This window comes from Papio anubis, chromosome 2 (genome assembly GCF_008728515.1).
Source record: "Papio anubis isolate 15944 chromosome 2, Panubis1.0, whole genome shotgun sequence".
In the NCBI taxonomy this organism is placed as follows: Eukaryota; Metazoa; Chordata; class Mammalia; order Primates; family Cercopithecidae; genus Papio; species Papio anubis.
This window is the reverse complement of record NC_044977.1, coordinates 139,346,569-139,634,926: the sequence shown is the minus strand read 5'-3', so window position 1 is coordinate 139,634,926 and position 288,358 is coordinate 139,346,569. Positions and strand designations below refer to the sequence as shown.

Sequence of the window (288,358 nt, the reverse complement as noted above, 5' to 3'; positions counted from 1 at the left end):
ATTTGCCCAAGGGCACAACTCCAGCAAAAGGAACAACTGGAATTCTCACCTAAATGATTTGATACCAAAGCCCACATCATATAATTGCACTAATGGGTTATAAAATGCAATAGTGACAAAACCATTATATGGCACCAATCCTGCTGTGTGCAAAGCCTTACATGGAGTACATTCAGAAATTTTTAAACTTACAGAACTGACCACTTCACAATCTGCAAACCATTTCATGACAAATTTTAACAAGGAACTGGGGCTGAATTTTTTCCCAGTAGTGTACATGACCTGGCAAATCTGTAAACCTCTCTGAATCTGGGTTTCCTAAGGTAAACTGGCTATATCTATAATAGTATGATTGCTATGAAGATACGGGGTATTAATCGGTATTAAAATGGTTTGCATATACTAAATAATAATCCCCTGAAGTGTTAAGTCAAGAACTTACTTCCCCAGAAATCGTAATAGACGTTTTGAGTGAAAAGAGTTCCAGGTCAAATTTGTTTGGGAAACCCTGCATAGCTGTAACTATTCCACACCTACTACCCACCCACCCACCCCACATAGAAGACATGTGTTATCTTGTTTAGAACCTCTGCCATCCTTTTCTGGTAATGGGATTCATGCTACTGGGATATTGCTCCTCCTCTGACTCCACAGGCTGCTGGTGGAGCTGCTACACACCCAGGAAATACAGCAGAGCAAATGACCTTATGCCCTGGAACATTTTACCTTGCTACAAGAATTGTGGCATATAGCCAGGAGCAGTAGTTCACACCTGTAATCCCAACACTTTAGGAGGCCAAGGCAGGTGGATTACTTGAGTCTAGGAATTCAAGACCATCCTGGGCAACATGGTGAAAACCCATCTCTACTAAAAAATACAAAAAATTAACCAGGCATGGTGGCAAGCACCTTTAGTCCCAGCGACTCAGGAGGGTAAGGTGCGAGGATCGCTTGAGGAGGAGGCAGAGGTTCAGGAGGCAGACGTTGCAGTGAGCTGAGATTGCATCACTGCACTCCAGCCTAGGAAACAAAGTGAGACTATGCCTCAAAAGAAAAAAAAAAAAAAGGAAAAAGAATTGAAGTTTACGACTGTGAACCCAGACCTGTTGGTGGCCATGCTCTGTCACTGCTGTAGAAATAAATTCATCTAACTTGCTTTTTGGCTTAACCTTCCTTGACTTTGAGGTATGTTGAATATCCTCTTCGTAGAGATTCACTATGAGAAGCACTAGAAAATATTAGCAGATTTCAACAAAGTGTGGGTTTGAAAAATCAGACATCTGTCTCTAGGGGTATGTTATAAAAGAAGAAAAGAAAAATCAGACATATGAAGTGTAAATAAAGTATTATTAATAATAAGGAAATTGACAAGTATTCTATAATAATCTTTTTAAAATTTTTTATTGATACATAACATTTGTACATTTGTATGGGGTACATGTGATATGTTGTTACATGTATAGAATGTGTATAGAATCAAGTCAAGGTATTTAGGGTACTCATCACCCCAAGTACTTACCATTTCTATATGTTGGGATCATCAAGTCCTCTCGTCCAGCTATTTGAAATATACAATACATTGTTTTTAACTATAGTCACCCTACTCTGTTATCAAACATTAGAACTTATTTCTTCTAACTATATGTGTACCCAATTACCAGCCTTTCTTCATCTCCCCCACTCCCCCTACCTTATCTCAATTCACATCCTTCCCAGCCTCTGGTAACTATCGTTTTACTCACTACCTCCATGAGATTAAACTTAGTGAGGAAGGCATGTTAAAAGCTGACATAGGCCAAAAGCGAGGCCTCTTACACCAAGCAATTAGCCAAGTTGTGAATGCAAAAAAAGTTGTTGAAGAAAATTAAAAGTGTTACTCCAGTGAACCCACAAATTATAAGAAAGTGAAACAGCCTTTTATTTCTGGTAGAGAGAAAGTTTTAGTGGTCTGGATGAAAGATCAAAGCAGCCACAACATTCCCTTAAACCTAAATCTAATCCAGAAGAAGATCCTAATCGCTTCAATTCTATCAAGGCTGAAAGAGGTAAGGAAGCTTCCGAAGAAAAGCTTAAGCCTAGCAGAAGTTCATTCATGAAGCTTAAGGAAAGAAGCCATCTCCCCAACATAAAAGTGCAAGGTGAAGCAGTGAATGCTGGTGTAGAAGCTTCAGCAAGTTACCCAGAAGATCTAGCTAAAATAATTGATGAAGGTGGCTACAATAAATAACAGATTTTCAATGCAGATGAAACAGCTTTAAATTGAAAGAAGACGCCATCTAAAATTTTCATAGCTAGAGACAAGTCACTGCCTGGTTTCAAAGCTTCAAAAGACAGGTTGACCCTACTTTTAGGTGCTAACTTCAAGTTGAAGCCAATGCCCATGCATCATTCCAAAAATCCTACAACCCGTAAGAATTATGCTAAATCCACTATGCCTGAAAAACAAAGCCTAGATGAGAGCAATTCTGTTTATAGTATAGTTTACTGGATATTTTAAGCCCACTATGGAGACCTACAGAAAAAAAAAGATTCCTTACAAAATATTACTGTTTATTGACAATGCACCTGGTGATCCAAGAGCTCTGATGGAGATATACAAGGAGATTAATGTTTCCATCCCTGCTAACACAATATACATTCTGTAACCCACAGATCAAGGAGTAATTTGAAGCCTTATTGTTAAGAAATACACTTTGAAAGCCTATAGCTGCCATAGATAATTATTCCCTTGGTGGATCTGGGCAAAGCAAATCAAAAACCTTCTGGAAAGGATCCACCATTTAGATGCCATTAATAAAATGTGTGATTCATGGGAGGAGGTCAAAATAGTAACATTAACAGGAGTTTGGACAAAGTTGATTCCAACTTTCATGGATGACTTTGAAGGGTCCAATATTTCTACGGAGAAAGTAACTGCAGGCATGATACAAATAGCAAGAGAACTAGAATTAGATGTGGAGCCTGAAGATGTCACTGACTTGCTGTAATCTCATTATAAAACTTGAACAGATAAAGTAGTCGCTTCTTAAGAATGGGCAAAGGAAGTATTTTCTTGAGATGCAGTCTACTCCTGATGATTCTGTGAACATTATTGAAATGACAACAAATGGTTTAGAATATTCCAAAATCTTGGTTGATAAAGCAGCAGCAAGGTTTGAGAGGATTTGCTCCAATTTTGGGAAAAAAAAGTGCTATGGGTAAAATGCTATCAAACAATATCATATGCTACAGAGAAATCTTTCATGAAAGGAAGAGTCAACCAATGCAGCAAACTTCATTGTTGTCTTCTTTTTAAAAATTGCTACAGTTACCCCAAACTTCAGCAACCACCATTCTGATCGGTCAGCAGCCATCAACATTGAGGCAAGACCCTCCATTAGCAAAAAAGATTATGACTCTCTAAAGGTTCAGATGAATGCTAGCATTTTTCAGCAATAAAGCATTTTATAATAATGTGTGTATATTGCTTTTTAGATATAATGTTATTGAATGCTTAACAGACTACAGTATAATGTACACATAATTTTTATTTGCACTGAAAAACCAAAAAACTCATGTAACTTGTTGTGATATTTACTTTATTGCAGTGGACTGGAACTGAATCCACAAGCTCAGAGATATGCCTGTATATAATCTTAAACCTTTAAGTAATTCCAGAAATATGGATATTTGGAATGCTAGCTTTTCATCCTAAGCCTAACTTGGTCTTCATCTAATATCCCATGTATCAAATTATAAAGCTTAATTGGTAGAGTCTGCACATTCAATAAGGAATATTAAACCGAATGGCATCTTTATCAGTAGGATAATCAGTAGGAGCCATGAGTTTCCAGAACTGGTGATGTCTGTTAACATGCTTTCAATGAAAGCAACAGAGGATGCTACTCAAAGTAGCTCTAAACATTAGACAATGTATAACCTTACATATCCAGAGGATTTTTTTTTTTTTTTTTTTTTTTTTTTTTTTTTTTTGAGATGGAGTCTCGCTCTGTCGCCCGGGCTGGAGTGCAGTGGCCGGATCTCAGCTCACTGCAAGCTCCGCCTCCCGGGTTCACGCCATTCTCCCGCCTCAGCCTCCCGAGTAGCTGGGACTACAGACGCCCGCCACCTCGCCCGGCTAGTTTTTTGTATTTCTTAATAGAGACGGGGTTTCACCATGTTAGCCAGGATGGTCTCGATCTCCTGACCTCGTGATCCACCCGTCTCGGCCTCCCAAAGTGCTGGGATTACAGGCTTGAGCCACCGCGCCCGGCCTTATCCAGAGGATTTTATCATTGACCCAGGAAATATTCAACTTTTCTTTCTAATTCCTCAACTTTGCCCTCAGGCTTCTCTCTTCTACCTAATTGCAAGCGGCTGTAGCAGCTCCAAATATTGCAGTCTCACCCCTCAAAAAGACTACAAAACTCCATATCTTTCCCTTGTCCCTCTTATTAAGTAATGACAGTTTTTCCAGGTGCCTCCCAGCAGGCTTTCCTTTGTGTCTCATCAGCTGAATTACATCATGTGACCATTTCCATTTCTATTACTGGAAAGATAAATAACTGGTTTAAACTAACCAATATTTACCCTCCTATGATGAGAGAAGCCAGACTTAAAGCAAATGGTCTCCCATTACTTCAACAACTCACAATTCTGTGTGTACATGGAAGGAGCAGAAATAGGGGAGAGCAATGTCTATCACAAGTACCTAAAAAATAAATGTATTGGGTGCACAATTACAAAAAGAAAAAAAAAATTCAAAAAAAGAAAATGTAAGTTTAAAATAATCTCAGAGGAAAATCAAAATAAAATAGAAATTACTTTAAAATTGTCGATAAATAAATATATTGCATTTTATATTGTCATTGGAAATTATGTTAAGAGAAAACTGGTGCAGCTAAAAAGAAACTGTTTTTGAAAAAATGTCTTACAACAGTTAAATTAGGAGAAATGAGAGCTTTATAAATTATCACAATGTAGTTAATATTCTTATATCCTGCCCATTAAAATAGGCCTCCAATTGACATTCAAACAATATGCTTAGATAGATTCACAGATTAAAGCTTTCTACTGCAGTTAACTACTTTCTCCTTAGATTATATATATATATATACACACACATGCATTTTTATATACGTGTATATATACACTTTTATTAAGAACTGATCCTGGTTCTATAGAAGGAGAGAAGCAGAATCCAATCTAGGTTGATTTTGTTTATTAAAAAATTTTTTACAAGATGTCTTTTATACACACACCTGTGAAATATTTATCTCTCTGTAAATGAATGTGTTGGCACTCTGCCCCACACAGTTTTATATATTTTAAAACTAAAATGTCTTCCTAATTTTTTTCAATAGGTAAAACGTTTCCATGCTATAACAACAACAACAAAAAAATTGTCCAGGGTATATTTGTGCTTCTCCATCCCCCCTCCTAAAGCCTGTATTTCGGGAGCAGAAATTTAAAAAATGAGTGCCTCCTTTCAGACGTCAGAACAAAAGCCAGACATCTCAGAGAGCAACTCCCCACAAGGGTGAGGATGTGGTTCACTGTGTGTACAGGGCATCAAAGCAATCTCTGTGCTGTTTGCTTTCTTCCCAAACCCTGCCTCTCTCTGCTCCTCAGTCTAGATACTCATGCCCCCTAGAATTAGAAAACACTTTGCTTTCCAGCAGTCTCTCTACCATCACATATGGGCACACTCTCATGTGTGCTTATAACTTTTGAGCCTGGTGTGCATTTTCTATGGACTCAGGCTGCCTTCCATAGACTTGATAGCTACCTAAGCATCAGGACTAAGAAGATACACATAACCATGGTATGATTTAAAACAAGAATGACCCAAGCCCTCTTTCATTATTATTTAATAAGCTCTTATTATCTGCCAGGAACTATGGATAAAGATATTAAGAACAGGTGTTCTTAATTAGCCAGGCATGATGGCATGTGCCTGTAATCCCAGCTACGCAGGAGGTTGCGGTGGGAGAATTGCTTGAACCTGGAGGCGGAGGTGGCAATGAGTGGAGATGGTGCCACTGCACTGTAGCTTGGGCAACTCCGTCTCAAAATAAATAAATAAGTAAATAAATAAATAAAGTGGTCTTTATACTCAAGGAGCATTTGGCTAGAGAGAAAATGATAAAAATATTTTAAAAATTAAAAAAATAAATAATTTTAAAAATTAAAAAATTTTTAAACAAAATAATAAAAATAAAAGTGATTTTTAAAAAAGCACAGGAAGAGAATGAAGTGTCATGAAAGATGTACACTGTATAAGTAGGCCACCAAAGAGGAATTCCCCCTGAGGAGTTCAGAAAAAAAGATTGAGGGATGATATTTTGTTCATAAATAATACAGCTTTACTATATCCGATCATTACAAAATGAATGCACTCTCCTAACAAATGCATAACTCCACATCTCTAAATAAAAACCAAATAGACTTACTGCTGGATTTACTCAGTCCTGCTTGGTTTCATAAGTTTGAAATTCACCTACTTTCAAAGCAGTATTTTTAGTCACTAATTTCACAATCTGTTAATAGCTTATCTGAAAGATAATAATGTTCTGCAATTGTTATTAACGAAAAGAGTTTTCTGTCACTATTTGTTGAACAAGGAGAGATGACCCAAACCCAGGTTCAGTACATGCATGAGGTAGTCCACTGAGGTCCATAAAAGGCTTTCTTGAAGTAGACTTGGAATCTGTATACTTTATCAACAGGCAATGAATAGAAGTGTATGGCGTTTAAAGTCCTATTTAGTCTGCAGGCACCTTTTTGGCTCACTGCTAAAAGTACCCATAAAAACTCCTCTTGAGCTAAAATAGTTTAAGTTGTCAACTGCACTAAGGAGGCCATAATCCATGGATCATGATCCAAACAGATAAAATGAGAGCTCAGCCTGGCATATTGAAGCTTAGTAAGATAATTTTGATTGTAGCTTGGTGAACTGATTAATGAACTAAAAAAAATTTTCTTCTGAATTCTTAAAGGAGTTTCTCATACTCTGAAAAGATTGATTCAGTCAATAATTTTCAATATTTACTCCAGCTTCTCATAAATACTTTTTAGCACTGTTCTTATCTAGACTAAAAACTAAACTAGTTCTTCCAGGCACCCAAAGTCACAAAGCTTCAGCTGTAGAAGGTCCAATTCACTCATTCATTACCAGGCGCACATATAATGTGGTTAATCCTTCCTAATTGACAGTTTTTACTGCTTTTGCTTTTTCTGCAAACTTCCATAGACTCATCCCCATGGTCCTGAATGAAATGTATTTCTCCACATTGATATGTCTCATTCATACTTGTGATAGGCAACAAGTGGCAAATAATTTACAAAACGCCAAGAGATCTGTTGCGTAATAAACAATGCCTGGGACTTTGACTTATTCATTTCCTAGTGTTAGGAATGTAGGTTTGAGAAGTAATTACCCACAAAAGAATTCTGCTTCAATTGAGAGGGTTCCAGTAATACCTGAATAAGTCACAAGTGACCACATGAATATAGAGCTCAATGTGTTATTTAAGAAATACTACACTTGAGAGGCCGGGCGCGGTGGCTCACGCCTGTAATCCCAGCACTTGGGGAGGCCGAGGCGCGTGGATCGCAAGGTCAGCAGATCGAGACCATCCTGGCCAACACGGTGAAACACCGTCTCTACTAAAAATACAAAAAAAAAAAAACTAGCCGGGCGTGGTGGCGGGCTTCTGTAGTCCCAGCTACTCCAGAGTCTAAGGCAGGAGAATGGCGTGAACCAGGGAGGCGGAGTTTGCAGTGAGCCGAGATCGCACCACTGCATTCCAGCCTGGGCGACAGAGCGAGATTCTGTCTCAAAAAAAAGAAAGAAAAAGAAATAGTACACTTGAGAACTGAGGACGTTTCTTAAAGGAGAACTTTGCTCATTTCTAAGCCACCCATCACATAACTCGTATGAGACTCATATGGTGTGCCTGAAGTATAATAGACCCTGGCAAAAAAAAAATGACCTGCAGAACTATTCCAATTAGATCCTGTTGGCCCTTAAATCATTAATTCACTCAGCAAGTTTACATCCATTCAAGATTGGCTACATAATTTTGGGCGGCTGAATTCAAAATGAAAATTCAGGGTCCTTTTTAAAAAAGTATTAAGAAATTCAGGACAATGACATCTGAGCATTAAAGCAAGAGTGTACCCTTCTAAGTGCAGGATCCTGTGTAATTAATTACACAAGTCCCACTCAGAAACCCAGTCTTATATTCATTACCCATGGTGCATTGTGTTAAATAATGCATGGAACAAAAATATGAATAAGAAATAGTCAATGACCAAGCACGGTGGCTCATACCTGTAATTCCAACACTTTGGGAGGCTGAGGCAGGAGGATCACCGGAGCCCAGGAGTTTGAGACCATCGTGGGCAACATGGGGAGACCCCATTTCTACAAAAGATGAATACGTTATCTTTGTTAACAAAAATAAACATTTAAAAAGTTAAAAATAAATAAGTCTTGTCTCCAAGCAGTTTACAATCTAGGGTCATACCTAAAATCTATAAGTGTTGTTAATTACATTAAAAATATTCATTACTCAGGTTGGTTAGAAGAAGAAATGAAGGAGTATATCCACTTTGGCTACCTGGGAAGTGTATTCTCTCTATGGGCAATTCCCTCTCTCACACTATGTAATGCACACACTTGTGTTTTTTATAAACTTCTTCAGTGCATTTGAAAATGCTGTTCTTTATGACTGAACTGATTTCCATCGAATCTTTGCTTGGTTAATCCTACCCATGCTTCAGGTCTCACAGTTTTACCAACTGAAAGATTAAATTAGATCACCGGTTTCACTCTCACAGCTCTCCAGATCTTGCCTTCCAAGTGTCTATCGTAAGTTTTTAGTTTTATATTTAAGTTGGTGTTTTTTGTTTTTTGTTTTATTTTGTTTTCAGACAGAGCCTCGCTATGTTGCCCAGGCTGTAGTGCAGTGGCGTGATCTCAGTTCATTGCAGCCTCTGCCTCCTGGGTTCAAGTGATTCTCCTGCCTCAGCCTCCTGAGTAGCTGGGACTACAGGCACGTGCCACCACGCCCAGCTAATGTTTTGTATTTTTAGTAAAGACAGGGTTTCACCGTGTTAGCCAGGATGGTCTTGATCTCCTGACCTCGTAATCCACCTTGGCCTCCCAAAGTGCTGGGATTACAGGCATGAGCCACCATGCCCGGCCGGTGTTTTGTTTTCATTTACTAAAAACTCCATTAATGCAGGGAAGCATCCTTCATTGTTGTTCACTGGCATCTCCCCATTTCCTATTTTATGACTAGGCCCAGGGTGGCACTTAATACGTACTTGTTAAATAAATATCTTTAAATGAAAATCCTAATGGAAGTGGACATAAGCAATAAGAAGTTAAAAGGGAGTAAGTGTAAATAAAAATACTGAACAAACCCATAAGTTATTAGAAAATAGCAAAGAGTCTAGTTTGGCTGGAAAGTGGGTTTTGACTTATACTAGGAAATAGAAGGAACTGAAGTGCTTGATGAGGAAGCCATACTGTAGAAGGAATTAAATAGAAGGAATTAAAGTGCTTGATGAAGGAAGCTATATTGTAGAAATACTTGAGACCCTAATTGGGGAGTTTCTATGTCATTTAGTAAGTAATGAATGGAGAAGGTTGTTGTGAGACATTTTTAACCAGGTAACTGTTTGAAAAATATATATGAGAAAATACAAAATTGTATTCTGAACAGAAGTGCTTCTAAGCAACTTATGGGCTTGATTGTAGTGCTTTATGGGAGAGATAATTGTCTAGGCAGTATATTTAAATGCTGCTCTAAAGACACATGCACACGTATGTTTATTGCAGCACTATTCACAATAGCAAAGACTTGGAATCAACCCAAATGTCCATCAGTGACAGATTGGATTAAGAAAATGTGGCACATATACACCATGGAATACTATGCAGCCATCAAAAAGGATGAGTTTGTGTCCTTTGTAGGGACATGGATGCAGCTGGAATCCATCATTCTTAGCAAACTATCACAAGAACAGAAAACCAAACACCGCATGTTCTCACTCATAGGTGGGAACTGAACAATGAGATCACTTGGACTCGGGAAGGGGAACATCACACACCGGGGCCTATCATGGGGAGGGGGGAGGGGGGAGGGATTGCATTGGGAGTTATACCTGATGTAAATGACGAGTTGATGGGTGCAGCACACCAACAAGGCACAAGTATACATATGTAACAAACCTGCACGTTATGCACATGTACCCTACAACTTACAGTATAATAATAATAAATAAATTTAAAAAAAAAAAAGAAAGTTAAGGCATGAATTTGAATTGAGAGAGAAGATTTGGGGAGGAGATACAGGAACAAAGATGAAGACAAGAAAAATACTTGAAATTTTGTTAATAGAGTGATTTAATTTAGTCATCTAACTTGTCAGTTTTGGGGAAAATTTAAAAAAACAACCCTTCCCCTTTTTTCTAATCTTCTGTTGAATTAATAAACTATTAACTACAGTACATTTGCCTAAAACAGGAACTTAAAAGTTGAGAAACATGCTTAAGTTCGGGCTACACTAACCACATGCCAAGTTTCATTTTCAGTCATGTTAGCTAACAGAACTGCAAAGAGAGACTAAATCTTTGATAATGTGTTTTTTGGAGTGATTTTTTTAATGGATTATACAAGCATTACCATTCACTTGAATTGATATTACTTGAAGGCATCTGAGCACATTTTGAAATGAAGTGTTTCAGTAGAAAAAGAAAATCTCACCTCCACCAAAAAGAAAAAAATTGGGGATTTAACAAAAAGTTACAAAAATAAAATATGTCCATCCTTGGAAAAGGCTTATTTTTAAATAAATTATATGTATGAAACAGAAACCAATGAAACAAATTTTTTTGTATTTAATCAGCATCTAACAGGTTTACTAAATTGCCTTCTAATGTTGATGTAAGGCAAAAGTGCAACCACTACTTCCATTAAAGGTAGACAAAATGCTAGAAGAACGTAGAAAAGAAATTATTTCTGTGCATTCTCTATGATAGGCTGATCATTTCACATCTCGGCATATTGCTAATGAATGTGGCATGTGAAGTTGGACGATAGTAAAAAGATTGCTGAAACTCAACGATTACAGCACATGCTTTAAAACTCAAGGGTTTCTATTGCTGGGTTTGTGACTCAGATGTCATTCCTAATAGGGTTATTTTGTGTTGCTGTTCAGTTTTTAAACTCTTACTACTTAATCTCTGAAGATGAATAACAGTCTACTTCAGATCCTTCATCCATTTTGAGACTTTCTTTCAAACAAACTACACAAATTACAAATCAAACTAATGTATATTAGTAATCATTTATGATTTCAACATGTATCCTATAACTATGCTGAGTGCTGATGATAAAAATAATAAGAAAATATACCTGTCACAAGACACAAGACAAAATTAGCACAAATTTAATTAAGATCTTAATTAGCTTTTACTTGTGATTCTAGCATCAGGCAACATATTGTTTTATAAAATAGAATGGATGTTTTGATGAGCCAAGCAGAGAAATTTGCCTTGATAAACAGAAAGGGGCTAAGGAAAGCAGAAACAGAACAAAAAAATGGATTGGTTGCTTCAAAGTTAAAGTGAAGGGGACTTCCTTCTCATGCCCACTAAAACTGGCCTGTCTGGGGGTTTGAATATTTTCTCTCTCTCTCCTGATTGCTCATAAGGTTAGATAAACAACTGGGTTTCAGCTTGGTAATATGGAGCTTTAACGTGAGTAATTCCATTTTGGTTTGGTCTCGTGGGCCTAGTACAGGAGCTCATTTCAAACCAATGGCCTCCCATAAATTGTATTTGACAAGCCCCCAAAATAACTTTTAGTGCTCTATCCTCTACTTTCATAATTATTCAGAAGAATATTGAATGCATGAACCTAACTATGTAAAGCAGCAGTGATACAAAAATATTTTTTTTCTCATGCCAAGCATATTATGGACACTATTCCTGAGGTTTGAAAAAAGAAACATATGTGCCACAGGTAATGTAAACAATATTCCTAGACATTGTTTGTTATCTCTTGGTGGAAAAAAAATTGGCTTTGCTGCGAGCTGATTAGGAGATGAAGAATAAATATTCTTTTGCAAAGAAATTCTGTTTATCTATCATAGTAATTGCATTGCATTCACTTCTTTTTGTATTAAACTTTTCTTCCTTATATTAAAAAATCTATTTGCAAATTGTTCCTAACTTTTCCCTTGCTTTCACATAAATAATTGAAACACAGAAGGCGTATGGTCTGATTGACTTTAGGAAAAATGTCTACCCTTAGATAAATGAGAAAATTCATTGAAACGGCTCCTCACATTGAGTAGGTTGAGAATGCAGTCAACAAACACATTTTAGCTAGTGCTAGCATCAGTGAGGGTACCATCAAGCTTTGGACGAGGTAACACAATTTAGATTCTGACTGGCTGGCCCACAGTTTCTCATGTCTTGAAGAAGCAAACAGGACTTTCAATCAGTAATGTTAACAGCTTCCTTGACTTGGGAAAAAAAAAAAAAAAAAAAACTGTGGAAGAGAATATCAAGTGAAACAAAGCAACATTTATAAATGTGAATCTAAAGGAAATTTTGCTCTCTTTTATTTCCTATTGTTTTACAAGCATATTTGCTTTATTTCACATTGGTAGTCATGTTAAAAATTGAAGAAGCTCATCAGTTCGTGTTTATGTTGATGTTAAGAATAGAAAGACAAGGCAAAAACTCTGTTCCATAAGCCAAAAAGTTGCTGATATCAAATATGCCTGTGTAATATAGGCATCCCCCTTAATGGCCTTAAACATTTATGCACTGTCTAAATCTCTGTTACCTTAAGAACTTGGTTTTGAGGTTTTCTGTTTTGGTTGGTTGGTTTTGATTGTTTTGGTTGAGTTTTTGTTTTTATTTTTTAATCTGTAAAATGAGTCACAGCTTCCTGACAAAAAAGAAGGAAAGACTAAAGTGTTAATATTTAAAAAGAACACTCAAGGTAAGTACTCTTCTTACCTCCCTATAAGTCTTATGGGTATTGTAAACAGCAAATGGATTAAGAAGACGACTAGAAAGGCATAAAGACATGCTTTGCATGTGATTGTATGAGATTATTGCAAAAATGAACCCTCCATACACAGCTAATCAGAGACATTACAGGGTTGCTGAAAATGCTCTGAAGAAAGCAATGATGTCACATGGTGCAGTAAACAAATGCTGGACTTGTGGAGGTTTGGGGGTTGGGTTATTGTCAAGAAAGTAGAGTGCTTGCTGGCATTGATGTAACTGTAATTATTTATAATAGAGCTTCTCAAAAATTAGCTAGTATTCCTGGATGATAAAACATAAACTGTTGGGCCCTATGTACAAAGTTTCTGATTCACTAGGTATGGGGTTAGGTCTTAGAATTTCTAATATGTCTCTAAGTGATGCTGGTGTTTCTCTAAGTGATGCTGGTGTTTCTCTAAGTGATGCTGGTATTCCTGATGAGACCATTCAAAGAGGAGTTTAAACTAAATCAAAAGCAGGTAAAGAATGTAAATATGAGAAGCTGTCACAGTAGAATGTAGTGAAGCTTTGACGAGAGAAGTATGCTCTGCCTAAAGTATTCAAGTTGAAAATAAAATAATACCAACAACAATTATAATAAATGCAGTTTTAAACAAAATTAAAGGATATGAGCCTGATTCATCCTGTCTGCTTCTTGAATTTCCAGAGTTTTTGGGGTCCTTCTCTAAATTTTTATATACTCCAAGTACAAACTTGATTATGATTTATTGAATTTGGTCTCTATATTTTCATAGTGGAAAACTGAGGCTCATGAAGAAAATTAGAAAATTTAATGAGAAAGCCACAATAAAAAAATCTCAAAAAGAGAGACTTTTCAGAAATAATTACAGACACCTAGGAATTGAAGAGGTAGGCTGCCACTTGCTGCAGGAAGCTCAGGAGAAACTGATAAAAGTCCTGGTCAACAAGTAGTAATAGCTTGTTGTAAAAAGTATCCAAGGGCTGGCACTTAAGGGAAAGAAAGCCAACATTTATTGGAGGTCTATGATATGCTGTAATTTCTTCTAGGCATCCTTTGAATGTTTTTCTCAATTATCCTCACAATTATTCTATAAGATGGTATTGTCAGTACATTTCACAGATAAGGAATCTAAAACTCAGAAACATTTAGAAGCTTGCCTGATGCCACATATCTAGTAAATGTGAGATCTGGGAGCTGAACAGAGGCCTTTCTCCAATGAGCATTTGTTTTTTGTTATATCACTGGCTTTTGCTCAGCCGCAAAATTGAGAACATGAGAAGACTGTCTCTACATGAAACCCCTCCCTAAGTCTACTTTTCAATCTGAAAAAAAAGTAACAAATTCTTTTCAGATAGTCAAATAACAAACCATTATCATCCTGGAAGACAAACAGTACTTTTAATTATTTTATCAAAATACTCTGGAGAAAGGAGAGTAAAATGCAAAGAGCCTAAGTTTTAGCTGCCAACTAAGCTAAATTTAAATCATGGTTTCATTACTTCTTGTCATTCTGCTTTTCCCAGTAACATACCAGGGTGAGGTAAATTATATCTAAGTAATATGAGAATAAACAGACCTATATGACCCAACTTAAATTTAAATGATATAAATAAAATGTTCAAGCATAATTCCTGCCATATTACAGACGTTATAGAAATATTTCCTTCTACCTTTGTCTAGGTTAATACAATAAGCCAAAACACTCAGAAAATGCTCTTACTACTTGTTAGCAACTTACTTTTGTTTTTCTCAGCAGTCCCTTATCTGAACTCTTTTACTTTTGTTTCCTGTTCCATTGGTCTCTTCCGCTTTGCAATGCTTCTAATGCTTCTAATTTTTTTACTGAGCAAAAATGCCTTTGTCTCATACTGTCTTATAAAAGACATACTAGCCCAGATCCTAACATTCTCTAAAGAAAAGATGCTACTGAATGCAATGTTTAAGTAGCCTGAAATTGCACCTGCATCATCATATTTCATTCTTTCATATTTTTACTTATATTTCTTTGGAATTAGTTTTAGTCTTTCCTGTGTATAAAATAAATATGCTCATTGGAGAAAATACTAAAAATGCACAATTTTTTTAAAGTCCTCCAAAATTCTGCAACTCAGAAAAACCTCTACATTTTTAGTATTCTCAATTTTTTTTTTTTTGGAGGTTTCCATTCACCAGCTTCCTTTCACTGTGTGTGTGTGTGTGTGTGAGTGTGTGTATGTGTGTGTATGTGTGTGTGATCATAATTGGATTCTAAATGGGTTATTTCATTTGAAAAATATCATATTCTTTTTCTTTTGTCATTAGAAAATAATTTAATAATAGTTTTTAATGCTTGCACAATATTTCATCATATACCTATCCCTGCTTTATTTGTTTATAATCTCTCCTGGGAAAAGCATTGCAATGCAAATATCTATTTAAATTGTCATTGCTTGAAAAATAGAACTAATGAGAAAAGACACAATAACAATGCATATTCAATCTCATAATTACAGAATTTGTACAGCTGTAGCTTTGGCCACAGAAGAATTAATTAAAATATCAAAAATTCACCATCATTCACTAAGTGACTCATGAATAGTTTTACAAGTTTATATTGTATATTGTTTGTATGAAAATATTCATTGATATACCATTTTGTTATTGCTAGGAAGGAAATAATTTTCTATAAATATTTGTTGAGTAAACAGAAATAGAAAAGACTTTTGTATCTTTATATTCCTATGGTACTAAAAATATTTTCCAAGAAAGGAAATACCATTTCCTAACATTACATAAAATACATATGATAGATGGATAGAGGTTTATATAGTCATTGAAAGAATATTTCAAATTTTAAATTTTAACTATTTTTTCATATTCAAATTCCTCTATCAATTCTTTATTCGTAGCTGCTATGTGAATCCAAGCAAATTTTTCATCTAGTGACCCTCTCCTGCAAAATCATTAAAGACAGTTGAACTAAACAATTCTTATGTCCATTTCAGCCCTAAAATCCTACATTTCTGTGTTCTAAAAGGTTAATTAATATGGTTTCTAAATCAAAGCATAATAACATTATACAAGGTACCTTGTTTTTGAGGATGAAAGAGAATATGCTAAAAAAGTTTTATTAACATTTTTCAGGTATATTGCTATATGTCAACTAAAACTTTGGAAATTAAATGATTGCATAAAGTATTATGATTATAACTACTGATTATGTAGAACATGTGTAGGCACAAAACATGCATCTAAAAAAGATCTTGCTTAGTTAAAAAAATCCTGTTTTTAGAGCACTATTAGTTTTGATAAGATAAACCATTTGTGTAAGGCATAATGAAAGGAAAAATTCTTTTATCAAATAGAGGGTTACATAGGAAAGGATGCATTCTCCAGAATTTTGATAGTTTAAAATATTTAATACTGTAAGAGTTCTTAGTAGATCAGTAAAAACACACCATGAAAAGTTATTTTTGAGGAGTACTTAAGCAGTTACAGCGTTATCATATGAAGGCAAATTATAATGTTCCTTCTTACTAACCAGGCCTCTGTGTACTTTTTGATCTTTTGCCTAAATACATTTCATATTCCTTGGTTATATGTAAAGAAAGCCACACATTTAGTCCAAACATAGGAGAAAAGTAATCGGGGCTTTCATTGGAATCCAGTAGATGAATACATTATTTACTGATAATCTTTGTTACGTGTACACAGCTGGGGCTGGAGGTATGGTCAACGTGGTAATAGAGATCACCAGAGGATACTTCAGACACCGCTACGACTGACTGGTATGGCTTTCTGCTCTTCACTCCTGTTTTAAAGATTGCTCAGACGTTTTCAAGAAATGTGTAGAAATATGTTTGAGGCTCAGCATGCTTCTCTTATTTTGCTGATAAAGAGTCTCTGGCATTAGCCAGACTTCTTGGAATAGTAATCTTTCTTAATAGCAAGCTAACATGTCCTCTAACAAAAAACCTTCCCTTCCCACTTTTTTTAACCAGTTTGCTGAGTTCCATGTCAGTATTCTTTTATTTCTTCATAAGAGCCTAAAATACCTTGCATTTTGGCAAAGTACATTTATTTTATTTTTTAGCTTCTAAATTATTTAAAACAAAAAGTGTCGACTGCTTGAACTTTCATTTTTATATCAACCAATATTTCCTGGTCTCCTTTTCAAACGAGCTAACTTTTCTGAAGATTTTTAAGAGGCCACCTGATTTCAGGAGTAAAAATAAGTGAATGAGAAGAAAATATTTACCATTTTCAACTACATCTGTGGCAAATAATCAAAATGTGCATATACCCAAACTACAAAGTATCTCTAGTTAAAATATAAGCTGTTTAACATTATCTTTAATGTTAGCAACCTCACAAATGCCTTCTCTACAAGTCAGGGCCTCACAGAAAGCCATAAAAGGAGAGGAATATAATTTCGCTTGCTGGCCCTTACTGAAAAGCTAAAATAGAATAGTAACAGAAATCATATTTGCCAGCCCTAACCGAAGGAGTTGTGAAACATCTAAGAAGATTGTAAGTTATTATAAAAATGTCGTAATTACCATGCTATTAACTATGCCTTATAGGAGCTGAAACTTTTGTTTAACCAAAAATTATTTCAAGAACAGGCAGCTAATTACTTACATTTAGAAAATATATTGCATACAAAGATATGGAACATTTTAAAATGTAGCTTTAAGTTGAAATGCAATAGTCCATTTTTTTACTCCCTAGTAAGAACTAGGATTTTTGAAATGATATTTTCAAGTATAGTAAGAATATCTTTGAAATAATTCACTTCTTTTTCCAGTTGTTAGACTCAAAAGATTTTTTAAAACTGTGTCATTTATTTCATAAATTGTGAATTCTTTAAAGCAAACATGAGTGTGTGAAAGTTAAAGCACATCTGCAGTAAGAAATTACGTGATTCTTACAATGAGTTATTGCTCTTTTTAAAAGTGATTCATTGGCTATGGCTTGGGTAGCTTAACCCTTTGAAGTATGCATATCTGTGTATTCAGATTACACATGTTTTGAAAAATTCATAAGTTTTGAATTACAGGTATGTATGTGGAATTGTGAGGTTAATACAGAAAGTTTGGATGAAATGCCACTTTGGCAGAACCCTAAAGATTAGTGTCAGCTATGGGATCTTTTTGCTGATGTAATAATGCACACTTCAGTTCACCTTAAACAATGACTCTCTATCTTGACTACTGCATTATGTCATTACATACTGTATTTATGGCTTTTTCAGGTATAACTGTGAAAGCTTTATTGAATTATTTTTCATTTCTTTTCTAATTACGATTTTCAATTTATGTCATATCCAAGGGAACATAACAAGAAACTAAATCAATTTATTTCTCTGTGTTTCTTGTTTAATAAAAAGAAAACTAAACTTTTCTGATTTTTTTCTGAAATTGCTTTTTCATGCTTTCTTAAAAACAAATTTATCTTTAAATTTAAATTCAAATATGAAATCCTTTGCCAAGATACATGTTTAGCATTTTTTTTTTTCCTTCAGAGAACTTTGTTCCCAGTAAGAATAATTTATCCTGGTCCCAAAACAGTTTTAAACTGGAAAAAGAAGTCGCTTTTAAGAAACCAAAATGGACATTTTTGTCTTAAATGAATCTACCAATGCCTTCTTTCTCCTTTTCTCCACTATTCTCACTCACACACACTTCAACAAGTCTACCCACACCCTATTTTCCACTCCACACTGTTTCTTCCCTACAGTAAGTCCTTTTCAGGCTACTTCGTGGTTTGTCCATAGCCTAGGCAATGCAAATATCACCCAAATGAGTCCCTGAGATCCATGTTAATAGAAGCTATACAATGTAGTGATAAGAACCAGTTGGCTTCTCTGTCTCCAAATACTGACCTAATACATGTTTGCAGATTAGATTTACAATAGATGAATTTACATACAGTTCTGTGCTCTGTAGAGTACTGTAGTTGCTTTAGAGTCAGAACGGCAAAATGTGGCTCTTCTGAACTTAGAAGAGAAAATTCTGACCCCTCCTCCTTCCCCATTTTAATGGTTTGACTAACCATAGACAAACACCCTTAGCATATTTGGGGAAGTAAGTTGTTATTTTATCGGTTTGAGGACTTCTCTAAATTTATCTTTTATATGCTCTCCAGCCCTGGGCTGTGATGTTTTCTGGTTGTCTTCAAACATCCGAAAAGGCAAAAGCTCTTGCTCTCAGTTCTTATTAACTTCTTGTCACAACAGGAATAGTCTGTTAATCTCATTGGCCTATAAACTTATTTTTTTTCTTTCCTTGGTTTTCTCCCCAAAACATTCCCCAACTTAATTTGCTGCTTGGAACTTCTATATTGAAGACCACCCATTTCCTTATCTATTTCCCTGCTCATTCTTCACTGTATCTATGGATACATCTGATGCTCTTTATTCTTAAAAGGATGAGAAAATAAGAAATAGGAAGAAACTGAGGAGTTGTTTTAAATCTCAACCAATAAAATTATTAACATTACACCTAGCTGATATAAATCTATACACTCAAGTGTTCAAGAAATTTCATTTTCTTTTACTATCACAATTTTAAAAGTTTAATTCTAACTCTGAGACATCTTCCCATTGGGATGACAGGAAATTCAATCCCAGGCACTCTCAGTTCTCCCCATCTTCTCTCCCTCCCCTTCCCCCAGGCCCAGAGTTGTTAAGGAATAGATGTCAAATGGTGATGTGGAAACAGTAAAAGGTGGCACCTTTTCAAGAATGTGCCCTTCCTCTACATAGGTCCATCTGATTGCTGATCTTGCTTTGACAGATCTTCTGTATTTTCAACAGAAGGCATAAATGTTAATTTGTATGTGAATTCTTTCACATTGTAAATATTTATTTAAATGATGCCATTTAAAAATATATAGTTTTAAGCCAATTCAACCCATTGGCCACCATTTTACAACTTCTGTCTTGGACATAGTAAGTGCCATAACGGCACTTGCTATCAGGCTGCTTCGGCCTTTGTGCCCTGCATGAAGGCAAGGGTCAGCCTGGCTATGTGTCTGATAACTTTTCAGAGCCCAGGGGCTCAGGGGAGATGCTCACTTAGATAGCTTCTACCCTAACATTTGGTGATTATCATTTATTACAGAGTACTTTGTGCTTCAGGAGTTCTCTAGTACTAAAAGGTTGTTTGCACAAGCACAACAATAAAAAATTAATTACACCAAATAGTAGGTATTGCATGGTTCTTATCAGGTGAAACTAGAGGAAGTATTTGGCATGTTGCTTTATTCTTTGCAGAGATTCCATAATTCCAACACTATGAGGAATATATTGGTAAAAGGAGAGATGCTGGTGTCTGGCCCCCTAACACATGACGGGCTTCAAAAGTCCAGGCATGAGCAAATAGAAGATGTGTGAATCTGGACATGGATAAGGGAAAGAATGGAAAACAAAATTGCAAGAGATGATGTAGAGTAAACTGGATAGGATTTGGTACCAAAGATATAGAGAGTAATCTGGGCATAGTAGACACAGATGTCTACAGTTTAAGGACTCTATGGGTAAGAGGATGAATTTTTCCCTTCAACAAAACATTGACTAATGAAAAATTAGTTTTAGATTATCTATAATCAGTTCTATTTTTGGCAAATCAGATCATGACACTCCACATCTGAAAAGTTTCCATTGGCTCTCTGATATAAACAGGACATATTTTAGCCTCTTCTACTTGGTCTAAAAAGTCCTTTAACATACAACCTCAAACTGCCTCGCTAGTCCTTACATAGCACCCTGAATACTCAATATTCTACATCTACTCAAACACACTATTTTTTTCTTTGCTGTTTCTAAAACATGCCAGGCAAATGTCACAAGTATGTTGTATTCGCTGTTAAATTGGCAGAATAAGTTTATTCAAATCAGTTTGTGCCTAAAACAGCTCTCATTTTAGCTCTTGTCTATCTTTCCCCTACCCAAATCCTTTGAAAACAACTTGAGATTGTGTACAGAATTATGGTCATTCAATAGGTTTTTACTTTCTTAAGACTGATTATTTCAGTGAAAATAAAAATTCTCTACCATTCTTACTAGTTAAGCTACTTTGAACAAGTGACTGAACTGTTTTTCTTTTTTTTTTAATTTTGGGGTGCTAATTGTGAACATTAAATAAGTCCATGTTTGTACATTAGATAGTCAAAAAATGTTAGATTCCAATTAACTGATCAATAATTTGGCCAAAAGGAAATTTAGGCCACAAAAAATACAGGACATGGGAAAGGGGAGTAAAGGATAGAAGAAAAAAAGAGGAAATATTGATAGTTGTGTCCCTCCAACAAAGTCCCTTTTGATACTGTTTACTGGTAGACAGTAAATAGGCTCTTCCTAGAAAATTTAAAACATATATTTGTTAATTTATCGAGTGCTAGAAGTATAAATTTACTTAGTAAAATACTACTTCTACTAAAAAATTGGATAGCTTTGTAGATAGCTTATAAAAATACTTGATTCTTACTATTGTGTCAACAAATATTTAAAATAAGTACCATGCCCTGTCAAAATCACACTAATGCCATATTTTTGCATAAAGTAAACATTCCTGGTGACAGATAGAGGGCAATAAATATGCTTGAGAAAATACCTTATATTTCATCCGGGCACAGTGGTTCACGCCTGTAATCCCAACACTTTAGGAGGTCGAGGCAGGCAGATCATGAGGTCAGGAGATGGAGACCATCCTGGCCAACATGGTGAAACCCCATCTCTACTGAAAACACAAAAATTAGCTGGGTGTGGTGGCACTTGCTTGTAATCCCAGATACTCAGGAGGTTGAGGCATGAGAATCTCTTGAACTTGAGAGGCGGAGGTTGCAATGAGCCGAGATCATGCCACTCCACTCCAGCTTGGTGACAGAGCAAGACTAGGTCTCAAAAAAAAAAAAAAAAAAAAGAAAAGAAAGAAAGAAAAAAAGAAAAAGAAAATACCTTATATTTCTATTCTTCCCAAAAGATGTATCAAAGGTGACTGTGAATGAAAATCATTTTCTGCAGCAGTGATATGGTCTGGCCCTGTGACCCCACCCAAATCTCATCTCCAATAGTAATCCCCACGTGTGGAGGGAAGGACCTGGTGGGAGGTGATTGGCTCATGGGGATGGTCTCCCCCATGCTATTCTCGTGGTAGTGAATGAGTTCTCACAAGATCTGATGGTTTAAAAATGTGGAACTTCTCTCTTTCTCTCTCTCATGCTGCCATGTAAGACCTGCTTTGCTTCGCCTTTACCTTTTGGCATGATTGTAAGTTTCTTAAGGCCTCCAGAGACATGCGGACCTGTGAGCCAGTTAAACTTTTTTTCTTTATAAATTATCCAGTCTCACGTAGTTTTTTATAGCAGTGTGAAAATGGACTAATACAAGCAGTAAGCTGGATTTTGAGAGAATTGACAGGAAGAACTTTGCCTAGGATAATGAACACTGTACTTCTGATACCCTTGGTTGTTTTCAGCTATCATCAGTTAGTTACAAGAGTTCAGACAGGTCTTATTTGTGCCTGTCTTCAGAAAAAAATAAAGAAAAGAAAGGAAGGAAAGAAGGGCAGGAAGGAGGAAGATAGGCTATATTGCCTTTGGTCTGGAATTTCAGCCACAATTCCAGCCTTGTATTTGCTAACCACCTGTTTCTGGCCCTCTAGTTTCATTCTCCTGCTGTCCTAACCACTTAGTGCTAGATGCATCTTTGTTCTCCCATCTCTGACATTGAACTTGGCTAAAATTTGTCATACTCTATTCTCTTTCCCATAAAGGTAGTCTATGTTCATTCCTAGCAAATGACTGTCTTGTGCCAAAGGTCATCACCCCACCTCAATGGAGTCTAGAGAATTAGATTCACAAATCCTCCCACTTATACCTCTATTACTACTGTGCAACTCCCCATTCTATTCATAAAACTGGCTACTCATAAGAAGAATATCTTTAGGAAATGGTTTGTGGCTGTGGAAAGCTCAGAGATAGCCCTCTGGCTAAAAGGAGGAGTTAATTTAAGTCACTCCAAACAGATTACATATCTGTTTTTTCCCTCTCTGTGTCTCCCCAGTCTGTTTTCTATGATTAGAAAATAATGTTTAAAAGTGATTTGTGATTCAGCTCTTGCTGCAAAGTGGGTATTTGTAGTTACAACTACAAATTGGCTTAACCCATTAAAGTCTTTGTGCAAAAAACCTTGGGATGAGAACGTGCTTACACTGACAAACCAGTCAAGACAAGTTTTTCAAAGGGTCTGTCAGGAGGAAGCATATGGAGTGAAGACTGCAAATGAGGACAGCTAACTTGTCCTTGTCCTTCTCCTGTCTTTTCACTTTTCAGAAAGGTTCAGAGAAAGAAGGTACACAACTTTCACTATAATCGATTCCAGTGATTCTCCTAACATTGCAGCTTGGAAGTTTAGTTCTTTTAAGTGTCCACATCCTTTTTTCCTATAGCCATTTAGGTCCATTTACCTTTCTGCTGAATTCAATGGCAGCTGTTCAGTCCTCCAGTGTACCCGTTTCATAGTCTTTGCTAGTGTTTGATGTACTTATTATGTCTAGTTTATATCAACTTGTTCCTTTTTACTCATTTCCTTAGGTACAGTCTCAAAATTTTAATCACTGTTCAGTTTTCAAGATGTTCATTGTTGTGATCTGTGTCCTTGTCTGTATCAATGTAGGATTTAGTTTGCATACATTAACACAGGCTTAGAAAAACAATAAAGACATTTTTCTTTTCTAATGTAATAAGGAATCTGGTAATAGTAACTGCCGCTGGTTCATCAGCTCAAAAAATGTTAGGACTTGGCTCCCTCAGGTGCTTTAGATACTTGTGATTATATGATATCTACACTATCTTCAGTCATCAGTCCAAATTCAAGGCAAGAGAAGGAAGGACAGGGAAAAAGTCAAGAGGCCCTACACCTGGTCAGGGCAGCTGAATCTGCTAGACCCTTTAAAAGACTTTCCCAGAACTGTATCCAGTGACTTCACTTACATTTCTCTGGCCAACTATAATGGTAGGGAAGACTAGAAAGTTTCATATATTAGGTAGGCTCCTTGATCTTCATACAAAAATTTTATATTTTGTTAGGAAGGGAAAAGAGAGGAATTAATATTAGGTAAACAGTTAACAGCCTATATTATAATGTCTTTCTCTTCTACAGTATCATAAACCCTTATTCATAATAGAAAAAGCACAAGATTTTAGATTAAGGACCCACGGTGGAATGGTTAATTTTATATGTCAACTTGACTAGGCCACAGTACCCTAATATTTGGCCCAACATTAGCCTCGATGTCATTTTGAGGGTACTGTTTAGATGTGATTAACATTTAAATTAGTAGACTTTGAAAGCAGATAAAAATTGTTCTTAATATGGGTAGGTATCATCTAGTCAGTTGAAGGCCTTAATAGCAAAAGACTGAGATTCCCAAAGGAAGAGAGAATTCTGCCTCCAAACTACCTTCAGACTCAAACTGCAGCATCAGTTCTTTCCTGGATTTTCAGCCTGCTGATCTGCCTTAGATTTCAGACTTCCCAGTCTCCACAATCAATTCCTTAAAATCTCTCTCTCTCTCTCTCTCTCTCTCTCTCTCTCTCTGTATGTTTGCAGAAAACATACACCCACATACATATTCACATTGTTCTGTTTCTCTAGAGAACTTTAATATACTGAGTTTGAGTTTGGGATCCCAGACTAAGTAGTTAGGTAAATGTGGATGGGTACCTAAGATTCAGAATCAGTTGGTATAAACCAGGAATACCAGGAATGTTAAGGCTGTGCTCTAAAACCTTGAAAAGGTATGAGGATGGTGGATGGGAAGTATGTGGGAGGAATCCTGGGTCTTCTCATTTCATTGCTATACTCTTGTTTCAACTGCAGCTTCATTTCTATTTATTGGGATTTTAAAATTTGAGCTTCCCCATTAAATTCTATTTGAAGAAGTTGATCTGATTAAAATAACACAGCAACTGATCTTTAAGTTTCAGTCTAGTTCTGACAAATAAGTTTTTTAATTAAATGGATTTAGCTCAAAATATTCTGGGATCGCCAACTGGTAGGGCCAGTTGGGATTTTAGGTGTAGGAGCTGATCCAAAGTAGATGGGATCCCCTAAAATATTCAATGCCCCAAATGACAGTGTCCTAAGAGGTGTTGCTAACCTAGATTCAATTAGTATAAATATATGAGTGATTCAGTCTAGGGTGTAAAGAACAACAGTGGGAGTTGTCTGACAGTGAAGAAAGTTGAAGTCGGTGTGTTGTGGTGTCATGGGTTGAAGTCATTGTTTAGTTTGGTCTGAGGCTGCACAGGTAATTCTCTGCCCTCATTCTGGAAGTGGAGGAAGTGGTCCTGATATACTCACTCACTCTTAATCAAATTCCCTCAGGAGCAGAGATTACTCTTGACACCCAGGTCTGTTAACACAGTGAGTCTAGCGAAGACAAATAAGATCTGACACTAAGATCATACAGGGCGTTTTTATTTCATAAAACTTTTTGCCCACAAGAGATACTCAATAAAAACATGTTAAATAAATAAATCCACTGTAACACTGTAACTTAAACATGGAGTCTAAAGGTCAGCATACTGTTTAATGTAAAAGTATTATGTGTGTTCTTAAGGAGATGTTCTCATTAGATAGGGATTTGTCAAAGTTTCAGAGATTATTTCTTCTCAGAAGGAAATTCTTGTTTTTCAAGCTCTAAGAATAGTTCTAGAGAAAGATGTTAAATTAACAAGAAAATCTGTATATGGTGTTTTAGACCATCTTACTACGTAATTTTCTCTTTTTTATTGGGCTACATGAGAACATCCCTACAAGGAGAAAAAAAATCATTTTTATCATAATATTAAGAAATACAATACAAATAGAGTTTACTGTTGAAACTAACTCTATAATTGACCCAAATTAGTTCTCTGTAAAATTTGACCAATCAATTTTTTTTTTCTATCATTCAGTTTATTCTGTAATAGCTTTAGGAGAGCTTATATTGACCAAATGACTATCAAGATGTAGCTTTAATTTTATAACATAAAGTCTGTAGCAGTATAAATGATTAAGAGCTCTTGTTGTTGACACTGTTGTTAACTGTGTTAGCAGGCTCTAATTCCCGAGAATTCTGAGTACAATTCTGCAACCTTGGATAAGTTATTTGGTTTCTATAAATTTCAACAGTTCCCTCATGTGTTAAATAGAGATAATAATAATAGTACCTACTCCCTGATAGGTACTGATTTTGGAGATTATATGAAAAAGTGCATATAAAATGCTTAGCCAAGTGTCTAACACCTAATGTTTGAAAAATAGATGTTTTAGTCATAATTTTTACATTTTGATAGCTAGATTTAATAGATATAAATTGTTTTTCATTTTCAAATATAAGTGAAATTTTGTTAAGTGGTTAGTGATTACAATCCTTTCTTATGTGCAAAATGTCTTATTCCTACATGAAAAATATTATCTAAACAGTATTATAGTCTTAAACAGCTCTTCTTACTTTGTCTTAGGGAAAATGTTTTCATGAAATGAAAAGTCCTTCTTCAGATCAATAAGTGTAAGATCAGAGAGGCAATGGGTCAGGAAAATCAGTATGAAGGATGAAAAGTGGGGAGGGAGACACTGAGGGACAGAGGAAAGGAGAAAAGACCAAACTGCTATTTGGCTGTGTAAAAAGTTTAGGGCAACTGGCTTCTGGGTAACTGGAACTGAACTCTCAACACTGGGGCTGATTAACAATTGTATCACTACTCTCCCCTCCCCAGAGACTACTCCACTGGGCATCTCTATTATTAGGGCTCTTCAAACTAGTATTCTCAGCGTTATCTCAAGGTGATATTCACATGAGCTACTTTCAAAGTGCCTGAAGTATGTTGCAACTTCTGTTATTTACTACTTATAATGTAAGAAATCAAACTCTACAGGATCACAATTAAGGAAGAAATGGGGGCAGTGAGAGTTAGGAAAGACATTAAATTTAGAAACTACTAAAGGGAAAATTTAGCTCAGTGGCCTAAGGATGTTTTGAATTGCTAAATACTGTAGGATGAGGCAACTGTCTTTTAGCCAGAGGCAAAGGGCTTTAAGTGGGCCTAAAAGCAGGGAGACTGCCAACCAGGAGGAGAAGGCAAAAACAGGACTGGCAGATAGAACTGAGGCTAGCTGGTTGTATTAGTGAAGAGGCAGTAGTTCTCGCAAGGAAACTGGCATCGTTGGCGTTGGTTCAAGTTGAGAAGCAAGCCAGAATCTGAGTTGGAAATCTGAAACTCTCATAGACTTGAAGAGCATTTTGATCAATATCTCTCCTCTATTCTGCTATTATAGGAAGTCTGTCTCTGTTGGTTTGATTATTTAGCTTTCATCACCACCCAAATAGCAATACCAGAATTGTTCACAAATCCGTATTAACATTTTCTGTGTATTTTTTCTCTTTATTCTTATTTGACTATATTCTTCTATCAGTAGTAACGCAATTTTTCAGTTCCTATCTCGAAGTACATAACATTTGTTTTTCGATTCTTTCCTTTTTCTTTTCCCCTATCCTGGTAGAAACCCTTCTCAGGCAGGAAGAGTGAAATTGCTCAGTAACTGGGGAAGGCAGCTTTCTGCCCAAGTGGGTGTTTTGTTTTGAGATACCCTCAAGCAAGAATTTTGTAACAGACACGAAGAAGTCTCAAGGCAGATCTATTGAATAGTAACATTCAAACCTTCTTCCGTGAGGAATTCATACACATACTACTGTTGTTTTCATTTTGAGTGACAGTGTGATGAACTGGAAAGAACAAAAGCTCTTCTGCCGCACAGAGCCAAGATTGAATCCTGACTCTCCTATTTTTGCTCTCGTAAACTTGAGCAAATGATTTCACCTCTGGAGTATCAATTTTTCTTTCTGTAAAAGTGAGATGCTATCCATTTTGGAGAACCGTTAGCATGAGGTAAGAAATTATAGGGGGAGATACAGCATATGATAAGCACTCAATAAGTTGTCGTTTTCATCATCTTTGTTATTACTAATCATATTTCCCATATTGTCAAGTCATTGTAAAATATTGATAATTTTACATATGTTCTATGAAATTATCATACTTTCCATACTTTGCTAATTAGTAACATCTTTTATCATTGGATAAAAGGTAGGGCTCTTAAAGCACAGAATTTACAGAATGTATGTGGTGGCGATGCTGATTTTCACTTCCAGAAATCTTCGTGCTCAATTCCTTTCTTTAAAATTCTGATAGTTAAATAAGTGCAAAGTAAGACATAATTTTGGCCAGGTGCGGTGGCTCACGCTTGTATTCCTAGCACTTTGGGAGGCCGAGGCGGGCGGATCACCTGAGGTCAGGAGCTTGAGACCAGCTTGACCAACATGGAGAAACCCCATCTCTACTAAAAACACAAAATTAGCCAGGCATGGTGGCACATACCCAGTAGTAATCCCAGCTACTCGGGAGGATGAGGCAGGAGAGTCATTTGAGCCTGGGAGGTGGAGGTTGTGGTGAGCAGAGATCGTGCCACTGCACTCCAGCCTGGGCCACAAGAGCGAAACTCCGTCAAAAAAAAAAAAAAAAAGACATAATTTTGGTCCCCAGGCAAAATTAACCTAGGATGGAATATGGAGAAAACACAGGAAAGAACAATTCAATGGGTGCTGTATATACGAAACAAAGTTAAGAGAAAGTTGGGTAGGTGGATCAGCAAAGGCTATGATAGCCCTGAAAAGATTTAACATAGAGACATGGGGAACGAAATGAGGAGAAGGAAATTTTGGGTGGAGGAACCAGCATGATAGTAGATGCAAGTCCAGGCAGGGTGTCTCAAACCTGATATCTCAACACTTTGGGAGGCCAAGGCAGGAGGACTGCTTGAGGCCAGGTGTTCAAGACTAAACTAGGCAACATAGCAAGATCTTATCTCTACAAAAATATTTTAAAATTAGGCAAGTGTGGTGGCACTCACCTGTAGTCCTAGTCGCTCAGGAGGCTGAGGTGAGAGCATTGCTCAGAATTCCCAGGAGTCCCTGGAGTGCAGAAGTTCCAGGGTTTAGTTAGCTATGATCGCACCACGGCACTCCAGCCTCAGCCATACCACAAGACTGTCCCTAAAACAACAACAACAACAACAACAACAAAAAGATAGTAGATACAGGATATAAGAATCTGTGGCAATTTTGGTGATAAAACTGTTGGCATGTTGTTGACCAACTCTTTTCAAACTCTTAATGGATCAACCACCTTTCCAAATAAAATGTTATATAGAACTCTAATGTAAAAAATTTCAAAGTTATAATTAGAATACAGTTACTTTATAGATTCAAGTTTACACAGTTACTCTTACAATGTTCTGTCTTAATGACATCTAGACATTTGAATCCCGGGTTAATAAACAGCAATTACAGTCTCAGCATCCACTGTACTTGTAACAAAACTTTGTAAAGCTTCTAATAACTACAGATTATTAGGTTTCCAGATAATTCACTTGAAAAACCACTATGGTAGAGAATCTGAAGTACAAACTGACAGGTTTGCCCTTAACTCAGTTAAAAATTTGAAGGTTTCTTAGTGTGGGAATGATATAGAATAACACTGCTCTGGAAAGGCTAATTTTATAAAAGGAACAGGATGAACTAGATGAAATAAAGATCAGAGGCAAGGAGACCTCATTATTAGCAGGCTGTTGAAATAGTGCGAAAGGGGTTGAACCACAGTGGAGTAAGAATGAGGTATTCATTAGCATTCTAGTTTAAATTAGAGCTTGATTTTAATTTTACAATCTTAGAGATACTATAGCTATTATTACTCCTACATTTAACACATATAATTTTGTTGGCTTCAATCAAATTTTAATTCTCTGAAAATTAACTGTTACATAAGAAATGGAACTTCTTGTAATTATTCTGAATGTTGACTTAGAGTTGTATTTGGTTGAAAATGCTAATTTGAAAGAGTTTTTTTGTTGTTGCTGTTTGTTTGTTTGTTTTCTTTAGAGTTTTAGTTCTTTAGCTCTTGGCTTAGGTCAGTCTTTCCAGCATGAGACTCATTGGATGTAAATCACATGCCATTATTTAAATGTATAAAAGTATTAATAACTTGGTTTAAGTAAGTCCAGACCCTTTGTTTTACATTTCTATTTTCTGTTACATGACTTAATATAAGACAGGATTTATTTTTTCTTAAAATCTTTTCTAAAGAGTATGCTTTCGTCTGATACTGAAACCAGAGTTTAGAGAGAAAAGTTTATAATAGCTTTGTTGCAAGGCTCTAAAAATCAAAGGCAAGTATTTTGAAGACATAAATAGCTACGTCTAAAGGTTCTATCATACTTTATTTATCAATCATCACCAAGCAAAGTGATATTCCATATAAGTAAAAATTCCAAAATAATGAATGTTTATTGCTTTAGATGACTTGTTTTTCCATTTCAGTCACTTTGAAAATCTTCTAAAATGCATTCCACACTGCCTTGCTGTTGGAACAACAGTATCATTACAAAATTTTCTTAATACTCTTTTTCAAAATTCAGATTCCTTTCTGGGTACTAATAGTCATTTTTGTTTCCAAAGCACCTAATTTCTTCAGATTTCTCATCCGTAACCATTAGTCAGCCTTCACAGAACACTGAAACAATAAACATACAAGAAAGGTTCTTAAAATTGCATATAAAGTAAAATTAAAAATAAGTGATGACTTTAAAGACCACTTTGTGGCAGCCAGGCATAGTGGCTCACACCTGTAATCCCAACACTTCGGGAGGCCAAGGCTGGTGGATCACTTGAGGTCAGGAGTTGGAGACCTGCCTGACCAGCATGGCGAAACCCTATCTGTACTAAAAATACAAAAAAATTAGCCAGGTGTGGTGGCACACACCTGTGGTCCCAGCTACTCAGGGGGCTGAGGCAAAAGAATTGTTAGAACCCAGAAGGCAGAAGTTGCAGTGAGCTGAGATCACGCCATTGCACTCTAGCCTGGGCAACAAAGTGAGGCTCTATCTCAAATTAAAAAAAAAACAAAAAGGCCGGGCGCGGTGGCTCAAGCCTGTAATCCCAGCACTTTGGGAGGCCGAGACGGGCGGATCACGAGGTCAGGAGATCGAGACCATCCTGGCTGACACGGTGAAACCCCGTCTCTACTAAAAAATACAAAAACTTAGCCGGGCGAGGTGGCGGGCGCCTGTAGTCCCAGCTACTCGGGAGGCTGAGGCAGGAGAATGGCGTAAACCCAGGAGGTGGAGCTTGCAGTGAGCTGAGATCCGTCCACTGCACTCCAGCCTGGGCGACAGAGCGAGACTCTGTCTCAAAAAAAAAAAAAAAAAAAACGAAAAAAACCACTTTGTGGCAGCCATGTAGCAATCAGAGATATTTTACTGGTATTCTTCATATTGTCTCCAAACTATTAAAGTTATTGGATAACTTCTGATTAGGTGGAATATGATTGATTTTCTGTGACAGTTGATTTTAGGTGATTTATATTAAAAGACATGATACAGAGGATATCGGGAAAGTATTCCACTCAATTAAATAAATTAACCATTGTTTTGAGAGGCATGGTTGCATGGAAAGACATCCACTTCATACTGGATATTATAATAGTTGCTACAAGGAAAGTTTACTTTCTGACCAGACATCTCTGTGCTCCCATTGCATTTTACACCATCCCATATCACAGTTCTTGTCTTGTTTTCTTATAGCTGTTTTGCTTAAAATCTTTCTGCCCCTTTCAACTAAACAAACAAACAAAAAGTCCTAAGGGGAAAGATATGCCTGATTTATAGACACAAAGTAAGTACCCAGTATGCACTTATTTTTTGTTTGTAATTAAAATGTCAGGGTCAGCTTAAAACTAGACAGATGCCAGAAACTGAAAACGAAAACGAAGAATAACTCATAACTCATTCTCTCTGGTTCTAGTCCTTGAGGGAATCTGCTAGATTACACACACACACACACACACACACACACACAGAGAGAGAAAAGAAAAGAAAAAAAAAAGAAAAGAAAAAGAAAAAACACTCCTGCCAACCCCTACATACTATCTCTATATCTCTACATCTCTACCCTAACTTTCTAATCTCCTTTCCAACACTTCCAGGTAATGGTCCTCTGCTCCAGCTACACCAATTCTTGAAGGTCTCATTTCACCATGGAAACTATCGTCTGTATTTTCTTCCAACTTATCTGGAGTTGATCCCCAACTCTCAAGTCCTGGAACAGAGAGAAAAGAACACTGAATATGTTCATCGTTTTGATTTTGAAACCAAAAATTTATTAAAAGTGACAAAGAGGTTGAAGGAAATCCCTATAACGCTTTCTTTCATCATTTCCCAATGTGCGATCAGTACAAAGCTAGGCCTTCTGTATATATCCTTTATTATCCTGATAAGAAGTTACTTTTATACCAATTTTTAAGGACAAAAAACAGAAGTTTAGAGATATTAAGTAGTAAAGTCGTCTCTCAGTATCCGTGGGGGGACTGGTTCCAGGACCCCCAGGAATATCAAAATCCATACAAACTGAATTACCTTACATAAAATGGTGTAGTATATGGATATAACCTATGCACAGGTTTTCATCTATGCACATATTCCCATGTATTTCAAACAACCTTTGATTACTTATAATACCTAATACAGTACCTGTACATCACTTCATTCTTGTGGGTTCAACGTAGTTCAGTGCATGTCAATTTTAAGTTTTGCTGTTTGATACTTTGTGGAATTTTTTACCTATATATTTTTCACTCACAGTTGGTTGAATCTATGGATATGAAACACACAAATGCAGACGGCTAATTGTGTGTCCAGAGACACGAAAGAGAACATTATAGATACAGGATGAAAGCCAGGTTTGCTCAATCTCATGGTGCTGTGTCTTAGAGCAAATAGTATTCTCATGTTTCCTGGTCTCACCTTTCATTGCAAAAGAGTCTCCATTTTCAGAAGCAACCTGGCATTTTCATGAAAGCTACCCTGATGTGCTCTGTCCTCCCTAGCTGTCAAAACCTTTTTCCTCCAGGTTCTGTAAGCCTGAGAGCACTGACTTGTTAAATTACAAATAGTTATATAGGGAACCAGATTAATACACAGCAGCCAGATTCATACACAGCAGCATTTTAGTAATGAATTTGGGAAAAACTAAAAATTTTCAGGAACATGCTGGAATGTCAGGCACTGTGAGCAGATCCTTGGAAGGTATTTGGGGGCAAGGATATTTACTGGAAACCCATCAAAGGCAGAAAAAGCTGCTTTTTGAAATGCGTATAATCTAATCTTTTCTAGTGACAGAATGACAATTTACATCCAATGTTTGTGGTAGTAGAAGAATTGTTTTATTTAGCCGGAAAGAGGGATATGGATGGTAATGGTTGATGTCTCTGTGTTTAACATGTAGATTGAACAGGAAGTGTGAACTATTAGAAGTAGAAGGCAGATGGAAGGACATGACAATTGAATGAAATGTCAGAAAGAAAATGAATGCACTAGATTTTCTTTTCACAGAGTAACAGTTTCCTTTCCATGACAAGAGACACAGGGACATGCTTATAGATGACAAAGCAATTTTCTTCAATTTACGGTATTTCTTTAGTGCAGGGCTGTCCAATAGAATATCTGTAATAATGGAACATTTTTATTTCTCAGCTGTCTAATAAAATACCCACTAGCTACATATGGCTATTAAGAACTTGAAATGTAGCAAGTGCTATTAAGGAGCTAATGCTTTTAAATTTTTAATTAATCTAAATGTAAATAGCCTCATATTGGACAGTGAAGCAGGCAAAATAGGCATTGAAGCCATTTCTCCACCTTTCCTGTCAAATTTAATAACATTGAGTTTTGGTTACATTTTATTTTTTTAAGTATTATCAAGAATTTGAAGCTATATTGCTGGTAGTATAAGCTAGCTTACTCAGGTGAGAAGTTTGAAGTAAGTGATATGAATCAGCCTTTCAAGCTTTGGTCCATAATGTGTGCTATCACAAATAATGTTATTGAAATAAAAGTAATTTCACAAATATGTGTTAATAATATCCGTCCAAATACACAAATGAAAATCATTTATATAAAATAGCATGGGATGTTAACAAGTTAAAGTAAAAATTAGTTAAGATGATGGTTCCTTTTGTGCCATAGGAGAATGCACTATCTGGAAAAAACATGAGCCAGTGACGTGAACCTCCTTCCTTAGTGGTTGCATATTGAGAGGAAAGGAGGAACAATAAAAAGAAAGGAGAGAATATAATTCAGGCTTTTCAAACTCAGTTATCCTAGGGCCTAGGCAAAGTGTTAATATGAGATGTATGAATCCATGATAAGTGTGCCCCTCCCTCCCCCAAACTCCCATCCCCACCACTCCAATGTATTCTGGTCTTCTGGTTACACCAGGGGACCATCTGCTCAGTCAATCTGCCCTCACTACCTCACCACTGCCCCAGTCCACCTGAGGTAGCCACCTGGCTTCTTTCATGAATGTTTCAACACCACTGTACTAAACGATTTCTATAGTCTTCTTTAGTCCTGGTACCTTTTGATTCTAGGATTATATAGTCAATATCCTCAATGGAGGAAAAAGGAGTCCTGCTTGAATCAAAATGCTAAATCTTGGAGTTTTGATGCCTAAGGACAACTTTATAACTGCTATAACCACTTATGAATAGAGGCTTTAGAAATTGTTATATGCATTTTTTTCCTATGTGAAGTACAATTCACTGTTTATTTGCACACCAAGTTAGAATCTCTAAATTAAGGGAACTAACTAGTAGAATGTTTACCTTATTTATTTTGCATATTACCACAAAATATCTACCTACCACCAGACTAGGAACAAAATAGGTGCTCCATAAACATTTAATAAGTGAATGGTACAGAGATTCCTATAATAAGCACAATCAAACATATTTGTCTGCACAGTAAAGAGTTACTACTCAACATCTTCAGGCTGAAAAACTTCTGAATCCTTTAACTGTGACAGTGTCTGACAGCATAGCGGTCATTTCATTTTGTACTTTTGTTCACTTTTAATGTCAGACCCCCCCAAAAAACATGGCAATAGTTAAAGTCAATGATAAGAATTTATACCTGCTGGTTATGAATCCTTAGAGAGTGGCCATGGAATGCTTTCTCACCCACAAACTTAACTCTGTCTCCTTCCCTCAACTCTCAAAACTTGGCAATTTTCAGCCATTAGTTGATAATATGTGCTGGGATGGTTTCTTTCTGTTTAATCTGCTTAGGAACTATGAGCTTTATGGATCTGTAGGTTTACAGTTTTCAACAAATATGGGAATTTTGTCTATTATTTCTGTCCTCTGTTCTCCCTCTTTTTCATTTTGGGTCTCCAGTTACCTATATTGTCCCACAGAGTATTAAAGCTTTGTTTCTGTTCTTTAGTTATTATTTTATCTGTGCTTCATTTTAGATAGCTTCTGTTGCTATAGCTTTAAATCTACTGATCTTTTCTTCTGAAATACATTACTTCCCACTGTTAATTTTACCCAGCGAATTCCTCATTTCAGATATTTAATTTTCATCTCTAGAAGTTCCATTTGTTTCTCTTTTACATTTTCTATTTGTGTCTCATAATTTTTATGTTTTCTTTTATATCCTTGAGGATATGGAGCATATTCTTAATAGATATTTTAAAGTTCTTGTCACCAGTTTTATAATCTCGTTCATTCCTAGGATTGTTTGTCTCTATTGAGTGACTCTTCCCAGTGCCAAACATTGTGAACTTTAATTTGCTGAGAGCCAGATTTTGTTGAATCCCTTTAAAGAGTTTTAGGTTTTGGCCACATTTTAGAACTTTGGTCTTTTGAAGCTTCTTTCTAAGTTATTTTAGGAAAGGTCTAGAATAAAATTTACTCTGGGCTACTTTGACTCCATTTCTAAGATGTGGGCCCTTCTGTGAAGTTTACTGGACGTTTTTTGTATTCAATAAGGCACCTCTACTCTGGCTAATCGGAATTCAAAAAACTACCAGTTCTGTGCGAGTTCTGTGAAGTGTTCATCTTACATAATTTTTCTCTTCCTGGAAGATATTTCTAGTTTTGACTCATGGGACTTCAGAGTACTCATGCATATTTGGTGTTCAGCCAAAGAATTATAAGGATCTCTAGTCAGATTTTGGAGGTCTTTCTCCATTTAGTTCCTTTATCTCAGGTACTTTGCCCCACAGATTCTAACTGCTGCAGCCTCCCCAAACTGGTATATCTGTCCCCCCAATTCAATGAGATTCCCAGGCTTATTCTGGTTTTCTCATTACTTTGCTGCAGCTTGAAAAGTACCTTCAAACAAAACACTCCTCATTTGTTTCTTTTTTCAGAGACCATTATCTGCACTGCCTATGGTCCAGGGTCTGTCTTTTTATTTTTCCTTCTTCCAACTTTTATTTTAGGTTCAGGGGATACATGTGCAGGTTTGTTCCATGGGAGAATTATGTGTTGCTGGGGTTTGGTGTACAAACTATTTAATCATCCAGATGTCAAGCGTAGTCTCCAACAAGTAGTTTTTTCGTCCTCACCCTTCTCCCACCTTCTACCCTCAAGTAAGCTCCAGTGTCTGTTGTTCCCCTCTTACAAGTTTCCAACTTGTAAGTGAGAATGTGCAGTATTTTGTTCCGTTTCCCTGCATTAATTAACTTAGGTTGATGGCATCCAGCTGCATCCATGCTGCAAAGGACATAATTTGATTCTGTTTTATGGCTGCATGTATTCCGTGGCGTATTGTACCGCATTTCCTTTATCCAGTGTACCATTGATGGTCATCTAGATTGATTCCATGTTTCTGCTATTGTAAAATGTACTGCAGTGAACATACATGTGCATATGTCTTTATGGTAAAACAATTTATATTCCTTTAGGTATATAACCAGTAATGGGATTGCTGGGTCAGAAGGGTAGTTCTGTTTTAAGTTCTTTGAGGACTCTCCAAACTGCTTTCCACTGTGGCTGAACTAATCCAGTTTCTAAAAATAAATATTTTCTATATTTACTCAGTTTGCTAGTTGTTTATGGGTGAAAGTTAATTCTACACTCTGTCACTCCCCGAGGGCCAGAAGCAGAAGTCTCCTGGTTTTCAAGCATGGCTTCCTATTGTGCTTATGGTTTCACTTCAGTTGCTTTTAACACACAAGGTCCTGTCTTACCGCTGTGCTTATATGTATACAAAATTAAAGCATTCCTGAATCAGTGATTGTTTTTGCTTAGGTTATTGCTTTTCCTATTCTCAAGAGAATCTAAAATATTTTTTGATCTAGATTTTTGACTGGAATATCAAACCACTTTTGAGACAAGAGGCTTTTATATTTGAGATGGAGAATCAGGTGGAGACAGAATTAGAACTGTTCACTCACAATTCCAATTATTAGTGGTGGTATCTGCAGATTCAGGCTGCCATAAGAATGAATTGAAATCTCAGTGAAAATGAAAGTATGATATTATATAGATTTTTATTATAATTAGTTAATTATAAGATAAGAGAGAAAATTTTCTCTTGTTGGTTGACTTTTGCTTTCTCTTCTAGGTGTTACCTATTACTCTATTTTCAGTGAAACCCAGGATTATGTGACAGAAAGTTTTTGTATGAAAACTCCTTGAAAATCAGTTTTAAATGTAGCTACAAAGTTAGGCAGTTACTACCATTTCAAATTAGGAAGAAGATATAGCTACAGATCTAGTTAGGCAGAAATTATCATTTTTTTTACCTTTAAAGATGAGAAATATAGAACTATTACCAAAATTAATCTTAATGTAATAATCATCATGAAGCATTAGTGAACATATAACTTAATAGCTTTGTTCCATTTGAATCAGAAAATTCACAGATTCTATGGAGTGCCAGTGGTGCCAAGATTATATTATGTCATTGTTTTAAAATTATTATTCTTATCTCTATAATACAATTCAACCGCAAAAAAATGATTTTTTTTTTTTTTAGAGTCAGGGTCTCATTCTGTCACCCAAGCTGGAGTGCAGTGACACAATCAAAGCTCACTGCAGTCCCAAACTCCTGGCCCCAAGTGATCCTCCCACCTCAGTTTCCCAAGTAGCTGGAATTACAGGCGCACGCCACCATGCCCGGTTGATTTTTTATTTTATTTTATTTTAGTAGAAATGGGGTTTTACTATGTTGCCCAGGCTGGACAAAAATGATTCTTATGTGCAGAATTAAGATATGCTGTGTGCCCTAGAGGAAGAAGAATACCCAAGTGATTTTTGGTGTTGACCTAAACCTTTATTCAAGAACATTCATCTTTTAATAACAATGTTTTACTGTATACATTTGTAAGTACGTAAACCACATTTTAAAAAATGCTCATCTATTCCTAAAAATCATCCTAAGTAAAGTTACTAATTGAATCAGGTAAACAGCAAAGACCTTTTTGTGATATATTTTAGAGTGAAATACCCATGATTTTTAACTTTAAACATTTAGCAGCATAAACAGTGGTAAGTTTGCCTTAGACCATTTGGAAGCTTGCCTGGAAAGAGTTTGGGTCTTAGAAAGAATTTTGCTTCAACATGAGATCCGCTAATTGGAGAGCTGTGAAGCACTGTGCAGAGAGGCACCAACACTTTCCCACCCCCTTTATAGTTAGTTGTAGGACTTCCTGCAACAATACCCCTTTTGAAAACACTATTACAATGGATGATAGTACATTGATTCAGTCACATTTCTAGTCTTTCGTAGTACAGTTAAAGATGGTATTGTTTTCTTGACCAAACTAAAATAAAACAGATGCAAGTAAATCAGACAAAGATGTGAATTCAGCATATGAGTGGACACGGTAGAATTAATATTTATTCCTTATTGTTTAGTTAAGCAGTGTCAAACATATTCTGTTAATATGAACAAGGGGGTAATGCTTTCATAGTAAAAATTGCTAAATTTGGCAAATTTTGAAATTTAGTAACTTTAACATTTGAAAAAGAGAGTAATGGGCAGAAACATGATACTAAAATCTGGAACATCTACTAAAGAGTAGAATAATTCATACACTGAATCACTCATTCATCAAATGCCTGTGAATGCTCTGTGTACATGTGTGTGTGTTTGTGTGTGTGTGTGTGTATGTGTAATTATAAATATTGCTGTGCTAAGTGATATGGGGAATGCAAATTATATTAGGTCAAAGTACAGCCATCACCAGTCTAATATCCACTGTGATGTGAAAATAAGACACTATTAGTACACAACAAAGTGGAATTTATTTATTTATTTATTTTTAAATTTGTATAGATTCAGGCAGTACATGTGCAGGTTTGTTACATGGATATATTTTGCAGTGGTGGACTTTGGGCTCAGTCTCCTGCCTTTTGGAGTTGAAAGTGTTTAAATGCTAAACTCTTCTGGAAACACCCTCACAGACACACTCTGAAATAATGTTTTACCAGCTATCTGAGCATCCCTTAGCCCACTCAAGTTGACACATAAAATTAACCATCGCAAATGTTTCAAAGGAGAAAAAACTAAGTTTTAGCTGAAGAAAGACAAAAGGACAAAATTGGTGCTTAGATCTATGGATTGTGATGATCCCACTTTGCAAAAACATCTGGATATACTATGAGATCATACTGGAAGATGCTCAGATTAGTTCTCAAGAATCTATGAGAGTTTAAATAGGAAGCAAATACTATTTTCATTTTAAGAATGTATTTCTTTTTCTTTTTAAAAAATATATTCTGGATAAATTTTTTAATATTAATGTCATAGTCAAAATTTTACCAGGGTATATCATATTCTATTTTGTCAATTGTGCTTTTATTTTTAACTAGATACTAAAATGTGAGTAAACAAAATCTCAACTAAAGTTGATTTTCTTCAGTTTTTTTCTATTTCAAAACAATTTTAAACAGAAAATTATAATAAATTTAGAGATATAATAATGTTAATAAAATTATCTGATATAAGGCCAGGTGCGGTGGCTCACGCCTGTAATCCCAGCACTTTGGGAGGCCAAAGCGGGTGTATTACTTGAGGTCAGGGGTTCAAGACCACCCTGGCCAAGATGGCGAAACTCCATCTCTACTAAAAATACAAAAATTAGTTTGGCGTGGCGGCACATGCCTGTAATCCCAGCTACTCAGGAGGCTGAGGCAGGAGAATCACTTGATCACAGGAGGCAGAGGTTGCAGTGAGCCGAGATTTTGCCACTGCACTCTAGCCTGGGCGATGGAGTGAGACTCTGTCTCAAAAAACAACAACAATAACAACAACAATATAAATAAACCAATAAAGGAATACAGGATGTCAAATTATTTATTCATAAAATAATTGATTAATATTTGCAATAAAGGCAGGAAATCATTTAAGAAATATATCTTGATATGTTTTACTAACTGATGGAGAATGTTCTTTATTATTATCTTTTTCAAACAATACTTTATGTCACCGTGGAGAAAGAGCATAATTCACCAACAATTCAGTACGGTTTTTTTTCAGGTTTTCTGTGTAATGGTTTTGGAATTTTCAATTAAAACAGTTGAGATTCTTACATGGAAAGCATGCTTTAAAATATTTCTCTTTCTCAATCTTGCTACCTAATAGCAAATGTAACTTTATGAGATATAATTTTAATCAATGCTCACCAATCGGGAATTGTTAATTTTTCCAATTTGCTATATATGCTGAAGAACCAGGGTATTTAGTCTTTTGAATGAAAAAAATTGCTTTTTTAAGAAGTTATAGGTGCAGCACACCAACATGGCACATGTATACATATGTAACAAACCTGCACGTTGTGCACATGTACCCTAGAACTTAAAGTATAATAAAAAAGAAAAATAAAAAAATAAAATAAAATTTTCAGCAACCATATTAAAAATCTATAAAAAGAAAAAGAAGTTAAAGTAGATAATATTCTGCTCACCACTTGAATAATATGTATACAAATATGATAACATAAAATGATGAATATGACAACATAAATAACATGAAAATTGTAATAATATAATATCAAATATAAAATATATGTGGTAAATGATATATCATATGTACAAATTGTCTATACTTTTGCAATGTGTTTATTATATTTGACTTTTATAAATTTTTATTTTTTTCAATAATATGCTACCAATTTGAAATGAATAAGCCTCTTTGTGTATGTCAATCAGGTATGTAACTATTATTTGTAAAGTGGAAATAATTTGGGTTTCTAGTTATATTTAAGGAGTTTTTACAAAATTTTGAAAGAATCCCCAAGTGTTTTACTGAACTTTATCAAGAAACAGTAATCCAAAGTTAATTACGTGCCAGGCAAAGAACTATGTGCTATTTACAGAATTGCTTGTTTGTTTGTTTGTTTGAGACAAGGTCTTACTCTGACACCGGGCTAGAGGGTAGTGGTGCAATCATGCCAGCTCACTGCAACCTCAAACTCCTGGGCGCAAGTGATCCTTTGTTTCAGCCTCTCGAGTAGCTAGGACTACAGACAGGAGCCACCACACCCAGCTAATTTTTTAATTTTTTATAGAGATGAGATCTCACTATATTGCCCAGGCTGGTCTCAAATTCCTGGCCTCAAGCCATCTTCCTGCCTCAACCTTCCAAACTGCTGGGATTACATGCATGAGCCACCATGCCTGACCAAAATTGTTTTAAATTAACTACCCATGTCATTAGCATCACATTTGTTACCCTTCTAGTGTATTTTATTAAATTCTTAACTAACTCAACTGTTGCTTTCTCCTTTGTTCCAGTTTACATGCAATCAAATAATCAACAACTTAGAGGTAATTTATTTTAAACTCCCTCATTTTACAAATGTAAAGGTAAAGTCAAGAAAGGTTTGGAGATTTTTTTTTTTTGCATTTAAAATTTTAAACCTATAGAGCAGTTGAAATAATAGTATAATGAACAACCATATAATCTTCACCATTTGATAACATTTTGGCAAATTTCTTTGTTCTCTTTTCCTCACACATACACATATGCATATGTATGTATGTTGAATTTTTAATTACTTGCTGTTAAACATCATGATACCTCACATCTAATGTTTTAAAATATACCTGCTAAGTAGGACATTGTCCTACAAAAGCACATTATTATTATTACCTCCAAAATTACTTAGTGTAATTCAGTTATAACGTCTAATGTATCATTTGTGTTCAGATTTTTGTCTCCAACAGGTCTTTTATAATTTTTTTTTCTTTATACTGGGATTCAATCAAAGTTCATTCATTACATTTGGTTAAGAATCATTGGAATCTTTTAATTTAAAACAATTCCTATACTTTTTAGTTTTTTATTTTAATGATGCTTAATTTTGTGAGAGTCCAAGCCACTTGTCTTACACAATGCCTCTATTTGGATTTGTTTGTTTCTTTATGATCAGATTCAAGTTGACATTTTTGGTACAAATATTAGGCAGTTAGGTGACACTAGATAGTTCTTATTGTGTCAATGAGGAATCACATAAAGTTATATTGTCTCACTATTGGTGATCCTAAATTATATCACTCAATTAATGGATTGATCTCAAGATCTCTTCATTATAAGGTCTATTTTCCTTTTATAATTTAAAGTTATCTGTGATATGATATTTTTAAACTGTGTGAATATTCTGTTCTCTAATAAACTTTCACCAAGTGGTTTGCAAATTTCTGATATTCTTGCCTAAGTTACATATTACTTTGGGAGTTGTATAATGATGATGTTTTAAGTCTGTAATTCTATATTTATTGTTAACATTCCTCTCTATGAAAGATAGCTCCTCTTTTTCAGACATCTTTATTTCCTTGTCCCTTCCCATCATTGTCAAGGATCACTTCAGCACAACTGTCTCCTTTCCCAGAGAGCCGTGTCTCACTCCTCACTTTTAACATGGCAAATGCTCTAGTCTTCATCCATGCGTCAACATCTATCATCCTAGCCATTTCAGACATGCCTTGAAAGCCACTCAGTCCCAATGGCTCTGAAGGGCTCTCGTGGCTTCATGACTCCCAGGTCCTCGTGGCCCTGAAGGACTGAGGAATGACTGGGCACGAGAGGTCCAGAAGAAAGGGTTTAGACTCAACCATGACACGACTTAATGAAACCAAAGTTTGGATGGTAGGATTAAGGCTGAGGGACATATTATTTATTTATACTTTTAATGGACAATTTCAAAAATAAGAAAAGCAGTAAAATAGTAAAATCAACCCTCAAATACCCATCATTCAATTTCAAGAACTTTTAACATGTTGCCAATTTTATTGGATCTATTTTTCACTCTATTTTTTGTTGTCTAAGGAAAATCCTATGCATGATGTCATTCTATTCTTATATATGTCAGTATTTATTAAACTGATAGGGTTTGTGGCATGCAGAATTCCAAGATGGTCCCCCTAGATTCCTGGACCCTAGAGTACACACACATTATCCCATTTATTCAGTCAAACACTAACCTAGGCACTACTCTAAAGGATTTTGCAAAAGTAATTAAGAACCTCAGTCAATTGACCTTAACGTAGGAAGATAATCTGGGTCGGCCTGGCCTAATCATATGAGCTCTTTAAATCTCAGTCTAGAGTTCAGAGTCAGAGAAAGTCAGAGATTTAATACATAAGGGGGATTCAATATGCAGGACGTTCTCCATTACTATTAATAGCTTGAAGATAGAGGGCGTCACGTGGCAAAGAATGAGTCCTCTAGGAGCTGAGAGCCGCTCTGGTCAACAGCAAGTAAGAAAATGAGAACTTCAGTCCTAAAAGCATAGAGAACTGAATCTTGTCCACACCCGATATGAAATTGGACCCTAATCCTCAGATAGGAGTAGCAACCTCTAATGTTGCCTTGTTTTCAGCAGTTTAAGATCCTGTTAAGAGAACTCAGGCAAGATTTCTGATCCATAGAAAGTGGAGATAATAAATTGGAATTTTTTCAAGTTCCTAAATTTATGGTAATTTGAAAACTATAGAAAACTAACAGGATTGTAATAAAACTATATATTTGTAAATAAAATAAAATAAAACTGTGGCAAACTAATTTTTTAAGAAATATCACCATACCATTATCACACCTAACAAAATTAGCAATCATTACTGGGGAAAAGACAGTCTTTTCAATAAATGGTACTGGGAAAACTGGATATCCATATGTGGAGAATGAAATTAGACCCCATATCTCTTGCCATATACAAAAATCAAATCAAAGTGGATTAAAGACTTAAATCTAGGACCTCAAACTGTGAAACTACAAGAAAACATTAGTTTGAGCAAAGATTTATTGAGCAATACTCCACAAGCACAGGCAATCAAAGCAAAAATGGACAAATGAGATCACATCAAGTGAAAAAGCTTCTGCACAGCAAAGGATATAATCAACAAAGTGAAGAGACAACCCACAGAATGGGAGGAAATATTTGCAAACTACCCATCTGACAATGGATAAATAACCAGAATATATAAGGAGCTCAAACAACTCCAAAGGAAAAAATCTGATTACCTGATCAAAAAATAGTCAAAAGATGTTAATAAACGTTTCTCAAAAGAAGACTTAGATTGATGGGCATTTGGGTTGGTTCCAAGTCTATGTGGCACATATACACCATGGAATACTCTGCAGCCATCAGAAAGGATGAGTTCATGTCCTTTGCAGGGACACGGATGAAGCTGGAAATCATTCTCAGCAAACTAACACAGGAACAGAAAACCAAACACCGCATGTTTTCACTCATAAGTGGGAGTTGAACAATGAGAACACATAGACACAGGGAGGGTAGCATCACACACTGGGGCCTGTCAGGGAGTTGGAGGCTAGGGGAGGGATAGCATTAGGAGAAATACCTAATGTAGATGATGGGTTGATGGGTGCAGGAATCCACCACGGCATGTGTATACCTATGTAACAAAGCTGCATGTTCTGCACATGTATCCCAGAACTTAAAGGAAAAAACAAAAGCTGAGATACAACCTTGGAAAAAAGAAAGAAGACACACAAATGGCAAATAGACATATGAAAAGGTGTTCAACATCACTGATCATCAGAGAAATGCAAATCAAAACCACAATGAAATATTAGCTCAGTTAAAATGCCTTACATACAAAAGACAGGCAATAACAAATGCTCGAGAGGATGCAAAGAAAAGGGAACCCTCATACACTGTTAGTGGAAATGTAAATTAGCACAACCACTATAGGGAACAGTGTGGAAGTTGAGCTAACAATTGAGCTACAATATGATCCAGCAATCCCACTGCTGGGTATATACCCCAAAGAAAGGAAATCAGTATATCAAAGAGCTATCTGTGCTCCCATGTTTGTTGCAGTACTGTGTACAATAGCTAAAATTTGGAAGCACCTAAGTGTCCATCAACAGATGAATGGATAAAGCAAATGTGGTACATACACACAACAGAGTACTATTCATTCATAAAAAAGAATGACTTCATTCAACTAATGGAGTGATCTCAAGATCTCTTCATTATAAAGGTCTATTTTCTCTTTCTAATTTAAAAAAGTTATCTCTACTATGATATTTTAAAACTGTGTGAATATTCTGTTCTCTAATAAACTTTCACCAATTGGTTTGCAAATCTCTGATATTCTTGTCTAAATTACATATTACTTTGGGGGTTGTATAATGATGATGTTTTAACTCTGTAATTCTGTATTTATTGTTAACATTCCTCTCTAGGAAAGATAGCTCCTCTTTTTCAGGCATCTTTAATTCCTTGTCCTTTCCCATCATTATGTTCCTTCCCATCATAACATTATGTTAACATTATGTTAAATAAATAAGCCAGGCATAGAAAGACAAACATCACATTTTCTCACTTATTTGTGGGATCTAAAAACCAAAACAATTGAACTTACAGAAATAGAGAATAGGATTGTTCCAGGGTCAGGGAATGGTAGTAAGGGGCTGGAGGGGAAGTAGGGATGGTTAGTGGGTACAAAAAAACAAAAATAGAAAGAATGAATAAAACCTGCTATCTGATACCACAATAAGGTTACTGTAGTCAATAATAACTTACTTGTACATTTTAAAATAACTTAAAGAGTGTAATTGGATTGTTTGTAACTCAAAGGATAAATGCTTGAGAAGCATTCTCATTCTCCATGATGTGCTTATTTCACGTTGCATGTTTGTATCAAAACATCTCATATAACCCATAAATATATATACCTACTATATACCCACAAGTTTTTAAAAATAATTTAACAAAAAAAAATGAGAAAACAATCATTGCTTACTATGTTTGATCTTTGAGGGCTTTTAAAAGACATAATAATCATGACTGCTGTGTTATTTGTTAAGCAGGCTTTCATGAATCTGTCAGGAAAGTTAACAACATCATATAACCTTATAATTATGAGAGAGCAAATTCAAACAACTAACATGCAAATAAACTTTTGGATCACATCCCAAAAAAACTTGGAGTCTGTCTGTATTTCTCAAATTAATTAGTTGAAGAGTTGTAATCAAATGACTGTGCAGACCAAATTACTTAGAACATGTTAAATCATGTCATAGTTAACGTCTCCTCTTTGATGAATCTCTGCCATTGTAAATAATTCCAATGAGTCACTTATTCTAAAAGTTGAGTGTGTATCATTTGCATTGCATATTACTTATTCTCACAAAGGTGTTTCCCCTTTCCAATCCCTTTTATAATATTCCCAGTGTAACCACCTTTCTTCTTGTACCTCAAGGTTTGGTTTTATAAATAAACTACATAAGGAATAAAATACTGAATGATGATATACCCAAGAGTTAATAATTTTTCATTCTGAGATGTTAGTCATATTACTTTCTGAACTTAACCCTATTTAGAATTTTGTTTCCAATTTAAAAACAAACTGGTCATCTTCTAAATATTCTGCAGCTTCTGACATAAATTCCTTAGTGAGTTTTGATTTCTTGATGATTCTCAATACAATGTTCACTGGATATTTGTCTGAGATTTTGATTACATAGCTCCCTGAAATCTTCATTTTCCCAACTAACTTCCTTAAGTACTATAGCTCCTTCCCTAATGACCTCCTCCAGATCTTATCTCTTTTTAAAAACTTTCCCAGGTTTTGTGGAAAGAAATTACTGATGCATTTCACTCACTTTTAGTATAGGAACCACTAATACATACCTCCTGAAGTCACATAATTACTGATTTCCAAGCTTGTTTCTTGCAAGTTGTGGCCTATTCTGGTTTGGAGCAAATATTTTGCATGTTTTTGTTGATAATTACAGAAACTATAGCAGTAGAAATTGCATAGCCACAAAAGGTTGGCTTGTTGCTAAAAGATTTAAATCAGTAGTTTACATTCGCAGGTCACAGTTTTTACAAAAGGTCTTCAAATCATACATTGAAATCATTCAGTAGCCTATGTATGTTTTCAAAGGATATGTGTAACTGTTGTTCAAACATTTGCAAGTGATGCTGTGAATAATAATTTTATATGTTACTAAAATATAGTAGCTTTGTCACTAGCGTATTTCTTGTTTGTAAGTAATAGAAATAGAAAGGCGGTTATGTAGGATTTTGTTGTACTTTTATATAATCCTATTTTTGAAAAATAATCTCTCTCTAATCTGTATCTATAGATTGATAGATAATAGATAGATATAGTCATGCATCTTTTAATGGTGGGGATACTATCTGAGAAATGCATTGTTAGATGTTTTGTCTTGTGTGAACATCAGAGAGTGTACTTACACAAATCTAGACTGTATAGCCCACTACACACTTAGGCTATACGGTATAACCTATTGCTCCTAGACTACAAACTTGTACAGCATGCTACTGTATGAATACTGTAGGCAATTGTAATGTGAACTAAACATTTGTGTATCTAAATACATGTGAACATGGAAAAGGTACAATGAAAATACAGTATTTTAATCTTACGGGAACACCATTGTATATGCGGTCCATTATTTTTATGTGATGCATTTATATACACGTACACGTGAATCTGGAAGGATATACATCAAAATTGAATAGTAATAATCTCCAGCTGATTGTAATAAAGAATGCTCTTTATTTTCTTTCTTACAGTTTTTTTTATTTTCTAAACATTTATGATGATTGTATATTGCTTCTGCAACTCCCATCCACCAAAAACCTATATCTATAGTGTATGTATATACATACATATTTTTGTGTATGTATATGTCTAGAAAAAGTATTTCCAGAAAGCAAAAGTTTTTCATGTCCTGACCTTCAAGAAACCTTTAAAACTACTGATTTAGTTAAGGACACAAAATAAGGACTTAGTTTCCCTAGTGTGTGCCAAATATTTGAGCTTTGATATTTTTGTGAGTTTTTAGTCACTGTGAAACGTGTGACCCATTTGAAGCTTTCTAAAAGCTGTGTAACTGCTGGTAGTTGGCTTTTGGGAAGAACAGATACATTAAGGCCCATTTTCAAAATGTTTTATTATAAAACAGTACATTGAAAAGCTGTTCAGTATGATTATTGAGGGCTCAGTCTGTAGTGACCAAATGGGTATCTCTATACTTGCCATCAACTGTCAGAACTAGTCTTCAAGGTCAAAAAGAGTTATTTCTATTGATACAGACCACTACCTCCAAAAACCAGAGATTAAATTCTTCCTAAGAAATACCACTTCTCTTATTGATGATTAACAGTTCCACAAACTGTGGATTCCACATTTCCAAATATGTATCTCACCATAACTACAAAGAAAAAGCAAATAAATGAAGCTAATGTATCATTTTATGAGACCTCCCAACATAACCCATAAATATATATACATATATATTTATATATATATAAATATAAATATGAAACAGTATTATTCATTCATGCATCTTACATTTGACTCCAGTCTTCTACTATCCCTGATGACCTAGAAGCAGAAATCAGAAAGCCAATGCCCCATTGTTCCCTGGCAGCCTTGCTGTAAAAGTGGTTGTAGCTATCTCAAGGGCTGTCATTTGCTGAGGCCACCACTGATAGCTGTTGCATTACCTTCTCCATGGCTAGACATGGCCAGTACCCAGCAACTTCCCTCTTGGGACTTTTTTCCTGACCTGACCCTCATTTAGAAACGTGTTCTCTCGTACTGGTTTCATGCTATTGATAGAAAACATATCCTTTTTTTGTTTCACTACAGAAATAATAAACATAGCCCTCATCCAGCTGGCGCAAAAAAAAAAAAAAAAAAAAACCAATGTTTACCTAACTATATAAAATGCCTCTGCTCAGGAATTTGAAATGTTCTTACAGAAAAGGGTGTTTCTCACAAAAAAAGTTTTCTGTTTATGTAATCCATTTGCTGGGACATAAAGACTCTTGGAACTTACAACATCATTTGATTAAAATTGTAATGAATATTCCAGGTAAGAAGGATTGTATCTTTAAATAATTTCACATTTATAAAAAATAGAAAGAAAATGGAGTGTTGATCAGAAATGTTTAATTTAAAAGTTATTAAAAGATGTTAAATAGATTAAAAATGGAAGACTATGTTTAAAGAATTCGTTTTATTTTGTATTGTTTATCCAAGAAGATTAGAAAGACTATTACTTGTATTTCATAATTCACTAGTTCCATTAAGCAATTTTTTTTTTTTCAGTACCTAATATGCCAAAGAACTGGGATGGGACAAGAACAAAATGAAGCACACTTTCCTCCTTTGGAGCAGACAGTAGATAGTATATTTTCTTGACTCTAAGAGTCTTTGTTTTCCTGTTTGAACACGTCTCAAACCAGGATTGGTCTTTTAGTTCATGAATACATTTGAAACAGTATTATTCATTCATGCATCTTACATTTGACTCCAGTCTTCTACTATCCCTGATGACCTAGAAGCAGAAATCAGAAAGCCAATGCCACTTAATGCTGTGGGGATGTACCAAGTCCTATCAGGGACAAAAGAATGGGTGGGCTAGGTCTTGAGAGAATCCTGCTCCACATGAGTTATTTCTATGGCTGCTGTACTCTAAATGACTAAGCATTTCTGAACCCCGAAGAACCTGGCATGTGTCCTTCTGACCCCACATGACTGGATTATAGAGAAAGGCATTAATTTGACTGGGGATATCAAGAAAGATTTAAAGACACTGGAGCTGTCAGATTATTTTTCTAAAAGTATTGTTTTGCTTCCATTATTTCTTTGTTCAAAAAATATCAAATATCCAGCCTGGGCAACACAGTGAGACTCCTATCTCAATAAATAAATAAATAAATAAATAAATAAATAAATAAAGAAGCCAGGCATGCTGTTGCACACTTGTAGTCCCAGCTACTTGGGAGGCAGAGGCAAGAGGATAGGCTGAGCCTGAGAAGTTGAGGCTACAGTGAGCTGTGATCATGCCACTGCCCTCCAGCCTGAGCAACAGAGTGAGATCCTGTCTTAAATAGAACTTCCTCATTCTAAGGCCCTAAAATTTGACCACAGACTTAATTTAAACTAGACTAGTGTCTACTCACCTTGTACTTTGGGCTCTACAATCTAGAACTGTGTTGCTGAGCACTTAAAACGTGGCTAGTATAATTGAGAACTGAATTTTTAATCATATTTAATTTTAATCAATTAAATTTAAATTTAAAAATGGAAACTTTGATTTTCTATATTGCTGCATATTTGAATGGTAACATTTTGTATCTCTTGAGTTAAATAAAATATTTTATTAAAATTTATTTCACCTCTTTCTCTTTAAGGTAGAGACTAGAATTTTTTAAATGATATATATAGTTTGCATTGTTTTTCTTAGACAATGCTAGTCTAAGGACAGTAAAAAAGCCTGCTTTTCTTGACATTCTACACTTCAAATAAAACATGCCCTTTCCTCCAGATTTTCTCCGTTATGAAAGACTTTTGGTTGCAAGTGACAGACATTTAATTCAAACTGGTTATAGAAAAAAGAAAATTTATTGACTTAGTTAATGAAAACAAAAGGAACAGGGATTTAGGCATAGTTGGAGTCACAGACTCTAATGATGTCATCAGAGCTCTCTTCCTCTTCTCGCTTTCCCTCAGGTCTGCTTTCTTCTCTGTTGGCTTCATTCTTTTGCTGGTTTTCTCCTTTTTACAGTAGTCCCCAGTTTTAGGCTTATGTAATTCTCACAGCTAGCCAATCCCAGCAAAAGCAGAGCTTAAAATTTCCACAAGTAAGTCTTATTGGCTGGCTTGAATCACACGCTCCTCTTTGAACCAATCACTGTGTCAAAGGAAAACAATTAAACTTATTTCCCAGACATTGGTCATATGGTTACACCAATGTTGGTGTAGGAGGAAATTGATGCCACTCACCTCACATGCAATGATCCCAAAGAAGGGCCTGTTCCTCAGAGAAAAATCGACAACTGGTCACCAGAAGAAAGAGAATCATTAATGGGTAGGAAAAAGCACAGAAAAAAAAAAGCTGATTGCTCACACTAGAAGTTTTTTCTTCTTCTTTTTCAGAAGGCATATAAGATGCCTGGCCAACGTGATGAAACCCCATCTCTACCAAAAATATAAAAATTAACCAGGCGCGATGGTGGGCGCCTGTAATCCCAGTTACTCAGGAGGCTGAGGCAGGAGAATCACTTGAACCCAGGAGGCGTATGTTGCAATCAGCCGATATCGCGCCATTGCACTCTAGCCTGGGCGACAAGAGTGAAATTCAGTCTCAAAAAAAAAAAAAAAAAAAAAGACACTGTTCCTTCCCTTCATTTTCTGATGCCCCTTTCTCTCTGGCTTCATCTGTTGTACTCCTTCACCACCCCATTCCCAACCCTTTTAGTTTATGCCTCCCAAATAGGATACTACATGTAGCTCCATGAATATGATCCTGTTTCTCTGACTTTCGTGCCTTTTCCAATTTGTCCCCTTCCTCTCTCCTTTCAAACACCCACGAAGTCCTACTCATCCTCAAGTGTCAATGCAATCATTACATTTTCTCAGCCAATTCTTGATTTGGCTAGCCTAGGACATGTTCTATAATTTTCCTTTCTGCTTCCTCTGAAACTGTACACCTTCTAACAGATCAGTTTCAAATTAAAGTGTGTAATTTAATTATATGACAGGACTAACGTAGATTTTTTTAAACCCTGCTTTTTTTCCCCCTTAGAACCTTGCTTTCTTGCTCAGGCTGGACTTGAACTCCTGGGCCCAAGTGACCCCCTGCTTCAGCTTCCTAGCTGAGTAGCTAGGACTACAGGTGCACACCACTGTGCCCAACTAGGACTAATGTAAAACTTGATCAATGTCTGCTTGAAGTGGTATATTTTAAATGATCGATTTCATGTAGTTTAATGAAGGGAGTATTTAGAAGTGTTGCCATGATTAGGAGTAAACGAGGTATGGCAGAGATGAGCAAAGGTGGGAATTGCTAATTGGGTTACCACCCCTAGACCTGAAAGGCAAGGAAGAACCATGATATTGGAACCTAGTAATAGCTAGTCGCTGAGCTTGAGAAAGACAGAGAGTAACTGTGGCTGTGGGTGGAGGAATACAGACACTTCCAAAATCACGCCCTGGCAGCATAAAGGAGATACAAATAAAGACTCCAAATTCTCTCTTCTCTGTATCATGCTGATCCATCCATTAGCCAAAGTTAGCTGGAATTCATTTGTATTCCCAGTCCCTATCGTAACTCCCTACATACAGCTGATACAAAATATTGAATGAATGACTCTCCATAAATCTCCTATATTCTTAGTTTTTTAAAGTTCATTTTTCTTAATAAACATAATTGATGTAATATAAATGTACAACTAGATGTGATTTGTTAACCTTTGCTATGTTTTCAAATAAATATATTCACAAATTAGAAGAATATTTTTTACTATCTATTCATTCACAAATTAGATTTGAAAATGATCATCACAATCGTTCTCAGGAAACATGGTCTTCTTGGCCCTGTACCTATGATACTCAATTAATCCTCACAGTACCCCAGTGGAGTTAGTATTATCATCCCCTTTTATATATAAGGAAGCTAAGGGTCAGAGATACTTGAAAAAATTCGGACTATGCTTTCCTTTTCAATTATTTAACTGCACAAAAACAAACAAACAAACAAAAAAAGAATGTTAAAATATTTAAGCCATTCTCTTAATAAGTAAAAAGCAAAATCAGTGAACCAGAAATATTTCTGTCACCACTGAGCTATGAAAAGAGCAGCTGAAATATTGCTACTTCAGTAGTTTTAAAGTGGCCATGAAAATATGCCTTGGGAAAGAAATAGTGGTTAAAACCATGAATACATTTATTTTGTTTTACTTGAAATCTGTTTCCAGGGACATATGCCCAGATGCTTGTTTTCTTCTATGTGATAGGTGCATAATAGCAAAATTTAAAAAAAAAAAGAAGAAAAAGAAGAAGAAAGCTGATTGAGGATTAAAGTGGTAAATGTAAATGAAAATAATGGGAAATATGAAAACTTTAATATTTTTCTCATCTGCATGATTTTTGAAATTTCTTTGGAAGGGTATTTTGAAAGTTCGAAATGCAAAATGTGATTATTACTATATTGTTACCTTTATCAAAATATCCTTTCACAAGAAAATAGTACCCAAATTGTCTTTAAAGAGAAAGTATTTTTGTGTATTAGATATATTAATCATAAACTATTTTTAATGCAATATATGATGTAACATGTTCATACATGTTATAAACTCCTGATACATGTTTAAATATATTTTATAATAAATTTAAATTTAAATATATTTTAAATATTTTTTTATTTCAATTATGTACTGCTTGGTACATAGAAGAAACTAACAATTTATTGACTGAGTTTATTCCAAATGCTATTAATAACCCAATAGCAATAAGTACTACTAAGGTTTAGATTGTGATCTCAAAAATCCCCATCTACCAAAAGCAACCAGGGTTCTTTAGAGAAATGGCTGATTTCAGTTCTGGGGCAAGAAATACACAAAATGAACCTGGCTATCTTGTGCCAGAAATCAAAGACATTATCAGAGAATATTAGGGTCATCTCAAGAGGTTAGCATAGCCAGCATGAAAAGCCCTGAAATGGAGGATGGGGAGAATGGATCATCACCAAAAAAGAAAAATTGTTGCAATGCATTGAAACAGGATTGTCTTACAATCCTACACATTAATAAAAAGCTGACAATTATGCAATAAAGAAATGTTTGGTCCTGGTAGTAGGTGATCAGGTAAACAAATAATAAAATAAAATAAAAAGAAACGTTTAGAATGAATTAACAGGTAGTTCACAAAACTGGACTTGTAAAGGATGATACAACATTAAAATGTGCTCAATCTCCACAGTAATCAGGGAAAAGCAAAATAAAAATATTAAGACTCCATTTTCTGGTCCATCTGATTGGCAAATCTTTAAAAGTTTAATTAAAGCAAATACTGGCAATCACATAAAAAAAACAGGAAATGTTGGAGGTGCAAACCTTTTTTGACTGGGCAATTTGGCAGTGACAATTAACATTTTAAATGTATATGCCTTCTGACCTAACAATTCTACTTTCCTGTATCTACCTCAGACAAAGACTTGTACATACTTTTAAAAGAGACATTTATAATGCTCAACTGATCACATTGTTTTTAGCCGTGAAGAGTAATGCAAATTCAATCAGTGAGGGAATTAGATACATGTGAATCAGTTCAGAAGTATGTCTTGGGATATCTTCAAGCTATATTAAGTTTTTTAAAAGTCACAGTGAAGAACATACAGTGTGATATTATTTACATTAAAACCCCACAAAATTATTTAACTCCATATGTGTCTTACAGGTAATTATATAGGAAATAGTTAAGCAAAGATGCACATCAAACTGATAGTATTGCTTACTTCTAGGGAGAAGAATCATGTTAGAGGGAATTAGAATGGACTTTTGCTTTAATTGTATTTTTAATACTATAAACACAAGAAAGTGTTTAAGTAGTCTTTGTTTTATACTCCCAGTAACCATCTTAGATGGTCATTTAAGTCTCCATTTACAGGTGAGGAAATAGGGCTCAAAAATATTGCCTGACCAGCTGAGGTTTAAACAATAGTAGAGTTGAAAAATTAATTCAGGCTTATCTTAGGGCCTCTATGCAGACTCTTCTCTGTACATTGCAAGTAAAAATGATTTTATATTTTGCATTGGTGAAAACTTTTCTAGGGAGATAACTGGGTTGGAAACAGAGATTTGGGAGCAATCAGTATTTGCCAATTAAAACCATGCAAGGATAGTGAGATTGTGGGGTAAGGAGAGCAAGCCCAGGACAGAATCCTGAGAAGTGACAACATTTACTAGAAGAGCGGAGTTAAAGACTCATAAAGAAATCAGAGAAGTTGCTACATAATCAGAAGGTGAGAGTGAAGTCAAGAACTGAAAGACAGAGAACATTTTCTGGAGGAGGAAGTGGTCAACATTGGCATGTGCTGAAAACAGGTCAAGTAAGAGGACTTTTGGACTTTGGATTTGGTAACAAGATCACTGGTGATTGTGGCAAGAGTCTTGGTAAATAGGAGGAAGCGGAAAGCCATGCAGAAGGAAGAAACATGAGAAAGATAGGTGGACTTAGTATGGTCGTTCCTCAAAAAGTAAATATAAAATTACTGTATGATTCAATTCCACTTCTGGGTGTATATAAAAAAATTGAAAGTAAAGATTCAAACAGATATTTGCACGCCCATGTTCATAGCAGCATTATTCTCAATAGCCAAAGATAGAAACAACTCAAGTGTCCATCGTCTGATAAATAGGAAACAAATGTGGTATATACATACAATAGAATATTACTCAGCTTTAAGGAGGAAGGAAATTCTGACACATGCTGCAACTTTGATGAACTTAAGTGAAATAAGCCAGACACAAATGAACAAATGTCATATGGTTGAATTCATATAAAGTACCTAGAGTAATGAAATTCATAGAGATAGAAAGTAGAATGGTGGTTGCCAGGTTGAGAGCAGGAAGGAACGTTCAGTTATTGTTTAATAGGTACAGAATTTCGGTCTAGAAGAATGAGAAAGGTCTGGAGAGAGATGGTGGTCATGGTTGCAAACAATGTGAATGGACTAATGCCTCTGAACTGTACATTTAAAAATGGTTCAAATGGTAAATTTTGTCAAATATATTCTACCATACACACATACAAAAAAGATACAAGGGCTCAAGTCAATGTGGGCAACTTTCTCAAAAAGTTCTGATGAAGGAAAAGAAAGTAAGAGGACATGTCAGTCAGAGGAGGAATTTTTAATGTGAAAGATACTTGAGCATATTTATCAGCCTGGAAGGGATCATTAGAGAAGAAGAGTAGAGATATACATCCGTTATTCAGGCAAAAGGTACACAAATATTGAGGATATACATTAAAATTACAGCAGACATTGAGGACTATGCTTCCAGAAGTATTACTGGGTCTTTGGGGACTGATAAGCCTAGTGTTTTATATAATGATACCCAAATACCATAATATTTAAAATTTGTCTAAACACATAGAATCTAAGCAATTTTAATCACATCGACAACTTTTCTGTAGGGATTTCCTTATAAGTAGTTCACAAAAGAATTCAAATAAATTTTTATATTAATGACATACTGGGGTTTTGTTTGTTTATTTGTTTGTGTTTTTTGTTGGGGTTTTTTTGTGTTTTTCTGGAGGGGGCAGCTTTCTTCACTTGGTTTGTTTAACTTCCTGCAAACTCATATTAAGTATGAGTTTAGGTGAAATGGAAAATATTTCAGTTTCTAATCATCTTCTAATTACTCTTTGTTTTGTTTGTTTTTGAGACGGAGTCTCACCCTGTCGCCCAGGCTGGAGTGCAGTGGCAGGATCCCGGCTCACAGCAAACTCTGCCTCTCAGGTTCAAGGGATTCTCCTGCCTCAGGCTCCTGAGTAGCTGGGATTACAGGGGCCCGCCAACGTGCCCGCCTAAGTTTTGCATTTTTTTGGTAGAGATGGGGTTTCACCATGTTGGTCAGGCTGATCTCAAACTCCTGACCTCAAGTGATCCACCCTCCTCGGCCTCCCAAAGTGCTGGGATTACAGGGGTGAGCCATTGTGCCCAGTCTAATTACTCTTAATGCCTCTTTGGACATAAGGTTAAGTAAAAAGCAAAGAGTGTGGTGCAGTGACAGCATGATAGCTTCTAAAGTCCAAAAAGTGGTTCTTGCAACACGCGGAGGTTTGCATAATTACTATGCTTCACTTGCAATCCATCTCCTTCTTCCCCAATGAGCGAGGGAGGTTGGGAGCCAACTGCCACACATAAAAAATGAAGCTACACATTGGCTTCTATTATCTGGCAACCTGAACCGATGATAAATATATTTGTATATATCCTTTTATTTGAAGTTGGCAGTAGTATTTGCTTTGATCAACTTTTTTATGTCTTTTTTCAACCATTGTCCCTACTGTCCTTTAAATATTCTCATTTACTACTCCAACCTGTAAGAAACTTAGCCAGCTAAATGTTCAGTTTTGCAGGATCTGCACCTCTGCACCTGTTTTTTACTCTTGTGGCTGAAGTAGTGAAAGATCATGTGTAAGTTCATGTGTAAGTAACAGTTTCAGTTTTGCAGTGCTTTATCTCTATGTAACAGGCAACTATTCATGAGAAAGGAAGTTTGAGACTTGTAGGTAAAAAACCACTACCCAAATTCCAGGAAAATGTCGTTTACTGGAGGTTTTTTGTTTTGTTTTGTTTTGTTTCTTCCTTTAATAAGATGCCTGTAGTCAGATTAGCATTTGGGTCATACTTCAAATACTTTAAATTAATTAGACTTATAAAAGCAAGTTTATTCCCATATATCAGCTGGACAGTTTTCTTCTGCATAGGGCAATATTTTCTGTGATCATTGAGCCACACAGGACATGTTTCCTTGTGTAAACGAGCACTACTTAATCAAGTATAGATTTCTTTTTTTTTTTTTTTTTGAAATGGAGTCTCGCTGTGTCTCCCAGCCTGGAGTGCAATGGCCATGATCTCAGCTCACTGCAACCTCCCCCTCCTGGGTTCAAGCGATTCTCCTGCCTCAGTCTCCTGAGTAGGTGGGATTCAGGCGCCCGCCACCATGCCAGGTTAACTTTTGTATTTTTAGTAGAGACAGAGTTTCACCATGTTGGCCAGGCTGGTCTTGAACTCCTGACCTCAGGTAATCCTCCCGCTTCAGCCTCCCAAAGTGCTGGGATTACAGGCATGAGCCACTGTGCCAGGCCAACTATAGGTTTCAATAGCTTAACTTTTCTAAACTTTGCTTACACATATAAACATGTGTATACTTTCATTATATATGTGTACAGGCACCAATTATAGCCTGTTGCTCTGATTTCAAGTATAAGCTTCATGAATAATTTTCCATGCCCCATAAAATGGATAAAGCATAATGACTGTTATTTCATAACTTCCTCTTTTGGTGGACTATCCTTTTGCAGAGGAAGAAAAAAAAATGTAACTAGAGAAGAGAGTTGAACAGAGAACCCAGATCTTTGACGTGCTGGTAGTTTGTCTCAACCCGTGAAACAGCTTAACAAGCAACTATAACAGCATTGAGGTAAGAACAGTTATTTGCTATTTTTCATGTTATTATTTGGATTGCTATTTATATAGCAACAATTTAAATGCTGGCCAGATTACAGTGTAGATTAGATAAACCTGATACCTCTTTCAAGTAAGTAACCGACATTTTAAATAAAAGGTTTAATAAATTGACAAAGCTTCAACTTCATATACAAGCTTTTAAAAACCTGGAAAAATTTAAAGTTTTCATTGATCTCCAAATTATTTTACCTGCAAAATAAAACATTATCATTCTTGTGTATGTGTAATTTTGCACACAATTTAGTGCTGAGGAAGCATTTGGATTATTAACAAATTTTATAACTTTTCTTCTTCCCCAGCTCTAGACTATTTCTAATACTCTCTCACAGATACACTTTTGTTCATTTTGCATATTATTAGTTGAGCACTTTCCAGAAAAAAAGCATTCTTACATTTGTTTTTACCCACTGTGAAAATATATTATATCATTTAAAATATGACATTTCAGTATTATTTTTATATCTCTTCATAATATTTGTTTAGAAAAATTAATTTGTAGTGTAGACAGCATGATTTAAAAATTTAAATGAAACATGCAAATCTAATTTTTAAAATTTATTGTTTTCTAAATAAGTTTAATTTGTATTTATAATGCTTAAAATATAGTAAGAATGAAAACAAAGATATTTGTATTGATAATTGGAAATCAAACTAAACTGAAACTGATCTTATTAGTGAAATTCTAAAATAATCTAGATCCTAGAAACTTTTATTCTCATTTGCACTAATCTAGAATAATACCTACACATATTAACTGTATTTAATACAATTGTATTCATACTATAGCAATTTTTAAATCTTCCTTTTAAAAGCTGTTGGTTTCTTTATACTTTGGTAAAAACATTAAAGAGCATTGAATACAGCTTTGAAAAGAAAAATCAGTTTAAGTGAACTACTCTGGCTATATACACAAATGGAAGTTTGAAGAGTTTGCCTCTGAGCATTTTCATAACTGAATCATTTTGAGAAGGTTTCATACATCACACATTTATCATGTGAGATTTGGTAAGTGTAAATATCCCAAGACGTATTTGAAACTGTCTTAATTTGGTTTGAAGAAAATTAGGCTAATCTCATGGCTTCCAAAAAAGAAAGTCCACATTATCCCATCAATTAATAGATTTAATTTTCAATAAATTTTGGTAAATGGTGCTGTTATACTGGTTCTAGTATGTTACCTAGTACCTGGTTGGTTTTTTGTTTGCTTGTTTGTTTTACGTATTTTCATGCACTATACCAATAGTTGCTGTCTTCTTATTGTAGGAGGAAGGAAAGCAGATTGTTAGTGTTACAAACTCAGATGTGAACTGTTGAATCAAATTTAACATATTAACTTGATGAAAATTTTAAAATTAAGTTGATGGTTATGAGAAATCCGCTACAATTGTATGTCTTCATCTTTACCACACACTAATTAAACACAACTGCTTGTCAGGTCTGGTAGATCAAGACTGTAGTCCCAGCTACTTTGGAGGCTGAGGCAAGAGAATGGCTTAAGTCAGAAGATCAAGGCTGCAGTGAGCTCTATTGCACTACTACACTCCAGCCTAAGTGACAGAGCCAGATTCTGTCTCTAAAAATATAAAAATAAAGAAAATTTAAAAATAAACACAACTACTTCCATCAGAAGTTCAAATGTCCACAATTTTAACTATGAGATATTTTGATATCATGAGCTATTTAGTGCTATATGTAGTATGGTTATATACTAAATAATGGCTAACAATCACAAGGAGACATAGCCCAAGGTAATTACAATATAAGTTGGTCATAAGTGTAATTCAGAACAGCAAATGAAGGCTAAAGCACCAGAGAAGATACTATCTTTCTGGCAAGACAGATTTGTTGTTGCTGTTGTTGTCAATAATTAATAAAGTCTGAATGAACATCCTAGTTCTAGATTACGGAAAATAAGTTTTTAAGTTGTTCTCTCTTTGAGAAAATTATCTTTACATAAGAAAAAAAGCGTGCTCATCTGAGTTTCCATGATAATATTAATAGTAAATTAATATTAATAAATATTAAATATTTAATATTATTGTTTATTCATCATAAATAAATATGATACATAATTTATTATTGCAAAATATAATTTTTACTTCTGAGCTGTAGATATATATTTTACCATGTTTTAGTAGATTATGTTTATGTGACATAATTATCTAATAAGTTTTCATTGAATCTAATAAAAGTTGAGGCTGGATGACTGCTGTATATAGTATTGTGAAATTTGGTCTCTGTCTTAATAAGACATAGTTTGATTGTGTGAAGTGAATGATCTTCTTGGGGATCTACTAAACTATTGGTTCCAGGGTTGATGCTGCTAATCTCACAGTTAAATGGATGTTCTCCTCCTCCTTCACAAGATGACCTTCCCAAAGTTGCTCATCTACAGAAATAGAAAAGAATGATCTGCTTATAGAGGGCTCTATCCCACTCCAACGAATAAGCATACATTATTTTTCAAATAATAATTACATTTAGGAATAACAGTGCTATTTGTTTTTGACATAAACTACTAAACTTCCAAAAGAACATTGAAACTTTTAGGCTTTGTTTAGTTGTTTTGTTTCCTCTTCTTTTGGCCATTTTCCCATTTGCAAGAATAAAGAGAAGAAAGCTTGTTGCCTAGAAGAAAGATAACAGTTTGGGTGCAAACGCAGACATGACCTGTTTTGAATTGAAAAACAAAAATCTTTGTATCTTAGATAATGTGGGCCTTTCAGCAATTTAAAAGCAAATTTGTGCCCTCCTGTGTTTGTTGACTTTCTATTTATTTTTAATAAATGTAAATTCCAAATGATTGCTACATTTGCATATTCACATATATTATAATTAAAATATGCTAAATAAATAAGAAATTATTATGATTGCAAAAATATTAACTATGTCAGTACATGAGCTCTGTGTGATAAAATATGTATCATTTTCATAAAGAAAATAATTTGTACAGATATAAAAATAAGGGTAAGCCATTTTATATTTCTGAATATTGCCATTTAAAAAATAAATGAAATGGAATCTAATTTACACATCTGCATTGTAGAAAATAAAACCACTGTTCGTTAATTTTTAATCTTTAAAATGTAACTTGTTATTTGAGAATTAGTATAGTTCTGTTATTTGTCTGACATCATTGATGCTTTTTATTATTTTTTATTAACTAAAGTTAGGCACTTAAATTTAATGTTTTTAAAATTCCTTCCAGTTTTATTTTTCATCTTTATATACATTTTCTAAATATAGGTTTTAACTTTTTATTTAATTTTTTAACTTTTAATATTATGGAGGAAAATACCAGATTTGCATATTTAAATCCAAATTTAAATAAAAATGTCATAGAATCATTCATTAATATTGGAATCTTGGAAAGCAGATGAAGAATGAAATTAGTCTATTGGTGTTGCTCCATAAACTAGTATAAAATTTCATACCTCATTATTATTCTACTTTGCAGATATTTCATTGTAAGCCTTTAGTTTTTTTTTAAATAGGTAGTGGTTATCACATTCTCAAACTTTTTTTCACCTTGGAAAAAAATAAATTGCAATATGATTTTGAGAAAAATCACCACAGTTGTGATTTTGAAAAAAAATTAAATTTTTTAAAAGTATACCTTAATGCAATTTATTTTCTCTTTGCACAAGAGAAAAATTTTAAGTAGGTTGCTTTTATTCTCGTTCTATGTAGGTGAATAGAGCTGAATTAGAGGAGCAGCAAAAACACTTTCTATGAAACTAGGCGGCCTTCTGAATAAAATACAATCATATATCTGATGGCAGTGAGTTTTCTTAAATGCTCACCAGAAATTCTTGTTACACTTCACCTACTTTAAAACATCTTATTTAGAAATAATTGGAAGCTGAAAAAAGTTGTAAAAATAAAGAAGTGTAATGAACCTCTTATATCCTTACCTAGATTTGCTTAAATATTTTATCCCATTTGCTTTATAACATGCTCTTGTTTTCTTCTTTATATTTTTCTATGGTCATAACTTTTTTCTGAACAACTTAAGAGGAAATCACACATAACAAGGTCTTTCAGTCTGTATTTTCCAAGAATAAAGATAATCTCTTATATAATGGTCACATTCAATTATCTACTTCATAAATTTACATAGCTACACTACTTTTATTTAATATTTGTCCATGTTCCAATTTTGCTGTTTTCAAATAATACATTTTTAAATACTTCCCCTCCAGTAAATCACCCAGTCTGGAGTCAATTATCACACTTAGTTGTCTTCTGTCTTTTTAAAGTGTATTGTTGCTAAATGTTAAGTAAAAATTGTTTATTTTTATAGTGTAAAGCATGTTTTAAGATATTTATACATGGTGGCTAAATGTATAATGGATCAATTGAAGTAATATATGCATTACTCAAATACTTTTTGTAGAGAAAACATTTAAAATCTAATCTCTTAGCAATATTTAAGAATAGAATACATTGTTATTAATTATAATCACTATGTTGTACAATAGATCTCTTGAATGTCTTGTCTCTTTAGTCCCTTTTGTCTGGAACATTTCCATATCATTTCTTTGTCTTTTATGAAAATGAAGATTTTAATGAATATGGTGTATTCACCAACTCTTTTTTTCATTTTAATAAAGTGCTCCTCATTGTTTATTTTTCTGACATTTCCTCATGATTAGATTATGGTTATGCACTTTCTGCTGGAATTCCTCACAGGTGATGTTTCCTCTCTTGCTATCATATGTAGAGGCACATGAGCCTCTTATGTCCCACATTGTTAATGTTCATTTTTGTTGCCTAGTCAAGGTGTTGTCTGATTTCTCTATTGCATAATGATGGCTCCTCATCAAAAATTTCCCCTCAGATTTAACATTCATTGATGTTCTTGTCAAATGCAATCTTTACTATAATGGTTGCAGTATGATGGCTTTACAACTGCAGCACTCCCTCCACATTTGCATTAGTCTTTCCCAATCTACTGTAAGCAAAAGAACTCCCATCTTCAACATCTATTTAATTATTAATTTATGTATCTATTTGTTACTGCTATGGATTCACGAATTTGTTTTTTCTATGACTCAACTATTTTGGTGCTTAAATTGTTTACATTTGACCAATGGAGCCCATCCATTCTATAACAAACCATCCTCCTTCCCTCCCTCCCTTCCTTCCTTCCTTTCCTCCCTCCTCGCTCCCTCCCTCCCTTTATTTCTTTCTTCCTCACTTCCTTCCCTCCGTTTGTGCCTCCCTCTCTCTTTCTGCTTCCCATTCAGGGTGATCAAGTACTCTTTTTACATACAATTAGGTTCATTATTCCCAATTTTAGGTTGTTTCCCTTTACATTTTTATTGATTTAATTTTATTTTTTGAGTCAATTAATTTACTTTAAATCTTTTTTTAAACTGTCGAGATTAAGTGCTGCTTGTCTTAGACATTTCTGCTAAACAAATCTGATGCACCTTAACTCAAATGTTACTGATACGGTTCAAAAATACCTGCTTGAGTTTGGGATTGAGCTTTTATCTTTGTATTTCAAATCTCTTCAATCTACATTTAGTCTGAAGTCAAATTATCCTCCTTTGCATTCCAAAAAGTGACAATTTCAGAAAAGAAAGTAGATAGCTATAGTCGCACTGGTAGTTCACTTATCTTATGGGTTTATTATTCCAGAGCTTTTAAAAGTTAAATGGGCATGTTATCATTACACTTACAGAACAAATAATTATGTAAACAAAGACAAGAGCAATCATAAATGTAGTATAGTTTATGAGCTAAAAAATTTTTCATTATTTTATATGTGATTCTAGAATATTCCTGCCCCCAATACTTCCCTATATTCTACTCCGGCATTCATAACTGAAAATAAACCCTAAAATTCATAATAGGAAGAGAAATTTGTGGTTAGTGTCAAAAGATTCATTTTCAAGTTCCATTTTATCACTTACTGACTGTGGAACTTGAATAAGTTACATCTCCTATATTTCTAGACATCTAAATAACCCTAACTAAAAAACAAATTCACACCTCCTCAACTTTCTACCAATTTCTGGGTTCATCCCCCACACAGATTATTAAATCTATACACTCAGATGTTAAGAGGCATCTCAAATTCAACATGCTCCAAATAAAACCTCTCATTTCCTTCCCCTCTTTCCGCTCCATCATCAATCTTCTTTGTTTACTAAATAGCACCACCTTACTCCCTTACCCCCATTATCCAGGCCAAAAGTATCTTTAATTTCATTCTTTCTTTTCCTCACCTACACTCCATCTATCAGCATGCCTGTCTGTTCTGTTCCCAAAAGATATTCCAATGCTGACTAGAATCACCTGTTTCACATCTTGAGCAAAGTGTAAGACACTGTCATCTCTGTTCTAGATGTCTCTGTTTTTGTGGTGGCCTATTAAGAAACCTCTTTTTCTATTCTTGCATCCCTACCAATATGACCATTTAAAATATCCATCAAATCATGTGACTTCCTGCTCAAAATTCTTCAATCGCTTCTTATTTTAATTAGGATAAAATCCAGATTCCTCACTATAGCTTATATGTCTTTGTGTATTCTCTCATATCCTATCTTTCATCTCTTCATTCATGATATTCTGGCTCTAATCCTCATTTTCCCCCCAGAGTATTCTGAGCTCATTCCTGACACAGGGACTTTCTACATACCCTTCTCTTTTCTTGGCATGCCCACATACCTTATTGTGACAATCTCTTCTTTATTCAGGTCTCTTCTCAAACATATCTCCTAATAGACGCCTCCCATGGTCCACTACATATTTAATTGTAGTATTCCCCACTCCATCGCTCTGTCATTTTACCCCATTTTAATGTCACTGATAGCACATAAAATGTTACACAACATGTTAATTTTTATTTCTTTATCCAATTATTTATTATATGTTTCTTTCACTAGAATGCAAGTTCCCTGAGGGCAGAAACTTGGCCTTTGTTGTTCATGCTACTTTTACATTTTCTAGTAAAATAAATGGAGCATAGTAGGTCCTCAATAAATAAACAATGATTAAGTGAAAAGCCTCAACATTTCTGAGCCTTGTATATAAAATAAGCATAATAGAAATAACTATCTTCCAACGCTGTCTTGAGGAGGCCAGTATTCTAAACTGCCATGCAAATGTCAGGTGTAGTTTCTTTTGTCGGTTTTGAGTCAAACGAACTGAGACCCAAAAGTGGTCCTTGGAGACAACAAATAGACAGAGAAGTTCTCTTTTTTTCTGTGCTGGCAATTTTCCACTGAGCTCAAAAGAGACAAGTTCATAATGACTGCCACTAATTTTTTAGAATCCTGGGGTGCAAGACCTCTGCATTTCTTGCCCCATTGCCTCTGCCCTTGTCCTGCCTTGCCGTTGCCCCCAAGAAAACATGCACCCACTCTTCCTTGACAGTTAGGGTTCATTGTTTTCCTCAACCACATGGAAGAGTAATCTCCTTCCAGAATCCTTTCCTGATTAGCCATTTGCCTATGCTGGCCTCACATCTATGTGTATTTTCAATATTGTTTTGTAATTATTTCCTTGTTCTATTTTTGATCTTGAAATGGATTATAAAACTGCTCTAGGAAAATTCTTTTTCTTGTATATCCAAAATATCAAGCTTAGTTATATGTATTAACATATAACTATTAGTTATAACATATAACTAATTATATGTTAATACATATAACTAAGTTTTTGAGATCATAAGGCCCTAAATAATAAAACCAATGATAATGATGATAATTGCAATGTTAGTAATAATAATAGCTCTGCTATTTCATGTTAAACTTTTTTTGCATCATCATATGTCAGGTGCATCACATGAGTAATGCAATTAATGCCCTCATGAGTCCTATGCAATAAGTACTATTATTTCCACTTTACAGATTTAAGGAAAAATATAGAAGTTCAGAGAGGTAGGTAGCTTAATAAAGGCCATGCAGTTGATCTACCTTTAAACTGAATCTGCATCATATTTATATATGACCTATAGCACTTATTTTTTGAGAAGCAAAGTAGGTAAATCTGTGGTTTGGTTACAGTTAAGAATTTATGGATTATTATGATGCAGCCCTAAGCCAGAAATCTTACAATTTGGTTGAGTAAATATTAAAAGAAATATTTTTTTTTAAGACACAGCATAAAAAATAGAAGGTGCCACATGAAAGATCAAAATAATTTAGAACTGTACTTCCAGGTGCAGTGATGGTTACAAGGCTCCCTAGAGGTGGCAGGTTTAAAGTTGAACTGTTAAAATTGTTTCATTAGGTGGAGAAAAGTTGTGATAATAAATTTTCAGAAGAGTTCAGAAAAATTTCAAAGAAATAAAAAATTCTAATATTACATTAATTTAATATTGAGCCTTAACTTAATATTGAGCCTTTAAAAAAATATATTCAGCCTTTTTAATATTGAGCATTATCTCCTACAGTGCTACCATAGGAGATATTTGGTGGCTCTGACTTTATGGTTCTTCTCAGGAAGTGCGTTATGTGATGAGAGGATTTTAACTCTTGCGAGAAGCTCTGGTTTCATTTTAAACTGAGTTTATTCATGAAGTCATATATCAAGCACTATACTTTGGGCACTATTTTAGGTGCTGGGGAAATAGTGATGGACAAGATCAAGTTTCTACCCTCAAGGAGCCTTCAGTCTAGTGGGGAAAGCATTGAGCAAACTAGTAAAGAAATAAATTTTAAAAGGACTTTTAGATAATGATAGTGACCAGAAGAAAATCCAGCAGAGTAAAAGGATAGAGAGAAGATAGGAAAAACATCTTTATGTAGATGGTCTCCTGAGATGGTCTATTTGAAAAGGTAATATTTAAGCTAAGACCTGAACAACGAGAGGATTGAGAGTCCCATGCAGAGGACTCCGGGAAGAGTAGTTCAGGAAGCGTGACTGACCGGCGTAAGGGCCAGAATGAGCTTGGCGCATCTGAGAAGTAGAAAAGAGTCTGGGTCTCGAAGGATGGTGGGAGATGAAGCTCAGGAGCTGGAGTTGAGAAAGGGCCAAGTCACATAGACTGCAGACCAAGCGATGGACTTGCACATATGAGCAAACATTTGCAAGGACATGCACATGTGTTAATTGGGGATGGGAATGCAATGAATGAACCATTATCTCTGGCTAACACAGGCTTGGAAAAACTGTTGTTTGAAGAGAAACAGGAATTACTACATAGGTAAAAGTTTCATAGGAGATAAATTATTACATTTAGGTGAATTTCAGATAAGCCAAGTTTACCTTGATGAAAGTGAAAGGAGCTCAAGTATTATTTAAATTTGTAAAGATAATGTTTTCAGCAAAAATTGTCATGGAATAGTTGACTCTACGGTCATTTGAAGATATGTACACTGATTTCTGATAATGGCGTCATCATGCAACTTAGTTTCTGCATGGATATGAAGTGGAAAAGACTACAGAAATAACTACATTTCAGCCTCCAGAGACAGCAGATGTTCCCTTGTTTATTGTTCCCAAATCCCAGTACCAATAGCTACTGGGCCCCTGGCAACATCAACCTGCCCCCCTTAAAAGTAGACGTAAATTACTCTGCCATTTTCCATAGTAATTATATATTGCCTATGATTTATTTTTATTATCCTAAGAGATGTAAATGACCCATATCACTACATTTTACATGTTAGTTGGACACTGCTTGCTTTAAGGGGTAGGAGGTTGGGGCTGTGATTTGGAGAAAAAATATAGAATAGCTTACTGAAAAGACTTTTTACATTGAGTAAACGGAATCAATATTTATTTGTTAGGGATGATGAGAAAAAATGGCCTTCCCTCATACTTAAGAAGTTAATAACAATAATTATAGATTCTTCTATTTCTGGTTTGGGTTAAAAGCTGCCCATAAAAAACATTACCTGGCCTTGGACTGAGTGTGTACTAGAAGGATGACAATCATGTTGTCCCCAGGGCAGTCAGATGTGTTGCTATAGGAGCCAGAAGCTTACTTTTGAGTGCTACTGGCAACCTCCAAATAGAAAACCACTGTGCTACTGGTATTACAGGGTGTGGAGGATTATAGATGACTTATGTGCTATTTAAGCAATGCATTCTATCTTATGTGTATACATATGGGTATCATGACCACCATATTATCGGATTATTGCAGTGTGAGGTACTGTGCGGTTTTTAAGTGCGTGTGTGTGAGAGAATAAATGCATGAATATCTGCAATATGTATTAGAGAGCACTCCTGAAATATAAGCCACTTCCTGACCTGGGCAGATTAACCAAGAAGCAAACCTATTCAAGTATGAGAGCATTAGATTTTCTACACTAATAGTACACATTTGTTGACATGAACTGGATTCAGGAAGGGAATACAGAAAGAGCAGACGGACGTTTGGTTTGACTATTTAATTAACCTGGGGCGGATGATCACCCTTCAGAAAAGGATGCTGAGGATGCCTTCTCCAGAGCCAAGAGGCCTCTCCTTGTGCCTTTATTTGGCTTTCCTCCTCTCATTGGTGACCCATCATGTTAGGGAAAAAAAAAAAAATATCTTTCAAAAGTGTAAATGTTATTCTTTCTGTGGGTGATGTCATCATTTTAGTGGCCCAAGCATTTGTTACTAAAACAGTACTTAGCAACACATAATCATTATTTTCTCCTCTTAAAATTCTGAGTGTGTTTGTTCTGATGCAGTCAGGAGACACATTTTTCAGGGAGGTAGGAGTAAAAGCTTAAAAACATGAAGTAATGCCTGGAATAATCTCTTGACTTGTGTTCCTTAAATAAGCAAGAAGACAACTAAATTTTCCTTCCTGTGGCGACAGCTTTGGCGGAGTTAAAAAAAAAAAATTTTGAAATATAGTGCTAAAGGAAGTGGTTTTCATGCAACTGTGCATCATATACTCTTCGTTAATGTGGTAGATACCGTTTGCTTGACTTCATTTGACTTGTCTTTCTCATGTTTTTGCTTATAAAGTGGGTGAGAAAAGTTCCACCAAAGAAACCTGTGCACTGACCAATCAATAGTGATGTTTCTAAACTTCCTGTTAATCATTTCAGGAAACATCTTGGGCTCTTTTTTAATTACATCCTATGTAATATAAAAACTGTAAAGGTATTTTTGTATAGCTATACCATCTTGTAGAAAATAGCTATATGTTTCTTAAAATTTGTGATTTGATTTGAATCCTCATATTTCAAAGGCACTTGAAGCTTAACAAGAGCTTATTTTTAAAAACATATTCTGTATTTTAAAATTTGTGGTTACTCTTTTAAATAACAAAAATAGATGTAATTTATCAACGGCCTGACCAATGTTAGGATAATTCTCATGAAGTCATTCATTATCACAATTCCACAAGGTAGACATTTTAAGTTTGCAGGAACCTGAGACTTGGAAAAAAACTGTCCAAAATCTTATGCCTAATAACAGATTCTAAAGCCTGTCTTTATGTCTAATAGCCAAGGCCATGGGAAATTACACTTAATCTTTTCCTACCCTGATTCTTCTAAAAAGTGTGTGAGTCATGCACAGGCCATTGCACCAAGTTGGTTGGCAGGAGGAGGTGGGTATGCCCTATTGCCAAGAGCAGCCAACAACAAAGGCAGCAGGGCAAGGTTGCAGCAGAAGACCAAGGTTGCAACATCAGTAACTACTGCCAGTGGAAACTAGCCCATGTGTCATACTTGGTATGTTATATCTGTTACCAATAACCCCGAAGTAGATAGTGTTTTCCTTTTAGTCACCCAGTAATCTAGTCATAAACAAAATAGATTTACTTCATTGGCTGCTTCTTCCATCATGGTAAGGAAAATGCCCAAAGTTATGCCACATATCATCTAAGCATTCCTTCTTTCTAACAATTAATTTTGGCTGCCTTCCATGAATCTGATATTGGTGCCAAACATTCCCTATCCCACAAGTTCAAGAGTAATCAAGCAAAGTTGACACCTTCTAGTGCCCACATGGGCTTCTTGGTATTTAGGGACTTTGGCAAATTATTTACAGCTTCTTTCAGACGAGCCTTCCAGAGCTTTGTAAGAATAAACAAACTTCAAAGGTCTCCGCAGGGGAAAAACTGTCCTGGCTAAGTCTATAATTTAGGCTATCTTTAGAGAGTACAACTCCATAAAGAGAGAGGTCCAAGAAACCAGCTTCTTTTATACAATTAACTTTTTCTTTACTTAATTGTAAAGACTAAATGACAAGTAGGAAAGTGCTTTTGCAGGAACGTGGGAGTCTTAAAGCTGTAGAAGGAAGATACACTGTGCATGGGAGTAAGTATGTGGGTGGGAGTTATAGATTACTGCTCTTTTGCTAGTCTAGAATAACTATGCATAAACATCTTTAGAGTAGTAACTTGAACAGAATCGTTAAACCTCTATTAAAGGCACTTGATACATCATTTAAAATAAGCACAGGTTACCTTATATCCAGAAACAGAAAAAATCATTTTACATCTAGCAAAAAAAGATTTTAAAAGAGCCTTTGATTTTTGACAAAACAGATGATAATAAAATTAAATTTTCATTTTATTTTCAAAATATTAATTCAAAAGCTATGCTTTTGAATATACATGCTATACTTCTTGAAATTATCAAAGATAAGCTGGCTACCTTTGTAGATATCATATCCTTAAAAGATTAAGCCCAAGAAGTGAATGATAGTAACACCAAAGACAGTAACAGCAAGAGCATATACTAATGATCAGTCACAGATATGTTCCAATCTTGCCTTTAGGGACTATGTGATGGACACCTTGCCACTTAACACAAATAGTCACTATTTCATGCAACTACTAATAGAATTCTGTCCTTATAAATGAAGAGGATTTCAGACAATGTGCACATATAGTACAAGTACTGTGAAGACTTTCAACTATAATGTGAGACATTTGAATTCAATAAAAAAGGGAGAGAGCATTAAAATAATTATAATTGTTTATCTGTTGAGTTTAGATTCAGCAGTTACACACTCTCATTTTTCTCCTTCACTAAATTTTGCACATTTATATTATTTACTTAGTTGATCATAATTATTTACCATTTCATATTCATTGTCCTTGCTAGACTGTATACTTCAAGAGACTTCAGGTCTAGTTTTGCTTACCATGTAGTCTCAGACTCTAGGAAAGACTAGAATTATGCCAGGTGGTCAGTGAGTATTCATAGACCAGATAGGAAAGTTGATAGCAATAAGGTTTAGAATGAAAATGCAGCAGTAACTGGTGAGCTGGTGACCTAGGGCCAGAAAAGTTTGAAAAAGGAAAAGAATGCTCCACATTGTCTAAAAACACATTCATTACTGGGAGGGCTCGATGGAATCAGGCCCTGTCAGCAGTTACTCATTGCTAAGCCCGTTGCAGAAACATAGGCATTCAAATCCATCCAGGTGGGGCCAGGAGGGTCATTTGGACTGATGGCACATTCACAAAGGCCATAAACTAAGATGTCTAACATTATCTTCAAATGAGTTTCAAATGAGGTATGTTCTGTTAATTTGTTTATGTTTATAATTTAACTATGTTAATTTATTGAACGAATTTATAAAATATATTAAATATACAGAGTAGCTTTTGTTGAATACACATAATTATACATATGAGTATGTAACTGGTGAAGATACGTATATCTTCAAAAGGAAGTGGCCAAGAACACACTTAATCTCCCAGAGGCTCTGATGTCACTCTCAAGGGGGTACTTATAATCACAATTTCTTAGCAAGAGACAGGGTATAGAATTTTAAACAAACAGCAACCTAAGCATTTCAGAATATGTAGGATTCTCCTTTGTGTGATCTTAACTGTTTGTCTTATCTGTTTGTAATCCTATGGACCACTAATGCTTACCTGGTATGAAGTGAAGCATATTTTGGTTGCCGAAGAAGCACGACTTCCAACCATGTGCATGACAAAATGTACCACCTTGCACCACCAGTTTAGCTATCCACAGCTTGTCCTAACTCCCTCATTTCTAGATGCATATGGGCACCAGCCTACCCAAATCTAATTCTATTTGAGACCAAGTTTCCTGCAGATAATTGTTTCTATTGAGCCAAATAAACTTTACCTGCCAAAGGAAAAAATGGAACAGGTCAATGGATTGCTACCTATTCTGGGTAATTTCCATTTCCTAAGCTCTAGCTTCTTGCAGAGTTTAGGCAAGAAGCTGGCAACCTTGGCTGCGCTTTGGAATCATCTAAGGGGCTTAAAAAAGATACAGACACTTGGATGCCACTTCCAGAAATTTTGATTTAATTTGTCTGGGTTGCAGCCCGCCTATCCAAAATGTAGTCAGAGTTAAGAACCACCGCCCTAGTTTCAGTCTCCTTATTATGAGCATGGGGTCATAATTACCTCACATACCTCTTGTGATAAGTTCAAGGAGATAATGTGTGACCTTAGAGTCCCTAACACTTCCATTCCTCCTTTACTTCATGAAAGACAAATGAAAAGGAAGGATGAGGGGTTGGCAAGTCTGGGAAGGTGAGGAGGGGGGATACTTTTGCAGAGTTCTTCCAATGAGCAGTTCATTAGGGTTAACAAGCTATCCTTTGTTAAAGCAAACGCTCTTGAAGGATTAAGCCTCATTCTCGCCTTAGTGTGAATGACTTTAATCAGATAATCTCCCATCACCTAGTTGAGGATTTGTTACTGAAAGCCTAGGGAAGGCAAGGAGAGAGAGTTGCAAGGCCAGTTTGGGATTCACTGAGGCAAGCCAATGAAGCCTCAGCCTCTAGGAAATAAGCTTTCCATAATGACAGCATGAAAAATCTGAACAACAAACTTTCTCCTCATGTTGCTAGGACAATATTTGTTAAAAGTGTTTTCCTGATCAAGTCTCTTATCTGTCTAATAGGCTTTCATGACTTTTTCTGACTTTCTTTCTGCCACGAAGCTCTTAACAAGTGTCGGGTAATTTTACCATTTGCCAGCTGCTTGGGAGTCCGTGAGGAGCACGGCCTTGCCCAGTCCTATCCTCCTTGCCATCTGCTTGGCACATGGTAAGCATGCAGTGTTTGTGGAATTTAACTGAATGGTTTCATTTGCTACAGTCTTTTCCAACTGTGTTTTTTCCCCCACGTCTGTCCCCAACCGCTAGACTATGAACACCTTGCAGAAGACTTAATAACTGCTTCATCCCTAGTGCCAAGCACAGCCCTTGGCACATAGTCAGCCCTCAATGACTATGTGCTAAATGTATTAAGGAGCAATAGCCAGTGCACTGATGCCTAAGTTAAGATATTAAAATTAATTTGTGACTGTGCTGCTCAGTTCCCGTTCTTTTGGACAAGGCAAAGAGGAAAGAAGAGACAAAGAAACAGATATGTGAAACTCCCACCATTTATTAATGGGACAAATGTTGTTCTTATTCAAAGGTCTCTTTAGAACATCTTTTGAGACAGGATTTGAAGGTAATTTCAAGAAACTCAGATAGGCAAGAAGGAATAAGAGGAGCTAACAAAATATCCACGGAGAGAACTCACACAATGGAATGAAGAGAGAGAGATGTGGAATATCATAGAAACCAAAAGAAAGGAACCTCAAGAATACAATGAATAAGTAGATAGAGATACAGCCAACATTTAGGAACATCAACCCTGCTATTGGCATTGTCAAAGATTGGTTTGCCTTTAGAAATAAATAAGACAATGGCCATATTTTTTCATATTTGTTTTCTATATGGAACAGTGTTACTATGTAGAAATGTTTGGGTTACAGTACATAAAAGAGTTACACCACAATATTTATATTAAAAGCCCTATTAGATACTATTTTTAAAAGATTGCAAGGGAATTCTGGGCTAAATGACAACACAGAATTTTATGAAATGGTAGAAAGTGTTTTACAATATTACGTGTAGTTACATATTATAAGCATAAATAGATAATATGTCAATTTTGATCTTCTGGCTGTATTACATATTTATTTTTATATCTGTTTAATTTATTGAAAGACCACAATTGCATATTTCCTTGTCTCTAATGACAGTCCATAGTAGAAGGTATACATACATCCCAGGTAGAGTGTTTATAAATATATTACACTATTAGACAGATGAATTCCAGAGCTTAGGGTACTGGCTGTGAAACACTGTGGGGCAGGAGGCTTGTCCTTGTGTTAGCTGCAAGGCTTTGGTCAAGGGCCAACTTTCCAGCTTCCATTACCTCATGAAAAATTAAGATTACATATAAATGACATGGGGGGTGTCCTTTGTTTTATAAGCTTGTCTTAAAAGATTCAATTTAGAAAATAAATTGCATATATAGTACAATATTAACTATGCTTTTAAAAATGCATTGGAAAAGCCTAGAAGGAAATAAACTGTAATACGAACAGTTTCCTATCTCTGGGAACTGGAAACACCACTGATACAAAAATATTCTACCTTCATTAATTTTGAATTTTCTATATTGTGTTGACACCAAGTAATAAATAAGTCACACACAGACAGGCATACCATATCTCCCTTCCCTCAAGGTACATTATCTTGAGGATCATGAGTCTTACAGCTTCTCTTCAACTCTGAGATGTAAGGTTCTAACGTTTGTTGTACCCCATTGCTGAGGGTCTTCAACCAAATCACATTCTGCTGCTGGGTCCCCAGCCATTTGCTGCTCGCTGCCCTCCTAGACAGAGCCCACTTTTGGTTTGCTCTCATTCCCAGCAGTGGTGCATGTCATGCATTCTGTTCTGAGATTAGACTATCAGCCTTTACACAGCAGTCAAGAGTTATTCAGTTATCTTTGTGAAAACCAAATTTAGATAACGTTCCATCACCCCACCCCGACCCTTGCCTCTAACATAATCAAACATGTCAATGGTTCCCAGTGAGGAAAAGTAGCTTTGCATTTTGAGTGTGATGAATTTGATTGAGATTCATTTTTTCCCTCTTTCTTAACTGTAAGCTCCTTGAGGTTAGGTCGTTTTTGTTCACCATTGGCTCTCTAGCCCTATGGTGAACTCAGGCCTTAGGGCTCTTGCCATGCAGTCCCACTGCTTTGAATGCTCTTTCCCCAGTTATTCCTCACTTCGCCGAGAACCTTGCCTGCATATGACCAGCTCAGTCCTCCATCCTGTTTCACACAACCTCCTCTCCCAAATCCCCCTAACCTGCTTTATTTTATTTCATAGCGCTTATCTCCATCTGAAATTACCTCATTATTTATCTTTTATTTTTTATTTTTGACTTATTTTTTGTTGCTTCTCTCCCCCTAGTAGAATGCAACCCCTTTGAGGGAAGTGATTTATCTGTGTTGTTCATTTCTGGAACCACAGTACCTAGAATAGGAGTTAGCCATGGCTGATGCTCAATAAATGTTTGTGAAATGAATAGAGTCATTGTGTGAAAGGTGTTTTCTCTATGGAAAGAAGAAAGGAGGGATGAAAAAATAGAAAGAATAAAACAAGGAAAAAAGGAAAGAAAGGAAGAAACAGAGGAAGGAAGAACTATACTCTTGGAAGTCTAATGTAGCACCTCCTCACATTAAACTGGGGGAACTGTTAGGCCTATTTTAGAGCTGCTTCTTGGCCTCATTGTCTTTAAGTAAAAAAAAGACAATGAAAATGAATGGTCTGAGAGAGTCAGAAGACACTGATGTCAGTTCTGCTCTGCCATGGTGCCAAGTTCCTTATATAATGCACTCCTCTGGTTTAACAAGGGAACAAGGCCAGATGCTCTCTAACATTCCATTCAATGCTAAAATTCTATAATTTTGAACTTTTAATTTCAAAATGTATTTGCTTACTGTCTCTCTATTGCCAAATCCCAAAATAATGATATTGAATATATAGATTCAACTTTTAGGTAAAATAACTTGAGAAATGCATAATATTTAACTGTTTTAAATTTTACAAACATTTAGTAGCAAAGATACTGATTTTATATATTTTCACATTCATGTGCCATATATATGTTATACATATATTGTATATTATGTATACATATATGTATATTATATGTATATGTATAACATGTATGTATAATATTGTATATATATCAAATATATACATAGTATCTATTAGAATACATATTTTTATTTTTAAATAGTGAGCACAAAGAAATTGTGTTGTGTACAAAATATATAAAGGTCTTTGAAGATAAACTAAATTCATGTAATTCTTTTTCTCAAGTATATTTATTCAAATATCTGAAAAAGTTTGAATTCTACAAAAGGTCTCACCTCTCTCCTCAACCCTGTTGTGAAGTTTAATGTGATACATTTAATGCATCTACTTAAACTTGATTCTCCATACAAGAATGTTTGCAACTTTTGATTGCCTTTTAGAGTCATCTTCTCTTGACTATCTATATTTAAATATTGATTAGGAAGCACAGGACATGAGACTAGGTTCTGGTTTTGACATCATCTTTCAATCAATTATTTTTATCCTGGTATAATAAAAATATCATTTTAAAAGAGTATACCTCCTTGAGATATTTTTATTTAGGTGATTTGTGTGGGTAAGTGTGTGTGTGTGTGTGTGTGTGTGTGTCAGGAAAGACAAGTTATATTGCAGAGGCAGTGACAGCTTACTGAGCTATGAATGCGGTTTGCAGAAGAAGTAAGTCACAATTCACACAGGCACTCACACACTTACATAGTTACCTTAAATATCCCCATTGGACTGAAAAAGATAAATGCTGCCATTATCTTTATCTTTATTATTGGTAAACAAGGAGCTGATATTATCTATAAAAACCATATCCCTTAACTGTATTTCTCTTGAGATTCATTGGTATAATTAAAACTTGAATGGACTGAAATATTTCAGGAACCTGTAGTGAACACTCTTTCCTTTATCTGAAAATGTAGTTTATTTCACCTGAAATTGTTTTCTATAATTTCTCTCTCCACCCAGAAATGACCTTCTTTTTATACTCACGGATATACTCACTTATGAACCTGTGGACTATACACTTCACAGAAATAGGAGTAACTATAATGTTCTCCTGGCACTGAGGGAATATCAATGGCATTCTAAATGAGGAACTATTAACTTTTTATTACTATAATGATTTTTTAGTACTTTCCATAGTTTGAAATGTGGTTAGGATGTTACTGGCAGTTGAAAGCTGACACCATGATTTAATAGTTTTAACATATGATCTGGTGTCTGTTACAGTGCTTTAATATTTTAAATATTATCATTCATGTTATGTTATCAATGATAGTAAATTAGGCCAAATCAGTGGTGATGTAGCTTTATATCACAATTTATTTGCACTCATTTTGAGTTATAGATTGACCATTGCTTTATGAGTTTTCTTAGCCATGTTTTCCTCTGTATCTAATGTAAAATAACATGTTTTTCTCTTCTTTTTTATTTACCAGGATGGTTATTCTACTGTTTCTAACATTAAAGGATCATCCTTGTATTTCTTTGTATTCTGTCATGGAGCAAAAAACATGTCTCATCTCAGTTTCAATTTCTCTTTTGCTCCCAGAAGTTCCCCCCTCCTCCAGTGTTGAAGTAGAAACATAATTTCCCCTTTTGCACCATAAACAGGTTCAAAAGTCCTTTGTTTCACCATGTTGCTCCAAACAGCAAATTTTCTAACCCACATGATAAAAGAACACCACAGTTCTAACTTGGAATTCTACAAGGGTTTGAGAACAATTGAAAATAAATTTCTACCACCAGGATTAGTCCTTAGTGGTTTGCAGGCATTCTAAGCAGAGGGGCATGGAAGCCAGCTAGGACACCAACCTGCTAGCAGATGCAAAGGTTGCTCTACTAAGAAGTTAGGCCTTTAATATCATAGACAATGGGAGGCAAAATGAAGAAATTAAAAGGCAAGTAGTAAGCAATTCAGTAGGCTAAGCCAGGGATTTGAGAGTCTCCCAAGGCTCCTCCCTTCCTCATTCCCTGCATGAGTCATTTTTCCAGTCTGTCCACACCCATTCACCCCTCCATCCCACACTCTCATTCACCCTCCAAGCTGCCTTCACAGGAACTTTCTGCAATACAAGTCTAGACTCCATCTCTGGCCCTTGCTGCCTAAACTTTTCTAGCTCATTAGTTTTGACAGTAAAGTTGAGACTTGTTAGATTAACACAGACCTACTTTTAGCGTCATCTCCTGCCACTTTCCTGTACTACCCTCCCCTCGCTTCTCATAGAAAGGCTGAGAAGGCTGGCAGGCCCCTTGTGTATACCCTACTCTTTTCATTTTCTTTGAGACAGGGTCTTTTAATGTCACCCAGGCTGGTCTCAAACTCCTGGCCTCAAGCAATCCACCCTCCATGGCCTCCCAAAGTGCTGGGATTACAGGTGTGAGCCACGCCATCCAGCCTGTCCTGCTCTTTTCTTTTCTCCACCTGGACTCTACTCCCTTTTGATCCTGCCAACTTCTACACATCTTTCAAGGCACCAGTTAAATGTAAATCCTCCAGGAACCCTTCCTTCACCATCCTCAGAGCCCTCGTGGGATTGCTTCTAACATCATAGCACTTATCCCTTATGCAGAATTAATTGGTTTGTCTCTCACCTAGTAGAGGTGTTATCCTTGAGTGTAGGGACTGTCTTATCCATTCTTGCATCACTGGCATAGTAGGCATTAAATGTAGTTGCTGAATGCTTAGTAAGAGGAATGGAAGTCTTCATAGCTTGGGGTAGTTACTAATGGGCACATAGAAAGTTCCCATTCCTGTTCTCTGAGAAAGTGTCAGTGTTCTTTTAGTTTGCTAAAACTGTGTGGGTACTTGAGTCCTTTTAAACGATTAACGCTGGGAAGAGGCACCATTTAATTAATTATTTGTTCTGGAAGGGCTCAGTGTACAATTTTAACTCAGTGCTTTGTGGATCTAGCTAAAGGTCAAGAACTCAAGTCGGCTGTTAGTGCCTCTGGAAGGTATTTCTGCACTTTAGCACCTTTCTGATGTTTTTCCTTCACCGCGAGCTGGCCTCACTTTCTTCAACACAACCTAACCTGCAGGAAGAATGTTGTACCATATCCAGCATTTTTGTCCCAAATTGTGTCCCAAACATGGGACAAACGTTTTTCATTAGAATCTTCGTTGCACAAGTTATCCGAATTCCTTACATTCAAAGGAAATCCTGCCCCCAATCTCCAAAACTTCATCGCATCACAGACGTTCAGCATTCTTTCCATTCAAAGCGAAGCCAAGTTACATCTTACAGCACCCAGTGAATTATGATGTGGGGCTGTGGTTTATTTGCTCTAGCGACAATATGGCTTACTTGCAGTGGAATATCGCGGTATTTCAGAAAGTAATGTATTATTTTTAAAGAGGGAGCTTTGCTTTCTCTAAATCACATGGTGTAAAGTTGGAAATAGAGTGGCTTGTAAATTACAAATATTATTTACAAAGTAGAAGGAAAGCTGACATATGAGTGTTTGTGCTTGTGTGACAGTTTCACTAAGGATTTCCAAAACTGGACAGGCTGTACAGTGGCAATCTTGAAGATGTTTTTCCCGCCTGTTAGCCCTCCAGGTTCAAAAACTGTTTGGTGCATTTTAAGGCGGCAGTCTCATCAGATCGCAGGATTCTAGTCTAATCGGCTTCTAACCTTCAATCCAACCTTGCCGGCTTCCTTGTAAAGCCCGGTGCAAGGGCCTCTTTCAAAATGAACCCACTGGTGTGTCGAGCTAGTCGGTAGAAGTAAGTAGCTGGAGGGCGTCCGGTCTGCACGCCCGCCGCGAGGTTACAATGTTGAACGCATGAGATGGAAGATACCAACGGGAGGCCGAGGGGATCCACGGCGCCCGCGCGGGCTCCAGCTTCCTCCTGCTCTCGGCGCCGCGGGGCAAGCACCCATCACCCGCCCTTGCGGACTCTGTCCGGTTGACAGGCGACCTTGGGGCCCGGGGAAGCGCGGGAGGACGCCAGCCGAAAGTTGAAGAGCGTTCTCCTCGCCGCCGCGTGCATTAGGAGCTCCACGAGTCCGCCCTGGGCTTCCTGGTGGGGCTGGGCGGGCGGGGGAGGGGCCGCGCAGCAGCAGCGGAAGCCAGACCTCCGCGATAAGAGGCTGCACAGAGACATGCAACAGTCTTTTCACTGCAGCTGAGTGAGTTGTAGCGCCCACAATGCTCCCGTGACAAGGAGCTGACAAGTTCCATTTTCCGTCGCGGGCATCTTGGAATCATGACTCCCACAATGCCTTGGGCATTCGGTCGACAGTCGGGCCGCCTCTGAAAAAAAAATGTGAGAGGTAAGTTTCCATTTTCACAGTTTCCCCGCGCGGGTCCGCCGCGCTTCATTGTTCGGACTCCGGCGGGGCTGCCGGTGGTTGAAGGAGGAAGTGCGAGGAGGTGCTCGCCGGCCGCGGTTCTCCCGGGCAGGGGCGGGCCGCGCGCGGTGGTTGGTTTCGCGTCCCTCAGCACCTCCTGCCCGGGGGAAGGCGGGAGGGTGAGCCGCAGCCGCTCCTGCGCCCTTCCCCGCCGTGGGCTCTGCGGACGCTGTCACGGCGCAGCCGGCGCACGGCTTGGCAACCCAGCGGGACCCAGGGAGAAACAGTGGGGCGAGAAGAGAAACAGGTGCGTGCAAGTGTACTCACAACTTAATGATCTTTGTCGGGGGAAGGTGCGAGTCCCTCCGAGGCGAGCGGCGCGCGGGTCCTCCCGGCGGCTCCCGCATCCCTGGCCCCGGGGCTGCCATCCCGCCCGGTTTTCATCTGGGCCAAATATGTGCACGCAAAGGTTAATTCTCTGCCTGCTACCCATAAATTACGCATGACATGTTTAGCTGGGCTGCCTTATATGGAGAGTGCTGTATTTCAGGCCAGTTTGCCTTTTGCCAAGTTTACAGGGCGGAAGACGCCCTGCAGGAGAGGGCTGCCTCCTCCTTTTCTTCTTCTTCTTTTTTTTCATCGTTTTGCAGTGCGTCACTCAAAAACTGTAAGAAAAGTAAGTATAGAAGCTCTTTGGGTGGAGCCGCAGTTGTTTGATTGAATTGCTTTCATGAAAGGTTGAAAAGAATGAAAAGTAGTTAGTACTTGGGTTCTGGTTTTTAGACAAAAGCAGGACAAATATGTAGTCCCCCCCCACTTTTTTTTTTTTTAAACGGAGCCGGAATCTGTTATTGGTAGTAATGTGTCATGTGAGAATACTTTGATTCGAGAGCCTGTAACACGAGCAGGTATATGGTGGCGCTTATGCCTTCCTCTCGCACAGCACTTTACAACTACAGGGGTGTTGCTACCAGACTAATATTGTGTTCTTAGGGCTCTCTGGGACCGAGAGAGTATGCGGCTGTTGGGATTCTGGGGTGTATTTCCGTGGAGTATGTCCACCCAGGATTAAAATTAAGAAGCTGCCAGAAAGGTTGTTGCCGCTGACTTTACTTTGTGTGCCCACCAGCACAGGCACAAGTCATAGCGGATGGATGGCAAACTCTGCCATATACTCTGAGGAATTTCTTAAATTAATACGCTAGGAGAGAAGTCATAATTAATGCTTTTAGGCTTTCGGGCCCTGTGCAACGTGCTTTGAAATACTACACCGGTGGACACTATGTCCCTTCCTCCTGGGTTTGAACACAGTGTCTGTTTATACACAGAGGGTGTTTAGTACATAAGTATTCTATACCAGCATGAGAGAGCCACTCCACAGTTATCTTTCTGTGTGGGTTCCTAAGTGTGTTGGTGTTTCTCCTTGCTGTTGAGATAAAATATTATCACCCAGACAGAAAATGAAAGTTCAACGACTGTAAAATTTATCCCAGGAAAGTGCAGTTCAATACTTAGACTGTCTTAGATGTAGTTATAGATAGAGGCACTGAATAAGTTATTTTGTAGCCTGAGAATGCACATCGCTGTCATTTGTATCTTGCTTTCTTAAAGTTGGTGACAACTACGGCTCAACTTTTTAGGAAAACCTAATGTTCTAGTTTTTATCTGTTTTGTGTATTTGCATGGGAGTTACTTTATTATTATTATATTGTTAGGTCTTCTTTGAAAATGTCGGCATAGGTTTTTTAGTCTTATTAGTTTAACGGGGGGTTTCCTTGCTGAAGACTACAAAAGTTGCCTTTTGTGTTTTAAGAACAGGTTGGGTCAGCAACAGAAAACCTGTTCATCTATAATTATAGTATCACTTAAGACATAATAATCAGATTTCATTATTACTAAGAGACTCAGAAAAACCTCACATATGCCTAGTTTAATTTTTTCCTTATATAACTATGAACAAATTTGTGTGTAGCTACACATCAAGTGTGGTTCTCTGTGCAGTCATGCCAAAGAGAAACTGAAGTGTTACATGGTTTGAGATATTATTGCTTGTGTTTACATTTCCACATTTGAGGCAAAGTTAGACTCCAAGTTGAATTCATTAAATTTTGATTCCAACATTCTGTTCTTCCTTTGGGCACAGAATTCCTATGAAATGAAACACTGAGTTTTGTTCCAGAACAAGAACAGACTAACCCAAAATTTCTCCTGGGAGAAAAAAAGAGTAAAATTATATTTCTCATTGAAAGTTTTATTTCTCATTGAGGAAGGGTGTGCTACTTTATTATATAAAGTGCCTTATCTTCATTATAAGAAAAAAACGCCCCTCCATTTGTCACTGTTGCCATACATTAGGGCTGTATTTGATAGATCTATTTATGGAAACAGAGAATAAATAATCTTGCTGCACCTTCTGGCTTTCTGCTTGGTGTTAGATGTGCAGATTAGAGAACATCTCAGGTATTGCTTAGAAGCTGAAAAGAATAGGTGATTGGGTTTTTAAAATTCTGTAAGCAAAGGCATTAGGGTGGGTGGTAGATATGAGAGTCAAGAGAGTGGAGGAAAGAAGTGAAATAGGTTCATGAAGTGATTGGCTCAAAATAAAATCCCAACAACAATATGGATCATAGAGAATGTGACATAGGAAGATTTTAAAGTATATGGTCTTTTAGGGCAAAAGGCTTCATATGTTTGGAAATCTAGAATGTGCTGTCCAGTACAGTAGCCACATGCGGCTGTTGAGCACTTGAAATGTGTCTAGTCCAGATTGAGAAGTGTAAAATACTGCTGGGTTTTGAAAACTTTATATGAGGGAAAGAATGTAAAACATCTGATTAATGTTTTTATATTTATGATATGTTTTAATGATAATTTTTGATATATTGGTTCTAATAGAAGATCTTACTAGATTAAACTTCACCTGTTCTCTCTTTCTTTCATGATGTCTAGAAAACTTAATATAACAAATGTGGCTAACATCGTACTTATTTTGGACAGTGTTGTTCTAGGATAAAGCAGAAAGACAATATTCTGGGAGAAAGCTTAAAGAGTTTGCTGGTCAAAACAATCAAATTGGCTTATTTTATTATATGTAGAAATACCTTGTCTTTCTTATCCATTGTAACCAAAATTTGAGAAAACACACCACCTAACATCTATTTTTATTTCCTCAAAGCTGCTATTTAGTTTAGAGATTTGATGGTGAGGTAGTAATAATAGAGAAAGACTTATAATTAGAGAATGAGTCTTAACACCTCTCAAAGGCCAAAATAGAGTATGATTGTTACTTAGGAACATTTTAGAGACACTGTAGTTATCATTGTCCTGAAGTTACAAAACATAAACGAGTCACTAAAATTATTTTAAAATAGAGTTTTTAGTAAATAGCAATTATCTTCAAATACTTAATATGTGTTTTCTTTTACTAGAACTTTCTTTAGAAAATTAAAAAAAAAAAACAACCAAATCCAAAGTCCTGAGCAAATGTTAATAAAAGATTGCTGAATTCATAAGAATGAAAGATTTTTACTTGCAGATAGGAGGGTATTGTTTTGAATATTAGCAAAGGTAAAAATGTGTTTCTACTGTAACATGGGCTCTGAAGAGTTTCTATACATGGAGACACTGTCTTTATAATTTGAACACATTCTTGAGAAAGCATCTGACTGGTAAACAAAGCACAATGGCATAGGTCCTGGAAACATTCCTTTCAGATATTTTCGTAACTGAAGTACATTTTGCCATTCACAGTGAGTGTTAAGCTGAAAAAAATGTGGTTCTTTTCTAGCCATATAAAGTATGCTTACTATTATTTTCTTGAAGGATGCCAAAAAATGTAAGATGGATGTCGTGGATTCTTTGTGGGAAGGAGTTAGATTGTATACAGGGCCTCAAGAAGAGTTGCCTTTCGGCTTGGTGCCATCTTGAATCTGTCTTCCACTATATGAAGCATAGCTTCCATTAGTGTCAGTGCGTGTGTGGAGGGTGAGGGGAAGAATGATCCCCATTAACTTTGTGTATTGTTTCTGATGAGTCATGGAGCATATTCACTAATGGTTGGAGAATTATTGATTGCAAAGCAGAGGATTCAAGAAGAGCTATTGGCATATGGCATTAACTGTCTCTAAACATATTTTATATTTTTACATTTGAGGTAGGGAAATTGGTTTTTACATAGTGTTTTTCATATTGTAAAAAATAAACATTTATATAAGCATTACAGATATATCATTGAGAAAAAAAAGCAAATACATGGTTATAGCTTTCTATATATTACTAGTTTTTTTTTTTTCATAACAGATCCAGAACACCTCTTTCAGATAATCGTTCATGTTTTTAGAGAGGCATCTATCTCATCATGTGTGCCTATGAAATCTGTAAAAATATGTGTAACACACACCTTGAAATATTTGTGTTAGGAGAATAAGGTCTTACACATTTGGTTCTTTTTCTACTGTTTTTGGTTATGTTCTCTAGGTTACTATGATTAACCTTTGTTAAAACAGTTCAGGAAATATTAATCTTAAAATGAAATGTAGCCGTATTGGACAGAGTAGAGAATTGCTTTTCCACAGAGATCAATTATTCCAAAAAAATGAAGACGTTTCTGAAATAATATGCTCATATGCTCCAAAAGAAAAACCATCATCTCTTTTGACATTCTTTTAGGAAACTGAGAGATGTGTGTTTTATATACAAAAAGAGGTGAATGATAGTTGATAAAGGTATGCAAAATACATACTCCTGTGAAGTATGAACACACAATTTGTATGTAATGCATGCTTGAGCATATAACTTTCCCCAAGACAATGCCAATTTATTCAAATCACCTGAATGTTAAATAATATCATACTATTAAAAAGAATTGTGGTAAATATGAAATCTAAATACCACTGATGATGTCCATGCTGATGTCAACTCCATTCCAGTCCCTCTTTAGCTAAATTCACAAAATGAAGAGATGTCTTTCTCCAAAGTAGTTTTCCAGAAATTTGTATTTGACACTGGATTTTTCCTACATTTTCACTTTTAAAAGTTCAGAAGCTATTAACTAAAAATGAACTTGTTTTAGAGAGCTAAGAAGATTCTAGACTTATGGGGACATAGTTCTATGAAATAAGCATTACATTGCTGACTTGAATATTATTTTATCATATAAAGTTGATTTATAAGTGAATACATATTGTGAAAAAATACCACACTAGGCTTAGTGAAATCTACCAAACTTAATCAAGATAGATACACCTTGTCCTTAAAAAAATAAGAATCTGGTAGGGAAAATAAGAGCTTCGAAAATAACTGTAAAGTAGAAAGTGATATTTAATGAACAGTGGCTGGGTAACATAGTATGAAGGTTCAGATAAGGGAAAGTCTTAAGATGACTCTGACTTCAGCCACATACACGTAATAAAGGGAACAGTCCTTAAATGCATAACTAATAAGAACGAAAGGTATTCAGTATTTTTCAGCCTTACCAAAATATTATTCTGTTGAAGCAGTATTAACTCTATTCAGCGATGGTTCCATATTTTCCATACATTTATAGATAACATTCAGATATCAAATTTTCATATATGTTTTAATTCATTTATTTATTTCTTTTATGTAGGAGAAATATAATGGTTTCCAAATGTCCTATACTAGATTATTGATAGATTTTGTCATTAGTTTTACTATTGAATACCATGAAATATCAGCTGTTGCAGCCACTAAATAGTTACAAACTGTAGGTACTATAGTTTAATAGTCAATGCATGTCGTATGCTTGTACTATGCTAAATATAAAGGATGCAAGATGAGGACTTAAGCAGTTCATATTCGTATTTACAGTATTATCAAAGATATTTTCTTGTCTCAGTATTACAATTTACAGCCCATTTTCAGCTTATTGTATCCAAAAATTTCAATCTTATATCCAATAATTTATTTATTAGCATTTGTTGATGACAGTCAAAGTGATGCATTAGCATTTTATTTTTTTCTGTGTTGTTTGATTACAACAGTGACATTTTAGCACTCTTTGTGGATGGATGAAAGAAAGCAGGAGGGTGGTCAAGCTAAGTGACAGATATGAAGAGTTGGAGGACATAGGGCTTTCTGTGGGTAAGAAATTGATGAGAAAAGCTTTATGCCACTGACGACGCTTACAATTCAGTATTCCCCTACCAAAGGCCCCCTTACTGATGTTTCTGTTTACCAGATCTTGGTTTCAAGATGCCAAGTTCTGAAGAGATACACGAGTTCTTATAAACACTATATCTAAATTTGGTTTGAAAGTCTAATGTTTGACCGGGTGCGGTGGCTCATGCCTGCAATCCCAGCACTTTGGGAAGCCGAGGCGGGTGGATCACGAGGCCAGGAGATTGATACCATCTTGGCCAACATGGTGAAACCCTGTCTCTGCTAAAATACAAAAAATTAGCTGGTGTGGTGGCGCATGCCTGTTATCCCAGCTACTGGGATGCTGAGGCAGGGGAATTAGGGGAATTGCTTGAACTCAGGAGGTGGAGGTTGCAGTGAGCTGAGATCATGCCACTACACTCCAGTCTGGCAACAGAGCAAGACTCCATCTCAAAAAAAAAAAAAAAAAGGCTAATGTTTATACCAGGCAGGTAGAAAAACAAAAATGGACCTCATTGGAGGATACATGAGGTTTCTAAAAGTGGAGCTCCTTTGTAAATGTAGGAAGTGATATCAATATTATTATTATATTAATATACTTATTTTGAAGTAACTAAGTTTTTTTGTTTATTTCTTTAAATAAACAATAGATTTGGGGAAAAACCATTTACTCTTTTCATGCACTAGTTTCTAAATCTGTGACATTGTAAAGGTGTAAATATTTATGAAAATAGTAGAAGTTGCCACTTGCTGTATACTTTTAAATAAGGTATCTCATTTAATCTTTTCTACTGTAAAGTAGCCGTAAAGTAGTCCTTATGACTTTTATCTTAAAGATCATGACTAGAACAATTTTTTCATTTGCAGAGATATGAGGCTTGTCATTCTGTTTATTCCAGTGCTCATGTTTTTAACCAATTTTTTTGTCTTGCCTCCACTGATGATGTATAAAGAATAGTGATGAGAGTATAGCTGTAATGATTACTAACATCTTTGAATACTTTCTATGTGTTAAGCTAAGGTTTATAAATTAATTCGTGTATTCCTCAGAACAACCCTATGAGATAGGTACTGTTAATATCCTGATTTTACAGATAGGGGAACTGAGGCACAGACAAGTCCAATTAATTGTGCAACGGTACTTAATAAGTAGCACAATAAGGAGTTGAACCAAGGTAGCCCAGTTTTAGAATCCATGCTCCTATGTGAAAGAATAAAAACAGATTTTAAAAATACTTATTTTGGATGCTGATAGAAGCTTGATAACATAAATGTTTGGAATACTTTAAAAGACTTGTATTTTCTACAGCATTTGAAGAGACTCCAGAGGAATGGCAGAAACTAAGAGGATAGAGAGAAAAGGCCTGGGGTGAGAGTTGGGAAGCATTTACTAGAGTAGGAAGAAATGAGGAATCAGGTGTTCAAGGGAGATTGGTGCTACACTTTTGAGGTCATTGATGACCAGGTAGTGAGTTTAATAATACATAGCGTGGAACATAAACAGACACTTGGTGTTTAGGGCAGTAACCTTACAGGAGTTGTGTTTTGGTGACATTTTATAGGGGAAGTATAGGACACATGTAGAATGAAATAGAGATTGTGGTTACACAGAACAGAGATGAAGGACTAGATGAGAGGAATGGCCCTAAAATGAAAAGGAGGACATGTGTGCTGAGAGAAATGTGATAAGGTTAGGCTGCATAGGATGTACCAGCTGACTGGATGTGGATATTAAAGGCAATGGGAGTATTAACACTTAATTTTAAAATACAGTAAGAATTTTAAAAACTTTTAATCAATCAAAAATTCCTTATTTGAGAATTAGGCCAGACGCGGTGGCTCACGCCTGTAATCCCAGCATTTTGGGAGGCTGAGATGGGCGGATCACAAGGTGAGGAGATCGAGACCATCCTGGCTAACACGGTGAAACCCCGTCTCTACTAAAAATGCAAAAAATTAACCGGGCGTGGTGGCGGGCGCCTGTGGTCCCAGCTACTCAGGAGGCTGAGGCAGGAGAATGGCGTGAATCCGGGAGGCGGAGCTTGCAGTGAACCGAGATCGCCCCACTGCACTCCAGCCTGGGAGAGGAGCGAGACTCCATCTCAAAAGAATTATATAAAAATATCAGTAAGTGAAGAGCATTTAAAATTGTATTTTATCAGGGATTATAACTTGATTAAATAGAAGATACATGTTAATTTCTTAAAACATTTCATTTCTGTGCCAAACTCTTTTAAAGCACTGGATGGTGACCTATAGGTCAGCAAATTGGTAATTTTAAAGTAAACATAATTTCAACGTTAGGCGTATTTTGTTTTTTGCTGAGAAATGTCTCAATGTCAACCAGGCAGTTCTCTTCTCTTATTAAAGTCCATGCTCAGAATGCCTGTGTAACCTATCCTTAGTGATAAACAAGGTGGCAGATAGATACATGATAAAACAAGTTTGCAATGTGCTCAATGTGGCTGACATTTATACTTCTCAGATCTTGCTATTTTAGGGAAGGTATCAGTATAACCAGGGCATTCTTTTTCCTGGAATTAAAAATCCTTAATAATCAGTCACTATTATAAACAGAATGATTTACATACAGGACTCAATAAACAATTGCATTTGGTTAATGGTTATTTGGAGTTAGGAGGGTAGTTATATTTCAAATAGAATAGAAAGCTTTATTGGAATTCTTGCAGATCTTTTTAGTTTGAGGACCTTACAAGCTTTTTACAAATAAATGGTTGAAGATAGTTTAAACAGAAAATATCAGAACATTGATAGTTTAAACAGAAAATATCAGAACATTGATAGATTATGTTTTATTTAATATACAGAGAAAAATTCTCATGAAATCAAGACAGTTTTCAAGAAAAAATATTCTATTTATAAATATTTACAATTTATTAGTTATTTAGATTGCCTATGTCCATAAAAATAATACAGAAATTACACTATGTCTTTAAGTATAGCATGTTTCTATAAACTAGAGAATAATGTTGACAGTATTTTATTTTGCCTTTGTTAGTATTATATGAAAGCCACACTTATTACGTGCCTTTCTCTATTATTAGACTTTTTTTTCCTATCTAGTTTTTGCTATAAAGATATAGTATGGTGAAAATCTGTTTAGCTATGTCATTAAGATAATGCTTAGGAAATGCTAATTTTTAAGTAACTAAGATTAAGTAGTATTGGACATTCTTTGCCTTCTTTATTATTCTGTCATTGGGCTAATTTTAAATAGACAAATTAATTCCAAATTATTTTGAGCCATTATTTGAACTTCAGTGCTGTAACATTCAGGGAAAACTGCATTTTCTACCTAGTGGCATTCAGATAAAGGCATTTGGTCTTAGGTGCCTCTTCCAAAAGACTTTTAAGAGATTTGATAAACATAGCAAAAGTGAACAACAGATGATACAAGAAAATCTTTGCTCCAGGAGTAGAGTTTCTCTGAGGCTTTGCATGACCTTTCCAAAAAATAATTTGAGAAGTTCCTAACAATAGAAAAATATATACTTCAACAGGAAAGACTTTAGAAAAATATACTCAAGTAGAATTCTGCATAATGCTTTCTGGGAGACCACATTTGCTGAAAGTTGCCTATGGGAAATGACTTTCTCAGAGCAATATAGTTTTGAGGACTGAGATTTTAAATAAATATTTTATTGGGAGCAATTAATTTAGGGAGAAAACTATTATAATAGCCTGTTCCTCTGTAGTTGATTAAAGTTTACTAAGTCCTGAGGTCTTTTCCCTTAAAACATTACTTTGCCATGTTAACAATCAGGTCATAGAGGAATCAGTTCATCTTTTGTGTTTTGCTAAAATAATCAATTAACAAACATATTCTGAGCACCTTTAAAGTCAGAGGATTGTCATAGGTCACAAGAGGGGGATCGAAAGTATAATTACATAGTGTCTTTCCTTCTTTGACATATAATTGAGTTAGGGAGAAAGACGTGAAAACTTAACAATGCAAGGCACTATACAAGTTAGTACCAAAGGAGGAAACTGAAAGAGGGAAGGAAATTCAAAGAAGGAAGTTTTTGTGGAACTGAATGGCCAGGGAATGGTGTGGGGGAAGAAGGGGCATCTGTCATAGGCCCAAAGATTAAGCACTCTTTTTGGAATATGAAGTGACATAGTAAGAATAAGGTGGAAGTAATGATGAAAGCTACTGTATTTGAGTGTCTTTTCTATGTGAGGCCTTGCCAGCTTATGTTGTTTTTGGAAAAACATTGAGTAAAGATAAACAACCTGATAGTGATAGTAGACAGTGAGCGAATTGGGCCTGTGAGACAGGAATCATCATCCTCTTAGAGGACATAGACTTAGAGAAGTTATCTTACTTGTCTAAATCCACATAGCTGGTGATCAGCCGAACTGAACTGAAACCAGGCCTTTTCATACTTCAAAACCAGCATTCCCCACCCCCATCTCCCCCATCCCATGATTCTGCTAGGAGTGAGTGTGGCATGTTTATGACGTAGTAATTTTAAAACTTCACCCGTGCAACAACTGACATAAGTCAAGAAGATAGAAATTTTATTTAAAAGGCTGTCAAATGTGTTTTCATCTTTTTGCTTTGATGTTGGATTACAAATGGCATATAGTCTGACAAATTCTTATACTGTTTCTTGGATTTGTAAAAACAAAAATAAAACAAACCAGGCCCCCCATCTTTATTAGATATGGTATGGAGTTGCAGTGTCATGATGTTATAACGGTGCATATGGCAGTAGGTAGACCCATTTGGGATTCCCTCAGAGGAAGCTTGGTGAAGTTTGAAGACAATGTACTTTCTCACCAATAATATGATGCTATAAAATTTTCACCAAGAAGTGATAGGGGCAAAAGTTTATAGATCATGGTTGTTTGATTATTTTATGCTTTTATGTTACATCTAATTTATACATCAGTCTCTGCTCTCTGTAACTTTACATGTGATGTAGCCTGTGACTTTAAAAGATAAGCTATTAATTATAGAGTTGTGCTGTTGGAGACCTGTCACTTTGCTAACAAATTCCTCTCCTCATAGAGCTATTTAGAACATATAGCAAATAAAATTATGTGATTATGTGTTTTTAGAGAAAAATTTATTTATATAAAATGAAAGTCTTTGCTTTGCTTTTGGTTGCAAAAGAAAGCATCCTTGTTTAGCAAATATTGAGTACAGAGCCAGTATGCTACGTATCATGCTATACCCTTTGGAGGATAAAGAGGTAAGATGTGCCTGTTCTCAAAGTAATTTCCAGTATAGTGATAGAAATATTCACAAATAATGGACAGGCAAAACAAAGTGGGCACAAAGAAGCCAAGAATAGGCTGTTTGTGGGCAGAGTATGGAATTTGCCTAAAACCATTCGGTAGACAGGTTAACTCTTTAGATACTTTGTGTATATTGGAGAAGAGACAAAATCAACTCATAATTTATTAAAATGATGTGATTTGATATGTAAACCTTTTAGTTTTTCTGTTCAAGTATTTGATAAATAAGTGTGATGCCACCATAGTATCATCTTGGACTAGACAGAAGAAATTAATTTATTTCTGGTGCTGGCAGTTTCGGAGAAAGGTGGAGACATAACAGTTCATCTGAATCTTCCTCATGCTAAATTCCTGATTGGGAGCAGGTTAAAACACTCAGGATTGGTAACCAAGTTTCAGGGCCTACAACTTTTATGTTAACAGAAAAAAAAATCAATTAGAGAGAGGTGAGTTGTATTTAACTTTAATGAGAGAATTTTAAATATGCACATGATGCTCTTTTTTCCTCCAGTTTTTCTTTCTACACAGGGAAGAAAGCTGTATTTTGCAGGCTAGCTTCCAGACTTTGAAATGGTGAAAGTGAAACTGTGCATATTCTTCTATAAGACCCCATTCAGCTGTGATGTGTTTGTTCCTTGTTTCCAGGATTTAATCTGCATTCTAGGTTAGAAAATTAGGATTTTATTGCTTATTATTATTCACTTTTAATCACAAATATTTGTTTAAAGCCCATTACATATAAAGTTTTACTGTAAGATTTTAATTGCAATTTTTAAGATAAATTAAGAATATGGTTTCTGATTTTCTGAAGTTTATGGCCTATAGAAAAAGGCCCATTCATAAGTGAAATAATAAAAGCAAAACAACAAAAGGTCAGAGCTTTAGCCATTCTAATAATTATTAAAATAGCTACTCACCTCGTAGGAACTTACTATTTTACCTGTGTGATCATAAATAGCTCGTATACAATTCTGTGTGATTTAGGCATTGTTATCTTTCTGGCTCAGAAGTGAGAAGATCGAGGCTTGGAAAGATTAAGGTTAGGGGATTTGCTCAAGGGTCATATGGTAAGGTACTGTGAGAGCTGAGATCTCAACCCAGGAGTTTTGCTGTTTTTCTGCTTGTTTATTTCTATCAGTATGGTATGAATTATGTACATAAATACTCATTGCGTGTAGATTTGAGACCTACTCCAAGTTAATTCTGGAAAAACTCAGTGAAGAAGATAAGATGTGGAAGATTTTTTTTTAAGCATTGTAGTCATAAAAGAGCAGACTATGGAATGGACTTTGAAGTTTCACTAGCTTTGAAAGGAGGGATATATCAAATAGCCTAATCTGCCTGTGTGGTTTGCTCAGTATTAGGTCTACTCACACCTAATACCCTCTGCCCCAGCACTCGCCAAGATCAGCAAAATCTACTTTTAGACTCAAAATCATTACCACCTGTGAAGTTTCTGATGTCACTTCTGAGTGACATAGCACTCTGTCAATTGCTCTGTTGGATGGCTTGCTGAATGGCACCTTTTAAGAAGTGTCTTGAGCCCAAAAAGAGAGTTTCAAATGCTCTTGTAATCTATTCAGCTGCATTATTGAAGGTATTAGGGTAATTCAATTCATTTTTCATCATTAAAACACAGAAATCTATTGCCAGCATTAAAAAAGACAAACATATCATTGAAAATTTAATAGCTCTACATTCACTTGGAGATTTCTGATAAACTTTTCTCACTTCCCCGCAAATCCCTAGTAATTAGAGCATGTCCCTGTATGTATGTGTGCATGTTTTTGTGTCATATCCTTGTGTGTCTATATATTCCATAAATGATTGTGAAGTAGTGCACAAGTTGTAGCTAAAAATGAAATAGAGTAAATGTGTGAAGCTAAGGGATCCATTCTCCAACTAATGAGTTAGTTGACAAATTTGCTCTGAAATATTAGTATCATTTTGTGGTTCCCTGTATTGAATACAAGTGTGGGCTTGTGAAAATATAGTATCCACAGACCCTAAGTAGAAACAAAATAAAGGTATTCTAATATACCTGTGCAAATTTAAAGTTTTAACTTATTCATATAACAGTTTTCTGCTTGTCAGTGACCTGATATCAATGTATTTGAAAATGATTTTACCTTTAAGCACCAAGAATTCTTAGGGATACGTGTGTGTGTGTGTGTATTCAGATTAAAGATTCCATGCGAATATACTAATTTTTTGGCAAGAAAATTTAGCACCTATATTTCAGTTTAATAGTACTGTGGTAAATGAAATATATTAAACATGCAGATTCTGTTACATTCACATAATATTAATTTGAATTTTTAATGTTCTAGGCACTGTGCTACATATTGAATACATAATGGTAAACGTAAACAGATAGCAAACAGTTATAAAATTCAGACATGTCTTGATTTTCAAATTGGCCATTGCAGAAATAGTGACATTTTGTTAGGTTTTGTTGCCACAAGATTTTCAAAAATTAAAAAAAAAAAATTTATAGATGCCAGTAAATATTTATTTTACAGCATCTACCAATGTTAGATTTACTATGCATGAAGGAAGGATTTTATTTTCATGTAAAGAAAAACACCATTTTATGCTTAGCATCAATGCTTTACAATTAAACAAGAGAAATAGCATCACGAAATAATATGGGAAGAGAAAACTCATTTTGAGCAGCAGCAAAATGTTGTGAGTTTAAAAGGTCAGGCTAGTACAGGAGGCTCCAGTTTTGCCACTCACTGTGCAGAATGCTGTGACAGCCAGGGCTGATACAGCTGAAAATATCTGCAGCTTTGGAAGCCTTGTAAGTTTCAGAAGGTCATTTTGGCATCATGATAGGAGCACAGATTCACATGGAAGGTCAAACTGGACAGCCAGGCAAGAAGATAGGTTGCTGAACCCAGTGCTTGTAGATTTTAGAGCAATCACCAACTGCAGTAACTGAGTATTTTAATTCAGAGCAGCCGTCTTTCATTGAAATATTTATAGAGGAATGAGCTTTACTTGGTGGGGAATTATAAATTACTTTTTCTCTTCTGAAACTTTAAGTGTTGCATCTACAACTTTCCCTGGTACCAAAACAAACACTACTTTAATTTTATTTACGTGTGATGTATACCCCATCAAGCTTACAAAAGTAAAGTGCACGTCAGATAGGACTGTCGTTTCTTTTTTGTTTGTTTGTTTTGTTTGTTTTGTTTTGTTTTAATCAATTAGAAGGCAAAGAAATGAAAGAAGTACTTAAGATGAAATTGAGCACTAAATTTATCTCTCAGCTTCCTGGCAACTGAAGCAGAAGCTTTCGGGAGTAAACTAATCCCGAGTTTATTTGTTAAGATTTCTTCAGATCTCATATACTGTCTTATTCTTGGCCCTTCGGGTGTTTAGTTAAATATTCTGACTCTGCCCTTGGGTGAAGTCTTGAATGGGTGAATTCCAATTACTTAAGAAGTGAAGGCTGAATTCTTTAGCCTGCCTTTAAGGCCCTTACTGATTTGGCTTCAGCCCAAAGTTCCAGGGTCATCTCTTTACAACCCCATTACATACGGGTGTTCCATACAGACCAGTTCTCCCAGTGTTCATATGCAGTGCTTTCCCACATCTCTGCCATTACTGTCTGGATTTCTACAGTCTGGATTTCTACCCCTTTTTGTCTCTAACGAAATGTAACTTGTCCTTCCAGACCAACCTTACATTTCTTATCCCTTTTGAAACTCCCCTGACCTCTCTCTAACTTACCAAGCTTTCTTGTTACCTCTACTGTGTACTTCTCACTTTCTTTTTTATATGTAGTTATTTGTGTGTTAGTTTTATACCTTTAATTAAGCATCAAATTCTTAAAGGCTGGATCCAAGTATTCTCACTATGTCTAGGCTACATATACAAGGTGGTCAATAGACAATGTAATCAATACACATATTTTATGTGTACTGTTTATTGTTAATGAATACATTTATTCATAAAGTTACTGTTAAATGTATTTGAATTTCTTTAAGGAAAACATTTCTTTTCCTAGGATAGTAGGGAACAAAGAAAGAAAACCTAAAAAAAGAAGCACAATTAGAGAAACACACTCCTGTAATTTTTCTCAAAGGAAATATTTTGAGGCAACAGAACCAGGATTATAATTTTTTAAATTGTTTTGACTTGGGGTTTTCTATTTATAAGTCAACTTAATATTTGTGATTTCTCTGTGCCAAAAAGTAACCAGTATTAATAGAGAACAGCTTTGGTACATGTAAAAGAAAAAAAGTCATTTATGCCATTTCAATCTCTCAGTGCTTTCTTTCTGACAGATTTTTAATGGTTTTATCAGCTGTTAATTAAGTTGGTGCAAAAGTAATTGCGGTTTTAAAAACTATTGCAAAAACTGAAATTACTTTTGTACCACCCTAGTAAAAAATTGGCCTGACTATGGCTTTGAAATATTTCAGACAGTATTCCATCTCCTTCATTGCTCTTCAAATACTGTTTTAGTAGTTTATCTAGATCAGTCTTACTGTATGCATAGTCAGCATATATCAGTTTTATACTTTTAAAGCAGCATTGCATTTTACCTATGTGGAATTTTTCTGCTGACATATTTTAAGCTTCTCTAAGAAAAGCTGTGAGGAAAATGTAGGCTCCTGTTGCTCGGAGGGCTGATAAATAAATTTTAAAAATCATGCTCAAAGACCACCTCATTGACAATTAATCTTTCAAAATCAGCTACTGAGTATTTAGAACTTTATAATCTATTCAAAATTGATTAACAATCTTAATTGAAAAGACATTTGTATCTGAAATGTAGAATTTTCTTGTCTCCAGGTATACATTATTAATGTTTAGTGTCTACCCCATGGACATAAAAGAGCAATAGCATCCATTCTCAGCTCTGTAAAAGAGACCATCTTATCTTCTCTAGAATCAATATTCAGGGGTTTCTCCTTCACTTACACACACCTAACTGAGCTAACCACAAGCAATGCAGTAGTGGTACCTCCAATATATCCCACTCAGCCCCTATCTCTCCCTTTTTTTTGGCTTCTGTTGTATATATTAGTAGTCACTGTCATTTCTGCCAAGTTTGGTATTAAATTGCTAGCATGTATCGTGAATGAAGTTTTACGTTTGAAATCATAAGAGCTGATTTGGAGTCCTGGTTCTTCCATTTATTTAGCGTAGGGATTTTGATGGGTCAGTCACTTAACCATGCAAGCCTCGATTTATTTGTTCACAAATGAGAAAAATAATATAACTAACCATCTCTTAGAGTTGTGAGGAACAAATAATTAGGATGAAAATAAATTGCATGTCAATATATAGATATTATTTGCTATTTTTGAATAATTGAATGTATAAGTTGTTAGGGGGAAAGTAAATTTCTCTGCTTGGCTTCTTCAATGGAAACTTTTTTTTTTTTTTTTTTTGAGACAGGGTCTCCCTCTGTTGCCCAGGCTGAAGTGCAGTGGCATGATCTCATCTTACTGCAGCCTCCCAGGCTGAAGCAATCCTCCTGCCTCAGCCTTCCAAGTAGCTGGTACTGCAGGCATGCACCACCATGCCTGGCTAATGTTTGTATTTTCTGTAGAGACGGAAGTCTCGCTGTGTGGTTCAGGCTGGTCTCAAACACTTGGGCTCAAGCAGGACTCCCACCTTGCTCTCTCAAAGTGCTGCGATTATAGGCATGAGCCACTGTGCCCATCCTGAAACATTTGTTTTTAAATTAAAGAACCAAATGAACACCTTGCAGATTTTATGTGTAAGCCAGAAAGAAAGCTCAGTACATGCATAGAATGTAGCACAAGCCAACTTTTCAAAAATTAATCTTTTTAAGGGGCATTACATAATGAAGGAGCACACATTTTCAGTTTTATCCAGGATAAAAGTGGTTTGCCCCCCCCCCCATTAACTTTAACACAGAGGTTTTACTTTAATTTAAATTGCAAGGACTAGGTTTTTGTTGTATATGAAGAAAATAATTTGACTAAATTCAATGTAAATGTTTTTCCTTATTCTTTGGGGGCACATACACACACACATTAATCCTCATTTTTATATTGTATTTATAATATATATATTTAATTATATTTTATAGGTTGAATAGATTCCTTATCTTTTCTGCAAAATAATTTTATTGTTATAAATTCTTATAAGCAATAAATAAGGAACCTAAATATCACAATCTGTAAAGCGTTTTATTTGTGTGCGATTATATATGATAGTTCATTAGACATTTGATAGGAAAATATGGAAAGTTTTGAGATTGATACATGATTGCTCTTTTAATTTGTTCAGTGTATTCCTTTAAATATTGTGAGGAATTTTTTTACCAGTGAAGTAGCTTTTGCATGCTAAGTTGTAGTGAACTGCTGGGCAGAACTAAAACACAAGTGGTTTGAGGAATGATCAATAGTTGTATATAGTGGCCAGGTGTGGTGGGTCACGCCTATAATCCCAGCACTTTGGGAGGCTGAGGTGGGCGGATCACGAGGTCAGGAGATCGAGACCATCCTGGCTAACATGGTGAAACCCTGTCTCTACTAAAAACACAAAAAATTAGCCAGGCGTGGTGGTGGGCACTTGTAGTCCCAGCTACTTGGGAGGTTGACGCAGGAGAATGGCATGAACCCAGGAGGCGGAGCTTGCAGTGAGCCGAGATCATACCACTGCACTCCAGCCTGGGTGACAGTGTGAGACGCTGTCTCAAAAAAAAAATTGTTGGCCAGGCGCGGTGGCTCAAGCTGGTAATCCCAGCACTTTGGGAGGCCGAGACGGGCGGATCACGAGGTCAGGAGATCGAGACCATCCTGGCTAACACGGTGAAACCCCATCTCTACTAAAAAAATACAAAAAACTAGCCGGGCGAGGTGGCGGGCGCCTGTAGTCCCAGCTACTCGGGAGGCTGAGGCAGGAGAATGGCGTAAACCCGGGAGGCGGAGCTTGCAGTGAGCTGAGATCCGGCCACTGCACTCCAGCCTGGGCCACAGAGCGAGACTCTTGTCTCAAAAAAAAAAAAAAATTGTTGTATATGGTGTAGTATCGTAGAGTGATGTGAAGTGGCATGCATGATTTAAAATAATAATAATCATAACAGAGCTTTTTTGTAACATTTTATAAGCATACTAGTTTGCTGAAGTAGTTGATAGAGTATAATCAAAGATCGTGTCACCAAATCTTTAAACAGGTCATTTTATCAGAGAAGATCCTCTGGTTTCTTAGGTAAAGTTATAGGGTAGAAACAGAGTAAGCAATCTCTGGTAAGAGTAATATTTTAGCCTTGATCAATTATGGTTGCCAAAATTTAATGGAATTAAAAATAACCTGGGAAAACATAGATTCCTGGTTTCTATCCTCAGTAGGTCTAGGGTAGGTCCCAGGAACAGTATATGTTTTTAACAGTCACCTAGGAGTGACTGATTCAGATAATCCAATAATCTTTCTGGAGCATCAGTATCCCAGAGAAACAAATGTTGCTGTTAATAAACAATTTGCAATTATTTCAGTTTGTTAGCTAGCTACGATTGCACTCTGATTTGCTGTGGAAAGCTGGTCATTACTTTTTAAGAGCATATGATGCTGATGGAAACATAGAGCTTTAATCCGTGTCTCATTAAAAGGATGTAGTTTATTCTTTGTGTTTCCTTATTTGTTACAGCTTTTGCAGAATGCACAGAACCTTATGTGCAATTAAAATAATTAAGAAAAGGGTATTGTTTTCTATTTAGCAAGGGAACTAAATCTCATGCTCCCTTATAGTTTCTATTCAATATGCATTCTCTTTTGAAAATACAAATTTGTAATAATAAAATTTTTGATCTCATCTCCCGAAAAGCCTGACTTTATTTATACTTTGACAACACGGTAAAATCACATTGTCAAAATAAAAGCATTGGAAATGCTCACATTCTGCCAACCAACCATATTTAAAGTCTTGTAAAAATTCACTTTCAGGTACTTTATTCTGTAGACTGTTATTTAATAACTAAGAGAGTTTGAGGAGGACAAAGTGAGGTCAGAATGTTTTTATCTTCCAACAGGACATACGTACAAAGGCATAATCATACAAGAGTATATACCTCTCTTGGTTATTTTAATTAGAAGTGCATGCTGCTTCAGGGAGACTCCCCACTCCTGACTCAGGAATGACTACAAGTGGAACCCCAGCCTCGGGGAAAATTACTACATAGGAAAATACGCTTGGGTCTGCATGAGTTTTCCAGAGTTCTGTTGTGCCTTAGCTAGTTTGATAATACTTTGCATTATGTATAGCAGTTGTCAGAAACCATTTCCTTTATTCAATTAGCATCTAAAAAAAGAAAGAGTAGCGGATATTTTCTGACATTTGTGGAAATAATGTGTTAAAAAAAGCATTCCCTTACTCTTATGACATAGTGTTGTCAGAGATTTCACAAGTATAACGTGCCCTGCAGATTCTTAAAACTGCACATTTTCCTTTGGTTAATAAGAAAACAACAGTAAAGTATTTATTGTCCATTTTGATACTTTGTCAACCCAAACATTTTTTCCAAATTCCAGCCTCTGTTTCTTTGTAAATAATTACAAAATGCAAATACTGTGATTGTTTTAGAAATGAAATGCTATGTTTTGATGCAACAGGAGTTGAAAACTGATTTTACAAATGTTTCTATTGATTAGCTGCTATATGAGGGCTAACAGTTGAAAATATTTTGGAAAAATACAAAAAACGGGCTTTCAGTTCTATTTACAGAAAAAGACATACTTTTTTTGCATGTTCCCACAAGAGAAATTTATAGTGTAAAGTACAGCATAGGCTTAACAAATATAGAAAAATATGTTATTGACTCTTAGAAGTACATATTGGTAAAGGTTTTCTTGAAGTTTTTTTATTCTAGTTCAAAGTTAATACGTATATGAATACACTTCATGTTCTAAGGATTTATATTATTAAAATTACTCAAATATAAGCATAGCTTTTTATATACAATTTCAACATTGATTAAAAGTGAAAAATTGGCATTAACTTAGTTGACTACTGATAACAAAATGGACATATGGTGGAGTAATATATAATTGTTAAAAAGTAATTATATTGATCTGTTTCTATTGACATAGAAAGATCATTAACATATTTTATATTGTAGAATATTAACATAATTTGTTGTTTAATCTCTGGACCTAGTTAGGTATGTGAATTATGTGAAACCTTCCTCGAAGGATATTTAAGTTACATTGAAGTGAAAATAGGAGTTGTCAATGCATGTCTTTGTTTTGTGGCATATCTTAGTCTTATTTTAAACCAGGGAAGAACAACTGGGTCTTGAGTCACCGTTAGTCAGTGAAAACATTTTTCTTGTTTGTGAGCATATGTGAGTTTATTTTTTTTTTTTGAAAAAAAGTCAAGTTAAACTGACATACAGTGTTATGAAGAATAGATATTATGAGGAATATATTCAGTTAACATTGGTATATTTTTAAAAAGTATGTTTGAGATTATTCGTTAAAAAGTAATCCTTAAGGTCAGTTGTATAAATCAATAGAATTATCCATAGGATTGTAATGTTAAACTGTGTAGCACCTATGTGGCTTGAGTATTTGTAAGTTTGGAATAAGAAATATGTTAGTGAAATAATAGGGACTTTTACTGATTACGTGGAATGGAGGAAGTATTTGTGTATTATGTTGTGTCATGAGAAGTTCACTGATTTATTTTTTTAGAATACATTCGAGCAATTCCATATTCATTCATAATTGGTTTTAGTCATTGTATTCTGAAGAATAATTATTGTAGATTTTTTTATTTTATTATAGGCATAGATTTTTCTATACTTATAATGATTAATAAATCATGTATTTTGGGCCATATTCAATACAAATAAGCTAATACGATTTTCCTGATTGAGGTTATCATGCAAGGTTTAAAATCAGACATTCGGAAATTCAAAATCTATTTGTTAAGATAAAGCTTGTGTGGTCAGATTTAGTGGGTAGTTTTTAGGGCAATTATCACATTAAATTTTTAGAAATTTTGAATGGTGTGGCAACTATTAAGTTTGATCCTAGTGAGATATGCTTTATATTTTGGGCAGGTTTTTAAAAAAAATTATATCTGTCATATTTTTCACATGTTGATTTTGTAATGTATCCTACTTGAGTCTGCTAAAATAGAAAACAAATATAGGTTAATTATGGAGAAGATCTTATGACTGTTGGTTGTGAGAATGATTTCTGTATGAAAGAGAAAGTTGGAATAGAGAGGCAAAGAGGTACAAAATACAGCAAATTTCACCAATGTATGAGGTGCTGTGGAAATATTTTCTTAGTGTTCTGATGGATTAACTTCATACTTAGTTTTGTATTGTGCAGTAATGTCATTAGGGATGCACAGATGAATTTGGTACCATTTTTAAAGCAGTGAACATCATATTTTAAAATGTTTTAGGCAGAGATGCCACCAATCTCAGCAGGAAGCTTGGTGATGTTCAGCAGATACAGAGGTTGAATATGAAAACTATGATTTTGGCCCTTAGTTACTGTGTCAAATAAAATAATACTCATTTAAGTAAGCTTTAGAATCAAAGTCTATAATCAGGGCATTGTAACGGGAATTACAGTATTATTGTGTATTGCATTTCATTTAGCGTTCACATTTTTGTTGTGTTAGTTCTACATTGACAGATTTGGATTGGGTCACTGTACCATTCTGAAAATTGCCAAGATGACGAGATTTGATTTTTGTACCATTTAGTTCTTGAGCACATAACAGCATGTTAAATTTTGCTGTAGTCTGTGTTCTGATAACCTATTTACTATTTTGAAATATTAAATGATATGTACAGATCAGATATTTTTACCTGAGGCTAACAAGATAATGTCTTTGTGTAATATATAGGTAAATAAAACACTAATTAGGAATAGTGCGTTCTCTTGTAGAACAATTAAGTAGCATTCACAGTTTTATCTCATTATACCTTCTTGTATAAGGAAATGTTAAAATACTTCCTCTTTGAATAGCATCAGAAAAAATGCAGTGTTTCTTTTGCTGGAATTGAAGACTGGTTCTGTCAGAAATTCACAGATAATTATTTAAATATTTTAAATTTGCAAAGCCACATAAATCTGTGTCATATATTCTGTGGCTCAAAATATCTTCAACTTCATAATCAAGGAGGTATTTAAATATGTTGCTATTTTAACTTAATCGCCTCATGTTCTCTTTCCAATGAGTGACGTTTGATGCTGGTTTCATTCACTTATAAAGGTGACATCCCCAGGGTACTAAACCATATAGTTTAAGCACTGTAATTTGTCAAAAATACAAACTAGTCTGATATACTAAGAAAAATATTCAGTCATATCACAAATATTAATTGTTTGCTTCCTCTGGGCCAGGCACTGTTTTGGTGATCTGTTTCTATTAATGGAGAACTAAGGTAACAACTGCCTTCTCTCATGGAGCTTACATTTTTGTGGCAAAGGCAAATGATAAGCAGATAGCGAGATAAATGTGTAATATTAGTCTGCTTTCTTCACAGTACTACGTAGTATTAGGTGGGTTTTTTTTGGTTTGTTTTTTGAGACGAGGTCTCACTCTATTACCTAGGCTAGAGTGCAGTGGCTCAGTCATAGCTTAGTGCAGTCTTGAACTCCTGGGCTCAAGCAGTACTCCCATTTCAGCCTCCCAAGTAGCTGGGACCACAAGCAAGTGCCATCATGTGTGGTTATTTTTTTAAAAATGTATTTTCTATAGAGATGGGGTTTCACTATGTTGCTCAGGCTGGAAGTGTAATGTTATGTACTTCTCTCAAAACAAGTCTGGACTGCTGTTGGGAGGAAAAGAAGGCTGGGTGCTCTGGATGGTGGGCTGAAAATCTTCCAAGAAGATAACTTTGCAGTAGGGACTTGGACGAAGGCCTATTGGGGTATAGAGCTAGTATGCAAAGTGCAGTGATTCATTGTGATAATTATCTTCTAGTGAGCTTAAACCTTTTACATTTTAAAAAATTTTGCCTGATATAGGAATTAATTCAAAATTCACTTTTAAATCATTGCCTGTGTAGAAGCTTTATGTTCTGTTTTGTCCTAAATATAAATACTTAAGGATCAACAATCATTTTCTAATTTGAATGCAGTTTAGTTGCCTCTGGAATTCTAATCTTTGGCAGTAGCATGTCACCTAAACAACACTCCTTCATTATCCTTCCTACAGTAGACCAGTAGGTGATTTAGGGAACCAAACTGTTGAATGGATCAGAATTCTAAAAGACTGCTTCAACAGACCTTAGATTACTTATTTGAGTTAGTAAACACAATATTCCTTTCTTGGCAGCAGCTAGTCTGAAATGTGTCAGACCAGCAGGCCACATTGGCATTCTCCATGCCATTCCAGAGGATGTGTGATTGAAAGTTATCTTTTTCTTTGCAGTATTGCTAAAACTTAAGTCATTTACATATCTCCTTCATGATTTTTATTTATATATAGTCTGTTATGTATATGTGTGGGTATATATGTATATATTCTTTAAATCTTTAAAAAAAATTTTTTTAATTAATATATATATTTTTTTCAGACAGGGTCTCACTCTGTTGCCCAGGTTGGAGTGCAGTGGTGTGATCATGGCTTACTGCAGCCTTGACATCCTGTGCTCAAGCAGTCTTCCTGCCTCAGCCTCCCAAGTGGCTGGGACTACAGGCATTTGTCACCCTGCCTGACTAATTTTTGTATTTTTTTGTAGATATAGGGTCCTACTGTGTTGTTCAGGCCGGTCTCGAACACCTGGCCTCAAGCAGTCCTCCACTTCAGCCTCCCAAAGTGTTGGATTACAGGCGTGAGCCACGGTGCCTGGCCCTTTAAATTTGTAAATTAAACTAATTTCTTCCTAAGTTATAATATTGATGTAATCACAGACTGGACACACTAGTTTTAGCATTCTCATCCATCTATTAAAATGATGTTGTTTGTCCGTCACCTGAAATTGCCGTGGGTCCTGCTGGTAGTGTGCTTACCCCTCACCGAGAAATATGTATCTCTGCTTTTTGCTATGTGGAGTTGAATAGTGCTGAAGGCTGCATTAACTCATTCAGATGGCAGTTCTTCCCATATAATATATAACATCTTTGTTACTCTACTTAGCACCTTAGTGAATACAGAGATAGCTGTACAACCTCCAGAAATGCTAAGTTGGCTGTTTGTGTATGGAGATCTCTGTTAATATTTGGGACAAACCCTGGGAATAATTGTGTGAGCAAACTTAGTTTACTAAAGAACTGCATTGCTAATTATGAACTTGTTGACACCAGTGAGCCAGGGGAAGAAGTTATGGTTTTGGGCAAGGGTTTCCTCCTTATCAACTCCAGACTTACGGGGTGAAGTTAGCCATCTCTTTCAGTTAGATTGAAACTGCCTTACTAAACAAAAATCATAATAAAGGAGCTCAAAAATTACTTAGTTAACGTCCTTAATATATAACTTATATCAATATTAAAAGCATATTAAATAAAAGTCTTCAAAATTACCAGCTAACTACTCTGGGATGTAATTGGACTGATTGCCTTATTTGCTTTAGAAGAACTTTTGAAATGATAAGTAAACATATGTGAGCAAGAAATTTAACCTTGCTCATAGAGGCTGTCCTGTTCCCCAAAAGAAAATTTCATTTTCATACCTTATAAACATCTCTTTTTCTTCTATAGCAGTAGGTATGTGACTCTTAAATAGGCCTTCATATGAAGCCAAATATATATATGTAATCTTTAAGAATAAGTTTTCAAAGAATAAGAATAATTTCATTCTTCTTTATCCTTTTCTTGGTTTTTATTATCTGTCATTTCAAATTATTATTTCTTTCCTTTTTATTTTCTCCCTTACATTTATCTTAAAGTAGAATATATACATGATTTCTGATATCATTCAAGAAGAAATTTGTTCTTGTGGCAGAATATTGGTGTTGTAGACGATGTCAGATAAAGCAAGAAACTCTATAGTGTTTGGAATTTGATCAGTAGGTTAAAGAGGGACTGCTGTTAGCTATTATTCAGATTTTTAAGTTTGATTCTTACAATATTTTTGTTGTTCAGAGAAGTTTATTATAATGTATTGAAATATAGGCCAGATATTTACCTCAGAAGCAATGTACCCATTAGTACTTATCTTTGAAGTAGAAATCTTTCCTTTAATAATTATTTAGAGACAAAATTTATTTTAGGCCAAATATGTTTGCAAGAATTCTCACAATCTGGACATTACCCACATATATTAAAACATTATATCTATCTATAGAACAAAACTCTATTACTTAAAGGAATGTTTTGTGAATTCAATATTGATCCAAATTCTATAAAATCTTAATTTACCAAAAAAGATTTCTATTTTTTGAAGTTTTTTTTTTTGAATATAGATAAGACAATAATCTGATATCAGCAGTTTAGTAAAATCAATCTATAGGATATAATTTGAGTTTGTTGCCCACAGTGATAAACCTTTATCAAGTGATAGTTGATAAACCTATATCAAGGGCAGGCACATACATTATCAGGTCCAGCTAGACTAATGCATAAAGGCCAGTATCTGTTTTAATTGTTCAGTATCTATGCCTGAACTAATTATTAATATTTTGATTATCATCCTTGTCTATGTCCTTTACAATTAAATGGTACAAATCTATGTTTATAATTCTTTCAATAGCACTTTTGAAGTAAATAGAATTTGTCTGCTACAGAAAATAAAGATAATCAGAACACTGATTTGCAAGCATTTTAGTAATCAAAGTTTATTTTGTGCTTGAGTGGGACTGTCTGTAATCTGGCAAAAAGGAAAAATAATCAGCTCTAGAAATTAATTGTTAGTTGTATTTAGATATGACTACCAAGCAATGCAGATCTTTCTGGTGGTACCAATCTTCTTATATATATTGTCTGGATGCTATAGAGATGATTAAATAATCTATTTCGTCAGGGTTGGGACCACATCCTTTTATGCATGTTTATTTCTGTAAGTATGAATGAAGTTTACTTATTTATCAAACATTTTTTAAAAAGGTCTGTTATGTTCCAAGAACTGTGTGATGAGGAATGCTGGGCCTACACCCTGTTGTCAGGGCATATATAACATTGAGGGGGAGAGGTACAAAGAGATACAAAGTATCAAAAACATTCTGAGATGGAATAATGTTTAGCATAGTTGGCCCAGCCCTATAGAGAAGGTGATTTTTGAACAGCAGTTTAAACAAGGAGAAGGAATTTGCCAAGTTGCAGGGGTGAGGAAGTGTGTGTCAGACCAAACAGGGAGTTAGCATGTAACAAGTCCCAGGAGCTCACACATGTCTTGGCACCTGCCAAGAACCCTCAGCAACTGCTCTCCAGGGGGGATACAAGAGGTACAGCACTGGGAGAAGCAACAAGATAAAATGTGTCAGTTTGTTAAAAGGGAAAGGTTCAAGAAAGAGAGAGTTGTAAATCATGTTACACGGCAAGCAAAGGCAAGAACAAAACATAGTCTTTGTACTTGGCTTTCCTGACAGCATTGATGACCTTTGCTGAGCAGTAAAGTAATGGGTGTGAAAGTCAGACTGATAAGGATTCAGAAGTGAATGGGAAAGGAAGAAGCAGAAAAACAGCATAGTAGATATTCACCTGGGAAGGATGGATTAAGTACATTAGGGAGAGGAGGATGCATAGCCAGGGCAGGGTCCTCTTCCTCCTGCCATGTCACCCTCTGCATTTCGGAGTTACTTTAGTACATTTGGAAGCTAAGAGAAGGAACTGCTGAAAGACAAAGTGTGCATGCATAGAGGAGGCAGAAAGAGAAGGAGGTCTTGAGAATGAATGAGTCAAGGTGGGGGCTTGTGGAAGCTTAACTGTGGGCAGGAGGAGGGAGAACTGGGAGACTAAGAAAGAAACAGAAGGATAGGTTAACGACTCATGGATAGGAAGGTAAGAAAAAGTTCATGCTTAAGGGCTACTATTATATGGCTATGAAATATTCATGACATATAATGTTATTATCCACTGTTGCTAATGAACATGGAGAAAGAGTAATGAAGTTTTAGAAAAGCTGCTGTGTGCAATGAGATAGGGAGCTGTACAAGGACAGAGCTAGATTGTGAGGCAGTTTTGAAAGGGCCTACGTGACCCTGGAACATTATTTTTAGAGGCAATGATTGTGCGTGTGTGTGTTCAAGTGTATGTTTCAGTGTGTTTATGTGTTGTATTCATATATGTGTTCATGTGTGTGTGTTTGTATGTTTTGTACCCTAGAGGTAATCCAAATCCTGATGCAGTAATTGATAATTTAATTTACCAATATTTTTGGAACTCCATCTGTTTTGCATCACTATGTAAGCCATGGGGTCACTGAGATGAATAATATTTTTTTCTGTCCTTAAAACCATATGGTCTAGTGGGTCAGTTATATAAGGAAATAAAACACTGTATAGGGCATAGGTGCAGAGATAAGTCAGAAAAGGCGGTATTTTAATATATGGATGAATAGAGATGGGGGTAATGACATCTTGGTAGCTTTTTGGAGGAAGTGACATCTTAGCTGGCTTTAGAGGAAGAAAATAGTTACAGGTGAGGCACTTGAAGATTCTGAAGAGAAGGACTAAAGAGATTGTTGACCATGCAGGTGGTCCATTCTCAAGGCATGAAATCATTAAGTAATTCTTTATGCAGAACAAAGTTTCAGGAAGACAGACACAGCTTACACTTTATGACTGGACCTTTTTTTTTAAATACAGAAACTGGCATTAGGACCTAGAAACTTTTTTGAAAACCAAAATATTTCTTGAACACTGTGGATGAGGTTTTTTTTTTTTTTTTTTGAGACGGACTCTCTCACTGTTGCGTCCGGGCTGGAGTGCAGTGGCGCAATCTTGGCTCACTGCAACATCCACCTCCAAGGTTCTAAGTGATTCTCCTGCCTCAGCCTCCTAAGGAGCTGGGATTACAGGCGCCCGCCCCCGTGCCTGGCTAATTTTTTGTATTTTTATTAGAGACTTTTTTTGCCATGTTGACCATGTTGGTCTCGAACTCCTGACCTCGCTTGTGATCTGCCCACCTCGGCCTCCCAAAGTGCTGGGATTATAGGTGTGAGCCTCTGTGCCCAGCCATGGTTGTTTTTGTTTGTTTGTTTGTTTTGTTTTATTTTTTTTGAGACAGCATCTTGCTCTGTCACCCAGGCTGGAGTGCAGTGGTACAATCTCAGCTCACTGCAGCTTCCACCTCCCATGTTCAAGTGATTCTTCTGCCTCAGCCTCCTGAGTAGCTGGGATTATAGGCACCACCACCACGCCTGGCTAATTTTTGTATTTTTAATACAGATGGTGTTTCACCATGTTGGCCAGGCCGGTCTTGAACTCCTGACCTCGTGATCCACCCACCCTAGCCTCCCAATTTGCGGAGATTACAGGCGTGATCCACCACGCTCAACTGATTTTTTTTAATCTCTATCAAAAGTTGTAGTCTTACTGTAGTATTTTCCAAATAGTTTTGGAAAGTAATTTTTTAAAGGAAAATTAGTGTTAAAATGGCAATATTAATCTTAAATGATTTAAGTTCTAGATGCTCATGTTTTTTAACATACATATGTATTTATATCCTGTACTTTAATTCCAAAAATTATAAACATACCATATGCCAATAGAGCAATTTTGGCTCATGAAGAAGTATAATCAAATACTAGTGATCATACTGTGTTATTGCCTCTTTAAAATGTGAAGATTTTACTTTTTAAAGCCTTATTTTCCTCATTGGCGACATTCAAAAAAAAGAAAAGAAAAGAAAAAGAAAAATCCTGATAGAGAAAGTAAGTTGTTAAAAGTAAAAATGCCCTGCTCTAAGTAGTCTTGTGGTGCTGAGTTAACTGATCACCAGGCAACAGGGGATCCCTCATCCCCCACCCTCCAGCTTTGTTTGGAATTGTGCTTCTGAAGTGCATCACGCTGCTCAAATCAAATTGCTCACTTAATATTTAATGTTTCTGCGATGGAATCACTTTCTCCCTTGAGGTTGACTTCAGATTTACCAGACACACTGACAACACTGCACTCCTTATTTTCCCCACATGACCTCAGCTTCTGCCTTAAAAATGTACGAATAAAGGATGCTTTTGTTCATATCTTGCCTGCCTGTGATATATTGACAAAGTGTCTGCGGGCTCAATGGAATAGTTTTACAGTATGAGTGCTGCTTTCAGTGGAGGGGCAGGACTTGGGCTTTAGAAGGAAGTGAATTGGATAGGTCAGGAGAATGTACCATTTGTAAACACCCCTTTCCTTTTTTATTCACGTGTCAGGACAGCAGGAGCAGGCTGTTCAGTGCCCGTCCCTGCACAGAGCCAGAGGGAAAGCAGCTTGGAAGTCAGCTGCAATTTTTAAACCTTACTTTTTATTCCCCGGTAATGATCTTCAAGTGCTCAGACTTGTCTGAGAAGCTGTTTTGAAACTAACATGGTTTAGTCCACTAACTGCATGTTGGGTAAATTCAAAACCCACATGCTCGTCCTCTTGCAGTGGAATAAGTCACATCTGATGGACATTTTCTGTGCTTTATAGCATAGTAATGAACGTCTGACAGGCGCGACCTTTCATAAGACAACCCACACTATTGGCTTTCTGCCCAGAATATTGCTGCAACACTATCTGTGATTGGTTATCTCTCTATCATGCATTGCTTCACAAGGGGAAACGGCCCCTTTTTTTAATAAATCTACGATGGCTGGCTGCAATATGCCTCACTGTAAGTATTTTGTGTGTGTATGTGTGGGAGAGAGAGGGAGAGAGAGAGGCTGACTTGAATATTACTTAGTCTGGTATCACATGGCAAGGTTGTGATACTGTAGGACATCAGTGAAGTGCTACTTAGTAAATCTTAACCTATCTCTTTTTTCTACAGGTTGGTACTAAGAAGTGCCTTTCCTGACGTCTCTGCTGCTTGGAACCGCTTCTAGAGCAGTCTCTGCTTTTGCCTTGCTTGCTGCCAGCTAGACTGTGACGACAGCACATCCACCCTCCACCTCTAGCCCAGACACCCCCATTTCTACTTATAATCAAGAGAAAAGCTCTAAGTATCTGGCATTGCCCTAGGCTGCTTTAGTGTTAAAAGAAAAGTTTGCTGAAAAAGTAAGATATCTTCTGCCAGGAAATCAAGGAGGAAAAAAAAAAAATCATTTTCTCGATTTTGCTCTAAACTGCTGCATCTGTCTATGCCAAACTAATCAATACCGATTGCACCACCAAACTCCATTGCAAATTCAGCTGTGAGGAGATTCCCTTTCAGACAACTTTGCTGAAAGCAGCTTGGAAATTCGGTGTCAAAGGGTCTGCCACGTTTTCATGCTTGCATTTTGGGCTCCAAATTGGCACTGGGAAGGGGTTACTGAGAGCACAAGGCTGATACCAGGCCCTACTTTTAAACGTTCATCTACTTACAATCCTAGTATTTCTCTAAAAACCAAAACCTCTTTGAATTAACAGTTTCATGCTGTGAATTTCTAGTGGGAGATCTTTTCCTTGATATTGACGACACAATTTTCCATGTACTTTTAAAGCAGGGAGTGGGGAAAAGTATTTTGAGGGGACATTTTCATCATCAGTTCAGCTTTTTTTTTTTTTTTTTGGCTATTGCTCTTTTTTGGGGGGGGTTGGGTTTGTTGGTTTCACTGAAACATTTAACTACCTGTAAAATCTAAACATGGCTGTTAGTGTCACACCAATTCGGGACACAAAATGGCTAACACTGGAAGTATGTAGAGAGTTCCAGAGGGGGACTTGCTCACGGCCAGACACGGAATGTAAATTTGCACATCCTTCGAAAAGCTGCCAAGTTGAAAATGGACGAGTAATCGCCTGCTTTGATTCATTGAAAGTGAGTAACTATTATATTCTTTTAAGGATATTCAATGCTTGAATAAGGGGGATATGGACATAACAGTTCTCTGCATTTGGGATTATGGATTGCTTTGTTCATAGTTTAGTTACACAGTGTGTTGATGATGTTGGGCTGGGGAACTTTACAAGAAGCAACAGAATCAAGTCTGGCCAAACTTTGTTATGAATAACTTTATCAGTCCTTTCACTCCATGTTTTTTTTTTTTTTTTGCTAGGGCAGAAAGTATTGACATGGTTTTCACTTAGTAATGGCAAAGTGAGTGTCTGTCCCTGGAAATGGTAAATGTAGCTACATGTGAGTGTTTAGCCAATGCATATATTATATATAAGGCCGTGGCAATAACTGAATGAAGATGATTTTTATTTGTTGGTAAAGGCATTGTACAGTTGCAAAAGACAAGCACGTTTAAAATCAGCTAAACTTGGATAGACTTTTTACTCTTTTAATATTTTGACATTTTGCATTTTCTTTTTTTGTCGGCATTTTAAGTCCAGAGCCACGCGTTTTATGGAAAATACAACTAGAAGTAAGGTGCTGAACTGCTGCTACAGCACCTTACCTGAGGGACAAACTTTGTTGAATGTGAGTTTTATAAATAAGCAGAAACTCATAAATACTATTGTTTATTGGATTTTTCCAACTTCAAAAATTCTAAAGTGAATTAGCAGTTTATTTTCTGTTAGATCGTGATTATTTTTTTATTTGTAATAGTCTTAGCTAGAAATGTTAAAAGTTAGCTTTTGTGAGCACCATAATACTAAAATATTTACTTGAGTGTTTCTTGGCATTCAAAAATGTCATTGCATTTGTAATTCAAGTATCATATTTGAAAATGAGTCTTTTAAAAGATAACATAAATGTCTTTGTTTTGACACACAAGGTCAAGACTAGAAATGTGTTCCTGGGTACTTTCAACCTACTTGGTTTAATCAAATTGCCTTTGAATATTAATGTCCTAATTTAATTCTTTGAAGATTTGAGGAGAAGACACTATCACTTCTACATATGTAGACAAGTAAAAGTCTCATAAGTCCATCTTGTCTTTACAAATATATAGTGCTGTAATAATCTTTAATAACATCAGGGTGAGTTATGAGTTAATTGTTTCAGTTCATTGTTTCCTGGTCCAGTTTAGGCTGTTCATTTTGCTAAAGTTTTTGGCAAAGATTCCAAGAACATGATCTTTAGAGTTGAACAGAAAGGAGGTATTAACAACAAAAATATTTTAAAATATTAGATTATTTTTAATGTCATAGTCCTAAAGATCAATAAGCAAAAGTCATAAACTCCCATTGAGACTTTCTTCAGCCTTTCCTTTGAGAGGCATCAGTGAAGGGCATAGTGGTTGTACCTCCGTGAATGTGTATTCCTAAATTCATGCCGGCTGAATTCAGGTGTAATTAGAGACTGAGACCCATAAAATGAGGGGCAGAGAGCTAATTACTCTTGTCGGTAACCAGCTGTGGCCATAAGTAACCCTGTTTTGACCCAATTAATAGTAAATCCAATTTTTAATCCTATAGACAGTTGATGGTGCACACGTAGCTGCAAAGTAAAGGACATTAAATTTTGCTGTGACATTGAGTGGTTTCACAGAAGACCTGCCCCTACAACATTTGGAAACATTGTAAAACATTAATATTCAGTTGCTACTTTTCCATCTCAAAATATATTCTTTTTTTAGTTGCTGCTCACTTATGGCCACAGAACAGTCCCTTTTTGAGTAAAGCAACAAGGTTGCTTAATGCCATGCTGTGTGGTTAACAAGATTCAACTGCCACATCAAGGACTTTAAATAATTTCAAGATTTTAAATGTATTTATGAAATGAACTCATTACAGCAGCTAATCAATGCAGACTTTGTTCTTTTTCTTTGTCTTTCTAAGATAAACTGAATTTAATTTAAATGTAAATTACAGTGTCTAAATCTTGGTAAAATATTTTAAATTTGAATAAGAGGAAAAAAACCCACAAATTTATTTATGATGGAGCTTCATACCCAGGAAAAAAGCTTCTTAAATGTTAGTAAAGAATTAAAACAATTTTGAATATGCAATTAAGCATTTATGTTAAAAAACATGTTTCTTGTGTGTATGTGTATATATTTATAACTGACATATGTGATTCTTCGTACAGTATTTAGAATCCTTCCCTTCAGATAGCAGTCCTCTTGTATTCAGTCTTGTGGCTAAAATAGATCAAAAACATATTTTAAAACTGTTAAAGTAACTGTATGACTCATGCTTGAAGTTCTGAAATTTGGGAGCGTTATGAGGTTTCCATGCCAATAACCGCTAGATCATTTGCATTCTCTCACAGAGTAAATGGAAAAAAATTTAGAAAACTTGTAATATCCTGACTTCTTTAATAAAATGTGTCCTGTGTATTGCTTAAATCCATAGTCCAGCCTTTTCTGAGTTCTTGAGCCATGAGATGGAGGTGGCGTGTGTAATCTACTATTTTTAGAAAGTTAGGAAAGCAAACCAAATACTCTCTGAGAGGACCCTATGAAATGGCTGTACCCTTCAGCTGTGCTGCTTCAGACTTTGGCCAGGCTCCCAGGTGACTTACGTTAATAGCAGACTTCTAGTTAGAAGAGGAGAATTTATTTCATTAAAAAGACAGAAGTCAAACAGTTCAAGAAAATATTCATTTATGTAAAAGAAGTCAATTGGTATGTTACAAAGATAATGGGAAGAAAATTAGCTGACAGTATTTTAGTTGCATACTGATGATTTTAAGGTTTAAATAATTAGATTTAAATATACCATATGAAAATGTAGAATTCTGTATTGTAATAAATCTATTACTAAGTAAAATGGGAATACATGGTAACAAGGAATGTAGGTATTTATTAAGAATATCAGAATTAGAATGAAAACAATAAAAGAGCAAAAGCTGTAATAATGTGTGCTAGTATATAAACAATAAATACTTAATTTCTCTAATTTTCCTTTTATAATTGTAGTTTTAATTTATAATAGTTTAAGTGTATATTCAATCTGAGACTTAAATTGCTTACAGATTATAGATTTAGGTGTATTAACTATTTCAGAAATCCAGAACATTTGCAAAGGTGCATTATTTGATGCCAAAGAGGATTATGTTCCTCTATGGCCTATGAAAGATTTAGGAAAAAAGAAAAGAAAAATATTAACACTGCATGCCACCATTAGAAAATTATATTTCAAAAATGATGTTTCAAATAATACTTAATGACAAATTGCCTATTCAGTCATGAGTTCTCAACTAAAATTTAGGGAGTCAATGTAAAGAAAGCCTACAGAATGTATTTTAATATTTGCCAAGTTATTTATACCCTCAAAAAAAAAAAAAAACTTTTACGATATGATCAACAGAAATAGACTTATTGTTTACTGAATTCTATTTCAAATACCTGTTCATTTTTCGGGTACTAGGGATGGGAGGAAGAGAATATAACCTTTATATTTACTGTTTAGCAAAATTCTAGCAAAAAATCTAGCAAAATTCTTTTACCTTTGAAAACTTTAGTCACTTGTTCCTTTATCAAATTGAACAATTTTATTTAAGATAATTAAAATTTATTTTTGCTATATACAATGATATCTATCTATAAATAGCACCCCTGATCAGATTTATCATAGACAAATTTGAAATCAGATTCCACTGCAAAGTGGCATAGAATCAAGGACACTGAGAACAGTTTTAAAGAGCCTCTGCAGACTTAGCAGAATATATGAAGTATGGAAATTAGGTATTAGAGGGCACACAAATATATGTACATACAGGTGAATGAACAACTAAAACACTCAAAATCAGTAAGGCAAATCAAGTATCCAGATGGTCACATATGGATTGGTTGGCATAACTAGACATGAAGAAGTAGTCCCAAAGATGTTTATAGTTAAATTTTAGAAGATGGTCTATTGCTAGCATGGTTTACCCTCAGTCCAGAAATTGCCTGTGATGCTGCTGTTCTTTCCAAGCCCCAGGCATAGACTTTTCATCGTATTTTAAAAGCCAGTTTCACTGATAATCTTGATAAAATATCTGCCAGTTTTAGGCTAAATATGCAATTTTCAATCAAAATTTTGATCTAGTAGGGTCCTAATTGGAATGAGTGTTACCAGGAATTGTTTTTGTTGTTTGGTTTTTACCACTGGTATCTCCCATGTATTAAAACTTTGACAGATTATTATATATACTGTGCTGGCACATATATTCAATGTGTTTTTCCGTGACAGATTGACATATCACTTCCTTGTTTTCTCCTAATGACTCTGGAGATGAACTAACTATAAGGCATAACCTGCACAGCAGTGTGTTTCATATAAAAGCTCCCTAAGCAGAAACTTCACAGCTTTGTAAAGAATACCCTGTGAATATGCTGCAGTGTATCAATTCTGACATAAACCATTCTTTAATGAAATTCTCAATAGTTGCAGTTACTTTGGTGAAGCTAGTAATTGTATTCATTTGCCTGTTTATATTGTTAGAACTTTTTTAGAAAACTTTTTTTTTTAATGAGTAAAGGTTTCTTAGACTATGAGATAAATTTTAAACCATGTTTTGAATCAAGCTACCTGCTGCTGTAATTCTAGAACTAGTTATTTTGCTTCATATTATAAGATTTTGGTATACTGCTTCTACTTTTTTCCTCATGAAATCTTGCTTCACTGTGCGAGTGTGACAAACTAAAAACAATTTAGACCTCAAGCAATGTGGCACTTACAGCTGAATTCAGTTTCGTTGTAATTCAGATGTCTGAAGCTACTCAAAATTCCATGGAGTAGCCTTGAAACAATTTCATGTATAAGGCTGTTTCTCACTTAAAAGAGACAGTGCTGTGTGGGGTGAATTGTCTTTTGAAGAACTGTATGACATACGCCCAGTTCACGTGAAAGGTGAGAAATGGAATGTTTCTCAGACCTAGCACAGATACCTAGGGACCTAGTTTGGGAAGCTTATCTTGTCATTTTCCTTGCCAAGGATAAGTAGAGGATTTCGGCTATCAACATTGCTAATCCGTTACCTTTCATGCTGAGCAATGTCTCTGCCTTCCCACAGACTTAGACAAAGCTTCTTATTTTCTTACAAAGAGATCCTATTGAGGAAATTTGATTTTTTTTTTTTTTTTTTTTTTTTAACTTCAGCAGTACTACATCCTGTGCTTTTAGATAGGTGAGCAATTTTCCATGTTAACAGCTAGGCCAAAATTCATGACTGCCAGTAGAAGTGGGTAACTAGATAGATGGCCTTTGATTTAGCACTAATGATAGTTATTAGCATGTAGCAACTTAAGTAAAAGCAACTGGAAAGGCTTGATAGAAATTCTGAGTTGTTTGAAGTGTAATAGATTATTAGAATAGTAATTTCTTCATGAATTTTACTGTAAAAAAGCTTGATTCTAGTGAGGACTTCTTATGCTAATTTCTCATTTATAATATACTAACAACAACTACAGAGTTTTTATTTAATACTGTTTCTTATACAAGTATCATAAAATGCACATCTACGTGCAGCATCATCCCTACATTTTTGGCACATGTTTGAAATATTTTCACTTTGAGATAAAGTTTGATTTTTTTACTAGTGATAAAACTTTCTATGCTGTGAGCTTGTGTTTTGAAAATTCCTGATAATTGCTAAATAGTATAACCCCTGATATCTTCTAATTTGGTTGACAGGTTGTTTGTCCTCTGGATTCCTGAGGGCCTTGGCCATCTCTGACCATTACTTTTCTTGTTTTGTTATCTCTGAGTTCTTTCCAGCTTTCTAATTGTCCATCTTCAGAACTGTTGGTTCAGATCTTATGTATGTCTTTCCATGGTCACACAGAAGTGATTTAGACATTTTGTCTGTGAAAAATTAGATTCAGCTTTGCCTAACGGAGACACCTCCCCCATCCCCAGCATTTGGCATAAACAAATTAGGGGTTTATATTTCAGTCAGTTGTCTAGATCTATTTGGTGACTCTATAGTCATTGGAACTCAGGTTCCTTCTCTCTTAGTTCCTGAGGAGCACATGGCTTCCAACTTTAGGATTATTTCAAAATTGCAGCGTGGCCACTGCAGTGTCAGCCATCGTATCCTTAGTCTAGGACACAGGATGCAGAAAAGGCAAGACGCTGTAACTCAGCCCAGACAGGCTCTTTTTAAGCGAAGGTTCTCTGAGCTTCACCCAGTAATTTTTCAGTCTCTTATTGACTGATTTTGGTAGCAGGGATTGCTAGGAAGTATTTTTTTGTATGTTGCTTTGTTTTATTTTTATTTATTATTAAAAAAAAACTGTTGCCTTGATTAAAATCAGACATCTGGTAGGTAAGACAGAAGGGGAGAATGGAAATGGATGTTCAGGAGGGCCATTTCTGGAATAAAAGAGTGATTATTTTTTTCCCTCTTAAACTTCCAGAATTAAGTAAATCTCTCTGAAAAGCATCTGGGTAAGGGAGGTGGTTGAGGAGAGACCACTTTTGAAGAGAAACTGAGGTCTTCTCATCTTAACAAACTTGTCATCACTTCTTCTGTCTTGGTTATTTAGTAAGTAAAACCTGGCATATCCCAGATGGATTTATTTTTCCTTATAGAGAAAACTAAAAGAGCTTCATTTTTTGTCTTCTTATAACTGTACTTATTTATCTATTTATTTGAGATAGAGTCTTACGCTGTTGCCCAGGCTTGAGTGCAGTGGTGTGATCTCAGCTCATTGTAACCTTCGCCTCCCACGTTCAAGCAATTCTCCTGCCTCAGCCTCCCGAGTAGCTAGTCCTACAGATGTGTATCACCACGCCCAGCTAATTTTTGCATTGTTAGTAGAGATAGGGTTTCACCGTGTTGGCCAGGCTGGGCTTGAACTCTTGACCTCAGGTGATCAGCCTGCCTTGGCCTTCCAATGTGCTGGGATTATAGGCGTGAGCCACGGTGCCCAGCCTACTGTTCGTATTTATATACACAGTCACATTTTTATAACTGGAATATAGCAGAAATACCATGTCATAAAACAGGTCCCAAACGATTTTATAAGACAAAAGAATCTGTACTTACTCTGATTTGTATTTCTGCTGCTTCCACAAATACACTTCCTTATTTTTTCTGTATGGAGTAAAATAACAAGATGAGTTAACATTTATTGAAACTTAATATATATCAATCAGTATTTTCAGTGCTTTTCATTTTTTCATGGTATTTTGTCCTTGTAAAATCTCATCGAGATAGTTACTGGTATTACTTCCATTTCATAGATGGGCACACTGAAATACAGAGAAGTTAGGTAATACATGCAAGGTCAGTAGTAAAATGTGGACTTGAAACCTCGTAATCTGATTTCACAGACTGTGCTCTTAATTGTTTCGTTATGTTTGCTGGAAAACACTGCTTCTTAATTTATATATGCATATTCTAAGGATTCGACAAAGAAAACATAACTAACAGCAGTACTTAAGAATAAAAATGAATATCCAAGACAAATTTATAGTACAGGGCCTAAAACAGTAAGTACTCAGAAGTAATCACTATATTTTAAGTCAACAAATGAGTCAAGGAGTGAACCCAAAATAGCAGAAAGAATGTTGCCACCAACTTTCAAAGATGTTGTATCTGTTGTAAAATATATGGCCATATAGGAAAAATTTTAAATGAATCATCTTAGATAAGTAGTCACTGTATAAACTATATAGCTGCCTCCCCAGTGCATAAAAAGCCATATTCAAAAGTTTTAATTGTTTAGAAAGTACTTTTCCACAGAAGCAAGGTGATTAAGTCATCAGGTCAACCCTGAGAAGCCAAAGTAGCCCAGAGGATGCTTGAGTTATAGTTCAGTATAAACAGTACCTTGGAAACCCTGGTTATTAATTAAACCCAAGAGGCTCCATAGAAGTGTTATCTTATCGTAAATCTTGAGAACTGCTAGAGTCACAGACCCCAGCTGCTTTTGTCAAACTATTTCTATGGCAAAGATGTATTTTAAATTTCAGTTTAGGGTTCCAGAAATTCAACTTGCCTAGTTCAGGGGAGGTGCCTCTCCCAAACACCTGGAACTCATGCTGTGAGCCGGTGCAGTTTTCCCCAGCTTTAACTTTGGGCTGCTTCTGTTTCCTGAAGCTAGTCTTCAACAGGGCATTTGCTTAGAATCAGGGTATGCAGTGAGGAGCTGGTGTCCAAAGCTTCCCACATGTGTAACCTTTAGGGTGGGAAGTTGTCATCAATATGTCTTCCAAGTGACCCCCATTTTTCTGAGGACTCAGCCTGCCTGTTTTTTGAATGTAGTGCTTATTGATCTTGGGCCCTGTCTACTGCTTCTACCCATTCTTCCTCCGCTTTGAAATTTTCAAGTGTGTGGTTGTTGCTGTTGTTTTCTGAATACTAGTAACCATGGGGAAACAGGTGGATCGTAAAAGTATCAAATTCAATTTTTATTTTGTTTTTTGGCATTTAATCATAGGATATGGTCAAGAGACCAGTTATAAAAACTCAGATGTGAGGAAGAAAACCATTAGGAGGTGAAAAGAATTCAACAATTTAAGTAATATAACTTATGTACTTCCTATGTCAAACTTTAGGGAGGTAATTAACAACACAGTCCTCAAGGAGCTGGTTACTAACAGGGAGACTAGTAGATTAGGTGGTGGTGGCAATGGTCAGGAGGGGGAAGTTTCTCGACAGCAGTTGCAGGGTCGGTGAAAGAGATACTTGAGGAAGAGAGAAAGAAATGGCTCTGGTGGTTTATCTTTGCTTTTCCCCCTTCCCTTTCTCTCACACTATTAATTATGACAACACAAGTGGGAATAAAAGAACTAGAGGGAATCCCCAATAAGAGACTTCACATAGCCACAGGCCACCAGACTGTGGCATCTGTCCCTGAGTCATCACGGGTCACTTGGTAACCACCTATATTTTAACCCTAGATCACAATTTTAGGCCCAGCAAAATTCTTGTGAAGCTGTCTAGATTTATTAAGCAATATTTATATTTTAGTTTATGTTAATATGAGGTTAAGATCCAAGACCCTGTTTTCTCCAGACCCCATATGAGTCCAGTATCTTAAGTTAGAATTTTTCTCTCTGCATAAAATTCAGACCTAGTGTATAGGCTTCTGGATTTCAGAATCACTTATACTTAAGTCCAGGCTGTTCTCAAATAAGGCAAGAAGCATCTGCTGTTAATAGTTGACAGTAAATTACACAAAGTAAAACTTGGAAAATTAAAGTCAGAAAAGCTGGGAAGCTTTTCTATCATTTTCAATTTTCTGCAAAAATACGGACATAATCAGTGTTTAGGATCTGCTTGTGATGGATAAATTACATCTGTAATTCCTTCTTTTCCGTATTACTGCATTCAGACGATAATTTGCTTTCAGATATCTTTGCTTATCTAATCGTTCATAGACTGGAAATAAGTAGTAACATCTCCCAGTCCTAGGAAGCGTTTGTAACTAAATAGTGTTAGCTCACCAAGTGGGCCAAATTAAAAATAAAAGGTTTTAGAGAAAAACAGCCAAATTTATCATGTTTGAAATAAGATTTCTCTTGGGTAGATGACATTGCCTTTCATAAAACAATTCTCCTTAAAGGGAGGCAACCGAGAAATGAACCATGAAGAAAGAAATAACTAAAGAATTCATTGTTTATATAAAGAGTCCTGTTAAGAAAGACCTGAGATCTGTGCTCTGAATAAACTATCTTTCTTCACATTAGCTTGTATTTCCCCCTGGCTAAGTTGAGACTAATGAAATCTAAATCTAGCCATGAGAAAAGATTATCATTATGAGTTTATTTATTGATTTTTTTTTTTACCTTTGTGAACTTTTACTACCAGACATTGCCATCCATGAATCATAGCAGAGTAATAAATTGAAAACAAATGTCTACATAAGAAAACCCAATATGTTAAGAACAAAAAAACACCCTCCCAACTCTAATGAACTAAAGTCATCCACATTTAGGGTCATGTACATTGTATGTGTTTTTATGGTAGAGTCTATTTAATAGCTCCTCTAAATCCCTTAAACTATGAATAACGTGTAGTAGCTTAATATGTACCATACAGTAAAGTGGGTTAAGTATGCAGAGTGAGAGATACAAGATGCAAAATGAGTTTTTTTTTGTTTTGGAAGAATGTTTATTAGCTACTCTTGGCTTCTGTATTTCCCCCTAAGGATGAATAATGTTAGAGGAGAGATTCTCACCAGAAATATACATTATTCTGCCAGAGGTTTAATTAAGAATTTTTAAAAAATGCAGACCAATATATATGCCACTTCTTCATCTCAATTATAGAAAAATCATCTATTCTTCCTCACCTTTTCACCATTCATTACCTGCTACCAGACGTTGTGATAGGCAATTCTGATGTAAGGGTGAATGACACACAGAGCCTTTTTGGGTGTTGATAGACTAGTGGTGATTATAAGCTTTCGAGCTTCTGAAAAACACAATGAAGATTAAAATAATCATAGGATAATAAAATAGTTTAAAACCCTTCTAGTCTTTAATTTTAGAATGTTCCAGTAGAACATAGATTTGCTCAGGTAACACACAAGTAGGCATTAAATGCCTTCCTGTGTGTCTGAGAAGTTTGTTGTGAAATATATTGGAAACTGCTGCATAGTCAGTGTAGGAGGAGCAGATGAATTTTAGCTGTGGTTGTGTGTGCTGTAAAAGACTATATATGCTTGTATTAGTCAGAATGAGTACACCACTAATTTTTGTGTAGTAAGAGATTTATACTAAACTCATCATCAGTTTCTGTAATTCAGTGAGATAAAACTGAGTCAGATTGAATTTTAGGTAGCACATGTTGAAACGGCTAATTTTATTCCCCTAATTTGATCCTCATCTATTGATTATATAAACTAATGAAGCTAAGAACAATTAACCCTTACAGGGTTACACAGGGAGCTGCTGAACTGACATTCAGTGTAGGCAGTCTGTCTTCAGAGCTTATGCTTTCAATCTTATGCTAAGTTTAACTTGTTTAAATTAGCAAGATTATGGAGCACTATACAGTGACCTTGTATATACAAAAATATAGTATATTGATTATTAGAGAATCCACATATTAGACTATTGTACATATATGGGCAAGTATTTGTTGAATCATTTCAGTTGCCTAAATTTAAGCAACTGTACTGTTTAAAACATGCTCATTCACATTTTTTCTTAATCTGGAAAGTCACTTCTGAATAATTGCTTGTTTAGATTTTCTCATTTGATGTGGGAAATTTATATTAAAATTTTAACTAGTATTCTGACAACCCAGAGTCTAAACCTAAAGTCAAGAAGAATTTTAAGTCATTCCGCAGACAGAAGATGAACAGTATAGCAAATCAGAATAATAGACTGTTCGGGGGGGGGGGGGGGGAGAAAAAACCCGTGAGAATTGCAGGATTCCAAGATAAAGCTTGGAATTGAGATAAAGGCATCAGATAAGGAAGTGTTTCATTTCATAACTTTTTTTTTTTTTGCTTAACATATATTTTAAATCACAAAAGTAGTAGCATAACCGTTATTTTTCTAATGCATAGAACCATGCAACTTTTTTTTTTGAGACAGAATCTTACTCTGTCGCCCAGGCTGGAGTGCAGTGGTGTGATCTCAGCTCACTGGAACCTCCGCCTCCCGGGTTCAAGTGATTCTCCTGGCTCAGCCTCCTGAGTAGCTGGGATTACAGGCTTGCACCATCACGCCCCCAGCTAATTTTTGTATTTTTACTAGAGGTGGGGTTTCACCATGTTGGTCAGGCTGGTATCAGACTCCTGACCTTGTGATCTGCCTGCCTTGGCCTCCCAAAGTGCTGGAATTACAGGCATGAGCCACCGTGCCTGGCCCAAGACATTATTTTATAAGAGGCTAAGATTTTATTCATCTTACTAGGCATTTATTAATATTATATTGTTTTCAGTATATGCCTCGTAAGACAGAAATATGCTTAAAAACGTTTGTAAGTCTTTGCAAGTTGTACTATATTAAGTTAAAATCTAGATAAAACCATTCACCTCCTCTTTGACAGTGATTCATATATCTTATTGTATGTCATACTTATTTGTAATTTTGAGTATTACATTTCAGAAATTTTCTAGGAATAAAAATTTCAGTGGTTAATTTTAATTTTTTGTTGATTTGTAATAATTACTAAATAATGCTGAAATATTTAGATCTAGTAGGTAGAATTTTTTCATGTGAATATGTTAATTTTCATGAAGTATTTAAAAATAGCTCACACTATTCTTTTTAAGACTTTTGTTATATGTAATTGGATGAAAATTTGACCATGTAAATATAAGAATCGTTGATTGTATTTTATTCATGATATGGCATAAAGAGCATGTTTGCTCTCAAAAAACATGAGTTTGGGAAGATGAAATTTCTGGGCATACTGGGTATTTAGTAGCTATCAGATTGTAATCCTGAACTCTTAAGAGATGTATCTCAAATATTAGAATTGATTATGTTATTTATAAAATAATTATATTTTATATTTCATTCATTACAGTTCATTTGCATGAATGGTAGCTTGGACAGAAACTTTTGATACCAATAGCTGGTGTTATAAGTGTCCTTTCCTGAAACTCTTGCCACACGTTGCGTTTTGGCGATTTTCGTAATTGTATGAATTTAGTCAGGCAGCCAATTAGAAATATATTTTCAGAAAATTAAAAATGAATTTATGTGGATTCAGTGAGATCAATTAGGTAAATCACTTAATTCAGTGTCATATTCCGTGTAAATTCTTCATAAATGGTAGCCATTAGTATTGACTGTTCTTATCTGAATGCCAGAGTTTAGTCTAAGTTATCTTTCTTCTTATGGGAGGAACTTTGCCTTAGGTCAGAATAAAGATTGTTATAGCTATAGTATAACTTTTTATTATGTTTTGGTATTTTCTGAATGTCTAGATTGGCCTGCATGCTCTTTTCTTTGGGATGAAATTTGTAATAAAAATTATTTTGTTGCAAATAAATACTGGCGACAGGAATAATGACAATGTGACTACCAGTGGTTTTCACTTCATTCCCAGTGTCACGTTTAGAATTTTCTTCAAACTAGATCTTTGGAATAATTGCAAAAAGCCACATGAAAAAATGTGCAAGTAAAAACTTTTTTTTTTTTTTTTTTTTGAGACGGAGTCTTTCCCTGTCACCCAGGCTGGAGTGCAGTGGCACGATCTTGGCTCACTGCAACCTGCACCTTCTGGGTTCAAGCGATTCTCCTGCCTCAGCCTCCCGAATAGCTGGGACTAGAGGCACGCACCACCACACCTGGCTAATTTTTTGTATTTTTAATAGAGACAGGGTTTCACCATGTTGGCAAGGCTGGTCTCAAACTCCTGACCTCGTGATCTGCCTGCCTTGGCCTCCCAAAGTGCTGGGATTACAGGCATAAGCCACTGCTCCCAGCCAACATTTTTTTTTTTATGGCAAAGAATCAAGACTTTGTTAAGAGCCCAAACCGTGGATTCAGCTGGATCTGAGTTTGATTCCATAGTGACTTCCTAGTGACATTGTGCCAGTCACTTTACTATCCCAAACTGGTTTCCTTATCTGTAAAACAAGTCTAGTATCATCTGCTTTCAAGATTTTGAGGATTCAATGAGATTAGTTAGATATAAATCATTTAGTGTAGTGTCTTACTCCATGTAAATACTCCATAGATACTAACGGTAGCGGTTAGTATGTTCTTATCTGAATGACAGAGTTCAGTCCAAGTTATCTTTCTCTTGTGGGAGAAACTTTGCCTTAGGTCAGGTGAATGTCATTATGCATATTGCACTATAGGTCTTCGTGTTGTTTGAAAAAATTAAAAAGGACTTACCTTGAATGTGTATACGTGTGCACATACTAACTTATTTACTTACCTGTTATCAAGAGAAAATAATACCTTAACCTCTTAACATATGTATGACTTGACTACTAGCTAAACCAGTAGGTATTAATAGAATAATTCAGTATATATATTGTCTGTGCTTGAAAATTCATTTTGTAAATGCAGTTATTTATGAATGGAAAAATAGTTGTAACCATCTGTTTGCAAATCTAATTTCATTTAAAACTAATCCTATTTAGCTTTATGCTGGTCTACAATAAATAATTCATATTTGATATTTCAAATGCTGTACTATTTATGTAAATTTTCTCCTAAAAGACTCACCTAAGACTTTTCTAGAAATAAAATTGTTTATTCAGTGAAGTACCTGCACAGATTAGAAGGTTAAATATTAAAGTTTATTTTTTCGTGATTTGCACTATTCTTTTCTATTTTTTAATACCTACATAAAACTTAATTGGTCAGATATCTACCACTCACTTCCTCAAATGTGTAAAGAAACATCCAAATCCCTAATACTCTGTTTATCACAGCTTTATTTTTTTTCCCTTTCACTGTCACTCAGAATTGATGGGGATCCAATTCTAGCCTATTGAAATGGTCATTTTGCTGCAAGATTTTTTTTTTTTTGAGACAGGAGTTTCGCTTTTGTTGCCCAGTCTGGAGTACAATGGCGTGATCTTGGCTCACCGCAACCTCCGCCTCCCTGGTTCAAGTGATTCTCCTGCCTCAGTCTCCCGAGTAGCTGGGATTACAGGCATGTGCCACCATGCCCAGCTAATTTTGTATTTAGTAGAGACGCAGTTTCTCCATGTTGGTCAGGGTGGTCTCGAACTCCCAACCTCAGGCAATCCGCCTGTCTCTGCCTCCCAAAGTGCTGGGGTTACAGGAATGAGCCACCACACCTGGCCTGGCTCCAAGATTTTTGAAAGCATTTGCCTCATTTATGAGTTTGAGACTTTTGACGTGATTAGAAATAGCATGTACTTTTCCCAGCAAGTGAAAAGGGGGAAAAAACATCAAAACCCCATCTCCCTGATTTTTGTGACTTTTCAGAAATAATACAGCCTAGTTGTTTCCTATGGCCAGTTCTGGGTTTTTCTTGACAGCATCTATAAATGTTCTTGTTATAGTCTAATTCTGGATATGAGTTATGCATTTACAGTTTGATTTACTGAGCCATGCCACTGCCTTCTTGTTAAGGTTATTGATTATTGCCCATTCTATTCTGCTGTGTATTGATTTAGTGTGTGACAATGAGTTAATTGTATTACCTGATGTTGAAGAAGGATCAAATATGTGTTCAAAGGGGATGCTTGTAGCCTGTTTAATTGAGTTGGCTATTTCAGGCTTTTAACATGTTGTGAAACAATTGGGAGAAAGTACAGGAGGACCTCTGAGGGCAAGGAACATAAAATTTGCTTTCAGCTTTTCTGCAGTTGCCAAAAATTGTGCGGTAAGGCTTTCCTGGAATTAAGTAGTCAGTTGGTATTTGGTTAGCAGATGCTTCGTAAAACCTAATATATTCCCCCTATATTTCCTTTAAAAATCAAGGGGGTTGACAGTTTTAAATTGTCATGTTTTATTGAGAAAAACCCACTTCTCTGAAACTCCCTATTACTGGATATGAGGAAAAATAACAAGCAAGGTGTGTTGTGTATGTTGGTGCCCACATTTTGGAGGAAATTACAGAGATAAAAAATTAAGCTAAATTATTAAGAATCCGATGAGTTCTTTTTGCTTACTACAGTTTTGTTTCATATTTCATAGTTTTTAGAAAAAAAATTTCCATGTAATAACATTTAAGACCAGTATTATTTTCTTTGACATTATTATGCAGTTTGAATTTTCTAAGCTTTAGACAATTCACACTTAATGTAAAAAAAAATTAACCTTCAGAATGAGATCATGGTGCCATGGTTCTCTAATGAATGTTACCTTTTGTTTTAGCAGCTCAGTTGGCTCTAATCCATGGAAAAGTTTTTATTTCCCATCAGCTCCAAAGTAGGAGCCAAACCAAAGTTTAAAGAAACATTTTCCAGCAGACAAGTTTCTACAGATAATATCAATAGTCAAAGCGTGTGAACACACACACACACACACACACTCTCTCTCTCTCTCCTCCCTACCCCCCCCACCCACCCACACCCACCCACACACACACACACGCGCGCGCACACACACACCCATGCACACATCTTCTGGAAACATTAAATCCAGGAAGAATTTCTGAAGTTCTCATAATAAAAATAACTGTAATATTAATAAAGTACTCCTTATCAGTTCTTTCTCATCACATTGTGGCCCCAAGGGTTTGCTTGACTTTTCAAAATGTATTTGCTTCAGGATAAATTGAAGAAGTACCACTCTCTCTGTATTAATACCTTTCAGGGCTTTTTGATCTGTAACCTCTTGCCACCTCCGGTTTATCTGGCTTAGCATATGAATTTTGAAGAATGAGGGAGCATAAACAATTATGACTGCCTTTTTAAAAACACATGTTAAACCTGTGGCCTCAAACTTGTCAGTTCTGAACTTTTAACAGTAGAAAAGTGAAAGCTCGGTGTTGAAAGTAGAGAGTGTGAGAGATTTTGCCAGTTGGACCACTTTGCTACAAATACCTATTAGACCCAAACCTTTCTTTTGCCTGATGATCAGCCATACTGATAGCAGGATCCACTTAATTCCATGTGAGTCAGCAGCTTGCATGGCATGCCCACTGTGTGCAAACAGCTTCTCAGGTACTTTTCCAAGTGTCCTGCCTGCAAAAGCAGAAGAGACTTGGAATATATTTATTTATATTTATTTATTCTCTCACCCCATTGCTTGCTCCATCACCTAGACCTGCATGCTCCATCACCTAGTCCTACTTGTTCCATCACTTAGTTGGAATTTCTAAATCAACAGACATGGGCAGATACATATTTTAAAAGCTGTGTGCCTCTGATTAACAACCATTCCTTTAATACTGCTGAGAGGTTCAGGGAACATAGTATTTTTGCCATGACTTCTCAATCTATAGAGAAGATGTATTTATCTCCTAAGGATAAAACCATCTGGAAATTTTCACATGCTCCAGACTTTCAGATAGAACTGGCTTTGCCTTCTCTTTTTCGTCTTCCTCCTCTTCTTCCTTCTTTTTCTTCTTTTATGTTTTTGGCTTTGCTTTCTTATTAAAACTATGGATGAATTGTTTAAAAGATTAAGAAGATGAAATAACCGTCTCACCTACTTTGTAATTTCTTATTCATAGTTAGAAGGTAGAGTAACTCTGTTTCATAAATGTCCCCATTAAATTTCTGATTCAAAAATATATATTTTTCTTTATAAATACCGTTTCCTATGATTTTTGGTCCCTAAAAAACAAACCAAAAAAAAGCTACTTGATGGTACATTGGTTGTAATTAGCAAGTCTCCATTTACTATGCATCTTCCATTCTGCTTTATTAATTTCCTTTATTAATGATAAACCAGCCAGTTGATAAAATAATGTGTCAACTTTTAGAAGATTCTTATAAATTTATGTGGAGTTCTGGGGCTACCTAATATGACTTTGTGACTATTTTAGAATAAAGAATTTCAAATTCTTTATTCCTTTAAAAAATTTGTTTTTTCAGAGACAGTCTCACTGTCGCTTAGGCTGGAGTGCAGTGGCGCAATCTTGGCTTATTGCAATTTCCACTTCCTGGGTTTAAATGATTCTCCCGCCTCAGTCTCTTGAGTATCTGGGATTACAGGCATGCACCACCATGTCGGGCTAATTTTTGTGTTTTTTTGTGTAGATGGGGTTTCAGCATGTTACCCAGGCTGGCCTTGAACTCCTGAGCTCAAGCAATCCACCCACCTTGGCCTCCCAAAGTGTTGGGATTACAGGCGTGAGCCACCGTGCCTGGCCGTTTTTTTTTTTTAATCTCAAAATAACTCCATAGAGTTATCTTCAAATAAGTCTAATACCTTCTCTTTGAATTTGAAATTGATTCTTATTTATAAACCCATAGAATCTGTAAACCCACAAATGATTCTTCATCGATCAAGTTCTGTTTTCAAATAGATGTTCAAAAAGATGATAAACGTTGTATTATAACTTAAGGACTTTATTTTGTTCATTTGGTCTTTTACCTTTTAATTGTAGTGGACTGAAATGTATACAGATTTTCTTGTACAACAAGTAGCATCCTTTAGCTACAACAAATGAATAGATTAGCCTGTGTGAATATAGTTTTGCAAAATATTAACGTATAAAAGTAGTCCTAAGACTGCAAGTGCTGTTGCTTTAGAACTTCATGCATGAATTGGGTGTGTTGCTACAGGATACAGAGAAAATTGATGGTCAGCCTTAGCCTGTAGTATATTTTGACAGCGTGAATGAGTCAAGCAAGCAATTTTCCAGACTGTTTAATGGTACAAAGGAAAGGGCTGCTAAGGAAGTCATTCTTATGAGTAGCTGAAAAATATTTTTCTTAGTAACTGTTCTAGAGAAAAACAGGTCACTGTTGGGCGGGGCGGGGGGGGGGGAAGCAGTCTCAAGTTACAAGTATTCTGAAAGTGGTTTGATCATTAAAATGTATTTATCTTATGACAAAACTTAAAACGGATACTGCTTACTATATTTGCAATGTCTTGAAACTCAACAAGAAATTATGTAGCATCATTACAAGTTTTAATTCATGGTAGAATTTTGGAGATTATATTTATTGAGCTATGTTTTTTATTTCATTAGTACAAATAAAACTGCATTATCATAAACATAAAGATAAAATGTTTTAAGTTTATAAAATTACTGCAAATTTATTCCACTGTGTGGTTCTAAACTGCATTTGAATTAAAATAGGACTTGATCGATGGAGAATCATTTGTTTGTGGGTTTACAGATTCTCTTCTAGGTAGTTTGAAAAGATTCATTGTCCAGCAGCAACTATTCACCCAGAGACATAGTGCTTAGCATGAGCTTGATGGATTCAAACCACTGGGTTTATCATTACTACATAGATCTTTGAAAAGACAGGCTGCAAATCTTGTTTGTAAGCTGTGACTAGCTATTATTATGTCAATTTGAAGAACAGAAGTAAAATCAATCCAGATTCAAAAAAAGACACTCTACCGTCATTCACAGACTGCAACCAGTTCAAACTGTAATATCCTGCCTATTTAAATTCCCCTGATTATCATGATTATTCAATATCGTGTTAATATTTAAAACTTGGAATACAACCTTGTTTTTATTTATACTATTTTTATTCAACCTTGTTTTTATTTATACTATTGGAAGTTGCTCTAGCATTTTTGAAGTAGGTTGGAAAAAAATTGAGATTCAGTTGTGGTTCTACTTACGTTTTTACTAGAGTAACTTGGAGAGACAAATCAGTGAGTAGTCAAGTCTTCATATAATCAAAGCTTTTAAAATATGATAATGAAAACTTCAGGTGTTAGATTTAGCTTCATAGAAAACCTTTTTTGGGGGCTTCTAGTGTTTTTTCTTTGCATTTTAAAAATTGTTTGTGCACTGTTCAGTGATTTTGTTTAGTATTTAGAGATGATTTTTTTCCTTTGTCACTCTCCACATTGAACTCTAGTGATTTAGTGTGTTGGAATTGCCCTCAGAAGAGTCTTTAGAAATGATGTCATGCAGTTCATTAGTTTTACAGATAGGGAACCAAGGAGTGGTGAGGTTAGGGTTTAATCATATTCATAAAGATCTTGAGGTCATTAGGACCCTTTAAATGTGACCAGTGATAAATCACAGCAAAAACTAGAATATACTGTCTTCATTTCATGCAAATGGCATCACTGACACACCTGACAGATGAAAACTGCTATTAAGGTCGAGTCCAAGTGACAAAACTTTCTTGACTGTTCCAAGGCCTTGGCTACTCTGCTGGTGGCGTTAAAGTTCTATACGTTTTTTTTTGTTTTTTGCTGAACAACAGACTCTCCAAAAAATGCATGTATATACATTATGCTTATTATAAAATTTACTAATATAAAGGACATAGAAGATAATTAACAATTATAATAAAATATACAATGCTAAACATTTAAATTCGGTATGGCCAATTGATTCTTACAGAATGCCTTTTTGATTTTTGTCCAACTCTTGCATCTGTAGCCAACCTGTGGTTGCAATTGACAGAAGAGTTTAATTCTTTCTTTGTGCTCTTACTCCTGAGTCCCTCATTATACAGTGATCATCAAATGAAACATCCTTCGTGAAAATGAATAGCTTAACTTTTTGGCATTTCCTTACCTTCTATGTGTCATAGAATAAACTACATTATTCCTGATTTTACAGTTAATTTGTAACTTGTTTCTAACTCCCACTAGTTTATAAGCTCCTTAAGAATTAATCACTTCTATATATATGGTGTTTTGAATATCCTTGACATTCATTACGTGTTTAGTGAATTGAATGCAATGTTTCTTCGAGAGTATGACCAATAATTGTGAGCAGATTTTATGTGTTTTTAAATTCAACTTTAGAGAATTTCTTTTTATGTAATAGGACATTTGTTGGACAGCAACATGTAACTACTCATAAAATGTTTCTCTGCGGAGTCCAGCATCCTTCATTTACGGTAGGACTCATTCAGTTAAATTGCTCAGGCACTATAATGGGCTATTTATGTTCTGTTGATGTAAATTTCTAGAACAGGCCTTTCCTTGGACTCATGCCATGTTTTGTATGTTATCTTGTACAGGCAGCACATGGGGACCTAGTCAGGCTTCCTGATATGATAGCTGTATATACAGCCCATGTCTCAGAGGGGAATGATAAATTGGCCTGTGCCGTGGCACAATACAGTTATTTTGGTGACAGTATTAACTCTCTTTTCATAAGGGTGCTTTGTTGGAAAACTATTCAGCTTAACACAGAATATTTAGCTTTCAAAGGTTGCATAGGGAGAAATGATATTGCCAGGATAGAAACATTATCAGTGTTTTCTTTTTTTATCTTTTTTGACTCTACTGAGAATATTGAGAAGAGTTTTGATTAGTATTGGTGTTTATTATGAGAGAAACATTCTGGGAACCAGGCTACTAGTATATTTATTATTTTTATTATCAAACCAATAGCACTAACAAGGACATACGGTATTTGTTGAGGGGTTCCTATATCTCTGTTACACTTAAATTTCTCTGTACTCTAATTTTAGAGAAAAATTTGTTTTGTCTTCCAACTGTGAGTACTTTATAGTGTTGCAACTTCTACTTCTAGTCTTTAATCTGAAGTAGAAAAGAGAATCCAAGCTTCCTAAAAATATGTCTCTAGACTCTACCACTTATTAACTTGCTCCTTATTTTCTCTCTCCAACAATTATTTTAAGAGCTGTATGATATAAGCTATTTTTAAAAGAACTGAAAAGTTCTAGAGAGTAAAAAAATGTTCCAGATTGTGTGTTGGTGCCAGTAGTACTGACAATTAAGTATTTGATTGAGGAGAAACCTACATTTATCCACTTTGAAGAGGATCATCAGGGGGAATTAAAAATTTAGTACTTCAGGCTCGTTGAGGGTTAGAACAGAGTAATTATGTAGCTGGTAACAAATGCTACAATCACCACTTGAGCATTATGATATGTTACTTACTCATTGAGACTTACTGGCCTTCTTCAGGGAACTTCAGATTTTATAAAAGTCATTTGCTTAGAGAGTAAAGTTCTGCTAATCCGTTATTTTGGTTCTGTCATCCTTTTCTGCAAATAGGGTGAGTTTTCTGAGAAGATAAGTCCCTGGTAATAATCTTAAAAATGATACAACTTTATAGAATATCTCCCCTTGGCATGAAGCAATACTTATTGTCTTGAACAGTGAGCCTCTTGTTCATGCAGTATTTAAAAGAGATGAGTGTCGAGGTCTTCCTTCTACATTCATTTTATTCGTTAGTAATTGAGAAGCTGGTCTAATTTTTTTAATCTTGCAAGCTGGGAAATAATTAAAATGCTCAAGAGACAGTAGATCAAGCCTAGTGTGCCTTTCTCCATCAAATTTAAAAGGATTTTTTTTCCTCAGTAATTCTGCTTTTGTGTATTTCCAATCTTGCTTCCTATTTGCGTTGCACACAGTGGCATGTCAGTTTCAAAAGAAAATGTATTCAGATCTACTTTCAAACTAACTGAAAGAGATAGTGGTATTTATTTTATCCTGAGGTTTTGTTGTAATTGTTATAGTTGTTCTTTGTTTTTAAAATCTGTACGTATCAGTAATCTCCTAAGAGAATCTCTTTATCTCAAACCCAGAGACTATTTATTCTTGTTTTAGATACTGTTTTAAAAGCCAAGTAATATTACTATAGTATAGATATTTTTTAAAATAATGAAAACAGACTTTTTTTTTTAACCACATTTTTGTACGAGAAAAACATTAGAACTCTGTCATACTCCTAATATATACCATTGTTGTTAGGTTTCAAACTCCTTGTCCGCTGTCTGGAAGCTTTATAAGGCTATGCCTTGGTCTTCTTAAGCCTAACACATTGTAGGCTTCCAAAAGATATTACTTTATTTGTATTAAATTTAAAACGGAATGGAATGTGGTATATCACCAGAGTTCATAGCTCCTGACCCATGCCTTAACTTTCCTTGCCCCCTCCCCAAGGTTTAAAAAAACACAAACTATTAGACTAATTATAGTCATTACAGTTGTAAATTAGGTCATGCATTTCATTAAAAATTGACGCAGCTCCCTTTTTGAAAGGCTCTGTCACGGAAATGCAAACTAGCCTTGTATATAGAACACTGAAATCATTTAACTTCAATTATTCTAATTGTGATATCACAAAGATTAAAAAATACATCTATATTATCATCTCAGCCTGATAACTGGGCTGGGAAAAATGTCAATTCTGATATGTAAAAAGATTGGTATGAGTTATTTTACGTAACAGTTTTATTGATTGATTTTTTTTTCATTTATAATCACTAATTCTGTGAGGTTTTCTCCCCTACAGCAGTGGACTGAAAAAGTTACATTTTTCTGCCATTTATAAGCACTAAGAGTAGAAATCAATAGTTAAATTGACCTAATAAAAGATTTGTGCATCCTACTACTGTGACAAGAAGAACAACAGAAAGCAACATATATAGACTCTTAACAAGGCTCAGAAGCATATTTTGCATTTGTTTTGCATATGAATTTAATAAGCATGAGACAGTGCTAGTGAATTACATTTGTTTTATCGAGTCTGTTTAAGCCAGGATACTGTTAAGTAATAGGCTGTCGGTTTGTGGGAGCCAGATTCAGTAACAGGTCAGCAACAGACTTGCCACATGCCAAAAATGGGGATATACTGGTTTCAGTTTGCTAGCTGCCTAAGTAAACTTGTGTAGAATTTGCATTTTGTGCTTTCCAATTACTGGTTACTTCTCTTTAATATTACATTTGCATTCCATGTAAAAAATAGATTTTATGTTTAATTCAAAATGTATCCATAAGTACTTATTCATTGAACATTATTTTTTAAATGATAAAGGAACTTTAAAAAGTGATAGGATCAATGTAGTAATAATTCTAACTCCCTTTTATACCCATATAAAATTCATTTAACTAGACTTATTCATTCAACAATATTATCAAATAACCTAAAGGAATTTTTTAAAGAAATAGTGTGAACATACAAATATGAATAATTTGAACTCCCTTTTATATAAATATATCTGTATTCACTATAAATAATTTAAATATATATATATGTACACACACATGCGCACACACACGCACGTCATGCCTTAACAATGGGAATACATTCTGTGTGTCATTAGGGTATTTCATTGTTGTGTGTACATCATAGAGTATACCTACACAAACCTAAATGGTATAGCCTACTACACGTCTAGGCTATCTAGTACAGCCTATCGACCCAGGCTGCAAACCTATACAGCCTGTTATCATATTGAATACTGTAGGCAGTTGTAATATAATGTTATGTATTTGTGTATCAAAACATACTCAAACGTAGAAAAGATGTTGTGTTGTGCTATGAGGTTATGATGGCTACAAATATCACTAGGTGGTAGGAATTTTTCAGGTCCATTATAATCTTATGGGACCACCATCGTATATATGGGTCCTTTGTTGACTGAAGTGTTGTTATGCAGCTATTGACTATAGTTAGTGAAAAAAATCTAGTTCTGTGATTGGTTTTGTTCCCTCCTTTCTTCTGATCACTATTCATTCAATACCTTTTATATGACGTGTAGGTTGAAAGCACAGGGTATGCAAAATTTATCCCCCTGTTTTGGTTGGAGTATCTGTTGCTGACCCAGATAACTTCATTTCCTTCATCTGTGCTTTCATTTTCAACTTCTCTAGTTAGAAATAAATCCTCTTGTGTTGCCCCTTGAGGGAGGAATCGTTTACCAGGAAATCACTTACTAATCACAGTTCATTAATCACATATAAAAAATACTTTTTAAATGTCAACTGTCATTCATAGAAAATGTATGTTACCTTGAGGAATCTCTATGAATTACTTATTCATTTTCATTGCCTTTCACACATTACATTATATTCCTTAGGAGTTTATTAATTTCAAATATAAATTGACTATGACTTTTATACAGAGTCTTGCAAACAAGAGAGATAGCAGTTTTGCACCTTTTCTTTGATTTACTTGTTATCTTCCTGGTCATGTAATTAGTCTGTTAAAGTCACTCTGCCTATATAGCTTGTTGAAAGTTACAGGCAGTGGAGTGCTGGAACTGGCTCATGTCGAGACCTCTTCCCAATTTCATGTTCAATGATGTCTTTGTTGATAGCTTAAAATAGGCTATGGTGAGAGTGTTTACACTTTGGAAATTCACAGAGGCCAACCATGGTTCTCCCCTCTCCTAGACGGCCACTTATTAAACCTTTAGCAGCACTCACTGTTTACAGTGGTTTTTTTTCCTTTTTTAAAAATACTTTTATTATGAGGAATAGCCATGTAGAGTTTTATTTCCAGGTATTTTGTTGTTTGAAACACTGAGAACATCACTCACTATACCAGTTGCCAGCTGAGTAACTGGGAAACTTACTTAGCTTTCCTGTGCTCAAGTGTCCTTGTCTGTTAAGACTGGGATGATAATAATAGCACGTACCTTGCGATTGATGTGAGGTTGAATAAGAAATACATTTATTTCAGGGCATACATAAGGACTTGGAATGAACACTCAAATAATGCTACCTCTTATCTCTCTGTACTTTAATTAATAGATATTTATTGGTCCCTTACTAAATACCTAGCATTTTGCTATGTACAGTGGGTCATCTACTGAGACTCAATACCTCTCACGTCGAGTCTTAGCCACATTGACCTGTGGCAAATGACTTCTTTTGATGTTCCCATGTAGTGCCATCCCCCCGTTTTTTTTTTTTTCATTTGTTTTTGTTTTTTGGTCTTTCTGCCTGGGACTCTTTTTTTCTTCCTACATGAATTTTGCAGACCTTCTTCATGTTTATATTTGTCTCATATATTCCCTCCTCTAGAAAGCTTCTCCTCACTCTAGACCTGGCCACATAACTGTTTTGCCTCTATGTAGTTTGGAGTATGAATCATAATTATGCATCTTAGTCCATCTCTGCATTTGATTCCACAGCCTACGACTTATCACCTTTGTGTTTTTAACCTCTTAGTAAGAAATGCTTGACACGTAGTAGATCGACTAGAAGTGTACATTGAATGTTTGTTGGTTAAAGGAATGGAACTAGACTTCACTCATAGAGACCTTACTATTTGGCCAGAGAGATAATGCATACATATGAGACATGAAGGTAAACACAAAGTATATTGAAGATATCTATATTTTAATTTTTTTAGTTTATAGTTTATTTTTACATACCTATGTTTTTTTGTAGTAGGTAAGTCAATTATGCTACACATAGACATTTATGTACATATGTGCAAATACATTGATTTAGGTTATCTAGGCCAGATTGTAAGTAGCAAAGCCCAGTTTGTATTACAAAGCCCAGGTTTTGTGACTTCAGGTCAGAAATATAAAAAAAAAAAATCCTTGGTTACTCTTCCAGACATGAACTCATTCTTTTTTTTTCCCCTGTGATTTCTGTCTTTTTTGTTTGTTTGTTAAGTTTAAAAAATTCTTATGGCAATTTTTAAATGTACATAATATTAGAGATACAATATAACAACCTCCTCCATATATCTGTCAGTCAGCATTTTGTATGCATGTATCCGTGTGTGCATCAGCCAACATTTTGCCCTTCTTGTTACCTTTCACACTCCTTTTATCCCTGTTGTATGTTAAAACATATCTCAGACATCTTAGCTTGTCACCTATACTTCTTCAGTAGTATCTCTAACAGTTAAGAACTTATTTTAAATATAACTCCATTTCCAAATCTATGAAAATTGACAATAATTTTATTGTATCATTTGATAGCCACTTTATGTTCAACTTTTCCTGATTGTCACAGCAATGTCTTTTTTTAATAGGTGTGTTTTTCCAGTTAGCATCTACATTTCATTTGGGTGATATGTCTGTTAAGATTCTTTTAATCTATAACAATTGCTCTTCCCTTTTTTCCCCCATGCCTTAAAAAAAAAAAAAAATCAGGTCATTGTTCTGGAGAATTTCTGAAATTCTGAATTACATGATTTCTTCTCTGTGGTGTCATTTAGATTGTTCTTCCATCATCCTTATTTTCTGTAAACTAAAAGTTAGAGTCAAGTTTAACTTTAATGTTATTTATTATTATTTGGGAGGAACATTTCCTAGAAGGTTCTGTATACTTTCTATTTCATCATATCAAGAGAACATAATTTTAGTAATCCCTACTTTTAATGATGCTGCAATCTATCAGTGAATCAGATTGGCCTGGGCCAATCCTTATAAAGTTCTCCATCAGACTTGGATCCAGTGATTTCACCTCATTGTTGATCATTTTGTAGTCATGATGTTTTTTAAGGTTTGCAAAATGGTGACTTTTAATTGTATAATTTCTGCTGTGTTTACTATCAAGAATTTTTTTCATAAAGAACTTTTCATAGCAACTAATGGTCAACTTCAAAATATAATTTATATTAGAAAAAGGGAGAAAATGCAATATTTTTATTTATCAATTTTCAGAATCAGATATTCTCTTCTAAGATCTAAATAAGATTACACATATAATCAAGGATGCCAATAAATTTTTCTAAAAAACCTTTTCCCTTGGAGAAGTTATTTATTTATTTATTGAAATAGAGTTTCACTCTCGTCTCCCAGGCTGGAGTGCAGTGGTGCAATCTCGGCTCACTGCAACGTCTGCCTCCTGGGTTCAAGTGATTCTCCTGGCTCAGCCTTCCGAGTAGCTGGGATTACAGGCATGCACCACCATGCCCAGCTAATTTTTTTTGTGTGTTTTTTTAGTAGAGATGGGGTTTCACCATATTGACCAGCCTGGTCTTGAACTCCTGACCTCAAATGATCTGCCTGCCTTGGCCTCCCAAAGTGTTGGGATTACAGGCGTGAGCCACTGTGCCTAGCTGATAAATTATTTGAATTGCTTCTCCTAATTTTTTTTTTTGATTAGTATGTTTTGATAACATTGTTCCTATGGTAATATTATCACAAAAAGTTTTCTTTCCTTCCTTTTTGTTTATCATTAATGTGCCTCTGTATGATTGAATTTGTTTACTCAGAAGATACTTATTGGGCATCTATCTTTTTTTTATCAAGCTCCATGCTAGTCCCTGAGGATGTGGATATGAGCCCTGCTTTTTCCTTTTCTTTCTTTATTTTTTTTTAAATTTGAGACAGAGTCTCACTGTCACTCAGGCTGAGTGCAGTGGCATGATCTTGGCTCACTGCAACCTCCGCCTCCCAGGTTCAAGCTATTCTCCTGCCTCAGCCTCCTAAGTAGGTGAGATAACAGGTATGGGCCCCCATGCCCAGCTAATTTTTGTATTTTTAGTAGAGATGGGGTTTCACTATGTTGGCCAGGCTGGTCTCAAACTCCTGGCCTCAAGTAATCTGTCTGCCTTCGCCTCCCAAAGTGCTGGGATTACAGGCTTAAGCCACCGTGACCGGCTGCTTTTTTCCTAGAATATATAGTTTGGGTCTCTTTTCTACTCATGATGTGATTTAAAGAGTTGAATGTGGTTTTGTGAACTATAATATTTGGTATCATATACTATATATTTTAACTAGCATTTTTTTACTTACTTATTTATTTATTTAACTTTCTTTAGAGTTCTTGGCCTTAGTGTCTAAAATAGTGGCAATAAAGGAATTTGGAAGTTAAGTCGTTCTTGCTGACCCAAAGAAAAATGAGATGTTTCTGTTTAGGACACTGTATGTGACAAACAAGGAAGGTTTTACTAATTTATTTTTTTGAAGAGGAATTGACGAGAGAATAATGATAATTCCTCTAAGATTAAAAGTAAATTATAAGATTCTGTGCTATTTTCCATCCTGGCTAACACGATGAAACCCCGTCTCTATTAAGAAATACAAAAAACTAGCCGGGCGAGGTGGCGGGCGCCTGTAGTCCCAGCTACTCGGGAGGCTGAGGCCGGAGAATGGCGTGAACCCGGGAGGCGGAGCTTGCAGTGAGCTGAGATCCGGCCACTGCACTCCAGCCTGGGCGACAGAGCGAGACTCCATCTAAAAAAAAAAAAAAAAAAAAAAAAAGATTCTGTGCTATTTCAATGTGAGCAAACATTTGAATTTAATTCGACTTCTATTTTCAGTAAATGAGAATGAAATTTTAGGAATGTCTTTATCTCCTATAGTGTGTTTTGCCAAGATTTATTAAGGGTAATTTTGGATTTTAGTAAATGTACAGTTTCTAAAGGCTTGTGAACATTTTATATTGATAGAAAATGTAAGTAAGACTAGTAACATTATTTTCTCCAAAGGATCCTGTGACTGACACAAAAAATATGATATAATATTGAATCCGCCAAAAGATACACTGTTAATCTGGGATTATGTTATGTTGTTATTTTATTAGGTATGTGATACTATGCTGTGAATTACAGAATATAGGTAATTAATTATTATAATTCTAAAAATCTTCTGAGATATTTTCTCTATAGCAGAAACTCAGCTTTTACTCATGTTCAGATAATGTGATATAGCTGTTATAGTTATTTGAGATTAGGATAGAGGCAAACTGTTGACATGTAATTAAAATGTGTTTTATGACTAAAAACTAGAAGGATGTAAAAAGTTTACATTGTATTTATAAGACTTTGCTAACATGCTTTACGACATTATGGAGAATTACTAGGAAGAAGGAGATCTTTAAAAGGAGTGACATTTTGCTTGCTTTGCTGGAGTACCTTATCAGGAGATTTGAAATCTTAGCCCTTTAATTGTGGTATCTGTTAATTCTAAAACTTATACTGAATTTAATTTTGAAGATCAACACATGGGTTTTTTTAAAAACAATATTTACTCTATCAAAAGAGTAGCTGTATTTTTGACTTGAGGAAATAGCTTAATCTGAACAGCACAAAACTTGAAGAAACGTTTGCTAATACATAAATATTGGCTATTTTAATCTGTTGAAAACGGAAGGCTAGTACCAAGGGAGACAGTAGTAAAATTATAGAAGGACCTAGTGAAAAGTAAACATTATGCAACATAAAAAGAATACTAGGGGAAAAACTGACAGAGTAGAATAACAGGAAGATTAGTCACTTCTGGAAGGAAAAAAGTAGGTAGGGGGCAGGGGAATGAAGTACTTTAAACAGGAATGTGGAACTGGAAGTGCTAGGGCTAAAAGACAGATATGAGCTCATCTGGGAGCTAAACTGGGCTTTGAAAAAGGAATAATACTGGTAGCATTTAATATCAAAATTTAAAGTTTATATTAATAAGAAAGAATGGAGAAAATTTTTTTGTTAAGGATTATAAAATGCCTGTTAAAATGAAAAGAATTATATTTACTCCTTTGTGGAGCTGAATTGATTTCGGTCAGACAGCAATGTAAAATGCAAATCAAGAAAATATATTTCTGAGGCCAAGGCAAGAGATTACTTGATCCCAGGAGTTTGCAACCACCCCAGGGAACATAGTGAGACTCTGTCTCTACCAAAAAGAAAAGAAAAGAAAAAAAATTAGCCACGCATGGTGGTGAGCACCTGTAGTCACAGCTACTCAGGAGGCTGAGGTGGGAGGATTGCATGAGCTTGGGAAGTCGAGGATGCAGTGAGCCATGATCAACCATTGCACTCCAGCCTGGACAATGAAACAAGAACCTGTCTCAAGAAACATATATATATTTCTTTCAAAACCAGCCAAAGTTATTTTACTTTCAAGTGATGGATAAAATAAAAGCATTGTGGATATCATGGGATATATGTGCTTTTTGGTTTGAAATAATTTTCACTTTTGCATTTATTTATCTGACAAAGGCGTACCAATCTCTAAATATTTTAAGGATTATTTCTATGAATTCTCTAAAAAATATAAATTGTAACTGTCTATATCATGCAAAAATATTTAGCAATCCTTATAACAGAAAACAAGAAAGTAAACTTTGTGTGTGTGTTCATGTGTGTGTATGTGTGTGTTTATTGGTATTCTCATTAATCCCTAGTCTCTACTGATGTAATTATTAGGGACATTAGTGGAACAGATTTTGCTGAACACATTTTCAACCACTCTGGGTGTTCTTAGGTATTTTATTTATTTAGAGACTGATTCTGTGTTGTCCTAGCTAGTCTCAAACTTCTGGGTTCAAGTGATCCTTCTGCCTTACTTTCCCAAGTATCTGGGACTACACATGCACACCACTGCCCAGCTAAAATGTACTTTAAATAAAGTAGATAATTCTGGGGTTGTCTCGAATTCCTGGCTTTAAGTGATCCTCCTGCCTCAGCCTTCCAAAGTCCTGGGATTACTGGCTTGAGCCACTATGCTTGCCACCTCTGGGGTTATCATAGCATGACCCCAGGACGAAAATCTGCCCATTTTATATCCGGGAAAAAAATGCTACTTCATTTAGATGCAGAAGATGGCTTATGCCTATTGAAATAAAAAATTTAGTCTAATTTAGACACCCAAGATTATTATTTGATATAATGACATGGAATACATCACTCTGTGTCACTGAATTCATGGAAATGCAGTACAGAATGCAGTACAGTAATCCCCCCTTATCTGCAGTTTCACTTTCTGCAGTTTTGGTTACCCGTGGTACAACACGATATTTTAAGACAGAGAAAGCAATAGAGACCATATTCACATAACTTTTATTACAGTATAATTGTTCTGTTTTATTATAGTTATTGTTAATCACTTACTGAGCATAATTTATAAATTAAACTTTATTGTAGGTATGTATAAAAAATATAAATAGTATATTTAGGGGTTACTTGTTACTGTCCATGGTTTCAGGCATCCTCTGGGGGGTCTTGGTATGTATTCCCCATAGATAGGGAGTATCTACTGTATACAGTCAGGTAAACCATTCCCATTGATTTTATTACAAATGCAATGCTTCCATGGCTCACTTACACATAATTTGCTGGGGCAACTTCTGACTCTTGCAGAAAATAACCATTTTACATGAACACCAAATACTAATAAAAAATAATCTCTTTTTCTCCTTTTCTCTCTCTTTCCCTCCCGTCTCCCTCTCTCCTTCCCTGTTTTACTCCCTCGCTCCCTCGCTCCTGCTCTTCTGCTCTTTCCATACTCACAGAGACACTGCTTCGCCTACACACACACACACACACACACACACACACACACACACACACACACACCCTACCCCTGGGCATAACTGAATAGGAAATGTTTATTTTCCAAACTAGAGAAAAAAACCTTATCTTAAACACTGAAAGTCCTTCCTTTTCCTGGTTTGGAAACACTAAGTCATACTGAGTCAGTTGTAGATTTTCTTTAGCCAGTTTTATTTAAAGCGTAAAGTTGTGAGGACAGAATGACTCAGGAATTTGTAATGTACCATTAGAGCTTTTCACTTTTAGGATACTAGTTCATATTCAGATGACTTAGTATTAAAGATTGATGAGTTGTTTACTTTCTAGAAGAACCTGAGGAGCTCACTGTAACTTCACTTATTTTGACCTAAGTATGGCCTAGAGTTTATGCTTATTAATTCATTTATTTCTAGGTAAAGCCATGTTCAAGGAATTAAATAAAAGGAAATAGACCCAGTAAGAGTTGATGAATAAGAAGCTGTTACCTTATCCATTTACTTATATTACTTCAAATGTTACTGAGTAATTGATTGATTGAGACAGTTTTTGTTCTATTGCCCAGACTAGAGTGCAGTGGCATGATCTCAGCAACCTCTGCTTCCTGAGTTCAAGCGATTCTTCAGTCTCAGCCTCCCAAGTAGCTAGGATTACAGGCTCCCCACTACCACACCCAGCTAATTTTTGTATTTTTAGTAGAGACAGGTTTCATTATGTTGGCCAGGCTGGTGTCGAACTCTTGACCTCAAGTGATCCACCCGCCTCGGCCTCCCAAAGTGCTGGGATTATAGGCATGAGCCACCACTCCCGGCCTTGATATCTCTTTAAAAATGAAGTTTGTTAAAATGATCAGAAACTTATATGCAGTTGATTGCATTGCCATTGACATCAGCAAGAAATAAAAACTATAGCTATAGTGGTTAAGTTAAGCAGTCAGAATCTATATGTCTATATCTATCTACATTTATTTAGATGACTGGATAAAAGAGTTATGATTCCTCCTAGTCTATCACGTGATAATACCAAGGTCAGAAAAATCATTTGTTATGATCTATCTTATGTAAAAGCCTATGGAGTTACTTTATTTTCCTCACTCATAAGATGACAAAATGTGCTTTCTAGAATTTTTGAATAATTTTTGCTTAAATTCAGTGTTGGGGACTGAAACCAATTTAAAGCTGTTGTTAGCAAAAGAGTAAATCAAGCTTATGTGGGTGCGGTATATAACATGATACCCAAGAAATTCTGCACAAAAGGTAGTTGTCTAGAAATTAGGTACAGAGTTGTCATCTTCCTTCTATGATAACTTGTGATTATAAAAATAATCGAAGGTAAATAAACTGTAAATGACACATCACCTCAAGCTATGCCACATGGGTACCTAAATAAGTTCTTTTTAGTAAATGCCACCAAATGGCTATATTTCTTACAGCTTATGGCTAAATTCTGACAGAGGGGAGGTGCCTTCACCATAAGAGTATTTTCTCTCTGAAGTTTTCATGGTTGTGTGTGTGTGTGTGTGTGCGCGCGCGCTAGTTTATATTAGGTTAGATTTTTTAAAAAGCTGAAGGTAGCCAAAATTATCCCAGAGAGTTAGACTTGCTGCCAAACTAAAGAAATAGCTTGGTTTCAGTATTCTTCTGGCTTCTCAGTCTTAATGTTTGGGGACCTAAGTGCTCGATTTGAGCTGTCTGAAATTACCCAGATGGCCCACTTTGGGTCCTCAAGAGCTAATTGAAGGAAGTCATTTCAGCTGCTGAATAATCACGGCAGTACCTTCCTCCAGTGTTGGTTTCAGCCCACACCTTGCAGATGATCGTTGTCTTTCTGAAGCTCTCTCTAAACTCATTGTCTGGACCCTGCATGTAGCTAAATTAATTTGCCAAGGATGGGAATGAAATATTAATATTATTGGCAGCAGTGGTAATCCCCCAAAACAGAATGACAGATACTGTGATGGTAATAATGTTACTGCCCTGTTAATGCCTCCAAAGATAAGATACACTTGAAAAATAATATGAAAACTGAATTTTCCTTGACTTGAAAATCTGAGAATCACATAAAATGTTTGTTAATTTCTTAAGCTAGTAAATATCATTAAGAGAAATGGACACATAAAAGATAAGTATGTGTACATATTTGTACACAATTAGGTTTTTGAAAAAAGACAGGGATATCAGATGCTTCTGCCACCAGGGTTCTGGCCAGCCACAACATTTCCTACTCTCTTTTTTGAAGAGTTGTAACACTTCATCAGTTTTCAAGCAGCAGTAGAGGGTGGGCATGAAACCACAATTTTAGGAACTGCATTCTCTGGGTCCACATTTCATCTTGGCTACCCCGTAGTTATATAACTTTTGGCAACTTAACATTATATGCCTCAGATTTATCATATATACCCTATTACATCGGAGTGTATCTACCTTGTTAGGTTATTGTGACTCTTAAATAAGTTAATACATGTAAAGAATTTGTGGAATTTCAGGGCACACAATGTTACCTTACCATTGATGTTATTTGCTGTTATTAAATCTTAATTTTATGTAAACATTTTAAAATGTCTGTCTTGTTAACAAATGTGCAATATACAAATAAACGAAAATCAAAATCAGTGGTGGAGTTTTAATGAAATAATTTAGAGCTCCAGCTCTAGAACAGTATACTCTTGATTCAAATCACTGTGACCTTGAAGAAGTTATGTAACCTTACTAAGCCTCAGTTTCCTTGTTTCCAAAATGGGAGCAGTACTAATATCTAATCCTTGGAGGGGTTGTGAAAATTAAATGCGATAACACATATAAAGCCCAGAGAACAGTGCTTGGCACTTAATGGGTTTACAGTATGTGTTAGCTATTGTTTTATTAATTCTGTCATAATGAAGTGAACACTGTGATGCAGTACTTACATATTAGAAACATTATACTTAGAATCTGCCTATATAGGGTTTTTAGTTTTGCTAATGAGGAGTGTTACTCTCTGCTGTGTAGAGAACACATGCTTTGGTGTTTATAATTTTTCTCTAATAGGTAAATGATTAAGAAAAGAATAACCTGTTTTTTTTACTTACCCTATTTTGAGATATACAGAAAAAACCTGTAGATGGCTTTTCATATCTACCAGGATTTTAGCTGTGGATAAATCAGTTAGGTAAATGCTTTGTTAATGTTGGAACTTGCTTACCTCTGTTGTTCAGCCACAGTGTAGCCACTGGTTAAGTCGAACGCCACTAGAAAGAAAAGCAAATAATCAAAAACATCAAAATGGAAATGAAACATGAAGCAAGGAAGTCATTGCTGCTTCTGTAAAATAAGTGTCTGAGACCTATATTTCCCATCAGTTCGGAGTATTGTAGATTATGAAAGCATTAGGATTTTCACTAAAATTGTTTCTATGCCAAGATGGCAGATAGAATATTATGAAAGAAATGACCAAAATTGCATATGACATTTATTTTATATGGTAACATTCTTTCTTTCATTAACAGGAAATTTCAGGGCAATTATTTGCTTATTGGGAGTGAGGAGGATGAATGAAAATTTAAAAAGGGTTCATCAAGGCTTCCTTATAATGAAGTAAACTTTTAAAAGCATATTTTTCCATAGAATTAGAAACTTGGAATTTCATAGTAACAGTGTATTCATCACCTTGTTTGGGGAGCAGATTATCAGTATGATCACAGGAAAACACCTGTTTTGACACTCTGAAAAAGGTGCAAACATACAGGCAAACTCTCTGTAGGTGTAGAGTAAATAAGAATGCTTTGGCTAGCATCCTGCAAGGAGGTGGGTCTAAATGGTCTGCTCCAGCTTCTGCTGCTGCTGCTGCTGCTAATATTGCTGGGAAGGAAAAGTGGCTGACCTGGCATATCCATTACTCTTGGTGCTGCAGCAGTCACTCAGGAAATGTTGTTTAAGGGGAACCTTCTGGATCCTTTTCATGGCACCATGGCAAGAAGAAGCTGTATCTTATCTATGGAAGATAAAGCATGGAGTTGGCTAATGGATGCTGGTGAGTGAATAAGGCAATTGGGGAGGCAGTTTACTAAGATACCATTTGGGTAGTCCTGCTCACTCAAGGCTTGAGATGACTTATCCAGGGGAAATGGCCTCTGGTATTCTGTACATTAGAAACTGTTTTAGAGCGGAACTGTGGTTTTCACATTAGCAATCTGATCTGTAATCCTGTATATGTTCCATCAAGTTCTCATTTATTCTGTGCTTCACTACTTGAAATACTAATCCTGAAGTTTGTTCAATACTTCAGTAGATGGAGCGTAGTTTCCCATGTAACTTCTTAGTCACTGATCTCTACTCTTGATTTTTACTTGCCCCAAAGTGATTTTTTAAAAATAACTTTGTAGTATATGAAAGCAGTTATTCCTCCTTTCAGTTCTAAATGAGAACCTTTTTTTTCACAACAGTAGATTATAGAATTTTAAATTATCTTTCCTTTTATGATTTATATCAGACACAAACGTGTCAATAGTTTACTTTTGTCTTTCATGAAGAAATTGGAAGAAATAAGAATTTTAAGTTAATCAGAGATGTAGGTCAAATTTTCTTAGAATTATTATTCTGTGGTTAATAGGTATCCCATTAAAAACTGTAAAAGCTATGTTTGGGAACTTACAGTGGCATAGTAAAGGTTCTGACAGGTAAGAGGGGAACAGACTTATTTAACTGCAACTTTTAACAGATTTATTTGACCAATCCCCTCTCCCCAACTCTTCTTTTTTCATGAAGAGAGCTTTTCCACATGTGGCACTACCAGCCAGTAAGTATTTATCAAGCACCTACTATGTTGCTTATGTTGCTAGGCAAACTGGCTACTGGAAATAAAATTGTGAGCACATTCGTCAAAAATTTCTCCCCTTGTGATGCTTAACAACAGTTATGAAAATATTTGTTTAGATGATCTGATCTTATGTAAGATGCTTTAATAACAGCATAGTTTTTATTAAAAATGTAATCTAAAGAGCTTCATAAATGAATAATCCTGCTACAGTTTCTGATGGACAATGTTTATTTGTCTTCTCTTCTACTTTTTGAGGGATTTGTTTCATTTTTGTTGTTTAGATTGTTAAAAACTGGTTTTCACGAATGGGATTAAGAACATAGGTGCAGCATACAAACTGCAATTGATTTTAAATTTTTTATTTAAAGACAAATTATTACCTTTAAAAAACGGTCCGCCTCCATTTGGATTCTGCCATAGAGGCTTACACTATCTTTCTGTATTCACACCTATCACATTGACATGATTATATTTTTTAAAAATTAAGTTTAGTTTAAGCCAAAATCTAAACTTAGGCACTGTCTATAAGATGAAAAAGTATTTTTAAAGGAAAATTTAGATTCCTCATTTTCTTATAAAATCCCAGCTCCCTCAAATTTAAAATACTAACTGCTTAGGCGGTACTTAACATGTCGTAAGGTGGGAGTTACTTCATTTTATAACAATGTCTAACTCTTAGTGACTTATCAGACATAAGTAAACCTTGCACAAGCAAGAGTAGCTTTTATTTCGTGTGTCACTTAGAATATATATTTTGCAGGTGAGGGGAGAAATCAGTTTTTCCCAACACAGGATAGTTTGAACCATTTTTCTCAAAGTTAAATGGACTACTATTACTATTTTAGTTACCTTAGAACTAAATACCTTGGAATAGAAGAAATTAGATACCTGAAGTCAAGAATTACACACACATAACTGCTTTTAGGCAATAGCTTTTCTTATTAATTACAAGTATAAAGTCCATGGTTAATTTACTTTGAGTCTAGAAAAAATGAGAGTTCCTAAATGATCGTGACCATTTTCATTTTCATTTCATACATATTAGGAATTATTAAAGTCCTGTCAGAGTTTATACTGAACCTCTGACTTGATTTTATCCAGCTTATCAAAGCAAAATTGTCTTAGTAACACTCTTTTGTAGGTGTTTTTTGGGCTCCTAAAGAGTTCTCCAAGGCTTGTGAGTAGTTGAAGAGCTGTGAATGGTGGTTAACAAGCTATTAGCATCTCCTTGAAAAGCATAACATTATGAAGCAGAGATTCAGGAGAATCTTAGACAGTGAGTAGTCTATCTGACAATGCATCAAAACTAAATTAGTCGGCCAAGCATGGTGGCTTACGCCTGTAATCTCAGCACTTTGGGAGGCCAAGGCGGGCGGGTCACTTGAGGTGAGGAGTTCGAGACCAGCCTGGCCAGCATGGTGAAAGCCTGTCTGTACTAAAAATACAAAAATTAGATAGGTGTAGTGTTGCATGCCTGTAGTCCCAGCTACTTGGGAGGCTGAGCCAGAAGAATTGCTCAAACACGGGAGGTGGAGGTTGCAGTGCGCCGAGATTGCACCACTGCACTCCAGCCTGGGCGACAGAGTGAGATTCCATCCAAAAAAAAAAAAAAAAAAAAGAAACACCAACTAAATTAGTTATATTTTCTGTCCTTCCTCTTTATCCTTTTTCTTTTTCCATCTTTTGCTCTTCTCATCTCTGCACTGCTTATCTACTTGCCTCTTCTTTGTATTCTTCTCTTATCTCATTGAATTTCTTCAGTCTGCCTCATCTGATCATAATAGAAAGTGATGAGTTTGATAAAATGTGTATTGTATTTACTAAAAACAAGTTTAATTATTTATCAATTTAAATAATCAGTTGTTTAACCTTCTCTCTGTCTTTCCATTTTCTCCCCTAATTCCCAATAATGTTGCCTTTTAATTTCTGCTGCCTTGTGGATCAGCACCCTGATTTTTTTTTTTTGTATTTGTAGATTAAATATTGTGAAGACAAGATATAAGAATTTTATGTCACTTATTAGATTTTTAACCATAAATGCCACAGGCATGCTATAATATGTATTCCTTACTTTTCTTTTTAGAACTAAATCTCCATACCCACCTCCTCCGTGTTTTGGCTTATGTATGGGATGCTAGAATGGCCTATCTCCATGTATTTTGTTGCATTTCTCCATTGCTTCTTGTGTTCTGGCGGGAATCTTGGTGATTCTTTTCAAGCACTACCTGAGCTCTGTGCCAGTTGTTCCTCTTCTCCCAGGGTCTTGTGCTGCGTGGTCATGTCTCCACTTCGTCAGCCCTGTCCATTGACAGAACCTTGGGTTCTGTGATGGCTGCCTCTAAACCTTTGTGAGAGCGGGGAACATTCCTCCCCCTGCTGCTACAGCTGAGCACCGTGCTGGGTACCATGTTGCCCTCTACACTTGCTTTCAGTTGTTAAGGCTTCCCAAGCTTTGGCTGTGGCTCAGTGATCCTGCTGTCAAAACCCTGAAACTTTCCTAGCCTGGACACTCAGTGGTAGCAGCAGGTGTTGGGATTTCTCCAAGCCCCTAAGACTCTGGGAGGAAGAGAATGGCCGTTTGACATAGACCTCAGGAGTTTTCAAAGCACCAAGAAACCTCTCCAGAAGATATGTAAAGGTAAGATTCTGATTTCTCTAGGAAGCTGTTCTAGAAGCTAAAAACAAAACAAAACCCTGTAGCTATGTATTTAATGTAAGCTAGTAGTTAAAGAATGTCCTTGGGGAACTCTGTGTTTGATAGAACCAAAATATGAGTCTTAGATTAGGGAACTACTCATTGAAAACTCTTATAGGAATTTTGTGTGAGATTCACGTTAGTTTTGTTTATATTAAATCCGGCATGGAACAGATTTTTAAATATTGCATTTTTTTTTTTTTTGGACACTGTGAAGCACTTTTTCTCTTTCACAATCTTCATTGTATATCTAGTAAGAGAAATCTTGTTGAGAATTAAAATGGTTAAAGATAAAATAGAAATTATTTTTTCAAATACTGATGTTTTATTTACCTCTGTGTTAATATTTAAAACCAAAAACGTTAAATGAATATATCTTCAAGTTCTTCAAGCTGAAATTCCTAAATCCATAATTAATTCAAAAGGAATTAAAAGAGCAGTTCAGATTTTAGTTGGTAGTGCTAGGGATGCATTATTATCCTTTGTCAAAAGTTACTGCTTAGTATTCTAAATACAGTGATTTCTGGTAAGGCTTTATTTTTAGATTTTAAAGGGAAAACAATTAAAATTAAGAAAACTTTTTGAAAAAAAATTCTCTACATATGGATATAAATAACCTGGATGAAGGATACCTGTGGAAAGGTGGTGGGGTGTATGTGTATGACAGGCAGGGGAGAGAGATCAGCAGCATCTTAAGTGAACAACACGAAACACCTCTTCATTGTTATGAGTTTTGTGGCAGCTGTTATTTAGCGCCCCCTTCCTTTTTTTTTTTCCCCCCTGCCTCTATTTTCAGGCAGTAATCTGTGAAGTGATATTAAGGCACTTCTTCTAATATGAGATCATTGTTGGCCTTATTGTCAGTTCAGGTCTTCTTTTTTTCACCCCTTTGTTTTCTTTTCAATATTAACTTAATTTCTTAAATGATTTCCCCTTGTTGAAATTAAGACTATTAGCTTACTACCACATTGAAACCCTTTAATTTAAATGACCAAAAATGCAACTTAATTTTTAAAAATGAAGGAAAATGTTTACTAATAGCTGAAGAAAATGAAAAATATCAATCTTTGATAGTGTTTATTGAGGATGCTTTTTATTTATAGGAAACTTTATTTTTATTGATATTTCATTTAACCTAATTTCAGAGTAGCTCTGTGCTGTAAGATGAGCAGAAGAACAGATACCCTAAATCTCAAAGAGCTTTTTCTTTCGTGTTTTTCTTCTGAGTAGGGCATGAGGTTTCAGATTCCCCGGTGTTGACATTTATTATTTTATACCTTGAGATTTTACCTACAGATACAGAAAGAGGAGATACGGCCGGGCATGGTTGCTCATCCCTGTAGTCTCAGCAGTTTGGGACGTCTAGATGGGAGGATTGCTTGAGGTCAGGAGTTTAAGACCAGCTTGGGTAATATAGCAAGACACTGTCTCTTCAAAAATAAAGAAACGAACAACAACAACAACAACAAAAAACTGGGCATGGTGGCAGGCACCTGTAGTCCTAGTTACTCAGAAGACTCAGGCAGAAGTATTGCTTGAGCCTAGGAGGTCCAGGCTGCAAGCACCACTACACCCCAGCCTGGGCAATAGAGTGAGACCCTGTCTCAAAAATAAAAAGAGGAGATAATATCAACATGCAAAAACTGAACAATGGGAATCTCTTGTGGTGTATACTTGCCACCTCTATAAGATTGTAATGATGATGACTGAGTTTTTTTCCTGCCAAGTTCAGTTCCCTTTTTTTTTTTTTTTTTAATGTAAGTAAAATATCAGACTATGTGAAATTTTACACTTATTTCTCAGAATATATTAAAAATAGTGGCGGTCGGGAGCTTTTTAATTCTTTATGAGTCCAAGCTAAGACATAGTTACAACTGACAGGATCTGTTCACCATACATACTTCCACGTTTGGAAATTATCAGCAGTCACCTGCAACTAAACCCACAAGCATAAATGTTCCAGAGTGATAGGATCTTATTCGCATAATGCCTAGCAAGATCCCAGATGTAAACGGGAAAACTCAAATGTTCCTTTGGATTCTGTGACAGCTGAGAAGCATCCAGGCCTGCTAACTCACAGAAGAAGAATCCAGCAGAAGGGGACTGGACAGAACCTACTTTTGTATAGCCACCGATCACACCTAAAGCAGCGTGCTGCATAGACAAAGCCAAGCCAGTAAAAAGGCACCTGTGGGCGGGGGTCCTTCTGAATTGTTCTCTTCTAATTCTCTCCAGACCGGAGACTGCAGCAGGCCTGCACCTATACCACTTTCCTGAAGGTCTGGGTGAATTGATGAGAGGATACAAACTGTAGGATGCTTGTTTTTTAAAATGAAAAGATGTTTAACAAAGCATTTTATTCACACATGAAAACATTCAAGTTTATTCCCTCTAGAATTCAAAGTATAACTAAATGAAATGTTTTGAAGTGCATTAAAATGGGTAATTCTTTCATATGTAAAAACAGAAAAGTAAAATTTTCATGCTTTTATTAACATTTATAGTGAGTTTATAATTTTTTTAAAAATGTGTGGCACAGTCTCAAGCTAGTAGTTAGCATTATTTGCAAGTTTGTCTATAGAGTGCATTTTTTCTTTTCTATTTCTAGAACTCTTAAATTCCCTTGGGACAAGAAATGAAATGAATGTAAGAATGTAAATTAAGAATTTTCTTTCTTGAAAGTTCAATTTTAAAAAAATAGTTTAAGTACTTTTGGAGTGGGAATTTAGAACACTATTTCACAAAGAGTATGAAGTACTTAATCACTGAAAGTCTTAGAAGTGAGTGTTAATTCTCAAAATAAGGTCTCAGTCCCAATCGTATTTTCTGTGGGAATTTCTGCCATCACTCTCTTCATAAGACTAGTACTGCTCAATTCCCGTTTTTCCTCTCTCCCTTCTATTCTATTCTGTTCTTGGAGAGCATGGGAGCTGTCCATACCAGTAGGCAATGAGGAGAATATTATAATTGGGATTGAGTATGTCAAATATAAGCCTTTTATGATATAATTATTTCTTTTGTTGTAATAAATTTCTCAGCCTCATTAGGCATATCCATACATACATATTTTCTACATATCCATGTAGAAAATAAATTTAAAAATAAGGTATATACCGAGCACCTTAAAGACATGACAAATATAGGGATGAGCTCAGATAGTGACGTTTTTGATACTTTAAGGGAGTTTTTCACTTCAAAAACAAAATATTCCTGTTTATTATTTTTAGGTGGAAAGAAAAGATCACTGAATCAGAATTATTCAAAATTAAAATGATCTCTTTAGTTAATTTAGTAATGTATGGATTACCTATTACCTTCAGTGCCATTACAATGATTATTTTATTTGTTCTTCACGAAAACACCATGAGGTAGTTAGCATTATTTCACCTTTACAAATGAGGAAACTGATACCAAGAGAAACTGAATAACCAACCCAAGGCCTCACAGCTGGACACAGGATTCAAACTCAGGAAGTGTGGCTCCAGAGTCCATCCATCCTTAGACGTCCTTGTTAGTTGTAAATCTGACAGTGAGTGCCAGTTCCCAAATCAGTCCTAACCCTTTTCATAGCTGGTACCAGCAAGAGGATTCTGTCTGCACCTCTTCCCAACTCAATTTTGGGTTGCCATTCACTGGCTGGCTAATTGACCTATCCTCTCTCAGCGATAATCCCACCCTGTCTAAAATATGAATAATATTATCTCCTTCTCAGGGTTTTTATGAAGGTTTAATTTTATGAGACAGAGTATGCCAAGCACTTAGCACAATGGCTAGCATATACAAAATAGCCAATAAATTGTTTATGTTATTATGTAATGTTCCCAGGGTCACACAACTAGAAAAAGATTGAGTCAGAATTCAGGCCCAACTTTGTCTTACTGGAAAACTAAACAAAACTAAAACACGCATGCGCGCGCGCGCACACACACACACACACACACACACACACACTTTCCACAAATAGGGCCTATAAAGCAAAACTCATGCTCTTTCTGGTTTGTAACACTACCTGTCAACTCTAACCATACCTTTTATGATGAGTAAATAAGGATGTCATGTATGCTGAAGGGATATGTAGCATAGTTTAGTGGTTTAGGGCAAACTTTCAAATTGAGGCTTCCAGTGTGTGACAGTAGGCAAGTTAACCCCTCTAAGATTCGTTAACTACACATATTAAACTAAAAACAGTATCAATTGCATTATCATGGATAATAAATATTAATACAATTAAAGAGCTGCAATAACTGTTAGCTTTTAGCAATTGATAGAGATATTAATGTTTCTTTAAAAATATATTCACAAAATTGGGATGCATACTTAATGAAATCATAAACATGTAAATAAAGTCTTAGAGATGGATAGAATCTTAGTAGATCTTCCATTTTTGAACAGTCTATATGCTTTTCCTGTCAAATCCATTTAACCTCTGTGAAAGGTCAGTGGAGAAAGGGGAAGAAGGCATCAGAGATCAGGACTGACCCAAATATGGAGTGGTTGTACCTTCAGAGATGTGGGCAAATTTTCTCACTCTTGGCTTGATGTCACTGACTAGCATTGGAACACCAGATGGTGAAAATAATCCCTGTTAAGCAGATGATGGGATTATCAATCTTGTGTTCTTTCTCTTTTGAAGCAGAACCCAAACCAACAGTTGGGACTCCAGTCCTGAAAAGAGAGAGAGTTGCCTGGACTGCGTTGAATGCCAGGGTTTAACCTTGAATGCTAGTCACAGCAGGGACTTCTTGAATTCTTGGAACTCAAGTGTCTGGCCTCCTTTACTAGTTCTGAACTTCTTGAGGATGAGAATGTGTATCATCATATTTATTTGCAACTCTAGAACAGTGTCTGGGAAATAGTGGGCACCCAATGCATATTTGACAATTAAGTAAGAGCATAAGATCCAGAAATGGTACAGAAAATCTTGTTTAAGGATTCCATGCCATCAAAGGGATTAGAAAATGAGTCTGCAGTGCAGAAAGCATAGGATGTCCTGGGGTTGGGGGAGCGGGGGGTGCCATGGAGCTGAGGGTGCATAACCTTTGTAATGACGGGTTTAGGAACTCGGTAAACTGAAACTGTCAGTGTAGCCTATTCAATAAATGTAGGAATAAAGTATTCCTAATTGCTTAAAAGATGTTGTAAGCAGGTGACATATTTAAAGAATTGAAAGCCATTGGAATCCATTTATATTAACTTTTTCATACAGTGAAAAATAATATTTCTGGTACTAGAAACTCAATTTCTAGAGACTTGAGGAAAAATGTATTTATAAATGTGTCATTGATATATTCCCTTATAAATAAATTATTAAAATAGGGTTTTATGTTTATATTATAAAATTATAATTTGTATGAACGTTAAGAACTTACATGGATGATGTGGGAAGTAACAGTGGAAGTATAAAACATGACATTTTTTGGGGGGTGATTGGTATAACTTTGAGGTTTGTTTTTTAACTATAATGTGTTACTACTTGTTTGATATATTTTTCCCAGAAATATGGTGAAAACATCTTTCAGTCAGAATCTAAGTTAAAAAACATAAAACATAGTAAAGAAGTAACTATGCTTGGTCTATTAAGACAACAAAAGAAACCACAAAGCACAAACTCATACTTTTTTCGGACCATAACACTACCTCTCAGCCCTAACAGTGCCTTCTCTGATAAATAAATCAGGATGCCATGCATACTAATGGGAGATGTAGCAGAGTTGAGTGGTTGCCACAAAGGTGATTTTACGTAGTCCTAACAGTTATTGCAGTGATTTCATGTGGTATGTTAAAAGCCAGACACATTAGTACCTTGTGTTAAAACCCTGGATATTGTGCGCTGGCACCTGAAGGAAAGTTGTTTAGAAAATTTAAACTGAGAGTAAAACTCAAACCAAGTGTTTCCGTGAACATTTGTGTCTTCTTAATTTGAAAAAGGCCATGTATTACACCAGTGCTCCTGTCAGTGTGGAACTTTCTGGTTTCTCAAGAACAGTCTCTTAAATCAAGAACTAAGTTACTATTACCCATTTAAACATTTTTGCTTTAAAAAACATACATTGTTGTGAGAGTAAAATATTAAATGTAGAGAGAAATTATCGCTTACACGTGTACCTTATTTTGTAGAATATGGAGTCCATTTGTGCTTTTTATTTTCAGATGTGCCTGTAGAGTGGCTGCTTTTGCTGTTCTTCTCTTCCCGCTCTCCGTATACACAGATGTACACACAGATGGAAAGGCACACAAAGGCATACAGACACCCATGCTTTTGCTTTTACTGTAAAAGAGTCATACTAGAGTACAAATTACATGGCATTAATTCTCTATTAATTCTCTTACTTCTTCGCTTTCGAGGCTATGTATGCCTGAATTTTATCTAGGTATAGCATACCATTTGGGCATGAAAACATTGTTTTACTTCACTTACCTTGGGAGTACTTTCTTTTTTTCCCTAATTTCCTAATGCCTGTTTTTAATTTATTTTGGCAATTCACTATGGGAGTTTTAATTAGGTAGTACGTTTGGGATACTATTGAAGCAGTATGTATTAACTACCAAAAGTTAAACTCACCGTAAAACCGTTTACACATGAAATAACTTAGATACCTTGAGTACCGCTTTTCTTTTCCCTGCCCTTATCCCGGATGTGTCCTTGGCAGTTTAATCTGCTTTATTTTACCCCTTTAAAAGCATAAGATGGAATGGCTCAAATAAAATCAGTGGGCTTTCTCCCTGAGGAGACTTTTGTCATCAGAAATAAAAGTGTCAACACCAAAAGGGAAAATGTTATAAATAAAGTGAGTGGTGTTTGGTAATCATCACCATTTTTGATTTCCTATGTGGAAATAGGATTTTGATATATGCCTTTTTTTTTTTTTTGAGACGGAGTCTCGCTCTGCCGCCCAGGCTGGAGTGCAGTGGCCAGATCTCGGCTCACTACAAGCTCCGCCTCCCGGGTTTACGCCATTCTCCTGCCTCAGCCTCCCGAGTAGCTGGGACTACAGGCGCCCGCCACCTCGCCCGGCTGGTTTTTTGTACTTTTTAGTAGAGACGGAGTTTCACCGGGTTAGCCAGGATGGTCTCGATCTCCTGACCTCGTGATCTGCGCGTCTCGGCCTCCCAAAGTGCTGGGATTACAGGCTTGAGCCACCGCGCCCCGCCGATATATGCATTTTTTAAAGCATCTTGCAATTTAAAAAATTACACATGGAACAAACCAAATACATATTTTTAAAATACTGTTTTTATTTAGAGAGATAGCTGTGTAAACTGCTCTGTGTGTGTATGTGTAAAACATTGATAATACATTAGACATAATTTGCAGAAACTACTAATTTTCACATCATTTCCAAGTAGAACTGCAAAGGTACAGTACTGGGTTAGCTTTATGGTTAAAAGCATTGGCCCTAGAGCCAGATAACATGGGCTCAAACCCTAGTTCTGCCATTTACTCGTTGTGTTACCTTGGGTAGGTTACTTGACCTTTCTAAGCTTCAGATTTCTAATCTTTATTTAATGAGTTTTAATAATAGAATAATAGGATTGCTTTGAGGATCAAATAAGTTAATAAACCACTTAGAACAGTGTTGAATAGGCTGGATTTTTGTTTGTTTGTTGCTGTTCTTCTTGTGTTATGTTTTGTATCCAGCAGAAGTGGTTATTTAGCTTCCTATTTTATGAGGTAGGACTGATGGGAATTGACAGTCTTAGGAAAAGGTACAACTATAAGTCAGTGGAAGTTTTTCCTACTCAAGATGTCAAATGCCAGAGGTCAGATTCATGTGGCAGGATGGGGTCCAAACTGTACAAAAGCTTGAAGATGAATGAGGCGAGACAGCTAAGCTTAAGACAAAAGCAAGTGAAGTTATGTCCTTGGGCAGTGTTTGTGGTAGTATAGTGCCGTTTTGGAAAACTCAGAAAATGATCCTCAACTCTGTCCACTCAAAGTAGATTCTGCATCTCAATGTCACAGTGTCAAAAATTTCTACCAACATCTGTTTAAATCATCATTTATTTATATTCTCAAATATTCATACCTTTCACATAAATGAGGTACATTATTTTTAAAAACGCAGTTTTCTTTCTTCTTGATTTTTTCCATATTGTCCCATTATTCTGAGAGGAGTTTATTTTATGGGAATTAAGTTATTATCTTACAGAATAAATCTGATTTCTGACTAGATAGGAGATAACCACATATTTTTCCTAGAATAATCTAATTCCAATTTTACTTATTTGTACCTTATATGACTATTTTCAGGTTAGAAAAATGTGGTCCTGCAGTTTTGTTTTGAAGTTTGCCTGGGCCACATGAAGCCACCATTATCATTTACATAAAAAATGAAGGTTATCTGTTGCCCATGAGAAAAATACAGCATTCTCAATGTAAAACACTGAAATAGTGAGGGTTTCATAAGCTGTTTCAGTGATTTCTGACTTTGGGTTGGAAAGCTCTCATGTCTCAGTTACCTCAGTGGGTACAATGACGGTGTCCCAGTCTCCATTACCAAATTGTTTCAAATCATTTTAATAAAAAAAAAAAAAAAAAAGGCAGGCATGGTGACTCACGCTTCTAATCTCAGCACTTTGGGAGGCTGCAGTGGGAGGATCACTTGAGTCCAGAAGGTGGAGACAAGCTTGGGCAACATAGTAAGACCCTGTCTCTACAAAAATTTTTTAAAAACAAAAGTAAATAAATTATCTATATTGTATTTTCAAAGTTTAGGATTGAGAGATTGAACTCATGCTTTTTAGTGTAATTATAATTTTGGAGCTATGCTGACATATTTGTAAACAAACACTTAGTAAAAACTCATATAACAAAAAACAGCCAACTATACTGTGGTAAGATTGCTACATGAGAAGAGTTCCCTTTAAAAAGGAAATTTCAACTCAGAGGAAAGTTTGATTTATGTTCATTATAGAACTAAAATTATTTTAAAATATTTTCCATGAGTTGAAAAGTACATGAAAAAATGGATTATTTTCAAAGCATTAATTGACACTTTATTTTAAAAAAATATTTTTATAGAACCTCAAATTGAGTTAAAATTATACTTTTAGTCACTTAGGTTATAGTTTTCATATCAAATGTATTTTAAATTTTAGGTTTTATGTTTTTTAAGTCTTCAGATAGGCCATTTTCTGCCTATTCAAATATGTCAACCCTTGTAGAGTCAGGTCAGTTTACAATGAAGGCTTTCAATGTGTTTGGCATTTTTATTGGAAGTCAGGAGCTTTACAACAAAGAAGACCGAAAATCATGTAAGAAGACAGTGGACAAAGCACTGGACTTGGAGTCAGTTATTTGGCTTCCTATGACAGGTCCCCATTTGATCACATTGTTACTTTGTGTGTGACATGTTTTCTCGGAAGCATACCCACCGCCATCTTGACTCCTTGGTGGAACAAATCTAGTAAAGATAATGCACAGCACAGTACTTTTTGTAAACTGATATTCATCTCTGTGAGATAATTCATTTATCTGAAAAATAATATAAATGAATGTTTAAAAATATACTGTGCCGGGCACGGTGGCTCACGCCTGTAATCCCAGTGCTTTGTGAGGCCAAGGCAGGTGGATCATGAGGTCAGGAGATTGAGACCATCTTGGCTAACACGATGAGACCCCGCCTCTACTAAAAATACAAAAAATTAGCCAGGCGTGGTGGCGGGCGCCTGTAGTCCCAGCTACTCGGGAGGCTGAGGCAGGAGAATGGCGTGAACCCGGGAGGTGGAGCTTGCAGTGAGCCGAGATCGTGCCACAGCACTCCAGCCTGGGCAACAGAGCCAGACTCCGTCTCAAAAAAAAAAAAAAAACTATATATATATACACACACACACACTGTGAAAGTCAGTGTTTTTATGAATTCTCCTCATGAATCCCACAACTGTATGTTGCTCTCATGAACATTAAAATTGAAAGTGTAATTATTGTTTTTATAAGGATAATTGGTAGTGTAAATTTTAATCTATTTAGAATAACAACGAGGTGGGTGAAAAGAATACAGACTTTTCCTCCAAGATGAGTCAGATTTTAAAAATTAAGGTGATATCTACTATTTAGTCTGCAGTTTTGAGAATGATTTCTGTTGCTTGAAAGTGTTAGATACCTTCCAAAAGAGAAAAGGAATGCAATGGGAGGAAAGATAGGCAACAAAAAACAAAGAAGCATCTGTCCCTTATGGAGAAAAATGTATTTTTAACAGATACTAGAAAATATAGAAGTTGCTCTATCAACAAAAAAGTTTTAGTTGCTCAAACAGGTAGATAAACCAATGTGAATTTACTGAATAAATGAGTATATGCAAGTGGAAATCAATGAGTGAGTAAGTGAGCAAGTAAATGGATAAACTCAGTAGGTAACACGTTATTCTTCCTGTTTATTATTTTTAGAAAACAATACTTATTTTAAAGTACTACAAAGAGTTCACTGAAAGAACCTGGTGAAATTCCTCATTTTCTCTTGTGGTAATAGGCAGTTGTTATAGTACAATCATAATCTTTTGATTGTAATTTATTATTGTGTAGGTTGAATTACCCTGCATTTATAGAGCTTTTGGGAATCAGGAGATGAGAAAACACAAATCATAAGCAAAAGGGCAATTAGTACTATCCTAAAAATAAACGTTGGCCCATGTAATCACATCCTAAATAAAATAAACAGAAGTGGATTAAGAAAATTATAGCGGTTTAGAAGAATTTAGTGTGTTTTCTAGCTCCATTTTCATTTGATTTTGATAGTAATGATTATTAAAGGAAGACAGAGCACTTTGTACTTTTAACATTTAGCTGGCAGCAGCAAGTACAGCAATATCCAAAGTGTATTGAGTGTCAGTGGTGTAGAAAAAGGCACTGGACTTGACATGATCATAGAAGGTTTTTAAGTGCTTGAGAGAAAGGTTGGGGAAGCAGGTGAAATATGAGATTAGGGCTTGTTGGAAGTCTTAGGACATTACAGAAAGCATAGTAAGTCTTACTATCTCCTGGGAACAGAATGCATGGTTACAAAAATAAACCGAGGTGGAATTTGAAGACAAGGGAAGAACTTTGGCTGACAGGGAAGCAAGATCAGGTTAGCATAAGTTCTGGCTATCAAGACCTCTCCTGGGGCCCGTTCCCTAAGAATGTATCCCTTGTGCTAAATAGAGTATGTATGTACAGGCACATTGCACATGTTTGAAATACTTGAATAACAGTTCTTTAGGGATTACTGTGTAATTACTTGTAGGCATTGCCTTTATTTATCTTAGTGCTGATTTATGGGGCTAGATTTTGACGTATGTTACCTACAATGTCTTGTTTCATAGTTTGAGAAAGTACATAAACAATATTGAAAAAAAATTGTAAACATCAGTGGCGTTATTTAGTGAATAGAACAACCGGAAACTTATTTCTTATCTTTAAATGAACAGCTGAATGTAACATTATATCCATGGCATATTAAAAAATGAAAAATAGATGGAAACTGACTTTGAACAGATTTGAACAGATTATTGAAATGCTAGTGTGTGATTTTTCTGAGTTGCACTATAAAAAATTTTTACTCTTGCTACTAGAGGAGATCACTCAACTGGAAGTACTGGATATTATTTCTAACTAATCTATTAGTCATCCTAATAACAAGAAAGTATTTAGTTCCTTTTTTTCATAGCAGTCCATCTTAAACAATAAAATTGCATAGCCCACTCAAAGATATATCAGGAAAATTGAGGTGTTGCTTTCAAAAAAGTGTTAAAAAGTGGGCACAGTAAATGTGCGTGTGTGTGTGTGTGTGTGTGTGTGTGTAGTTTAGTGCTACTGTTTTATCATTTATTTCTCATCATGCAGGTAGGAAGGTTAGCAGAAAATAATCTTGAGATTTATAGTTTGAATGACTAGGCCTGGAGCATTGCCCTTTGCTAAGATAAGAAATATAGGTGTTAAAATTGATGTTTTCTCTTTCTTTTTAGGGAGAACATGTAATTGGTTTGGGAGGGTTGAATTTACGGAAAAACATCTGAAACCCACTTACTCAGAACTGATAGTGCTGTGATAGGAAGAAAATACCCAGAGAGAATGTACAGTAAGAAGAAGGAATCTAAATACAAACCTTGGCGCATCTCTCTATAACCAGCAGTCAGAAAGGAGGAAAATCAAAAGAAAGTGTCAGAGAATGGATAGGTTAATACATAACAGGTAAATGAGGATGGTGCTTTGCCAAGGCAAAAGAGAAAAACATTCAGGAAGTAACTAGCTATTCTACAGAGAAGACGAGAAATGAGAAAAAGATCACTCTGGCAGTTAAAAGGACACTGGTAATCTTTGAAGCAGATGAGTAGAATTGGGAGAGGGGAGGTAGAATTCAGATTGTAAACCAGATTCCAAGAAGATGCGTCACTAGTAAATTGGGAGATAATGCATGAGGCCTCAACACAAGTAGACAAGTCTATAAAGAAATTCAATAATAATAAGAAGAAAAGTGGGAGTCGGCTGAAGAATTCAGCACAGAAGAGATTGTTGTAGAGCAGTGAGGGTTATTCCACTGCAGAATAGTGGAAGCATGTCTTTTTCAGTAAGGGAAGGGGCAACAGTCAGTGGAGAGTGAAAGAATGAATGACAGGTCGCTAAAATAGGGAAATATTGGAGAAGTTGAGAAGGGATTTTAAAAACGTGAGTTAGAGAGGTTGGCCTCGAATGGAGGATGAACCAAAAACTCCCTGAGAAACAGAAATGAAGGTGCTTAGCCTGATTCCATTCCCTAATACTACCTTCACTTTGGTCATCCTTGTCATTTGGGTGGTTCCATCCTTGGGTCCACATTCCTTTCTTTACTCTTTTTAAAAATATTTTATTTTAACTTTGCCTTATAGACCCACCTCGATTGAATTTCATGAGGGCAGAGGACATGTTTTATCCATGCATGTGTTCTAATGTATTTCAGTAACCCCCAAAGTCAGTGCCCTCAGGGGAAGAAGTTTCATAGCCCTGCCTGTCGGTTATAGTACAAGGCTGATGACTAATTAGCTACCTAGGTGAACCTCAAAAGCTGTTTCCAAAACAAATCTTCAGTTCCTAATGAATGAGGCAGATTATTATATATCAGACTTTTTGTTTGTTTGTTTGTTTCCTGTTTTTGGTTAATAAAGTTACTGCATAACAAAACATAACTTAGAGTTCAGGTGTGAATATATCCAAAACTAGATAAAAGTTGTAACCATAATTCATTGTAGTAAGTAGAAACATTTAACTGAAAAAAAATATGAAAAGACAAAAATTTGCAAGGCAAATACTTGTTAAATGCTATGGTTTATACCACTATTTATATCAAACAAATGAGATTTGATTATGTCATTATCTTTTGTCTGATCCATACTGTAGGCACAAACAAATCCCTTGATTAGAATAGTTGGATTGTATTTTCTGGTTCTTAGCAAAATAACTGTGAGCAAAAGTTAACTAAATGTTGTCTATGCCTCTCATTTAGAAAACATGTTTTATGTTAGTGTTTGTTTTGTGATTGCTATTCTATAAGTGGTAAGTTTTCAAGTTTTATTAAAGGTGTAATTTCACAGTTGGAGTATATTTGTCAAATCCTGACGTATTTCACTTGTAAATACATGGTATAACAATTTTTTAAACACCTTTTTATGTGTAAACACTTATAGGAGGGGTTTTAAGGTAGTGGGCTTGAAGTCAGACTGCTAGTGTATTGAATTCTGGCCTCAGGAATCACTAGCTATGCAATCAAATACAAGTTACTGTAAGCTATAGCTGTGTCATCTGTAACACTGGGTTACTTAAAATTCTTTGCTGAAATGAATTTTAAGATATTTAAATGAAGTGAAACACAAAAAGCATGCAAACAGGGTCTAGCACATGATAAAACCTTATTAAGTGTTCGCTACTATTATGATATTTTCAGATTATATTTTGGAGATTCAAAAGTACTTAGTAAATGTCCAGATTGCTCTAAGCATATGCTTGGTCTCTACTAATCCACTTTATTTTTTTTTCACAAGTGATCGATAATCTGTTTTTCAAAGTAGTGTTAGATAGACATAGAAGCCTTATGATCTGTCTGCCATTTTTATGGCTTTAGACTCAACATTATATTTGAAGTGAAAAATTGTAGCTGTTTTAATTCCTAAATTATGTAAAGCTATAAAATTTGTGATGTTATCTACTTGATTTTATTCCTCCTGAAAATACTTTGTTTTATTTCTCTTCAGAAGGGAAAATAGAAGGATAAGACAGTAAATTTAGGATTAGCAAAATATGGCCAATGACAACTTTCATGTATTCATTTGTTCATGTTTTAAAAAATTATTGCTTTCACTAATCACTTAAAACACTGGTTGATGATGATTATTGTACAGTTACACGGACATCTTGTTTTCTTCTAGAGTCCCAGGAAAGCATGAGAACATCATTTAACTTCACTAGAATTGTAAAATAAAACACAATTTTGTCCTGGCTCACTTCTCTAGGGCTGCCTTGAACCATTCTTTAGGTGTACACTCTCCTGTCCAACCTCCCTGGAGTTTTTAAAACACATCGCCCTGTCTCACATTCCTGTCTTCACACAATTTGTCTTTTCACAAAAATTTTTCCACCCTGGTTTTGTTTGTTTGTTTGTTTGTTTTTTAACTTACGACTCATCCTTTTAGACTCAATACCAGAGACAGCTCCTCTGGGGAGTCTCCCTTGATCCCCTCCATTTCCTAAGCTGTGGGAAATATCCTGTTAGTAACCCACATCAGTTTCTGCTGCAGCCATTTACTGACCTGAGTCCTCTGGGATGCAGCAGAGACAGACCATTTGCCCTGCATGTATAGTGGCTAACACCATTGTGTCAATGCTCACTTAGTGTTGGTTGAATGACTGCATGCAAGAATAGCTGTTTTAATTTGGACATTAGGCTGAGTTTTATCCTTATTTGTTAGAGAGGTACATGGATGTAAACTTCTTGGATTATGTAGTAAGTTATGAAATGAACTTGTTTAAGTCTATTTTATGATGAATCTTTTACAAACATAGAAACAACGCTTGCAGTAAACTCTCTTAAAATTAAATCCAAACAGATTTAAACTGTGTGTGTCAGATATACTTTTTTATCTTTTATATGAGAGTACAAAAGTCAGGGTATGCTGTCATCAGTGAGCAGAAACACACCTTAACCTCAGAAGCTTACCCTTGCAAAGGTGTCTTTCTTTCTCTTGTAAAGTCAATGGTGTCCTCTTTTGTTCAACTACTCAGGAGTCCAAGCTTACTCTGTCTTCCTCTGACGTGTGGCTTCCAAAGTGGCTGAGGCTGTGACAGGGAGAGATGGGAAAAGAACATTGGTTTCCAATAATCTCTTCTGGGAAATCAAACCACCATTTACGCTTAGTGTCTGTTGGCTAGAATAATATGCCACCAACTTAATGCAACAGAGGCTGAAAAGGTTGCCTTTTAGAGTACTCAGGCAGAAGAAATAATGCGTAGGAATTGACCAAGCCACTAGGTGATTTGTCTCCTTTTTTGTGTTCTATTTTTTATTCATTTAATTTTTTTGATACTGGAGGGCCTGAGTGAATAGTATGAGGTAGATACCACTGAGTAAATTCAAGTATAAAACATAAATGCTATACTAATTATCAAGCCCTTGTCATATCTTAGGCATATTAATTATTGAAGAAGAGAACAAATCCTATTTTTTTTTGGCTTACAGTCCATTTTGAAAATGTGATAGACATTTTAAAACATAGTGCATATCAGCATGTAACCTTAAAATATGGCATGCAAATTCAGAGGTTCACAAAATCTCTGCAGCCCACCCACTGTAGCCTTCCCAAAGTTAAGAGCACCTGGCCTATGCTACGTGGATTGGTGAAGTATTAGAAAAGATGAAAGAAAATCAATATGAGCATAAATGTTATACTCTTTTTGGTGAGTACTTTTAAAGAGAATTAGGACCTAATCCCCCAGTTTAAGTGAAAGAGATGATTTGGTTGCTACCTGATAGAGATTCATTGAAGGAGAAAGAGGTAGACAGTAGACAAAATTGTTGTTGAAAGTATAATCAAGGCCGGGCGCCGTGGCTCATGCCTGTAATCCCAGCACTTTGGGAGGCCGAGACGGGTGGATCATAAGGTCAGGAGATCGAGACCATCCTGGCTAACACGGTGAAATCCCGTCTCTACTAAAAATACAAAAAATTAGCCGGTCGTGGTGGCGGGCGCCTGTAGTCCCAGCTACACGGGAGGCTGAGGCAGGAGAATGGCTTGAACCCGGGAGGCGGAGCTTGCAGTGAGTGAAGATCGCGCCACTGCACTCCATCCTGGGTGACAGAGTGAAACTCCATCTCAAAAAAAAAAAAAGCATAATCAAGAATCGGGCATCCAATTGAGGTCTGAACAATAACTTTTATTCATGGTCTCTTACCAGTCTGTGCTGTATGAAGCTTTAGTGATATTTAATGATTGAATTCATTTTTTAAAATAGCTGCATTGCAGAGAAGTGGTTTGCTATTAAAATACTACGTACCTTAGGAGACTGAGGTGGAAGGATCACTTGAGCCCAGGAGTTTGAGACAAGCCTGGGCAACATAGCAAGACCCCATCTCTAATAAGAATATCTGAGCATAGTGGCTCCCACCTGTGGTCCCTGCTACTTGGGAGGCTGAGGCAGAAGGATCACTTGATGCTATGAGATGGAGGCTGCAGTGAGGCGTGGTGGTGCCATGGCCCTCCAGCCTGGGTAACAAAGCAAAACCTGCCTCTTAAAAAAAAAAATTACATACTTGAGTGTGTGGATCATACAGATTAATGAAAGAACTACAAAAGATTTTTAATGCTTAATTCTATATTTGGGGTCTCTTCATTTTTAAAAAGAATAAAACAATTTGCTTTATCTTACATTGTCGTTTTATATTCCCAATTATTTCACTCTAATTTTACAATTTTTACCATATGAAAAAAAAAAAACTGCCCTGAAGACTTTGGTTTACATAGAATAAAACAGGGCATATATTGTTGTGTAAGAAAATGTAATAACAACTTAGCATATTTAATCGTGTTGTAGAATTACATATACTAGAGATATGTAGAGATAAATACTTGTTACTTAATGTCAGTTTTATAGATGAGGATATTGAAATTCAGTGTTTAAATGATTCCCCCTTAGTATTTGCTTCTATAGAAATTTTTACCTATTTTCACTCTTGTTTCTCTTCAGATCATATAAATCTTTCGCCTTTTACTAAAGAAATTTTTACCTATTTTTGGCGGTTTTCTCAGTGTATTGTAATTATTTCATCAAAAGTTGAATCTCCTTACCAAACTTGGGTACTACTGAAAGGCAGAAATTTCTGTTATTCATCATTATTCCTCCAGAACTTGGCACTTTTTTTTAATGCTCAATACATTGAGTGAAGGAATGAGCAAACAGTTGAAAGACAGTATGAAAAAAAAAATAGTAAGTGAGATCCGGTCTCTGTCCAAATGCCTGTGAGGCAAAATAGCAACATGATTGGTGCTGGGACTCCAGAGCCAGGCTTCTTACCAGCTCAACTTCATACTGTATCGGTCAACTTGGCATTTGATATATATTATCTATCTTCTTGTGTGGTTATGAGAATTAAATGAGTTAGTATACACAAATGCCTACAGCAGTGCCTGTGTCCAGTTTAATTTGGCTTTACAAATTTAAACCTGCAAGGATTATGTAATTAGACATACGTAAATTTTATACTAAAATAAAAATCAGAGTAAATGTAATTTGACATCAGTTGAATACAATGAAGCCAAATATCTTAATTTTTGGTTTATTACTGTGTATTTGGTAATCCTGGGAATTGACATAATTTACATTTTAGTTTAAGTGCATTTTATTTAAGTTTAAAACACTAATTTTGTAAGATCATGGAATTAACCATTTTTTCATATTTTTCCATTATCAAATGAGCATTCAGTTAGAAAACTGCAATTTTTTATTAGTATGCGACAGATATGACACAGCTAGGCTAAACCATATTATTAGATATAGTCCAAAATTTAGATGATTATACTGAATATTAGGATTCACTTATTGTACTACTGAAAAGTCAACATTTCAAAGCTAATTATGAAAATGATCTACTAAGTGTGTGACTTTTTTCCCAAGAGTAATTTCATTTGCTTCCACCAATTTCAGTATTCTAGTTGATAGAGTCAAAATCGTAGCACGGAGAAGTAGCACAAGATACGATGTGCAACATGTGTTGTGCCAAGTCAGTAAATGGCCATCATAGGAGTGGCCATCATCGCCTTATACCTTACCAGAACACAGAGAAAAAAGAGTCTGCTTTTTAAAAAGAAAGACAAAATTGCTTCTGGCCTCCATTTCTCAACACTTTGTTTCTCATGAGAAGAAACAAGAATTCCAGAATCGTGTGAAATTTTCATGGTTTTATGAAATCATTCTCTGACTCATTAAAATGTATGCTAAAAAAAAAATCTTTCTAACTTATGCTTTATGCTCAGATGCAATTTTAATAGTCTCAAACTAAGATAAACAGATATCCCAGCACACTTTTTCAGTTTTAAAAAAAAGCGCCGGAAAAACTTATTACTCTATTCTTTCTTGAGTTTGATTAGAATTAATACTTTTCACAGTTTTTGTGTGCCGCCAATAGCGCTAAACTTTGTAAAGAGTATCGTCTCTTTATAAAATATATTGACCAGAATCTGCTTCTTAAACAGTGGAATACTAGAATGTATCACAGAGGTGAAGAAGCTTCTAGTAATCCAAGTTTGCCTGACAAAGTCCACTCTTTAAAATGTCCTGATTTATTTATTTGAGACAGAGTCTCACTCGGTCGCTGAAGTGCAGTGACACAATCTCAGCTCACTGCAGTCTCCACCTCCTGGAATCAGGTGATTCTTGTGTCTCAGCCTCCCAAGTAGCTGGGATTACAGGTGCACACCACCACGCCCAGCTAATTTTTGTATTTTTAGTAGAGACCGGGTTTCACCATGTTGGTCAGGCTGGTCTCGAACTCCTGACCTCGTGATCCTCCCGCCTCAGCCTCCCAAAGTGCTGGGATTACAGGCGTGAGCCACTGCACTCGACTCTCCTTTTTCTTTTTTAAAATTTAAAAATTCAGTTACTTTTATTCTGTGTTCCAGAGGGGATCTGGGCATACGTGTGTTTTTTTTTTGTGTGTGTGTGTGTATGTATGTGTGTATGTGTGTATATGTTCTTACTGTAACCCAGGTATATCTTTATGCCAAATCATGCGTTTCCCTTGTGGTATTACCGTACTTATAATATCAAATGCAGTGAGTCCTGTGGTAGAGAGGCAGTCTGGGAATGAGCAGACCTGATTTTAAATCCCCAGTTCACCATGCTATTGATGTAAATGTTGGTCTTCACTTTACTCATTTTCTCAACAGAGATCATGCCATCCTGAATTATAAAATGTGCCTTGCCCATCTCTCCAGGCTGCTGGGAGAATAAGAATAGAGAGCCCATGGTAGTACAAGCCCAGAGAGAACTTCAAGAATGGTAGCTTTGGTTTGTGAATTATTAGCTGCTATTCTTAATAGTGACACAAGGAAGGAGGCAGGATTCAGTTTTCAGAAGCCCACAGTTATAGTCAAGACCATTGCTGCTCCTTAGTTACATGATCTTTGAACAGACATTTTACATCTCAGAGCCGATTTTCTTATCGCTAAAACAAGATAGTAGCATCTGCCGTGATTACTTCAAATGGCTGTTGTGAGTTGCATATAAAATAATACTGTTAAGTAAATATTAATCATGGTAGCAGTTTTCTCATGCTTTCTTAGTACTACGTTTCCAGCCCTGAGATGGAGTGTTGTAGGAGCAGGGAAATCAGCCACGGGTGGATGTGGGCAGGAATGGTTAAACACTACTGTTATTTCAGTAATGTGATAATTGGAGTTTTAAGGGTATGTATGTGTGTTTTGGGAAAGTAGAGTGGAGCTGGAGAAAGGGCATGTAGACAACTGTGCTAGAGAAATTGAATCGCAGATGGTGAGTGTTTCATTTTCCCACCTTACTCTTGCTTCTTTAAGTTACTACTCCCACAGGACTTTGGCCATAGACTGACAGGAGTGAAAAGTTACTCATTGGGGAATCTAAGCTTCAGTGAGATGATACAAAGTGATTGAAGGGGGGAGCTGTGAAGAGTTAGAAATAAGGTTGGCTCATGGCATGCATCATCAGCTTATCAGGACATGGATGGTGGCAGAAAAAGGAAGAGAACTCATTGAAATAAATACGGGTTCATGGGGTTCATGAGGGGTTCATGGAGCAGAACACACTTGAAAAGGTCAAAATGAAGTTAGAAGAGTGTGTGTGTGCACGCGCGCATGTATCTGTGTCTGTGTGTGTGTAAATTAAGGAATGAGTATGCTTGTAGGATGTATTTAAGAAAAAGGGGGTCTGTTAATTTTAGACTTCTAAATTTCACACACTACATCAGTGAGGATGGTTTCAGGCATCCCATGAAGAGTCAAATGTGTAAAAAGAGAGAATTTTTCAGCCTAAAAGACAAATTATGATTTCTGAAGCTTTGAAGTCATATAAAAGTTTATTCACTTCTTGTAAATATGTTATCTTTGATTACTGATATTTTATTAAAAGTACTTCTCATTTTTATTCATATTTAAATATAAATATGTTGATGAAGATAGTGATGGTAATGTTAAATCGTTGGCTTCTTAAGAATTGTATAGGCCGGGCGCGGTGGCTCAAGCCTGTAATCCCAGCACTTTGGGAGGCCGAGACGGGCGGATCACGAGGTCAGGAGATCGAGACCATCCCAACATGGGCTAACATGGTGAAACCCCGTCTCCACTAAAAAATACAAAAAACTAGCCGGGCGAGGTGGCGGGCGCCTATAGTCCCAGCTACTCGGGAGGCTGAGGCAGGAGAATGGCGTAAACCCGAGAGGCGGAGCTTGCAGTGAGCTGAGATCCGGCCACTGCACTCCAGCCTGGGCGACAGAGCGAGACTCCGTCTCAAAAAAAAAAAAAAAAAAGAATTGTATAGTCCTGGTTTGTGAAACAAAAAAAGACAATAAATGATAAGTGACTCATTAGGATAAAGGATAGAAAAGAGAGCAAGAAATATTTGAAAAATATATGTTTCATTTACTGTTAAATATCCAGTTCAGTTAGTTTTCCCTGTAAATAGATCTGTTTCCTTTGCTCTTAAGGAGAATGAATTGAGATATCCAGCTGATGACCTTCTGTTTTTCATTTTTCCTTTTATTCCTGTTACTAAAGCATACTTTCTTCTTCTCTGATTATGGATTACATAAGAAAGCACTAGTTTATCTTTTCTAACAAACTAAGTGATCCACATCAGTTAATCTCTGAATTACAGAAGACATACTGTGGACACTAGTATTATTATTATTATTATTATTATTATTATTATTATTATTATTTTAATAGAGATGGGGTCTCACTGGGTTGCCCAGGCTGGTCTCAAACTCCTGGGCTCAAGTGGTCCTCCCACCTTGGTCTCCCAAAGTGCTGGAATTACAGATATGAGCCACCGTGGCCAGCGTCATCTGGTTTTTAAAGTAATAAATACACATGCTTTAGGAAGATACCAGTTGCTTAAAAGTACATTAACAATTAATTTCCCTTGAAGAGGAAACAATTTGACTCATTCAAACGCTAGATTTATTGCTTATGAACAATGACTCATTATTTCCCTGGAGATTAAAACCTTATATCCCTGAAACAACACAGTTTAAGTTTGTATGCCTAGTCTATTATTTGAGTTTAACTACATGTATAAGCAAGAAATTGTTTTTGCATTCTTCTTTGCTGTCACTAGCAGAAGAAACTATATATATTTTGACCTAGTTACTTGGGCAGGACAAATTACATTGTAAGTTTCAAGTCATTTGATTTAAAAGGAGAATCCAAATGGATTTGATTATCAACAGATTGCCAAACTAAAATTTAAAAAATAGTATCTCCATTTCTCACATAATTTTTATTTAAACATTATTCAACTCTAAAATTCTATCTATTATTTATCACATAATTCTTAGTTGACTCCTAACTGTCTAGGTGAGATGGATCCAGTGGTATACTGGTAAATGTTTACCAACCTGCTCTTATAGGGGTGGAGAAGGATGCACTGATTTGTCAGGTTTGCTGATTTCTGTGGTGCAGACACTAACATGACAGACACTAACATCACAGACTTAAAGCTACCTAAGTGAAATCACTAAATGTGTAGTTAAGAAGAGATGCTCCCAGTCAGCTATTGCCAGCCAGTGTAAGCTGGCTCCTGCACATTCCTGGAGAGGCCAAGATTTGAGAATCCCAGGATTTTCATTCTGGGATTTGAGAGAAGAGCATAGTGAAAGATAAGGGATGGTTCTAGATCTCTCTGATGGTGTTAATGAATGTGATTGCTACATGTGAGCATAGGTACTCCAGGCCTCTTCTATTCAAGTAGAAAATTCCTCAGTGATTCACAGTGGTTTTAAGAGCTAGGAGAGAGTTCAGACATTAGGTAAATCATCCCTGTTTTATGGTGCCTATCTTTTCTTCATCTGCAGTTAGACCAGTCTCACTATGAAACCCAAAGCACAGTAATACACAGAAACTATTTCCAAGTGAGATTTAAAAAATATGCTTACTGCCTTTTGAAAACATTGAGCTTTTTCCTCTCTGTTCAGCTTTGCCCAGGATACTTGTTAGACAAGTCTTCAGTATATTCTTTTGGCTTTGTCATGTCAACCACATACCTTGGCCAGGTCTCTGATGATTTCCAAATGTTTAATCATCCCTAGTTTATGATATCCTTGTTCTGTCACTTTTTTAATATCTTCAGCGTAATGTGTCTTGAATAGGTCTTTGGTCTGTGCTTATAATCACGTTAGTAGTCCTGTCATTTTTCCCTCCTCCAATAAATCTTTCATCTTTTAAAGGAAAAGCAGCTTCCTTGTTAAACCAACCATAACAAAAGCCCCACAGCCTTATCCCAAACCTTCATGGTTAAGATTAATGATAGCTGAAAATCATATACCCATTTAATAATTATCTTGGTAATGTTAATACAAATTTTAATTTTTTTCATTGAAGAAATCCAATATGAACAGCCTGTCCCTGCCTGTGCCATTTAGGTCACTTACTCATCCTGGAATCCCCTTCTCTTCTTCCTGTCCCCATCTCTCTCTGTCCTTTGACACTCATCTCAGGAATCATCCTTTCTATGATGTCTTCTCTAATTAACTCCCTCTGCTCCTAGGCCTGACTGGGAGTTCTTCACCTATGCTGCTTCTTAGGGCTCACATAGAACTCTGTTGTACTCTTCATTAAGTAGTTCTACATTTATTATATCTGCTGTCATTTTCTCCCTGGCTTTTATTTTGAAAAAAAATTAAACCCAACAAAAATTGTAATACTAGTATAATAAATACCATATACCATTCAAGTAGATTTGCCAGTTGTTAACATTTTGCTGACACTCTGTCATACACGTTTTTCTGAATATTTAAAGTAATTAAGTTGTGCATATACATCCCTTTTGTTAGTCAACTTTATCTAGATTTTGCTATTCTTAGATTAATTATACTTAATAATTTTTGAAGATTTATTTCTTGATTTATTCATTCATCAAATATATATTGAACAGCTATTATGTAACAGATGCTGAAGCCTTGAAGGTTTCAATGTGTACATAGGCTGATTATAGGATATTTTAGATGTATATGATATAATTATGACTAGATCAGATGAAGAATAAAATATTTCCATTGTAAGTGTAGGAATAAAACCATATACCCAGATCTATGAAAGTGTCATCACTGATTTATCATTGATTTATTCAGTCACCAGAATTTGTTGTCTCTTCTGTGCTGTTGTATGCTAGGAGCTGCCAGAGACCGTGGGTATACATCCGAGACTTCTTATCCTTAAAGAATCTAATCTCACATGAGAGAGAAGATTATCCAAGAAAGCAGTGGAGTATGAACATCATTGGAGTTCCCATGGTTCTATGGAAATAGAAGACAGAGAGGCAGGCAAATCTTCCTGTGTAGTTCCAGTGATGCTTGGATGGTAATTTGAAGGATAAGTAGAAGGAATAAACTAGGTAGATAAAGAGACAGAAGACGTGTGAGACTGAAGCAACTTTATATTTTAAGTCAAGGAAACATGAAAAAGATACAAAATGTTCCAGAAACTGGTAGCAGTTTAATACAATGGGAGTGGCAAATGCTAAGGGGCAATGATGAGAAAAGGAAAGACACAGGGCTGGAGGGTTAGGCCCAGGTTATGAGGGACTTTGTGAGTTGAGCTGAAGAGTTTAAAAGCTATAGGAAACCCCTGAATGATTCAGATAGATAGTGATAGACACCAGGTTTGTGTTTTTTATAAGGTTACCCTGAAAAAGATTGTGGAACAAAATTGATCTTGATGTCTTGTTATTTTTAATTTAGGGAGATTAAATATTGCTTTAATAGGCGCTAACTCAAATATTAAAAGTGATTCAAAGGCATATTTAGGTGATTACTGTGCATTTAATAAATTATCCAAATTATTGATGCCTCAGCCAATTTATGTTACCCAAGAATTTTACTTTCTTCCACATTGTTTTCTTCTAAGGAAACCGGCATCTAAAATTTTAAAAATGTGTTGCTCTCAGCAAGGAGTTAGTAATTTCTGCAGCTAATATTGCTGCCTGAGAGAAAGAGGAAAGGAGTTGCTATAATTAGACACCTGGCTTTGTAAGAGGACGAGATGTCATTTAAAGCATTTTATTTCTTGCTGCAAAACCCTTTCTGTTGAGTAAATGAATAGGAATTAATCAATGACAACATGACAGTGATTCTGGAGGTTTTATAATTGATGTAATGTTTTTGTTTATTGGATCAATTAAGCCTGATTGACTTGCAGATTGCAGCAGCTCTGACAAAGCACCCATTGCTTATAACATTTCAATTCTCTGTGCTCACTGCAGTGCGGATCCACTGGCAGGATCAGCAGGCTGCAGGGATCTTGTCGGAGATAGCACTAGTAGGGGTGGTTTGTGCAGATGTTAAAAGTCATATGATGTAGACTCAAAAAAGTTACCTAGCTGTATTAGTTTAACACTTTATGTTTGCTTTATACTCCTACAGTCAGATAACATAGTTCATATTCTAGGATTAACCAAAAGAGCTTATTAGTTTGATTTCTGAAGGATGCCAAATTATTAAATTTCCATGTAGTCTAGAGTTCCTTAGCCTCAGCACTATTGTCATCTTGGACCTGATAATATTTGTTGTAGAGGGATGTCCTGTGCATTGTAGAATGCTTAGCAGCATCTGTGACTTCCACCTGCTAGTAACAGTTTTCCCCCTACCTCCAGATGTGACAACCAAATGTATCTCTGGGTATTGCCAAATGTCCCGTGGTACGCAAAAGTGCCCCTGATTGAGAACCATAGTTGCAGACATTTCACAGTTAAAGTAAAACAAATAAGTACTTTGCTTAACCTTTCCATGGGCTAATTGTATTTATTTATTTAAAAATCTATATTGATACATCTGCATTTATGGAGATATAGATAAATGTTTGGCACTTTGCTAAGTTCTCAAAGTTGGGGAGTATTTTATGGAATGAACAAACCTGAAAGATCCATGCAATTGGCTAAATGAATGTGTGTGTGAAGTTTCCATGTTTTTAAAATTAAGATAGGCAGGAAACTAAATCGCAGAAATGGATATCAAATAAAATAGATGTTCTATTTAAAAATTCTATGTTTTGACGTAATAATAGGAGATATAGAATTGCATATGTAAGAACATCAAAAGATTATTTTTTTCATTCATGGTTTACAATATTGGAATTATGCATTTGTTTTATAACTTTATTTTTATATGCATATTTAATATATTTTATTTTTTTCACTTTTCAAATGGTATTACTAGCATGTGAAAATATCATTGAGGGGTATAAATTGAAGCTGTTTTGGGATTTTATGTGGACCTTGCACACCAAGGTCCTGATCTTTGTTTTAAAATGTTGTTAACTCAGTGTTAAATCAAACTGTAAGACAGCAGGGAAAAGAGTAAGGCCTTAGCGGGGACTATGTGCTGTGATCATTAAGTTGAATTAGGGGTGTAAGATCCTTCTAGCTATTATAGAAGAGCAGTTCATGGAAGACCAAGTTTCTGAGAAGAGGATAAAGATGGTAGATAAATGAATATGCCAAAATGAAACTAATTTTTGTCTTTGTCCAGTATTAAACTATTACTATCCATCTTTTTCCTCTTTGGTAGTCACTTACCACATGCTGAGCATATGCCAGGCATTGAGGTGCTAAGCTAGAAACTTCCATTTACATGGTTTCATTCAGTCTATAAAATGCTCTCTGAAGCAGGTATTGATAGTTCCATTTTAGAGAGAGGGAAACTGAGAATTAAATGCCTAAATACAGGTCATACAGTCTGTTCATATTGCAACCAGTGATTGAGCCTCATTTTTACATTATTACCTTATTTGATTGTATTCAACAAGCACCTTCAAATGTACCACATAGTTTTTTTAATGAAACAATATAATTCCTGTCCATTTGTATATAATAATCTTCATCAGATCCTCTTCACATTCCACTCTTTTTCATGCTCTCTGAAACGAATTAAGAATAAGATTGATCCTTCATACAACTGATAACCTCTGTTGATACAGTAGCCATATTTCACTAAAACCTTTTTCATAATAAGACTATTGGTCAGGTGCGTTTTTTTCCCTATAATACATTATTAATTCAAGATGCCCTTTATTTTTCATGGACAACTCCTGGAAGCTAGTTAATTCCTTTTGTCTCTAATTTGATTACTTAAGCTATAAAATAGAGACTGTAGTAATAATCTCTATCTGTTTCATAGCTCCAGATAGCATCTTTATTTAGCAGTGCCTACCCCTTTTATGTTCAAAATTCCTTAGACAAGAGACATCTGTACACAATGTAGCTATAGTGTGACTTACAATAACTTTGTGTTTTTGTTATCAGCAAGAGATCACTTACAAAGAGACAATACACCCTTTGTACTTGCAAGTAAAACACTACATAGTTTTACATGTCAAGCATATGTAAGGCATAGTGGAGGTCAGGAAGGATAAATTCATTACGTGCCTGTCATCACATCAGAAATCCACCTCAATCAGAAGTGGTGTGGGAGTTGAAACATATCTACCACCCGGATGATATATTAATCAGATTTGCCCTTTGAATTGTACAGTAAGAGCTGTAATGGCGTTACATATTTATGGCCAAAATTGACTCATTAGTGGATAGCTCTGATTTGGAGGTAAAAAAAAAAATCTAAATATGTTTTATTTTCCAAACCCAGTTTTACTAACATGATATAGCTTCTCATAAAATATTTTGAACTAGTAACATCAAGTTTTGACAAAAGCCTGTAACCTGAGGGGGAAAAAAAAATTGGTTAGATACTGTGAGAGAGATTGCAAAAGAATAGGGAGTAAATTTGTTACTACAACAGTGAAAAGGAATCCAATTTGTTATTTTGTGACTTGTCCTGCTTTATTTTATTTTATTTTATTTTATTTTATTTTATTTTATTTTATTTTATTTATTTTGCATAACCACTTTTGGAGTTTTTAGTAAAGATCCAGGGGACTTTGGTTCAATGTGCTAGCGGCTCCATGAAAATGGACTGCTTCATGTGAGTGCTCATCTGTCCTCTATCTCATTGAGTTGTCTTTTACCATTGACCTCTCTTTTGGGGATCTTTTCAGGTAATTCCAGACACTGTATAATGCCAAACTTAGGAGAGTTGCAGGTGGCATATGTAGAAAGCATTTTAATTATGCTACAGATTTGAAATAGATGCAAGTCACATCTTTATTGAAGTTAACACCTTTAACATATATATTGAGACAAATTTCCTAAGGTATAGTCGAAAAACTCTTTGTCAGTTCATTCATTTTGAAAGTAAAATGGGTATGGGGCCTCAACAATTTTCTGATTTTTTTTTAATAATCCCTCTTATCACTGGATTATGTGAATAGTTACCACATGACTATTCTCTTCAGGTTTCAGCAATGAGACAGAATGGTTGAATGTTTGCTACTTCCACATTGCTTCATTCAAGGCAAAATAACTCACCTATTAAAACTGTCATTATTTCTTTTCTGTCTAAAGTCTTAAAGACTTTCTGTTTTCAAATTTTGATACCTCAAATTGGATGAATGTAATTGAGCCTTTAAGCTCAGTTTATCTTCCCTAACTAAATTCAGAGGTTGCTAAAAGGATGTACTAGAGGTAAGTTAGTAATGTTAAGCAGTTAATTTTTTTCCCCTAAAATTATGGCTTCTAAAAATGGAATTGAGAAACCATTGCTTAATTTTACTTGGTGTCTTAAGAACAGTTTGTATACAACTGATATAACCATGAGGTTGATATAAACAGAACTACATTATTTTAATTATGCAATTCTATTAAACATCTGTTAAAAGGCTGAAAGGCCTTTTATGAAATGTTTATGAAATGTTTTTTCCAGAAATTCCAAGATAGCTTAAGTACCTTTATTCTTGTCTAAGATATTTTATTAGCATGAAAGAAAAGACACAAACTCACACATATATATTAGTGATAGGAAGACATTTTTGAACTTAGATATAAAGAAACCTTTCAAAATCATAAACAATAGAGCTTTTGTCAGGACAAACGTGTAAAAAGGTGCTAAATTTGCTACAACCTAGGAGGAATATTGACATTCCGTGAGCCTTCATTTCTTCATATCCAAAATGAAGTAGTTGGCTTAACAGTATTTCTAAATTCGATTTCAACTCTAAGAAATTACTAACTGCAAAATTAAAATCAGAAAAAAAAGAGTAGTTTTGTTGATCACAGTGTAGCTAAAAAGTTAACTAGGCTGGTAATCATAGCCAGAGGGTTTGTTGCTGTTTGAATATTGAGTAACAGGTTTCTAACCTTGAATTTAATTACCATCAGAAGTGTCTTATTCTGGTGTTAAAGGCCAAATATCTGTGATTTCAGGACATAATTCTTTGAGAAAGTACACACCTTTCATCACGTGTAATTTTTACCAGCTGATTTTTATAGCACTTAATGTTATTCCATTTCAATCCATTTGTCTTCTTATTTTGCTGTATGAGTCATCTTACCGAGCTGTGCAGAGTATAATGTAATATCCTCAGCACCTAATAAGCTGGCAGATATGTTTCCATTTGAATGTAGATGCTATGGAAAATTTAACCGAATTAAGCTATAATGCTTCACTTACTTTTAAGTGGTCCATGTTAGAAGATTAGTGAAGGAATCCTTTCAGTTCATTGTTATATTTTGGAAATATAATACTTTGATAGGATACTTTGGTAGGATAGATTATAACAGGTGTAAGACTGCAATTTAAGTATGTAGGCATAAGGAAGAAACAATATCACAGCCAATTAGGAAAGTGAGCAAGCTTTTGAATGTCATTATCCTTGTTGTTTTTGTTGTGAAAATGAGGGGCATCAAATTAATTGCTTATTAATGTCAGTCATTTTGGATGGTGAATAAAGACAAATTTTCTTTAGATATCATCTCATTTATTTTCCCTTAATTAACAGTGAAGGGATAGTTTGCAGAATATTAGACATTAATAATTTTATGTACAAAAGAGAAAATAATACAGTCTTCATAATTCTGGAATTGAGGATGTATTATATATTTACATAAAACAAAGCTGTAATTTCTAAAGGAATAATACATTAGCCATAGTTTACATTTGACTTTTTAAAATTATACTTTAAGTTCTGGGATACATGTGCAGAAAGTGCAGGTATGTTACATAGGTATACACACGTGCCATGGTGGTTTGCTGCACCCATCAACCCATCATCTACATTAGGTATTTCTTCTAATGCTATCCCTCCCCCAGCCCCCCAGCCCCTGACAGACCCTGGAGTGTGATGTTCCCCTCCCTGTGTCCATGTATTCTCATTGTTCAACTCCCACTTATGAGTGAGAACATGCAGTGTTTGGTTTTCTGTTCCTGTGTTAGTTTGCTGGGAATGATGGTTTCTAGCTTCACCCATGTCCCTGCAAAGGATACGAACTCATCCTTTTTTTATGGCTGCATAGTATTCCGTGGTGTGTATTTGCCACATTTTCTTTATCCAGTCTCTCAGTTGATGGGTATTTGGTTTGGTTACAAGTCTTTACTATAGTGAATAGTGCTGCAGTAAATATACGTGTGCATGTGTCTTTATAGTCGAATGATTTATAATCCTTTGAGTAATGGGATTGCTGGGTCAAACGTTATTTCTGGTTCTAGATCCTTGAGGAATCGCCACACTGTCTTTCACAATGGTTGATCTAATTTACACTCCCATCAACAGTGTAAAAGCGTTCCTATTTCTCCACATCCTCTCCAATATCTGTTGTTCCTGACTTATTAATGATTGTGATTCTAACTGGCATGAGATGGTATCTCATTGTGGTTTAGACTTGCATTTCTCTAATGACGAGTGATGATGAGCATTTTTTCATGTGACTGTTGGCTGCATATATGTCTTCTTTTGCGAAGTGTCAGTTCATATCCTTTGCCCACTTTCTGATGGGGTTTTTTTTTCTTGTAAATATGTTTAAGTTTCTTGTAGATTCTGGATATTAGCCCTTTGCCAGATGGATAGATTGCAGAAATTTTCTCCCATTCTGTAGGTTGCTTGTTCACTCTGATGATAGTTTCTTTTGCTGTGCAAAAGCTTTTTAGTTTAATTAAATCACATTTGTCAATTTTGGCTTTTGTTGCGATGACTTGGTGTTTTAGTCATGAAGTCTTTGCCCATGCCTATGTCCTGAATGGTACTGCCTGGATTTCTTCTAGGATTTTTATGGTTTTAGGTCTTACGTTTAAGTCTTTAATCCATCTTGAGTTAATTTTTGCATAAGGTATCAGGAAGGGGTCCAGTATCAGTTTTCTGCATATGCTAGCCAGTTTTCCCAAAACCATTTATTAAATAGGGAGTCCTTTTCCGTTTGCTTGTTTTTGTCAGGTTTGTCAAAGATGAGATGGTTGTAGATGTATGGTGTTATTTTTGAGGCCTCTGTTCTATTCCATTGGTCTATATATTTGTTTTGCTAGCAGTACCATGCTGTTTTGGTTATTGTAGCCTTGTTAGTGCAGTTTGAAGTCGTGTAGCGTGATGCCTCCAGCTTTATTCTTTTTGCTTAGAATTGTCTTGGCTATACAGGCTCTTTTTTGGTTCCATGTGAAATTTAAAAGAGTTTGTTTTTCTAATTCTGTGAAGAAAGTCAGTGGTAGCTTGATGGGGATAGCATTGAATCTATAAATTACTTTGGACTATAAATTACTTAATATGGCCATTTTCACGATATTGATTATTCCTATCCATGAGCATGGAATGTTCTTCCATTTGTTTGTGTCCTCTTTTATTTCACTGAGCAGTAGTTTGTAGTTCTCCTTGAAGAGGTCCTTCACATCCCTTGTAAGTTGTATTCCTAGGTATTTTATTCTCTTTATAGCAAGGGTAAATGGGAGTTCAATCATGATTTGGCTTTCTGTTTGTCTATTATTGGTTTATACGAATGCTTGTGATTTTTGCACATTGATTTTGTATCCTGAGACTTTGCTGAAGTTGCTTATCAGCTTAAGGAAATTTTGGGCTGAGACACTGGCGTTTTCTAAATATACAATCATGTCATCTGCCAACACAGACAATTTGACTTCCTCTCTTCCTATTTGAATACTCTTTATTTCTTTCTCTTGCCTGATTGTCCTGGCCAGAACCTCCAATACTGTGCTGAATAGGAGTGGTGAGAGAGGGCATCCTTGTCCTGTGCCAGTTTTCAAAGGGAATGCTTCCAGCTTTTGCCCACTCAGTATGATATTGGCTGTGGGTTTGTCATAAATAGCTCTTATTATTTTGAGATGCATTCATCAGTACCTAGCTTCTTGAGAGTTTTTAGCATGAATGGGTGTTGAATTCTATCAAAGGCCTTTTCTGCATCTATTGAGATAATCATGTAGTTTGTGTCATTGGTTTTGTTTATGTGATGGATTATGTTTATTGATTTGCATATGTTGAACTAGCCTTGCATCCCAGGGATAAAGCCAACTTGATTGTGGTGGACATGCCTTTTGATGTGCTCTGGATTCGGTTTGCCAGTATGGTGTTGAGGAAATTCACATTGATGTTCATCAGGGATATTGGCCTGAAATTTTCTTTTCTTTTATTTGTTGTGTCTGGAGGTTTTTGGTATCAGGATGGTGCTGGCCTCATAAAATGAGTTATGGAGGAGTCCCTCTTTTTCTCTTGTTTGGAATAGTTTCAGAAGGAATGGTATCAGATCCTCTTTGTACCTCTGGTAAAATTCGACTGTGAATCCGTCTGGTCCTGGGATTTTTTTTTGGTTGATAGGCTATTAGTTACGGTCTCAATTTCAGAACTTGTTATTGATCTATTCAGGGATTTGGCTTCTTCCTGGTTTAGTCTTTGGGGGGTGTATGTATCCAGGTAATTATTCCTTTCTTCTAGATTTTCTAGTTTATTTGCATGGAGGTGTTTATAGCATTCTCTGATTGTAGATTGTATTTCTTTGGGATCAGTGATGATATCCCCTTTATCATTTTTGTATTGTGTCTATTTCATTCTTCTCTCTTTTCTTCTTTGTTAGTCTGGCTAGTAGTCTATCTATTTTGTGAATCTTTTCAAAAAAAAAAAAACTGCTCCTGGATTCATTGATTGTTTTTGAAGGGTTTTTCATGTCTCTGTCTCCTTTGGTTCTACTCTGATCATAGTTATTTCTTGTATTCTGCTAGCTTTTGAATTTGTTTGCCCTAGCTTCTCTTGTTTGTTTAATTGTGATGTTAGGGTGCCGATTTTTTTTATCTTTCCTGCTTTCTCCTGTGAGCACATAATGCTATAAGTTTTTCTCTAAACACCACTTTAGCTGTGTCCCAGACATTCTGGTACGTTGTGCCTTTGTTCTCACTGGTCTCAAATAACTGATTTATTTCTGCCTTAATTTCATTATTTACCCAGTAGTCATTCAGGAGCAGGTTGTTCAGTTGCCAAGTAGTTGGGCAATTTTTGAGTGAGTTTCTTAATCGTGAGCTCTAATTTGATTACACCAGGGTCTTTTCTGAGAGACTATTTTGAGACTGTTTGTTATGATTTCCATTCTTTTGCACTTGCTGAGGAGTGTTTTAACTTCCAATTGTGTGGTCAATTTTAGAATAAGTGCGATGTGGTGCTGAGAAGAATGTATATTCTGTTGATTTGGGGTGGAGAGTTCTGTAGATGTCTGTTAGGTCTGCTTGGTCCGGAGCTGAGTTCAAGTCCTGAATATCCTTGTTAATTTTCTGTCTTGTATTGGCAGTGTCTAATCTGTCTAATATTGATCTGTCTAATATTGATCTGTCTAATATTGTCAGTGGGGTGTTAAAGTCTCCTACTATTAATTGGGTGGGAGTCTAAGTCTCTTTGTAGGTCTCTTAAGAACTTGCTTATGAATTGGGTGCTTCTGTATTAGGTGCATATATATTTAGGGTAGTTAGCTCTTCTTGTTGCATTGATCCTTTTACCATTATGTAATGCCTTTCTTTGTCTTTTTTGATCTTGGTTGGTTTAAAGTTTGTTTTATCAGAGACTAGGATTGCAACCCCTGCTTGCTTTTTTTTTTTTTTTTTTGCTTGGTAAAGATTCCTCCATTTCTTTATTTTGAGCCTATGTGTGTCTTTGCATGTGAGATGGGTCCCCTGAATACAGCACACCAATGGGTCTTGATTCCTTATTCAATTTGCCAAATTTGCCAGTCTGTGTCTTTTAATTGGGGCATTTAGCCCATTTACATTTAAGGTTATTATTGTTATGTATGAATTTGATGCTGTCATTATGATGCTGGCTGGTTATTTTGCCCATTAGTTGATGCAGTTTCTTCATAGTGTCAATGATCTTTACAATTTGGTATGTTTTTGCAGTGGCTGGTACTGCTTTCTCCTTTTTATATTTAGTGCTTCCTTCAGGAGCTCTTGTAAGGCAGGACTGGTGGTGACAAAATCTTTTAGCATTTGCTTGTCTGTAAAGGATTTTATTTCTCCTTCACTTATGAAGCTTAGTTTGGCTGGCAGTGAAATTCTGGGTTGAAAATTCTTTTCTTTAAGAATGTTGTGCTGGGCACTGTGGCTCATGCCTGTAATCCCAGCACTTTGGGAGGCCAAGGCCGGCGGATCACCTGAGGCCGAGAGTTTGAGACCAGCCTGACCAACATGGGGAAACCCCATCTCTACTAAAAATACAAAATTAGCCGGCCGTGGTGGCACATGCCTATAATCCCAGCTACTTGGGAGGCTGAAGCAGGAGAATCGCTTGAACCCAGGAGGTGGAGGTTGCGGTGAGCCGAGATCTTGCCGTCATACTCCAGCCTGGGCAACAAGAGTGAAACTCCATCTCACACACACACAAAAAAAAGACTGTTGAATATTGGCCTGCACTCTCCTCTGGCTTGTAAGGTTTCTGCAGGGAAATCTGTAGGTTTTCTGCAGGGAAATCCACTGTTAGTCTAATGGGCTTCCCTTTGTGGGTAACCCAACCTTTCTTTCTGGCTGCCCTTAACATTTTTTTCATTCGTTTCAACCTTGGTGAATCTGATGATTATATGTTTTGGGGTTGCTCTTCTAGAAGAGTATCTTTGTGGTGTTCTCTGTCTTTCCTGAACTTGTCTTGCTAGGTTGGGGAAGTTCTCCTGGATGATATCCTGAAGAGTGTTTTCCAACTTGGTTCCATTGTCCCCGTTATTTTCAGGTACACCAATCAAATGTAGGTTTGGTCTTCTCACATAGTCCCATATTTCTTGGAGGCTTTGTTCATTCCTTTTCATTCTTTTTTCTCTAATCTTGTCTTCAGGCTTTATTTCATTAAGTTGATCTTCAATCTCTGATATCCTTTCTTCCACTTGATCAATTTGGCTATTGATACTTGTGTATGCTTCACAAAGTTCTCGTGCTATGTTTTTCAGCTCCATCAGGTAATTTATGATCTTCTCTAAATTGGTTATTCTAATTAGCAATTCCTCTAACCCTTTTTTCAAGGTTCTTAGCTTCCTTGCAATGGGTTAGAACATACTCCTTTAGCTCAGAGGAGTTACCCAGCTTCTGAAGCCTATTTCTGTCAATTCATCAAACTCATTTTCCATCCAGTTTTGTTTCCTTGCTGGCGAGGAGTTGTGATCCTTTGAAGGAGAAGAGGCATTCTGGTTTTTGGAATTTTCATCCTTTTTGTGCTGGTTTTTCCTCATCTTCGTGGATTTACCTACCTTTGGTCTTTGATGTTGGTGACCTTCGGATGGGGTCTTTATGTGGAGTCCTTTTTGTTGATGTTGATGCTGTTCCTTTCTGTTTTTTAGTTTTTCTTCTAACAGGCAGGCTTCTCAGCTGCAGGCCTGCTGGAGTTTGCTGGAGTTCCACTCCAGACCCTGTTTGCCTGGGTATCAGAGCAGACACTGCAGAACAGCAAAGATTGCTGCCTTCTCCTTCCTCTGGAAGTTTTGTCTCAGAGGGGCACCCGCCAGATCCCAGTGGAGCTCTCCTGTATGAGGTGTCTGTTGACCCCTGCTGGGAGGCGTCTCTCAGTCAGGAGGCACGGGGGTCAGGGACCCACTTGAGGAGGCAGTCTGTCCCTTAGCAGAGCTCAAGCGCCATGCTGGGAGATTTGCTGCTGTCTTCAGAGCTGGCAGGCAGGAACGTTTATGTCTGCTGAAGCTGCACCCACAGCCGCCCCTTCCACCAGGTCCTCTGTCCCAGAGAGATGGGAGTTTTATCTGTAAGCCCCTGACTAGGGCTGCTGCCTTTCTTTCAGAGATACCCTGCCCAGAGAGGAGGAATCTAGAGAAGCAGTCTGGCTATGGTGGTTTTGCAGAGCTGCAGTGGGCTCTGCCCAAATTGAACTTCCTGGGAGCTTTGTTTATACTGTGAGGGGAAAATCACCTACTCAAGCCTCAGTAATGGCGGACGCTTCTCCGCACACCAAGCTGGAGAGGCCCAGGTCGACTTCAGACTGCTGTGCTGGCAGCCAGAATTTCAAGCCAGTGGATCTTAGCTTTCTGGGCTCTGTGGGAGTGGGATCTGCTGAACCACTTGGTTCCCTGGCTTCAGTCCCCTTTCCAGGGAAATGAACAGTCCTTCCAGGCATCACTGGGGTATGAAAAAAAAAAAAAACTCCTACAGCTAGCTTGTTGTCTGCCCAAACTGCTGCCCTGTTTCGTGCTTGAAACCCAGGGCCCTGGTAGTGTCAGCACTCGAGGGAATGTCCTGGTCTGCGGGTTGTGAAGACCGTGGGAAAAGCATAGTATCTGGGTTGGAATGCACCATTCCTCATGGCACAGTCCCTCATGGCTTCCTTTGGGTGGGGGAGGTTGTTTTCTCACCCCTTGAGCTTCCTGTGTGAAGTGATGCACCCCCACTTCAGCTTATACTCTGTGGGCTGCACCCACTGTCCAACCTGTACCGAAGAGATGAGCTGGGTACCGTAGTTGGAAATGCAGAAATCACCCACTTTCTGTGTTGATCTCGCTGGGAGCTGCAGACCTGAGCTATTCCTGTTAGGCCATCTTGCCAGCCACTCGTATTTTACTTTTAAGTGATTAGGTTGATTGGGAGAAATGGTGATTTAATGCAGAACTTATCCATTGTTACGTATTTTTAAATTAGATTTATAAGTGAGGATTTTCAAATTTGTACAAAAGTAGAGAAAATAGTGTAATACACCATAATTCAGTGTTGATTATTTTCCTTATTTATTGATCTTGTTGCTTCCATCTTCTCACTTTTTTGGGAGGAGGGAATAGGCTAGAACATTTTAGAGCATATCTTAAATGGCATATGATTTCTTGTGTATATGCATCTTTTACATATAAAGGCTGTTTTAAAAAAGAGTCACTCTTTTATAGTTTCTTTTTTTAGAAACAGATAAGATTAAAGATAAAAAAAAATAGCCTAGCTATAGCCTATTATATAGGCTAGCTATAGAGATAGCCTAGCTATAGAAACAGCATTTTAAAATTTCATATGTACAGTGATTTATTATTTGCAAATCATCTAATTTTTTAAAGTATGATACTTTATTATTTGCAGATTATTTAATTTTTAAAAGTGATTTTTGTGGGAGGTCAGAATTGGATGGAGAAGGGCCATTTTTATTTTTGAATCGTGGATACCTGTAATGACCTGATGAAAACTGCTCTGAGGGCATCTTCAGCTAGAAAGTATGTATTACTACTTTGTGTAATCAGTGTCAGCCACCAGTGTCTCCCAGCAGCGCAGCAAGTAGTCATTTCCCAGCTCTATTATAAATCACTCAGTAATCATGCTGCAGTGTCTTAAACCCATAGAGTTGACAGATATACCCTGGTATTACCCTTATATACTATGACCATTCAAACTAGAGTGTCACCTTGGACTCAAAGTAAGCTGACTGAAAAATGGGCAGGATGCGATTACCAGAAAATGAAATTGAAGTCACACTCATTAAATAGTCTAGATAAAATTTACCATACAAAGTGTTTACTGTGGATCTGGACATGTAACTATAAATGGAAAAGTAGAGAAAGGATTCAGGGATGCTTGAACTGTTTCTAACATGGCATATATAAATTGCCACGCCCACTATCTTCTGCCCACTGGCCACAGATCGTTTGTGTTCTCATCGGTCAAAAGAAGACTCAGGAAATGGAAGTAATTATTTTTCCTGTGAACAAAGAAGAGTTGATTTCATTATATTACTTATTGGAACTTGTCTGTTATTCTCATATTTATGTGGCAAAGAAGATATCTTCTAAGACATGCACGTTATCAGAAGTTGAGGTTGTTTTTTTGTTTGCCTGTTTGCTTTTTTTTTTTTGCGACAGACTCTTGTTATGTTGCCTAGGGGTTTCAAACTCCTGGTGCCAAGCAGCTTTCCCTCTTCAGCCTCCCGAGTAGCTGGGATTACAGGCGTGTGCCACCACACTTACCCAGCGGAGTTGGGGTTGTTAAGCTACTTTTGAGAATAGTTGTATTCTACAGTGAATAAAGATGGGTTTGCCCAGAAGAAATTTTTTTTCCTCATTGGCACTAAAAGGCTCCTCTTGACAATCTGTTTATAGCTATTCTCACAATTAAGTGTGGAGAATTAGATTAATTCCATTGAAATCATAAATGCACTGCAATCTGTAGATTATCAGTTAGTTTAGATAAACACTGCTGATTACTGTTGAATTATGCATATAAATATTTATAGCATCCTGTATAATGTACTTGTAAAAATAAATAATGATTATAATAATGAAGATTTAGATCTGGATGTGGAGGCTTATGCCTGTAATCCCAGCACTTTGGGAGGCCAAGGTGGGAGGATCGCTTGAGGCCGGAGTTCAAGACCAGCGTGAGCAACATAGTGATTGGCATTAGGTCTTTCTTCACATGTTTGGTAAAAATTCAGCAGTGAAACCAGTAAGCCTCCGGCTATTCTTCTCAATGTCTACAAACAAAACAAAACAAAACAAAACACAAAAAAGTTAGCCAGGGGTGTGGTGTGTGCCTGTAGTCCTAGCTACTTGGGAGACTAAGGTGGGGGGATTGCTTAAGCCCTGGAGGTTGAGGCTGCAGTGAGTTGTGATTGCTCCACTACACTCCAGCCTGGGTGATGGAGCCAAGACCTTGTCTCAAAAAAAAAAAAAAAAAAAAAAAAGAAAAAAAAAAAAGAGTACTTAAATTGCTATGTATTTCTCCACCTTGAAAGGAGTATTTTCCAACTGGGTTAATACTGTTGTTTAATAAGAATAAGGTATATCCTTAAATTAAACAACAGTATTAACCAGAGTTTGAGATGCAATGTTAGCCACATTTATTTTCCTTTAGGCTTGAGGAAAATCCAAGTTTAGATACCAATTCTTTGTTTCCTAGATAAATTTCTATATATTTTTTGTATATTTCTGCTCAAAGCTCATACCATCAGGCTAGTATCCCATGGTATTATTCCAACTATAAGATGCATGAATATATTCATAAGTTTTTAGCTTTAAGTGTAGTATGACATATTTTACAAAAGTTTTTAAGTTCAGAAATAGTTTCTATTTATGATTGAAATATTTAAAATGTACAATTTTTCTCTTGAGAAAAGACTATATTTTGTTAACTTTTTCAGATTATACAAGTATTTGACTCAGATCTGTCTCTGAAAATAGTCTCACATATTATCTTGTGAAAACATACATTGAATTGTACTTTTAATTGTTTATTGTTTTAATCTTTTGTCTAATACAGTGATACAGTTTTCTCTTCATAGTTAGACTCTCTTAAATAAGAAACTCTTGAGAGTGTAGTTATGTGTGGTTCATCCCTAAAATATGAAACTATTTTAGAAGTAAAATGTGATGTTTATGGTGGACAAGACTTGCTGACTAATGGTTCTTGGAAACTTTCCGTTTGTCAGATTGTTATGTAGATGATCATATATTAAATCTAGCGAAGAGGAGAGCAAAAGCCCAAGGAATCTAAAGAACTTTTTTTTTGGGCTAATAGTGTGTTTTTAGGAGTAAGAGCTGCTGTAAAGAATGCAGAAGCCTCATGTCATTAGCTGCATGTCCATCTCCTAGCAGATGAGTTGGGTGTAGCACTATATATGTGTGTGTGTATATATACACATACACATACACACACACACATAATATATAATATATATATTGTAATATATATTATTATTTTATATATTATATATCTTATTGGGGAAATAGGGTCTTACTGCTTCAGCTGAAGTCTGCATGCTTTTTGTTCCCTATCTTCTGCTAGTTTCTCTTCATTTCCTCACTTCCTCTTTTCCCTTTAGTTCCCTTTTCCCTTTGCTTCCCCTAGACTTAAAATGTTATATGAAGTTGAGTTTGTGGTTAGTGATTTACGTGGAAACTTCTTGTTGTTTTAAAACAAAGCCCCACAACTGTGGCAGTGAGGATAATATAGTAAAAACAGTGAGGCTATTCCAAGTAGTTGAAAGAGTTTCATTGTGGGTGAGAAGCCGTTAATGATGGTTGTGGTTGTTCCTTTTTTCAAAGGTGTTCTCATTTTTTATTAGATCATATTTTACTACATTTAATAGAATTATGCTTAGATAAGATGCTTTTTTCATTGAATTGGCCTGGCCCCTGTTTTTATGTGGGCCTTTGAATCTGGGTTGATTTGAAACTACCTACTGCTGTCCTTTATACTGTCTGCAGAGACCTGAACCTGTAGATAGTGTAGAAGTCGTGTAGTAGCTAGGACCCATCAGGTGGTTATAGAACCGAAATTAAATTCAAGCCCCGACACCTCCATTCACCAGCAAAGACCGTTGGTAAATTAACCTGTTCATTTATAGTGTATCATCTCTTATTTGGGGACAATAAAAGGTCTATTGAATAGAATTCTAGGGTCTCATATATGTGAAGCTCTGAGAACAGCGTATAGTACACATTATATAGCAAGAAATGTTAGTTGTCATATGTTCAAAGACAAATTGTTGATGGAATTGAAATCTATATTGGGACACATTAATATATTTGGAGGTGGCATTCATGTTTCAGAATCTTTGGTATTGTTTAAAATTATTTAACATTGAGTACATTAACTAACTTCTACGGTGACCTAAATTTCATCTATGATCAGATCTATCATGTTAATCTATTGTTTCATAATAGGTTGAGCTATCAAATGATGAGCACAAGGACAAGGTATAGTAAATCTTCACTTACTGTCTTCCAAAGGTTCTTGGAAACTATGACTTAACATGAAATGTGGTATAACAAAACCAATTGTTTTTCTCATCAGTGTTATAACTAAATGACCTTGAAGGAAAGAAACAATATATATTATTTGAGGACTTGCTGTATACTGTTTTACATAAAGTAACAGTTTCTAAGAACTTATTGGTGATGTTAAGTGAGGACTAACTGTATTAAGAATGTTTCAGGCTGTGAGGGGTGGCTCATCCCTGTAATCCCAGTGCTTTGGGAGGCCAAGGCAGGAAGATTGCTTGAGGCCAGGAGATTGAGACCAGCCTGGGCAACATAGCAAGAACTCCTCTCTACAAAAACAAAACAAAACAAAAAATAATTAGCTAGGTGTGTTTCTAGTTACTTGAGAGGCTGAGGTGGGAGGATCACTTGAGCCTAGGAATTGGACGCTGAAGTGAGGCATAATGGCACCACTGCACTCCAGCCTGAGTGATAAAGCAAGACCCTATGTCTATTTTTTAAAAATTAATGTATGTTCTAGCTACTCAAGAGACATATAGTAATGTACTTTTTAAAATATTTCTGTTTTGCATGATAGCTCCTACCAAGAAACAGTTACAATATAATACAAAAACGTGTTTTTAATGCTACCTCTCTATATTTATTTAGGTAGGTAATAGTATATTTCTACCTGATACTTATGTAATAGCCAGACAGCTTTTTGCAAAAATATTTTTCAATATGTTTATATCATTACTTTTTCCTTTGAGAGATTTTCCCTTTGAAATCTTCCAAGGCTTTTTATAATTCCAATAATATCAAGAAATCATACCCAAGATACTATGTTGCATCATTATTGAAACAGGAGTTTTAAATTTTATTCTTATTTTATTTATATATTTTATTTTTAGAGACAAGGTCTTGCCCTGCTGCCCAGGGTGGGATACAATGGTGCAGTCGGCTCACTGCAGCCTCAACCCATCAGGCTTAAGCAAACCTCCTATCTCAGGCTCTCAAAGTAGCTGCGACTACAGGCACACACCACCATGCCTGACTGATTATTGAATTTTTTTAGAGATCAGGCCTCACTGTGTTGCTCAAGCTGATCTCAAACTCCTGGGCTTAAGTGATTCCCCCTCTTTGACCTCCCAAGTGGTGAGATTACAGGTATGAGCCACCATGCCTGGCCTGAAGTTTACAATGTACATTTGTAGTAGACTGAATACTCTTATCAACTATATTTTGATTTGTAAAAGGGTCATCCTGCATGTTTAACGTTACCAAATAATCTCAAACTAGATTAGAAGCAATGGAAATTAAATTAAAAATTTGTCATATAAAGTCACCACTGACATTTGTGATAATTAACCTTGGGTTTCTCTTGGCAAATTGATAGACTTTACACTGAAGCAGAAACTCCTATATATTTAGCTCTCTGCTTTTAATGTGGTTATTTCTGAAAAACATTATCAGAGTTTTCTGTCAACCAATGATCATTAATATTGGGTAATTACAGTGTTTTCCCGAAACCACCTATGGAGGGGTAGCAGCTTTTCTTGAAGGTTTAAATATTAAAACTATTTTAGCCTTTCTTTGAAATTATTTTGACTATGAGTTACATTTTTGGCAAGATGTATTTTCCTTTCCTGGGGACCTTTCCAAATTGTTCAGAATTGTCTTCATTAAATTAAAGCACTTCTGTTTATGCATTTCAAATGTGTGTGCATGCCGCTACACATTGTTCTAAGCACTGACGTAATACTTTCTCCTTCTGGATATTGATATGTTTTTGTTTGGCATTACACAGGCAGACTCTGAAAAATTTTCTAAATGACATCTATACTTAATAATTGCTGCAGATATTGTTGAAGAACCATGAGGTTGCAGTAGGGTTTTGTTTTTGAGAAGTTTTAAAATTTGTCTTATTTTGGATGTTTTCCCCCCTTAGTTAAAGATTCAGATGAAGACTGAGTCAGAAGATAGGTTAAGCTTTCCTGCCTCTGCTCCATTGGAATGGGATAGACTAATTCCCTTGGGATAGACGGAGGCTACTTATATAGGATGTTTATACTATAAGGCAATTAAATACCTTCTAAAAAGATGTAATTTCTAAAAGTAAAACAGAACCTGGAACCACAAGACTGCTATTCCTAGCCCAGATAAATTAATATTAATTCTAAACCACAAAGATCTTCATAAAGATTGCTAAATATGAAGATTTTTATACCATTGCTCAGTAGTACATATCAGGTTGTATAACCTTGTGATGAAGAAATTTTCCTTCTGTATTCGTCACTTACTGTTATGTTCTCTATATTTGGAAAGTCTCCTTTTGTTACAGACTTGAAGTTTAAAGATGCATCATAAAGTCTAAAAGTAGGAAATGCCCACAAAATTTAACATTAACAGTTGTAGAACATATTGAATGCCTAAAATACAGTGTCTGAAGAAAGTGGAATATTTTGAGAATTTGACGTGCTCTTTATCTTCCAAATTGCTCAAATCTGACTATTTCCTTGTATCTAAACTCAAAGTTTATGGTAAGGTCTAAACGGGCATTGAGCCCAATAGAATGGAGAGATTGAGAAGAAAAGGGGAATCAACAGGGAAATAGCATGAATGGAAAAACTTTACAATTGTTAATTGATTACTAGATGTAAGCCTCTAAAGAGGTATTGAAAGAGGTTTTACAGCTTTGGCTTCATTATCCTTACCTTCAAAACCTTGTGTAAATGTGTCAAGAGTATTTTGAGCTCAGAGTATGAGCTGAAAAGAGTAATATTTCAGATACCTTAATACATTATATTTAGCCCTTCATGTGGGAGTTACTGCATTTTCATGTTATGTACTTTGTACAACTTTAAACATTTCCTATATTGAGTTTTTTTAAAAGGCACTTCTGTTTATGTATTTCAAATGTGTGTGGATGCCACTACACATTTTTCTAAGCAATGAGTTAATATTTTTCTTTCTGAATATTCACATGTTTTTGTGGCACTACACACACAGACTCTTTGAATAATCAGACTATTCACAAGCCAATTCTAAGTGAGAATATCTTTGTATTTTTGTTATGTTTTGTTTTTATTAATAGCAAGTTCTTATACCTTAGTATTTGAGAAACACACAGTTAATAAAACAGAAAGAGGGACAGCATTAAGATAAACTGGCTTTGCTTCATAAAATTATCTTGTTTTTAGACAAATCCAAATGGCAACAACCATGCATCTTTTCTCAAACTAAGATTTTATAATAGATGTTTTCATGATAACAAGTTGTATATCTGCATTTCATTTATATAAAAGGCAGCTCTAAACTCTGACCACATTCAAAGTTACTTGTAACAAAGGCTGGATTGTAATATGAACACATCTGGATTTGTGTACAAATATGGTTGTATGTAAAGGTAGCAGCAGTTTCTAGCTTTCCTTACTAGAACTGTGTCTATATACTTCAGGCAGGAGTAGAAAAAGTCCACGGCATATTGAGCTACTATGTGTCCTTACTTGCTAAAAACAAAAAAAGTAAAAATAAACTCTGCCTATAAGTGCACACTATTCTGTAAAGAAAAATTCCTATTTACAGTTAAAATATTTTAAATTTTAAAACAGCATAAAAATATGAATACATTTTGGTTACTTTTTGGAATATTAAAGCAGAATAGATAAATGTATCTGTGTTGTTTCCTGGAAAGTCACTTGTTAGAAAACTCATTTGTGTAATTATATAGTAATTCCATAGTTAGCAGAATTTTATTTTATATTTCAATATTCATATTTCTATGAAAATTGTTCATAATTTAACATGCAAATAATTCTTTTCATTCACATGTTAATTTCCACAGCCTGTTTCTGTGAAATGTTTGTTTTTAATTTTTCTGATTAAAAAATGTTACCTAGTCTAGCTTTGTAACTTAGAGTGAGAAAAGGCTATGGTTTGTTCTCTGAAATGCTTAACTTACTTTCAAACTGATTAAATCAGCCAAAGAATTTGAAGGGTTTAGCTATTAGATGTCAAATAATTGCTTGATTAACTTATACTTCAGTTTTTCAACTGTTCTTTTGACATATTAACCTACTTCAATGCAGGGAACAAATTTTTGAGGCTGGGGACGTAGTAGGTGCTTGGCGTATTTGTCAATTGATTTAGAAACAAACATAGTGTAACTAAGTAGGCATAACATACTCTTTAGTTACCCCAAGAAAGGTATATTTAGACTTGTTTAGTAAGCAGAGGTGGTAATATTCAACCAAGTAAGCAAATATAAGTATGAAATAGTTTGCCTTTAAACCCACTTGGCAGTGGAAAGAGCCAAATGGAAAACTAGCTGACCACTCTGATCCTGTTTGTCTTACACAGTAGTTAAGCCAAATGCCACTCAGACAATGATTTATTTATTAAGGCAAAGAAAATATTTTTCTTTCCTAAAATCGTAATGTAAAATAATAAATATAAGAGGACATTTTGAATCTGTGATAGAATCCTTGTTCCTTGCCGTAATATGTTAGGTTGCATAACATTTTTCTTAAAGGGACAAAAGCTGGGGAATTCGTATGTTGTTTTAGCAAGAAAAAATAGATAATGGAAGTAGGACTTTCCTGCCCCTTCCCTAAAGCTTCAAGGAATTTGAAGCTTGAAAAAGAAAATGAAACTTAAAAAATCCCGAATCATTGAGAACAATGTGCTTCCCTAGAGGCTCTTTTCATTATAATAGCACTTATTTCCAAGAATGCTTCTGAATATGTATCCCAGACAATTAATGCAACATATATTTGTCTTTAAGACTTTTCCAGTTTGAAGATACTTGTCCTCAGTGACAGAATATAAATGGGAGTTGAATAGGTTTCTTTCTGTTCCATTATCTTTTCTTTTTACACTGGTTGCCCCAGCAGGGGCAATCTTTTCCTTGTTTTTTCCTCACCTTTTCAATCCGGTTTTTTTTATCTTTAGCATTTTATTCAACTTCATTTTATATTTTGCTTTAGCATTCTGGTTCTATAATGCTACTTTATCTTGTATATCACTCCGTACTTATTAGGGTTTTTCCATGTCTCCCAGTCACATCTCTTGAGGATTGATTCTCACTTGAGAGGTAGTGAGATTTTTCTTCCAGCTCATAACCAGGAGAAAGGAAGACCTGCCTGATTCCATCTTTGGACTCAAGGAGCCCATGAGATAAAGACTCTCTCGTAAGGTAGCATCAGGCTTTTGTTTTGACACAAGTTTACCATGTGTTTTCTATAATCTCCTTTTATTACCTACTAAAACTTATCTGAATGCTTACAGAGAATGGTTTTTTGCAAACTGCCTTGCTCTTGACTGCTTAGACAAACCTTATTTCTTGTCATCTGTAACAGCTACTGCAATGGGCAGAACTTAGAATTTCACCTTACAATTGGGATTCTTACAAGGTCCACCAAACCCATGAGGAGTCCATATTTGAGTTTTGAGGATATTCAGAAGCCCTGAAATGTTATGTAATTCCACATGTAATTTTCTGGAGAGTGAGTCTGTAACATACAGAGGTGTTGTGTCATGCCTCACCACAGTTTAAGAGCTGTTTATATGCATTGTACAGAGCCCAAGGGTATTCTGGAAGCAGCAAAGATCTGAAAACCTTGGTTATAGAGAATTAGAGAATTACTGTTCCATGAGTGTGGAATACATTATATTAGAGTAGATGAGCTGGTGTAAAGGAGTCATTGTAACAAAATAACAAAGGTTTCTTATGCCTGTGGAATAGCTGCCATGGAGCTAATTCCCAAGTGATCCCTCCTGAGTTGTTTTTGTAGAATCATCTGGGCCGCTCTGCATTGTATTCATGCTGAGGTGATAGATGAATGCTTTTCAGAATGTGGACATGTCATGATACATTTCAGGATCCTTTTACCTTGAAAACTATGTTGCTGCCATGTTGGAAAGGTAACACCTAGCAAAAATGATTAATGTGAAAGGGTGCATCTTTAATCTGTGATGAAGAGAAATTGATTTCATCTTCACTCACCTCAAATCCCTGTTCTAGGTAATGGACATTAGCAGATCTATATTGTACTCATGGCACCTAAATAAATTCATGCCATTAAAGGGAGTTTTAGATTTATTACCTATTAGATGTATTATTTATTCAGATTAAATGAGAATTTGGCTTTGCAATGTGTGTTAGTTATTTGGGTAATGAAGTAACAAACATTTTAATGTTACTTTTCAAAATGTAAACTTCAAATTGTTTATATTTGAATTATTACAGACTCCATATGCTTAGTGTACAACAGAAGTTTGTAATGTTTTATTTTTAATAAAAGTTACACTTCGGGAAGGGTGGTCCATGGAGGTAGAATGTACCAAACTGCCTACAGGAAATGTTTTTCTTTTTCCTAAATGAAAAGCATAACGATTGGAGTACCCTCCAATAGTCAGGCTTTTTATCTGTGTATCAGGGCATTAAATTTTTTGGCATATAAAATAACCCTTTATCCTCAGAAGTTGTTGCTCCTGGGTTTTGCCTGACTAGAGAGTTACAGAAAGATAATTGAAAATAAAATGTATGCAGTTTGAAAAATATCCACACTAAATTCAAATTGGTTTTTAGAGTTACATTTGTGAAAAATCATTCTTGATTGTCTGTTTAAAAACCATCAAACTTCAGGTGTGGGTTTAATGACAATACTATAGAACAGCATATCTTAGAAAAAGAAACTACATGACAAATAAATTGCGGTGAGCATGTTTAACATCCTTTTAGGCAGCCTGTCACAGTGCTGGTTAGTGACCAAGTCAGGCACTTAAGCAGGTCATTTCCAACATTCACTGGCAGGTGCAGGTTTTATATGATGTTTGTTTTGCAACCTTTGATTTTAAAACTTTGAAATCTTAATTTGCAGAAAACATTCTTGCCTGATAAAACAGACATTATTTTGTGTTGCTTTGAAATGTTCACTTTTATAAACCTATGCTGTCTGGAGTGTGTATTTCCAAACTTTGTACCATTAGATAGGCTGTGGTCCTGAGTGGGCCAGTTGTTTGAGTATTGCCTGCAGATTTGATTCCTCAGTGGAAATATTCCCATAATGCTTATTCAGATAATTATTATTTATTCTTTAAGCATGAAAAGACGGTCAAATAACTATGGTGTAGTTTTCAGAATTATTTACACTTTTTGTGTAACACAAGAGAAATTATACATCCCTAGTAGAAATCTCAGGAAAAGAACCTGTGTTGGGTAACTCTGTCCTCAACTGATAAAGGAATAAATAATTTTAAATTTCATAAGTCATAGGCTCTTTTCATTTTATGCCTAATAAATCAAGACACATGCTAATAGATTGATACTTTCAAAAATCAAATTTTAAATGTGTCACTTGCCTTTTCGAGTGACATCGAAGTGGTGCAATCTGGAAAATGCATGATAGAATTTCTACCAAACATTAATATTTGTCTTCTGGGTCACCACCTGAAGACTAATAGCACTATGTCTAGAATTCTTGTCATGGGCTGTGTTAGTAAAACAGTAATAAAAGTGATAGAGTAGTTCACTATTTTATGTCCTGTGGCTGGTTATGGTCATCTGGCTAAAGTCTATCCCATATAAATCCCTTGTGTCAACAGTCAGGAACATTCAATGATGTACTTGAAATATTTTTAACATGTGGTATTTAGAATGTTTAGAATGTCAAAGGATCCTTTGTAATGATCTTTCCCTTGGGTAGTTCAAAAGATATTTTTAAACTTATTTTTCAAAGAGCACAGTGTTTGAAGATTTTAATAATATATAAATCTAGAGTAATTTGGGGGGAAAAAAAAGCTCAGTTCTAGAAAAAGAAAAATCATCCCATACAGTGAAGTGATATATTAGTCAAATAATCTATGAAAAATTCAAGAAAATAGAGCATATGTTTATTTTTTGTTGAAAAAAGGAACTTTTTTTGTGAACAAGAGAATGCATTTGATGCTCCCTTGGGAAACTGTTACACTCTTCTCTAATTGTGTTTTTCACATTTTATGTTCAAGTGTAGATGCCTGAAGAGATAGCATAACCTGTTCATATTTTTCATAGAACATATTAAAGGCTGTTTCTATGGCAACAACTTTTAATTGGCAAATCTCATTCTGTCAGCACTCGCAAGTGGATTTTTCTTGGGTACATTGAATTGTTAGAAATGCTTCACAAAGTAAAAGTTAGATTTGGCATTGCTCTTTGGCATGAAAGATGTTCATGGTCAAGGATTTATTTTGTTTGTTTTTTTTTTTTTTTTTGAGACGGAGTCTGGCTCTGTCACCCGGGCTGGGCTGGAGTGCAGTGGCCAGATCTCAGCTCACTGCAAGCTCCGCCTCCCGGGTTCCCGCCATTCTCCTGCCTCAGCCTCCAGAGTAGCTGGGACTACAGGCGCCCGCCGCCTCGCCCGGCTAGTTTTTTGTATTTTTTTAGTAGAGACGGGGTTTCACCGTGTTCGCCAGGATGGTCTCGATCTCCTGACCTCGTGATCCGCCCCTCTCGGCCTCCCAAAGTGCTGGGATTACAGGCTTGAGCCACCGCGCCCGGCCATTTATTTTGTTAAATAATTTACAGTATGTGTAGTAAGTTGCTATACAGATGATACATCTATCTCAGCATCTTGTTGGTGTGTCAAGATACCTGCCGAGAATTGATACACGTAGGGCTTGCAAACTGAAAATAGCAACTTGGGTTATTTCACACAAGTAAAGTAGGTAAGTGCCTTACTTGGCAGAAAAAAAAAAGTTTGAAAAAAAACTAAAGTCCTTTTAGGCAACATTTTAGACTTTTTAAAAGCAGCATATTTATAGTTTTTATTTCCTTATGGCCCTGACTTTAATAGTATAGATTGATTTGTTAGAAACATAGTTTGGAGCTTTCTTTCTCATGAATTTTATTTCTTGAATCAATGTGGTGCAGAATGTTGAAGCAGGTATTTGGTAAGTTGAATCTGGCTACTGCAGTGATATAAAAATAGATTAAGTAAACAGACACAGCAGGCCAATGCAGCTTGAATTTTGAACCCTTCTGAGACCCAGTATAGCTTTAATAGTCTTTAGTTCTAAGAAGGAAAAACTATGAATCCCTCAGGTGATTTTAATATTATATAATGAAGGAAGATCTATCATACAGCCAAGAATCAGGTGTTGTATCTTTTGTAATTGTTTCAGAGTGCTTTATCTGAAAGCTTCAATTTTTAAGCTATTCCAGTCTGCTGTGTATTTTTTTTTTTTTTTTTTTTTTTGGTCTTTGCTATTTTTATATCACTGCGGTAGCATAACCCTGCACCAAGTATAAGACGGTATTGCAGTTCATGTTGAATGTAAAACTGTTATTAAATGAAAGCTAATAAAGCAAATTCTTGGAAAGAAGGAAATTGCATTCAAGACTTAATATATTAAAATCAAATTTGTCTTCTAAAAATTAAAATATGAAAGTACTAAATGAAACTGTATATTTCCCCCTCATCAAAAGTCATGAGTTCATGTAGTCAAGGAGCAAAATCTGATTAGTCACTCATTTTAATTATTTTTCACTGTTGCAGATATTCTGTAAAAGTCTTCCTTTCTCCCGTCTATCATCTTTGTCTCTTAAAACTGTCCTTACTGTGCTTTTGGATTTTTGTCCTTTTCATCAGAAGTCACAGAAAGCTCTTATGGCTGAATAGTTCAACTTTACCTAGCTAAAGTGCCCTTGTATCTTTCTAATCCATATGTTTCCTGAGCAGTTATGACTCTTGTAATTTTATAATTATATTTAAAAGAAATGGTGTGTATATATATTTATAAATATAAGTATGTGTACACACATATGCATATATGCTCTGTGGGCATATTTGTATGAATTTATTTCTAGTAGTCTAAGAAAAGGATGAGATGGCATTATTATTAACTTAGATGAAGAATGTTAAGCCAGTTTGCCAAGGCTTTTCCATAAATTAGTGAGAAAGGTAAAAGTAAAAATAAAGATTAGATGGCCCACAGCTCCCTGTAAAATAATCCATTCTCAGAACCACAGGCCTTGTGAGTTGTTTTATGGGCCAACAGGATTTCACTAGACCCTTGACATTCTTGTTTAGATTTCTGGTTTTTAGTACTCAGGAACTATCCCAAAAATTCATTACATGTAATCGATTGGTTTTGGTCCTTGGGAGGAAATTTACATCAGGTGCTCTGAGTTGGCTTGAGGACTCAGCTGGAGAAGGCATTTAGTTGGCCACCCTCTTCAAGATATCTTTGTTGACTGTTCACATAAGCCATAACCATGGTGAAGAGGATGGAGTATTTGTCCATTTGGGAATTTACAAAGGTCCATGGAGTGCATAACATTAAATTATCAGGCTCTTTTCATACCAGTGCTTTACAAACAGGACTTGAGAAATGAGAATAGTATAATGAATGTCAGTAGTTACAGGTTTTAGCTTTTCAGCTTTTATTAACCCTACCAGTCCCAGTCCTATAGTTGAGTGAAACAATATATGTCTGTCTTCTCTTTGCTCTCAATTTCTATGCCAAGTGCAGTTCCCTTGATTGTGAGTGCTTCAGACTCCCAGCTCTTACATTTACCCACCCAGGTCCAATCTAAAATTTCTGACTTTGAGGAGGTATGACTAGGTACTCTATGGGAAAAGGGTAGGATAGAAAGGGACATAGAATTCCTGGGAAATGATCACCGATTCTGGTTCAGAGGCCTAGCAGTTGAAAGCTAGAGCTGGAAATCTGGAAGCATTATTAATGGTATTCAGTAGGTATCTGGCAGCATATCTGGTAGCCTGCATGTGCATTATTTACACAGGTATTCAGGTAGATGAAGTGACTAAATGAAGAAGTATCTTTATCACATACAGTGAATCATGTTCTAACATAAGGGCAAAGAAGGAAGGTGAAGTGGTGGAGGAATAGTTTCTGAGTTACTGGAAAAGGTGAATGTAGACATTATTAATAAAGATTAATAATAAACCTTTTTTGATTTAGAGCCTAATTCACATTCTTTTAAACAGTGTCCAAGTTGACACGAAATATTTCATAGATTTGAATGGGGATCAATCTCTGTACCTACCCTTTTATAGAGGCATGGATCTCTTTTTTTTTTTTCTTGAGATGGAGTTGCACTCTTGTTGCCCAGGCTGGAGTACAATGGCGTGATCTCGGCTCACCACAACCTCCGCCTCCCAGGTTCGATTGATTCTCCTGCCTCAGCCTGCAGAGTAGCTAGGACTACAGGCATGCACCACCACATCTGGCTAATTTTTGTGTATTTAGTAGAGGTGGGGTTTCTCCATGTTGGTCAGGCTGGTCTCGAACTCCTGACCTCAGGTGATCCACCCACCTCGGCCTCCCAAAGTGCTGGGAGTAGCACAGGTATGAGCCACAGCACCTGGCCCCGCATCTCTTAATGATTGGGATATGTTCTGAGAAATGCATTGTTAGGTGATTTTGTCATTACGTAAACATCATAGAGTATACTTGCATACACCTAGATGGTGTGGCCTCCTACATACCCAGGCTATATGGTTATAGCCTATTGCTTCTAGGCTACAAACCTGTACTGCATGTAACTGTACTGAATACCAAGGGCAATTGTATCTCAGTGGTATTTATGTATCTAGACATAGAAAAGGCACACTAAACAGATGGTATGAAAGATTAAAAATTTTTACACCCATGTAGTATACTTACGATGATTGGAACTTGCAGGACTGGAGGTTGTTCTGGATGAGTGAGTGAGTAATGAGTGAATGTGAAAGCCTCAGAGATTACTATACATGACTGTAGACTTTACAAACACTGTACATTTAGGCTGTACTAAATGTATATTTTTTTTTCTTCAGCAAGCTAACCTTCATGTAATTGTTTATTGATTTATTTATTCATTTGTTGAGATGGAGTCTCGCTCTGTTGCCCAGGCTGGAGTGCAATGGCAAGATCTCAGCTCACTGTAATGTCTGCCTCCCAGGTTCAAGAGATTCTCCTGTCTTAGCCTCCCAAGTAGCTGGGACTACAGGCCACCACGCCTGGCTAAGTTTTCATTTTTAGTAGAGACAGTGTTTCACCATATTGGCCAGGCTGGTCTCGAACTCCTGACCTTGTGATCCGCCCGCTTCGGCCTCCCAAAGAACTTTTTTAAATTTATAACTTTAAAAAAAAAAAGTATTGACTCTTTTGTAATAACACTTAGCTTAAAATGCAAGCAGATTGCACGCTGTACAAAAACTTTTTATATCTTTAAGGCTTTTCTCTATTTTTTTTTTTTGTAAACCTTTAAAAACTAAGACACAAACATATATGTTATCTTAGGCTTACACAGGGTCAGGGCCATTCATATCAATGTCTTCTTCACTCCACATCTTGTTCCACTAGAAGGTCTTCAAGAATGGTAACATGCATGGAGCTGTCATCTTCTATGATAACATGCATGGAGCTGTCATCTATGATAACAATGCCTTCTTCTGGAATACCTCCTGACAGGCCTGCTGGAGGCTGTTTTACGGTTAACTTTTTTTTAATAATTAGAGTAAGCTAACGATAAGTAGTATATAAATACATAAACCAGTAGCACGGTCATTTATTATCACGTTTTGTACTGTACATAATTGTATTATACTTTTATATGACTGGCGGTGCAGATTTGTTTACATCAGCATCACCACAAACACATGAGTAATATATTGTGCTGTAGTGTCACTCAGTGATTAAGAATTTTCAGCTCCATTATAATCTTAAAGAACCACTGTGAAATATGCAGTCTATCATTGACTGAACTGTCATTACATGGTGCATAGCTGTATATGTATGGATATTGATCTGTGTCTCTCTGCATGTGTGCGCGCACACACACACACACACACTGATATAAGTGGGTTGTAGTCCTCTGGTGACTTAGGCCAAGATAGTGTTTGAAAATGAAATGCTATACCTTCTTTATTGTAATAGCAAATCAAAGCTAAGTAGCAGTAAAACTGTTACCTGACTGGGGTACTTGATGCAGGGAGAGGGTCACAGGGCACAGGCAAGAATTCCTTTGCCCTAAAGACTGCAGAGTAGCAGAGCAGAAGCAGCACTTTTTGGAAAGACACAGCTTAACCAGAACAATGCATAAAAGCCTTTGAAGTGCACTGATGTGAGAGTGAGACTAGAAAACTTTCATTTAACAAATCTAGATAAACTTATAATAAGAACAACAGCTAAACTCTGCCTGTGTTCTCTAGGTGCTAGGTATTGACTTTACACAAATGACCATTTAAATCCTCTTATATAACCTTATCAGGGAGATAGTATAGTTATCCCCATTTTATTGATGAGGAAACAGAGGTTTAGAGGATTAAGTGCTATGTACAAGGCCACAGGGCTGGCAAATGGCAAAAACTGGGATTTGAACCTGAATACATCTTTCTGCTTTTTGAGTTCCTACTCTTAAGCACTCTCTCCTTTTTCAGTTTTAAAAGAATGTTGCCACGTGATATTACACATTAAGTTGCCCTTTCTTAAATAAATTAAAACCTTACCTAAAATGAATAATGATTCTAAGTTTGAACCATGAAATCTTCATAGCAAGGACAGATGTTATGTAACTGCTTAAACTTCTGTTCACAGATTTTTGACACTACCATTCAAATTTATGACCTTTTTACATTTTCGTTTTTTCTTCCAGCTTCTCATACCTATAAACTTTCCTCCTTTTGACCTTGTTATTTGCATTTGAAAACTTGGTCCATAAAGCTTTCCTGAAAATCACATGGGAAGCAGTATTTCATATAGCTCCAGAAAACTTTTGGGAGGAAGACTGACAGTGTTGGGGGTTTAATTCTGCATGCTTCCTTATTCTCTGCATTTAGCTCCTGCCTGACATGTGCAGCATATTGCTAAACACGTGCCAGACATTATGGTAGTGATATTTTCTATAGAAAACACCTTGGTATAATTCAAGATGAAAAATAGAGTATACATGAGAGGTGAAAAGGCAAATTTGATGATTAAAGTGCTGACGTCCCAGTTGGAAGCACTGAGAAGTACATTCAATTGCCTCTGGCTTGCTGAATCTGTTTGTCTATCCCGTACCCACCCCCATCTCACAGGGCTAACAGGGAAGCACATTTGGAAAATTCTGATGAATGCATTCCAATTCTATTTTGGTGGGAAAGGCTGAGTTTGCAGGGAATTGGTAGTAAGGTATTGGCACTTCCTTTGTTTCTATAATATCAATAAATTGCAAACTGTCATTTCTTTTACTGAACATGGGTTTCAAATACAGAGCTCCTGATTAAGTCCTGTCATTTTGTGCAAAAATAAAAAATATGCTTACATTATAGAGAAGCAGTTGAAATTTATAAATAGTAAGTAGTGGCATAAAGACTTCTTTTCTCTTTACATAGTGCAACATGAACAGAAATCTCAGCAAGAAGTACTTGAAGATGGGTCTTATTATTTTTTTAAATATAATCCCCTGCTTAGGTAACATTAGACATATGTTAATACATATTTCACTTATTTCTATGTAATACTTTTATTATCAATTTCAGAGCTCATTTCTGAGACAAAATTCAGAAGTAAAATTGGTATTAAAACCGTTGGAGCGGTGTTAATGGAAGACAGAATTCAACAAGTTGAGCCTTTTGTACATATTTACATTTCATGTGCTTTTTAAAAACTCAAAAAATGAATGGAATGCTTTTGAAAATCAGCATACTTACCCTACTTCTACCTCTTTGAATAAACTACTATCCCAGAATTTCTACTTTTTAAAAGCAGCAACAAGAAGTAAAACAAAACATTCAAAGCCTTAGTGTTGAGATTTTGAATACTATATGTCCGTTTTAACATTTATTCTTAACCCTGTCTCTTTTTGTCCTCCTTGGCAAAATTATGTAATAGCCTTAACTGCGTGAGCCATAATCTCCAGATGGGTAAGATATACACAAAGAAAGACGATATATTACAAAAGCACTTTTCAGAATATTCCATGTTCTGACAATACAAACACGTACTTCTGAAAGGTAGCTACTCCCACTTTTTTGCAGTAATGTCAGGGAAACTTTAAATGAGATGTAAAAATATTCCTGAGAAGTATTCTGAGTGAAAATCCCAAAGGCCTTTTTTTGTTGTTTTTAACAGGAAAGCATGCTTATACAGATGACTTGTTGAATTTTCTAGTTTTTAAAATGGTGTACAATTTGTTGCCTTGGATCCTAAGTTTCTAGAGTGCTGCTATCTTATTGCTTCAAGGTACCTCCTAAAAGGAGCCCAGAATCTCTTGCCAAGATATCTCCCATAGGAAAGTACCAGAACTCCTTTACATAAACATCTCTGTCGTCTCACCCAACCCTCCCTGGCCTGTCTCCTTGACTTCTGTCATTCCTCCCTGAAATCCCTTTTCCATGCATACCTGTTTTCTAGATAGTCCTGAACTGCTGGAAAATAGACACTGTATTCCCAATAGACTGGGAGTAGAAGGAGCCTGTGGTCATTGAATGGCTTTTAAATCTGGAATGTAGGTTAGAATTAGCTTGCAGCTACAATCTATCTTAGAGAATTTCTTGATATCCAAGACTAATCCCAGGTATCAGATAACTTTTAATGGGCATGATAATTTTAGGCCTTTTACTTTCTGAAAATTGAATATATCCAAGAATAGCAGCAAAGAACTAAAAGTCTCCGGAACCATACTGCAACACTGGGTGAGAAAGCCGTTGACTTACCTTCGTAAGGAAATGAATGGTAGGGTGAAATATGATTCAGGTCTGAGAGAATATCGTTTGACTATTAGCATCCCAGCTTTATTTGTACCTCTTCTTGAGAGTGTTTCTCCTGAAGTTACCTTCCATTGATGTCTTCTATAACTAGCTTTCTTTACCAATTGGAATTGCATTTTGTATTTCTTTTTCTATCCTGCATTATCCAGCATAATGATAGGCAAGTAGATACCTAATATATATTTATTAATGGATAAATGCAAATAGAGTATGAACAACATGTGGATATATGTTCCCCGTTTCTATGTGTGAGCTATAGTTGGCACAGTGAATTTTAGTATTATGTAGTTTACTAGTTCTTTGTAGAAATTGTTTTCTCAAAGGTAATTTCTTTATCACTTTTAGTAGGAGATATGAAATTATTTTAAATAATTTTTTTCTGTGAACTATACTGGAAAAATAGTGTCTAATTTATTAAGCTGTTCCAGCAGTTATTGAGAGTAACCAATTTAGTTATAAATCTATTTTTATCACTGACATTCAGTTCATCCTACATGGTTTTCTAAAACGAACCTACCATTTTAAAAACCAAGATTGTTGGATAGATTTTCTTCACAATTTCATCCAAAGTGAGAATCACTGAGACAGCAGTAATATTTTGAGGGCAAAACCAAATTTTTCCAAAGAGTAACAGATAACATTGTTTATAATTTGCAAAATAGTCATAGTCAATTAGTGTGAAATACATATTTTAACTAAATGTGTACTGTGATGAAAGCTATAAGAAGTCTGTCTGACTATATTTATATACAGTGAGAAGAGTCTTCCACAGACTGTTTGCTTAATTGCTGCATTTTTAAACACCACTAGCTATTTGAATTTCAGTTTGACACTGTTTTAGTTCTGAATATAGCCTGCCAAATCTGTTTATATGGTACATATGCATCATGCAGATGTCTCCGACACCTTAATTGTTCTGTGACCTTGTACAAATTATTTAATTTCACAGGATGTCTGAATCCTTGTCAGCAAAATGGGGAGTAACAGTACTGGTGCTATAGAATCCTTGACACAATTATGTGAGATTTAGTCTCTCCTTTATTCAGCACTCTGTGGCACACTCTAAGCTAGGTGAAACAGAGCCCCTGCCCTCACGGACCTTATTCCCTAGTGCAGGAATTAGTCGATAAATAAACACATAAATAAGCAACATGATTACAGGCATCACAATTACTATACAGAAAATAAACAGGCACAAGTGTCAGATGAATCCTGACTCTGGGAGACCTTTAGATGGGTATTTATGTCCACTACTCTTTTGGAAGAGCATAAACAATAAATGGTAATTTTCTCCCTTCATCATCCATAGTTAATTTCTTTCCCCCCAAGAGGGAGCCTCGCTCTATCACCAGGACGGAGTACAGTGGAGCGATGTCGGCTCACTGCAATCTCCATCTCCCAGGTTCAAGTGATTCCTCTGCCTCAGCCTCCCGAGTAGCTGGGACCATAAACATGCACTACCACGCCAGGCTAATTTTTGTTTGTATTTTAGTAGAGACGGGTTTTACCATGTTGGCTGGGATGGTCTTGATCCCCTGACCTCGTGATCCACCCGCCTTGGCCTCCTAAAGTTCTGGCATTACAGGCGTGAGCCACCACGCCCAGCCTTCAGCTTTTGTTTAATTATTATATTCACAGTCTATAAAACAAAAATATGGATAAGTAGTTTTTATCCTGTGAGAAATATTTTTCAAGTTTAAGATTTCATAGCAGATATGTTATTGCTTCAAGGTTAATGGAGTGACTAGTACATTTTCATTATTTTGTAGCATAAATTATTTTAAACTTTTGTTCAGATGCAGGCCAACTGTTACGCTGTTTATCAAATGATAGTCCTAATTAATGTTTGTCTGTTTTTTCTTCTCAACCATTTTGGTGCTGTATTTCCCAGAAGACATTTGTGTGCTAGCTTACCTTGCTATCCTACTTGAACAATTTAGGCAGCTGTTTTGTCTTGGATTGTTAGGTCCTGTATAACCAGACAATCAGTCATTACTCTTGAATTCTTTTAATGAGTGCAGGCTTTCTGTATCCTTAGGTCATCTTCACTAAGGAGTATCTTCCTGAAATCCAAGTAGGCCTCCACAAGAGCATTTGATGGATGGATTATCTTTGCTTATGTTGTAGAGTTCTTAACCTGGCATTGACGTTACTTTCACTTAACTCTTGCGTTAACTCTTAACCTCCCCTGAACAAAGCCTTTACCCCAACCAGATTGCTTTAGCTACTGTCTGTTGCCTAGCTGGAATGTCCCCACCTGTGTAGTTGTAGTTACTACCATTTTACCTATCAGGCCCTCGTGGCTTTTTTAATTCCTGCGAAGTCAGCTGTGTTACAGAGCAGGGGTCCCCAACCCTGGGCCGCACAGCAGGAGGTGAGTGGCAGTGAGTGGATGAAGCTTCATCTCTATTTACAGCTGTTCCCCATTGCTGGCATTACCACCTGAGTTCTGCCTCCTATTATATCAGTGACGGCGGCGTTGGATTCTCATAGGAGCGTGAACCCTATTGTGAAGTGTGCATGCGAGGGATATAGGTTGGAGATGCTTTATGAGAATCTGATGCCTGATGATCAGTCACTGTCTTCTGTCACCCCCAGATAGGACCATCTAGTTGCAGGAAAACAAGCTCAGGGCTCCCACTGATTCTACTCTATGGTGAGTGTTATAATTATTTTGTTATATATTACAATGTAATAATAGTAGAAATAAAGTACGTAATAAATGTAATGCACGTGAATCATCCCAAAACCATTCCCCACTCCACCACCACCAGTCCAGGGAAGAACTGTCTTCCATGAGGCTGATCCCTGTTGCCAAAAAGGTTGGGGACCACTGTTATAGAAGACATAATCCTCAGACTCGATATCAGACCTGATTGGCTACTGTGTGATCTTAGGCAAGTCATTTAGCCTCTCTGAGCTTTAATTCCCTCGTTGGCGTAATGTAGTTAGTACACTTAACTCATATCATCATTTCAGGTTAATTGAATATGCTTTTGAAAGCGCTCCACTCCCTAGTTTGTCATTCCTCTGCGTTTTTTTCCACCCTGGTTTCACAGCACACTTCATATTAACAGTCATCTATTTTCTGTAATATATCCTGTATTAAGCTTTATTGCTGCCCTACCTTGACCCTATTCTGCCTTTTCTTCTGTTTTTTGTCTGTCTTTGTTTTGTTTTTTGGTAGATTGTCAGGTAACAGGGAGAGATAAATTAAGATTCTCAAAAAAGTTTGGGATTACCTGTTTATTGTAATGAACCATCTTTTCAATTACTTGAATAGTATTTAGGATAAATGAAGTACAAGAAATGGTCTGTATGAATTAACAATTTCTTTTCCATGATGAACCCATGGAAATATATTAAAGAAAAACTCACGGAGGTATAGCATGTTCCTAAGTGTAACATTGGGAGAACAATAAAAGGAAAAAAATGACAGAAATATACTGATGGGAAGTGGGAAGTAGTAAGCTGGCAGGAGAATACAAAGAGAAAATATAGTAATTCTGTGCTGTTGGCACATGTAATAGGATGTGATGTACTACTAAAACGTATCGTCTAATCTGAAAGTTTCTCCAGCTTAAAAAAATCTTGGAGATAAGAACATTGGCATTCCATTCTAAGACCTGCTAGGTTTCAAATGATTGAGAATATGTTTTTTTAAAATTATGATTGTTATTATACTTTATGTTCTGGGATAACATGTGCAGAATGTGCAGGTTTGTTACATAGATATACACATGCCATGGTGGTTTGCTGCACCCATTAACCCGTCACATACATTAGGTATTTCTCCTAATGCTATTCCTGTGCTAGACCCACTCCCCCTGACAGGCCCTGGTGTGCGATTTTCCCCTCCCTGTGTCCATGTGTTCTGATTGTTCAACTCCTACTTACAAGTGAGAATATGCGGTGTTTGGTTTTCTGTTCTTGTGTTAGTTTGCTGAGAATGATGATTTCCAGCTTCATCCATGTCCCTGCAAAGGACATGAACTTATCCTTTTTTATGACTGCATAGTATTCCATGGTATATATGTACCACATTTTCTTTATCTGTGTTTTAAGCATAAATAATAAAGCACTGATAATCTGTAAACTTTACTTGAACCTATTTAAAGTATTTCTTGGTCCTTTCACAGTAATCTTCTTTAATATTTCCTTAAAATAACCCTATTGACTAATATAAATATTTTCCTACTGTGTTATGTGAGCTCCAATGCTTTTACCAATTCACACAAGGAGAGGAACCTTCCCCCCACCATAAGCCAGTAAACTGTAGCAAAACCCAGTAGTCTGTAATGTGGAATACTGGTTTTAGAAGAAATTCTACTTTGTTTGTGTAATCGGTTCATTTTATTGTCAGCCAATTTTCTACTCTTTCAGAGATTATTATTTAAAACAAATTCACTTGCTAAATAGTCTTTTCAAACCACAATTTATTCATTTATAATTTTTCACAATTTATTTTTAAAAAATCAAACCAAAAACAGTTGCCCAACTATAGTACAAAAGAAATGTATTGTAAATTCAGAGCCACATTTTAAAAATGAAGTTTGACATTGTTTTGAATTATGGGTAAGTGCTATGAAACAAGATATGCATAAGTTTAGAAACAGGCAAAAATAGTTGCATGTAGAGACTGAGCCCTATTTGGATAACATAGAACTTAGTCATACAATTATGATTTTTGAAACAGTTTCAGAACAGTTGTTAGACCCATCTACTCATTCTTTCTCTTTATGTTAGTGCATGTAATATATTAGTGTAGCACAATTTTTTTTAATTAAAAAAAAAAGACCTTTCATGTTTGAATTCAGGATAGGTTAGGATTCTTTTAGGGTGCATAGTAAATTATTGTTTTTAAATATTATGGCTGAATATGTCACATTCAAAAAACATACATTAAAATTATCAACTCCTAGTAGAATCAAATGAAGCAAAAATATGGAGTGTATGTGTGTTAGTATGCATTAGAAAAGGAGTAAAGTGGGAGATTATGAAAGATGGGTCTGGGATTATTATCTGGAGAATGGTAAAGTCTGTGTTACCTCTTGCCTGGACTGTTAACATAATTACTTAATTGGTCTCCCCTTTCCAGGCTCTTAGCCTCTTCAAGCCCTCTTACTTTCTTGTCTGAGGAATTCGTGAAGTACAGCTTTGCTAATTTCCTTTCCACCCCATTCAGTGGCTCTTTCTGGCTTACAAAAGGAAGTAGACAATCTTTAATACAGTACTTGAAACCTTCCACAAACTAGACTTTTCTAGGTCCTTTTTCAAACTTGTTTCCCACTGCTCTTATTACAGATTTATTACTTGTCACTGATGCCCCAATGTATATTTCCTCTACCTAGATATCTTTTCCAACTCTTCATGTATGAATTTAGCTTCTTTTTTGAAGCTATTATCTGATACTTCTAAATGGAAATAGTCCCCTTGTCTTTAAAAATTACTAGAACTCTATCTGAATGTCTTTTGTGACACTATTTGCCCTATAGCCTTATATTCTATTAATAGCTATTTATATGCCTGCCTTGTTTCCTTTCTTAGGATAAGTTTCTAGTTCATTTTGTGTTTCCACTGTCCCAAAGCACAATGCACATGAGAAGTCTCATCATACAGTAGGTGAATAAATGTACAAATGAGCTATTCTGAAATTTGGTATAAAATATATTCAAGGTGAGACCACTTCTGCCTGCCTTGCCTTGCCTTGCCTCCTTCTTCCTTCCTTCTTCGTCTTTATTCCTTCATCGTTCTTCTTCCTTCTTCCTTCCTTCCCCCTCCTCCTGTTTCTTTTGTCTCATCCATTATTACCTTTTTTCTCCTAGCTTAGAAGACAATGAATTAATTGTTCTGCTTTCTCTTTTGCATCTGTGTCTACACATACTGTATTTCTGACCTAGATATCTAGCTCTTCTACAACAATTTCAGAAAGTAGGTATACTCTGGTATTATTCTAAGAAAAACAAAAGAGATTGCTTATTTAATTAATTTTTTTTTTTCTTTTTGAGACAGGCTCTTGCTCTGTCACCCAGGCAGGAGTACAGTAGTGCTCACTGCAGCCTCAACTTCCTGGGCTCAAGCAGTTCTCCCAGGTAGCTGGGACCACAGATGTGTGCCACCACATCTGCCTAATTTTTTTCTGTTTCTTGTAGACATGGGGTCTCACTATGTAGTCTCAAGCGTCTGAGCTGAAGTGACCCTCCCATCTCGGCCTCCCAAAGTACTGGGATTACAGGCATGAGCCGCTGCGTCCAGCCATTCTTGTTTAATTTTTAATGACTTCTAATGGGAGAAACACATTATCAATTTTCATTTTCCATCTCTATTGTAGTGAAATCATTTGTTTTATCTGAAAACAAGCAGGAATGACAAAGTTTTCCTTCAATCCCTAGATTATTTAGGCCACTTTCATTCTGGCTACCAAATGGTGGAATGCATGCTGACCCTGACATTACTAGTACTTCCTAACTTCCTAACTTAGTATTGTTGGGACCTTACATGAGACATTTAACCTCTGGAAACTGCAGTTTCCTGATTTGTAATATGAGGCTAATAAGAATACCTCATGGGATTGCCATGAGGGTTAATGCTACATGTTATTGTGAGAGTTAATGGTAGACATTGTAATTACTTTTGAACAGGCCACTGAGGAGAGGATTCTACTGATAGTACTAATTGTCTTCCTAAACAAACAGCAGCAGTCCTGTTGAGACATCTTATCTCCTTACTTGAAAATTTATAATATGCCACTTTACTTTTATAAACATTTACTGTAGCTATCAAATTTTTAACTTGAGCTTAGGCAACTTAAAATGGAGTTGTAAAAGCAATATTGTCAGGTTAACATAGGAACTGCCTAAGACCTCTAGCCCTCGATGGGTGATAAGAAAACTAAATTGTATAGAATCTATTATTACTTATCTAATTTGCTGTAAATAACACTGATAATACACTCTTTCTTAAGTGTACTATGTATGTTGAGTATATTTTTAAAAGAATAAGGGCTCTCAAGGGTACATTGATATTGTGGATCTCTTATCCCCCCTCTTACCTTGAAATCTTTTCTTTCTTGTGAACGACTTGTTTAGAAATAACCCTGTGATTATGCAGGTGTTGCTGGTCCTGAGACCCTGTCCAGGATTATATGCCCAAAGGAACAAAGGACAGTAGCTTTTTATGCCATCCATTGCACTTGAGTGCTCTTTTCCCCAGTGTATATGAAATGAGCTGTTTGGAAAAGGGATAATTTAAAAACAGAAGTATCAGTTAACTGACAGTCAGATAACATTAGCAGTTATCTTGAAGTCACTGGCAAAAACAAAGTTTAAAAAAACTCTGGAAAAGGTTGTGGTTGGTAAATGAGAATGTATATTAGTATATGTAAACCAACCTGTGGTCTTCAGAGTAGCCGTCATTAGAATCATCTGGGGAACCTTTAAAATACACTTATGCCTGGGACCCAGCCAAAACTATCTAAATCAGAATTTCTGGGAGTGGAGGCTGGATGTAGGAATTATTTTTTATAATATACAGTCATGGTCAAGGAACTGTTACTAAGCTTTACAGTATTGTCAAGTGATGTGATAGGTGGGACACCCAGAAATGCCCTTCTGTCTCTTATTCATTCTACAAACATTTATTTAAAATGCTTAGGTTGCCAAAATATATAATTCCTAATCAAGAACAGTAGACAGACTTGTAGAAATTACCTACAATATAGCTTGGCAGGTGCTGAATTCACTACTGTGAGTTTATTCTACTTCGCAAGAAAAGAAGGGAAGGAGGAAGGGAGGGAAAATGAAAGAAAATTTCCTTAGTAAGTGACATTTGAAAAGGGTCACTTCTCATAATCAAATGTAACCTATTAAAGTGATTTACTTTTAATATCAACTCCTTTTAAAAATAGATGCCAAGTTTCTTAATGGTAAGTGAAATGAGCATGAGTTGATTCTTACTTTGGCCTGAGGAAAGCTTTGTCACAGCTACTCTAGGAGCTACTGTTCCTTGGACACAATTTCCCGAGTGAAGGTACGGCTTACACATGGAGTTTTTAGTACCTGCATAAGGGCATGTAGCTAGCGGGTGAGAGAGCTACAATGAACACAGGTCTCATTGATTCCTGGATATGTGTTCTTTCGTTGCACTGAACTATACTATAGTCCAGTGAAAGAGACTTCGTTTGGGTTAATTAAAAGAGATTCACTAGAGGCTTCATTTGGGTTAATTCATTAAAGGAGATTTACTAGAGACTTTCTTGGGTTAGTTCATTAAAGGAGGTTTTAACTTGATGGTGAGCTGGCAAACTCTGACAAAAGGAATGTTGAAGGAACAGGAGAAAAGGATGCTTTCAAGCATCTCTGGAGAAATTGACCTGGGTGACGGGAACCAGGGGTTGCAAGGTAAAGAATGTGCTAGGAGAGTGAGAGCAGCCTGGTCATTTTCATTTTCTGAGTACCAGACCATAATTGAGGTCCCTGTATATATTCCCCCATTTAATATTCACATCATCCCCAGCCTGGTATTGTTATCTTCATTTTTGTAGAAGAGGAAGTTACAATTCAGTGAGGTTGAATAATTAACCCAAAGTCTCACTACTCATAAATCTCAAAATTGGGACTTGAACAAGCAACTTTCTGATTTCAGTTCATGTGATTTTTAACCATTGAGCTGGAACTGTATTGCTCTTCCTGTGTCAACTCCTGGGACTGTTTCTCTGTGCTTACCTCTAATGCTTGTGTATATGAGAAACTTACAAGCTTAGGATACAGATACATCCAGCAGGTGACCATATTTCTTACTTAGGTGGGAGCAGAGCCACAAATTCATACTTGGATAACAGTAGTAAACAGTTAACTGAGAAAAGGAGTAAATGGTAGAAGACTAGGGGAGAGAAAAATATATTTGAATGAAGAAAAAAATGGGGCTATTGTATGTCAGTTTATGGACCCTGAAGAAGATGCAAAAGGAATGTTTGAGAATTGTTTTATTGGACAGAATATCCTATATTCTGAAATATTGTCAGGACTCATTCACTTGGTAAACACTTACGGGATTTTCTTGGCCTGATATAGGCTGTGGGCATGACCCTCCTTCTGGAGACTGTCACCAGGGAACGAAGATGTGCAGACAGTACCCAGTATTAGCAGAGGAACATGTACAAAATACAAAGGAAGATACAACAACTATTTCTAATAAAAGTCACCTGCTTTCAGCACAGGTAGAGAGTGTAGAAATCACAGATATATTCCTTTATTGACTTTAATGCACCCAAGCAGAGTGTTTAGCAGATCCGGGCTTTCAGCCTAAATGTTGTTGGTATGATAGCAAGAAAAAAAAAAAAAAAATCATGTGACAACCGTCTGTGCTTTTCCCTCTCTCGTTCACATTCTGGATTGTTTTAAAAAAAAAAAAAAAAAAAAAAAAAAGCTGTGTTGCCATGGCTGACGCTCCTGTGAGGCCCAGCATCTCCATACTTTTCATCTTAACTAAGCACTTAAGAATATGCGCTACAGCTTCTGATTGCCATTTAGAACAGAGCACCGTGTGATGACTAAGCTCTTTCAAGTAGTTATGCTTAATGTGATGGCTTCAATACCCTTTGCCGTATAGACTCATCTGTAGATACCTGGTACAAGTTCCATAATTTATAGTTATCTATTTTTATTTATTTGTATGTTTATTTTTACTATGGATCTTTTTCTGAAAAACTATTCAAGGATACTAGACACATACTGTATGTGAAATGTTTCTAAAAATTCTGAGACTTTTCTATTTTATTCTCAGTGGTAATTTTTAGGTAGTTTGTTGAGTGTTACTTTAGATATTTGGGGAACTGCCCTAGAAAACCAGTGGAATTCTCTAGGTATGGGGGTGGAGTGCCCAGGAGGAGACAGGCTCAGATAACCTGGTGTTGTGATACTGCTTTTTTTTTTTTTTTTTTTTTTTTTTTTTGCCTCAAGAGATTTTCTTTGCCCTTACTGCTTATGCTGCTGCAGTCAGCATCCAATAGAAACATGTTTTGGGCTCATGAGCCAATTGTCTTTCCCCTCGCTGCTGCCTCAAGTCTGAGAGAGCTGATGGCAGTGCACAATTTTAGCAAATTGTCATAGGCGGGGGGGTGGGGCAGGGAGGGGAGTGTTTTCCCCATGGGGACAGAGCCAGTGTCATTGAGCACATTTTGTTCAAGTACAAAGTTGATCTGTCTGAAGGAGACTGTGGTCAGCAGTAGTGAGGACCTTTATTGCCTCACCTTTTCTTCGTGCTCTGTCATTGTTTATGTGAAGCAGTAGCATTTAATGGCTGGACTTGAGGCAGAATTTGTAAGGTCAGAAAGTGACAGTATTTGTTTTTCAGTTAGGGAATCCCACAGGCTTACAAAGGAGTGCCAATGAAAAATTAGGAAAAAGAAAGGGTCTTTGCATTTGGCAAAGACAATGCAGAGCAGTGTAATACGTAGTAATTTCTGTATGTAAATGGCAGCCAAAATTTTAGACATCTGTTACAGTTTAGAAAATTATTTAAGCACTGATTATATGCTTAATATATGCTGTCCCATCTAGGAGGCTGAGTAGACTTCAGTGGAAGAGTTACAGTGGAAATATTGACATAGGTTGTTGGAAACATATTACATAATATTATACTTTGAAATTTATCATGACTAAATAAGTATTATCACTTTAGAGATGTAAAAACAGGATTTACTTTCCTTTACTTGTAGGGATATGTGGGATCTAGCAGGTACAAATACAACAAATGCCTCATATAAATACTAAGTAATGATGTTATTATTCTCAAGCTGACTTTACCAAAATGTTTTTCCTCTCTGATTTCCTTTAGTTACTTTTATATTTCTCAATAAAGACTTGCCCCTTAAAACATACCTTCCTATATTACTATAACTTTATATCTTTAATTTTATGTGTGTGTATGTGTACATATATATATGTATATATACACACACAAGGATATATAACTTTTTCATTATATAATAGTTTTTAAATTGTTTTATATCTAAATATAATATATAACTATATATAATAAATTTTTCATTATTTGTGTTATATCCAAATTGAAGAGGCATGTCAGTGAAATATATAGATAATCCAAGAACCTCTTGCTTCACTAGGTTTCTTATTGAAGTGGATAATGTGAAGCAATATTTTAACTTCTTTTGTGTTCCATTGCTTAAAAATATTGTTGATCCTGTAAGACAGGTTCCTCTGAGGGAAAAAAAAAAATGACAAGTAAATTGAAATTTACAAAAGCATCTAAATTTTTCCCATTACACTTTGGAAATGCTGTGTGGATTAGTCTTCTCCAAATTCAGTTGCTTACATTATGAAATATCTTTTCCTTTGCAGAACTCAAAAGGGTTGAAGACTTCTGTTAGGTTCTGACCTAGAGTCATCTGTTTCTAGTGTTAGCAGTCAACGATTAAACAAAAACAAAACACACTTACAGATGATCAAGTGGGATACATTTGGTACAAATACATATCCCTACGGTAATGATTAGGAGCACCTACTTTGTTGTTAAACTGCCTGGTTTCAGTCACTTGTTTTGTCTGTACTTCAGTGTTTAAAAAATTGAAATGTTACAAACAACCCTTCCCAGTAATATTGAGAGAGGATTAAGGGAATTAACATTGGTAAAGTTTTGAAAACAGTACCTGGAATATAGGAAGCACTATGTAAGTGTTATTATTCCTGTGTTATAATAAAAATATACCTTTTGGTTTTTAGTCAGTACTTCATGGAGAGAAGGAGAGATTTAAAGATGGAGAAGTTTTGCTTTATAAACGTACTAGGAACTAGTCTTAAACTAGATTGTTTAAGCAGTCTGTAAAGAACTGCTTAAACAAGTCTTTTAAGAGATTGTTAGAAGAAAAATTGGATGCATTTGACTTAAGACGTTTACCTCCGTTTTATCCTCAGGAAAGCTCTGGAAATTTAATAGAGACTGTCATACTTAAATCCACCTAGTAATGGTACAATGATAAATTGGATAATATTTATAACACATTTTGTGTTTCTCCACTGAAAGGCATGCTTTACACATAGAGTGCTAAAATTTATTATGTAAATGTTAGGGCTTTTAATTATTAGCCAAGATTGAAAAGTGTCTGATTTGGATGTCATAAAACTTCAGAAGTTTTTCAGCTACAAACAGTTTAGAAATCTGATTGTTGCTGTACCGAAAAAATAATGAAGCAATTTAAAAATAATAGAAACATAGTGATCTGGCATTTCCAGTTTCACGATGCTATAAAAAAGCAGCCAGCAAATGTTGGACTGTTTAATGATGCTGGCACCTACCAAATGTCACTGGGCTTTCACAAGGTCATAGAGACTCTGGTTTGGCTCAGGGATGGTGGTCAGATCTGTCTTTGGAGCCTATGAAGACTATGGAATAGTGGCAGACAATAGGTGCAGTTAAGCCCTGCATAGCATTAACCTCAGCAGTGGTGATACACTTTTCTACGATTCTCTGGGATAAAGGAGGCCATAGGTATGAGAAAAAAGTGAGACTTTCTTCTTACAGCATCCCATCACAAGCCACTCTACATAGAAGAGCCTTATAGGCACACTCTGAGGAGATTAAGATTTCTTCAAATGACTATCAGCTAAAATTGTGTGCCGATATAACTGCAACAGCAACAGTTGTATGTGTATCTGATTTCTCACAGGCAAAAGCTGCTGGAGAAAAAAAGTGGTATTTGTTGTCACAAGAATGTGTGTGTGATTTGTTGCCTTTTTCACTTTCTCAACCCTCTCAGTGGCAGCTACTTTGACTCTCATGCATTACATAACAGTCTCTAGAGGTGTAGCGTTTCAGTTATGCCATTTTCAAGATGATTAATGGGAATTGTGCAATTAAAGTTCTTAGGTTCTCTGGGAAAAAAAAAAAAAAGTCATAATATCCCAGTGTTTGAGTGGGGGTGTGTTGGTATTGCGTCAATAGTGAGGATATTTTGGGATATCGTAAATGTCGCTATTGGTTTCAATATCCAAGAATCTTCATCACTAGACTTAGGAATGTTCTACAAAATAGTGCCTAGAACAGCTATTGAATACTCGAGAGGGCTGTTTAAGTAGCTAGAAAAGTCTAACCTAAAATCCCATTTGAGATTAGATTATGCATTGATGAGAAATATTTAGTGCCTATTAAAAAGAATCTATTACATTATTTTATATTCTTTCAGGCCATGGTAAAGTTACAAATTTGAACTCAGTAGGTTGTGTGTGTATGTGTATGTGTGTATTTTTCTTTCTTTTATTGGCAGTCTCAACAATTGTTAAGCCACTGTGTGTGTGTGTGTGTGTGTGAACTTTTTACGGGACCAGGAAAGGGAAAAAATCTAAATTTGCTTTATATTGTGTTTCATTTGAAAACATGTTTTATATCTGTGGTAAAGTAATTGAAAGAAATTAGGACTATTTCAATGGAAATATGTTCATAATTTTTTTTAGTTTGTTTAACTGGTACGAAAAAAATCTCCCAGCTCTTGGGGTTGAATTGAGCTCCATGCATTTGCTATTATGCTGACTGGATGAATAAATAGCAATTTACATCTAGAAAGTTAAGCTTTAAATATTGATTAGGATTGCTATATCTACTTTAATTTAGAAGACTAGAGATTGCTTGCCTAGTAAAATAAGAGAATTACTTCATTTTTTCACCTTCTGTGGGAATGCTAGGCATTTGTTGCTGGTGTTAAACTGAAAGACCAACGAGGAAATCAAAACAGTAGAAGTTGTGTTTGGTTTAAGAATAGTTTCTTGCCTTTAAAAATGGTAAAACTGTGAAATAAGTACAAGGGTGCTATGATATTAAACACAGATAATTATGTAATAAAAACTCCTATTGACTTACGTAAGTTAAAGAGTCATGAATATTTGAGAATTTAAAATTCCATTAGGTGTAAAGTGGTGGCTGGCTCTCAACAAAGGATGATGCTGCCCTCCCTCCTCCCCACCAAGACATTTATCAATATGTGGAGACATTTTGGTTTATCAGAACTGAGGGTTGGGGTAACATAGACATTTAGTGGTTGTAAGTTAAGGATGCTGCTAAACATAGTACGGTGTACAGGACAGCTCCCACAACAAAAATATATCTAGCCCAAAATGTCAGTAGTGCTGAGGTTGAGAAATTGTGAACATCTTTTTAGGATGTATGTGCTCTTGTAAGCTAACCCAAGTCCTTTATGGAAACAAGTGAGTTATCAGGAAATATACATTTAAGAGCAACAATATACTTTGTGTTAGATGGCAGTTATTTTCAGTACTTGCAAAAGCCAGTAAACTGTGATTCTTAGAATCAAACTCATACCTACCAAAGTGAAAACAAAACCCTGAAGTATATATGTGTGCATGCACATTTGTATGTATGTGAAATAAAATTTTCTCTTAAAATCATTCACCTTATAGGCTGCCATAAAATTTCTAACATTAGATACTTGTAATTTTTAAATAAATATTTTATATGCATGTGTATATGTGTGTGTGTGTGTGTGTGTGTGTGTGTTGTTTATTCACCCAAGCATTAGAATTGATAACCATGGCAGAGCCATAAAAAACATTTTTTGCAAGTGTGAAATAGTGTGGCTTGACTGCCAATGTTATTATTTTTGGCAAAAATTTTCTGAGATATTTTCTGAGATAGCTGAAAAAAAAAATGGTAAGAATTTTCAATAACTAACTATCAAACTTGTTAGCCAGAGTTTCTGGGCAATATCTTAGCAATGAATACCCAGAAAGTACTTCAAAAACATTTGCAAATATCAGCTATCCCAAAAAGAAATCTTGGTTTTAACAGTTGAAATAAATGATTATAGCTTGAACAGTCTTACCAGAAAACCATAATGAAAATTGGGAAAGACTTATGAATATAAGCTAGTAGCCCTGTACTTTTCCCATTGCTCCTTTATTTCCAGAGTCTACTTAAATAGAACTTGGTAATTGTAATCCTGCCACATAGTTACCATTTGGCTGCTTAATAACATGTGTCTTTAGACTCTGACTCCACAAATCATAATATTCCTTTTATTTTAAGTAGAAGTATAACTAAAAATGGAAAATTAGTTTTCATTTAGGATTTTGATATTTTTTGCTTTATTAAGTCCGACCAACTTCTAATCGTTTTGTTTTCAATTAGCTAGTTCGTAAATGCATTACACATAGCTAAGAAGTAGCTTCTCATATTTCTAACTTACCACCTCTAGTTTCATTCAGTTTTATTCTTATTTTGACTATTAATTACCTAGCTTCCATTATATTTTATAGTTTATATCTTACTATATATATCACATATGCAGTTTATATACTATATTTGTACATAGGTAATGTAAAAGTATGCTTTATTAAACTGTAATGCTTATAAATGAACCATACGTTTATTTGGAGGATTAAACAATCTAAATGTATATTTTCCTTTATTATAGCCACAAAAACATTTATAGCAGTTTGAAAGACTAATGAGACAATTCTTAAATTCACAATTGAACAACTTACAACTTCAGAAATTACTTGATGAATTTATTTATTGAATGACGGTTATTGGTCTCATTGGTCTCATACAGGTTTTTAAGACTGCAAGGGGCAAATTTTGCCTTTTTTGGACAGATTACTTTTAATTGAAAAGTGGAGAAAAAATATTACAAAAAGTGAACTTGGTGTAGACCAATATTTTATTAACTTTCCTTGTTTCCGTTAAAATATATACTGCGTGTATTGCTATGATGTCTTTGGAATCTTTGTTGGATTAATTCTATTTTAAAAGACTCCTTGAATGGAGCCTAAGGGATCTATTAGGCTGGGGCAAAAGTTTTGCCATTAATGGCAAAAACCACAATTACTTTTCCCCAACCTAATACTATGTAGGCTCTATAGAGTGTTCTGCTAGTCAGCTGGACAGCTCTCCAAAAGTAAGATTTCAGTGTAATCAACAAAAGCAAGGCACAGAAATATCACATTATAAAAAATGTGTTAGAATGACACTTTTTCTTGGTGGATGTGGCAAATACATGATGATTAAGAGCCAAGCTTTTATTACATTATTGGTGATTGATATGCATTGTCACTGGGTTTTGCTACCTGTATTATTTTTAGAGCTTTTAATAGATACACTGCTAAATTGAGCAACTGCTACTTGTTACTAGCTTGAGAACTTAAGAAAAGAGAGGAAAATAACTAATATTTATTGACTGCCTATTATGCCAGGTGCCATTTGTGAGGATGGCCTGTTACTTACTAATCTTCATACATCACCAATGAGATGTTATCGTTACTATTATATAGAAAAGATGTGACCACTCAGAGAATTTCACTAACTTCCACAAGGTCACACAGCAAATAAGTTACATAGCTACAATTTGAACAAAGCTATATTTGATAAAATTACACAGTTATCTCAATAGTTGGAACTACCTGTACCTATCAAAACTGAAGACAAAGATCTTTTATATTTATATTTCGCATTAACCTAGCAGCCCAATTTAATGTATCTTGAAGTGAAATCTCTAAATGATTTAGAGTAATAGCTCCAATATAGAAGTCTGTATATGTGAATTTTAGATACTGATGAATTTCTGTTTTTAGACTTTTAAAATGTATTGTCGTTGTATAGATTTTAGGATGCCAGAAATACTGAATGTCTATACAAATCTCCTTTTGTCCATGGTGAAACTTACAAACCTCCTTCTGTTTCCTTTTCTTCTTCTATTGTGGCTAGCTTTATCATGTATTATTTAAATGACTGACCTCTTAATAAAAGCATCATTAGGTCAGTACAACTCAGAACCAAGATTTGGTATCATACTTAGTTTTTTTCTATTATCTCCATTGTCTCTAGAATAGAGTTAGAATACAATTCATCTTGAGGCATTTAGTAACAAATGAACATTCATTTATTCTGTGAATGTTTATTGAGGTGTAATGCTACTGAGGGCTGAGATGGATGAAGCTGGCAACATACCAACGTAGTATTTACCTTAACTCTCAAAGGAAGGTATGTTCCTGGTGGTTTTAGGTAATTCTAATGGAGAATGTTTATTCTAACTTATTTTTGACCTTTTTATCTGTCAAACTATAATCATTCAGCAGAAGAGTCAGCATTAAACATGTTTTAAACTTCCTAAGAAGCCGAGTTTATCTAGTATCATTGCAGACATTATTCTGTTATTTTTTCCACACGTCAAATGAAAATTTATCTGGCGTTGCACAATTGTATTTTGTAGTGTTTTCTGCTATATCAGAATCACCTGGAATATTTGTTAAAATGTTAATTTCTGGGCCCTCAAACCTATGGTCACAGCCCTTGGTGGGAGAGTCTTCGTAGTCTATATACTTTTTCACCAAATATCAGTTGATTCTTAGGAACACAGCTTTTTGAAAGTGAGGGGCTCAACACAATCAAATCAAGGTGGGCAGAGAAAGTTACCATAGATAAGAAATGTAGGAGAACAGCATTTTTCCTGAGTAGATGTCATATATTCAGAATGAAAATCAAAAGTCTGAGCTCCTTGTAAAATTTTTGCACTGATGCAGAATGTATACCAAACTCATGTGATTTCTTTCCACTATTTCCGTCCAGGCTATGTTCATTGGTCTGGGTGGTGTGTATTCAAGGAAAGTACTGGAATGAAGTGCTTAGGAAGCCCAGAGTTAGTGTTGGAAGGTCAGGTTCATGGCTCAGGGCTATCTGTGCTCTATTTACGGAACTATAGAAACTGACATGAGTGAATTGATGGGAAGTGAATTCTCGTGGTGACCATAACCTCGCTTATCTGCATTTAAAGAAATCCAGTTTTACTAAGAAATATGATGCGGAGATATTGAGAACAAGAATTTCTCTTACAGCCAAATTATTCTTTGTACTGAAAAAGCAGGCTTTTTCTAGGAGACTTCAACTAAATATCCCTGAAATTAGACCATATGCCATCCAGGAGTTATTTATTTTTGCCAGTCCTACTCTGTGGTTTATCTTGGGAATCTAAGGTTGTTTTTGGTTGTTTTGTATCAAGATGCTTTTAAGCTAATAACGCACTCCTGATCCCAACATACATCAAGCATGGTGATTTTATATGGAATAAGTTTAATATATATATTACTTTGTGAGCATACCAATAGCCATAACTAATAGATGTTTAAAAAATCATCTTCATACCAATGTTTTGTTTTTCTTTTGTTTGATACACAATTTAAATTGTGGTGGCAGTGATACACGTTTTCTAATAATTCTGTACTAGATAGAGAGCCTGAGGCTTACAGAAATTAGCTTCTTATGCAGTTCATGCACTTGATGAGTAAGAGAGCTAGGCCTCTGTCCCAGCTCATGAGACCTGTAAGGTCCTTGCTATCCACTGTCCTCCACTGCCTACTGATTTCAAGTATTACATGAAGCTTGTAAAAATAACGAGCAGTATCCTATGATTCTAGCCCAGTGTAGAGACATTCCTAAAAACCTCATACAAAAGGAGCCAAAACTGATCATTTAAATTAGCATTATGACAGATTTTATCATAAGTATAAGCATCAGAGTCAGTTTATAGTGTAAAGTTAAATTATGCTAAATTGGTTTTTTTAGAATGTGAATGATGGCTTCTCTATGCAGCCATAAAAAAGGATGAGTTTGTGTCCTTTGTAGGGACATGGATGCAGCTGGAAACCATCATTCTCAGCAAACTATCACAAGAACAGAAAACCAAACACCGCATGTTCTCACTCATAGGTGGGAATTGAACAATGAGATCACTTGGACTGTGGAAGGGGAACATCACACACTGGGGCCTATTATGGGGAAGTGGGAGAGGGGAGGGATGACATTGGGAGTCATACCTGATGTAAATGACGAGTTGATGGGTGCTGACGAGTTGATGGGTGCAACACACCAACATGGCATAAGTATACATATGTAACAAACCTGCACGTTGTGCACATGTACCCTAGAACTTAAGTATAATTTTAAAAAAAGGAAAAAAAAAATTTATTGTACTGTTTATAAACAGTTTTAATTAGATTTATTGCTGAAAGACATTGTCAAGGTAGTTGATGAGATCTGCTACTATTGATATGATTTGAAAATATATTGAAAAAATGTGGGCGGAGTGTCTCACACCATATTGCATATTATAGACTTTAATGAATATTTGTATTAAAAAGAACTACCCAAAAGGAAGTTATATTTATACTTACTATTTTATAGTAACTTTTTTTTTTTGAGATGGAGTCTCGCTGTGTCACCCAGGCTGGAGTGCAGTGGCGCGATCTTGGCTCACTGCAACCTCTGCCTCCTGGGTTCAAGCGCTTCTCCTGCCTCAGCCTCCTGAGTAGCAGGGTCTATAGGCGCATACAACCACGCCTGGCTAATTTTTGTATTTTTAGTAGAGACAGGGTTTCACCATGTTGGCCAGGATGGTCTTGATCTCCTGACCTCGTGATCCACCCGCCTTGGCCTCCCAAAGTGCTGGGATTACAGGCGTGAGCCACCATGCCCCGACCTATAGTAAGGTTTGTTTTTTCGGGGTGTTTTTTTTTTCTTTCTTTCTTTCTTTTTTTTTTTTTTTTTTTTTTTTTTTGAGATGAGCTCTCACTATTTGCCCAGGCTGGTCTCAAACTCGTGGGCTCAGGGGATCTCTTGCCTCAGCCTCCCAAGTGCTAAGATTACTACTAAACACATGTGATTTCTTTCCATTATTTCAGTCCAGGCTATGTTCATTGGTAGGTTGGTCTGGGTGGTATATATTCAAGGAAGGTACTAGAATGAAGTGCTGAGGACAGAGTACAGAGGTAGTGCACCACCATTCCTGGCTTATAGCAACTTAGTTTCTCCATTTTTAAAAAATTTTTGGAGGGTAAATATATCCATTTCTTATTGTTTCATAGATTTTGTGAAACGGAGAAGACTAGATTTATCTTTGAAAAGTTAAAGGCCACATTTTTCACCAATATTTCATTATACTTATTAATCTCTATATAGAGTGGGAACACATGGGAGTTTTCTTCTTTTTAATTGTAAATTCCTAATGCATGGGCTGGTAAAGCCTAGTAGTAATTTTAATTTTATTTGTTATTAGATACTTGTAAAGGTGTTTTACTGAAGATACAATGTGCCTTGAGTCCTCTAAGTTCATTTCCTAAGATTTCAGTACAAATGAAAATAAATTATATAACTTTGATTCTTAAATCATTAAATTTAACCAGGAAGATATTATGAAAGAAGACTGATATTCGTTATTTGATATTCTATGTTTTAGTATTACCCTAGCAGTTGGTAGATTTTTAAACTTGAATCTGGAAATATTAATGCTAATGTTATTAAAATAATTGAAACTTTTTAAGCTTTTAAACTTTTTCAAATGTCTCAACCTCTCATATTGATAATACGTTCTGGTGAATTCATTACTTGTTCTAAATGTATGATCAAATGATATGGACAGTGCATTGTGTGAAAAACCCATGATACATTCAAGTGGGTGGTTTGCATTATATTTTTTGTCATAATTCACTGATTTTATTCTTTTTTAAGCTGACATTTGCGGCTTTTGTTTTTATAGGGCCGTTGCTCCAGGGAGAACTGCAAATATCTTCATCCACCCCCACATTTAAAAACACAGTTGGAGATAAATGGACGCAATAACTTGATTCAGCAGAAGAACATGGCCATGTTGGCCCAGCAAATGCAACTAGCCAATGCCATGATGCCTGGTGCCCCATTACAACCCGTGGTAAGCATGTTTTCAGTCTTCACTCATTAAGTTTGTAATTCAGAGTGCTCAGTTTTAGTACTGAAGTGATCATTGCACCAGATGAATTGAACCCAGACAAGAATTTCAGTTGCCTTACCATTTTCTAGCAAAATTAAGTATCAGTCAAATGCTGGAACAATTTATACATTGTGTAGGTACTCATTTCTGGCCAGATGACATGGACATTTACATTATAGCATTTGTTTTCCTCTAAATTTTTCTTCAAAATAAATCCCAAGACTGGCAGGTGTTAAAATGGTCTGTGTTACAGTGGTCATCTAACTCACTAGTATAGTCAATATACATTTTCAACCACCTTTAGAGGTAATAATGATATTTAAAATTGGTATGTATGGTCTTTAATTTTGAGAATAGTTCTCCCTTTCCTTACTCCTTGAAAAGAATGTGTATAGTTCTTTTTCTTGAAAAGGCACCTTTCTTATTCTTCTGTAATTTAAGTTGAAATTATTTCATAGCTACAAATGCTAGGAGAATTCTGACAGTAGTAAATCAATATCATAGACTTGGAAGTCTCATTAAAGGAGAATTAATCAGGGGAGGCTGAAACTCTGAGGGCTTAAAGAGCTAAAGTTGAAAAACTGGGTGGTCACAGATATTTAATGTTTGCTGAGCAGTATATATGGGTGACTCTTGCTTTGAAACACACGTTTCTATTTAACTGTTTGGATTTCTGGAGTGTGTGTGTAATAAATGACTTTAATAATCTCTTCATATTTATTCATCAAAATGTAAAAGATTGTAAGAATTAGTGTTAGGTTGAAAAAGGTACTTTGACATTAATTGTGACATAGTAATTCTACATTTAAATTTAAATGCATGTTGAAATTTGCAATGATCAGAATATATCTGCTAGTAATTTATGTCACTAGCTTATATGCAGTATTATGGGGTCATGGGAACGTGAAGACCCATGTTTTTCTGGTATGCTAACTGTAGCATGGTGCTAATTTTTTTCCAAGTGCATTCTAAAACCTGAACTCAATGTAATTATTATTCTCTTTTAGAACTTAATGCAACAATTATTCCAAAAGAGTAGGGGATTGCATTTCAAGGTGGGAGGATCTCCACATTACATGGGCAGTGATAGCAATGATCAGTTCTATACAGTTGAAGTGAGAGAATATAAGTAATTATGTGTCTGTCTTAACCTGATCTGTTTTTTCCCCCCATTATTGAGGGCTCAGTTAAAAATGAGATAACTTAAAGTTATTTTTTGTGACATCTACTAATTTCACATGCTTGTATTGGGATAGCATGAAGATTTCCACTTGGTTAAAAAAAAAAAAATAGCTATCACCATTCTCTGACAACATGTACGACAAAAGTCTCATTTGCACTTGGCTCTCACATACAGTTTCAAAGATCTGATAAGTCTTTTGGGTGGCTACCACCTTAGTTGCTCTAAGGCCTATCCTTGATGTGAAGATACTTTGTTCTACTTAAACATTTAAAGCATGCTTATCACCAGGCTGTACCCTCTCTGTTGACCGGGAGCACCTTTGAGATCAGCAAGTGTGGTTCTCAGATGGAAGAGGAGAACACTGGTCACAACATTAACTGACCTAGTCCTTGTGTCTGACTCTGAAGGCCATTCTAGGGTGTCGTATGTGCAGTCCTGGGAAAAACTGTAAACAATATTTATGCTCTTTGAAATACTACTAACAAATATATTGTGTATGCAATCTCTAAATCACAGATTTCTGAAACCATCAGAACAATCATCATATTTTCTGATAGTTTTGTTAGAAAATTCTCTGCTTAGACAAATTATTTTTATTAGTTGTGAGCACATTCAGGCTTTATGTTAATTTTTCCTCATATGACTACTTTTGAATGTGGAATTACCCTTCTGCTAAAGGTATCCTGAGATCATTGTCTAAAAATACACTTGATTCAGAGATGACTTTGTAATAAGTACAGAAATCATTTTAATTATTCAATTTTAAGGCATTTGGGACTTTAATGACTGTAGAGAAAGCTTTAGTACAGGAAATTTGCCTTCAGAACCCCACCTGAGACTTTTTTATCCTTTTTGTAGTCAGCCCTGTTTTGATGAGGGTAATGACATGGAGATTCAGAAATGAATGGAATGGTCATAATCAGCTGCTTACTGGGAGTTTAATGTGGGCCTTACAAATAGGGATATTAACAGGACTAGAAGAAGCCAGGTGATTAATGTGGAAAAGGGTTGCCGCTCAAAGAGAATGGCCACTACTACAGATGACTGTTTGAAAACATGGCATTAACTTGGATCCAACCCAGGTAGTGGTCATATCAAAGAAGATAATACTATGAGCACTTCCATACCATCAGGAGTATTCAGAGTATCTGAGCAGTGACAAGACTTTTAGTCAAGTAGGTGACAGCATCTGACTTCTCTAGGGTCAGTCAGTTTAGCTCCCAAACCTAGGAGGAACAGGAGGGAGAGAGGGAGACAGCAAGGCCTAAGCAAACTTGGAAGCATCTAGTATTGTGCCTGGCATATAGCAGAGATCAATAATTACTTGATGAGTGAAAGAACAGATGAAGGAAGGAGTTTCTCAAACACCAGAAAAACAGGCAGAGATTCATGGTCGTTTACCTGCTCCGTAGTTCAAAGGAAGCATAACCAGCACCCAGAACACAAGCCCAGTTACAGAGGCTGCAACATAGAATGGGGAATAGAAGTGGACACGTATTAGCAGACTATTAGCAAAGGCAGCTAGAGGCTTGATGGCTACAAGAAATATGCCACTAAACTTGGGTTATTATGCAACCAAGTTTGGGTTTTCAGTTTCTCATAAATTGTGAGAGACAAGGTCTATACATTTAATATCTTCAGAGCATGACACTAAGGGAATGCAGGTGTCTGTAGGAAGGTTTCCCATTTTCATAGGCTTTGTGAGCTTTTATTGAAATGTACCAAGCCAAGAATCAGAAACCGGACTTAAAATGTTTGAGACAAATACAATACGTTAGGGACTTTTACAGTACTTGGCACTTTTTATATATTAAATCCTTACAAACCATCCTTTAAAGTAGTAATGTTACCCTAAACTTAGAGATAGACTGAGAAGTTCAGAAGGGTTAAGAAATTTGCTCAGGTTACACAGCTAGTGAGTAGCAAGGCCAGGATTTTAACCACCCTGTTCTGCTTTTGGTATTCATGATGTGGTAGCACTAATTGGAGACACACCATTAGCCAACTCAGCATCCTTGGTTGATTGATTAGATCTCTAACCTAGCTGGATGTGGTGGCTCACACCTGTAATCCCAGCACTTTGGGAGGCTGAGGCAGGAGGATCACTTGAGGCCAACAGTTCAAGACCAACCTGGGCAACATAGCAAGACCCCAACTCTACCAAAAAAAAAAAAAGGAAAGAAGAAATAGCTGGGAGTGGTGGTACATGCTACTCATGCTACTCAGGAAGCTAAGGCAGGAGAATCACTTGAGCCCAGGAGGTTGAGGCTTCAGTGAGTTATGATTGCACCACTGCGCTCCAGCATGGGTGGCAGAATAAGACCCTGTCTCTAATAAAAAAAAAAAAAGAGCGAGATCTCTGACCATCTTCAACAAATAGTGAACAGTTTGAAATATATTATCTACAGGTTTTAACAATCTTATAATGTAAACATAATCTCATTTCATAAGATGAGAAAATAAGTAGTAGAAAATGAGTGATTTAATCTGTGTCCACACAGATTAATAAATCTAATATTATAAATTATAGAATAATTGATATTCTGCTGTCATTTCTAAACCACTAATGCAAAATGATCTTTTTTTAAAATCATATGTTCTTTGATGACAAATGGAAGGTCTATAGTGTTTAATTATTGAAATTTTAAAAAATAAAACTTCTGGAATTACCTGAGCAAGGTGGCCAAATAGGAGCAACTCTGCTCTACAGCTCCCAGCAAGATCAATGCAGAAGGCGGGTGATTTCTGAATTTCCAACTGAGGTACCCAGTTCATCTCATTGGGACTGGTTAAACAGTTGGTGCAGCCCACAGAGGCTAAGCAGAAGCACGGTAGGGTGTTGCCCCACCCGAGAAGTGCAAGGGGTCAGGGAATTCCCTTCCCTAGCCAAGGGAAGCCGTGAGGGACCCTGCTGTGAGGGATGGTGCTATCCAGCCCAGATACTACGCTTTTCCCACGGTCTTCGCAAACCGCAGACTAGGAGATTCCCTCAGGTGCCTACACCACCAGGACCCTGGCTTTCAAACACAAAACTGGGCAGCCATTTGGGCAGACACTGAGCTAGCTGCAGGAGTTTGTTTGTTTGTTTGTTTGTTTGTTTCATACCCTAGTGACTCCTGGAACGCCAGTGAGACAGAACTGTTCACTCCCCTGGAAAGAGGGCTGAAGTCAGGGAGCCAAGTGGTCTTGTTCAGCGGATCCCACCCCCATGGAGCGAAACAAGCTTAACATCCTGCTGGCTTGAAATTCTCACTGCTAGCACAGCAGTGTGAAGTCGACCTGGGACTATCAAGCTTGGTAGGGGGAGGGACATCCACCATAATTGAGGCTTTAGTAGGTGGTTTCCCCTCACAGTGTAAACAGAGCTGCCAGGAAGTTTGAACAGGATGTAGAAACCACCTCAGCACAGCAAAGCCACTGTAGCCAGACTGCCTCTGTAGATTCTTTCTCTCTGGGCAGGGCATCTCTGAAAGAAAGGCAGCAGCCCTAGTCAGGGGCTTGTAAATAAAACTCCCATCTCTCTGGGACAGAGCACCTGGGGGAAGGGGCAGCTGTGGGCACAGCTTCAGCAGACTTAAACTTTCTGCCTCACAACTCTGAAGAGGGCAGCAGATCTAGCACAGTGCTTGAACTCTGCTAAGGGACAGACTGCCTCCTCGAGTGGGCCCCTGATCCCTGTGCCTGCTGACTGGGAGACACTTCGCAGCAAGGGTCGAAAGACACTTCATATAGGAGAGCTCCAGCTGGCATCTGGTGGGTGCCCCTCTGGGATGAAGCTTCCAGAGGAAGGAACAGGCAGCAATCTTTGCTGTTCTGCAGCCTCTGCTAGTGCTACTCAGGCAAACAGGGTCTGGAGTGGAACTCCAGCAAACTCCAGTAGACCTGCAGCAGAGGATACTAACTGTTAGAAGGAAAACTAACAAATAGAAAGTAACAGCATCAACATCAACTAAAAGGACACGCACGCAAAATACCCATCCAAAGGTCGCCAACATCAAAGACCAAAGGTAGGTAAATCCACAAAGATGAGGAAAATCCAGCTCAAAAAGCTGAAAATTCCAAAAAACGGTTTGCCTCTTCTCCTCCAAAGTTTCACAACTCCTTGCCAGTAAGGGAACAAAACTGGACGGAAAATGAGTTTGATGAATTGACAGAAGTAGGCTTCAGAAGGTGTGTATTAACAAACTCTCCTGGGCTAAAGGGGCATGTTTTAACCCAATGCAAGGAAGTTAAGAACCTTGATAAAAGATTACGGGAACTGCTAACTAGAATAACCACTTTAGAGAAGAGCATAAATGAGCTGATGGAGGTGAAAAACATAGCATGAGAACTTCGTGAAGCATACGTATCAGTAGCTGAATCGATCAAGTGGAAGAAAGGATATCAGAGACTGAAAATCAACTTAATGAAATAAAGTGTGAAGACAAGATTAGAGAAAAAAGAATGCAAAGGAATGAACAAAGCCTCCAAGAAATATGGGACTGTGTGAAAAGACCAAACCAACGTTTGATTGGTGTACCTGAAAGTGATAGGGAGAATGGAACCAAGTTGGAAAACACACTTCAGGATACTATCCAGTAGAACTTCCCCAACCTAGCAAGACAGGCTGTTTGGGCAGACACTGAGCTAGCTGTAGGAGATTTTGTTCATACCCCAGTGGTGCCCGGAATGCCAACAGGACAGAACCATTCACTCCCGTGGAAAGGTGGCTGAAGCCAGGGAGTCGAGTGGTCTTGCTCAGTGGATCCTACCCCCATGGAGCCCAACAAGCTAAGATCCACTGGCTTCAAATTATCACTGCCAGCACAGCAGTCTGAAGTCAACCTGGGACTACAGAGCTTGGTAGGGGGAGGGCATTTGCCACAACTGAGGCTTGAGTACGTGGTTTTCCGCTAACAGTGTAAACAAAGCCACTGAGAAGTTCGAACTGGGTGCAGAAAATTCACATTCAGGAAATACAGAGAACAACACAAATATACTCCTCGAGAAGAGCAACCCCAAGACATATAATCGTCAGATTCAACAAGGTTTAAATGAAGAAAAAAATGTTAAGGGCAGCCAGAGAGAAAGGTCAGGTTACCCACAGAGGGAAGCCCATCAGACTAACAGCAGATTTCTCTTCAGAAACCCTACAAGCCAGAAGAGAGTGGGGGCCAATATTCAACATTCTTAAAGAAAAGAATTTTCAACCCAGAATTTCATACCCAACCAAACTAAGCTTCATAAGTGAAGGAGAAATAAAATCCTTTACAGACAAGTAAATGCTGAGGGATTTTGTCACCACCAGGCTTGCCTTACAAGAGCTCCTGAAGGAAGCACTGAATATGGAAAGGTAAAACTGGTACCAACCACTAAAAAATTACCAAAATGTAAACACTATCAACGTATGAAGAAACTGCATCAACTAATGGGCAAAATAACCAGCTAGCATCATAATGACAGGATCAAATTCACACATGACAATATTAACCTTAAATGTAAACAGGCTAAATGCCTCAATTAAAAGACACAGACTGGCAAACTGGATGAAGAGTCAAGACCCATCAGTGTGCTGTATTCAGGAGACCCACCTTACATACAGATACACAAAGTCTCAAAAGAAAGCATGGAGAAATATTTAGTAAGCAAATGGAAAGCCAAAAAAAAAGCAGGGATTGCAATCCTAGTCTCTGATAAAACAGACTTTAAACCAACCAAGATAAAAAAAGACGAAAGAAGAGCAGTACATACTAGTAAAGGCATCAATGCAACAAGAAGCGCTAACTATCCTAAACATATATATACACCCAGTACAGAAGTACCCAATTCATAAAGCAAGTTCTTACAGACCTACAAAGAGACAGACTCCCACACAATACTAATGGGAGACTAACACCCCACTGTCAATATTAGACAGATCAATGAGGCAGAAAATTAACAAGAATATTCAGGAATTGAACTCAGCTCTGGACCAAGCAGACTTAATAGACATCTACAGGACTCTCCACCCCAAATCAACAGAGTATACATTCTTCTCAGCACCACAAAGCACTTGCTCCAAAGTTAACCACATAATTGGAAGTAAAACACTCCTCAAAAGGTGCAAAAGAACAGAAATCATAAACAGTCTCTCAGACCACAGTGCAATCAAATTAGAACTGAGGATTAAGAAACCCACTCAAAACCATACAACCACATGGAAACTGAACAACCTGCTCCTGAATGACTGCTGGGTAAATAATGAAATTAAGGCAGAAATAAATCAGTTCTTTGAAACCAATGAGAACAAAGACGCAATGTACCAGAATCTCTGGGACGCAGCTAAAGCGGTGTTTACAGGGAAATTTGTAGCACTAAATGCCCACATGAGAAAGCAGGAAAGATATAAAATCAACACCCTAACATCACAATTAAAAGAATGAGAGAAGCAAGAGCAAACAAATTCAAAAGCTAGCAGAACACAAGAAATAAGATCAGAGCAGGGCTGAAGAATAGAGACACAAAAAACCCTTCAAAAAATCAATGAATCCAGGAGCTGATTTTTTGAAAAGATTCACAAAATAGATAGACCACTAACCAGACTAGTAAAGAAGAAAAGAGAAGAATCAAATAGACACAATATAAATGACAAAGGGGATATCACCACTGATCCCACAGAAATAAAAACTGTCATCAGAGAATACTATAAATACTTCTATGCAAATAAACTAGAAAATCTAGAAGAAATAGATAAATTCCTGGACACATACAGCCTCCCAAGACTAAACCAGGAAGAAGTCAAATCCCTGAATAGACCAATAACAAGTGCTGAAATTGAGGCAGTAATTAATAGCCTATCAACCAAAAAAAAAGCCCAGGACCAGACGGATTCACAGCCAAATTCTACCAGAGGTACGAAGAGGAGCTGGTACCATTCCTTCTGAAACTATTCCAAACAACAGAAAAAGAGGGACTCCTCCATCACCCATTTCACGAGGCCAGCATCATCCTGATGCCAAAAGCTGGCAGACACACCAAAAAAAAAAAAATTTCAGGCCATATCCCTGATGAACATTGATGCGAAAATCCTCAATAAAATACCAGCAAACTGAATCTAGAGCACATTAAAAAGCTTATCCACCATGATCAAGTCTGTTTCATCCCTGGGATGCAAGGCTGGTACAACATACGCAAACCAATAAACATAATCCATCACATAAACAGAACCAATGACAAAAACCACATGTTTATCTCAATAGATGCAGAAAGGTCTTTAATAAAATTCAACATCCCTTCATGCTAAAAATAATAAACTAGGTATTGATGGAATGTATCTCAAAATAATAAGAGCTATTTATGACAAACCCATAGCCAATATCATATTGAATGGGCAAAAGGTGGAAGCATTCCCTTTGAAAACTGGCACAAGATAAGGATGCCCTCTGTCACCACTCCTATTTAACATAGTATTGGAAGTTCTGACTGGGGCAATGAGGCAAGAGAAAGAAAGGGTATTCAGGTAAGAAGAAAAGAAGTCAAATTGTCTCTGTTTGCAGATGACATGATTGTATATTTATAAAATCCCATCGTCTCAGCCACAAAACTCCTTGAGCTGATAAGCAATTTCAGCAAAGTCTCAGGATACAAAATTAATATGCAAAAATCACAAGCATTCCTATACACCAATAATAGACAAACAGAGAGCCAAATCATGAGTGAACTCCCATTCACAATTGCTACAAAGAGAATAAAATACCTAGGAATATAATTTATAAGGGATATGAAGGACCTCTTCAGGGAGAACAACAAACCACTGCTCAAGGAACTAAGAGAGTACCCAAGCAAATGGAAAAACATTCCATGCACATGGATAGAAAGAATCAATATCACGAAAATGGACATACTGTCCAAAATAATTTACAGATTCAGTGGTATTCCCATCAAGCTACCATTGACTTTCTTCACAGAGTTAGAAAAAAAAAAAAAAAACTACTTTAAATTTCATATAGAACCAAAAAAGAGCCTGTATAGCCAAGACAATCCTAAGCAAAAAGAACAAAGCTGGAGGTATCACACTACCTGACTTCAAACTATACTACAAGGCTACAGTAACCAAAACAGCATAGTACTGGTACCAAAACAGATATATAGACCATTGGAACGGAACTGAGGCCTCAGAAATCACACCACACATCTACCACCATCTGATCTTCGACAAACCTAACAAAAACAGGCAATGGGGAAAGGATTCTATATTTAATACATGGTGTTGGGAAAACTGGCTAGCCATATGCAGAAAACTGAAACTGGACCCCTTCCTTGCACCTTATACAAAAATTAACTCAAGATGAATTAAAGACTTAAACGTAAGACCCAAGACCGTAACAAGAAGACCAAGGCAATAGCATTCAGGACATAGGCATGGGCAAAGAATTGACGACTGAAACACCGAAAGCAACGGCAACAAAAGCCAAAATTGACAAATGGGATCTAATTAAACTAAAGAGCTTCTGCACAGCAAAGTAAACTATCATCAGAGTGAACAGGCAACCTACAGAATGGGAGAAAAATTTTGCAATCTATCCATCTGACCAAGGGCTAATATCCAGAATCTACAAAGAGGTTACACAAATTTACAAGAAAAGAAAAAAAACCATCAACAAGTAGGCAAAAGACTTGAACAGACACTTCTCAGAAGAAGACATTTATGTGGCCAACAAATGTATGAAAAATCTCATCATCACTGGTCATTAGAGAAATGCAAATCAGGGTCCGGGCGTGGTGACTCATGCTTGTAATCCCAGCACTTTGGGAGGCCGAGGTGACCGAAATCGAGACCATCCTGGCTAACACAGTGAAACCCTGTCTCTACTAAAATTACAAAAAATTATCGAGGCGTGGTGGCACGCACCTGTAGTCCCAGCTATTCAGGAGGCTGAGGCAAGAGAATTGCTTGAACCTGGGAGGCAGAGGTTGCAGTGACATGATATCGCACCACTGCACTCCAGCCTGGGTAACAGAGAGGCTCCATCTCAAAAAGAAAAAAAAAAAAAGAAATGCAAATCAAAACCACAATGAGATAGCATCTCACGCCAGTTAGAATGACGATCACTAAAAAGTCAGGAAACAACAGATGCTGATGAGGATGTGGAGAAACAGGAATGCTTTTACACTGTTGGTGGGTGTGTAAATTAGTTCAACCATTGTGGAAGACAGTGTGGTGATTCCTCAAGGATCTAGAACTAGAAATACCATTTGACCCAGCAATCCCATTACTGGGTATATACTCAAAAAGGATTATAAATCATGCTACTGTAAAGACACATGCACACGTATGTTTATTGCAGCACAATTCACAACAGCAAAGACTTTGAACAAACCCAAATGCCCATCAATGATAGACTGGATAAAGAAAATGTGGCACATAATACACCATGGAATACTGTGCAGCCATAAGAAAGAATGAGTTCATGTCCTTTGCAGGGACATGGATGAAACTGGAAACCATCATTCTCAGCAAACTAACGCAGGCACAGAAAACCAAACACGGCATGTTCTCACTCATAGGTGGGAGTTGAACAATGAACATATGGGCACAGGGAGGGGAACATCACACAGTGGGGCCTGTTGGGGTTTGGGGGGGTAAGGTAGGGGATAGCATTAGGAGAAATACCTGATGTAGATGACTGGTTGATGAGTGCAGCAAACCACCATGTCACATGTATACCCATGTAACCTGCACGTTCTGCATATGTATCCCAGAACTTTAATAAAAATAAAAAATAATCAAAAACATAAATAAAACTTCTGGAATCTTCTTCTGAATTATTTTTACTTTGTCACATACTGTCTGGTGCGGATTTTATGTAATGAAAAATTCCTACATAATTTAACCAAAAATAGGCTGTATATCGTGGCTTACAACCTGGAGGCCTCTGATAGATTTCTTCAGTTCATCCCAGCCAAGTGTCCTTCAGAAATTCTGTTGTTTCCAGGCTCTCTTCATTGCCCTCAAAGAGCTCTACATAAGCAGTGGTTATAAAGAGCTTTGCATGATCTCTGGAATTTCTCTAGTAATGGCCTTTACCTGTGATCCCAAAGGTAGTCTTGGCTATCCATAATTTCTGATGGCAGCTATTCTTCGGGTACACAAATTCGGTGTCTCAGATAAATAATTTGTGTAGAAATCCTGTGCATTTCATGAATTTTGAAATAGCCTAGGAATAGAGAAATTCAGTTTCTGGTTTTAGCTAATGTCTTGAGAGCTTCTTTGCGGCTTCTGTCACCTAGATAGACTTTGCTGTCATGTCATGTTCCAAGCATTTGTTGCCAGTTGGATGCAGAATGCTTTGAAGTCGTCACTTGTCACGCTTCCAGGAACACCTAGAATTCTTAAATAGTTCTTTGATTCTTTACTTTCCATTTTATCCAGGTAATGGTTGAGATAAGGCCACCTTATCCTAGAGTGTTTCTGATAAAATGTTTCCATGTCAGTTTCTCTGAGTAGGCTTTCATCCATCCTGCTGTTCTTACTGCCTGTTTCCATTAAGGAGCCTGTGAATCCTCAAGCAGCCTGAGAGAATGGGCCCAGGATTTTAAGAACTAGGCCATGCCTGGTTGATACCTTTCTACTAGGAGGGCCAGAGTGTTCTTTATTTAAATGTTTGTTATTTCAGTAAAACTGGATTGAAGGATGAAGTGAAACTAAGAATGAAGGAGATACTCATTGATTTATCCAGTCACAAGTCAGTCTAGAGGCAAAGTTATAACAGTATCTCTTATTTTATTCCAGTCATTTGCTATCTTTTTTTTTCTTTTTTTAAGAGAGAGGGTCTCGCTTTGTCACCCAGCCTAGAATGCAGTGGTGCAGTCATAGCATACTGTAAACTCACACTCCTGGACTCAAGTGATTCTCCTGCCTCAGCCTCATAAAGTGCTGGGATCATAGGCCAGACCCACTGTGCCTGGCCCTGCTTTCTTAGAAAAAAAGAACTTTATAACATGAATTTGTTGATACCTCGTGTTAGCTTTTGGCACTGTTTATATTCAAAATAGCTCACTGAGACTAGTTACAGGGTTATGCCTACCCAGAAACATGCTTTTGTATACCTTGATTATGTGTGTTTTTTTTAAAAAAGCACTTTGTATTTTATTGCTTTATATACATACATATAATGTAGAAAAATATGACTTAAAGTTTGTGTTCTGTGAATTTCAGTGTATACTGATTACATATTTCTGTTACATATACTCCCTCCTTTTTTTTTTATTCTCAAACATTGCAAAACAAACAGTGTTCACATGGTGTTTTAAGATAAATGTCAGCCCCTGTGATATTTGCAACATTATAACATGGTAACTACATTACTGAAACTTAGAAAGCTTAATATAAAAAATTGCAAAACAAAAAGAATAAACTTTGAATAGGTATATTAGAGAGAGTAATTATTAAATTTTGAGGTAAAGAAAGAAAATAACAATCACTTTTATTTCACATTCAAGTATATATTCTAAAGAATATTTAATGTGTTTGCTTGTTTCTATGACAGAGAAAAGCAGTTAGCAAATCCATTAGTATATATGTTAAGTAAATGTTTGTAGAGGATCTGTATAGATGCTAAACGCAGCACATAAATAACATGAACAAGACATAAGGCAAAAGTCTGCCCTCTAGGAGCATCCAGTCTTGTCAGACTAGAGGAGATATTCAGGTAAACCCATGCAGTGGTTTATGCTGCATTCGAGTAATTAGGAGTTCATGGGAACAGAAGGTAAGAAAAACCCCTTCATAGTTAGAGATGTGGATGGATCAAGAGAAACTTACCCGAAGAGTCCTAATTCTTGAAGCACAATTAGGAATTAAACAGATTGGCTAGGCATGGGTAGCATTCAATGTGGAGGATAAACCATGTTTAAAAGAAAAGAGCCATAAGGGAACATGTATCCTTAGAGACCTTACTTACAATCAGAAAAGTGTACCTATATCTGTAGAAAACGACATAGTGTATGGAACTAGAATCACCTAGGAGCTCTAAAAAAATACTGCCACTTACCAGAGATTCTGAGGAGTGAGGAGTGGCCAGGGCATTCACGGTTTAAAAGTCCTTTGGGTGATTTTAATGGACACCTGGTTCATTGTGTGAGAACCACTTGGAATCAGACACACCTGTGGTCACATCCTAGGCCTTCGATTCACTCATTTGTGTCTATAGACACATAATCTATATAGACCATAGGGAACTAAACAGATCTCTCCTGATCTCTACCCCTCAAAAAACACAACAGAAAAAAAAATTACCAAGGGAATTTATACTCTACTGTTGTAAGGATTAAATACAATAAATAGCACAGATAAAGCACTCAGCATGATGCTGACACACAATAAATAGGGAATTACTACTAATAATCATGTTTGCATAGCTAACTAGGGTCACAATATGACATTAACACTTTGATTTATAATGAAGTGTGATTACCTTAATGGAATCAATGTCCGATTTAAAACAAACAAGTGATTAACCCATAAGCAGCACCAGAATTAGTAAGTTTGTACTTTGTTTTTCTCTGGTGAGGGTGTTCGTTGGCAAAAGGCAATTATAAACCAAACTTTCTTATGTCTTCCAGGAACAGAGATACCTACAAATCATTATCACAAGAATCTAGTCAGTATCAAATATACCAATTACATAGTTATATGTTATCCTTCAGAGAGAGAACAGGATGCCACTTGATAACAACATTGCATTAATATCTGTCTTTGAGATTCTGCTGAACCTCCTGCAGGATAGCTTTTGGAATAGAAAACTGGCAGTAGTGCAGGTCAAGTGCTTTCCTAATCTGATTAGGGCACTCTCTGATGGGGCTAGCAGTGACCTATCTTCAACATGGCACTCTTTGAAAAAACAGTATGACTAAAGTGATGTAACAAACTTACAGAAATTTAAAATAAATGAAGGAATGTCGCGTGTGTGTGTGTGTGTGTGTGTGTGTCTGTCTGTCTGTCTGTCTTTTGGAATCAAGTTTCAAAGTATAAAGCTAGTTATTGATTTTCTGCCTATTCAGCAAATAGCTCTGCTTATCGAAAGAGGGAACAATTTGAGATAATGCTTGCTGAATAGTTGATGTTTCACATTTTTAAAAGCTCCTACAGACTTTACTTGGGGACAGTGCCCTAAAATTGTACAGATTTGAATTTGCTCTGCTGAATTAAAGCAAAAGATCAATTCTCTTGCTGACTCTATGGAAACACTCAGGAAAGATTATTGCCAGTTATTAAAGCAGTATTTTTACATAATAAAAGTATGATTCTGCCTGTAATGTGCAACAGCTGCATTATATGCATTTTTAGATTTCCAGTGTATTTTATTTGATGAGATTTAAGAGAGCTGAGTTTTATTAGCCTCTGGTCTCATTTTATTAAAATAAAAATGCTTTTTCTTCCAAAAACATTTTTAAATTTGTCCTTTGCTTTTAAATAATTATAGTAGATTATGTACAGTAACATAAACATCTCAGTAACTTTCTGAAGTATACATTAAAAATGCACTATCTGGAAATACATGTTTATTCATAGTAAAAGAATGCAAAGAGGAATGATAATGAGTAGCTTCTGTTGTCCATTTGCTGAACTAGTCTGTTAGTCCCCTGACATAGACTCTTTTAGTCTTCTATGCTAAATTTCTTGTAATTCTTAAATGACTAATATAGAAATTAGGGTGCTGGTCTGGCTGGATTTTCATATGCAATCTGACAATGTATAACAAAGTACAAGTTTAACCTGAATATCCTTGAATAGAAGTCCAAGTTCAACATATATTCACTATACAATCAATCCTTGTCCTGCTGCCACCTGGACAGAGAATGGACAGTGGCGCAGCATTAAGTCAGCTGTGGCTCCGGGAAGTGTTGGTGGACAGAGACTGCCCTGGGCCCTAGTTTCTGACAGCTTGTTGATTGTTAAGATCCGGAATGCACAGATAGTTCTTGTTGTCTGCAGGTTGCTGCTTTGTGCTGGGAGGGGTTGGGGATTAGAGGTGCTACTTGAGACCACTTCATCAGGCAAGAGCCATCGACCTGGCAGAGCAGCTAAACATGGCATTCAAACCAACGTGTTCAGAGGCATAATTATTTTAAGTTGAAATGGTATAATCTATATTGTATTGTTTCTTCTCAATGAATCGCATTAGGTATTGCATATTCTGGTTTTTCATATTTTTGTTAGTAAAAATGTATAGCTAAATGCAAAGAGTGCTTCCCAAGCAATTTTTGAGATCAACAGAAGAGTTCCCTAAGAAAGGCCTTCTTAACATTGACAGTATTGACTTTCGGCGCTGGATAATTCTTTGTTGTGAGGGGCTGTCTTATATGTTGTAGAACACTTAGCAGCATCCCTGGCTTCCATCCGTTGAATGCAATAGTTCCCCTCCAGCTGTGATAACCAAAAATGTCTTTAGACATTGCCAGGTGTCTCCTGAGAGGCAAAACAACTCGGTTGAAAACCACTGCCCTAAGAAAAAGGGAACACTTGAAATTCATTTTATTTTTCTAAATATAGAATCAGTCAGGGCCAGAGTGAATAAAGGATATATTTTACTTTTTAACGTATTTCTTTTGTACTATGAGAATTACATTTGTAATGTATGCCTTAAAAGTTTTACTACAAAGCTCTCTTGAATGCTACATCTATTCAGGGACCATGTAACTTCTTATTCCTATCAGATGGCAGAATTAGTTATTAATACATTATAATATCTTTTTTATTCTAAAAAATGTTCTGTAATTCTGTTCATTACTGCTGAGTAAAGAAAATAAATTGTTAAATATTACCTTAAAGAGGCTGGGCACGGTGGCTCAGGCCTGTAATCTCAGCACTTTGGGAGGCCGAAGTGGGCGGATCATGAGGTCAGGAGATTGAGACCATCCTGGCTAACATGATGAAACCCCGTCTCTACTAAAAATACAAAAAATTAGCCAGGCATGGTGGCGGGCACCTGTAGTCCCAGCTACTAGGGAGGCTGAGGCAGGAGAATGGCATGAACCCGGGAGGTGGAGCTTGCAGTGAGCCAAGATTGTACCACTGCACTCTAGCTGGGGCAACAGAGCAAGGCTCCATCTCAAAAAAAAAAAAAAATTACCTTAAAGAACAGCATCCGTTTTGCCTACAAGCTTTTGTGTTTCAGAAACAAGCATTATTACATGAAGCATTAAACTTCAAGAACTAGAATTGAGAGCCTGTTAGGAAGTTAAAAATATACTATCGATAAGATATGAAATTGTTTGTGTTCTGTTATACTTTAAACACTAGAAAAACAAATTGTTAGATTTCAGGTAAATTAATGCTATTCAAGAACAAATATATTTTATGATATGCAAGTTTGCATATCAACAAATAGAAACAATCCTTGTGTATCCATGAAAGCATTTCTGGAAGAAATTCTGTCTTGTAGCAGTTTATTCAGTTCTGCCATATGTATTTCCTTGACTAATCATGTAGCATTTCCTTAGTAGCAGTTCTACTTCAGACTTCACATTTTAGACTTGTTTTCCCTTAGTAAGGTATGATAGACTAGTGGAACATTTATAATTTCCCCCAGAAAAATCACCATCAAGTAAGTATACCAAACACCTTATCTTACGTGCTCAGAAGACAAGGTGTCATCATCACCTTTCCCATACCCATGAGATTTATTTACAGCTTACATTGACTGTGAAACTCTTTTATCCCTTGGGAGTTCTACTTTATTTATTCCGGATGATAGGACACTTGCAACCTATTAACAGTGGTAAACAGGTCTTTCAAGTACATCTGACATAGCAATTACAAAATGTATTTCTTAGACAAATATCTAGAATTAAGTCAGGGCAAAGATGAAGATTAGGTGACCACAAGGAGTTTCTGCCTAGTTTATCTATTTTTCAAAAAAAAAAAAAAAATTACAAGTATTATAGACCCCCAGGTTCAAAATTCCGGTGAATAATTTAATGGATATTTTACCTGTTATATTTTAGAAAAACATGGATTTGATGAGTGCTTATTTAATAAAACAGCCTTACCCTAAATGATAGTAAATGAACACAGGATTAAAGGGAAGAAGGCAAGGAAGGAAGAATGGATAGATGGATGGAGGACAAATGGTAAATGAACACAGGATTAAAGGGAAGAAGGGAAGGAAGGAAGAGTTGATGGATGGAGGACAAATGTATAATTAAGAATATCAACTTTGAGCTGAGACCTGCTTGTTAAATTTTGCTTTTATTTTATTTTTCAGCCAATGTTTTCAGTTGCACCAAGCTTAGCCACCAATGCATCAGCAGCCTTTAATCCCTATCTGGGACCTGTTTCTCCAAGCCTGGTCCCAGCAGAGATCTTGCCGACTGCACCAATGTTGGTTACAGGGAATCCGGGTGTCCCTGTACCTGCAGCTGCTGCAGCTGCTGCACAGAAATTAATGCGAACAGACAGACTTGAGGTAGGAATGACTAGTTGGTGTCTTTATGTACTACATTCTAATTCTCCAAGTGTATTTTTTTGTTTGTTTGTGTGTTTCCATGGCCAAAAAGTTGTAAAAATTTTAAAACAGAGATTTTGGCTTAGGGTTTGGAACATTTTACTAGAGTATAGATATGCTGTATTTGATTAATGTAATGTTTATAAAGGCTACAACATCCATGTTTAGAATAGTGGATAAGAAGTTGGACCCTAAAGTCAGATTGCCTGGTTATATCACTGTACCTCAATTTCCTCATCTTTAAAACGGCACTTACCTCAAAGAGTTAGGGGAATATCTGGCACATAGCAAATGCCTCCTGAGTGTTTGTTGTTGTTGTTGCAACTATCAAGAATAACAAACGTTATCAATGCCCTAAAAATTGTTCTCCATAAAGATTAACAAATATTAGTGTCTGTAAAACATTTTACAATTTATTATTGCAAGTTTCCTCATAAGCTGTACAATATTTTGGTTGAAGTAGAAAGGAAACTTTGTTTATGAAGTGTGCTTTCATAAAAGTTTTTTGCATAATCCTCTTAAGTTCTAGAGTAAAGGATGATCAGATGCGTGGGCTCCGCTGTTGGTACATGAAAAAGATATTAAAGTTATAAATCTTACTTCAAAGTGGTTGTTCAGAATTTCAACATGACTGTGAATTAATGAATTTGGTAAATTATAGATGTAGAGAAAAAGTGACAGCATCAAATGTACATTGAAGGTACAAACCTGTCATTGAACCCACCTAAAGAATAAAATGACTTTTTCCTCTTTTCCCTGGTGAGGATGAGGTGATACATTTTTTTAACTTACATTTTAGGTTCAGGGGTACATGTGCAGGTTTTTATATAGGTAAACTTTATATCATTGGGGTTTGGTGTAGAGATTATTTCATCACCCAGGTAATAAGCACAATACCCAATAGGTATTTTTTTCTGATCCTCTCCCCCCTCCCACCATCCACCCTCAAATAGGCCCTAACATCTGCTGTTTCCCTCTTTGTGTCCATGAGGTCTCATCATTTAGCCCCCACTTACAAGTGAGAACATGTGGTATGTGGTTTCCTGTTTCTGTATTAGTTTGCTTCAGATAATGGCCTCCAGCTCAATCTATGTTGCTGCAAAGGACGTGATCTCATTCTTTTTTATGTCTGCATAGTATTCCATAGTGTATATATACCACATTTTCTTTATCCAGGCTATCATTGATGGACACACTTAGGTTGATTCCATGTTTTTGCTGTTGTGAATAGTGCTGCAGTGAATATACACATGTGTGTCTTTATGGTAGAACGATTTATATTCCTTGGGTAAATACCCAGTAATGGGATTACTGGGTCAAATGATTTCTGTTTTTAGGTCTTTGAGGAATTGCCACACTGTTTTCCACAATGGTTGAATTAATTTGCACTCCCACCAGCAGTGTATAATTGTTTCTATTTCTTTGCAACCTTACCAACATTCATTATTTTTTGAGTTTTTAATAATAGACATTTTAACTGGCGTGAGATGGTATCTGGTGGTTTTGATTTGCATTTCTCTAATATTAGTGATAATGGACATTTTTCATATACTTATTGGCCACTTGTATATCTTTCTTTGAAAAGCATCTGTTTATGTCCTTCACCCACTTTGTAATAGGGTTGTTTTTTGCTCGTAAATTTAAGTTCCTTACAGATTCTAGATATTAGACCTTTGTGGAATACATAGTTTGTAAATATTTTCTCCCATTCTGTAGGCTGTTTATTCCGTTGATAGTTTCTTTTGCTGTGTAGAAGCTCTTTAGTTTAATTAGATACCATTTTTCCATTTTTATTTTTGTTGCGATTGCTTTTGGCATGTTTGTCATGAAATCTTTGCCAGGTCCTGTGTCAAGAATGGTATTTCCTATGTTATCTTTCAGGGGTTTTATAGTTTGGGGTTTTACACTTAAGCCTTTAATCCGTCTTGAGTTGATTTTTGTATATGGTGTAAAGAAGGGGTTCACTTTCAATCTTCTGTGTATAGCTAGCCAGTTATCCTGGCACCATCTGTTGAACAGGGAGTCCTTTCCTCATTGCTTGTTATTGTCAACTTTGTTGGAGATCAAATAGTTATAGGTGTGCTGCATTATTTCTAGGCTCTCTATTCTGTTTCATTGGTCTGTGTGTCTTTTTTTGTACCAGTACCTTGTTGTTTTGTTTACTGTAGCCTTGTACTATGGTTTGAAGTCAGGTAATGTGATGCCTCCAGCTTTGTTATTTTTGCTTAAAATTGTATTGGCTATTGGCTGTTCAAGCTCTTTTTTTTTTTTTTTTTTTTTTTTTTTGAGACGGAGTCTCGCTCTGTCGCCCAGGCTGGAGTGCAGTGGCCGGATCTCAGCTCACTGCAAGCTCCGCCTCCCGGGTTTACGCCATTCTCCTGCCTCAGCCTCCCGGGTAGCTGGGACTACAGGCGCCGCCACCTCGCCCGGCTAGTTTTTTGTATTTTTTTAGTAGAGACGGGGTTTCACCGTGTTAGCCAGGATGGTCTCGATCTCCTGACCTCGTGATCCGCCCGTCTCGGCCTCCCAAAGTGCTGGGATTACAGGCTTGAGCCACCGCGCCCGGCCTCTTTTTTTATTTCATATGAATTTTTAAGTAGTTTTTTTTTTTTTCTAATTCTGTGAAGAATATCATTGGTAGTTTGACAGGAATAACATGGAATGTATAACTTGCATTGAACAGTATGGCCATTTTAATATTATGGATTCTTCCTATCCATGAGCATGGAAAGTTTTTCAATTTCTTACGTGTCATCCACGATTTCTTTGAGGGATGTTTTGTCATTCTCATTTTAGAGAGCTTTCACCTCCCTGCTTAACTGTTATTCCTAAGTATTTTATTCTTTTTGTGGCAATTGTGAATGGGAATGCACTCCTGATTTGGCTCTCTGCTTGGATGTTGTTGGTTTATGGGAATGCTACTCATTTTTATACATTGATTTTGTATCCTACAACTTTGCTGAAGTTGTTTATCAGATCAAGGAGCTTTTGGGCAGAGACTATGGGGTTTTCTAGATAAAGAAACAACTTGTCTGCCAACAGGGATAATTTGACTTCCTCTCTTCCTATTTGGATGCCTTTTATTTCCTCCTTCTGAGGATGAGGCAATACTTAGTGCTAATAAATTTTACTGAGAAAGTGGCAAAATGAGGCTGTTATATGAACATAATTGACTCAAATAATTTGTCAGTTTAGCAGGAATTTAGTTAATAAGCTGATTTATTATTTATTAACTTTTGTTGCATACATTACAAAGGCTCTGAGATTTTAGCGTATTGACAATCATATACCAGACACATGCATCAGAGATTTAATGCTCAAAACAATCTTATCAGGAAGACACTATTATTAATTCTATTTTACAGGGAAATGATTTTAGGGGAAGAGATGTGAAGCAACTTGTTCTTGCTAGGGAGATACACCTGATACACCTGGATTTTTGAGTGATTTGTCGTTATACAACTGTACTTGCTTATTAATTAACTGATGCTGTTTGCAGATGGATTAAGAGGAAACTTAAATTTTTTTAAAATATCTGAAATTATTGGATGCATGTGAAGCAGTTTTATTCCCCCAACCTTTCTAAAGCAAACCCTGAGTTCTTAATGCATAATTGTTGATTGATTAGTGGTAACCAAATAAGCAATCTGAGATGAACTTTAATGAATTAATTATTAATAGATGATATTCAAAAAAATGGTTATAACTCTACTAAACCAGTCCTCCCACATTCACAATTTTAAGTAGTTTGTTACTGGTTATATTTTGTAGTGCTTAATTGAAATGAAGACTTTTGTCTTTGGGTTTTTTCTTTTTGTGAGGAGCTACTTATTGTATTTTGTCTGTTTTCTTTTGCTATAGTCAGTACACATGGCTACCACTGCATCAAATGTGATTTGCCTTTTATCTGAATCCTGCTTCTCTAAATGCTTGATTGTAGTGCAGCTTCCTGTCTTATTCTTGTTAACAAGATCAGATCCACTGTCACAGTTCCAACCTGTTAGGATACTGCAGCGTGAAGCTCTGAGGCGCATCTTGCTGCTCTGTGCTTGTGATTTTAGACAATCCTATCTGCACGTTATTTCCTCGCATGCCAATTGCATCACGTATCGAAGTCTAAAAGACATGGCAATAAATGCACCTACTTATTTATTAATTGATCAAATGTTTGGTCATTTGGTATTTAAATGTATACTCTACTTCTTATGAAATTCTGTAGCATATATTTGAATTTTGAGTTCCTTCTGAGGTAAAAAAAATTTTGGAATCAGTTAAACTATTGACCAGTTCTTCTTGCCACTTCTTTCTGTCTTTTTACTGCAACTTGTTAGACAGTAAGGAAATTTAAAATACCATAGATTGTTAGCCTTCTGGTTCTTACATAATTGCTTAAAACTGACGTCTTTACAGCACCCAGTGTGATACTACAGAAAAAAAAAATGTTAAATTGGAAAACAGGAATTCAAGAATTACTACATGTGATGTTGCTAATTAGGTGAGCCAGCTTGGATCAGGATGCTCCTATTCTCTGGGTTTCATATTCCTCACATGTAAAGTTAGGGGGTTGCACCCCATAATCTCTAAGGTCACTTCCAATTAGAACATTCTAGGGACATTTAGGTCATTTTCTTGTTTTTAACACCAGCCACAAGCTATTGAAACATTTATTTTTTAAAATTATATACATATACGTACAACATAAGATTTATATCAATATTCATATTATCCTTTCTTTACTGGCTTTTAAAAGACTTTGTTGCCAAGTACTTCCTGTACTCCAAAATTCATACTTCTTTTTTTTTTTTTCTGACACAAAGTCTCACTCTGTTGCCCAGGCTGGAGTGCAGTGGCAGGATCTCAGCTCACTGCAACCTCCCCTTCCCAGGTTCAGGCAATTCTCCTGCCTCAGCCTCCTGAGTAGCTGAGATTATAGATGTGTGCCACCATGCCCGGCTAATTTTTGTATTTTCAGTGGAAACGGGGTTTCACCATGTTCACCAGGCTGGTCTCAGCAATTTCTTTCCATGATTATGTTAAGAAATTATTCAAATCTATAGATTCTAGAAAAGACTGAGTTTTTTTAGCCATACCCCTGTTTTACTACAAAGAGTTAGTAATTGGAGAAATCATTGTTTGACTTACTTTCAAGATGCACAGTAATTTTTTATGGTGCCAAAAGAATTCGTGAATGCATTCATTCTCTCATTTACTCAACAATATTCAGTAGAAAACTGTTGAAAGTATTTTAAGTAGAAGATGTGAGGAATGTCTTTGAAACCCTTTAATTCCTGTCTTATCAATGACAAGAAAAGATCCACATGAGAATAGTGCCCAAACTCATAACTGATGCCCAATAACTTGTTAAATGAATGGATAAATGAGTCAGTCAACCAGTTACTCAGGTGATTAAACACAGAAAGATATATTCCCTTATTCAGGGCTCAGGGTAACCCCACAGAGGTACTAAAATATGAAAAATGTTTATCATGTGTTACCATTCTCCTTGGAAACATGTTTACATTTTGAGCAATTCAGCTATAAAATATGGCATCTTGATTATGCGCCTAGATCTAAAGCAGTGGTTTTCATACTTTAATGAGATTAGAATCACTTGGGGTGATTGTTAAAAATGTAGGGCCTCATCCCCAAAGACTGATTCAGTAGATCTGCGATGGGGTTTGGTAATAATTTTTCACAGATCTGCCAGGTGACTCTAAATGCAAATAGCTATAAACACATGCACTAAAAGATACTAGCATCTCTTATTTAGGCTTCAACTTTTCATCATTTATTTAATGTATTTGTAAATGATGTAGCTTTTTGTGAACCTTAATTAAAAATCCATCTCCTCCAATAAGTTGATGAGAACACTGTGCACAGCATAGTGAAATACTTTGGGTAAACAATGATGATTATTAAGGTAATTTATATTACATAGGAGTAATCAAATAAAAACCAGGGGACACGTATTTCAGATACTTATGAAAACATTAGATTGACATTTGGTTAACTGCACCATTTTTACATCAGCAGTCTATATGAGAAAAATATAAGTATTCCAGGAAAGGTGGACAAACAACGGTTTCTGATAGTTTCAGTTTGTGTTTGCTTGTCTTAAAATAAATTATTCTTGGCTGAAAGTTTTATTCTGTGAGGTAATCATTACACGAGTTTCTAATTCAGGCCACTAATGGTTGTATGTTTCTATTACTTCCACAGAAGAATCTAATAACCCTTTTCATATAGGCAGAAAAATATATAATACCCATTGACTACAAAAAATAGAACATTTAAAGCTAAATGAGAATTAGAATGACAGTGAAAAGCACGCCTAGGTTGGGATTATTTAGGTGTTTAGTGGATTTAACATGATGGAATAAAAGACTTTCTATTCAGAAAAGATTAGGAAAGAAGATGCTTTTAATAATGTAGAAAAGTCTTATTGGTAGGATTATTTTAATTTTGCATTTTTTAGAGGATGTTTGGCTACTGCTTTTGTGATTTTTTTTTAATATCTCCGGAAAGTTCCCAAGAAACCTTAAGAGTTTTGCACATAGAGGTTTATGTAGGTTGTTTTTTTAAATCTGTAATAAACTTTAAAATGACTCTTAAAAATGTAGTAACGTCTTCATTTAAACAATTTAATACACTATGGCTCTGTCAGTTATTAATCTCTGTGATTAGAGTTTTGATGTGGTGTAGAGTTGTAAGTTGCTTAAACTGTAGTAATTGCTGGATTAAGAACAGTGGTTCACACCTGCAGTCCCAGCTACTTGAAAGACTTAGGTGGGGGGATCACTTGAGCAGGGAGGTTGAGGCTGCAGTGAACTGAGATTGCGCCACTGCAGTCTATCCTGAGTGACAGAGGGAGACCCTATCTCAAATAACAATAATAATATAAATTAAATAAGGTAATGGCTAACTTGGTGTATTGACAAGCTTGTTTCAAAGTTGTGTCCATTTTCCTGTCCTGTTGGGTTTGCATAGTCATTCATGGGAATTAATAAATGACAACGTGGAAGTGGACTTAATGGTTCTGTCATTGGTCATTCCTGTTCAGATTTTATGTTTTTATGTGAGATCAAGTGGTAGATTCTTAGTTCCATTACCTATAGAAGTATGCTTGTGTTTTCTGGCCCTAATAGTAATGATGGAGTCTGCCTTTTAGACTTCAAAGAATGCTCCCATTTGATCCTAACAGAAATACTATGAGATAGTTAAAGTAGATGTCTTTTTCTTGATTTTTTTTGGAAGGAGAAAAATTGATCAAATATATACAGTTACTGAATAACCAACTGTATTAGTCCATTTTCGTGCTGCTGGTAAAGACATACCCAAGACTGGGCAATTTACAAAAAGAAAGAGGTTTATTGGACTTACAGTTTCACATGGCTAGGCACAGGCAAACCATATCACCAACTGAAACTAGAAATCACATCATCTGATATTTATCTAGGGATTTTAATTGTACAATAAATTGACTACAGTTATATTTACCTAATTACCAGAATTATGAGGATTACAAAGTGGATATTTTAATCCTTTTAAAATGAAGATAGAGATAATTTCTTTGCATTAAATTATAAACTCATGATCAATAATGTTGTGAACCCTTTGATCAAAGTGATTGATCAAAGTGATTATCCAGGATTACTTTTTAAAGTAATACTTAGAAAAATTTAGCTTGTTAGTTCCAGCTTAATAGAAAGTGAAGTCCATGCTGCTTATTGGTGAACATGTGGCTATATGTCTTTGAATATGTTTCTTAATATTGGCCATTAACTATTAAATTGACTTCTCAAAATGTTAAAATGGACAAAGTCCCTTTTCTTCTTATAATTAGCTTTCTATTCCTGCTTTTGATTGTTATTCTCCAAGATGACTGAGTTAATTATACAAATATGGTGAGCACAAAACATATTACTTCAAAGGGATATCTCCTTAAAGAACATGCAAATGACTCTCCAGTTTTGAATAAATTCGAATATTGACGTTAATCTCCTTAGAATCCTAGTGCTTTAACTTGCAGAGCATTGCTGAATTTAATACTACTTATAAAACTTATTATTTTGACCATTTTGAAATATGTTTTTCCTGTATTAAAAAATTAGAGATCAAATGACAGGATTATTCTTATTATCCAGATTTGTATGATGTGTTATAAGCTGTGCATTGTTTTATTCAGTATTCATGACCTTTTAAATAGATGTTAATAGTGTTTTCATTATGAAGATTCCATAGCTAGTAAAGTGATAGGAACTGGAACTCATAATTTCTGACTACAAACCCTATTGTCTGTCTACTATATTACTGCTATTTAGTTAACAAAAGAAGGTTTATTTAGAATTAATTTACATTTTCTTAGGAAATCTTCCTATGTTTTCTTTTGGTTATTTAAAGTTTATAATTATTCCGTAGATATTTTTCTGGAAATAGAATTTAGAACTTAAATGTTTTCATTGAATATCTTCATTGGCAAATCTTGCCTTAGTACTTGTAGAGTAAAAGGCTCATGTTGAATCACATTACATGTGTAGCTAAATAGATTTTATTATTTTAATGTAGGTTTGAAAACCATTTATCGAACATTTTTTTTTTCTTTTGAGACAGAGTCTTGTTCTGTCACCCAGGCTGGAGTGCAGTGGCACGATCTTAGCTCACTGCAACCTCCGCCTCTCAGGTTCAAGCGATTCTCCTGCCTCAGTCTCCTGAGTAGCTAGGATTACAGTCGCCTGCCACCATGCCCAGCTAATTTTTGTATTTTTAGTGGAGATGGGGTTTCACCATGTTGGCCAGGCTGGTTTCAAACTCCTGTCCTCAAGTGATCCACCCACCTTAGCATCCCAACGTACTGAGATTACCAGCTTGAGCCACCACGCCCAGTCACAAAATATTTGACCCAGTACATATACATGTACAGATAAATCTGTATATTTATCTGCCAAAAATGAAAAATGCCTATAGTCATGGATATATTATTTGAATATTATTTATAATATGGAAATACTGGAAATTATCTAGATATCCTCCAAAAGAATTACCTGTATTTTGTACACTATTTGATGAAATTTGATGCAGCCATCCAAAGTGATCACTCTGGAAATTATTTAGCAAAATGAGAAAATGCTTATGCTGCATCGTTGAGCATAAAAGGTCACCAAATAATAGCTATACTATACAGTTTTTTAAAATGTATGTATACATTCAGAAGACTGGATGAGAAGAGAAAAATGAGCCACAATGTTGTTAGAATTTTCAGACTTAATTTTACATTCTGTGTTTCAAATTCTCTATGATAAATGTCATAATTTCTTATCCTGTTTTTAATTATGAGATTAAATTTGTTGAATTTATATAATTTGTCAATTATAATTTGCTAATGTAGTAGTATGTCTAAGAGATTTATTTTGGGGATCAGCATAAAGTGTCCTCGAGCTTATCAGAGAAACCAGATCAAACCCATACTGAGCAACCAAGGGATAGATCCCATTTTATTGATGATGTCTATTAGGAAAAATGTGTTTTAGAAGCTTTGGGAAGTTCATGTTCCCATAGTTACCCCACAATTCAGATGCACATCTAATGGTTGGTAAATTTCCAGTCCCTCTGGCCTGTACCTCTCTCCAGTACAAGTTTTCACAAGAGATTTTCTCTTCTTTATTTTTTCAAAGGCAAGAATAATGTGAGAGTAGCTATTACAGTATGTTTCTTTTGTCCCATTTCTTACATCAGGAAAAACCATAAGCTGCAAAAAAATAAAAATATAAAAGAGTCAAACATGCATATTATGCAAAAGCAGTTGACTAAGTTTTTTTAACCTCAAAAAAGTTTGGTTTTATGACACATTCTGAGCTAATTCTTAGTTATTAACTCTGCTTAAATATTTGTAGAATTCTTTCTAAATGTCTCACAGGAGAGTAAAGAATGTGAGATTATAATAAACCAATCCTTAACCTGTAGAACCCCACCCCCTGCACACACATGCAAATATATACACACAGAACCTAAATAACTTCAGGTCTTCTTTATTGTTAATGTGGGAAAGATATAAACTACATAGGAAAAATAGAGTGTCAGTTCCCTGCTGCCAGTTCATTTTGAGCATATTCAAGAAAGCAGGAATTACTGAGGAGCAAACAGCAGCTGAGAGAGATCACTTATAGACCTCCTGCGAGTTTCCTGTTTGGTGATGCCTGCATTGACATAGATTTGCTTAAACAGAAAAGTAGCCCTTTTGTTTATGCAGTAGTGTATATTTAGCATACACACACACACACACACATAAAACTTTTTATCATTATTTAAGGTAGGCACTATACTCTTCCTGAGTGTAGTGATGAGCCTCACATACAGTACATTTTGATTAGGTACTGGGTACTGTTTTAGCAAGCTCCATAGCTGATGCTAATGTTCAGCCAGAGAGGAGGATAATTATTCTGGGTAACAGCTTGATCATTTTTGCTTTCTAAGTTATAAATCTTGGTAATAATTTTTTTGGTGTGTTCAATAAGATAAATACACTAAAAAAAAAACCCAGAATCTTGAATAACTTTTAAAGTCGTTTTTGTGTTCTTTATAACTCTTGAGTGTGGTGATGAATGACACTGGCTCATTGTATGTATTTGGAACACAAAACTTTAGCTAGCTTGAGGTTTCCAAGTAGTGCAAGATATCATTTATAATGCTCTTTTTTAAGATGTAGCATGGTACAGATTATAGTATCTCTTTCTTTAAGAAGCACTTTCCTCAGTAATAGGATATGAATATAATATGGGGAAAACACCCAAATTTAAATACAATCATTTTATTTATGTAAATCCAAGAAAACCTTTGCTTCCTAAGTTATCGCAGGGTTACAGTTTCTCTTTCTTGCTTAACTTCAAAATAAAGTGCTTAATATCTGCGTTTGCTATTTGTGAAAAGATACTTTTGAACAGTTAAAAACTGTTTTCTTGAAGCTTGAAGGAAGAGCAGGAAACTATTAAAAGGACATTCTGTGTTTTAGATGGCCCTCTTGTGGTAAAAGGGTCAAAATATCCCGAATGAAGACTGCTTTTAAATAGTAAGAGTCAGAATTGCGCAGAGGAATGAGAAATAATGTTTTCGCCTTTTCCCTAAGATCTCGGTGGCAAAATTAACAGAATTGTCAAATATAAAACAAACAGACATAACAAAACCAATCTTTTTTTACTGCTTTATATAGCTACCAAGTGAATCTCTGAAGATCAAAAAATAACTCCCGGAAACATTTTCATAAAAAGCTATCAGATTTGATTTTGTGTATTTTTCACTTGGAAATAATTTTATATTTACACAAAAGTTGCAAAAATGGACCCAAGAGTTTCTGTCTACCCTTCACTGACCTAAATATTAATATCTTGCATAACTGTGAAATCTCTCCTAAGACCAGAAAAATTAACATTGATATACTGCTGTTCAACCAATCTGCAGACTTCAATCAAATTTTACCAGTTGTCCTCCCAATAATCTTTCTGTGACTCCAGGATCCTCCAGCTTGTGATAGTATCTCAGTCTGTCTTGCATGACCTTGACACTTTGGAAGAGTAGTAGTCGGTTATTAAGTAAAATATCTTTCCATTCACTTCGTCTGATGTTTCATCTTGATTAAATTCAGGCAGTAATACATCTGCTGTGATTGTGTGCCCTTCTCATTGTATCGTATCAATAGGTACACAGTGTCACTATGTCTCATTATTGGTGATATTAATTTTGATCACTTGGTTAAAGTGATGTTTGCCATGTTTCTTTACTGTGAGGTTATTATTTTCCCTTTGCAATTCATAAGTATATCAACACCATTTCAGATTGTATTTTTACCATAATTAATATTATACCTGTATTTTCTTATGGGCATTTATACTGAAATGGAGTTATAATTTGTAACTAAACTAGGAAATGCTGAAGTTACTTTGTTGCCTTGTTTGAAAATCATTTTTCCCCTTTCATCTGTAGCCTTCTATCACCAGTCTTGCACTTTAAGTTAAAATCTTCAGAAAGCTGCTTCTTGTTCATGTTGACTAAACCTCATGTACTTAACGACCTCAATAGGTATGTCGAGAGTACCAACGTGGCAATTGCAACAGAGGAGAAAATGATTGTCGGTTTGCTCATCCTGCTGACAGCACAATGATTGACACCAATGACAACACAGTCACTGTGTGTATGGATTACATCAAAGGGAGATGCTCTCGGGAAAAGTGCAAATACTTTCATCCCCCTGCACATTTGCAAGCCAAGATCAAGGCTGCCCAATACCAGGTCAACCAGGCTGCAGCTGCACAGGCTGCAGCCACTGCAGCTGCCATGGTGAGTAGAGATATCAGCTCTCTCCTTGTTAGCAGTCAGAAAAGCAAAGTGAGCAACTCTATCTGACTACAAGCTATTCATTTATTAACCTTTTTTAAAATAAAGTTGCTGAAGATATGTTTGTTCAGGTATCCCAGACAATATATAAAGAAGTTACTTTCACAGAAGTGAGGGTAACTCCTCAAATGGTTCAGATTGCTCCTACCCTTGGCCTAACTCTTAATCTGTCTTATTCTGGATGTAGGGTTTCTGAAATCTCTGCTTTGTAAAGAACCACCTGTCTCCTTTTCAATTTAACGATATTGCCATTTTCGGTCTTCTTATTTCTGTGTGCCATCTAATCAGCCATTGTTTTCCTTTGGTGTGTTCTTTTGCACATCAAGGCTCTTCTTCACATATATCTTGCTTTTAACAATAACATGATCTGGAACTATTTAGGAGAATTGTTCAACAAAATTGTTCTTAGAATTAGCTACAGGATTTTGAGTAGTATACTCTCTAGATTGTCTGAAATAATATTGTGGCATAAACATAATAGTAACACTAGAGAAGCTTGACTATGCCATTATATAGAAAGGAGAGAGACAGCAGTACTCAAAGAGTTAGAAACTGGATCATTAAGAATAGCTACTAAACTATATTCTCAAGGTAAATTTTAATGTGATCTAGTAGCTGATTTTAATGAGCCCATTCTTTGTTCTTTGCTTAGCTGTTTTAATGTTGTCATTTTTTACATAAATATGTGACTTAAATCAATGAAATACTCATTTTAAAAGTTACTGTGTAGTATTTCATAACAGTGATATTAATCATGAGAGAGATCTTTTCTGTGTTTGTTTATGGATACTTGAGCAAAAATACAGAAGGCAGACTCTCTCCTCCTCTCTTCCTTTCACTCTTTTTTTTTCTGTTAGAGTATCTTGTTTGTAATTAACTACAAAGAGGAGTTATCCTCCCAATAACAACTCAGTAGTGCCTTTATTGTGCATGCTTAGTCTTGTTATTCGTTGTATATGGCATTCCGATGATTTGTTTTTTTATTTGTTTTTTCTCACCTACCCAAAAATGCACTGCTGCCCCCATGATGCACCTCTGCTTGCTGTTTATGTTAATGCGCTTGAACCCCACTGGCCCATTGCCATCATGTGCTCGCTGCCTGCTAATTAAGACTCAGTCGGCTGTCAAATCACTGAAGCGACCCCTCGAGGCAACCTTTGACCTGGTACTATGACCTTTCACCTTTTAGCTTGGCATGTAGCTTTATTGTAGATACAAGTTTTTTTTTTTTAATCAACTTTAAAATATATATCCTTTTTTCTGTTATAGAGTTATAAAGTACAATGAAAAAACTGAGTGTGGTTTCCTGACAAAATTAGTAGAAAGACTATAATCTAAGTACATAGATGGATGTCATACAATAAAAGATTCTGAAAGCCCAGCAGCCCACATTCAGTTTAACTACATTGTAGAATGTTCTAAAGAAATAGTTGGAGGACATAAAGAGTGTATTTTTGACTGTATATTTATGTACCTGTTTGGTTAGCATGGCTTTAGTGGTAGAATTATTTACATTTTAATATTTATAGTTCAGTATTTAAGGAAAAAAACTTGCATGCTCTGGGACATTTGCATGTCTAGGTAGATCTGGGGGGAGGAGCAGTGGGTTAGTTTTTATTTTATCTGTTTCAGTCACTCTGTACAATTAACTATTAACATTGCTTATACTTGTCAATCCTCATGGAGCGCGCAGTGCGGCTTTTCCTCTTTTCCCAAATCAATGGCTTCTCATAGAAAGCCTGAAGCATTATGGGACCTAAAGCACTTTAACACATTATAACATGTGCTCTTGTACTAGTGAGATTTTGTTTTGGACAAAAATAATGCTTCCTTTAAAGCTTTTATCTTGCTTTTTTTTTTTTTCTTTAATTTTTTATTCATTGGATTTTTTCCCTCGGGTAGTTAAGTGCTCTGCTGCTTGCTTGCTCATGCTTCCTAACAATTTTAGCCTTCGACTGATTTTTCTTTTTTCTTTTTCTCTTTTTACTGGTATTTGTTTTTTATACTCATTCACTAAACAGGGAATTCCTCAAGCTGTACTTCCCCCATTACCAAAGAGGCCTGCTCTTGAAAAAACCAACGGTGCCACCGCAGTCTTTAACACTGGTATTTTCCAATACCAACAGGCTCTAGCCAACATGCAGTTACAACAGCATACAGCGTTTCTCCCACCAGGTAAGGGGTGGGGTTTCTTAATAAATGAATCTGATGATCTACAGAGAGTCCTACTGTTAGAGCAGATAAACCACACCCCAAGTTTGTTTGTAATTATAGATGAGGTGTCAGGTAAGGTGGTCAATGATGGAAACTTATCTGAGGTGTCTCATGTGGTTTTCCTTAAAAAGTAAGGATTTTCGCTTAACGAAATATGGATTAAGGATCAGTGGTATTTTATACATTTATATGTGTTTGTGTAATTTGGAAATGAAATATAGTTCTCTTGTTTTTCTCTTTCCTCCACACTGTTATATGTCTGTCAAGCTATTTTATGATACTTTCTTGCTGTAAGACCCCTTTGCCTTCATTATTCCATAGAGTTAATTTAAATTATGTAAAACAACACTTTCAGTTTTGATTTTTATTTTTCAGCCTTTTTGTTTTCAAGGTCAAGAATGAAAAAAAACTATGTGTTCTAGAGCTCTTAAAAAGGGCTCTTAGTGGCATCAATCAGTACACTGCTTAAAATTTTGACTGTTCCTAAGCTAATATTGAAAGAGCCCTAAGTGCTCCTCAATGTTTAATTTATTATGGAGTTCTACATTTGTGGTTTCAGCTTATTTTCAATTTGGTAATGGATACATAATCTAGAATTATTCACACAAATTGCAAAGTTTAAAACACAGACTAGCTACTCATTTAATTACCTGGAAATTTACTCTTTTTATTCACTCTGAATTTATTTCAGAAAATACATATAAACTTATTATTATCTGGAATTTTACTAACCAGAAACTCTAATCTCACTTTCCTCTTTATCGCTTCACTCTTATTTTGAGAATACCATGGTAAAAGACTTACTTAATAAAATATTTTATTAATTAAATTAATGATTAGATATATATGTCAAAAATCCAGCTCCCAATTTTATATTAGACTATATTGGCAGTATTTACAGTGTATTAGGTTCATAATGCTGTGAGAGAATGTGAATTTGTTTTTGATTCATGAACAAAAGAATAAATTATATATGAGTTTTTAATACTAACCATAACTTTTTATGTAGTACATCTTTGAAAATCAGTCATCCATATGTAAAATAAACATGAGGTAACAGTTAACTAGAATATTCCACTAGCTGAAATAGCCAGTGCCCCAGACACATGGATAAAATGATATTTGTACCCATGAAATAGTATCTTTCAAATTGCAGTTTGTTCATATTAGAACAAAAATTAAATCATTTTGACCTGTAGTCTCACATTTCTCTTATAAAGTTTTGTAATATTATAACTTTCTTCTCAACATGTATAGTTTTTCAGAAATTAATCTTTTTGCTCTTGTGCAAGTTGCTGTGTCCCTAGATTTTCACTGCCCCCAACAAACAATCCATCAGTTTTTCTGTAGTCAGATGAGCAAAGTTTCAAGGCATTATATGTAGCTATCATAATCTCTTTGAAGAAATTAAGTCTTATTTTTGTCAGTTTATTTTATTGGCTAAAACATTACCATGAAAAATGACAGTTTCAGCTAGACCAATGGTAGTGAGTTATCTCAGTTGATTGTTCACAGTCAGTTACAGATTGAACTTCTCGTTCTACTCATTCCCCTCTTCTCACTACTGTACTTGGCTAGTCTTAAAAAATATGATAGTTTCTCTACTAAAGTCTGAAAAACAAATCTATGCTATTTAAAGAAAGCTGAAATAATCTATTTTATCAAATAAGTTTCATGTTAGTTTTTTCAACACTCAAATGACTATAGTTTTTTTTTTCTAAATAAGTATAACCATCAGTTGCATGGTACGATGACCCTTACTGATGACACTAGTGTCTCCCTAGAATAGGTTTTTGATGACCCTTACTTGTGACACTAGTGTCTCCCTAGAATCGCTTTTTGTCTGTGGATAGAGCCAAAGATGCTAGGTAAAGTTCAAATTAGAGAAAATAAACTCATTCATAAATCAGAATCAAACTTGTCTCTCTGTGCTAGGGTAAGCATTGCTAATTTAAATAAAATCTGCATTAGTTGAAATATGCTGAAAAAATTTTAGATATATTTGCATTTATTACGATGCATTTTGCATCAGAGATATTCCAGTCTTGATCAATATTTCTCAAATATAGGCCAGGCATGGTGACTCACGCCTGTAATCCCAGCACTTTGGGAGGCAGGCAGGCGGCTCACTTGAGGTCGGGAGTTGGAGACCAGCCTGGCCAACATGGCAAAACCCTGTCTCTACTAAAAATCCAAAAATTAGCCGGACATGGTGATGCATGCCTGTAATCCCAGCTACTTAGAAGGCTGAGGCAGGAGAATCGCTTGAACCAGGGAGGTGGAGCAGCAAGCCGAGATCACATCACTGCACTCCAGCCTGGGCAGAGGAGCGAGACTCCGTCTCAAAAAAAAAAAACATACAAAACAATAACAAATATATATATATATACACACACACACACACACACACACATTTCTCAAATGTAATCAATATAGTGTGAAATTATTGCGTTAGCAACATAAAATAACATTTATTTGCAACTCAGTTTTAAGGGCCTGAAGCAGCACGTTGACCTTTATTAATCACATAATCAGAAGTAGAAGTAGGTAGTGACTCCATGATTATTTTAAAATATTTTCATTATATAATATGTACCTGCGTGCACAAAAATTGACCCTGTGACCTGAAAAGGTTAAAATGGATAGCTCATCGTTATTTCTGCCCCACCACTTTGTCAGACAGTCAGAAAGGAAAGAAGTCTAATGCAGGGAATGTAAATGCAAAAGCCTCAGGGGCCAGGGAGGAAACACAAGTCAAGCAAGAAATAAATTGGGAGCTGTGGGGTATGGGTGGCACAGGGGAGCACAGACTCAGTCTAAAGAGTATAGTCAATGTTCATACTTTGCCTTTTGTTGCCTCAGAGAATTGTCTGCCTGGCAGGTTGTACCTGCTATCCACTGCAAACCCTTTTGTGGCTCCATTTGCATCATAGACTGTGTAAACCACAGTTGATTGTGTATATGCCTTGTAGGGTTGGTTGTAAGAAACCCGCACAACCTAACACAGTAGCCCTGACATACAGTGTTGCTAGGTCTTATGATTTTTTCCCAGATATTCTGGACGTTTGTAAGTTTATATGTGAAATTTCTCAATATTTAAATTTTGTCAATTAATTCAGTTTTTAAAAAACACCCTTTGAGAACTAAAGGAAATGTATCTTAACCACAAATTCACATGTAATCTCATGTCTAATACCTGGGAGAAAAGGAATGCCATTTTCCAAAGTTTTGTTGTTCTACAGACAAATAATACAGAATTAGATGATCAAGGAATCTGATCTGATCACAATTTAATAATTTGGAAGGTACACTTTGAAGGCTTTATTGGAACTGGGAAGAAAATGGAGTTCTTTTATTTTTTTGCAGCTCAGAATTTTAGATGTCTATAGTCTGTTGCTTCAATGATAACTTCAGATGTGTAGATGCATTTTATTCAAATTACAGTGAAGCATGGTTAGCTAAATTCTTAGAGCAGGTGGCTGCGTATACAGAGTAGGTTGCTGGCAAAAGATCAGGGTTCAGTGACAAGCCAGCCAGCTAACTAAGAAAAATTACTGCATGCTTTAACTTTTAAGAGCAGAATTGGATTTAATATGGACATTACCCATCTAAGCATCATTCAGCCATACATACATACATCCTCCTATCATTCTGTTCTCCCCTCTCCTTTCCTCTCTTATCCTTTTTTCCTTCCTCCCTTCCTCTGTCCTTCTGTTTTCATCCATCTATTCATCCCCCCATTTATCCACCCATCTTTCCATTTATTCATTCAATAATGTATGCCACTGCATACCAGGATTTATGTGAAAGATTGCAAACTCATGGCCCAAGGGTAAAATCTAGTATCTAGAAATATTTTTGTTTAAGAGTGTTTACATGAAGACTAAATGTAAATCCTTTAGATAGGACACACACTGTACCCTTCAGTTCCAAGCCCTACAATTCCGTACTGCCTTAGGCCAGATTGTTTCACACATTTTGTTCAAAAGAGTTACATTTTATTGAATAGTTGCTCTGGTTTCATGCTGCACTGAGTGCTTTGCATATATTATCTCATTTTTTTTTTCACAACGCCCAAAAGATTGGCATTAATATTTTCATTTTACCAATGAGTAATTTGGAGCCTAGTAAGATACAGTGATTTTCCCCAAGTTAAACAGCTTTTGTAAGGTTTAGATTTCAGTACAACTTGAACTCAAGTCAGACTGACTTGGTTAATCTCTCAATATATATGAGCTTATTACACGAAGACCTTAAAAATGATTTGGGAGAGTGGAAGTAGCCCTTACTGATCACCTAACTCCATTGTGTTTCACACTTAATACCTCATTTAAAGATAAATATAAGTATTAGGTTAAATTCATATTAAAGTTTTGTTTTCTCAAATTTAGATATATACTTGTTTTAACCTTCCCTTTTCAGGACCAGATTGATTATTTGTAGATATTATACATAATTTAGGATCTATATATACTATAGGTGTGAATTTTCACTCAAGAAATTAGGGTATATAAGAAATACCACTTTCCTTTACACCATTTGTTTTCATTGAAATTAAGTCTAGCTCTGAACTCTGATCTCTGTCTCCCTGGGTTGAGAGAAATAACAGGCGTTACTGGGAATCCAGGACATCCCCCAGCTCCCTCTCTCTCCTGACCTTACCTCAAATGGAGGTCCTGTGCAGTCTAGTATTCTCAGACAGACTATGCATTCTTCATTCATCAGTCACAGCTGCTCACTGCTGATATGATCATTGTCCATGCTTGCGAGAGCTCTTGAAGACAGGTACTCCAGAGGTTCTGTGCTTGCCTTGGATATAGGCTTCCTTGTCTATGCCCTCCAGGCTCCCATGCCCTTGAGGGCCTGATGTCTGCAAGGCTATTCTGAAAGAACAGGCTACCTACCCAACTACCTGTGGAGCTGCACACTGCCTGCCACTTCAATCTTGAGGAATTTTTTTCTCTGCCCTAATCACTATTTTTGCTTACCTACCATCTTCAGAATCATACTTCTTGTCTCCCTCTCTAGCATATCTCCCTCAATCAATGTTAGCTTTTGAGTTTTAACAGTTCTGAAAATACATTTGCTTTAAACAACTTCAACTTTGGCTTGTATTACAACTCTACCAAGAATAAGGCAACAAAAGGCCAGGAAACTTTCTTAGGTGGTGGTGTAGGTCTAAGGGCAGGGATAGGCAGGGTTGTGTTTATAGAAAGAAGAAAAAACAAAAAGATTTGTCACATTTAGTATCATTAATACATTTAATAATATATAATTATGTATATTACTAAATTACTTATAATTAATAAAAATAAAGAAGGTACTGCTTGTTTGGATACCAATTTTGAGAATAATCCAACTGATTGTTAACTTTTAGTCTTAAAATGATATACACTGTTTTTAGAAGATCTTAATCAGCTTAATACTTTTTATAATCAACCTAAATAGGACTGAATTATTACATCGAAATTCTAACTTCCAACTAAATCTTCATTACAATTCTTTTTTCCCTTCTACTTATTTCCCTTCTATGCTGAGTAATTTTAAGTATGCATACATCTTATTTGTAAATTATCATCCTAGTTTTTCCTACATTTTACTACATATCAATTAAAATTTTTGATTTAAAAAGTCATGCAATTAAAATAACACATTTCTTAGAGGCACCCCATTCTGCTCTACAAATATCTTTGTAGGATAAATTGGAAATTGACAAATACATTCACTTAAATTTTGCTTTGTGCTGAAAATGGAGGAAAAATTTAAATTGGCCATTTGTGCATTATTATTAGTAAATCAACCCATGTAAAGTAAAGATGGAAACCAAGGTCATTTCAAAAGTGATTTTCGTTTTTGGTAAGTGGGTCCTACAGCATTATGTCCTCATATTTGTGAGTTATTGCACCCTGGCTAGTATTTTCATTGCTGCCTTATGTTTATTTGCTGCAAATGCCTCTCAAAACTGTGTGCATTGGTTATAATGGTAATGAGGAAGATAACTCAAACTAAAATTCAAATCATAATAGCTTTAGGGTTTTAGAGAGATAGTATAAGGTTAACTCATTTTCAGCATGTGCAGGCTTAATTATGCATGGGATGAAATACAGTAGGCAAGTCTCAGCATAATAATAAATAATGAAACATATAACCTGTACAATATTTAAACTGGCTTTAATATTACTTATCACATTATTCTTTATCATTCATCATTTCTTTTCCAATTCTCTCACCCTACCATTAAGACAGTAATGGTTTTATAAGATGTAAATCTGGTATTAAGTTTTGCTTGCTCTACTGTCTCAAATTATTATAACTTCTTTGTTATTACCGGCTTGTTTCTGTTTGTCTTTCACAAGTCTTTGACTCAGTAGTAGTAGCAAATGACAGAGGTCTTCAAGGGTCTTAATGCTTGTCAATATAATATTATTCCACTTGATAGGATGTGTCCCCAGATTCATTACAGAGTTTAATCATTGATCACTGTGCCCACAGTCTAATTGTGATGACAAACTAATTGCAGCTGTTACAGGGATGCCAGTTAAGTAATCCGTGTTTAAGTTGAGTTTCTCAATGGCAGCTTTATTTTATAGGGCCATCTCTGACAAGATTCATTTGGCAGATATTTTTCTAACAAATGTTCGTCCCAGATGCTGCTAGTATTTAAACAGGATATGCCAAGATTTAGATAGAAATATAAAATCCTTTGATATTTTAAAACCTAGAATTCTAAAATAATCCCATAGAAAGAACAGTGGTTCTGCATATGGGAAAGTGCCTTGTACTTGGTAAAATAAGTTAAATTTTCAATATTTACATGTCAAAGAGAACAAGGACTATCCATATTTGCAACATTTATTTTTGCTTATCATGGTTGAACAATTGTCAGCATCAGTGCTAACACCCCATATGTGATGTATATATCTTCACTATCTCCCACTCAAGGTTTTTATTGAAGTCTAATTAGCAGTTTCTTGTGTGTGAAATTTTGTAGAACATTTGCTACTCCCAGAAGTCTTGAAGGTCTGAACCAGCAATGAAAACCACTCTGATTTCCTAGATACCATGAAGTAAACCAATTTGATATTTATAAGAAATTATATTCCCCCTTAAGGCTTTTCCTACATTTTAATTTCAAATGAAGGAAATGCAGAAATTTCACTGTTTTATGTAAAATTTATTGCTTGGCATCCCTCCAAATACAAATCCTGTATGAATAATCACAACCCCTTTCGTGTTTATGTGGTTGCTGCTACAATGAACAGGAAAATAAAACAAAAAGAATGAAAATGAATGTTTGGGTTTCATTATATTGTTAAGTCAGTTTTGTACATTGAATTATTTAGTATTTAATAATAAATAATATCTTTAATAAGTTAATATGTGCCTGATATGAAGAAAATGTTAAGGCATTCATAAGTTAAAGTCAGAAATAGCAAAACGACCAGATGGTTAGTAATCAGATTAAAACAAAACAAATTACAATATTATTTTTAAAAGAACTAAGTGGATTTAAATTACTTCCAAAATACTTTTGTTTATAGGCAACACTTAAGAGAAACAAAGTGTACCAGCACACAGTTAAACTGGCTTTTATTCTTCACTTGAGACTAGTTCTAATTGATCACTGTGCTATTGTATGATTTGATTGTGCTGACAGTTACATGCCACTGTTCCCATAATAACAATTTTTCTTCTTTGTTCAAATGAATTTTCTAATTACACGTGTGATGGGATGTTTTAATTCTTTTCCCTTTTCAAATCCACCTTCCTGTTGCAATGCATGATGGGCAGGCTCAATATTGTGCATGACACCCGCTACAAGTGTTGGTAGGTGCCAGCTTTGTTTCTTGATTATCTTAAACCTATGGTGTACCTCACAGCCCCTCAAAATCCACTGCTAAGTTTAACTTATATCTATTGGGCAAGTCCATTTCCCCTTTACTAACACCTGTCAATTAAATGCCATTTTCTATTTAATTGACATGGACTCACATAAACGTTTTCTTTACACACACGAGTTTCCTTTAGTCACCTTTGGTGGATTTTGATTGGACTATGAGTTCTGGTGTGTAAAAAAAATCTATTTCATGAAAGTAATATACTGTATATTTTTATAATAGTAAATGAGAAAAAAATACTTTCATTCAAACAGATAACTGTATATATGAAGTAAATACTTGTATTTTGACTTAGATTTCGAATGTCTGACTATGAACACTATATAAAATTCTTGTTTTTGACTTAGCATATTAAGCCTGTTTGTGTCAATTTTCTTGATTTGATGGTAACAAGCTTTTTTCCCCCTTTTTTTTCTCTTTCATCCCTCCTCCCCTTCTCTCCTTGGAATGTTGTCCTGCTTTGCGCTGTGATTGCATGTCACTCGCTGGTGATGATGTCCTGTCACATGGCTTATTGCTGTGATAAATACCATGCCCAATTATCTCTTCCATGTTGCCATGGTTTCCATATTGCTACACTCTTCTGTATGTTCGCTTATATGATTTTCCCTCCGAAAGTTCCCATGGTGCACGGTGCTACGCCAGCCACTGTGTCCGCAGCAACAACATCTGCCACAAGTGTTCCCTTCGCTGCAACAGCCACAGCCAACCAGGTTTGCTAATTTACAGCTTTGTTTCTTAAAAAACAACTCTAATAGGGCTCAATCCAACAGCCCTTACGCATGTGGATTTCCCATTGAGGTCAGTGGGAATCGTATGTACGTGAGGGCTGTAGAGGGTGCTTTAATAAGCATGGGGTTTCAAAGATACCTCTTGTTGGCCTACACATTCTATGATGAGCAGCAGAATGCTTTTATGCCATTTATAAGTGCTCCAAAGTTGTCGCAGCTCCATTTCTGAAGCTACTAAAATGATATTTACACAAGCAATTCTCATTGGTTTCAACCAATCTTGCAGGTGTTTTGACCAACCAAAAATAGAGGCCATCTTAAAGTTTTTATTTAAAACATTTGGTATATACAGTTTCTTAGTTATTGCCTAAATGATTAATAGAAAGTAAAATATTTAAATGTATTACATATGCCACAAATGACCGCTCTTGTAAATAAGTTTGTTATAAATTCATTATAATCTGAATCATTTAATAAGCAGATTCAAAACAAATTGTTTGTGTATAGCATTTCTAAGCTTTTATTCTCACTGCTTTCAGTGAAAGAAAAATCCTAAATGCTCTTATTTTTATAATTACCCTGCATAAATGTTGGAGATTTATGAATGAAAAGAAAAGAAATTAAGTATGGCAAATTGACAATCATTCTGTATTCCATGCAAGTTTATAGAGTAACAATTATGCAGGGTACTTTCAAGTGAAAGGGATTTGTTCCATAAATTTAAATTTTATGATATACAATAACTATTTTAAAATAAATGACGATTTAAAATATTTTAAAATTTAAAAATTGACATTTATTCACCCAGCATTTTCTGATTCTACTTAAAAATATTTTCTAGAAAATACTGGTTGATTTCAAGTTTCATTTATGTAAAATAGATTTGGGCTTCAATAGAGTTGACAGTGTATGAAAAAAAATAGAGCCAAGCCACATTTCAGATAATCCACAGGTGAAGGTTAAATGTAGTCAAATGAGTCTCAGAAGAATTAGTATCAGATGAGAATCAACATGTTCCCCCTTGGAAAGGGAAGACCAATTAAGACATCGATTTGTTGTTCTTACTGTGAGGAGTAGCCACCCTTGTTCTAAAATACATCACGTACTGTTGATGAAGAACATTCAGCTATTAGTACAACCATTCAAAACTTTCAAAATCAGAATACAAAAATGAATTTAACGTTTCAGTCAAGCTTTAAACATTTCTTGGCAAAGAATCATTAATTTTTCAGAAGCTTGTCAAAATAGCCCTGGGTTTATGTGAACACATCAGACTCATTTACAAGAATGCTAGATGGTGCATATGTGGCATGTTAATAAGTAATCTTTGGTAGAACTATCGCGATAGATTCAATACAATCCATCTGTGGTGCAAATCAGTGATAAAGAACTCTCATGTGTGTACCATGTATGACCGTAGAATTGCTGGTGTAAGCAGAACTATAGCAGAGCAAATTTCAACATGCCCTTGGCCACCTGGGTTGTAGGGGACACTTTACTTTTTGCATTGTGCTGTGACCATTTCATGCATAATCTTGGGTCTTCATACTATTTGACAACCAAAAGAAAGAAAAGGGAATGGATATATATATACACACATATATTATATCTACATATACATACATATGTATATGCCTACAGTACATTAGCAATGCTGGAAATAGCTGATGCCACAAAATGCAGCCTGCATGCATGCAGAAGTTTATAGCTGGCCCTTCATCTGCATCGATTGGTGTTGAAGGTCCTTGGTATGTTTCGACAGCCCCATCCTTGATGCTTCTACACTGTTGGGTGCAACATCCTGTCCTGCAGCAGCAGGAAAAATGGTATGAGAAGCTTCATTATGCTTGGAGCACATTTTCGTGCCATTTGCCAATGCTGTAAAATTGTGTAAAAATGTCAGCTGAGAACTGGAAATAAAACAGGGACATATTAATATACACGCCAGACTGTGGATTGTAGTATGTTGAATTAGCCTAAGATGTCTAAATTGAAAAAACAGCAACAAAATGCCTTTGTGTATGTGATTTTATTATTCTCCCAACAACATTGCTGAAATGGGATTAGTATCGTTTTATAGAAGAAACGTAAGCATAGAGTAATGAGTTTCTTTGCTCAGGGTCACACAGCCAGTAAATGGATCTCTAGGGGTAGAACCCGTGTCTTCAGTCCTCTGACAGTCTCAGTCTATTGTGCTGCCTCTCTCAGGTTAGCAGCCATTAATTTCGGGTTGAAAAATCAAGCTACAAATTTGAAGTTCTAACTTTGGGAACTATTGAAATAAGTCAACTCTATATTGGTTTCTTACTGTATTTTCTCTCAAGTTCTCTAATTCTCTTGCCCATTTAAAATACAATAAAAGGTGCCATCAGGATTCAGAAATATGTTCTGAAGTAAACTTAGGCTCTTACCTAGTTCTTTGAATTACTGCTTTATAATTCTTACCTGGTATTTTTAATTTGGAAAAAAAAAGTTAGACACCCTAATTTGAACGAAAATGTCAGAAATTTGGTTGCACAAAAATAGGCAAGACATTTCCTTATCTGATTTCTGAATGATTACTGAGTAACTGAAACCACAGGGGGGTGTGTGTGTGTGTGTGTGTAGGCCAACAAAAAGGGCTTCTTTCAATACTGCTCTGCATGAATTTTTGATAGTTTTACTTATCTTATTTCCTAAAAGCTGGTAACATTTACAGAATAGTATTTAACATGAAGATTTTAAAGTTAGTTGCTACTTTGGCATTTAAGTTTACATTAACTTACTGTTATGTTGACCAGATAAGGACTATCACCTCACAGCTGAATTTCACTTTTCTTTAAAAATTTAATATTAAAATGTTTTCATCTCTTGATTGTTGGCTTGCTTGCATGGATCATTCATTAAATAATTTTTTATTTGCTAGATACCCATAATATCTGCCGAACATCTGACTAGCCACAAGTATGTTACCCAGATGTAGAATTTTCATCACTAAACAGTAAGTTCATTATGTAATATATAGTAGCTTATTTGTGCTGGGTTTTTTTAAGATAGCAATCGTATAGTGCACTTAAAATTTTGCAAAATCTCTGAGAAAATATTTATATACAGGTCACATTTTTATCTTAAATGGGTTGTGAGGAATTTTGTCAGACATTTATAACAAATATGTTAATATCACTTAAATATACAAAGTATCAAGAGAAAATAAGTTTTTAAAATTTCTGATTAGAAATAAACACAAACATAAAACATATGACCAAAAAGTAGTTAGAAGGTATAGATCAAGGGTTGGCAAACTTTCTTACAGGGTCAGACAGTAAGTGTTTTTGCTGTGTGGGCCGTATGGTTTCTGTTGCAGCTACTCTCCTCTGCCATTGTATCATGAAAGCAGCCAGAGACCACATGTAAAAAATGGGTGTGGCTGTGTTCCAGTAAAACTTTATTTACAGAAACAGACAGTACATCACATTTGGCCCACAGGCAGTATTTTGGCTGACCCCTGGTGTAGATTATCACTTATTTTTTTTTTTCTTATTCTTTGGCTAAACCTTAAATGGGACCATGTACTCACTTCATCCCATGCACCACCATACACAGGGGCATTAGAATATAATGAGTTTGGCTAAGCGTGGTGGCTCACACTTGTAATCCAAGCACTTTGGGAGACTAAGGTGGGTGGATTGCTCGAGCCCAGGAATTTGAGACTAGCCTGGGCAACATGGTCAAACCCTGTCCTACAAAAAATATAAAACAATCAGCTGCGTATGGTGGCACACTCCTGTAGTTCCAGCTACTCAAGAGGCTCAGGTGGGAGGAGCACTTGAGCCCGGGAGGTTGAGGCTACAATGAGCCACAGTTGTGCCACTGCACTCCAACCTGGGCAACAGAGCAAGACCTGTCTCAAAAAAAAAAAAAAAAAAAAAGTAGTGAGTCTCACTTTAAATAAATATATACACATAATCACATATATGTGTACACACAAATCTACATATTCAAATAAATCTTAGGTACTTTAAAGTAGTTACCTCAGAGGATCATATAATTCTGAAAATGTTGCCATTGCAACATTTTTAAAATGGTTTGAAAGTGTTGTATTTAGTCTTTAAAATGTCTTGTATTTTGTCTTTAAGAACACTGTCTTAAATACTTACAAAGGTGCCCGTTTTTCATCCATAGGAATACGTTTTGTCCAGTATGCGTGCATTCAAGTTATAACATGTGCTCAGATGCTTGTTAATTACTTATTTTTATATTTAGAAAGAGACAGTATGCTTAAAACTGAAATTGGTTAAGATGGGTGACCATTCTTTGTTGCTTCCTTTTTTTATCTGTGTATTAACATATTTACAAATGAGTTTTTGGTGCTACATTGTGTTAGTTACCATGGCAAGGAGATAAAGATAAATAGACAATAAGATAAAGATGTAAGGAATTTCAGGATAATATATTAAAATAAGAGAGGTTTGAAGAAATTTCTCTTAGAGCAAAGATGAAGAGCAGCTATTCCCAACAGGATCCATAAACAAATGAATCTGGACAATGAGGGTGTTGTTCTAAGGACAGTGGAGGTGTAAAGGCCTTGTAAAAGAAGGACAGTGTGCCAAGTCAGGAAACGATGGTGGCTGAGAACCAACTCAGAAACTCTTGTGATGTTAATCTGTAGCAAAGCTGGACAAAGTCAAAGCCCATGCAAGAAAGGAGGATAGGCAGAATTCAATAGCCATTTAAGAAAGAAATGATAGGCTCAATCGGAGAAGTACTGCCAAAGACTTGCTGCAGTCGTGAATTATTAAAATTGATTTTGTCTATTTCATAAGTTTTCTCAAAGCAGTTCTGATAAAAAGGTTCAGATTCTGAACAATAGCCACATTTTTAGAAGCAGCAGCATTACTTTGTAGTGTTGTTGGTTTAGAAGAAGAGTTTGTTTGACATGCCAAAGCAATCTGTTTCAAGCTCTTATAGTCAATTAGGTGTGTTTGGTATGTATATATTTAACTGTATTCTATTTCTTAGCAATAATCTAGGTTGAAAAAAAAAATTCTAAAAATAATTAGCAAACCAGTAGATTTGTCTTTGAAGCTTAAGCATTTAATGTTCTGTTCATTTAACAAATGGTTGCTCATCTTCATGAGGAGTTGCAACATTTAAACTGATTTTTGAGTCACTAGATTGTGATTTCTTTCATTTTCAAGGTTGTATTGTGAAGCATACTTTTAACATATGTAAAGATTCCCTGCTGAGAACAAATTTCTTGTAAAAACTGGAACTGTTAATCCACAAGTACATTGTAGTATCTATTACAACTTAATTCATGAGTAATAATTCTGTAATTCAAAAAGAATGATTTTTATTTTCTTAGTTTTAGGAGAAAAAAAGTTCAACAAACTGAATTATCCAAAGCCATCACTTAAAGTATCATTCTGTTTTTTTCTAAACCTGCATTATGCTAATCAAGCACCCAAATAGAATAAATCTTGTTTAATAGAACATATGACATGAATTTTAATTTTGTAGACCAGACCTTTACTCTTGAAACCTTATTAAACTGCCGAAAAGAAGTAAGTTTAAATTTTGCCCTACAACAATTGTGCTAAAAAAGAACTGTGTATATTATGCCCCTTGATTCTGCAAATGTATTTTATACTTTTAGTTTAGGATTAGTAAATTTTTTGGCACATTCTACAGTTTTATTAAATTGTACACATTATTTCGTTCGTATAGAGATGATAGACAGATTTTGTTCTGTCTACTCTTGTGAAATGGTTTTTGTTTTTATATGAAGATATAATAACTTGTGAATATACTGCTTAATCAAAAAGAAAATTTTCATATTAAATGTATATTAGAAACTGCTTTTAGATACTATCTGTTCTAACAAAGATTCTCTCTTTTTCCCTTGTAGATCATGCTAAAGAGGAAAGGACAGTGTGCTTGGTTAGAGTAAAGGATGAGGTCATTAGCCATATTGTATATATCGTCAAGCAACACACACAAAAGTTCCTCAGCCACAAGACATCCACATATTGCATGTTAACCAGAAGAAAAGACAACATGGAAATCCACTGCACACTGTTGCCTATACACTTTGTACATTTAATTGATATTTGTGCTGAGGTGATATTCCTGTCTAAAAGAACAACATTGTCTTTCTTTTCTAGCACAGAGTTATGCATTCAAAGATGCATACCTAATTAGTTTCCTATATATTCATGCCATCTTGAAAAGACAGACTATGGTGTAACCATGATTCTATTATGTATTGGTACGTCTGTAGACCAAGATATAATTTTTTTAAAATAAGTTTATTTCTTTCAAGGTTTACAAATAACAAAGGTGCACCTTGTATTTAAAATTGCCATTATAGATGAGAGCGTGCATGCACAGTCATTTTTGTTTAAGAGTAATATTTTTAATGTAATAGATTGTAAGACGTGGTGAGGGAGGGATCTGACAGAGATGAATGTGCCAAGCAAAACCACAACTGTGTATATTTTAAAGCACATCATGGCTTTAAGTACCATGTTGTTAAGGATTCTCATGAAGTGCCATAGACTGTACATCAAATTAGAGTATTATTTCTTCAGTGTTATTGTTTTCAGAGCCACATTTTGTTGCATATTTGCTAGTACTAATCAGTCAAAGGGCACCATTTTTTTTTTTTCTTTTTTTTTCTTTTTTTTTTTTTTTTTTGAAACCAAAGCTGTCTCAGAAATGGCCAATTTAACTTTACAGTAACAATAGACAGCACAACACAAACTCTCTCAATACAGATAAACTCACACATACTGGAGATATATATAATAGATATATGTAAAATTATTTTAATGCATTGTAGTGTAATATTTATGCATACTATACTGTATAACATGTTATTCAAAAGGGATTGCCATTTCTGAGACACAATAACAAAAAATGTTTGAGGAAATTATTTTGCTTCTATTTATAGCCTCTGTCAAAAGTCAAAAGACTATAAATGCTTTGCAAAAATGGTTTCACGTTTGCTTAAATGCTTCATCACAGTCACATTCAAAATAGTGACTCTAAACAAAGAAGAAAGCAGCACTGTCATCAGATGCATGATAAACCAAAATATGAAAATGGGAAATGTTTAATTAACCTAGTAATTGGGTGGGTTAAGTACATGGGTGAATTTTATATGTGATTTTTGTTTTGTTTTGTTTTGTTCAGATTAACTGCTTATAGCCTTAGAAAGCCTTTTACAAAATTAAAAAAAAATAGATGTGCATTCAGTTTTTAAGAATGGAATCATCCAAAGGAATTCCTTTTTTTGAGGTTTGGATGTCGCAGCTAGTAAAGGATATTTTTGCTCTGTTCGGCAGTTCTAAAAATTGCTGAAGTAGGGGCCAGGTCACTGGTAGTTATAGTATGGAATGGGAGAAGTGAAAGTTCAGTTATAGAACTTTCCATACTTCCAAGTTTACTGCAAGTTTTTATGCTTGAGAGAGATGCTTTCTAATATAAGACTGATGTGTTGATTTTACTGATTGTACTGTACATCTATTAAAGCCTTAGATTATTACATTACGGGTTGGAACCCATACCAATGTAATTTCAATCGTGTTAAGAAAGTAATGGTGACTTCACATGTTATTGTAGTTAGTTACATTATAGAATATTACTTATTTTTCTTGTTAAAATGTAGTTTTTCATTTCCTACATTTATTAGATTTTCATTTTCTATTAACAATTGAATACCATTTCAGTTTATAGACTATTGTTTTATTAGATTTTACCGATGAATTTTTCAAAATACAAAAAAAAAGTAGTTTTTCCTTCATAACATACTCAGTTTTGAATTACATGTAGTGTCATATGAATATTCGTATTGTTAACTAAATGATTTATATTTTACTGATTTAATATTACAGTGTAAGAATGTCAGTCATTGTTAGTTCTTGTCTAGTTTTCATTAAAAGAACAAAGATCTTTTATATGGATATCTTATAAATATATAATCATTGCTAAGTAAGAAGTTAAGTTGTTGCTATCGCAACAATCCTGGCAGACAATTGAGTAATATTTTGATGATTTATTTTGTTTGTAATTAGTTATTATAAGAAGATCTAGATCCTAGATATTAGAATAAAATTTATTTTCTACTGTATCCATTTCAAATGTTAAAATATTGTTTAATATTTTTGAAATCCCTGAATATCAGGCCTTGTTATAAATAAGCTGCATAATCAATAAAGAACAAGGGACTTTTTGTTGATAATCCAAATACTCAAAGTTTACGTAATGAAAATTATAGCGTGTGTGCAAACTCTTGAGGGTTGATTATGCTGCAATTTAGCATGTTGGAACGTCTAGAGAGAAGGTTGACTTTTTGCACTTCTGTATATAGTCAAAAGAGAGAAACCTGTATAATAGTAAGATCTTATTTTGAATAAAAACGTCTATAATTACAAGGAGTTTTGTTAAGGCTAATACAATGACAGACTGAGCAAAATTGCTTGCAAAAGTGGCACAGAGTTAGCACTCCATACCCCTTCAAACATGTTGCTTTGCTTTCTTGTGGACAGCTTGTAGTTTGCCAGGATTTTTTCAGCTGGAAAGATACGCCATCCTTTCAAACCCTCATGACTGACAAAAACTCCATGGGGCCAAATCTGCCTGAAGATCATTACCAAAAATAGCAGGTACTTCTACCATTAAGGTGAAATCATGGATCAGATATTCCTTACATTTTTCAAAACTACTGCATGTTTAAAACTTCAACAAAAAAAGAGAGAAAGAACTATACTAAGAACATATATTATTCAGATCAGTTTCTGCCAATTTCAGTGGTTTATTGTTCAAAAAAAAATCTTCAAAACGAGTATTGACTTTCACAAAATTTAAATCATAAACAGGCAAACCAAACAGCACACTGTAGCTATAGTTGTTATGTGATTGTTTTTTAATTGCTGTAGGATCCTGTTCTTTCAGCAGGTGAAAAATAAAACGCAGTTCAAATTTCACGGTTTTAATTTTCAACTCAGAAGCACTCAAAAATGCAAAATGTGATAATGGGCACTTGTTAAAAGAATTAGTGTATCCAGCCTTCACTCCAGCTGGTTAATAATGTTGCACTTATCAGCAACCCTACCACTTTCATCTGCTGAAAGGACAAATGTGCTTGGTTTTACTATTATGTAATCACAACTTACTTTCTGCTTGTAGTTGCTTAAAATTATGTATTTTGTCTTGGGCTGCAATTTGTTTTATGCTTATTTTATTATTACTGCGGTAGTTGACTTTGCTGTATGGAAAAATAAAGTGAAATTGCCCTAATAAAACTTCTCTTTCTTAAGTATATTTGTGTATCTGAGATTGAATACTAAATTATTTTTGCGAGTTTCATGTATTTATGAATATGTATCTTTACAAACATATTGATGTACAAGTTTGTTACCTGGTTTTAACTGATTGCAACTGCAAGGAAGACGTTTGTTGTCTTTCTCACTAATTATCCTTTGATAATGAGAGAAAGAATCTAAATCAGGATATATTGCCATCCTGTGCCCAATGTTTTCTGAAATTCTTGCCTTTCCCTGTCTGACACTTTTAAGTGCCGATTGAAATAGTTTTAAGTGTCAGGGTGAAAAACGGTAAGAAAAAAAGTTATAGATCATGATCTTTTATTAAAGAAATGTTATTTGCCTGACTGCTGCGTCTGCTGACTAGGACTGGAAATCAGGCAGTCCAAGAGAGATGATGGCACTGTATTCAGAGGGATAAAAGAATGTATGCATATGCACTATGAGCCAGGCCATGATATTACTTCTGAGGTGTGTGTATGTGTGTGAATTTCTTAAATGGTGGATTAAAAATTTTGTTGAAGTGGGTCCTGGCATCACATATAAGCTTTGCAATTTCTACAGATAGCCAGTGAATGCCAAAGTTTCAATATGAAGAACATGCACATTGTATCATTTAGTTCTACTTTATGCTGACTGGCACTTGGTATTTGGTCAAGGGTTACAAATGCTCATTTGTAGGCTGATGCCTTTTTTCCTAAAATGTATTGTAATAAAAATAGGTGTATTAGTCATAATCAATACAGTTCTGTTACTGGTTGAGTTCTAAAGGACAATTCTGTTATTTTCAGTAGGTCCAACTGTTCTGGGTGCCGCTTGTCAAAAAGAATGGCTGCCCTGAAGATGATAGTCTAAAGCCAGGAGTTCACAGCCTTTTTTGAGTAATATCAAGACATCTGGCTCTTTCCGTTTAGTGATATTTTGGAAATCTTTTCATTGAAAAAAAATTCAGTAACTAAAAGTTCTTGTAATTTTTGCGGTACTTTAAATGAAACTATTTTGTTAATCACAACAGCATATACATGCATCTGAAAAATTATTTTCAGAAGAGTTATTATTACAATGCCCACTAGGGGTCCTCAGCTCACAGAATGGGACTCTGTTAGAAGTCATTCGTTTTTCATTTGGAGAACAAAATCATTTGCTAGAGCTATTACTCCATCACATACCCTTGGTACTCATGGAATTTAAAGTTGGGAATGACACTAAAGGTGAGTAACATAGCAATCTATTATTTCACTGAGACATACTTTTGAATACCAGCTGCTTTCTTACAGGAACTAGTCACTAAAGCACTGGGGAGACATTGCAGTGGTTGAAGAAGGGCTCAAAAACCAGAACACCTGGAATCATGTGTCAGCTGTTTGACCTTGGCAAATTACTTCTCTGTGACTCAGTTTCCACTTTATAAGTACAAGAATATCAATACTGCACCATTGTTGAGTGGTTTCCAGACTTTGCTGCAAACTGGAATTATCGGGGGGATCTTTTAAAAGTATTGATACTTTTAAAATAAAACTCAATAAAAGTATCAATACTTTTATACAATCCCCCAGATGACTGGTTCCTACTAGCAGACATTCTGGTTTAATGACTGGAGGAAAGAACTGGGCTAACACATAAAAAGAGCTTAGAAAGGTGCTTGGCTTATAGCAAGTAATTGATACATGTTAACTATGATTGCTATTTATCCATTTTAAAAATCACTCCACTTATTCAACTTTTTCCTAGTTCTCGGATTACACATCCCTTTCAAAGTAGCCAGGTACCCACTATCTCTATTCATGTATATTATCTGTAGTTTTATCTTTCCTGTTTAGCGATGAAACTATCTTCTAATTTACCACCACCGCAAATCCTGCTGTTACTTCATGTGTAGTATTTCAAACCCAGAATCAAGTACTTTTTTATTAACTCTGAAAATTTTGTATAGTTCTTATTTCAATTTGATATGGTCAATCTGAAAATTTTGTTTCAGACAATCTGAAAATTTTGTATAGTTCTTTCTTCAGTTTGATATGGTCACAGACACCACCTAGCCCATTTAGACCCAATATGAAAGTAACCATTTAGGCATATCTAAGCTTAACTCTAAATCCCCCTTCAAATATTTTAACTGTGTTGAAGGTCAAATAATAGAATGAAGGTACTATTAAATAATGTATTTTAAATATTTGTATTATATTTATCAAAATAATACCTCATAACATTTCAGCGACACTAGTATATTTCTATAACATGTTACATCATAGGTTTTTGAATGCTTAAATTAGTACTACCTCAACATATATTAGAATCTAGTTATATACTGTATATGATGCTATACCAGGATCAATGGCAAGAACCTTACAGTGTAATGACTAAAACGAAATATGCAGAGTATGTAATTCCATCTGTATAGACACTGATCTAGTATTTCTCTCCTCCCTCACTAGTCCGAATCTCTATACCACAAAATAATTTAGAATAAAATTAAAACTACATTCTCTTCTGGAATACAATGATATGACTACCCTACTTAATGTCTAACTCACTTTATCCTTAAAAATTAACTTGAATATTGAAAAATATTTTTGAATAAACATGTTCATTGCAGCATTTTTATAATGACAAAATCCTGGTCTCAATACTTAGGAAATGTTTCAATAATTAGGAAATAATTAAGTGAAGTATCATAAAGTGTTATATATTTACAAAGCATTTTTTCAAAAATGACTTAATCACACAGGAAAGTAACTTTAGTGGTAAGATAATAGACTGCCTGGCTTTTCAGAGATTTCTAGTTTAGTAAATATTCACTGTTTTTTAAATTTATTTTTTTAAAAAAAACTTCGAATTATTCACATTTTTTCTTAGACCATTTCCCTATTTAGGCGAGTCAGTTTGTCATCTTCAGAATATTAAAACGTCCTACAAAACTTCCATTTACCTATCACTGTTAGTTGAAAAATTATAGAAAACATCTTGCCAAATCAGTAAAATATGTATGCCGTTTTAGTAAAATATGTATGCTGTTTTAGTGAAAAATAGTAAAAGGGTATGAATAAAACTCTTTTTTTTTTTAATTGGGTTTTTTTTTTTTTTTTTTTTTTTTTTTTTGAGACAGGGTCTTGCTGTATTGTGCAGGCTGGAGTGCAGTGGCATAAACATGGCTAACTGCAGTCTCAACCTTCTGGGCTTAAGCAATCCTCCCAGCTCAGCCTCCCAAGTAGCTGGGACTATAGGCATGCACCACCACACCTGGCTAATTTTTTAATTTTTTTTGTAGAGATGGGGGTCTTCCTATTTCCCCAGGTGGGTCTTGAACTCCTGGGCTCAAGCAATCCACCTTGGCCTCTCAATTTAATTTAATCAATTAAATCATCTTTTTGTTTTAGGATTATCTCATCACCTGCCCAACTCTAAAAGATACTGAGTCACCAGAATTGGTTAATATCTATTATAATTTTATCAAAAAAAGATAACTGTGTGCAAAATACTTTAAGAGGATTTGCTAACAGGGTAACTGTAATAATGTGGGAGATGAGAGCAAGGTGTGCTCCAAGAAGGTGACATTTGAGCAGAGACCTTGTTAAAGGTGGCATAACATTACCTCGGTGGCATACACTCTCCAGTCATCTTTGCTGTTGGATACTGACTCATCCTTCTTGCCAAATTAAATGCTACTGCATCCAGAAGTATTATTTTCCCTCCTGACACTATGAAGCATTATTTTTAGCTTTATTTGTTTCATGATGTATTGCTTTTAACTGTATTTCAGTACTCATTTTGTTCTGATATTTCAAATTTGTTTACGGTTTGGAATTGCTCCAAAGACAGATACATTCTTGCTAGGAGGAACCAGTCTTATGTCTATGAAGCACCTACAGCCTAGCATCAAGTTTTTATTTAGTAGGAACTGGCTGATTGTATACACGAATTTTAATTAAATCTGTCTTCTAGCCTTGATGGAAAATGCAGATGAGGAACATTCCATCACACTCTTCAGATTGTGAAAACAATGCAAACACAGTAGAAAGGTTGATTGACTCAGTGCCTTCCATTCTTTGAAAATTAGTCTGGAGAAGTGAACGGGTATTTTCCAGCCCACACTGCCCCTAAATCCCCAAAAGCCCAAACTATACCACCAAATACAGTAATTTAGAATGTGTTTAAAACTTCCCTCGCTTGAATACAAAGATGTGATTACCTAACTCACTGTCTATGGAGAGAAGGATGTGTGGGAAGGAACATTCTGGTATGAGTGGTATACATTATGAACATTTTGTTATAAAGCATCTCTGGTGAAAGAGAACATACCTTTATGTTTTCTCTGCATCCTTTAAAATATTTCTAATTCTGAACTTATGAATCTCTTGCCTTGCATTCATCTTTCCTTACCATCTGCTGAACTGTTTTTATTTATGTTTTGGTTTCTTTCCCTCGGCACCTCAAACCTGTGCTAATTAGTATCAACAGCAGAGCATAGGAGGAACATAAGCCATCCACTTGCGAACAAATTATAAGAACTGCAGTGGACACTGATTCGTACAGAACATATATTCACAGTTGAATGCTTTTTAACATATTTATCTTGTTTTAATTAGTTGTGTGTGTTTTTCTTTCATCCTGTTCCCTTTATGTTATTTCATAGGACTCAAAGCTCTGATCTCTATTTAGGCTATCTTAGCTCCTAGGAGAACCCTCATTATGAAAATGTGTGTTGAACAATTACTTCATTTGATAAGGGGGTCTGAGAAGCCACTATATTCTCCTACAATTTTCCCACTTGTTCGCAGCTAATTAACAATCACTGAGTTAGACATGAATTTAATAATTAATAGTTAATAAGATTTTTAAAACTTTAAGGAGACTTTATTGAAAAGTGACTTAAATCCATGTTAGTTTATTTCCTTCTTGGCTCCCTTCATCCCTCTTCCACCCTGTCTTCATTGTTTTGTTTTTTCTGTTCTCTTAAGAATTTACGGAATGCTAATCTGCTAAGCACTGTGGTAGACAGATCAATCCAAAAGTCTGTGCTCAAAGAATCCAGTGAAGAGTGGGCAAGATATATGTGTCAACAACTAGTTAAAATACAAACTGAAAACTGATATGCTAAAAGACTGCCTAGTGTTATGGGAAAAGAGAAAGGCCACTGATTCCTAAGGAGCAATGGAGGAGAAGGAGCCCAGAAGATAGGTCTGTGGTTGTTGGAAGACAAATTTCCCCAAATTCAATTTTTCCTTTGGTTTTCAGTGTCATGCAACTTTCTGAAAGCATTATCATGTTCACGAGGATAAGGAGAATATTACTATATGCCTTCTATAATTGTACAACCAGACCTTAAGTTGGTTAAGACAAAATGTGATAATCACCCACATTTGGTCCTACAAACTCTAATGATACTGTGTCTTTAACTTGAATTGATTGCATGTGTTGGTATAATGTAGCTATCTTTTGAAATTTGAAATTCTTTCATTTGTTATTATCAAATTCTTACCCACCACCTGCATATGTATGTGATGGAAATATTTTATACAAGAAAAAGTATTGAAATACTTGCCTCATTGCATTTTTTTCAAGACTCCAAAAGATAAAATCAATGTATTCGTTTATTTATTAGTCTTATTTCAAAAACAAATAGATGAGGATGGACAAATAAACTAGTTCTCCACAAAAGTCAGACCTCAATTTAGTCAGTGTTTTTTGTTGTTGTTGTTGTTGTTGTTGTTTTTGACAGAGTCTCACTCTGTCGCCCAGGCTGGAGTGCTGTGGTACTATCCCGGCTCCTTGCAACCACCACGTCCCAGGTTACAGTGATTCTCCTGCCTCAGCTTGCCGGATAGCTGGGACTACAGGCACGTGCCACCACACCCGGTTGATTTTTCTATTTTTAGTAGACACGGGGTTTCACCAGTGGCCACCATCACTGGTCTTGAACTCCTGACCTCAGGTGATCCACCCACCTCAGCCTTCCAAAGTGCTGGGATTACAGGTGTGAGCCACCATGCTAGTTATTAGTATTACCATTTTAAAAGTTTTCCTCCAGATTTGCTATCGGTAAAAAATAGTCGACTGATTCTAATTTATGTTGTTTTCCTTCTCTTGCTCGCCCTCTGGTGGAGCTTCCCTAAAATGACGAAAACTCTGGGCAATCACCGTTTTACTTGTGTCATCTCCCAAAATACAAATAACTTGCTCTCTAATGATTCAAAACACTTGAACAAACTAATCGATTATTTTCTATTTTAAGAGTTTCTAAAAATAGTAAATTAATAAATTACTGGAGCTTACCCCTTCGGATTTTACAAAAAAATCTACTGATTACCTTGAGCTATGTATGTGCTAACACTAGACATATGGGGATGAAATGAGTAAGGTAATGTTGCTGCTTTGATGGAGGCTGTGATTCCTTTGGGGAGAAAGGCGCAAGGCAGTAACATGTAAGACCTAGGAGAATTGAGGGGGTAGGGTGTTTGATGGGGTCCAGCAGTAAATCTAGCTTGAGGTGATGTGAGAAGTTCTCCTGGAGGAGATGCAAACCGATGAGCAGTTGTATTTAGGAAAAGAGGAGGGAAGGTTATCCCAGGCAGAGGAGGCCACCTTACTAAGGCACAGAGGAAACAAATACAAGACCTGAGTGGAAGGCATCAACAAATTTGATATCATTATCACATAAAATGAGAGGCTGAGAGGGCCAGATGAAGACACTGACGGGATAGACTGGTATGGGATTATGGAGATCTGATGGGCCTCAATAGAGAGTTTACACTTTCAGGGGGCAACTATGGACAGATGGATTATTCTGGTGGCTGCGGACAGAGGATTTGTGAAGGCAAAATTGCATGCAAGGAAACCAACTGTTGGATAAGAGACAACATGGTGGCAAATTGGGATAATAAGTACAGGTACTGTATTACTTAGGGTCCTCTAGGAAGTAAATGCCAAGATGGATCAAAATGCAAGAGACTTAGCGGGGAGGGAGCCAGAGAAATTAAAAGGAGATGTCAAACTGTCCTACAGACCTGACACCTGTGAAGGAAGGGGCACTAGGGTAGAAACATTTTCAAACTGAAGCACAATTCCAGGAAAGTTTCAGCCAGGTTAACAGTCTCCAAGCCAAAATAGCTCATTAAAGGAATCCTGATTTTTCTGTTATAGGTCTGTATTAATAGGAGTAGGTATTTGCAACACAACAACAAAGGGCAAGTAAACAAAATTTATGAAGAATGTCTGGAAATATGTTTTTGGAAAGACTGACACCCCATTAGGAAAAAGGGCAAGGGGTTTACACGGATACTTTATAAAAGAGGATATTCAACACAAATTAAGAACTAAATGAAATGCCTCTACTCACTCCATCCCAATTGCCAAGATAAGAAAGTATCCATATCAGATGTTGGCAAAGATGTGAAGTACATGAAACACTATGTACTGCTGCGTAGAATTCAAACTGGTAAAACCACATTATTAAAATACATTGGTGTTACTGAAGTTGAAGACCTATAACCTATGAGCTAGCAAATTCATCCTTAGATTTATATCCAACAGAAATGCCTGCATATGCACCAAAAGACCTGGACAAAAATGCTTATTAAAGCATTAGAATTAGAAACAGCTCCACATCAAGAATGCTTTGGTTCAAAAACTGGTTATATGTTCATAAAATTGAATAATATTGATCAAAGAAGATGTATAAATCACAGCAAAAGGCAAAACTAAACTACAGTATTTAAAAATGTATACTCGGGTTAAACTGTAAAAGGAGCAATGTATGAAATGTAATACACAAGGGGCGATGAGGATTTTCTGAAACATGTTGGCAGTGTTCTATTTCTTTATCTGAGTGGTGGTTACATGAGTGCCCATCTTTCCATAATACATGAAGCTGCACATTTGTATATGATATACTTTTTGTATTTACTTGCTATATTTTATAATACAAAGATTTTTTAAAGGGACAAAATAAATATTTTCCCAAAAGGATAACTTATAAGATAAATTCAGAAGAAAATATTAATATTTCCTGACATGCAAGGCTTATGCTGCGAAACTAGGAGGTAGTTTTTACAGATATCCATGGAACATATACAGATTTTTTTCTGAGAAAATGAAACAAAATAATTTTTAAGTTTGCAGAATTATTTTTCTTTTATTGAAAAGTTTCAGTAAATGAAAGATTAATGTAGCAAGGAATATTTTGCATTCGATTATACTTAAAATTTATATGTAACCAAGTGTAGGAAAGTGTATTCTTCTTCAATTTGACTATTCCTCAAATACCTAATTCTTATCACAAGTGAGACAGCAGAAAGAAAACTTAGAATAAAGGGCAGAATAATATAAACCACAGCAACAAATCATTTGTCAAAACTGTGTTCTCCATATCCATGAAAAGTGAGGCCTCCAACTAATTTAATTTTTTCTGTAATCCAGAGAACAATAACCATGCTATTTATGAAACATGGAGTGAAATTAAATTCTTCATATTCAGAGATACGTATAATGTTTTGCTTTTAAAAATATCAAATACCGTTATTTGGACCATGCTAAGACTTATGTATATAACAATTAGTAATTTAGAGTAAAAATCCTATGGCCATGTTTATTCTTAAAAATTTGTTTGCCAAGATTATAGTCTCAATAAAACAAATGTTTCTTCTTGTTTCTTTGCACTTTATTTCCACTTAACCAACTGCAGGAACTGTGGGCAATGTGCATTTCCAGCAGATGTCAGTGTTGGCGTTTGATGTAATCTAGAAATTCCTTCAAACCTGAAGCCTTACCCTGAAGATGACCAGAGTACAGTGCAGATTCTTGTGAAATGTGAAAAGGCATTCTGGAGAATTCTGTTCTCTTGGGCGATATTTTCTTAAGAAATATATTGTTACAGGTTAGGAAATAGACATGGAGGTCTTCAGCAGTATTCTCCCATCTCTGAGATTTCATTTCTTCTGGTTATACATTAATTACCCGCATGTATTCTTCCTCTTGCTCCAAAAAGTATATTCACTACCTATTCCTGTCTCTGAATTTCTTCCCAGAATAAAGTGGGTTTTTTTTTTTTTTGCATTTATACAAGAAAAATAAATTTAGCATTTACTGGATGTCAAAGAAATAGAATAGTCTAGCTGCCCTAAAGAAATTCTTGTAATGATAGAGTTGAGTTCTGTCACAAGGTACTAAGAATACACGGAAGAAATACATGTAAGGCATTTAGTGCAGTGTGTGGCACATAGTATGTCCTCAAAATGTTAACTATTATTAATAGCTATTTTATCTCATTAGGAATAATGAAAAAACATATTTATTTAAAAAGTTGGCGTTGAGTAGAGGTACTCAGATTTTAATTGGGAAAATAAAGTGAATTGATCAATTTTTTTCTACCAGTAGCTCACTAATGTTTGATATTCGTATGAAAACTGCTCTATTGCCTAGAGAAGAGAACATGTCAAAACAGCCATTTCAAACAGTTGTCCCTTCTGTGTTTCATGCTATTTGGTTTATATTATATTCATTCTGTGTTTCATGCTATTTGGTTTATATTATGTTCATATATTATCAATGAAGGACCAACTCAGGTTCAAGAGCATATTAAAGAGAAAGAAAGGCTTACAGAGAAAATTTAAGAAAAATCTTCAACCCAGTAACAGTTGAGCTAGTTTCTTATCTTGTTCCTGTGCACTTTTTTTTCTCTTTTTATTTTTTTAGATGGAGCCTCGTTATGTCTCCCAGGCTGGAGTGCAATCTCTGATCACTACAACCTCTGCCTCACGGGTTCTAGCGATTCTCCTGCCTCAGCCTCCCAAGTAGCTGGGATTATAGTCCCCCACCACCACGTCCAGGTAATTTTTGTACTTTTAGTAGAGACAGCGTTTCACCATGTTGGTTGGGCTGGTCTCTAACTTCTGACCTAAGGTGATCCATCTGCCTCAGCTTCCCAAAATGCTGGAATTACAGGCCAGAACCACTGAGCCTGGGTTGGTTTTTTTTTGTTGTTGTTGTTGTTGTTGTTTTCTTTTTAACCAATTGCAAGAACTGTGGGCAATATGCATTTACAATACTGGGTATGTTTCCAACAATAGAGCTCAAGCAAAGAAAATAAGAGAGGACTTTGTCAATATGAGCCTAGAAGCCAAACTTCCACTAGGAAAGACTGATCACCCAGTAGTCCTGCTTCCCCTCTTATGAAGAATCGTGGTTCTTTTCCTAA

The 288,358-nt window shown here is 35.8% G+C and overlaps 1 protein-coding gene, 1 long non-coding RNA gene and 1 pseudogene across 32 annotated transcripts; 2 read left to right on the top strand and 1 right to left on the bottom strand.

Moving 5' to 3' along the window:
- The first annotated feature begins 16,018 nt into the window (after positions 1–16,018).
- On the top strand, positions 16,019–32,311 carry LOC116273813. 2 transcript variants are annotated; one of them, XR_004182251.1, is made up of 2 exons: positions 16,019–16,806; positions 32,105–32,311. It is a non-coding gene; the product is annotated as an uncharacterized LOC116273813 (long non-coding RNA). The 2 variants fall into 2 exon arrangements; XR_004182250.1 differs by having other exon boundaries at positions 16,019–17,548.
- Positions 32,312–58,054: 25,743 nt separating this feature from the next.
- On the top strand, positions 58,055–278,164 carry MBNL1 (muscleblind like splicing regulator 1). Of its 29 annotated transcripts, none has more exons than XR_004182249.1 (12): positions 79,930–80,585; positions 110,841–111,812; positions 227,776–227,946; positions 245,395–245,595; positions 257,704–257,961; positions 259,130–259,183; positions 260,040–260,193; positions 268,024–268,059; positions 268,749–268,843; positions 270,624–270,687; positions 271,767–271,841; positions 274,749–278,164. XR_004182249.1 is itself a non-coding variant. In XM_031663670.1 (12 exons), the coding sequence occupies exons 4-11, from the start codon at positions 227,878–227,880 to the stop codon at positions 271,821–271,823; spliced, it is 924 nt and encodes a 307-aa protein (XP_031519530.1). In that variant the 5' UTR covers positions 79,930–80,585; positions 147,171–147,290; positions 150,160–150,714; positions 227,776–227,877; the 3' UTR covers positions 271,824–271,841; positions 274,749–274,880. The 29 variants fall into 29 exon arrangements, 28 of the variants coding, with proteins under 28 accessions (XP_031519522.1, XP_031519533.1, XP_031519511.1 ...); XM_031663670.1 differs by lacking the exons at positions 110,841–111,812; positions 270,624–270,687 and adding exons at positions 147,171–147,290; positions 150,160–150,714 and having other exon boundaries at positions 274,749–274,880; XM_031663662.1 differs by lacking the exons at positions 79,930–80,585; positions 110,841–111,812; positions 270,624–270,687 and adding exons at positions 58,055–58,416; positions 147,171–147,290 and having other exon boundaries at positions 274,749–274,880.
- LOC103882264 lies at positions 77,055–80,430 on the bottom strand (annotated as a pseudogene). The gene has a single exon (XR_644024.4). The product of XR_644024.4 is annotated as an uncharacterized LOC103882264 (transcript).
- Positions 278,165–288,358: the final 10,194 nt, after the last annotated feature.

Bases quoted from the DNA above. Each gene is read 5' to 3' on its own strand.
- MBNL1 (XM_031663650.1), top strand. From the start codon at position 111,639: ATGGCTGTTAGTGTCACACCAATTCGGGACACAAAATGGCTAACACTG. The intron at 111,813-227,775 runs GTGAGTAACTAT...TTGTTTTTATAG, and splicing joins CCTGCTTTGATTCATTGAAA to GGCCGTTGCTCCAGGGAGAA. The intron at 227,947-245,394 runs GTAAGCATGTTT...TTTATTTTTCAG, and splicing joins GTGCCCCATTACAACCCGTG to CCAATGTTTTCAGTTGCACC.